Consider the following 288,358-nt stretch of genomic DNA (forward strand, 5'->3'; position numbering starts at 1 on the left):
AACTACCCTTGCTGCAATTTAAGCCCATTGCTTCTTGTCCTATCCTCAGAGGTTAAGAACAACAATTTTTCTCCCTCCTCCTTGTAACAAGTTTTCAAGTACATAAAAGGTTATGTCCCCTCTGTCTTCTCTTCTCCAGACTAAATAAACCCATTTTTTTCAATCTTCCCTCATAGGTAATGTTTTCTAGACCTTTACTCATTTTTGTTGCTCTTCTCTAGACTTTCTCCAATTTGTCCACATCTTTCCTGAAATGTGGCGCCCAGAACTGGATACAACACTCCAGTTGATTACACTCCAGTAATCAGCGCAGAGTAGAGCAGAAGAATTACTTCTCGTGTCTTGCTTACAATACTCCTGCTAATACATCCCAGAACGATGTTTGCTTTTTTTGCAACAGTATTACACTGTTGACTCATATTTAGTTTGTGATCCACTATGATCCCCAGATCCCTTTCCGCAGTACTCCCTCCTAAGCAGTCATTTCCCATTTTGTATGTGCGCAACTGATTGTTCCTTCCTAAGTGGAGTACTTTGCATTTGTCCTTATTGAATTTCATCTTATTTACTTCAGATCATTTCTCCAGTTTGTCTAGGTCATTTTGAATTTTAATCCTATCCTCCAAAGTACTTGATGGTACATACCCAATAACCATCATGGTACATACCCAAAGCCCATATGCTTCCCTCCAGTGCAGAAGGCTCTCAGGGCACCATACATTCAGAGCACGCAAACCATGGGACAAGACAAGAGGGCTGGGCACTGTTTGTTCCCTTGGATGTGGAGCCATCAGATATTGCCACCTCCTGGAGCAAACACCACGCTTTTTGGTACTATTTACAGGAACATTTCCACACAACATTTGACATTTTTATTAACCCTTGCGGTACTGAGCCATGCTTGTCCTGAATGAAAGGCACTATGAACTCTTCCTCTAATCCTCAGATCTGTGTCTCCCACCCTAATGCACTGCAAGCCTCCTCCATCTTCTTACTTGCTCCAAACAACACTGCATCACTGTGCTAGCACATGAGAACCAAAAAGTGAAAGCAGTTGTGGAGAAGAGTCAACCTGATTGACATGCCAAAAAAGTCCCACTTGATACAATTTCTTTCAGTCAAAGAATCTTAGATATCTTTGCTAAAATTAGTTTATCTGTGTAGTCTGACAATGTACCTTCAACAAAAAGAACATGGCTGCAGTATATTTAGTTGGCCTCACTTTCCCTTACTCACACCAATAAAGCTGTTTTAACAATGCCACTTTGGGCCACATTCTCCATTGGTGTCAATTGGCACAGCTTGTTTGTCGCCAGTGGAAGTACACTGATTTACACCAGCTGGGGATCTGACCCAACACATTGAACATGTGGTAGATGCAAAATATATTGATGAGTACGACGTTTCAGTGCTATTCTTCTGTTATGAAGTTGTAGAGAAACACTCACAGTAGTATGATGGCAATGCTATCACGGCCATATCAATAATGCCCCTTCAGGGCATGCAGTCTGACTTCTCCTTTGTGCACAAAAGCCATTTCAAGTTTATCGCCTGCTTGGGTGGTTTTAAGTCACTTGAGCCGTGACTTCTTGCTTGATGGCACCACGTGAGGTTTGCAATAACCACGTCCTGAGTGTGCTGTACTGACCAGCATCTTCATAGCTGAGCAACACTATTTCCTTACCAGACCTTTTTTATGAACAGCCTCTGACTCAGTAATACTCCTCAGTCAGCCTCTGTTTTTCATTGACCTGTAAATTAGCAGGGAAAACAAAATATGATAAGTTGAGGTTAAAATACCATGACACAGTGCACAGATTTACTAAGGAATAAACAAAGGCTAGAGCTTGCCTTTTATAGACGCACGCCTCTCTGTGCCAGAGTCATATCCTCTGCCCCCGCCAAAGCTTCATGACATACTCTGCATTTATGAGCCTGTGGAATCACCACCTCGGTTAAATTTCATAAAAAAACCAACAACAAAAATCGCCACAGCATTTTAAGTACTGTACTAGGAGAGATTTTCCATTGCAAGAGGGACCCATTGTGAGAGAACCCAGTGATACTAAATGCAGAGGCTCTGCCACCCGCCCAAAACGGCCCTCAGGAGAATATTTATTATTTGCAGACATGTGTCTGAACCAGAACACCAGACATGAACGCCCCCAGAAGTTTTTTTGGGGGGGAAATACTGGTCTCTGGGGATGGCCCAACTCTCAATAATACAGCAACTACAAATCTCAGATCCAAAAACTGCCTGAGCTTTGTGAATGTTTGGATCAGGACTGTGAGACAGGGAACCATTTCTGGTTATTTACACAGCCCCACAAGTGAGTGTACACAACATGCAGAATCTCATACATGGCTGGGTACCTGCCCCACACTGCTAAAGGCTCAATCCTGCCAACATTCACTACCAGGCATCATGCTGACTATGAGTAGTGAATCTCAGTGGGCTTGCTCGCAGTAGCAAGCACAACATTCAGTGGTGAGTGTTGGCTGCTGGAGTGAGCCTTTACTCAGACAAGTTGGACACAGAAGACTTTACTCCAGATAGAGAGAGAAACCCACCTTTAGTGTAATAAATCATAATTCTCTGGAACACTCCTATCTAAATATCCAAGAAAACTGGCTTTTCAATTGCCTTTGGGTTGAGAAGCACTTTTCCCCTCTGCATTAGTTGTAATAGCCTCTTAAAAGCTTTACCCTATAGAGCCAACTGGCAACCCCCCCTTTTCCTGCCTCCTATCACCACTGTGTTTTAGATGTAGATGAAGTTGAAGCTGTGGTTTTAGTTTAACCGTTTCCACTTTATCACGTACAATACAAATGTTGCCAATCCCTTGAGCTGCCTGAATTTTTCAGCGCAGTGACAGGATTCTCAGGAGATTCAAGTAACTTTACTTTCAAATATTTTTCCAGCTGTCCACGCAGTCTTTGGGGTTGCCACAGCCTACTGCCCAAGAGAATTGAGGTCTGGCCAGTCAGGAGGGCAAGTGGCAACAGGAAACAGGATCTGGCTGCCAGTGCGTTGACACATTTCTTTGAGTACTTCACAGTGCACCTTGGAATTAGTGATTAAACAGAAGCCATTAGTCTGGGGTTATTGTAAAGTTGCATCAGGTTTGACTCAGCAGCTCACCTGGCAACAGCCCTATACCCTATGCCAGTCTCTCTCAACCTTTCTAGGACTACTGTACCCTTTTTCAGGAATCTGATTTGTCTCGCGTATCCTAGGGTTACCATACATCCGGATTTTCCCGGACATGTCCAGCTTTTTGGTCCTCAAATCCCCGTCCGGGAGGAAATTCCAAAAAGCCGGGCATGTCTGGGAAAATAGGGAGGGGTCGTGGGGCTTGGATCCGGGCTGGAGCCACTGGGGCCAGAGCCGGAGCCACTGGGGCCGGCGGTGCTCGGCCGCCAGCCGGCGCCACTCGGCCGGAACCGGGGCCCGAGCTGGGCCGGAGCCGCTGGGACTGGGGCTGGGGGTGCTCGGCCGGCGCCAGGGCCGGGCGGGAGCTGCTCGGCTGAAACTGGGGCCGGAGCCGCTGGGACCGGGGTTGAGGGTGCTCAGCCGCCGGCCGGCACCGCTCAGCCAGTGCCGGTGCCCCGGGGCCCGAGCCGAGCTGGAGTCGCCGGGGCCGGGGCGGGCCGGAGCCGCTCGGCCGGAACCGGGGCCGGCGCCCCAGGGCCCGAGCCAAGCCGGGCCGGAGACACCGGGGCCAGAGCCGCTCGGCCGGGGGGGCCGGACTGGGCCACGCCTCCTCGAGCCCCCCCGCCACAGCCCCAGCCCCAGATTACCTGCTGCCTGCCTGTTTCAGGCTTCCCGTGAACATTTGATTCGCGGGAAGCAGGGGAGGGGGCGGAGCAGGGGGCGGAGCATTCAGGGGGACGGAGTTGGGGCGGGGACTTTGGGGTAGGGGCGGGGCTGGGGGCGGAGTTGGGGCAGGGCCGGGGCCCCGTGGAGTGTCCTCTTTTTGTTTTTTTTAAATATGGTAACCCTAGCGTATACCCAGTTTCACCTCACTTAAAAACTACTTACTTACAAAATCAGACATAAAACTACAAAAGGGTCACAACATACTCTTACTGAAAAATTGCTTACTTTCTCATTTTACCATATAATTATAAAATAAATCAATTGGAATATGTTGTACTTACATTTCAGTGTATCGTATATAGAGCAGTATAAACAAGTCATTGTCTGTATGACATTTTAGTTTGTACTGACTTTGCTAGTGCTTTTTATGTAGCCTGTTGAAAAGCTAGGCAAATATCGAGATGAGCTGACTTACCCCCTTGAAGACCTCTGCGTACCCCCAGGGGTATGCATACCACTGGTTGAGAACCACTGCCTTATCATCACAACACACACTACCTACCCTGCAGTGAGGGTGCCTGCAAAATTACATAGAAAATGATCACTGGATAACTTCTACTGCAAAGCTAGTGGAGAGACCACAGAAAGTTCTGGGGGCAGAAGTACTAAAAATAATTCCTCTCTGGGTATTTCTTTTTTAACTTATCAATAAAAGTTGAGTGAATTGTAAAACACCAACACATCCTAGAACACTGAAGAATCTAGTAATCAAAAACATAATTATGAGATATGCAGGCCAAATTTTTTAACCTAAAAATCTTAACATTTCTCAGCTCACCTTTAACAGGAGAGTGTCTAAGTATATTTACACTCCCAAATTAGTAACCCAATATTGGCCCAAACCTATCATTACTGATGGATGGACTTTCTGTCATTGACTTCAATGAATGTCCTTTCAAGCCTGTGAGTAACAACCAGTCCAAGCCAGCACATGTTGTCTGAACTCTAACCATATCCCAGGGCAGTGCACAGTCAGACTGGACACAAGCTCCACATTCAGCAGCTCAGGCTGTGCCCAGGCATGTGCAGACTTCAACCAAACACAATTCCATTTTAGCAGGTTATTTGAAAGTTCATTCCTCTGTTACTTACTCCCAAGCTCCACTGCCTGAGACCCTCAACAAAAAGCTGACATCCCAAATGCCTATTGAACACTGATCTTGTGGTAGCCCCTAGATCAGGGGTGGGCAAACTACGGCCTGTGGGCCAGATCTAGCTTGCCAGCCATTTTAATTCAGCCCTCGAGCTCCAGCTGGGGAGTGGGGTCTGGGCCTTGCCCCGCTCCGGCACTTCAGCCAGGGAGCAGGGTCGGGGGCGGCTCCCTGAGGCCAATAGTAGCTGCAGGGAAGGCGCCTGAGGACAGGGTAGTGCGCAAAGCTGCATGGCCGCAGCACCACATAGGAGCCGGAGGGGGGACATGGCCGCTGCTTCCGGGAGCTGCTTGAAGTAAGCACTGCCTGGAGCCTGCACCCCTGAACCTCTCCCCGTGCCCCACCCCCCTGCCCCAGCCCTGATCCCCCACCCGCCCTCTGAACCCCTTGGTCCCAGCCTGGAACACCCTCCTGCACCCCAAACTCCTCATCCCCAGCCTCACCTCAGAGCCTGCACCCCCAGCCGGAGCCCTCACCCCCCCCACGCCCCAGGGTGGAACCCCCTCCCGCACCCTGAACTCCTCATTTCTGGCCCCACCTCACAGCCTGCACCCCCAACCAGTGCCCTCACCCTCTCCTGCACCCCAACCCCAATTTTGTGAGCATTCATGGCCCACCATGCAATTTCTATTCCCAGATGTGGCCCTCGGGCCAAAAAATTTGCCCACCCCTGCCCTAATCACAGATTGGGCCCCGTTGTGCTAGGCACTGTACACAAAAGGATTCCCTGCCCCAAAGAGATTACAGTCTAGGTATAGAACACGACACAGCCAGACAGGGGGAGCACAAGGCAACAGTGACAGTTAGAATGTGTAAATTTCCCTTAAAATTCCCCTTTATGTTTCCAAACCAGTTGCTTACGAGACCCAAGAATCAAGATCAATACAGTGGGCCAGATCTTCAGCTGATATAAACTGGCATAACTCCATTCAAGTCAATTTGCCTTCAATGGAGCTGCATCCATTTACACCAGCTGAGGATCTGCCCAAGTCCCTTCAACACAAAGGCCATTGGTCTGATTTGGAAAGTTATATTCCCCACAAATTATTGGCATTGGTATGAAAAACCTAACCCAGAATTTACCATCCCCAGCGCGCGCACATGGAAGAACCTAACCCATTGTCCTCAATATTTTTTCTTCAGCATAATGATCCAGAACAGATTTTCCAGAGCTGGAGAGATGCAGGAGTGGTTTGGACCTGGAAGCTGGCCCTGTGTTATCCAAATCCCCAAAGCTGGGGAGTAGGGCGTGTGTTGTATTCAAAGAGGAAGCATGCATGCAAACAAACAATTGCCTGCTATATTTACACCAAGCAGATCAGGTTGTTGGCCTCCACAGTAACAAACAAGAAGTATTTGACACCAGCTAATGCCAGACAAAGCGTGTTGCTGATCTCTGGATGGTCATCATACCTCCAACAACAACAGCTGCCTCAACTTACCCCACTGCATTCTCCGTCCAATTAACTTTTTAACCTTCAGCCCAAGTTGCAGAAGGGCTCTAGAGAGCTTAGCAAGAGATTAGGTTTAAATACCTTGTTATTTTTATCATCATCCTGCTAGCATATCTTTCCACTACAACAGCTAGGATGGTCTTTGTAAGGAAGAGCTCAATAACCTTACTGGAATAATGGACCCGAACTTCAAATTTTGTGTCTGTTTTTGTGTGTGCAAATAATGGCGCTCCTGAATGATGTTTGGTCCACTTAATAGTCATTCAAGTACTATGCCCCTGACTGTGCCCTCACATCAGGTGGTTACACACCAAAGCATTATTCAAATGCTCCTAATATGTACCTGCTGTCATCTCTGGGTGTAAAAACATAGGCACCCAACTGGAGGCTGAGCTGAGGTCCTTCAGCAAACAGGGGTCAACTTGTTAAACAGAAGGACATGCTACAGCCCTTCAGCAGCCATGTTTTACTCAGGTTCCTTCACTGTGGAACATTATGTATGGAGTAATGACAGATGTGATTTGTACAGCACCTCTGCAAAGATATTAGTCTAAGGGGCATGGATGGGTCCCATTGCTGGATTATCCGAGTGCCTCACAAGCTTTCATGTGTTTATCCCAAACTGCTCCGTGAGGTAGGGAAGTGCTATTATTCCATTTTACAGATGGGAACTGAGGCATGAGACTTAGCGATTTGCCCAAGGTCACACAGGAAGTCGGTGGCAGAGCAGGGATTGGAACTGGGTCTCCCAAATCCCAAGTGCGCACCCTAACCATTGACCCATCCTTGCTATAAGGACCCCCAGTCTATCACCATTCAAAACGGTGAGAATTTTGACATTGACTTCAACTGCAACAGCACAAGTCTCTGAGAGAAGGCAAGAAAAGTCTTCAGTGTTCCCAGAAATCAGTGCTAGAAAGTGGATTTTTTGTGTGTGGTGATTCTAAATACTCTCTGGCACCATGCCAAAGCGCGCGCATGCACGTGCACACACACACACACACACACAGAGTGAAAGAATGACAGGAATTGCATGGGAGGATTTATTGCTGTATTGAGGTCATTTACAGTACTTCAATAGGATGTTATTCAGAACAGGCTCTCCAGGCTGGGAAAACCTAAAGAATGCAATCTTTCTCTTCCAACCAGGGGGCCTTGAAACCACCTGGGGTGAACATTCTTGACAGAGAACACATTATACAATCCCGATTAATAAAACAATAATTTATGCTTCACCAGTGCCTTCCATTCATGCTTCACAAACCAGTGTTTATGAGACAGAAGAACTACTTCAAGTGGCCGTGTGTCAAAAATGGGTGAAGGAGCAACACTACCAAGTAGTTTAGGAAAGGAAGTGAAGACTGCCACCTCCAGTTGAAATGGCTGTGGGAATGTATAATGTAATTACTCAGAGTGGAGTTTGGCTACAAGACTGAGGCCAACACCCACCCTTGCAAAAGAGAGTACCATGACAGCTTTGGTTACTACAAATAGGCAGGATCTCAATTTTATGCATCATCCAAAGAGTGAGCACCTCCAACACTACAGGAGCTTCCACATCCTGTGATGGCACCATTTCCCCCTTAGCAAGCTTTTCGGGACATGGCCTTCTGCTTTCTCTTTGGAGAGCATCTATGCAGCATGGCCACTGCTGGAAATCACTGTACCTTGAGCAGTGCCACCTGCTGAATCACTGGGGTGATACACTTCTGGATTCATGCTGTAACTATTATTCACTGCCTGTTGCTTTTGCCTCTCCCTCTCTTGCCAGTAGCTGCCAGTTAAGCATTGCATTTGCAAGCCGAAAAGGAGACTTGGTGGGAATGAGTGTTTTCCTGTGGACGGGACCCTGCCTTCGTAATTTGCATGGTCTGACTGAAGTGACACAGCCAGAGGCATCGTCCTTTCTACTCCAGAGATAGTAAAGATCCATTCCTGCCCCTTCAGCTATGAGTAACATCCAGATCTCCCACATCAAGCACATCCACCATTGCAGATGCCCTCCATGTGTGTGTGAAAGTCCCCCAGGTGACCATGCAGAGCTGTACAGCTGCTGTACAGAGTGAGGCAGCATGTTCTGGGTAGACTGCTAACCCAGACTGTTTATTGCTGTTTATTATCCAGGTGGTTGTGCATTGCCCTTGGCTTGGGAGCTGCCTGGCTCGTATCTGAGATTTCTGTGCCGGTGCAAGGCTGGCACTGAGAATTTTCCATCACTCTTTTTGTTCTCAGTCAGATTTGCATCAAGGCTGAACCAGCCAGATGTCTTAAAAATCACAGCACAAAGTATTACAGCAAATGCTCATCAGACTCCACACTGCATGTAAGTGTATTTCCCAGTTGACAGGTTAAAAACTGTAGGCAGGCAATCCACGGAACCCTTCTGGGTGATGGGGGACTGTCAGATAACTCAGTATAGGGAGAGGTATTAATACATTCCAGTGGTCATCGCTGTGCTGAACTCAGATAAAGCAATATGGATGAACCTTGTTGGTAATTCATTAGTGGAGCTAAATAGACCCAGGAGAATTTGGTTCCTGGAGATGACACAAACTGGGTACTGTTGGGTCCAATTGTAAGAGTTTGCAATGTGCCAATCCAGACCTTCATCTGGGCAGGGCCGGCTCTAGGATTTTTGCCGCCCAAAGCAAAAACAATTTTGGTCCCCCCCCGTTTTTTAATTACCCCACCCCCGGCCCCGCCTCAACTCCGCCCCTTCCCCAAATCCCCAGCCCTGCCTCCTCCCCCCAGGCTCTCAAGCCTAGGAGGGAGGGGGAGAAGCGGCGCCCACGCCGCAGCCACTCGGAGTCTCCCCCTCCCTCCCAGGCTCTCAAGCAGCGGCGCGCGAAACTGTTTCGCGCGCCGCGGCCACTCAGGATCTCCCCCTCCCTCCCAGGTTTGAGAGCCTGGGAGGGAGGGGGAGACCCCGAGCGGCCGCGGCGCGCGAAACAGCTGATTCGCGCGCCGTGGCGCGCGAGCGGCAGCAGCAGCGGAGGTGAGCTAGGGCGGCCGGGGCACATTTTTAGGGGCGGCATTCTGGCGCCGGCCATGCCGCCCCTAAAAATGTGCCGCCCCAAGCACCAGCTTGTTTTGCTGGTGCCTAGAGCCGGCCCTGCATCTGGGACACTTGACTTTTCCTCAGGCACCTTCCACTCCCACGCCTTCCCCAGGGCCTGGAGAAACCATCTTCATCTTAGGGAGGGAGCTCCTCTCCAGCTGCCTTCTGGGGCCCAGAATCTCCATGGAAACCCAGCTGGCCACTCCCCACCATTGGCTAGCCAGAAGGGGGCTCTGTGGTGAGTGTCTCCCCAGTTTGGTCAGCATGTTCTTAGGGGCAGGAAACACCTGCTTCCTGAAGAACAGAAAGGGCAAGAAAACTCATTAACCTCTTACGTTGACTGGCTGTTAGAGAGGGACAAAGAACCACACTCTGACACAGAGGTTACAGAAACCCTCTGCTCACTCAGAGATAGTACTGCCCCCAAAGTGTGGCATACCAAGGAAGGAAACTGCATTAGTTTCCCACACCCCTTCACCCTGAAGTGCTGAAATGTGGTTGAACAGTCCCAAGAGCAGCATAAGGAGGGAATGGAGCCAAAGAATGCTACCTAATGCCACTCAGTCCATGGAGGAAACCCCACTGAGGGGTTTCTTCCTCCTTCCGCCGAAGAACCTGGAATTGGCCATTGTGAGAGGCAGGAATGGGCCTTGGATCTGATCCAGCCTGGCATTCATGTCTTGGAGGCAACCAATGGCAGTATGTCTCCCAGAAGCATTGCTAGGGTGGGGGCCTCAGAACATGTGGGATTGGGAACAAAGCTCCAGTAAAGTTAGGACTTGCTCCTCATGAACCTCATCCTCACAGGAGCACTGAGTATGAGTTTCCCCGTAAGAACCCCATGTAGGCCTCATAGCCCTTCCCCCTTCTCTGGTGGGAGAGCAAAACATGGACCTCCCTGACCAAAAATCTTCTGAACTCTTTCATACCAATAATACAGGGAAGGGATATTCTCTGTAATGCTAATAAGGATCCTCGGGGAACTGCCATCATATAAGTAGTAAACAATAAACAGCTACAGAGCATCTGGCTGCTATTAGTAAAGCAAACATCCATTTATTTTTAAACTAAGCATCCCTTTTACAGAAACACAATGAAATAACTAAGGGATCAGTTAGGAGCCAAGACTCTGGGAGCTTTTCTGTGTCTCCCACCTTATTTGTTCCCCCAGAGAGTTTGTTACGGAGCAGACCCAGCAGATATATTTGGGATCTGCTTTTCCCTGCAGCCTCTCCAGCAGTCATCTATGCCTTCTTTGTATAAAACACTCACTCAAGCATGCCTTAAAGAACCACAGAAAAAATAATGTAAAGAAACATGTGCAAGAGTGAGCTCATCACATTAGATTATAAAGTAACAGCAAGTTGTGTGCTGTGCTTATGATCTACACACACATTACCATGTGTATGTCTAATTTGTCATTGCAATAGCTGGATAGTAAGAAAGCAAATCCAGTCTGATTTCATTTTACCTTCCATTCCTACCCAGTGGAGCTGGTCAAACTTTTTCAAATTTTGACAAAATCTCAAAAATCAGTAGGAAGTCAGACAAAATATGGAAATTTTGTCATGTATGTTACCATCAGCTGGCTTTACATTTTTTTAAATGTCAAAACTGAACAAAAGTTTTCAAATATCATAGTTCCATATTCCAAAAAAGGAAAGTTTTTGAAAAAACATTGTGAACTGCCTCCCCCATCAACAAGCTCTATCTAGTACTCACACTTTCAGTTTTCTAACAATTGCCATCTTTAATTTCCTCAGAAACCCACTGAACCCTTGAACTGCCAAAAGCACCTTCTAGTAGCCATTCGGAATGATATATTACTGTATGCCTTTTGAGAGACAAGGAGGGGAGGGAATATCTTTTATTGGATCAATTTCTACTGGTGAGAGAGAGAAGCTTTCAAGCTATACAGAGCTCTTCTTCAGGGTTTAGAAAGGTACCAGAAGAACTTCATGTGGCTTGAAAGCTAGTCTCTCTCACCAACAGAAGTTGGTGCAATAAAAGATATTAACTCACCCACCGTGTCTCTCTAATATCCTGGGACCAACACGGATAAAACAACACTGCATACAACAGTGTATGCCGTTCGATCAGGCAAATTGCTCCTCTTGGAGGAACTCTCCTTTCTTAACACACAAGATTTCACAATGTGGAGATTTACTACTGGAGGGACTCTGGACACCATGGTTAATGAGAGGACGAATTACAACAACTTTCACTACAAAAACTGCCAAGCAATCTGGGGCCTCTGATCATTCAGAGATGAAAAAGTGCCACTGTTTGCAGCAAGCTTTAAAAAGAGTTACATTAGTTGCCAGCAAATGTGAAACAAACAAGTTTTAAGCTAAATATCAAGGGAACACACTTATTACATGGGTGGTTGTGAATTTCACAGAGACTCATGTATGTTCTTCTGAAGGCCTTTTTCTGTTTCCTTTTCAAACAGTCCCCATCTCTTTAAAGCTGTCTGACATCTTTGAAGACTGAAAACAGAGCTCTCTAATGTAAATTTAGCAGCAGCTCTGGAATGTTACCATGATGCAAATACCTCCTCTGCAACCAGACAGAGACTATGAAGAGAAATAACCTAATATGGTACTGCTTAGGGAACCAGAGTGTCTTGGATGATATATGTTGTCAGAGTAATGCAAGTTTTCATCATTGTGCTCACTATGCAGATTACAGCAGAGAATTTTTTACATCCAGCTGATCACTCTGAATTTTCAGTACAAAACTAGTAAGTGGTCTGTATTTGTACTGAAGTGGCACAGAATGACTTAAAAGGTGTCAGACTGATGATCAGATGGCTGTAGAAAGTCCTGTCAGAAAGCACCATGAAAGGTTACCCATCTGTGTCTATGGATGTGTTACAGAAGGTGTTCTATTTAAGGAAAAACTATGGTATAAAAAGTGAAGAAGAGAATAGAGGAGATTATTGATTGTGAACTCGGTCTCCATGACTAACCTACACAAGGGTAAGAAAAAATATCAAAAATGAATTTTATTTCTCAAACTTACAAAAGTGGCACAAAAAATTTACCAGCTCAGGACTAAATTGTATTTATTTGCCTTCATCATGGTGATGGACAATGAAAAGAACTCAGGAAAGGTTATTTCTGAAAAAAGGGTAATATATCCTTTGGCCAAATAGAAATTAATAAAGCGTGGTTCACGGTACCTAGGAGTTCGGATCTGTGACCCTTCTGCCAACCTATTCTGTATCTATGACTGCAGCAACAGCCACTTCTAAACCAGTGCAAGGGTATCCCGGCTGGTCAATCACAGAGGGATTTGGAAAGTGCTGAAAGAGGGAAGTCTCTGAGAAAGCAGGATAAGCGAAGCCAGATGGAATATGCAGGATCCTGTTTGCTCATGAGACCAAGCATAAGAAAGACTGTAGTTGCTGTTTTAGAACTGCGGTACTACAGCTCTTGCCAAGTAGCAACAGGCAAGACCGATGATCTTGGATGTCTCTGAAAAGCAACAGTATGCACACATACTATACCTACACACACATGCAAAAAGTAAAAGGGGAATGCAAAATTTCAATCTACGTAGGTCAAGCCATGAGGTATAGCAGAAAGAGGGTGTTCAGAGAAGGGCAACAAGAATGACTACAAGCATGGTGAAACTTCTGTATGAAGGGATACCAACAACTGAGACTGTCGGGAGAGGAGGTAGCCAAGGGGAGACATGAAAAAAAATACAGAAATAGGAATGGTATAGAGGAAATAAATCAAATACTTGTTATTATCTCTCAGGTCAAAGAACAAGGAAACATTCAAGAAAGCTGAAGGGCAAGTAAATGTTAACTAATAAAAGGAAATGCTTTACAGCATGTATAATTTACCTGTGGAAGTCACTGGTAAACGACAGAGGCCAATAGCTTAGCAAAAGGAAGAGGTTTACTTGTGTGTGGATAAAGAAAACATTCAAAGTGACATTCCATAGGAGGTGAACAAATCACAAGGGATATAAACCCTCCACGCTTCAGCTCAGAAGCCAACCGCTGACTGATGAGGGTTTGGAAAATCCTGTGCATAGGGGAAATTCTTCTTCATTTGTCCATTATAGAGTTTCTTGCACTTTCCTCTCCAAGCATCTGTTAATGGCTACTGCTGGAGATAAGATATTGGACTGTATAGACCACTGGTCTGATCCCACACAGCACTGTCTAATGTTCAGCAACAAAAAAATACTGGCAGATTTCTCTCTAGATCTGAAAGCAGTATGTTTTTCTACTACAAATTACACAGCCCCTATTTTTTCCCCATTTCTAGAGAGTAAACTGGATTGAGGGAGCAAACTGATTTCTGAAGCTCCCCAGTGTGATTCAAGTGAAAATTTAGGTTTAACTGCTTTCTCTGCACAGATTCCAAGTAAGTTACGTCCTGGTCTTCTAATCCTCTATGTGCTTAGTGTGTCAGATGTGAAGAATGGACTCTCCAAACTTGTAACAAAGTACAGCATTAGGAAGCAGCACGCCTAGACTAAGGGCTAGTCTGCACTAGAAAAATTGGCTGGGATAGCAATAGCTGCAAATCCTCCTTGGAAAGAGACAGCTTTTACTGGCGTAAGTGTGCTTTTGCTGATATAGCTTATACCAGTTTCCCCTGAATGAAGTGGGATACACTGGCAAAATGTTATGTTGGCAAAAGCACTTTTTTTATTGTTACCAGCATAACAATCTACTCTAGGGCTACTGCCAGAGTAGAAATGTTGTTAATAATAGTAAAATCACACCACTAATCAACGTAATTACACCACAGAAGACCTGGTCTAAGCAAATGGCAACATTTTCAGAGAAACAGCACTAGAAATAGGCTCAAGCCTCAAGTTCATTGGTGACACTAGGGTTTTGGTGAAGGATCATCTTTAATTAACTGCTTGCAATAGTCTAGTAAGTAGAGCTCAAGTAAACTAATGGCACTAGGATATCTATGACCATTATCTCAAGCAGATTTGTCCCCTCAGCATTCTGTCTTCTAGGTGCTAAAGATAAGTTAACTCATCCTCAAAGACACTCAACTCCCTGGAAAAATGATGGAGGGAGGAGTAACTTTCAGTCACACAGCAAGACTATGTGTGAGCCTGTGACAGATTCCAGGAATCCTGACTCCTAGTCCTGTGCTTTAACCACTAGATGATGCTCCTTCTAACATACACACTGCTTGTTCATTGTTGATTACCTGTGCAGGTAAATGACTCTGTGAGCAACTAGTTAAAGGACATGTTAAAATTAAAATATATTAAAATGAGAAATTCCCTTGGCTGTGTTATAGCCAACACTTTGGATTATTAAAGCTGACAAATTTTGTTTACTTTTTACCATTAATGCTGTTTAATTCTGTGCTTCACCTTGCTTCAGCTATGAAAAGCACATTGGTCAGCTTTACTTTTGTTTGTACTCAGCTTTTAGAGAGACAAGGTGGGTGAGGTAACGTCTTTTATTGGACCAACTTCTGTTGGTGAGAGAGACAAGCTTCCAAGCTCTTCTTCAGGTCTGGAAAGATACTCAGAAGGTCTAGCTACATTGCAATTAAATACCCACAGCTGCCCATATCAGCTGATTTGAGCTTGTGGGGCTTGAGCTATGGGTCTGTTTAACTGCAGTGTAGACGTTTGGGCTCAGGCTGGAACAGGGCCGGCTCCAGCATTTCTGCCGCCCCAAGCGAAAAAAATAAAAAAAAAAAGCCACGATCGCAATCGCGACCGGCGGCGGCAATTGGGGGGGAAAAAAAAAGCCGCGATCGGCGGCGGCAGTTCAGCAGCAGGTCCTTCGCTCCTAGAGGGAGTGAGGGACCTGCCGCCCCCGAATTGCCGCACATGCCGCCCCTCTCCCTTGGCCGCCCCAAGCACCTGCTTGTTAAGCTGGTGCCTGGAGCCGGCCCTGGGCTGGAGCCTGGGTTCTTGTACCCTGGAGAGGGCAAAGTTCCAGAGCCTGAAGTCAGCTGACCTGAGCCAGCCATGGTCATGCCACAGGTCTTTTCTTCCAGTGTAGACGTGCCCATAGTGTGACAGCTAAATAGTCAGTTTCACTGCCTGGTTCTTCGAAAGTGGATTAAGCTAAACCACATAAAGGCACTTTTAGTGCCAAGGAGGAGTGTTCACTGGGGAGCTAGTACACAATAATTGTGCTTTAAATTCACACCCTAGCTTATTTTGCAATAGCTTCCCCCTGTAGACAAGTCCTAAGTGAAGGCTTCCATTCTTATTTGAAATTTTGTAGGATGTAAGCGTAGGGATACTTGTGCTAAGGAGAAAGTGACAATGAATATAAGCAGCAAAGAGTCCTGTGGCACCTTATAGACTAACAGACGTATAGGAGCATGAGCTTTCGTGGGTGAATACCCACTTCTTCGGATGCATGCATCCGAAGAAGTGGGTATTCACCCACGAAAGCTCATGCTCCTATACGTCTGTTAGTCTATAAGGTGCCACAGGACTCTTTGCTGCTTTTACAGATCCAGACTAACACGGCTACCCCTTTGATAATGAATATAAGGTTTTTTGGCATACAAAGTCAGGGCCATAAATTCTATTCAGGTCTTTGTACTTTTATTTCCCAACATTTGCTGAATTCTTCCCACTTTCCACGATTTATTTAGGAGTTACAGATAGTTTAGATTTCTTTAAGCAACACTTTAAAAAAAACCCAATCTGTAATATATTATTCGATATTAAGCTAAATTTTTAAACCTGCGCACCCTCATTTCTTTTGTCCTCATATGCAACCCATCAGAACAATGGACATTTTAACCAGAAATTATTTCATAAGCATTTTCAGAATCATGTAAATGAATTCTGTCTGTCTCTATGATACCAGGTCTCTATATAGTACTGCAGTCACCAGGAAAGTATTTCCAGTTTTAAATTTTGCCCAATGAAAGTTACTGCACAAGAATCATAGTGTGGTAGTGTGGATTGCTTGCAAAGAGTTTAATGGCAGTCACCCTACAGCAAGAGAAGGATCAGTTGGGGTATCAGAAGTGGGGAGCTGAATGTTCACACAAGCATTACAGAAGCACAGCCTACACTTTAAAGAGGTTCCCTGTGTGACCAGGTTACACAGTTTGCCTGAAATGTTCCAGGGGGACGAGATGGGAATGAGAATCCATGGTGAAGTCCTGCCAACAGCTGCTTTACATCTTAGCATGATACTGTCAGCTAAGAGATGTTCAGCGACAACCAAGTGTTCATCTAGTGACTACATTACTCCCTTGCTATAATGAACCCCTGGGGATCCAAGCTATTTGTTCGGTATAGCCCGGGGTTCATTACAGCGAGAGAGGCAGGGGACAGCTCCTCCAGCCCCGGGGCTGCCACTGGCAGCAGAAAGTGATCCTCTGGCTCCAGGGCAGCAGCAGGGAGAGAGAGCTCCCACGGCAGGAGCTTACAGCACACTCCTCCAACCCCGGGTCCAGAGGAGCACTCTGCCCCAGTGGCAATCCCGGGGCTGGAGGAGCTCTCAGCCCCCCCATCCCGCGCAGCCCTGGTGCCGGAAGAGTTCGCAACCCCCCATGTTCACTATAGCACAAGGCATTATAGCAAGGGTCTACTGTATCTCAGCTACTTCTCTTCAACGAGTCTCTCCACACACAACTCTTCCACTGACATCTATGGAGGGGTCTGCTGCTAACTCATTCAAACAACAGATCTTCTGAACACCCTGAAGAACTCTCAGCCTGTGGCTTCATTTTCCAGACTAAGCTGAATATAATTCTAGGCGTTGGCCTATGCCCTTGGGAAGCACTTCACTGAAGAGTCATTGGATCAACGATATTTGTGTGTAAAGACGATGCAACAGCTGATTCACATGCAGGAAGTATAGGGAGTTGAGCAGAGCTTCATCTGAACGGATAAAACCCTGAGTCAGCATTTAGTTTCTGAAGTCTATGGAGAATAAGATTTCAAAACCAGGATGACTCCTTTAAATTCTCACTCTCCGGTTTTGTTTTTTTAATTTTTTTTTAATTAGGATAAATACTGAGTCCGTAAAACTTTCCTTGGCACTGTTGTTTGAGTGAGTGCTCTGTAGCAGCTCATACTTCTCTAGCAGGATTCCCTGACTGCTGCTGCTGGAAGAACCAAAAGGAATTAGAAACCTTGGGGCGATTCAGCATTAGAGAACCACCATTCCCTTTCAATCACATGCTGCCTGCAGGTCATAATGTGGCAGATTGCTCAGGCTGAAGCCCATGTTACCGTGTCTGCATTACTACTGTTACCCATACCATGTAGATTAAACCTAATGGGAGCATGCCTACCCATAATCACATCTTCGTTTGCAGTGTAGACATACCCGTAGGTTATGTCTAACCTACGAGCTAAGGATGTGATTTCCTCCTGCTTACGTACACAGCTCGATGAGAGCTCGCGTGAGGATAGATAGCAGCATGGCCGTGGTACCATGGGTAGGAGCAGTGGATGCACAGTTTGGCCGTGCTGAGCACAAACCTGCCTGAAAAGAGTGGCTATGTATGTGGCACAGCAGTGCCTCTGCTGCTTCTACCTGTGCGACTGTGGCTATACTGCTATTTATACTCATGCTTGCTCTGAAGCCCAGGGAGGAGTGTGCTTCATACCCTGAGCCCAAACGTCGATGCAGCTATTTTTAGTGCAATCATGAGCCCTGCGAGCCTGAGTCTGTGGACCTGGGTTCTGGGACTCACTGCTGTGGGTTCCTGCTTGCCATGTAGACATACTCCATACACAGCTCTAGTTCCTCTCCTCCTCTTCACTTTAGACACTGGGGCAAAAGCAGCACATGTTCCCTGACAATCCTGCTGCTGTGTAGTACAGCAGTACTAGAATCTCATTGCTTTTCAGCACGAGTCTTAGGAATAAAGGTTGGCTCAGGATGCTGAATAATTGGGTTTGTGATTAAATGTGCTTTTTGAAACTCAGTAGTCTAAAGCAGACTACTTCAGGCACAGAATCACCATGCGTTCACATCCACCTGTGATCCAGCTGATTTACAGTCATGTTGATTTACAATCCTCTCAAGTGAATTCACACTAACTGTGCTTACATTGGATGAAAATTCCCATCCCTGTGTCATTGCTGAAACTTTAAGAATAGCAGATTCTAAATCCAGAGGAAACATTTAAGAAATTTGCTCCCATGTAGTGAACCAAACAAATACCAGACATTTTTTGGATGTCTGTTATTGCAGAGACCAGCCAGGGATGAGTTATTTCTCCTGAGTTATTCAGCTGTGAAAGTTCTAAGAAATGAAGTCATGGCTTTCAACATACTTTGTTTACCATGTGTTTCTCTTCACTCTCTAAAGGTGGCCTTGTGTATGTGAAAAATGAAAAAGTCTCAACAATCTTTACCCACTTGTCTGTAAGATCAAAGGCCTTGTGCAATGAAAGCTTGTCTCATTTGAAACATAACCCCTTTCTCTATAATTCAGCAACCTAACTCCTCCTTCACCACCACACTTTTGTTTCATTTTAGCCCCAAGTTCCCACTGCAACACCCATGGAATTATGATACAAGACCAGACCATGAGGCTCCTATGCTACTCAAGCATTCTGCTCAGTTGTAAATGTTTATATTGTACGTACTCACTGTTTGATTCTGATAGGCCACTGCCCAGTTCTTTCTGGGAAGTCAAGTCCTGAAATGCATCTGTAAATTTTCATGTTTAGCTAGCTGGCACTATTTAATCATCTTTATATGTTAAGAAATGTTTAGGCAGTTAATAAGTAGCCTGAAATTCCTTTGGATTGTGGCTTGTCCTAGAATTTGCTGGCTATATGGGAATCCAAGCCACAACACTGGATTCAATCTATTTACAATCTAAATAGACAAGGCAGACACAGATTGGAGGACCGGGTATAACACACAAGTAGCAAGTTGAATGGGCTCCAATCCCTTCTGGAATCAGTCTACGGGCATCTGAGTGTGTTTCCAGTGATAGAGCACTTGTTGTACCTTGCTATGGCAGATATAGACGTTTACAGACCTAGGAGCAAAATAAAGACAGTGTCCTGCACTGGCCATTTCTACTAAGGTAAAACTTAAGAGCTCCTCTTTGCATCTAGCCTGTACCACCTTCTTTTCAGGTGGTGAGGATTTAGCCAAACCAAATGAAGAGTGATCTCCTGTGACATATGAGAATAAAAAATTAACCTTGGTAACAAGTGACTCCATAGTAAGAACCATCAACATACCCTCATGGAATAAGAAGTAAGATTTGTACCTTCTGAAAGATACCAGAGACCTGAGACTAGTTTAAGCAGACCTCAATATACTGAGCATGTTAATGAGGAAAAGGTTTAAGATATGTAGATGTGACTATTCAGTGATAGCAATAGTTCTGTTTACTTACCATACACACAGGAGGGCCAAATTATGCTCCCAATGGGAAGCTAGCATGAGTAAAGTGAACAGGACATGGGGCTGATCCTGCTCCCACTGAGTTCATTGATTTCCAGTGCAGTGATCAGGATTTGACTGCAATTTGTAACAGATGCAGTTCCTGTATTTGTGGATAAAACGTAAATATAAAATTTGCTGCTTCACCCCTCTCCCCCAGACACACGCGCGCACACACTCATTTTTGGATCCCTGCACCTGAACATCTATCTGTAGCTGGAAAGCCTTCCAAACACATACCCACTTTCAAAGGAAGAAAGCTGACCAAAGGCAGATAAACCCAGAGAAATGCAGGTTCTGCCAAAAACATAAATAAATGACACTAAACATTGAGCTGAACTACAAAACCCACACAAGGCAAATGTTCACCCTTGGGCTTGAAGTGATTTCTTTTTTTAAGCCCACTTTGTTTCCAATGCTTCTCTGCCTTAGGTCATACCTTGAATGTTCCCACAAAGACTGGATTTCTTGGACTCACTGAGTGCCAAATCCTGCAGTCCTTAGTTGTTATTTAGACAATACATTTCTGCAATAAGGGCTGAAGGGTTTGGCTGAAGGTTACACATTTAGTATCCACTCAAGCATTATACCAACAGGTCAGAGTTGGGATGAGATGACTAAATGCCACCTTTTTCATACAACTCACAACCTACACAGAGAATGCAAAAAAGGCCAAAAACAACCCTTGGATTAGCCACAGAGAAACTGTCCCAGCATCTTTTTCAAAACGTAGTGTCATGGCAACTCCATTACTTTCTAAAAACTGCAAAGAGAGACACTGAAACCAGGCAAAATGCGCATTCTTATATAGCTGCAAGGAAAAAATGAATCAGAGCAGGCAGACAGCAAGAGTCACTAGGTTGGCAGTAAATGTCTAAATCTCACATAGCTACCGAAGATTAAAGGCATTTGTGGATAAACTTTAAAACTGGTATTGTGGTTAAAACTGCCGTGCCAAAGGGCTCAGTGCCTCAGAATTCTTGCTATTAAGTTTTGAATACTGCCTTGGTAAAGTGGGAGGCTGATCAAAATAAGCTGCAAGAGCTTTCTCAAAAAGGATTAAAGCAGCCACTTCCCTTGCAGCAGACTTGGAGTCTAAGAAAAATGCAGAGTTGGTGTCTAGTGTGAAAGCTGAAAGTGACGCCTGAATCCAGTGACTTAGCAGGACTTCACATGAAACAAGGCAAAACCAAGACAGCGAGCAAGAGACAGATTCTTGCAGATTAAAATCAATTCTGGAAGACGGGATGTTTGCAGTGAAAGATGGAGTTGTTCTTGGCATTGATCTCAATCACTGTTTAAGTCCTTTGCTATATAAGTTACAGGGAAAGAATGCATTTGATTTCTGTGTATCTGACATAGAGGATGGAAAAGTTATGTAACACTGAGTAAAGCAGACCAGTGAGTGAACTAAATAGTATTATAGATATTATGTATCCACTGGATACTCTGTTACCATTGCCAGTCTATTTCGTTCCCACAGTGTAGGAGCAACAGTAAACATTTACTTCCAAGAACACCTGCTTGGTGAACTCGGACAAGTCACTTTCTCTCTCTCTGCCTTCTCCACCTGTAAAATGGGGATATTGATACTGTACTTATATCTCCTTTGTAAAGTGCTTTGAGATCAATGGATGAAATATGCTACATAAGAGTGAGGTATCATTTTTAATACTTGAGCACACTAAGGTGATCTAGGGGATATTTGTTCAATGGAAAAGGCAACCTGGACAAGCATGATAAAAAGAATAATGCTCTGGGCCTGACTCTGCATTCCTTGAGTACCTGACACACCCAATTAACAGGAATTGGGGGTGAACAATATTAATAAATTCCAGCACTCTGTTCCTCTCCTATTAGCCCGTTTGGCAAATCACTTAAGCATGTGCTAACCTTTAAGCATGTGGTTAAATCCTACTGAAGTTAATAGACTTAAGCATGCGCTGAAGTTCTTTGCTGAATTGGGGCCTAAAAACATTTTATATTTCGTAAGTAGTGCTAGTAACGGTATTAACCGACACTAGATTGTTAGCAAGTTTAATGTATTTCCTGTTAGACTGGAAAACAAAAATACAAGATCATCAAATATGAACGTATTACTGCATGCATTCATATGTCCACCACCATGGAACCTGTGCACTCTCTTCATGGCTTAAATTGGGTCATTAATATTTCAATTTACACTAATAAATATTTAGACCAATAAAGTGCAACATACGTCTCCAAGGCAATTACAAGCGAAAGATCATTAGTAATGAAATTTAATGATGGAATATACCTTTAACTGATTCATATTTTAATTAGTCAATGACACCTTACTGAATGCCAACAGTGGCATAAGGACTTCAGGACCCTGCTAATCCATATTTCTAGAAAGTGAAGTAAATCCTGTTAATCATTTCAAAATAAAAGGATTATATTAATGCTTTAGGACCACTGGATGTTGCATCTGAGCTGGAAATGTAACTTTCAGCCAACAACATCAAAGCCAGCACTTGGGTTGGGGATCAAGAATTAAATAAATACCCGACAATATGGAAGAGCTTTCTCACTGTACTAAAGCAATATTAATGGTTTTTCCTCGTGCTCTGAAATGCTGAATCATATTACTACTAAAGTTAAGATAACACACTGTACTGTGGTGAGCGAACATGAAAGAATCTTCATCTCTTCCAGGTGCTGGACTTCGTGTTGGCTGCATGTTGCACACAGTATTTTAAATCAAGGGATTCTGACTCAGAAGCAACATGAGGGATGGGTAAAGTCCTAAAATAATCCCTTTTTTATTGGGATGAACTTCAGTTTTAACACATGTGGATGACTAGCATGCTCAGCAGTCACTAAGCCAACAGTGCCAAATTTTAAAATAACCCAGTGTTTTGAAAGGGCTTGCACAAGTTTAAGATTTAGTGAACAATTCAGCTGAGGATGCCTAGGGATGAACAGATTCCAGCTCCCTCTCCAGGGAAGGCGCTGGGGGGCGGGGAGGGCTTGCAGGGGCTATAGCCACCCCAAAATTTGCCTTAGCCCACTTGTAGCCACCCCTCCCAGAGCAAAGGTCAAACGTTATGCAGAAGTAAGGGTGGCATGGTATGTTATTGCCACCTTTACTTCTCCACTGCTGCTGGCGGTGGTGCTGTTTTCAGAGCTGGGCAGCCAGAGAGTGGTGGCTGCTGGCCAGGCACCCAGCTTTAAAGACAGCCCTGCCACCAGCTGTAGCACAAAGTAAGGGTGGCATGGTCTGGCATTGCCACCTTACTTCTGCAGCTCTCTCCAGCTCTGAAGGCAGTGTTGCTGCCAGCAGCAGTGGAGAAGTAAGCGTTTAAGTGCGTATTGTTCAAAAAATAAATACAGTAAGTATGTGTGCCTACAAGATGTATAGTGCAGCCCCCTGCCTCCCCCCGCCCAGTTATCTGTCTAACCTACCTCAGCACCCCTGCTGAGAAGAGGCTGGTGCTGCTCCTGTCCCTCTCCCATAGCTGTGCAGAAGTAAGAGGAGGAAAAAGCAAGCAAACAAAAGTAATGAAACAAATTTAAGTCAACTGAGTAGTAGAAGCATGACCAAGGACACAGTTTAGCCTTCGGAACCTTTAGTTACAGGTGATGAAGCCTGAGGGATGAGTCTTTCTTGACTCTAAGACCCAGGCTGAGTTTGCAGGGTTGACATTTGGAAATGTGCTTTTTTTACATGTAACTTAAAGCTATTTTAATGGGGATATTAGGAAGAGACAGTGAGCACCAAGACACTTTTGAGTCATTTTTTAAAACACGTTAAAAGTAAGTTTGCCTTCAGCATAGCCAGTGCTTCCCACCCCTCTAGGTAACAGTGATCTGACCAACCACTAAAAGATGTATTTCCTAACCCCTTCTCCCCCAGTGGAGCAAACTGGGAAGGAAGAGAGCTTACCTACTAGCACTGGTATTATGGGGAGCAGGTGCATACAAATGTGGTGATAGACCATCATGATAACCAGAGCTTACTGCTAGTATCTGCAGCCATGACGACTTCAGTACTGATGTCAAGGACACCAGTGTAAAGATGGTCACAGCCAAAGGAAACTGCAAGCTTGCATTTAGTGTAGGAAGAGTCGTTACTATAAACAGTTCCACAGTTAACATCTATACACTTCGCATGCAGAGTTGCATCCAGGATGTGGTGGTACCATTTCCATATAAAATTTGACCTAGAAAAGTCCCCGTGAAATGGAAGCAGCATTATAGATAAGAACCAAAAAATAAAGACCCCAAACATGCTCCAACTATTGGCATATGATTCCGTTGTATACCACAGCTGTACATAGATAACGCTTCCTTCAAAAGGGTGCTGAAGGCTCATTAGTGTCTGAGTGGATCCAGCATAGCTTTAAATAAGCTATTTCCCTTCCCCCGCTCCAATCTTTCACAAACGGATAAGGATGTCACGTAGCTTGGATTCAGGGCAATATGAACCTTTCCATGCCAATCTCTGGGAAGGGATGTGAAGCAGGTCAAGCCACACAAACATGCGAAAGAAAGGTGGTCATTCCTTCAAAAGTTTATTTTTGGTGAATACAAAAAAATACTTTTTGTGGCCAGATAAACAGCATACATACAGTGTAACAGCATGGCTAACCCCCTTCATGCTTTTCTGTGTGGTTAAAGCTCTGGGAGAAAGTTGAGCTACAGAACACGAGCTCACACCCCAAACTTCAGCACGACCTGCAAGCGTATCACTATAAAACGGTCTCACTCAGAAAGTTCTTCAGCTGCAATCATATTAATAAAGTTAGTAAATTTCAGTAAGAAAAAAATCCATAGTGGTTTGATTTTTTAAAGCAACAAAGGCAGCACTAATTACTTACAACTCAATATATTACTCTATTGATGGACAGGAATTCTCGCTAGGCAAAGTAATTATCTTTCATATACCATGTTGTCACATGCAAATTAAATAAAGGACATGAAAAAAGTATCATGTTTACATCCTTGGCATTTTTACACTAAAAGATACTTGGTTGCCTTACAAGGCAAGTTAGAACAGAACTATGCCATGGAGGTATTAGGCTTTTAATACGTGCATGGTAAAGTTTGCCAGCTCCCTGCGATAAGTGGATAGGACATGTTATCCTATTGGCCCATGCCCAGTTTAAAATGATTTTGTTGTTGAAAAACAGAGATCCACTTAAATTTCTGTTTCAGAAAAATTGTAGCAAAGCTTTCCTATACTGCTTTTCCCCATTTATCATCAATTGTATTCCTGTACTGGTTAGCGTTATTAAGGATGGACGGTAGAGAAAAATCTCTACTCTAGCTACCGTGCTACCATTCCACATCTCTGCTAGGTGTAGTGAAGTTCAGCAGTCCACTAGCTTCATCTCTTTTGAGATTTTGCTTAATGTAGAATATTGTATCAACAACGTTAGCACCTAACCTGTCAGATTTCACTGCAGCATTAGTTAATATGGTAAGTCCAGCGTAGATTGTTACCTTACAGTAATCAGTAGCAGACTGGTAACATATATTACCTAAAAAAAAGAAAAGGTATTGACTTTGTAGATGCATGTAAGTTCTATGGGAGTGTTACCAGCAATGTCATGACTAACAAACACACGCCCTTAGAGCAGTGTATTTCTCTTTATATTACTGCAAATACAGAAAAGCAAGTTCCAGGATTAATATTGACTAGAGATGATGTCCACTGAAATCTTCCAAATTTCTATTCAAACTCACAGAAACCAACAGTACATAAAGTTTAACTTTCCCCAACTTTAAGTGTAAGATAGGGCAGGAGCTTTTAATATACATAATAAGGCACAAAAAGCTCCAGGAGTAATGATCAAAAGAAGAATGGATTAGCCATGGCACAAAACGCAAGATGTATTCCTTGATGGCCTTGTCATCAGCATGTTCCAGGGCCTGGTCTGAGTGTTTTTTTTAGTAACATGAGGCTAGAAAAACCTGTTTATTTCCTAGGTAAATGTAAAAGACAATTTATGCTGAAATTCTGTCAGAAACTAGTCTGAAGATGCAGGAGATCAAAGGCAACTGGACAAAAGGAAGCAAGAGCTCAGTCTTCAACTTTTGGTTTAAAAAACTCTCCCCCATCCCTCACTTTGCAGTTGCTGGCCTAGAAAAAAGAAAAGTTTAGACAAACTACAAAAAGTGTTCCCTCCAATTCCAATTTATCTTCTGGACCTTCATGTAAAATCTCCCTAGGATATTTGTACATACAGAACTTTGAGGCATTTTGCTTTTAATTTCCAGACATTTCTTAAAGCGAGTTCCACAACATGAAGATGTGCAAGATACTACATAACTTGTTTGCTACTTCAAAACTTAAAACCCAGAAGAATAGGTAAGGAAGAAAATATGTCTAATTACTATCCAATCCTCACTCCTGTCTGAGATTTTCTGTTGCAACTCTCCATGCCAAATAACTGCACTGCATTAAATTACAAACACCACAGATGTTCTAACTTTGATTTCAGTGTTACTACAAGTGCCACAGATGAGAAGAAAGTGAAATAGACTTCAGATCAGTTTGTGGAATCTAGCTGTCTCCCAGATCAAAATCCAAAAAATCAAGCTGAAAAACACTTCAGCTAGTCTGCTGGATATCCCAAGTTTGTCTATATGGAAAGTTACTGAACTGCAAGCCAGGGTGTGCATCTACAGTGCACTAGCTTGCTGTGCAATGATGTCTGAAAGTTCCAGAGTGCACTCTAGCAGTACCCACAGGCGATGTTACTGTGCAGCAAGCTATCGTGCTGTGGATTCCCACCTTGGCTTCCTGCCCAGTAACCTTCTGTGTAGATCAGGGGTTCGCAACCTTTTTCTTTCTGAGCCCTTCCCCTCCCCCCCCCCACCCCCCGCATGCTATAAAAACTCCACAGCCCACCTGTGCCACAACAACTGGTTTTCTTCATATAAAAGCCAGGGCCGGCGTTAGGGGGTAGCAAGCAGGGCAATTGCCTGGGGAAGCTACTTTGCTCAGGGGCTCTGGGCTTTCTGCCCTGGGCCCCAGGGAGTCTCAGTGGACCCCCTGAAACCTGCTTGCGGACCCTCAGGAGGGCCTCGGACCCCTCGTTGAGAACCACTGGTGTAGATAAGTCCCCAGTCTGATTGCAGTTCCTCTACTGATCATAAGACTAAGGAGAAAAAAGTCTGGCCAATCCAGTGTCTCAACTTAGAGCACTAAATCGAGAAATAATTATCCCTCAAGTACAAATTACTGAAATAAATTTCCCTCAAAACTTTGACAAGAGGATGATTTGAACATAAAAATTCCTATTAGCTTGAAAAAATTCTAGCGTACAATTTCTGTATACAATTTAATTTTACTGGGGTTTTGGCTTATTCTTTTCCTAAAACAGGGAAATACCATTCTCACTGTCTGCACAATTAAAATGCTGTATTATTGTACTACAGTGATCACAAATGAAGCACTGGTACATTATTAGTGAAAACGTCATCTTACTTGGAGTACTTTAAATTACAGTAAGTGAAATACAAGCAATACGTAGTATAAAAAAAAAAAAAAAAAAGGGACAGGAATGTTGATACTATCCAGGTAAGCAAAAGAAAAAGCTACAAACTGGAAGCCTGACATACTGAATAAGCAAAAGCAGCAGAAAGCTCTGATAAGACCATGTGTATTTAGACCCTACAAAAATAAGCTGTGTTTCAGCCTTCCAGGTTACTTTAAAATCTTAAATGAAAGATTTGTTTCATTTTTCTAAAGAATTTTTTATATAGATGCTTTGTGCCACTGCTCACTGAACTCACTGCACAATCTCATGGTGACAATCTAACCAGTACAGCTACTGCTGTAAAGCATAGACTGGAATCTCTCAACTGGTGGCAGTTGCGTGCAGAGAGGCTACACACTGCTATCAGTCTGATTTTACCTGGTCTACACAGGTAGGGCAGAGGCTCATTTTGGATACGCTTACGCAAATCCATATTTGCTCATATCAAAAGAATTTTACTCAGGGCTTGCCAATCGCTTTCTCATAATTTACTGAGAATCCACAATTCTACTGAGTCTGAAATACTTCAGCATCAGCGAAGAGACACTAAAAAAAAATTGTACATTTTAATATTTATTTTCTATGCATTTTTGTGATATATTTATACTAGTGACACAAAATTTCTGATAGGTATAATACATGCAAGTAACTTAAATGAGATGTTAGCAATATCTAAATTGGTAACCTAACACAAGAGGGTTACTTCTGAGTCTATATGACAAGTACTTCTGCAACAAGGACAATTAAGTGGGTAGGCATCTAACACAACTGGCTCAGTTGGACGTAATGGTAGGTATCTAAAATGGCAGCATGGCTTTCAGAAGAAGTGGAGCAGCAACATTCTTTGACCCAAATGGACTTTACATTATTTGCTCAGAGGGCTTGTGCAGGGATGGGCGTGTGCTGGAGAACCATGGTTAAGAAAGACCTTGTTTCTGTAACTGATCTAACAGGTGGCTTTTGCTAGTTCCACTTTCTGCATTGTTTTTAATCACACATTATAAAATGCACCATTGACTCTACCCACCTTGGGAACGTGTCATGCTATAGCTGTAGTCCATACTGTGGGTTTATGCCATGTCAGAGATTGAGAAAATTACAGTACCTTTTGAAACCAAGACATAAGCACAATTTCTGCTATCCCTTCTCTGCAATGCAGTTCCTTAGAGAGGGCATTTTGATCAATGCAAATTAGGAAAATATCAACTTCCAAGCATCCATAGTTCAGACTTGCAGATGTTCTTTTATATTTCAGAAAGGGGCCCTTTCTAAAACAGCTATTAGTTTCTTCAAAAAAAACCCAAACACACAAAAAATAACCAAAAAACAACCCATCTAGATTTCAAAACAAAACACTTAGAAATAAAATCGTTATGAGAATAGCAAGAGTTCTGATGGTCTTTTGTAGTACTAAGAATGTGTCTACTTCAGCTAGCATACATTCTAGCAGAAATCCCACAGTTTGAGCCAGGTAAGATACTTTGAAAGGAGCTATTCAGTCCAATGTTAATTGAGTTTTTGTGGATGTTTCCTATTGTAAAAGTAGTCGCACATTGAGAGGTATATAATTGAAAAACATTTTCCTTCATGAACCTAGTACTAAGACCGTGACAAGATTTCCATTTCTTGGTTTAGTTGAACAATGAAAAGAATGGATACTGCCATGTTTTGCAGGCCAGGGAACTGTGAATCTAAATACTGTACAAGCAGAAGCTGGTGGATACTGTGCAGGAACTAATAAAACTAGTGCAAACAGGTACAAAGAAGATCTCTCCGATCCTGGGGTGAACCAGCTTCATAACACTGAAAGAGGACAAAATCCCTAAAACCCACACTCAGGTGCCTTTTTCCTCTCAAATAAATATTCACCTCAATCTTGGTCTTCTTGTGGGGAGGAAAAAAAATCCACTGGCTCCATAGTGGTAGATAGCTATGATAAACGGTTTTCCTATTAATATTAACAAAGTCTTACAACAGGTCAAGGAACAATAAATAGATCAAGCTTAAGGTAATGACGTAATACTGATTTTATAACCTTCTGTAAAAAGTGAGGCATTCTCTCCTGAGATACAGTGAGTCAGGGAAGGAAGGAACAGGAATGGTGGACTTAACACTGTACCATTTGTTTGATGAGCACGCACCTTACCTGAACAGATGAGAAAGAACAAACGTTTATTGCCCTCTGCTCACCTAAAGCTATTACAGGCAATTTGTTTAGGTAAGTGCTTGGCATATCAGAATGCTGTTAGGTTAGTTCTCTCTGTACTGTCCCCCTTGAGCTCATTTCATTAAAAAACATCAAAGCAGTTTAGCCCTCATCTTCTCTCAGTTCTGTGGGGAGAAATTTATACTGCTGCTGGCGGATCTGAGCCAGTTTTTTCCTTGCCTCTTCCAGCTCCCTTTCCTTCTTCAGCATTTCCTCCTGGGCTGCAATTATCTAGAGAAAAAGAGAAAGGTCTGTGATAGTGGAGAAGATTAATGGGGGGGGGGAGGGAAAGGTGAGGATCTTTGTCCCTTTCACAATGGGATTCATGATCAGTGCACAACTGTTCTAAGGTGTTTTTCCTGCAAAGCGCTGAACACACTGTCCCCAATCCAGGAAAGCATTTAAGCATGTGAAGAATCCCACTGATTTTCAACAGGACTTGTGGGCTCAAGTGCTTAAGCAAAGTAAGTTGTCATGGGATAAGAGGGAAGGTCCTCTCATGGATCAGTAACTGGTTAAAAGATAGGAAACAAAGGGTAGGAATAAATGGTCAGTTTTCAGAATGGAGTGAAGTAAATAGTGGTGTCCTCCAGAGGTCTGTACTGGGACCAGTGCTGTTCAAAATATTCATAAATGCTCTGGAAAAAGGGGTAAACAGTGAGGAGGCAAAGTTTGCGGATGATACAAAACTACTCAAGATAGTTAAGTCCAAAGCAGACTGCAAAGAGTTACAAAGGGATCTCACAAAACTGGATGACTGGGCAAAATGGCAGATGAAATTCAATGTTGATAAACACAAAGTAATGCACATATAAAATGATTGGGTCTAAATTAGCTGTTACCACTCAAGAAAAAGATCTTGAAGTCAGTGTGGATAGTTCTCTGAAAACATCCACTCAATGTGCAGTGGCAGTCAAAAAAGCAAACAGAATGTTGGGTATCATTAGGAAAGGGATAGATAATGAGACAGCAAATATTCTATTGCCTCTATATAAATCCATGGTACACCCACATCTTGAATACTGCATGCAGATGTGGTCACTCCATCTCAAAAAAAAAAAAAATTGGAATTGCAAAAGGTACAGAAAAGGGCAACAAAAATGATTAAGGATAGGGAACAGCTTCCATACGAGAGAGATTAATAAGACTGGGACTTTTTAGCTTGGAAAAGAGACGACTAATGGGGATATGATAGAGGTCTATAAAATCATGACTGGTGTGGAGAAAGTAAATAAGTGTTATTTACTCCTTCTCAAAACACAAGAACTAAGGAGCACTAAATGAAATTAATAGGCAGCAGGTTTAAAACAAACAAAAGGAAGTATTTTTTCACATAATGCACAGTCAACCTGTGGAACTCTTTGCCAGAGGATGTTGTGAAGGCCAAAAGTATAACAGGGTTCAAAAAAGAACTAGATAAATTCATGGAGGATAGGTCCATCAATGGCTATTAGCCAGGATGGGCAGGGATGGTGTCCCTAGCCTCTGTTTGTCAGAAGCTGGGAATGGGTGACAGGAGATGGATCACTTGATGATTATCTGTTCTGTTCATTCCCTCTGAAGCACCTGGCATTGACCACTGTTGGAAGACTGGGTAGATGGAACTTTGGTCTGACCCAATATGGTCGTTCTTATGTTCTTAAGTGCTTTGCTAGGCCAGGCCAGCATGCCCAGTCCCTTGCAGGATCAAGCCACTAAAATGCATTGTTAGTGCCCATCCCTCCTCTTCAGTGATTCCAGAGTGCAGGAAAAGAGGGCTGTCAGCATATTCCACCATCCATCTATGATGGTCTATTGGACCACTACACAGGCCAACCAGACGCGCATCAGAATAAACTAGCTGTAAAACAGTGGTAGGTGGAAACAGGACAAGGAGAGTTGGAGAAATCAATCTGAGCTGTTTCTATTTTACTAACTATTGTACCTTTTCCTATTTTAAAATCTTCTCTCCTCTTTTGGTGTCTGTTGGAGCCACAGTAACAAAGGGGACACTGACCTTGAACCTATCCTGCAAACTTCATAAAGTAACACACTGAGCATCAGTAATAACTGAACATTCACTGTCCCACATACCTGCAAGAGTTTCCTATACCTAGGAGTAACACAGGAGATATTACTGTGCTGTAAAATACTCAGGAATGGCAAGTTCCCATATTTTTAATGGCAGCCAATGTAGAAGCAGCTTTTCATTATTTTTTAATAAGTGGCATTTCTAGAAATTGATTGAACTAGGTTTTTAAAGTTATTTTAGTCCTGTGTATTCGTTAAAGCCACAATAATGAAGTACAAGTAATTCTCCCCACCACAGCCTTATTAAAAGATTATCTGCATACAAACTGTCATGTAACTGAGATTTCAGAAGATTTAAAGCAGGTCTAGGAGCATCTGGAAAGAACCATTAGTTTAAGTAGCAGGAAATCTTCACTTTAACAACAACAGGGAGGGATACATAAAGGTATTATACAGTGGCAACAACTACCATGACAACTGTCCAACACACTGTGTAGGACAAACACAGAGTATTGCCTATTCTCTGTATGCACAATTTGTCCATAACAGAAATATACTAAGGCAAGTTATTTACAATGAAGTTTCATGCAGTACTGCATTAATCTATTACAGTGTTACATAAGGCAATATTATTGGGACACAAATTTTTCCTACTGTTGCTCTGGATGTTCACACCAACCTGAGCGATGCCACCAACAAACTTGGTTTTGACCACCACATCATCGTCGTCCGCTTTCCTAAATGCTGCTTTCTGGGCTGCCCTGACAAGATTGTCAGATGCTCGTTTAACAGCATTCCCCGCAGCCTAGAGAGGAGATAAAAGGAATTTAGTAGCAAAAAACATGAAGGCACACTGTATATGTAATGTGGGCTCCTTCTGGGCAGGAGAGAGAGCTCCACTGAACTCCAGAGGCAGGACACCGGTTTTCCTCACCGAACACCAAATGCACTTTTACCATCAGTGCTATAAGGTGAACATGAACTTGGATAATTCTGTCGGTCTCTGACCTGATTTGGAGCTCTATGTACAACTTATGAATTGCGGTTGATTTTATGAAAACGTTGTATCACTGAATGCCTCTGTGGATGTGGAGTCAACCATTTGCTACAATGACTGATGTCAAGTGCCTCCCAGACCACACTACTGAGCCCCTGACAACTCAGACACCTGCTTGGCAGGCACTGGAGATAATGGCCTATGGCTCACCTTGTCTCTGGAGTGGTACTCCTTCCTAACCCTCTCTGAGATCATTGATGGCAGGATGGAGGCAGATGACTGGGGCCTCTTGGTCAAGGTACCGAGGGAGGTCGGGGATGAATCTCAGCTTGCTGGGGAGCTCATGGAGACGGACTGAGCAGAAGAGGGAGGTCTAGCCACAGCCTTCCTTTAAGCATCCACAGAGGCTTGCATTGAGCACCCCATGGGAACAATTTTAGGTGGTCTAACGGCCTCTATAGCTTTCTGAGTCAGCTTAGGCAAAGAGCAACATATGGGACTGCTCAGGAATATTTCCCTTTCCGAAACAAGAGTTGCACCTGGAGTACCTATCGTTAAGTGGCATTGACGCCTCCCATGAGGGGCAGGTTTTGAATCCTGGGGATTTTGATTTTGCCATATTGGTAGAGCCCCTGTACATGGTTGAGGGTCTGGCCTATACACTAAATATCTGACTAAAGCAGCTTTTTATGTTTGTGCCAACTGGGATAAAGACACTAGCTATTAATTAATAATACCAATAACTAATGCGCACTAATGCTAGCACAGCATGCAGAGAATCAGATGGTCATTGCAGGGGTTCCATCTTACTGCCAAGGGTGATAAGAAAGAATGGAGGGACTGTTGGACCTGCTTCACACTGTATGCCCTCATCTTGGGTGCAGGCGTGGCCCCAACAGACACCACTAGCCAAAAAGAATCCAATCTAGCATGCAGAAAGAGAGGAATTCATATGGACAATCATTCAAAGAAGAATTAGATGATTCACATGCGTTTTCATTTCGCCAGGCTCCAACTACAGCTCCTTCCAAAACAGCGTTCACATGGAACGTAGCTCAAACTCCTTCTCCAAAAGCTTGTCTGTGTGGGTGTCAAAGAGGAAACCAGGACATTCCAACTCCCATATCCACCCTATTGATTAAGGCTCCATGGAAACATGGATGCTATTGGCAGAGCCAGTAGAGGAACCCAGGTGCTTGCCAAACGCACCAACACAAAACATTTGACGTGCACTAACCCAATAGTTCTGCTACAGTAAAGGGCATTACTTCCAAGTGGAAAGTGCTGTTCCCACCTTCAAACCTCCTCCACTGCTTGGTGAACAAACTATTCAAAGCCTGCATCTGAATACTTAAAAAGAAACACTTTTCCAGGGCTCTTGGGCCTGCCTCCTTGAGTCTCACGCTTAACTGTATTCTATGTCCATTTAATAAAATTTGTAACCCAACGCCCTGATCTTTCTGGATGGGCAGGCAGAACATGATAATACTAGCATTCTGTCCCCCTTTTTAGCCATTATTCTGCATTTAAAGTTCCTCCAGCCCCATTTTGGCACTCAGATACTAATGTGGGGATGCATCAGAAAGCGAACGATCCTCCAGTTACTGATACATGACCACTACTGTGACAAACCCATCCAACAGGAGTCCCTCATCAACTGCCAAAACTACCCCCATTTTACCCGTCCCCCGGCAGGGATAATATTACAAAACCATTGTTTTCTATTTAAACCACCACAGAACCCTAAATTTGCCTCAAGCTTTGACCATGATTTAAAATCACAGTTCTATTTTGAAAAATGACTGAAAATAGACTCCTCTTGCTCAGATATCTGCATTCAGTCAGAACTGCTGATTTTAGTAACAAATACGTTTATTGGTTTTTATTCCCACCAAACTTAGAACCAGAACCCAGCTGTTAGAACACAGACTGAGACTGCACGGCTAGAAGTCAGTAAAAGCTGCAGTAAAATCCAAGTTCATACTGAACGGTCCCTTGAAATGGGTGTTAACTACTTATGCTATACAATCTGTTCCACCTTGTATTTAGCTGCGACTCTGAGTACGTTTCCCAGACCGGAAGAAGAGCTCTGTGTGAGCTCAAAAGCTTCTCTCTCTCACCAACAGAAGTTGGTCCAATAAAAGATATTACCTGCCCCGCCTTGACTTTCTAATATCCTGGGACTGACACAGCTACCACACCACTGCATGCAGTAAAAGCTGCAGTCATTTCTAAACTGAGCACATTGCAATTGTAAATCCTTGAGATAACAAGCTTAATATCCCGGAGTGCAGTGTTAACACACTCACCTTTCAGATAAACTCTGCTCCAAAGGGGACACTCCACATGAAATCAAATCAGTTTTTACAAAAAATGAATTAAGTCAGTTCTGGTCCTAAGCCAGAATCTGTTGTTTCTCTGCCAATGTTTGTAGTCTTACAACAATTTTCTTATTTTAAAATGTTCTCTCCTCTGTTGCTGTCTGTTAGAGCCGCATGGCCATATTAATGACAATTAATGACCCTGAACACTTGCATGACAATGCCCCCCACAATGGATTTTCCAACTCCAAAATGATTTCCCATTGACCAATAGCAATCTGGCATTTCAGGTTTCCATAGTGTGATCACCACTCGCTTCTCCACTGTCAGTGAAGCTCTTATGGTGTCCCTGCACTTGAGGGCTGGGGTGTGCTTGGCACACAGACCCAGGAACATGGCCTTCTGCATCTGGAAGTTTTGCAGCCGCTGCTCGTCATCTCACGCCTGCATTATGATATGATCCCACCAGTCACTAATCGTTTTTAGGGCCCAGCAGTGGCACTCTCCCTTCTGCAGCTGTTCCATGAACACAACCACCAACCCTGAAATGGGGTCTTGCTACATCCCACAGCAGTCTGTCCTCCAAGAACCTGTCATGTTCGTTGCTGATTTGGTTCTTCTTACGGCTTTTCAAATACCAGAGGATCACATGTCCTGGGCTCGCAACACTTACCACAACAGTGCAGAGCTGTGCAGGCTCCATGCTTCCATCAGAGATGGCAGACAGCAGGGAGAGCAGCGCAGGTTTGTGGGATGTGTAAAAGAGGTGTGAAAATTATAGGATACAACTGACATTATGGGATGGAGTCAGTTGCATCCTGGGAAGTTGACCCCTTGCTCCCAGTCACCCTGTACGATGCGTTTCTGTCCCACCAAGTATTGTCAAAACCTCCCAAAAGACAGTGTGCTGAGTGGTGACGGGTTGTACAGTGGAATTCCTACCCAGGGTGCTCAGCGCTGTGCATCAGCACGAGCACTCCTGGTGAGTATGCCCAGCACTGATGCAAGGAGCCAAGTATACACGTGGACAAGTGATATACTAACTGCGGTGGCTTGATACCGATGTAATGTATATCAACCAAAGTTTGTAGTGTAGATATGGTCTTCGTGATGTACTTAGTTTAAACACATGAGTAGTCTCACTGAAATCTGGTAAGCACGTGCATGAGTGTTTGCAAGTGAACATACAATGAAAACAGTAAAGCCAACGAGACACAAAGCGCTATCAAGAAATACCCTAGTAAACAAACTGAAAAGATAATTTCCCCCAAAATCTTCCAGTTATAGTAAACTGAAGTGTCACTTCTGACATCAACAAGTACAATGTTTTCTAACAGCAGTTTCATTTTGGGTGCATTACCAACAGGCAGGGTGGCACACTCTCCGTGTTTGATTCTGAGACACTGAGCATTAGCAGAGTTCCCTCTGATCACTATATCCTCCCTCAGCTGGTGCGAGGTGCAAACTACTTCACATTTTTATCTTTCAAAAAGTTCAACCATCTTGAAGGTAATGCTGACAATGATCACAGAATGAGCTCCAGATGCTGATTAACAATGGCAAATTGCAGCATGGCAGCCTTGGACTTAACACAACATATTTCACTACTGGAGAAGATAAAACCCAGTCATGATTTGTTCAGGCAATTTCCTGAAGCTATTGGCTGAATTCTGAATTTGTTGAAAAAGGTGATGGTGACTGTTACATAGCTCAGAGATGGATTTTTACATTGTTTATGAACGCTGTTACCTGTAGTCTTCTCATGGCCTCGGAGTCTTGATCAGCCTTCACTTTGCACGCCACAAGTAACTGTGCTGTAGAAGCCGCAACTTGTTTGGCAGATGAGATGAGTTTCTCCTCGCTAGCATGACCTTGTACCGAGGCATTAGCTGCCTCACACAGATTGCTGGTTGCAGCTGCCACCATTCGGGCCTAGGAATCAATAACTAAAAGTTACTCAGCGTTCTAGTTTCTCAGAGACTTTCAAGAGAAAAAAACAAAACTGGAAATTACTCACAGCGGAAATAAGTCCCTGAGACCACTGTCCATCATCAGCTGCATTTGCAGGGATAGCTCCAACCTGGAAGAACCGTTCAGACACTTGCTTAGAGTGAAATATAAAATGCAATTGCTTTGCCTTGATTTGCATTCAAAGACCATAACCATCTGAAAAGGAAACTATATATACACATGCCCCTTCCCCCCAATTTATCTCAGTGCACACTCTACCTAATGATGACAGAAGAAAATTTCTGACTTACATTCCTATGTTAATATAAGTCAGTGGTTCCCAGACTCTGGCATGTATCTCTGTACTAGCCAAGGTTTTCTGACTAGTATTCTAGGCGCTCCCCTCCCACCATAACAATGTGCCTCTTATGGCTGTTGATCCCCTGCCACTACCTGTCTCTTGTTCATTCAGGGACACTCTAACCTACATTGTTCCTTGAGCTGCTCCAGTCTTGCTGTAAGTTTAGAGAAACCAATGAAGGGCAATGACTGGTACAGCTGAGGATTTGCCTGGTCAAGGCTTGCCAGAAGAGGCTAGGAAATACTAGTCAATTGAAAGGATTTATTCTGGTCTATAATGCTCATCTCTGATATCCACTCCATTGTTCAAGGCTACTGATTTTTCAGTAGAGTTATGCTATATTTCTTCAATATGTTCAAGCTGCCACTGAGTAGAAAAACAAAGTTCCTTCGAGTTCCCACACTCCTGCCCGATGTTTGATTACAAATTCAAGGTAGCAAATGCCTTTTACTATGTGTTCATACAGCACTTAGTACTACTGTCTTCTGACCCCATGAGTCAGAAATCATGAGGCTCCAGGGGCCCCAAAAATCATGAGATTAAAGAAAAAAAAGTTTAGTGTCCTTTCAATTGTCTTCTGGTTTTTGAGCTTTTAGGGTTCACATTTTCCAACTTTTCTCCTCAACCATGAAGGCTGCAGAATTGTTGAATTTCTTTAAAAAATGAAAGCCAAAATTCTTATATAATTGCATGACTTCAGGGGTGGGGGTTAAAGAAAAACACCAACATTTGCAAGACTCTTGGTACAGTTGGAACATTCCGAGTGGGGTTTTTTAGTGTAATAGAAAAGTGTAAGAGAAAAAGTTTAAGAGAAAAGTTCAGTTTTACAATAAAATGCTTGAGGTCTATGGGTGTTTTAGGTTTCAAAGTTTTCGTGCATCACCATCCTTAGCAAAAGCAGCTAAAGTTCAGCAGAGATCTACTCATCTGGACACTCGTGTCTGGGGAACGAGAAAAAGTAAAGTTCCGTATATACTCGATCATAAGCCGGTTCGTTTATAAGCCGACCCCCCCAGGATGGATAAGTAAAAATGAAAAATTTTTATAACCCGTTCATAAGCCGACCCTATAATTCAGGGGTCAGCAAACTTTGGCTCCCGGGCCATCAGGATAAGTCGCTGGTGGGCCGAGATGGTTTGTTTACCTCGAGCATCCGCAGGCACAGAGGTAAACCTAAGTAAACAAAGTGTCCTGGCATGCCAGCTGCTTACCCTGACGGTCCGGGACAGGACAGCAACTGGTGGGGAAATTTTTTGGTGGGGAGAAGCTGGGAGTCAGGGAAATAACCCCTGTGGACCCCCCCCACACACTACCCCTCCTGTGCCCGGGACCCCCACACTCTCCCCATCCCATCCCTTCCCACCTTATCTGGGGAGGGCCAGGGGAGGATGTCTCTGGCCTGGCTGGAGCTGCTCCGGCAGGCTGGGCAGCGCGTCCGCAGCCTGCTCCGGCGGGCTAGACCGGGCGGCGCGGCTGCAGCATGTTCCAGCGGGCTGGGCCAGGCGGCGCAGCTGCAGCGTGCTCCGGCGGGCCAGGTGGCACGGCCACTGCCTGCTCGGGGGGGGGCGGGGCCGAGTGGCACGCCTGCAGCCTGCCAGCCCCAGAGCTGCAGTTGCTTCGGAGGCTGGGGGGGGAGAACAGCGTGACCAGAAGCGGAGACACTCTGGCCCCGCCTCCTCCCTTCTGGCTCTGCTGCCTCTCCTTGTTCCCTCTGTTGGGGGGAGGGACTGTGTCCCACCTCTCCCTCTCTATACCCGTTCATAAGCCGACCCCCTTCTCTGGTGCTTCCCTTTTTTACTAAAAAAATTCGGCTTATGAACGAGTATATACGGTAGATCAGATCTGACTTCATAAAACGTTACCCTTTATTCCAAAACCTGAAATAGCTGCCTAATGTCAAACTAATGCCACTACAATAATTTCATATGCGAAGGCAGAACAAACTGGAAAGAAGAAAGTTTAACAAACCTTTTTGCTGAAATACTTCATTGACTTTTCCTGCAAGACATTTTTACAGCCTTGACTGACTGCTGCTGGGAATTTATATAGAACAAAATTGTGTCTGGTCCACATGGTCGAATGAAAGGGTAAGAACTCCCCATTACCTTCCTCTCTTCCCTCACACTGCCAGTGACGGGACTGGCCTGTTAGCTGTTACCAAGGGAGCTATTTGCTGCTTGCCACTGAGGTGATAGGTGGGTAATAGATTGAGCCATGGCCCCCACACCAGGCATCAGCCATTTCTTCTGACACGTGTAAAAGGGAGGAAAGTATGCTGCACTGCTTAAAGGAATGATACCAGACTGCATCCTTTATGTGCAGACAGGGGAGATTTGGGAGGCATTCTGTCTGCTCATTTCAAAGGCCATCGTGCTGTAAATCTGGCTAGCAAGTGTCTGCTCTAGACAGGAATTGGAAGACACTCACGATACCAGTTAACTGAAGATTGATAATTAGGAAACAGGTATGAGGTGTGTGTCTTGAATTCATTACCTCAGAGGAATCTTCATTATTGTAAATTTACTTGTGAACAGTTCTCTGCCTAATGAAAGGATCTATTTTAAACCACTCTGAGTAACTCCACTTGAGCCTGAGCAGCAAAGTTTGGATCCTTCCTGAAGCTTTTCCAAAGTACGTGGGTGTTCAGAGCAAGGGTTTGGGTTCGGCTCTGCCCTTAAGTGGCACCGCACTATTTGCTGGATTAGTTGAGCTGGAGAAGGCAGTGCTCATGCCAGCAGGCAACCCACTGTCGATAAAAGGCACTGACTATGAAAATTCCTGGTCTTAAAGAATTAGTGTGTTAGCATGGTAGAGCCGGGGCTAAAAAATCTTCCATCAAAGCTGGAAGAATAGGTTTGCTAATATGGCACTACATTTGACTAATGTGCTCACATCAGAATGGCAAGCTATGGTTTTCCTGGAGTGGAGGAATGAAAGTGTTTTTAGCAATTTTTCTGAGCTCTGCTGGAACACGGCACAAGTGCTGCTTACTTCCATCTCAAAAAGACATGAAGAGAAAGATGTAACTGTTCCCTCCGACAAGAAGTCTAAATTGACAGATATTTAGGACTTATACCAGGATATATTCTCACTCTCTTCTGGGGTGGTGGTGGGGAGAATAGCAAAGGATGCTGTAAGTCGTAATGTAACTAAATGTGAACAAGTTCTATCACATAAAGGCAAACAATGCAATAATCTAAGGCAGGGGTCTAAATTCTCATTTGCTTGACTATTCTTGTTGTCAGTTTTCAATAACTATCTATTTAATAAGCGTTTTATGCATTTTAAGTAAGTTCTATAGGAGATCTTTCGAACAGTTACAATGCTACTGTTCCAGAACAACTGCTTTGTGATCACAGTGGAATCAAACACAAGTTCCCTAGGAAGCCCAGCTGAATAAGACAGAATAGCTCTTTTGTCCCAGGGCTCAACGGCACAGTCTGCTCAGAATCAGTGCTTAAATATAATTAGAAACCACAAATATAAAACAATGGTAGTCCTATGGCAAACTGTCCTCAGAAGCAAACAAGCTGAGTGCTGTTGAGATTTAAGTTCTATTCAAATTAAGTGAATTAGATAAAAAGAAGAAATGGAAGTGAAATGGAATAAAAAGCACTCAATGTTAAGGCAAATGGACGTAGAGCAATTTTGAAGCACTTTAGTTGTCCTAGCAATAGCTGTAAGTGTATCCATTTGCACATGTCTAATTTGTGTTCATACCGGGGCCCTAACTGAATCATTCAACACACTGAAGGCACAATTAGTGATGCCCTCTGCTAACTTGGATCAGAATGTTATTGTTTACTACTCCATTTCTTTTTAAATCCCAAAATGTACTATGGGACCATACGTTATGAGCCTGGATCACTGCCCTTCATGGAGTGAAACACTTTTCTTAACAAGAAACAGCTGAGACATTTGAAAGCCAAAAATCTAATTATGTTTGCTAATTACGTTTGCTATGTTTAAACAGACTTTTCAACCAACCCCGGCCAGGGCATGCAAGCCAATAGATTTAAATTTTTATTAGTCAATCCAGAGTGCCTTCCATACATAGAAAAGCTAAGAAGCTACATTCTTTACAATTTAAAATACTTCCGCTGTGTTGAATGTCCTGTTCACCCACCTTTCCCTGTGCCACCAGCTCCCTCTGGGCTGCCGAGGCTGACTTGACTAGGGCACTGGTAGCAGCTGCAATGGACTTAGCTGCTTCCAGGATCTGTTCTTCAAAATCCAGAGTCTCATCGGCTTGCTATAACCAAAACAGAACACTGTCACACACAACTCAGAACAGAGTGCTTTCTCTTCAGTTTCCAGGACACATTTTCTTTGGATTCTGTAATCCAGCTACACAGAGACAAAGAATCAACAATGCTTTATTTGCACTCTACAGAGCACTTTCCTGGGGCCTAAATTAAGAGACAAAAGTATTAACTATTGGATACAAACAAATATTAACTGGAAAGTAATGGTTCCCCTTGTGGCCAACCTTGTGCAAAATTTAAAGTGACAGATTTTATTTAAATACCACACACAAGATATTTCAGTGCATGCCACTGAGTTTCTGGTTTCCATTAGAAGCATTAAAAACGATTTTCAAAAATACAGGTAAAGCAGTAGCCTGAAATGGAATTCTCATTTTCCCACACAGTATTATCTTTGTAGTGTTCTAAAGTGGTTTGTTTGCTGAGATTATTAGAGTTTATTAAACGAAGCACATAGTTACTTAGTAAATATAATAAAGGGAATGCATAAAAGCTATAAAAAAACTACAACTCTAACGTTATCATTATGCTTCTTTGTTCATCTGTAATGAAAAGCAGAACATAGTTATCAAGTAAGCCCATTAATTTAATTGCTTTTTGTAATCTGCATCACTTCACTGAAAGCAAGTACTGCAAAGCAGTCCAGTTCAGTCCTCTTGGAGTTACAAAATGTTGAAGGTCTGTCTGGAACCATCCAAACACCTAAACCAACGTTGTAACAAGCATGAACTAGGAAGATTAACCACTCCTAATAATATTTTTCTCTAGATGAAAGATGAACTATTGCTCTGCAAATGTCAGTCTCCTAAACCTGGGCTTAACATGAATAAAGTAAAACAAACAAAACATTTTAAACCATTTAAATCTGCATAGGAAGTCATATCTATCTACTCCTGTGTTGTGTCCATGCCACCAGCAAGGATGGAGTGTCCGTTCCAGGTAATGTGGCTGCAATAGCCTGGGCAGTTAATATGGAGGCGCTGCTTTGCCCATGTGTCAACATCCCCCATCTACTCCTAGCTTAGGTATGTTTATTACTTTCAGAACAATTACAAGCATTACAAGGTTATAAGTGTGTGTGTGTTATTTGTTGTTTTCTTTGATTTTTACTTTGACTGTGACCATGAACAAATGATATATTAAATGGCACCAAAAGCAGAATGATCAGCGAGGGCATTAGGGCATAACGCATCCCCTAACAGGACTCCTTCAGAGAGATGGGTCTTTTCACATGTTTTTCCACAATCCACGCGAGTACAGCTTTCTCATATACAATCACTAACTCTTCCAACTGAGGCTAAGCAGCGTTTTGAGATAAAATGCATAATGTTCAGATTCTTCTACAATTTTTGGTAACTTAGTAGGGTGTGGGGAAGTAACCGAAACAATGGACATGTTTATTACTTGTCCTTTACACACACTGATGCGACTTGATTATTCAAATAAGAAAGTGAGTTAACATCTGATGAAACAGAACTTTCCACATGAGCTCGGTCTGTAATGTATGATTAGATCAATGGCCATGACAGTGAAAGGCATTTGTCATTAGCACTGGTTTTAATGACAAGAAATTACATCTCCTGTCAAAAGGTTAACGTCTTCCATAGTGAATCTTATTTCTGGTGGTACCTACTCCACTCTTGTGGCTGAACCTCTCTTATGTTGTATTGAATTGAGATTTAAAAATATTTGTTGTAGGGACCCTGTCTTCCTAAGTGTTTGAAAAGCACCACATACATCAATGGTACCATAGACTGAACACTACACTTATTATCACATTTTACTCCACCATTCAGAACAGCCTAATACTTGGTGGCCTTCAGGTGGAGGATATCAAATATACAGCACTTTCAGGATTAATCTGGAGATCTTTCCTTCAGAGAAAGTAGGACAAGAACTGTGAATATAAAAAACCCAAAATACTCCTAAATTGCAGTGCCTAAACATTTAACATTTTTTGACCATTTTAATTACTGTGTGCCAAATCCCACTCTAAAGCTGCATAGAGCTGAAAGCCATGATGTGGAGAGTTTGTTCAAATTTTCAGAAGTGTTCAGCATCCAAAATTGGGGGCAGATTTTCAAATGGGCACAGCAGCCACCAGCTCCTGCGTCCATTTGAAAAACTGAGCACTTCATGGAGGGGCCTAAATGAGAGCAGAGTCTTTTTGAAAATATGGCCATTCCTGCATTTCTCTCAATTTGCCTTTACAGAAGGAAAAGGTACGTTTAATATCAGCCCCTTGTTTCTATGCATGTTACCCTTTTCTAAATCAAGGGGCTACAAAGTACAGTGATTTTTGTGCCCTAGCTCATCTGTAAAGACCTAACTTGATATGTTGGTGAAAATTACAAACAAAAGTCACTTTTGTGAGGTGCTCTCATTCTAGTTCTCTGTGGGACACTACAAAACCACCAGACATATTCCAGGGGAGTTAGGCGCCACGAGGGGCTCAGAGGTGAAGTAACTGGAGCACTGCACATCCAATAAGAAATATCTTGGGAAGCTGGTATACAGAAGCATGCACATCCCCTGCCTGTTCTATACCCAATCAAAAGCCAATTGTATTCTCCTGTTACTTTCATGGGTATTAATTCATGTCACACAGCTTAAAGAACAAGCCGTAGGGTGCTTGATTCTACAACATTTCATATAACTTCTACCATGTGAATAAAATAGAAAGTCACAAAATCCTGGAGATGAAAACACAGCATCCATGGAAGTCAAGGCACTGGTGAAGAAATACGGCATCCTAAACGAAAACTATTTAGCATCAATTTCTGCCATGTAATGATAATGTTGGATGGCACCTTAAGGGACGAGATAAAAGAACAAGAGCTGCCTACTGAATGCAGAATATGTGCTTCTGCTAATTAGGAACAGCACATGTGTACATCTGTACCAAAGGCTTATGATAAGGAATTACCATGTTAATGAAACAAGTCATCTTAGCAGATGGATTTTTGGCCATGTTTGTAATGCAACACCACCACAACTATAGTATCTAAACAATAACTAAAGTGGCCTATGATTTATGCAACAGGCCTCAAATGTTAATCTCTTACTTTGACCACTAACACAAGGGCACAATTTGTAGAGCAGAGGGACTATATTTAGCTCAGTCGGTATCATTTTTTAAAAACACGTTTAGGTAAATTTGGCTCTCTTGAAGTGAAAATTTGGTAGCACACAGCCCCCCCCCTTCCCCCACAAGCTTCATGGGAGCAGACAGTGGACAAGTTGGAGCACATATTTCTGGCAATGTGCAGCAATGCTGCTATTTCCAGTTCTGGGCCTCTATAGAGAATATAGTGCCAACTTCACCCAAATATCTGGTGGTTTGGGGACAAGGGCCAAAGTCCACTGTAAAGAAAGTAGAGACCAGCAATTCCATCTTGATTACAGCTGAAATCCAAATTCAAGTACCAAGCAGAGGAAGGTTAGTATACAGCTCCATCTATCTTTTGCCTCTCTGATGTGTCACAGTAGTTTTCATTCACTGATTTTTAAGAAAAATACTGTCTTGAGCTGGAATTATTAAGCCTATTTCCAAAATAGTGGAAGCGTCCATGAGCTGAGAGCTAGTTTACTTCTTTATACCAATAGTAGTATATGCACTATTCTTTAAATGGCCGTGCTGTACGGAAGTTAACTCTAATTTTGCTACTGAATCAGCTAACAATTCAGCAACTATTTTGATGATGGATTTTATTTATTCACACAGCCTAATAAAAACGTTCACTGCCATGGCTTTGCTATATGGATATCTATATCAGGGCTAGAAAGCTTTTCAATTAGTCCTTAACTACTGAATTAGAAATATCTCTACAACATGCAACACCTTCTCAAAATATTCTACAAGTTTCCAGAGAACCAATGCCAGATGGGGAAGAAAAGTACCAGTATGGGATTCATTCAGCATAGCATGATGTGCTCAGTGTTGTACGTATAAACACAATGTAAAAATGACTAGTTGAAAAAGGATTGCAGGGGAATTACATCTCGCATCAATGAGAAAGCTATGGTGCAGTTACTAAGGTACTGCTACATAGGGGCAGGCATAAGACCTATCATGGGAATGAATAGCTAAACACTAGAGCTGGCTGGAAAACAGGTTTATCCCTCTGAAGAAAATTTCTATGAAAATGAATTTTCTTGTTTTTACTCAAGTTTTCAGCAAAAATCTTGACTTTTTCAAAAAACTAAACCCCAAATTTTTCAGTTAGCTGAATACTTCCCGGTTTTCCAGCTAGAAGTCAAACACTTTCTGTGGAAAGCAGATGCTTGCCAGGGTAAATTGGGTTTTGTCGAAAACCACTCTCAATGGAAACTTTTGACCAGTCCTATGCAGCACCTCCACGTAACCAGAGGGGAACTGAGCTTACTCTGCTATTTTCTTCAACAGGTCCACTCTGTCCATTCCTTCCCATTATTTTTGTCCTTGACACACAAGTAAAAAGTGGGCACACAGAGGGCTCAGTGCAGAGGACAACTACTGCTTAGTCATGCTTGTGGGCATGCTTACCCACCCCTCATGCTGGTCTTGGAGCATAACCAGCTTGACCAACTGTTGCACATCCTGCTGGGCACAACAAAAGGTCCATACTTGTGTTCATCTATACCCTAGCAGTGTGGTTTGAAGGGTATACCTCAAAATGAGAGGTCCAAACTGGTCACTACATATACAATCCAAGACTGAGCAGCACAAGAAGTGCTACAGGAGGAGTCATTGTCCAATGTCATTTGGCTACCCTTTTTATGTCAGAGTTAGATACAGATATTTTTGTACTTCCTTACTTTTAACCAGTTTCCTACACATCCTTCAAATGTAATGGACAGCATGAATAGATTCAGGATCAGTAGACGAATGAGTGAACCACCATTAACTTGTTGCCAACAGTCATGAAAGACAAACTATGTTTCTTCTGAAGTGCCTCTCAGCTTCAATTTAATAAAGATACAGCAACAAGGGTAAGTTACTGCACACAGCCAGGTAAACACAAGAGACCACTCCTATGAGATTTAGTACTTGCATGGCTGCTGCCCATTATAAATGAACCTATGCAACTTACACATCTCCCCAAGAACAACCCTATTAAAAAGAGCACTTCACTGTATATGTTTTAAAAAAAATCAGATTAGAATCAGAGTCTGCAGGAAGTCTTCTAAATCTGCTTGTGATTTAAAGTATTCCTTCATATTGCCTTATACTACTTTATAAACCCCCGGAGACAGGGCAGGACACTATAGGAATATGTTTGATATATAGTTGGATTAAATAACAACCTAATATATCAAACATATCACACAGAGCCCTGCAGAAAAGGCATCCAGGTTTGATTCATCTTGGGGGGGAAAAAAGACACACTGCTGAAGGCTAACAGCAGGGAACTGTTATCGACTGCTAAAGACACAACCCCTTGCCTTGTGTTTGAAGGCATAAGTCTGCACGGAGGCATAAAGAGTGCACCAACAGGAATATAATGCACATACAGCAATGGTCTCTGGTGATGTACCCAAGCCACAACATCGTTTTCCTATAACTATTTTTTCCATTGTAAGAGTTAATGAAACATGTCATTTTTAATTCCATAAAAGAAATACAGAGACTACTTTTTCTTTTCTTTTTTTTAAACTTGCTCTTTTGGGTAGTTATTTTGTACCAGGTGGTATCTTTACAAATCAAGGACCATGTTATATTAGAACAGGCAATATAAGCAAAAGATATTCAACCCACCAAAACAGACACCACAATCAATGTAAATCCATAACTGTGTTGTAAAGGACATATCACCCACTATAACCTGTTTATATAATGAACAGAAAAGTTTGTACAGCTCAGCAGACCATTTTTTCCCTTGGACACCACAATTAAAATCCAAGACAGTTTGTATTACACCCGAAGGAGGAACAGATAAGGAGGGTCTTCCTCAAAATACTTTTAGATACACAAGCTCAGAAACAAGACAAGTACTAAAACATCATCTGGACATTGTACTAGTAGTCAGAGCATTTAAGCTTTTGAAAGGCAAGAGATTGTATCTGCTCTGCAGCCAGGCTGTTGTGTTTAATTCAGAAAGAATGTACATTATGCAATAAAACATGGACAGGAGTTCACAGACCTATTCCTTAACAGAGAATGTTCTCTGAGATAGGAATGATTCTCCTGAAGAGGAAAGTTGCTGGTCCCATTCTATCCTTTTTAATCTTATTAAGACAGCAATGGGAGGTGTGTGGTGCAGAGATGCAATGGGGTGGGGGCACAACAAAAAGAAAAGGGAAATGGAATAAAAAATAAAGGTTATATAGAGAGGGAACAAAACTAGTGCAGCTCAATTACAAAATCAGAACAAGTGTTAGCTTTATTGTTTCATTTCTATTATATTAATAAACAGGAACATAGACACAGCTAAAATAGTAAGGATTAAAACAAACAAGCAAAAAAACCCCACAAAACCTCAAGAATTTTGGAAGGGATCCAGACCCTCAGACTTCAGGGTGTAAATCCACCTCTAATTAAGAGGGGTCAGGAAGAAACTTTCCCTGCAGGCCGGGGTCTATTGCAGGTTCTCCAGCAACTTTTTTCTGAAGCTAATGGCCACCGCCAGAGGCAGGATACTGGGCTAGATGGACCACTGGTCTGATCCAATATAGCAGTTTTTATGTTTCTGTATTTGGTGGACTGTGTATAAGAGAACAGATGTCTAATTACTAGTTTAGATTTGAGTGACAGAGATGCCTTGTTGATACAGCAGTTTAAGATTGAAACATCTAAAACATTCATCCCCTACAGGCAGTACAGTATCTCCTGATCTGTGTTGTAACACATTGATGGGATGGTGATAGGAAGCGTACTTTGATGCTGTTTTCTGCTCTGTGGATAAACAGAGAGTTTGAAATATCCAGCAGGGTCATTCCAGCACCTTTCACTTGCATTACAGTAAATGTTTGTGGAAGATAAACTGAATTACGAGTGATAGAAGGAAAGTTTTATTCCAAAATGAAATACAGATCCAGAGATATGAATGTGTTTTCAACAAAATGACAAAAAGAGCCCAATAAAGCACAGGCAGACTGAATACTCAAATTAACATGTTAAATGAGGAGCAGGTGTAGGATTTGTATTCATTTTTAAATGACAATGGCCACTGGAGTGGTTTAGATGTTAGCAGGAGAATGGTTTCAAGGTTACTAGGCAACTCAGATATGCTATTGTGTAGTGGTTTCGTAGAAAAGGTGTTAAAGGAGTTTTCCAGCCTCAATCCTCTGCTCTATATAATCTCATTACAAGCAACTTTCTTTCTTCACAAAAAATGAATGTACCAATTACAAAACCCATAGAACAAAGAAAAGCATTGCTCTTTCGTGGACTTCATTCTCCCCTCTGAAAGAAAAAATCCCCAAGCAGTGGACATCACCACAGCCCACCTTGTGAGGCTATTAAAAATGGTCTTAAGCTTATGCTCCTGAATGACAGAAAATACCACAATCTCCTGACAACAACAGTCTGACACTGAATGACCTTTAGAACCTGCTTTCTTGGGAAGATTCCTCATCTGCTTAGAACGAAGTCCAGTAACTCTGAAGCCACTGAGAAAAGGACATGACCACAGCATTGCTTTCTGAAGTTAATGGCATGCCTTATTTTTATTAAAAGAGGCCCAGTCCTGGGTCTCATGGAGTTTATTCCAAAACTTGTCAGGGGTTCTACACTGTGGAGTGAAGTGATTCTGTGTCATACCCCCACTCCCTGAACTGTGCAAGTACACTAACTACTTCAGGTTATAATAATTGCCATATAATTCCTCTGACACACATGCAAGCAGTTAATTCCATTTTATTTAAAAATATTCTCATGGACATATCTGAAACACACAAAAATATGAGACTACATAAGCATTCATATGGGACCTTCATTTATACATTTCCCTTTATAGAATTAAGAGAAAATAAGCACAGAAGAATCAGTTAATATTTTAAACAAAGAGTTTAAAAGGAAACACCGGTTTGCTACAAGTTAAATACTGTGTGTTGATCTTATAAGATCTTTTGGCCACAACCTCCCATAGTACACTGCACACACACTGAGGAGTGAGTGAGTGGGCTCAAAAGCCTCTGAAATTGAGGAACAAGAATGATCTTTCACATCAGAAAAGATTTTTTGGACGGAGAAAAGTGAATGAACTAACAATAACTATCCTGTAACTTGAAAACGCTTTTGCTAAGAATTACCTTTCCTTCCCCTCCATATCCAAATCTATTACTTGCACGCCCACGACTTGAAAGAGCCACCAAATATCTTTTGCCTTTGTGGTAAGTCACGCCTAGCTTGTCTGAAAAGTGTAGCTTCTACTGGCACCAGCTGAGGATAATGTAAGGATTGATTGTTCCAACCATCACCTTGATGCAATCAACTCCCCATGATACCAGTGATTTGCATTTCTGCGGCATTAACTTTAAAAAGAACATGGAAGATGGACACTCACCTTCGGCTTGGCTCGTGGTTTCAACTGCTCTAACTTCTTTGCTGCAGCCTCAATTGAAGCTGCAGCCCCCAATAGCTCTGTCTCAGCAATGACTGTCGGGTCCTCTGGATCCACCCACTCCGTGCCTGAAATTAACAGAGGGGAAGACAATAACTTCAGTAGCATTTTTAGTGCCTTTTGACCAAGCTGATTCCCTGTTACACCTCAAAACTATGTGCTAAATACAGAGTATGTGTATAATATGGAGACCTCATTTTAGTACCATTAGTGGCATAAAATACTATAATTTAAGCCACTGACTGCAAAACACAAGTCAGAATGGAAAGAACACTTAGCCCTAATGTTCTATTATGAAAGTGGCTTGATTAAGAACTTGTGTAAGAAAAGCAACTCTGAATTGCTCCTTCAAAAGCCATGTCTACACTGGGTACTGAACTATTGTATCAGCCAACCATGTTTAATCATGGTTGTTACTTAGAAAGATTCTAGTGTGCTTTCCTTGACCAAGGCTGACAGATGCATTGTCTGAGAACTGTGACAAAAGAGCACAAAGGGTGTATTAGACTATTCAGGAGATCATGGTCTGACTAACAGTTCTCAGTAAGTCCCCTTCTACAGCGGCTAGGGAGACAGGGCTAGCACCCATCCATGGAAAACACGAGAGTGATCAGTGCCATTTTAATCCCAGTGCCAATAAGGCCAATAAGCAAGTTTCTCCTACACATACAAGGCTGAACATTTTTTGGAAAGGAAAGATCTTATACTTTTGCAGACCTCATAAAACAAATGTTCAGAGGTAGTTCACTCCAAAGTTCTGCAACTTACTGGGAATGGTGTAGAAAACTTAAATAGAAGATAATTATTTTTAACCCTCTGGTGAGACTGATATTACATTACAACTAAAATCCGGACAATTATATGTCAAACTTATGACCAGGGCCGGCTCCAGGGTTTTGGCCGCCCCAAGCAGCCAAACAAAAAACAAACAAAAAAAAGCCGCGATCGCGATCTGCGACAGCAATTCAGCGGGAGGTCCTTCGTTCCGAGCGAGCAGGAGTGAGGGACCGTCCGCCGAATTGCTGCCGAACAGCTGGACGTGCCGCCCCTCTCCGAAGTGGCCGCCCCAAGCACCTGCTTGGTAAGCTGGTGCCTGGAGCCGGCCCTGCTTATGACAGGATAAGCAAACAAATATAGTTTTACTAGATATCCTTTTTCCAAAGTAAGAATAAGTAGCACTGAAATGATTTTCATGTTACATTGCCTATAATATTAAAGTATTTATGTGCCTATTTGCTGGTCATGTAAATGTGCTCATTCAACAAACACTTCCAGAACACCCTGTACTCAATTCACTTTATTAATGGCAGAGTAATATTTCTTTCACTACCTCAATAAGCATCTCGGTAGATTTACAACTCCTTCTTGATAATATAATTCCTCTTGTTCATTATACTCTTTGTTTTACAGTTGCGGTTTTAGGAGTCTGCCCAAACCAGGGGATGAAAATTTAGACAAAAATCAGTTATAAAATCAAAGAGCAATAAACATCTAAAATGGCATTGCTCACCCATGATTTTAGCATACAAAACAAGAAACTTTTTCTAAGTAATTGAGTCATGAATATAAACATGCTTATGCCCTTAAAAAACCCAACCGTGCTACACAGTTTTATTTTTAATCGCTGCAATTTCTTCCTATCTGGGAGAATGCTCAAAGAATCACCCAACCTTTAATTTTCTTTTATTTCTTTGATTCACCACTGCAGTAACAGCCTGGGATGCTGAAGTTCCACACTTTAGGTTGGATGCACTCTGGAATCTGGACTGAGGTGTTTGCATCAGCACTGGAGACTGGATGTAACTTTGTAATGAGCTGACTTGATTTGAAGTTGGGACACAATGATCCCAGAAGGGCAATGGACCTATTTTGGTGGTCTCCCTTTGGGGACTAGTAGAACCACTGGGCCTCCAGGCAGGCAGAAGGAAAAGCGCTGTTCATCCAGTTGCCATTCTATTGATAATTTTGTGGGACTTCAATTACATTTTGTCCTATGCTATTAGGGCTCCTGAATCCACCTGTCTGATGGCTTCATTCTCAATGATTCACAGATGACTGTGACAAAGTATATGAAAGAGGAGGCTAGAGTGCCATGGAAGAAGTATCAGACAGAACAAAATTGTGACAGATTTTTGGAGACTATATGCTGTAGCTGTATGGGAGTGTCATGGAGCCCGGCCCCAAGTTGAACCCACATCCACAGAATCACTCCACCAGCCTGTGTTGTCTGTGTGGGCTGCTGGGCCACCTCCTTGTTTGCCTCCCCCTGTTAATCACCTCCATCTGGTTGTTCTGTGGCCTAGCCTCACGGCCAGGTCACTTGAAAATTCAATCCCCTTCTGGGGTACTCAAAGTCTCAAAATAAACACCACCTTACACAACAGTCCCAAGTTAAGGTAAACAAGAGGTCTTTCGCCCCTCCCTGGGCTCCTCTTCAGTTCCCCGTTTCTCTTGTGGAACGCCGGTGCCAGAACTGCTTTCCTGGAGCTGGGCAAGTCAGACGGTTATTACCTCCCTCCTTGAGCCAGGAGTCCCCAGCTCTCCTTCTGCAGCAGCGTATACATCAGTCGCTGTCTCGTTATGAGGAAGGAGCCCAGACCTTCCCCTGGAGTTGGGTAATTCAGGCAGCTGTTACCTCCCTCCTTCAGCCAGGAGTCCCCAGCTCTCCTGGAGCAAGGTGTACTTTAGCCAGCTGTAGGACCTTAACCAGCTTCTCCCTCCACTGGCCCTTTCCCCCCCAATTAGTTCTCAGGCTCAGAGGGTCAGCCATTTCCTGCTAGTGTGTGCCCAACTATGAGGGAGGAGGCAGCATTTATGCTGGTCCTTGTCTTTCAGCTCATCCCCAACTGGTTGGTTGGGAGCGGATCCTTTCTACCAATATCTACTAGGCTTTGTGTGCGCACATCTATATCTATATATACACTGGACTTTTAAAAATCTTAAAGGAACACACCACATGATGGGATTGGCTGACCATTATGCATTACTACCCTTAAGGGGCAGACTACCCGTCACAGAGAGACAAAGATTTCACCCGTAGAGCTGTATTGGTGGGGTCACGCACAGTGGAACTGTTCTGGGCATTCTACACCTTTGTTAATCCTAGCAGCCTGGGCTTGGTTACAGGAATAGAGTCTCATGGTGAATGTATCACCTTCTCTGGAAAAACTATAGTGTCCTGAGGCAACCAATATTGAATCTTGTAGTTCCAGCCACTGTTGCTCACTTTGATAGCAGAGTGGCTGATGGCAGCTCTGAGCTATTTCCTGCAAGCTGGATCCAAATTCTTCCTAACTGCTCAAGGTCAGTGCGGAGTGTGACGAAGTTCTGTCCTTGACTCCGTGGGTCCTGCGTTTCCTGACGGATTTTGCTAACCTCAGAGGCTCACTGTGACCCTCCACCCTTCTCTCTCTAGAGGCAAGGGTCACAGTCTACTGAGCCATTTTCATCATAAGCCAGCAAGGGAGGTGAGGAGAAACAACCCTCCCTCGCACAGTCTCTGTTGTCTCCCAGTATCAGTGATTAATCGGGGGGGGGGGGGGGGAGAGAGCCCAGGCCCGCCCTCTACTCCGGGCTCCAGCCCAGGGACCCTAAAATTAGCAGCTATGGAAGCTGACTTTTTGGAAATAGGACATGTACAATTCCTGGGCTACTTCCCCACAGCAGCCCCCACTCAATATCTTCTTCACAATTACCTCAGGGTCTCCTTCCTTGCACCTGATATGGATTCGTACTACTTCGTTCCTCCAACAGCACAGCTCCCTCCTATAGCTCCTGACACCCACACCGCACTGACTAACTGGGAGGCTTTTAACTAGTTCCAGCCAGTCCTTGATTGGCTTCAGGTGTCCCAATCAATCTAGCTATCTCCACTGCCTTCTAGAAGGATCTTAATTGGCCCCAGGTGTCTTGATTAATCTGGAGCGACTGCCATTTGGTTACCATGGTACCAGGGATTTGTTTAGCCTGGGGCTAACATACCTGTTCCTCACTACTTTACTGTAGCCATCTGGCCTTGCCCCATCACAGGAGATAATCGATTCAGTGCTTGGTGGAGATTGTAAACCATTCCCTGAGTGGGGGCAGGGTGCAAACTAGGGCTGTCAAGTGATTAAAAAAATTAATCATGATTAATCGTGTGATTAAAAAAATTAATCGTGATTAATCACGCTGTTAAACAATAACAGAATACCATTTATTTAAATATTTGTGGATGTTTTCTACATTTTCAAATATATTGATTTCAATTACAACACAGAATACAAAGTGTACAGTGCTCACTTTATATTTATTTTTATTACAAATACTTGCACTGTAAAAAACAAAAGAAATAGTATTTTTCAATTCACTTAATACAAGTACTGTAGTGCAATCTCTTTATCATGAAAGTTGAACTTACAAATGTAGAATTATGTATAAAAAATACCTGCATTCAAAAATAAAACAATGTAAAACTTTAGAGCCTACAAGTCCACTCAGTCCTACTTCTTGTTCAGCCAATTGCTCAGACAAACAAGATTGTTAACATTTGCAGGAGATAATGTTGCCCGCTTCTTGTTTATAATAATCACCTGAAAGTGAGAACAGGCATTTGCATGGCACTGTTGTCGTTGGCATTGCAAGATAGTTATGTGTCAGATGCACTAAAGATTCGTGTGTCCCTTCATGCTTCAACCACCATTTCAGAGGACATGTGTCCATGCTGATGACAGGTTCTGCTCAATAATGATCCAAGCAGAGCATACCATTGCATGTGCATTTTCATCATCTGAGTCAGATGCCACCAGCAGAAGGTCGATTTTCTTTTTTGGTGGTTCAGGTTGTGTAGTAGGGGGGAGGGATAGCTCAGTGGTTTGAGCATTGGCCTGCTAAACCCAGGGTTGTGAGTTCAATCCTTGAGGGGGCCACTTAGGGATCTGGGGCAAAATCAGTACTTGGTCCTGCTAGTGAAGGCAGGGGGCTGGACTCGATGACCTTTCAAGGTCCCTTCCAGTTCTAGGAGATGGGATATCTCCATTAATTTAAATTTAGTTTCTGCATCGGAGTGCTGCTCTTTTAAAGACTTCTTTAAAAGGCATGCTCCACACCTTGTCCCTCTCAGATTTTAGACAGCACTTCAGATTCTTAAACTTTGGGTCGAGTGCTGTAGCTATTTTTAGAAATCTCACATTGGTACCTTCTTTGCGTTTTGTCAAATCTGCTGTGAAAGTGTTATTAAAATGAACATGTGCTGGGTCATCATTCGAGACTGCTATAACAAGAAATGTGGTTAAAACAGAACAGGAGACATACAATTCTCCCCCAGGGAGTTCAGTCACAAAGTTAATTAATGCATTATTTTTTTAACGAGCATCATCAGCATGGAATGGTGGCCAAAGAATGAAGGGGCATACTAATGTTTAGCATATCTGGCATGTAAATACCTTGAAACGCTGACTTCAAAAGTGCCTGTTTTCACTTTCAGGTAACATTGTAAATAAGAAGCAGGCAGCAGTATCTCCCGTAAATGTAAACAGACTTGTTTGTCTTAGTGATTGGCTGAACAAGAAGTAGGACTGAGTGGACTTGTAGGCTCTAAAATTTTACACTTTCTTTTTGAATGCAGTTATGTAACCAAAAAAAATAATAATCTACATTTGTAAGTTACACTTTCATGATAAAGAGATTGCACTACAGTACTTGTATGAGGTGAATTGAAAAATACAATTTCTTTTGTTTATCATTTTTACACTGCAAATATTAGTAATAAAAATAATAATATAAAGTGAGCACTGTACACTTTGTATTCTGTGTTGTAATAGAAATCAATATATTTGAAAATGTAGAAAAATATCCAAAATATTTCATAAATTTCAATTGGTATTCTATTGTTTAACTGTGCAATTAACCGCGATTAATTTTTTTAATCGATTCTTTTTTTTTTTGAGTTAATCGCGTGAGTTACCTGCAATTAATCGACAGCCCTAGTGCAAACTATACTTAAAAACTATTGTGCAGGTTCTCTTGCTGTGGAGAATGGGGCTGGTGACCCATATCAAATCCATTGCTGGGGGAGTGCAGCCAATTATAACATTTTTGTGCAATTAAGTTGTACCAGGGCAAGTGGAGGTGGGCCAGGGAATTACAAAGTTTTTAAATATAAAAAACTAACTATGAAAATTAACATCTAGGTAAATATTTAATGTCTCTTGTCATTTCTGGAACCACTCTGTGTATTAACTAAGTGGGTTGTCAGACCCACCTTTCATCGCTTCTGCTGTCTGAATAAGCTCTGTCACAGCACCAGCAACCCGCTTTGAGAAGGCAGCCAACGGATGCTTCAGTTCTGGAGTTGGCTTCTGAAGAATCTATAAAAAGATAAAAATCAATTAGCAATTAGAGGCTAATTTTTCACTGCAAGTTCCCAATGAATTAGATGAATGCTACCTAATGCTACTCTAGGGGGAAAAAAGAAAAAAGTGAGTATACAGAAAAATGCAAAAATGCCCACAACTCAGAAGCAAAACTAAAATAAAGACCCAAGCAGACTGGTTGTGAGATTGTATCTCACATCTAGCCCATGCTAGGAAAGCAAAGCTGTCTATCATTGTGAAAGTATTCCACAGGGCTGTTTCTGGAAGTACTCAATATTTGACAGATGATCTCATGTGTCAATCTATTAATGAAGAACATTTAACCAAATTAAAATGCAAGCCAAGTGCTTCATGTTGCATTTTCATTTTGGGGACAAATGTAAACTACACGGGTAAACAGGGTACAAAACTACATGTTTTACACTACCACCATTGCCACTGTTTCTTCCAACTATCCTTGTTATAAACTGAGATTCATTCCCCACCTCTGCTCTCTTTTGCTCCTTCTAATATTCTTCATAATCGCTTAATTAGATACCCTCAAAGTAGCTCTGTAGCAGAGCAGGCAGATACAAAAGGGAACAGAAATGAAACAACAGAAAAGCGGCCGTTGTATCAGAAAGCAAGGTTTAGGAATCCAACACTAATCTTTGCTTTAATGGCTGGCAGAAGTTACAAGTGGGCGAAAAAGAATATCTTACTGAGGAAAGAATTCATTATTTCATTTATTCCAGCACTAGCAACATGAGAAATAGGGGAATGATTTTGCAGTAAAGGATACATGAACTTTTTAGATGGGATTGAGAGGAAGAATTCGATAGTCACTTTTGCTTAGTACTGCTCTCTGGAATTCAACTTGACTTAACAGGATGGAAGAATGAACAAAAGATTTGCTTGTGGAAATAAAGGTTCAGTGCCACAGATATAGCATATGGGCTCTGAATATCTATCTGTCCGCTAAGGGTGATCTTTCTTTTTCTTTCACATTTAAAAAGGTTAAGAGTGGAAACTAGAGGTCTCCTCATAGCTCAAATTATGTCACTGATATAGTGCAAATATGGAATATGTGTGCACTTTTCAAATCACACCAGGCTTGTATGTTCATATAAAGAATACTGCTGTACCTGAAATAATGCAAGATTCACAGTATACATTTTAATTCCTTATTAGCAAACAGAATTATAATTGAATGGTCAGATCTGACCCCTCCTAGGTCAGCGGTTTTCAACCTTTTTTAATTTACGGACCTCTAAAAAGTTTTGAATGGAGGTGCAGACCCCTTTGGAAATCTTAGACATAGCCTGAGGACCCCCAGGGTTCATGGACCACTGGTTGAAACACACTATTCTATGGTAACGACAACCTTTCATAGACCCCTTAGACATAGCATGTGGACCCCTAGGGGTCCGAGAACCACAGGTTGAAAACCACTGTCCTAGATAGTATATTGAACAAAAAAAATATCTGTCAACAGATTGTAAGTTCTTTGGGGGTCAAAGACCATGTTTTCTTTATCATCTGTAAAGTGCCTAGTACACTTTTAGGTGTTGCAATTAAGTTAATTTTTGAGGGAGATGAGGAGTGGTCCCCAGACAGTAAGAATTATGTGGCTTTAATTTTGGGCATCCCCATGTTGATGGAGTCGTTTTAAAACTTGGTGTCATTCACAAGCACTAGTGAAGTTTGACAGAACAATTCTTCCCTGTCAAAGCCAAAAGATAGCAGAAATTTCAAATATAGTTTTCAATAATTCTAGAAGAATTCTGCTTTCCTTCCAAGCTCACCGTTCCTCCAGTGCTGGTGAGCTCTGCAGTAAAAGGACCAACACGCAAATGTAGGAATTGATGGCGCATTTCCTCATTCATTACTGTGCCAGAAGATGCTAGAGAAACCCAGGTGGTAGGTTTTTAACTGTACATGAATCCCTGAGTTTCACAGAGCCTAAGGTTGAAGAGCCCTGTTTCCATAGTAAATATAAGTACCTGAATCCTCAATAGCCAAGCAATCTGCTGCCATATTAACAAAATGAATACCTTTTGCAACAATGAGGGCTATAACCAGGGCACTGTCTGAGCCTCCTTCAACCCAGCAGACAGTACTATTGTGCCTTTCAGAGCTAACCTTCCCACACAGCTGAAATTTCAAAAAATACACACAGTGTGATCATGACTGTAGCAAAGCACCATGTTTTCTGATGTAGAAACAATTTGTAACATCAGTACTACCCTTGACAATGGCAACAAAGTGGCAATTAAATGAGTGGGTGTAAGTGCACGAACTTGGAGGTTTTCCAGTTACCTTTCTGTAAGTGTATTTAGAACTCATGGCAGGTGCTGGAGACTGAAGTCCTGTATTTACCCAAAGCACAGATACAGAATGGACATAGAGCAAAAGCTTCTCACACACTGATCTGCCAGTGCACCTCAACCCTGACCTGCAAGGGCCATCTGAAGGTATGTCCCTCGGCCTGCGCCACTTCCAGCAGCTCCCATTGGCCTGGAGCAGCGAACCGCGGCCAGTGGGAGCCGCGATCAGCCGGACCTGCGGACACGGCAGGTAAACAAACCAGCCCGGCCCGCCAGGGGCTTTCCCTACACAAGCGGCGTCCCAAGTTTGGGAAACACTGCCCTAGATAATTTGATAATCCACAAGAATGTCAAAGCCGTATTGCTTGTATGTGAGCACTCAAGTCAGTAACATGCACTTTACACTTCTTAGTCCCAGCACAGAGTGACTTTTTGGCATGTGGATTCCTGGTTATTGCGCTTACTAAACCTTAAACTTTTAGGTATTTTGAAGGGCTCTGACTGCCAAACTTCACGCTCTCCGGTCTCTCTGAATGTCAACAGACCCACTCGAGCAATCTTGTCCATAGCAGTCAGGCTCAACAAGACTTTGTTAGCACTCATATAAACTGCAGTCAATAAGAAGAATCAGCTGAAAGGTCTGATGCCAACCAATCTTGTTGCTGTGAGATCATAAACTAATGCACCAGCTCAGCATACTAAACCAGACAGAGACATTAAGAAGTGTGTGGACTCTAGCTGACTTGAAAGTTGCCTTGCCATCACCTTCTGAATAACTGTGTCCAAACTTGCTAACTATTATTCTATGTCAAGAAAATTGTTCAATTAAAAAAAACCTGTGCAGGCTGTCTGATCCTGTTCTATGCTACAGCTCCAACCAGTTAGAATTTTGGGGGAACTGCCCCAAGGTAGAGGTTAATGTACTGGGTAGAGCTAAGCTGGGTATCCTCACTGGAAAATGACTGATGCAGTGATCCTTCTGTACTTGCTACTAAGCAACATCCAACGCAATCCTATTTACGTTCTAGGGTGCAACCAACTTTTTAACAAAGAATACACTGTGAACTTGAGTATCGATTTCTATCCAGCTTCCTGGAAGCAGTTAAAATGGTGACATCATCTTATCCATCTTCACTTCTACACAAACTTTATGCTCACTAATTTTGGCTGTGTGTGCCTGGGCTTGTAACATAAACCTAGTCTATATATGGCTCGAGTCAGCTGGCATTTTTGGGTACTGTAACAGGGTGCTGGCCTAAGAGGCACTGAACCAGCCCCTGTTAGGAGTGGGGAGACCCGCGGGAAGCATATATGGGGGAGCTGGTCGGTCTGGACTCCCACAGAGAAGGAAGGGGCATGGGGGAACACCCCCTGATCCCGCTCTCTGCGGAAGAAGCCCCAGATGTACTGGGACGAACGGAGGAAACTGAGGCATGGAAGGTCCCGCCCAGTGGTGGGATGAATGCTGACCCCCCGTCGTTGGGGCAGGAGAGCCCTGAGCCGCAAGGAGAGCCGGGGGAAACTGAGGCGCAGGAGATCCCGCTAGAAGTGAAAACAACCCCCGAACTCCGGCCAGACACACAGGGGAAGCTGGGGATAGGGGGCCTGCCACACTGCGATTGATGTGATGACCTGCGGGTGGAAGCAGAGATGGTGGGGCCACCACTCCCGGAGAAATGCTCCTTCTGTGGGAGAGGGATGGAGAAACCATCCGGGGTGTTGGCTGGGAAGGACCCAGCTGGGAGCGGGGAGGGCTCCCCGAAAGAGCCTCCTTCGGGGGAACGGCGGAAGGGCCGAGGGGCCAAAGGTGGCCCGGGGGCGCCGATCTTAAGGTGTAACAGGGTGCTGGCCTAAGAGGCACTGAACTAGCCCCTGTTAGCTCAGAACCTGCTAGCATAGCTCCCATAAAGGGGAACTGACTGGAGCTGGCAGGGTGTGGCTCATTAAAGGAGCCTGAGAGCAATCACCTGTGAGCCTGCTAAGAAGGCGGCCTATAAAGCTAGCAGGAAGGAAGTAGGAGGGGGGGAAACAGGAAAGTGAGGGCCTGTTGCTCCCAGCTAGCTGTAAGAGCAAGCTGTTCCCTAAGGGGCTATCTGACTGATATTGAACTGTATATAGCTGTATATACGCGGTGGTGGGAAAATACAGGGAAATAAAAGGGCACTGGTGTGTGAAAAAGAGTGGTCTCCAGCAAATTTATACCGCGAGCAACGAAGTGCTCGTCTACAGGTACATTTCCGCAGTGTACTCAGGCCTTGTAAGTGAAGCTGCTAGAGGTAAGAAAGGCGGCTCTGCTAAGAAAATGGAATAGATGGGAGAAGTGAAAGGCAAAAGATGAAGGAGTAGGATCAAGCAAAATCTGATTAGTCTTTGCTCTGTTAAGATGCATAATGTTGAGGCAGATACTGCAATATTCAATAGAGTGGATAAAACATGACAAATTTCCCCAAGTACAACTGTACTAAAAATACACTAGACTTCTAAATGCAAATTATTCCCTGCTGGGCAAGTTCCAGTAATGAGATCTAACAAGTTTAATTTTTCTTATACTATCTTCCTTGCTAGTGACAAGCGTTCATATAATCGGACCTCTATTTTTTACTTTATCTGTATTCCTACACACAGTCGTTAATTTAATTTAATTTAACTAGACACACTAAAATCTCTGCCTGGCAATGTATTTCTACCCAGAAGGCCTATGTCACACACCAGCCACTAAAAGGTAGCTTCTCAGAGGTTGCGCACATGATGACTGCAGCTGCAAGTCAACTTGAGAAAGTTGGATATTTTACTAAACCTTTATTCTTACACACCCCATGCTTCTATATGTGTGAAATGCCCACGTTGAAACAATGCTACAATATTACCAGATAAGTGTTCAGATTCCAGAAAAGCATACACAGTTCAGTATTCACAGCTTCAGAGTGCACTGAGTTAGTCACAAGACTTTAAGTGAAAAAACAGAGTTGGGGAGCTTTTAGGAGGGGCTTTGGGGATGGCCTCAGATAGCATTTCCTTTGCTTACCTCAGGATAGGGTCAGGCAAGCATGTGAACGTAGTGCTCCCCTAGTGATTTTCACAACATCGGTGGTTTGGGTGATTGGCAGTGGTGAGCTGGAGCCGGTTCGCGGGAACCGGTTGTTAAATTTGTCCCGCATGGGACAACCGGTTCTAAAAGGGCATTTAAATTTAACAAGCGCTCCCCTCCGCGGCCCCAGCTCACCTCAGCTCTGCCTCCTCCCATGAATGTTCCTCCCTGCTTCTCCTCCCCCCTGCTTCCCGCGAATCAGCTGCTCGCGCGGGAAGCCTGGGAGGGCTGAGAAGCAAGCAGGCTTCCCGCTCAGGCCCAGGAAGATGGAGCTACGGTGTGGGTGGGGGGGAGCGAGGAGGGCCATGCGCCCCGGCTGGTCTTCGGCCACGTCCCCGCCCGGCCCCGCCTGCCCAGCTCTGGCCGCGGCCCTCCCTGGCTCCGGCCGGTCGCCCTCCCTGGCTCCGGCCGCGGCCCTGGCCACCCAGCTCCTGCTGTGGCGTGACGCGGCCCGGCTCTGGCAGCGCGGGTCCGGGTGCGGCGGTGGCCGCGGCCCCGCATCCCCAGTTGCCCGGCTCCGGCCGCGGCCCTCCCTGGCTGCGGCCGGTCGCCCGGCTCCTGTCGCGTCCTCCGGCCCCGGCTACCCGGCTCCTGCCTCGTCCCCGGGCTCCGGCCGTGCGACTCCTGCCCCGGCCCCGCGTCCCCGCAGCTCCGGCCGCGGCCGGACCGTAGTGCAGCCAGCCACGTCCAGTCAGTGCGGTAAGGGGGTGTTGGGAGAGGGCAGGGGAGTTCGGGGGGTGATGGGGAGGTGGACAGGGGTTGGGGCGGTCAGAAGGCAGGGAACAGGGGGATTGAATGGGGACAAGGGTCCCGGGGGGGGGGGCAGTCAGGGAGGAGCAGGGGTTGGATGGGGCGGTGGGGGGCAGTCAGGGGCAGGGGTTCCAGGGGCAGTCAGGGGACAGAGAGAAGGGGTGGTTGGATGGGGCAGGGGTCCCTGGGGTGTCAAGGAATAGGGGGGGTTGGATGGGGCAGGAGTCCCGGGGGGTGGGCCATGACCCCCTCGTGGGGTGAGGAGGGAACCGGTTGTTACGATTTTGGCAGCTCATCACTGGTGATTGGTGTGTGTTCTACTACATCAGGTTAAGAGAGAGACCCACTGGAGAATACCAATGTTTGATTTTAAAGGGGCCCATTTTTAGATGCTGTGATGCCTTCACTGACTCATGATAAAGTAAGCTCCAGAAGAGAACTCTATGCAAACACATCCAGCTTCCCTTCTCTCTTTTTTTAGAAAGTGGTGAGCTATTTTAACCATTTGTTCAGGAACTTGCAGCAAGCTAATAAAAAGTTAACGTTGGCAATGATTATGAAAAGGGCTCAGTGGGATTATTTGTTCTTGGCAAAGCTTCAATACATGCCTATAGGCTCCTTCTTACCAGGAGGACATGTTCTAGGAGATCCAAGTATCCCAGGGTACATTCTGTTCCAAATCGCAGTGCTCTTGCTCGAACATCTTCACTCACGTCTGGGTGATAGGAAGCTTGCTACGGAGACAAAGCAATATTAACACTCAAAAATTACAAAGCAGAGGTAGGGGGGAGGAGCAGACATATGGATGGAAACTACATAAATGGCAAAGAAAGGCCAGAAAAAAGCAATTTCTCATTGTTTGTAAATAACATCCAAGCCAGCAAGTCACCACCGTTGCAAAGGTATAGCGTAACTGGCCTGTCAAAGCTGCAGAGCCTCAACTGTGAATAGGGTGACCAGATGTACTATTTTTAAAGGGACAGTTCCGTTTTTTGGGACTTTTTCTTATACAGGCACCTATTACCCCCCACCCCCGTCCCATTTTTTCACAGTTGCTATCTGGTCACCCTAACCGTGAAAATGGATTTACGAAGAAGTTTCCTTCTGTTGTCATATTCTTCACTCTAGGGATGCAACAGCTCACTATTTTTTAACATTCTTCATTAGACATGGTCAGCATCAGATACACATCCCGCCATCAGCCCAAACAAAACAGGCAACTCAGCAAAAGTCCAAAGGAGAAAGGCAGCAAGTTGGTTGCTTTTTTTAGGTATAACCGTAACAGATTCTGGGAATGGACTGAGCTGGTAGCTTGTGGGGGACGTGTACTACAGTTTTGTACAAGCAGTGATGCTAATAAGAAGGAAGATGGCGCCTCCATATTCCTATTGACACATTGGAAGAGGAAAGAAAACGAAAGAGGTCTGAGCAATAGTTTCTCCATCCACAAATACATACAGCGTTACAGATTTTAGAACTACAACCCCCCTCAAAACGCTCCCCCCCACAAACCCTCAGACATTCCGTCTAAAATGAGAGTGTTCTGTGCAGCCCCCAAAAGTGAACACAACTTAAGGCTCCACATCAGAGACAGTGCAGCCTAGTGGATAGCGCACTGTACTTGAACTTAGGACAGCGGTTCTCAAACTTCGTTGCACCGCGACCCCCTTCTGACAACTAAAATTACTACACGACCTCAGGAGGTGGGGAATGAAGCCTGAGCCTCGCCACCCCAGGCAGGGGGCCAAAGCCCAAGCCCAAGGGCTTCAGCCCCAAGCAAGGGGCCTGTAAGCTGAGCTCCGCAGCCCACGGCTAAACCCGAAGCCTGAGCTCCACCACCCAAGCTTTAGCCCTGGGGCTTCAGCTTCAACCCTGGATGGTGGGGCTCGGGCTTCGTCCCTGGGTGATGGGGCTTGGGCTTCAGCCCAATCAAGTCTAACACTGGCCCCAGCAAGTCTAACACCAGCTCTGGCAACCCCATTAAAACAGGGTCATGACTCACTTTGGGGTCCTGACCCACAGTTTGAGAACCCCTGGCTTAGGAGATCCAGGGTCTATTCTCAGCTCTGCTACTGGCCTGCTGGGTGACCTTGGGCAGGTTACATCTGTGCATAATTTTCCCGCTCTGTAAAATGGAGATAATGATGGTGACCTTCTTTGTAAAGTGGTTTGAGGGCCAATATTATTCTGTATATGGAAAACGGAAGATTGCAAAGAAGCATGCCTGCCTTTTAAACATACTGCAGCAAAGGGCTGATTAATGACATGAGCCTGATATAGAGGTTAAATGGATCAACTACCTGTCATGTGTAGTATTAGATTTCATGTGGTTAAATATGTACGACAAGCAGTAAAAGAGCATCTTGTACCGGTAGAATCTTTTAGAGGGCAAAATAAAAAATTTGAAAGTAGTTCTGCATCATAGATTCACCACTACTAAAATGATATTTGGAAAGTACAACTGGGAGCATGTTTAAACTTGGCATTAATTTTTAAAAATACACCTTAAAATGCTTTTTTTCGGGCAGTTTTATTGAACTCACCTGCCCACTTTTGCAAATATGCTCCTACCAATTTCTTTTTGTCTTCTGGCATTTGCAATTGGGACTAAAATTAATTTGGTTGTTTGTACACTTTGATCAGTTCTTTCTTTCCTTATCATCATAATTGATGATGTCACATTAGACTCAGTTGGTTAATGGTCTGAGTTGGTTAATGGGCTCCCTCTACTGGCTAGATGAAGAGCAGCTGAGCATCAACCACTACAACCTACATTAACTACACTGTTGGCTCCCCACTTTGTAAACAGAACAGTAGTTTTTTGGAGGGTTTTTTTTTTTTTTTGGTCATATTTAAGGCTGGGTGATTATTCTACTGGAAAGACTTAACCAATTTAGAAAGGTCCAGAAACTACTTGAAGTCCAACAGCGACTTCACCCCACACATTTAATTTACCTTGTACATACTTCAATACTATGGTGACGGATGCTACAAAAATACTCAGATACCAAGAATCTCTTCAAACTTCTACCAGAGATAAGCCCAAGTGTTCTGATTAACCTTAGCGTACACAATTGACTGAGACAATACAATATTTTTGGAAGAAACACTGAACATATCAACATCTTTAAGGCCTATTCTGCCTCCCACTGAAGTCCATGAAAAAAACTATTTACTTCCCTGGGAATAGAATCAGGTCCTAGTTCTTATATCAAGAATACATATTCAAAAGACTCGTCAACCAGCAGCAAACTAACAAAAAGCTTATTCATTCATTTACATCAGAAGGTTTTCCTGCAATATAAATTAAATTGAATTTCCTCAGAAAGTTTCTTGGACAGAATGTATGTACATTATATAAATTCATATCCTCATCTGTGAAATATTGTTAACTCAGAAATTTTTTTGAGTTACTTCCTGTGTGACATATTGTATTATACCAAGACACACAGTTCACCTTGTAGAATAGTTTGGAAGGATGGATTTCTTTCTGCTTTAAGTGGAGGAAGTGGCTTAGGTTAATTTTTAAAGGATTTCCCCAAATCTTCTGCCTATGGTTTGATGTTCTCTTGCATTCTCAACTCTGATTAGCAAGTTTGTTTCAGACACTTGGGGAATGCTAAAGTAATGACAAACAATAAGGGACAAAGCTTCAAAAATATTGTATCCCAACTCCGGTTTTTCTCCTCAGGTCAGATGATTTAGTTATCCTCTAGAGGATTGGGCCAAAAGAAACCTGATGAGGTTCAACAAGGACAAGTGCAGAGTCCTGCACTTAGGACGGAAGAATCCCATGCACTGTTACAGACTAGGGACCGAATGGCTAGGAAGCAGTTCTGCAGAAAAGGACCTAGGGGTTACAGTGGACGAGAAGCTGGATATGAGTCGACAGTGTGCCCTTGTTGCCAAGAAGGCTAACGGCATTTTGGGCTGTATAAGTAGGGGCACTGCCAGCAGATTGAGGGACGTGATCATTCCCCTCTATTCGACATTGGTGAGGCCTCATCTGGAGTACTGTGTCCAGTTTTGGGCCCCACACTACAAGAAGGATGTGGAAAAATTGGAAAGAGTCCAGCAGAGGGCAACAAAAATGTTTAGGGGGCTGGAGCATATGACTTATGAGGAGAGGAGACTTATGAGGGAACTGGGATTGTTTAGTCTGCAGAAGAGAAGAATGAGGGGGGATTTGATAGCTGCTTTCAACTACCTGAAAGGGGGTTCCAAAGAGGATGGATCTAGACTGTTCTCAGTGGTACCTGATGACAGAACAAGGAGTAATGGTCTCAAGTTGCAGCTGGGGGGCTTTAGGTTGGATATTAGGAAAATCTTTTTCACTAGGAGGGTGGTGAATCACTGGAATGGGTTACCTAGGGAGGTGGAATCTCCTTCCTTAGAGGTTTTTAAGGTCAGGCTTGACAAAGCCCTGGCTGGGATGATTTAGTTGGGAATTGGTCCTGCTTTGAGCAGGGGGTTGGACTAGATGACCTCCTGAGGTCCCTTCCAACCCTGATATTCTATGATTCTATTGCTCCTGTGAATTTCTACTTCCAGTTTTCCCTGCTGCAATTGGCAACACATGTTCTCAAGACACACAATGTTTCATTATTATTAATTATTTTTATATCACAGAAGTGTCTAGGGTTTCCCAAGTGAGATTGAGACCACAGTCCACAAACAAGACAATGGATGGGAGAAAGGATCATTATTATCCTTGTTGTGCAGGTGGGGAACTGTAGCACAGAAATATGGACTTTCTCAAGGTGATACAGGAATTCTGCTTTGAATCTGCAAACTGAACCCAAGATCCTGGCCAGCATCTTGCTTGCCAGTCCACGAGCCCATCTCTGCTCTTTCATCTCTTTCTCTCCGGTTTTTGATACTTCTATTGTACCTGTCCTCTTCGCACTCAGTTCCTCTTTGCTATCATGCCCCATTCTCTCTTCAAGTGCTTCTAGCATTATGGGTTAGCAGTATGTGTACAATGCTAACATTGTAAGCACTGACATACCCCTCATATGATAAAAGATGTGCAATCTTTAACTGCAACTATATAACTAAGACCATCTCTTTGCCCTAGATAGTTCTCATATCGTTCTAATTTTGCTACAAGAGTCACCAGTAATAAAATAAAAAAATCAATGTTTCCCATTAGTTAATGCAGAGTTATTACTTTACACACATGGTATAAAGATGAAATCTGTTTTTATCTTTGGGTCTGATCCAATCTTGACTACTTTTGGTTAAGTGTCTCCATCAAGTTTAATAGGACCCACAGGATCAGTTCCTGAGATTGAACTGTAACCAATATTTTTTTCCCCAAATGGTAACTATTGACAAATGCTCACTTACAGACTCACAGACTTTAAGGCCACAATGGACCATCATGATCTAGTCTGACCTTCTGCACGTTGCAGGCCTCAGAACCCCAGTGGTCAGTGTATTATTTACATATTGCACAATTACTGTAGACTTGTTTAAATATCCCAGAGCTGAACCCCTCTGCTTCAGGGAAGTTGCAGTGAAATTTAATGTACATTTATATTCATGACACTAGAGAAACACAAAGTGTACTGTATATAACAATTCATGCTATATTTTGTTCACACATGTGCATTTTGGTGGGTTTCATTCCATTTAGTGGCACATCTAACCCATAATGTGTGTCATTATTTGCTTATTATTTGACAATATTAGTCCTAGCAAAATATTCAGAAGATTGATTTGCTGCGTATTTGATGAGAAACCCCTATTTTGCCAAATATCACAAAAAGATCAAGTTTTGCAGGTGTCATGCTGCCTTGATGGTATAACAAAGAAAGTCAGGTGCTCCCTATTCACCATCTTAAAGTACAAAAGAAGTGGCTATTCAGATTTATCATGGAATTTTTTTAATACCCCAGAAAATATCATATTGCCTCTATATAAATCCATGGTACACCCACATCTTGAATACTGCGTGCAGATGTGGTCGCCCCATCTCTAAGATATACTGGAATTGGAAAAGGTTCAGAAAAGGGCAACAAAAATGATTAGGAGTATGGAATGGCTTCCATATGAGGAGTGATTAATAAGACTGGGACAGTTCAGCTTGGAAAAGGGATGACTAAGGAGGGATATGATAGAGGTCTATAAAATCATGACTGGTGTGGAGAAAGTAAATAAGAAAGTGTTATTTACTCCTTCTCATAACACAAGAACTAGGGGTCACCAAATGAAATTAGTAGGCAGCAGGTTTAAAACAAACAAAAGGAAGTATTTTTTCACACAATGCACAGTCAACCTGTGGAACTCCTTGCCAGAGGATGCTGTGAAGGCCAAGACTATAACAAGGTTCAAAAAAAGAACTAGATAAATTCCTGGAGGATAGCTCCATGAATGGCTATTAGTCACGATGGGCAGGGATGGTGTCCCTAGCCTCTGTTCGCCAGAAGGTGGGAATGGGTGACAGGGGATGGATCACTTGATGATTACCTATTCTGTTCATTCCCTCTGGGGCACCTGGCATTGGCCACTGTCAGAAGACAGAATACTGGGCTAGATGGACCTTTGGTCTAACCCAGTATGGCCATTCATATGTTGAAAAGTAGATAAGAAGACTTTCTACAAGAGATCTGATACTCCTTCATACAGCTTGATGCCATCTATTAACAAAGTAAGTATATGAGTGGATAAAAACACAGTAGCATACATGCCAAAAATAGAAGTACTAGCTTCTCACCAGACATTTTAAATTGCTGTCTAACATTAATTGATATAGCTCTGGCTAAGGGGATGTGGTACACATAATTAAATTATTTAACAAACTTAAGACTGTGCAGCGTAGTGGTAGCCATGAACAAGAGAAGCTTTCAAGCCACACCGGGTTCTTCTTTAGGTCTGGGAAAGATACTCCCAGAGTCACAGCTAAATGAAAGGTGGAATAGATTGTTTAGCATAAGTAGTTAGCGCATATTCAAAGGGACCATTCAAGATAGAGTGGCCCTTGACTATCCATTAGAAGATATTACCTCACCAACCTTGTCACACTTAAGACTGACAGCTGTTTTGACAAATTTTGGGTCACATGTTTTAAATAATGCCTCTGATTGGTCTTCTAGACTTTCCACCTCTCTCCAGTGTTTTCAGACTTGTTTCTCCTTGCCTAATAACCCTTTCCAGCTCCAAGGACATAAGAAGGCCAAAACCAAATCCACTGGGCTAAGTAGAGGGCAAGCTTTTATCCTCACTGTTCTGAACCATACTATTTCTGGTTCTAGCTTCAGGCTGCCTTCCAGCTGTTATTCCTACTCTGCTGCTTTCAAGGTGGTGCTCTGTGGCACATAGCCGACTTTCAAGCTAGAGATTATTAATGTCATCTGCAAGCAATAACAATGGTGACTTCAAGGATCAGTACTTGCTACTCAAGTGGTAACAATTTACCACTACTACCATGTTAACCTGGTAGGCCCTAGCCCAAAGAATGATTACCATACCCAACAAGCTCTCAGGTAGACTGCTTTTCAATCTGTCATTTTAGACAAGTAAAATTGTTCTCAACTGTTTTCATTCTTTAGATTGCTTTGTAAAGGCAATTCTCTCATGGATACTCAGCCCCTTATCAACATCCCAGTTCCCCACTGCTTGGACTCTAAATGGTTTATTCTGCAGGCCTCTGGCCATCTATGAACCAGAGCAGGAGAGGCACCAAATTAAATTATAGCAATAATAGGAGTGAATGTGAAAACAAGAGGAAACAATTAATTTGAAAGTATACAAAAACATACAACTAAAATGCAGAATATTAAACTGAAAATATAATTTAAATAGGAAGAACTGTAATCCAGAGAATCTGCAGAGTGAAATGCAGATAGATCTCCATATGAATATGCTCCTACACTAGCCAGGATATAAAGTTACAAAGGATATTTAACGAATATGCTTCAGAGTGTTAATTGATCCTATACCATTGCACAACTGCACACGAGAGTGCTTTCACCTTCCCTTGAAGCATCATGTACTGGACTTTGACAGAGGCATGATACGAGACTGGATGATACAAGATGTGGTGACTTCTGGGTTCCAATGCAAACTATAGCTATACTTTCAAGTATCTGTGTTTAGCAGGGGGCGGGGGAGGGGGGGAAGATGAGATCAAAGCTTGAAGCAAGCAGAGTGTTCAGGAACAGATGTACTCTGCTAAATACATACAAGAATCATCAAGGTCAAAATGACGTAAGGATTTCAATTCACAATATATACAGAAATCATGTTCAAAATCACATTGCATCATGCTTAAGTGCAGAATCATTATTTTAAAAACAAAATTAAACCCTGTCCTATGCTTACATCCAGTCATAATGGAGCTAAAACGTGATCTGGGGACCTACGCAGGGAAAGATTTAACTAAATTTTGAACTCCACACCTGCCAAACTGCCCAAGCTTTAATTCTTCTCTCAGTCATTTGTACCTTGAAGAGCAAAGATGCCTAAATGATGATTAGGAATAAGAGTTGTCTTAATTTCACTTAATTTCAATGCTCAAACTTCAAAGAATCAAAGAATCAACTTTGTAAAATCCCTTTCTGGTCCTGCCCCTGTTAATTACGAATAATCCCGCCCTACCTCAGCATGAAGAGAAGTGGGTCATGAGTATATTTTGCATTACTACCTGAACTATGGATGCAAACATTTTACAGTCCTATTTCTTTAAAGTTGTCTGTCTCAAATACAATATTCCAAAAGTTCAGCTCACAGGAGCATTGCAGTTAGTACAAGACAAAAGGCATACACTCTTTAAAAGCACAGGAGGAATTCAGCAGACCAATTAGTTTGTTTAGAAAGCAAAGGAATATTGACAATACATTTGCACATTTTTTCCATTAGAGAACTCCTAACTATATTAAAATCAGGTCACCATTACATTATTTTTATGCTCTACTGTTTGTACCGAGTCTGTCTTGTAGTTTAAAAGAAACAAAAACTCAAGCAGGTTTCGTGTCAATCAAAAAAAATATTCTCTCTCTCCAAAAATAAACCAGTGTGTATTAATCCATATTTCTCTTACATAGCATAGAAATCCCCCCTTTCTGGTATTGGATGTGTTAGTCAGACTTCATAATTCTCACAATCATTAACTTCTCATAAAGACAAACACAAACTAAATTTAAGGATATAGAAACCTAAAAAATTAGGAGAGGAAATTAATCTTTACCTTACAAGCTGTTAGCATATCAGCTACTGCTTTGCGGCTCAGATTCGCTGTAGCAATCACATCCTCCTGTCTGCATGAGTTCCCAGCTGCAACAGCTTTGGCAGTTGCCATGGTGATTCCTTTCGTCATCCGGATCGATTCTTCAGGTGATGATGTCTTTTCTGGAATCTCCTTCGACTGAAATACCTAGAAGTTAAAGCAGAAAGGAGATCTAGTTGCCCTTTAAGAGTCAGAGCACAATAACACGGAGCTTGAAACAGACACGGCAATTGGAAGCAGCCTTCAAATGGCATGAAATCAGAAATTTAATTGGAATATTGTTCTGCAATATCACTCCTGCTTGTCAGGAGTCTGGCTCTGATAAGACTTGCACATCTACACAGAGCAGAGAGAAACACTAAGCTGTGGGAAGTATGCACAAAAAGTTAACCCATTCATTGAAATGGATGACACCCAACACTTGTCATTTAAACTATCTGTATTATAGGATAGCCAGAAACCAATAGCTACTAGTCCTATCCATATATTCTTCCATCCTGACTATCGGACAGGCATGCAGAGATCCTCCTCCCATATAGGCCATGCTCTAATGCAGGGGTGGCCAACCTGAGCCCGAGAAGGAGCCAGGAGCCACCAATGGACATTGCCAAAGAGCCACAGTAATACATCAGCAGCCCCCCATTATCTCCCCCCCGCTCCCAGCGCCTCCCGCCCACCGGCAGCCCCACCGATCAGCGCCTCCCACTCCCTCTCCGCACCTCCTAATCAGCTGTTTCGTGGCATACAGGAGGCTCGGGGGGGGGGGAGGGAGGGAGGAGTGAGGGCATGGCAGGCTCAGGGAAGGGGGCGAGAAGGGTCTGTGGCAGAGCCAGGGGTTGAGCAGTGAGCACCCCCTGGCACATTGGGAAGTTGGCACCTGATGCTCCAGCCCCAGAGTCGGTGCCTATACAAGGAGCCGCATAGTAACTTCTGAAGAGCCGCATGTGGCTCTGGAGCCACAGGTTGGCTACCCCTGCTCTAACGTGTCATAGAATCATAGAATATCAGGGTTGGAAGGGACCTCAGGAGGTCATCTAGTTCAACCCCCTGCTCAAAGCAGGACCAATCCCCAGACAGATTTTTGCCCCAGATTCCTAAATGGCCCCCTCAAGGATTAAACTCACAACCCTGGGTTTAGCATGCCAATGCTCAAACCACTGAGCTATCCCTCCCCACAAATCACTCCATGCAGCACTGCTCTATAAGTACTGTGCGCTAACCCATTGCACCACTAGAGCCCACACCAGCTGTCCCCTCAGCCAGAAGCAGCATAGAAGGACTGAACTGGATATATTAATAAAATGCTCAAAATTTTTTTCTGTAAAGGTTGAAAGGGGGAGGGACAGAGAAAATGAAGCACTGTCTCTTTTCTATGCTTAATCCTCTGTTACAAACCTAACTATATAATTGTGTAGAGGAACTTGTATCAAGAGGAAGACATTGAATTACCTGACCCCACACACCTCATTCCTATGAATGTTGGAAGTAATTAACTGTATTAAAACATTATAGCTAACGTAAGTCAGTTAGAGCTTATCCTGGCTCCTACTTGCCTCCTTTTTCCAGCTGTATTCCTTATTAGCTTGCCATTCTTAAGCCTTATAGAATAGTCCAGGTACTGTACTGGGTTACTCCTGAGGGTATTCTGCACCAAAAAATTTAAAATTCTGTGCCAAAAAATTTATAATTCTACAATATTTTAAAATTCTGCAAATTTTATTTGTCAATAAATAAATGTGGAAGCTCCAGCATGGCAGTGGGAAGCACAGGCCACTGACTGCACAGAGGTAATCACCCTGCGCCGCGCCTCCCCTCCCCCGGAGATGGACTCAGCAGTAAAGTTGCACCCGACCCTGACATAGTGTAAGGACCAGGACTGTCCCAGAAACACCCCAGGCCCTGCCCCTCTGTGCCAAGCACACTAGATGTAGGCAGGCAGGCTCAGCCCAGCAGTATCCAAGAATGGAGAGGCTTAGTGTAGGGATCTACCACTCTGCTGGCTGCTCCGGGTGCCCGAAACAATGCACCCACGCTGCTGGGGAGCGGTGATGACCGCTCTTGCAGCTTCCCTTTGCTTCCAGGTCAGAACGTCATTTTTCTGCGGAGAAGCAAAGAAATCTGCACATGCGCAGAATTCCCCCAGGAGTAACTGGACAAATTTTACCAGTCACAACCATTATGCAGTGCTGCTCTGACAGCATTATCTATTCCTTATTAGGGTTTTCTAGTGTGCCCATTGCTGTAGTATCTAAATGCCTGAACATACATTAGGAAAGGCCACTCCCATTTATCCAGGTTATCATTATTTGGCTTTCACCCCTCCACCCCCTCTCAGCGTGGGGGAGAAACTGAGGAACAAGCCCATGCCAACTGTTACAAAGACATCTCTTAACAGTACTCAAATTCAACCTGTATCAAGCCAGTTAAAGCAGTGCACATGTATATACAATAGTCCCATACTAGGTAAAATCCTGGATGAAGTTTCTCCATTGACTTCACTGGGGTCAGGATTTAATCTTATTTTTAATAAATATATAGACACTCCTGAGACTGCCCCAAGCAATCAAACAAAACAATTGACTCATGGGTATAATAATGCATTAGAAGTATTCAAAAGAAATCACCACATGATTTCTGCTTGACACAATAAAGTACAATTCCTTGACAGACTAAGTATCTGGAACGTTTTAGATTGCAGAGTTTATCCAAAGGATTTTGACGGTTCATTTACTGTGTCACAGCTTATGTGGGGATTTAATTTTAAAAAATATATATATTCCATAATTATTCTTCCTTTGTCAGTATCTGCATTTTTCACACAAAAATAAGGAAGCTAGTTAAACAGAAATTAAAAGGTGCAGTCACAGGACTGAAATACCTGCAAGCTGCAGAAACTTTTTAAAAATACCACAATAGAGGCTCAAATTAAATGTATACCCCAATTAAAAAAAAAAAAAAACATAGTAAGAGGACCAAAAAAAGTGCCACCAGGGTTAAACAACAGAGTAGAAAAATCGGTTAGAGGCAAAAAGGCATCCTTTAAAAATCTTACTGAGGAAAATAGAAAGGAACATAAAATCTGGCAAGTCAAGTGTGAAAGTATAATTAGGCAGGCCAAAAAAGAATTTGAAGAGCAACGAGCAAAGGACACAAAAACTAACAGAAAAATAAAATAAAATAAAATAATAAAATAAAATAAAAAATTAAATACATCAAAAGGAGGAAGCCGGCCAAACAATCAATTGGAGCACTTGAGGAAGGCCAGGCCACGCCGGAGAAGCTAAATGAATTCTTTGCATTGGTCTTCACTGCAGAGAATGTGAGGGAGATTTCTACACCTGAGCCACTCTTTTTAGGTGACAAATCTGAGGAGCTGTCCCAGACTGAGGTTTTCAATAGAGGAGGTTTTGGAACAAATTGATAAATTAAACAGTAGTAAGTCATCAGGACCAAATGGTATTCACCCAAGAGTTCTGAAGGAACTCAAATATGAAATTGTGGTACGTAACCTATCACCTAAATCAGCTTATGTACCAGATGACAGGAGGATAGCTAATGTGACTCCAATTTTTAAAAGAAGATTCCAGAGGCAATCCTGGCAATTACAGGCTGGCAAGCCTAACTTCAGTACCAGGCAAATTGGTTGAAACTATAGTAAAGAAAAGAATTACCAGACAAATAAAGGAACACAATTTGTTGGGGAAGAGTCAACATGGCTTTTGTAAAGGGAAATCATGCCTCATCAATCTATTATAATTCTTGAGGGGGTCAATAAACATGGGGACAAGGGTGATCCAGTGGATATAGTGTACTTAGACTTTCAGAACATCAAAGGCTCTTAAGGAAAGTAAGCAGTCATGGGGTAAGAGGGAAGGTCCTCTCATGGGATCAGTAACTGATTAAACACAAGAAACAAAGGGTAGCAATAAATGGTCAGTTTTCAGAAAGGAAAGAGGTAAACAGTGGTGTCCCCTAGGGGTCTGTACTGGGATCAGTGCTGTTCAACATGTCCATAAATGAGCTGAAAAAAGGGGTAAACAGTGAGGTGGAAAAATTTGCCGATGAACAAAATTATTTAAGATAGTTAAGTCCAAAGCAGACGACGAAGAGTTACAAAGGGATCTCACAAAACTGGATGACCGGGCAACAAAATGGGAGATGAAATTCAATGTTGATAAATGCAAAGTAATGCACACTGGAAAACATAATTCCAACTAAAGCATGCAAAATGATGGGGTCTAAATTAGCTGTTACCACTCAAGAAAAAGATCTTGGAGTCACTGTGGATAGCTCTCTGAAAAATCCACTCAATGTGCAGCAGCTGTCAAAAAAGCTAACAGAATGTTAGGAACCATTAGGAAAGGAATAGATAATAAGACAGAAAATATCATACTATAAATCCATGCTACGTCCACAGTTCCGGTCGCACCACCTCAAAAATCTTATATTAGAATAGAAGTCTATAAAATCATAAATCATGTGGAGAAAGTGAATAAGGCAGTGGTATTTACCCCTTCACATAACACAAGAACCAGGGGTCACCCATGAAATTAATAAGCAGCAGGTTTAAAACAAGCAAAAGGAAGTACTACTTCACACAATGCACAGTCAACCTGTGGAACTCATTACCAAGGGACAATCCCATGCTCTGGATATAGGAAAATTTTTAACTGCCAGAAGCTGGGAGTGGATGACAGGGAATGGATCACTCAATAATTTCTCTACTGTTTCATTCCCTCTGAAGCATCTGGCATTAGCCACTCTTGGAAGACAGGATACTGGGCTAGATGAACCACTGGTCTGACCTAGTATGGCCGTTCTTATGTTCAGTGAAAAACAAGCCAGAACAGAGGGAGCCCTTAGGGACTGCCACAATGGGAATGTTCAAGAAGACAAGGTTGTGTCAATAGCGCTATTGAACACTAAGTCCACAAATTACATAACAAAGTATTTTCCAGTACAGTCTCTCTCCATATGTGCGGTGGTTATTTTACTAAGCAAGGTAGGATATTTTAGCCTCCTCAAACATACAAAGGTATTAATTTACATTACTCACCAGTGGTTTACAAAAGGAGCATCTGAAGCAGCAGCTGGGGGGGGGGGGAGGGGGGGGGAGGGTCAGAAAACTGTACTGTGAAGGGGGGAGGAAATAACCCTCTTGGTTTAAGATTTAATTCGGTGCTACATGTAATTTCTGCTCAGATGAAATATCAGTTATCAGGTTATTTATCCTGGTAATGTGGCTTTATGAAAAAAGGAAAAAATGGAGATGTGTTTCAAACTGCAAGTGCCAACAGTGCTGCTCTTTGACACTGGAGAAACATTTACAAACCAAGGTCAATGAAAGGTGAACATTTGACTCAGAAAATAACATTTACAGTGAAAGTTTCATGTCTGGAGGAATGAAGAACCAGTTTCTCCAAGCGTATTTCATGACAGTAGCATCTCACACCTGAGAAATACAGCCTAACAAGGGAGACTGGTGACATGTGGAAGTGGATAGGTTGAAGTGACATGCAATCGTGTGTTGAGAGCTGTGGGTAGGGACCATATCGCCTCTAACTCACAACAGAGCAGCCAAAACGTCCCTGGAGGCACCTCCAGTGAAGCCTGATTTGATTGTAAGAGTGTACTTTAGAAAGCTGCCATGTGCAATTATTCCATTCTTTACCGTGAGTTCCTGTTTGATGCACTCAATCGTGGCCTCGAGAGCTCTTGTGCCTCGAGTAGCTTCATCTTCTACTGCTTTAACAGTCTTCAGAAGTGATGTGACATTGGTTACCATCACCTGAAATGGAGAGAGGGAGAGATGAAAATACATCATTCCCTTCTCCCACATTTAGGAGACACCCCAACATGATTCAAGGAACATCAAGCTATGAAGCCACTATTAATCCTTGTAGGGAACAACAAGCTTTATATACAGTTTGGGTTAAACAGCTGAGAGTGAACCCTATAGACAGGCTTTTATTTATGAGTGATCCCTATTGAAGTTAGATTGTTAAACCCAGATTCACTGAATAGTGGTGCTTTCCTAAACATGAGTGCATGGTGTCACAACTCGCCCATGCCTGGGCACAAACCTTTTTCAACACCAGTGTCTCTGGGTTTCAGCCCTTTTACCCCTCTAAGCTTCCTCTGAGGACACTTGCCTGTGAGTATCAGGTGAACCTGGTTGCTTTTCCTAACTATTTCGAGGGCCCTGCAGATCTCTTGCAAACTGACCGATTGACTATGCCTCTGATTTCTGGGTTTGAAAGACCACAAAACTTCACTTAACCAAAGTAAACAAAACAAATGTCCCAATAGCACTCAGTACCCTTCTATTTTGTGCTTCTACAGGGAAAGCATGATCTTACAAGGGCCTGGCAGTGCTTCCATTCCTGACCCGTGTCTAGTTCCCAACCCCCCCCCCCCCCCCCCCCCCCCCCCCCCCCCCCCGGGATCCTGTTCCCTCTCTCCTCAGGACCCAAGTGATCACTTGTCAGATTCAAACCCCCAAAGTTCCAAACAGGCAGTCTGGGTGGAACGCCTCTCCAGAAGTCCTAGGATCTGTGTCTCTGGGCACTCCTTGGCATGTCTTTATGCAATAACATACCTCATCATACAATTTTGCTTAACAGTACTTAGTTATGCTATAACATCACCTATCATACAATTTCAAGTTAACAGAATCCCTTCTCCACATCTGGTATGAATTGCCTACAGAAAGATTAAAAGTCAACAGGTTTCTAACATATAGAAACTAGTGCCCTCTCCTTTGCCTCCATTACCGTACATACGCAAAACTATAACCTCAAAAAACCTTGTCAGAGACCAGGCACATTATTTACTAATTCATGAAATGCCACTATTACGTTCTCTTGGCACAGTTTGTAAAACCACAGTTTGTAAAACTAAACACACAACTGCCATCATCAATTGAAAAGAAGTCAACCATCTCTCAGGAAATCAACCCAAACCTTGATTTAATGACTTCCCCCTCAGACAAAAGGCTGAGTCAATACTGTAGCTAGCCTTGTCTTATGCCCTGATGGTCAAACACTGGTTCCAACATACAGAGTAAGCAAGTTCCAAAGTTAAGGGCACATCTTCCCTCCAGCCTGTAGATGTACAAATGCTCTTAGGACAGCACCTAAGCCCATCTCAGATCTTCAGATGGAACACAAGGAGGAAGGTAAGCTTTCAGATAACCAGGACTCAAATCACATTGAGCTCTGTAAAGCAAAGGGAACCAGTTAAGCAAGCAGACACTGTTCTGTAGTAGCTGAACTTTGCATGGTCTTTGATGAGTGCCCCCTCGCAGAGTTCACTGCAGTAATCCAATCTGAGGCATCGATCACTGCAGGTCCACATTTGATGGGAAAGGGCAAAATCTCTTTGCCAAGCAAATGCGTAAAAGTCACTTTGACTACCTGATCATCTGGAAGCAGATCCAATACTGCCCAAATTTCAGCATCTCAAAGCACTTTACAAACATTAAGCCCCAAGAGCCCTGTGAAGCAAATTTCACAAAGATCTCAGATGTGGGAAAACTGAAGCACAAGGAGGTGACACAATAAAACAGTGGCAGAAGCTGTCCAAATCCTGTGCTCTGACCAATAGACACTTCCGTTTAGAAGCATGGCCTTGGAGAAATGCAATCAAAGTACACTACATTTTATAGAAAGCCTGTCTGAGATCTCCAGACCACTTTCTAAAAGTTGAAAAGTCCAAGTCAGGATCTTAACAGCTGGATGCTTATACTGTGGACTTCTCATTACTTGTTCATTACCCTATAGGATTCAAGTACACATTTTTATAGGGTAAACTTTTAGTCTCGTAGCCCGAATATACCAGGGACTTCCCTCCTCCCTCCAGACACATATGCTTGCAGAGTGACAGAGGTGCCTGTCAGAAGGAATACAACTCTTTAACTAGCTGTGGTGAGATGACTAAGAAAACGGATATTATGTTTACGGGCACTGACATGAACGATACTATCCAGCTTTCCACCAATCATAAACCGTCTAGTTTAAGTTAGTAGGATACAGATGAAACAGAAGGAAAATGAGAGACTGAAGTGAACCAGAATTCACTGCCACCAGTCTTTAAAATTCTAGCAACGAAGTGATGCTAGCTATTTCTTTAAATAAACATCAAAGCAAACAGCAAGGAATAAGCAAAGGAATGTTTTCAACTTTTGTAACAGAAGCTGAGATAAGCTCTAAACTTCTCTAAAAGGGAGAGATATCGCACTACCTACCTTAGCTGCACCTTTGAGCTGGTACATGGATGGATCATCTGCTGGTTTGCTAGCAGCTCCTTTTGTAGCACCAATGAGATCAGAAAGGGCCTTAGCAACATCCTTAATAGCATTGATCAGTACAACCTACAAGAATGAGAAATTTGGATGTGAAGTTAGTGCAATCACATCTCACCTCAGCCCAGAGATGGAAGATTTGGGCAGGATGTACACTGAAGGGGTCTGCTAAGCACAGAGCAAATGTTGGTACACAGTGTTAAGAGAGAAAAAGACACTGTATGCACAAATGCTAAAAAACGACATGTAGTTTCCTGCATAAGCTAAAGCTGTGTTTATCTGTACAGTATACAATGTTCAGAACCCAATTCAGCTACTGTCTCCTGTAATTAAATGGTTTTCTAAGGCAGGATTTCTCTCTTTCCCATCATATCCCAAAGAGGGGCTTATTCACCTCAGTGTTCTGTTCAGCATGGGAATAGAATGGGAGCAGTTAAACTAGGTACGAACTTACAGCTTGATCCTCCCTTGGAGAATGACCCCATTTACTGTGAAGTCAGCTACTATTCTGACAGACGTAAGCAGATCAAACGTACTTGGTATGCCCTGGACATAAGGGAAACACTCCACTTCAGGGAAAAGGAAGTTTTATATAACCTAGTCTCCTAAGAGCCCCCAAGGAACTAAATGATGAATGACTTGCCTGAGGTTAGAGTCAGCAGCAGTCAAATTCAAGTAAATTGCCTCCCAAACCAAGTACAAGGGAAATAAAGTCTTATGCCCCTCCCCATGAGCACAATTATTTCCAAGAAACATCAGAATAACTCTCTCCCCCAAAATCCTTTTCCCCATCTGCTCATCTGCTATGTGGTCAGATACCTTCAATCTTTTACTTTGGTTTAGTGATATCAGTACAATTCTACCCTTTTTCAAAGTGATAACATGCATGGAAAATGGGACAGCTCCGGAAAAAAAAAAGATACGTGGATCTATTACTTCTCAGTAATGGATAGGAAATAAAAAGTTTAGCACTGCCTCAGTTCAGCCTGTTTGCAATTTATTACAATCTATGGCCAAGTTAGAATCTTCACTTTCTTGTGAAAGCTTACTCAAGCTTTGGTAACTCAGAACCTCTTTGATTAGCAAGGGGGAAAAGACAAGACCCTAAGACCTAATGTAGATTGGTACAGCGCTCACTTCTCTCTCTGTCTGTGTTACACAACAATGGACACACACACACACACACACACACACACACACACTCTTACTTAACTTCATGCTTCTGTGGCTTCAGCAGCCTGAGTAAAATGAGCTTTTAACTTATATGAAAAAGTTACATTTTGTATCTTGGTACCTTGTGCAGAAGGTATTGAAAATGTCTGTACCTTCAGACACATACTATACTTAAAACTATAATTTGAACTCCTTCCTCCACCCCCCACTATGGATTATCACACCACATATACAAGTGGTACAAATAAATAATTGCTAGTGCTGTGTGGTTTTTACTGGCAAACCGGTATTGTCAGTCTTTACTTGAAGACAAAGCCAGGAAGTGTAATAAATACTTAAAATTCCCCAGTGTTGCTAGTTTGAAATATGAAGTTATCAAAAAATTGCTGCTGAAGCAAACATTTTCAGTTTCAAAAGTATTCCCCCACAGAGGAATGCTCTGGAAGTTGACACTGGAACAAAGATCATATGTGAGGTCAAAGAGGAGAGTGAGATACACATTTTTCCAGTGCCTCAAACAGACAGACATTTTCAAATTAACTTACTAACACAGACACATCTACAGTGCACACACCAGCCCACATTTCACCAGGATTCAAACAACAATTAAATGTTTAATTGAATCTACTTTGACAAATTAAATGACTTAAAAGAGAGTAAAATAATCCAGACATATCTGTGAAGTTCTAGCATACAGTTCACACCATACAAACAACAACAGGTGTTTAGCTTGGTCTTAAACTCAATGAAAAGCTTTCTAGCAGTGAATTCAATTAAACTATGGGATAGTCTCCCAAGGGAAGCTCCATGATGAGCCATTTAAAAACGAGGCATTAGAGAATATTCTTGCAAAAAAACATTCCAAAACTGGTGGGGGAGGGATCAGACACCCTATACCAAGTCTTGTCCATTTTTGCAGTATTATTTTTCAAAGAGGGGAGGTGCCTGATTCAACCGCGAATCATTCAAGAGAGGCAGTGCAAGGTTTGTGCTATTTGTGGGTAAAATTTTCATAAGTGCCTAACTGACTTGGAAGCCTCAGTTCCACTGAAAGAAACTTTAAAAAAAAAATTACACTGTACCTCCAGAGTTCTCCCTTCTGTGATATTCTCCATGTCTTTAAATACTAAAAACATTGGTCTATTTTCTGCTCCCGCAGCCCCTCATACCTGTGTTTCAGGGTCATCTGATCCCAGGCTGGCTGCTCCCAGTTTTACCACCTCTGCTAGTTGTGTGATGGTGGTAGCCGATGACTGAGCTGCTTGGGCTAGTTTATCCTGACTTGAGGCAGCCCCAGACACGAGCAATTTTGTATCTTCAACTAAAGCTTTTGCTGTTTTCAGGATATTTTCCCTGGGAAAAAAGGGAAGCAGGAGAGGGGAAAGAGAGAAGAGGAAAAAAAAAAAAAAAAAAACAGCTATTCAAAATTGTCCTGAATAACAGAGAAAGTGCTACGTAGACAAAGGGCTCTATGTAGGTCAGCATACCAGTGTCTACTAGTGCTAATCCTAGCGACAATGCCAAAGTCAGGTTGCAATTCTCAGAACAGATGCATTACGTTTCAGGTTGTCAACACACCAGACTCAGGATGACTCAATGAAATGACTTCCTCTTGAAAGGAAATGAGAGATGGGAATAGGGAGAGGGAGGGAGCACTGGGTCCTAATGTGGAGAGATTAAGCCAAGCCATGCTGTAACTACCAGTTGTCAAACCTCCACCAGCACGTTCTATGGAAAAGAAAATAATGATTTGTGGGGGAGGATGGGAAAGGGAGAAGCTGCAGAAAACATGACTGATATCTTTTTTTTTTTTTTTTCCCCTCCTCACAAACTCTTCAGGCAGACAAATTTAAAACATTTCAACCCCTGCCCTCATACTCAGGGGAAAGAACAGACCATCCAGTCAACTATGGTGAGTACTGAACTTCAGAAAAAAGGTTAGAAAACAAAAGTGAAGGGTTGAGAGCTGCCAGACCCACAGCCCTTATGCTTTACTGAACATAAAAAGAGTAAGCCTAGAAATAAACAAAACCTGCACAAAACCCAGCAACTGGAATTCTCAGAATTGCTAGATATAGTGGAGGGAAAAACTTGTAACTTCTTTAAACAAGGATTTTAAAGTGTGATGTTAGCACATTAGCCAATGCATGGTAACACATCTTAAAAATCTGGTGTAGACAAGGCACACTGCAATGTGCAACTGGTTGAGTTTAAGTACAGGCTCTCTCCTAGGATTTATCTTGACCAGTTTAACGTAGAATTCAAGGCAAACACATGCCAACATCACACCTTTAAACTCCAGTTTAAACAAGGCCTGTGGTAAAATAATTCATGAGAGCATACTAGTTGGAAAGTATGTTTCTTTTTATAGAAATGGGGCAATCTTCAATTATGTTGGAAGTGCACAGTATTAAATCCATATATTCAGAATTTGGAAAAATCTGCTCTTACATAGCAGCTGTTTCATGCATACTCTCTTACTCCAATTACTCATTTAGGTAGAAGGAAATCAAAATGATTATCTAGCTTTACTGAAAAAAGATCAATTGCTGCACTTCCCACAGCAATTAAAGATGATAAAATACAGACACAATGCAAAAAGCAGGTAATACCTTTTGAATGCAAAGAGACAGTAGACAGCAGTTTGGGTTTTTGCTTTAAAGAAAGTTTTAATTAGAATTGAATTATGTTTTATAATGCAATATACAAAACATACTGAGTTTTTAACTCCCTGAACTCTGTTTGAGCTCTTTGCTTATCTGTCTTCTTCCCAAACAAGACTGCTATTTTTAACAGCAAAAGTAAGTTTTGAGGTACAATATTAAGATGTACTGTAAGGAGGAGAAACTGTCCAACAAAGTGTACATGGACACCACACTGTTGCTTTGTTCCCCCCATCCCAACCTGTGTTAATATATACACACTTTGCATATTCCATTTAAGCCTCTGCATAAAGGCTTTAGCCCTTCCCTTAGCAAATGGTCTGAAAGGACATACACAATCTCTAGACATCCCTTCAAAGAAGTGATAGGTTAGGTAACAAAATAAGGAACGTGCTAATCATCACTGCTCAGCCTGTGTGTCTTTTTTTGCATTCCAATCTTGCATTTCAATGTTCAGCTCTTTGAAGCAGGACCTTGTCTTCACCCTTGTCACACAGCATTTAACAAACTTATTATTTGATGATAAAAATGAACCCTAACTCTTACTGTTTAAAGCTGCAATAATTTGGGCTGCATTGCACTTTTCATACTCCCAAAGCCACTGGCACTGTACTGAGTTAAATGCTGGCAGTGTCGGCCAATTGTGCTGTTAGGCAACAGCTCAGTCTTGAGCATTAGAATCAGGTTTTTAATATGAGGAGAATAATGGCCTGGATGCTGCAAATCTCTCATCCTATTTCAGACACTATCAGAAGGAAACCTGTGTCATCATCTCACCAAATGACAGAATGACTGACACTACAGCATCTCTTCCATTAATAATCTCCAACATCAGCAGTGGGCAAGTGCATTTAGTAACCCACGAAGAAAAAGCCATAAAGTCAAATACAAGTCTTGCAAAAAACATCGGAAAACTATTTCTCTTTGAATGCACGGACAGTTAATTTTTCATATAGGATCACAGTGTAACAATCAGTAAGAATGAAATATAGAAATGGATTTATTAAAAAATTTGGATAAAACTGATCTTTGAGGTTTTCTTTTGAAACAGTTGAGAAATTATCCAGCTATAACTTAAAATTTCCTCTCCCACATAAATGGTCAAAATGAAATTTGCTTTTACTATACAGGCTACTTTATCCAGCTTTTGAAGCACTGACCCCAGCCCTTTTCTATTTCTCTCTTGCTCCTCTGCTCATCTGGCTTCATTATTAGGGGTTTGAAAAGGCAGGAAAACTGCATCTCCACTCCCTCTGTTTGCCATTAGCAGGACATTTATCTATTGCCCCCTGCCCCCCTTCTTGCAGCCAGCCCCCTCCACCAGCTTTTTTGGTATCACTGACCTGTGATCCGCAAATGATTCATTGTTCTCAGCATTAAGGGTTCCAGCTGTAGCAAACATGATAGTTGTGTCCAGATCTGCAATTATCCCCGACACAGCACTGGCTGCAGTGATACAAGCCTGAGTACCTTTGTTTCCTGCTTGAAGGGCAGACAGAACTAAGGAAACCTGGAAACAGAAAAATAAAAAAGAGGGTCACATTAAAACAAAGCATAATGAACTGATTTCTGAGTTAAACTAACTCCTGTGATGAGAATCAACAGGTGCAATTCATTTTGTGATCTCATTTCACAATCTACGATAAACCTCTCCCTTTCCCTTCCCCTGCCTGCTCTATCTGCACATTAGCAGGTTTGATTAGTTTTTCCATAGAAGGAAGCCTGCTATTGGCATTTGTCTTTCACAGTAGGAAAAGGCTGTCTCCTGATCAAGCAGGATACACAATAAATGAGCAGATCATGGAGGCCTTAACTGCATCTGCTCTGCATATAAATAATGACACTCTGCAATCAATAGTGTAACCACTCATCTTCCATAATATCTAAATGAAAGGAAAAGCTTCCCCCAGCTACAATAAATAAGAATTCCAATTATCCTACAGTACTCTGCACAGGCAATAAAGGAGGTTGGTGCATTTATTTCAGTGTCACAATTACTTTTCAGCAATCTATGGTGCTGCCCAGTAACATGATCACAAGGATGACTGAAGCTCTTGGCAACTCAACTTTGTCATGAAGCTTGTTTAAAAGACAAATCGGTGCTGTCCCACACTACACAGCTCTTCCCACTCTTCTGCTTCAGTGCTACAGTGATCTCCCCATCCCTGATTCTGAATAAAGAACCCAACCCTAAATGCTGGCGCAATGCACAAGTCCATATTGTGAGACTATGTCAAGAGGTTAAGAGGCGCAGTAGTTACTCCATTTTCCCTTAGGGGGTATTCATTTAGTAGCAGTACTACAGCCACCATCTCATAACAGATCACTACATCAAAATGATATTTTATGTCAAACTACAGTGTGTCTTTCAAATAGAGAAGTGTAGTTTGTATCTTCAGTTAGTTATTCTGGCCTAGCAACATGGCAGACACTGGGAATTTGGGCTCCCAAGAGTGGATGTGTAAGTGCTGCAATAGCACCTTTTATCCCAAATCACTTGTTTGGAATATGTATATATCAGAACCACTGAAATGAAGCTACTGCTGGGAAGGAAAGCAACAAACAGGTGAACAAGTGAGACACACTAACACCAGAGGGATGGTGGGGAGGGGACGAACCTTGGCCAAGGGCTACAGGGCAAACCCCATCTCATGGGAAGTGTCACTGGATCTTGAATTTTAACACTCTGCTAACAGCCACCCTCTGCTAGCTATGCAGTGTTCACAGTGTATCTGCTTCAAAATGATGAAATATGAGAAAACCCCATCATAATTTAAGAAAAGTATAAAGTATAACACGATCCAATGGCTGGAAGTTGAAGCTAGACAAATTCAGACTAGATATTAGGCGTAAATTTTTAACTGAGAGTGTAATTAACTATTGGAACAATTTAACCAAGGGTCATGGAGGATTCGCCGTCACTGACAACTGTTAAATCAAGGCTGGATGTTTTTTTTTTACAAGATATGCTCTATGAATTATTTGGGGGAAAGTCTATGACTTGTGTTATGCAGGAGGTCAGACTAGATGATCACAACGATCCCTTTTGAATCTATGAAACAACAAGGGACATCTTACCTTTTCAGTGACAGCACGAGCACATTCTATCAACTCCCTCTTGGTGTAGCTGTCCGTAGGGCAAATCTGTAGAGCTCCAGCTTTCTGTACTAGAAAGATACATCCATGACCAAGATCCTGTACCCGAGTCCTGATCTGGAACCCTATCTAGATAGGCAACAAATTGTGGGGAAGAGGAGATAGGAGACAAAGAAGGTGCTTAGAATGTTGAGGCTTTGTATAAATGGAAACATTGTAAAATTTGCACAATTTTTGTTGCAAATACTTGCCCACCAGTACAGTTCCTGCAAAGATCAGAAATAAGGGCCAGATTCTGACATCCCTTATTCATGCTAAGTAGCATCTTAATCCACACGTGATCCCCTCAACTTCAATGGGACTACTCATGGAGGAATACTATTTTACCTGAGTTAGGGGATCAGAATCTGGACATGTCTTATATGATTAGCATAGGGAATTTACCCAAGTCTAATTTAGGTATTTCTAAAAGATAGTAGAAACGTCACAAAAATGAACTGCTTGTTCTCAGAGTGAGCTGACCTCAAGGCATACAGGCTCCTCCTCCACTCTGATCAAACTAGGTTGAGGAGTATGTAAACTTAGTTCTGAGTACCTCAATTTCATTCACAGATGAATCTAGCACAAGTTCTTGGATATTCATTTATTCTCCAATACTTAGCACATCCCTATAAAATAGCCAAACCTATACATACCTCTAAATGCATCACTATTTCGGATTTACTATTAATCTTGAAATGGAGTTGAGCTGTGTGGTCTGAGAAATACGAACCAATGCTAGTTTTAGTACTGCTACATACGTTTACATATAATTGTGTGTGTATTTTGATTAATACATAAGTAGGAATTGCAGCTATTAGTTTCAATAATGAAATTATTTCTACTTAAAGCTGACGTTAATGTGCACTATTTTCATAAATGAATGTTCAGTATGTCTAACAGTACCCATGATGAATATAAGCCATTGATTTTGACTTAGCTATTCAGCACCAAGAATATTTAAAAAAACTCAAGTGAACTGTCAGTGGGGAGGTGTAATAAATAAGTCAAAAGCTGTTTGAAGGTCTTTTGTCTTGATAATCTGATACTGTAACTGGCCAATGGAGCTAAACACCAACAGTCTAAGAATCAATAGGGAAAAAGCAGTCATCTTCACTGATTCAAAGATTTTTAATCATGCCCTGAGTACCATACACATGATGGAGAAAGAGGACAACGACCATTCCCTTCCTCTTATTATCTCTCTGAAACTCCCTCTCAGTGCAGTATGGTATATGTCAGCGGTTCTCAAACAGTGGGTCGGGACCCCGTTTTAATGGGGTTGCCAGGGCTGGCTTAGACTTGCTGGAGCCTGGGGCCAAAGCTGAAGTCCGAGCCCCGCCACCCGGGGCCGAAGACAAAGCCAGAGAGCTTCAGCTCTGGGCGGCAGGGCTCAAGTTACAGGCCCCCTGCCTGTGGCTGAAGCCGTTGGGCTTCGGCTTCGGTCCCCCAGCCTGGGACGACACAGCTCGGGCTTTGGCCTCCCCACCCGGGGTGGTGGGGCTCAGGTGGGCTCAGGCTTTGGTCTTCCCTCCTGGGGTCCTGTATTAATTTTTGTTGTCAGAAAAAGGGTCGCAGTGCAATGAAGTTTGAGAACCCCTGGTATATGTGAAACAGTTTGAGGAGAGGAGAAAAAAGTATGTTTATGTGATTCATCAAATCATGAGACTGGGGGAAATGATCTATAGTGAATAACTAGAGAAATGTCTCCAATTTTCTTTTTCCAGGTTGCCTGCAAGCAGTTGGAAACTTTCCAGTTATTCTGGAGAACAGTTCTTGTCTGTGGAGTGTTGCAAGCAATTTGTTTCAAATATCTGATGATTGACGTTGAGTTGTTGTTCATGCTTGATTGGATGTTTCTGTCCTCTGACTCGGTGAGCAACTCCTATAATTTGGCTTGTGGTGTGAACACACACACTTTTAGAAATTAAAAGCTTACTTTCTTTGGCCTCTAATATTTGCTAATTTGTAACATTCCTAACAGAAAACTAGTGCCCAAGACATTTCACAAAAAGTGAGATGAAAAGGGATAAGAACGGTAGAAACAAACTTGTTTAAAAACTTAAATATTAATAGAAAATATTTTGCTGTATTCCGCAGCTCTTCATTCACATACACTTTGCATGAGCAATGCTGCAACAGAATGCATGTTACAGCCTACGTGTATATATACATACACAGTATTGTGCCAGGCTGTGTCTGTATTGTAAATAAATATCTAACTACAGACGTTTTTCACAGGTGGTCATATACCACAGTAGTGAAAGTGGTGCAAAATGGGTAGATTAGATAGCCTACATAAGATATATAGGGACTGTAATGGCAAACAGTGGCTGACTTACGATTCAACTGTGATGAAAACGAAGATGGCAATATTTTGGACTTTATGCCAACAAGATGGAATGTAAACATTTTCTACTAGTTCCCCCTTCCCTTCAGAGAAAATAATAGCATTAAAGCTTTTATCTAGTTGTGTGTGCTGTATGCTTGAATCGATTCTTTTTAAAAGGTACTGATAGAGCGCTAAGACAGATAGGCCCAAAAATGAAATCTGGTGGAAGAGAGAGAGAGGTTTGAGTACAGATCTCCAGATCTGAAACCATGGAATGGGGCCTATAATGCAATGTTAGGCCCAGATGGAATCCTTCTGAAAATCCCACCCCATGTGTCTTACTAGCCAATATTTCCAGTGTCAATGGGACAGAGACTGTCTTCCTACATGTTGGACAAACAGATGGTTGACAAGACTGAAGTACAGTAAACAGAATTTTCCTGTCTGGGAAAATATTTGCTGTATTCATTTTAAATGATCTCAGAAATGTTTCAGAGAAAACACCCCTACTACCAGAAGGTTGTAACCCTATTTTCTATTTGACTGCACAAGAGAAGACTCAGACTTGGGGATAACTGCAGCTGCATTATAGCAACTGGGTGGACTACTGTCTTTGGTTACCGTACCCCATTTCCCACCCTATTTTAAAGTGCAAGAGAATACTTAATGTTGACACCGTGCATTCAGAGTTTAGAGGTCTAAAAACTGCAGACCTCCTCTGGTTCAGCTGTAGCTGCTGCCATTCGGCCCTGGAGAGCCAAATGCCCATAGTCATTGGTCATTTGTGATGCAAGTCCTCCCAACTCCTCCGGGTTAGTAACCGACTTAGTCATCTGAAAAAAGAAAACAAGCAATAAAACAATGACAGGCATAAAACCAGCTTGTTAATACTCCACACTGCCTAGAAGCACACAAGTATGTTTTTGCAGCACCGGTGATAGGGTACCTGCTGCTGTCTTAGCAATTCAGTTTCCATCTAGAATTCTATGAGCCGAAAAGACAAGCAAACATGCTTTATTAGAACCACAGTAACTAGGCACCCACAGAACACAAAGTAACTGAGGTGCAGTTAGAAATGGAAATTCACTCCTCAGTACAGTAGATGACTGCAGAAGTACTCAATACTCTCAGCTTTAGTAGGTGAATTTGGGGAGGAGTAGAAAGGGGGGGGAAGAGTGCTTCACACTGCACAACAGCAGCCCCCTCCATTTGGCACTGATGGGCTAAGCAACCCACTCTCTTCTAGACCCTCCTCAGCCCCACTGATGGTCACCATGATGTGGAATGGAAGGATCTTAAGTGGATCCTAAGACTCACAGAACATGCAAGACCTCTGGGGCAAGAAGGAAATGGCTGGAAGTGTACAAAATGAAGAGTTTCTGATTTGGGAGCACAAAAAGTGAAACTTTTCCTGGAATATCTGCCAACTCTGTGAAGGTGACATTGTTCCATTTCTGCTTGTGAAAACAGGTGAAAGGAGTGACATTCCAGCCTTTGGATAAAATCATAAACTGGACTTAGATAAATTCCTAATGTGCATGGAGAAGAGCTAATTGCTATCTGTTGAAGTGACAACTCACTACAGTACCTGCAAAGATTCTCTCTCTCTCTTTTTTTTTTGGCAAAACCAATTTTTTTTTTTTTTTTTGCACAGCAAGGTAGAGGGTTTTTTTGGTAGCATGCAATAATATTATCCTTATATTTAAAAAGGTAGAGTATTCTTTACTAATGGATTAATACAGTTTATTATATTAACCATTAGTATGAATCATCAGAATCAAGAAAGGACCTAATTAGCCAAAGATCCCGCCCCACTTCATTTTATGTCCAAGTGAATCACATCACCGGGAATTCTGAGAGAGAAAACAAGGATTTGACCATTGCTCATTTCATGAATTTAACGATTGTCTTGCAAGGTTTGATCTCAATTAAGGGATAAAGTTAAAGAATAATTAAATATCACACCCCAAAGGGCTAATGTAGGTCAGCAAGAAACTTATGATAGGACAAGATTCCAATGATTTAAAGGGTTGATTAAAGCAGTTTCAACACATACCTTCATTTGTTTCTCACAAAAAGTAAGCCTCATGAGAAGTACTTGACATCACATTTCACTAATACATTTCACTAACACAGACTTCCAAATTCAATGGCTTTTCCCATTACAGTAGGAGGAATATAGCCACTCAATTTTTAAATTGTAAAACTGGCTAGACAAGTCTGTTTTAAACCAGCTGTGGCGTGTTAACAGACTGCTTCATGATCAAATTAATGAAATGAATTGGTTGGTCTTAGTTCAGCCTCTAATGGAAAGAAATCCTCTGCCATAAAATGTTCTGGTACAGTCAAACCATTGTTTCAAGACAGGTTCAAGTAACAGACCAGCTCAAGTATTATTCTCTTGATGGGGGTATAAATCATATCAACGTCTACAACAGTCTAAATCAGCTAGGCCCAAGACAGATCAATAATGACACGGTGGACAGAGTTTTGTACTACTGCTATTCCTAACGTCATTCTCTCCCCTGTAATCAGCATAACTTCCTTTTTGCTTCACTTCATTTGTTCCTGAACGCTGTATTTCTACCCCATTCCCTCCACCCTCTTCCTCATGGAGGCATCTCTTTTGGTTACTGTCAAATTCCAGCACAGGCCTCCTAAGGTGTTCTCTCCTGTTTTCACAGCTTGTTCTTTTGGGCAGCAAGGTAAAGAGAACAGCATATATTCTTTAAAGCCCCGTACTTTGAGTTAGCCAGAGAGAGATCGCACTCCTGTCCATCATACAATCAGGTTCCAATGAAGAAGTCCAGGAAATGGTGTCAACACCCTTATTTTGCCTACCCACAAAACAGATCAACTGGAAGTCAATGTCACAAAGAAAAGGCTCCAGTCGGAATTGGTTCAGATTAACACTGTACAGCGGTTTGAATTTCTTACACATACTCTATAGTTGTTACCCAGCTATTTTATAGAACACTTGCTAGTTTCTCTTACCATTTCCTGTGCTGTTACAGCAATGGCTTTAGAATATTTCACTACCGTAGTTTGATAATCAACAAATGTTCCCTTTGGATCTGGAGGTGTGCCCTCATCCAGCTGTGGAGAGAGGGGAAAACATGAAAGCAATCACAGGCACATATTACTAAACTTTTCAGTCTAGTACTGCAATTGCACAACACAAAGTTAAATACAAAATGAGCTCAAATGTACAGTAAAGCTTCGTAGCTTACATCACTAATTTCATGTCATTTGTATAGAATATGCAGTTTAGTGCCCACATATTCAGCAAGTCCTGACTTTCTTCCCAAGATCACTTTTTCTTTTTTTTTCTTTCAGTTTCCCTGACCTGCAGCCCATTAGATCTAAAAATGAATGTACAATGATCACAAGACAGATCTTTCACCCGATTAGTCTCTATAACATTCCTTTAGGCCATGCCATAAAACTTTCCATTCTGCATACCACTCAGCCACCAAAATGCCAGAGACTGAGTAAAATTAAACATGAAGCCTAGTATAAATAAGATTGTTTAATTTTTTTTTTGTTAGCAAGAGATTATGGAAAATATATTTGCTTAATAAGTTAAACTTCCCCTACCTTCCTTTTGAGACTAGCATACTCCCAGTTTACTAGTTATGTTTTTCTCAGCGAGACTTGCTAATTATCTTAGGTAAAGACTCTTCAGACGTGGCTTCCTCCACTGTGTTCCTCAAGTTCATCTCATTTTCCCTGCCATTAACTAAAACCAGACTAACTTGTTTTAGAAGACAACATGACAGAAAATATTGCCCAGGATTTATAGGACTATTATATGCATTTTTGCCACAAAAGGTAGTACCCTAGACAAGACAATAAAGATTACAGTTTTGAGACACTCCCCTTCAAGGGAAGATAATTGCTAACCCATCCTTCTGATTTCTCTTCCTAGAAAGCCCCACATACTTGGTTGCTATGCAACAGCTTTCAACTTGTTATTTTGTGTTAAAATTGGCAAACTCCTCTACATATGGATATGCAACCAGAGTGTCATTCAAGAAAAACTGGGGGGGAAAGGGGAGGGAGATGTTTTAGCACAAAGAATATTATATGGGATATTATATCCTGAAAAGCTGAATGTGTGTGAGTGAGCATGCAAGAAGTGAAAAACATAATGGAAGACATAGACGGATGAAAAGCCTGGCCGAGGGGAAGGGAAATAACTGCCCATTTTTCCCCATAGCAAATGACCACCAATGTATTAGTTAGGTTTTGTTTTCTCTTTGACCTTCATGTACTTCATTCAAGTGTAAGCTTCAATTCTTTGAGGTTGGTTCAAAATGAACAAGCGAATGAGGAATCTGAATGAAGCGTTAATCATTGATAAAGTTCCTAGGGAAGTTACTCAAAATTCTGAAATGGCAGAGTTTTGTACCAGCAATGTTTACCACATTCAACCTGCCCTCAGAACCAACTCCTAGTTGTGAAGAGTCTTCCAAGAGGGGAAAAACATATTAAACTGGGGGGTGGGGGGACGACTTTCATAAGAGAAGACTTGATACAAACCCTGGCAGATAGAAAGGAAGTTCTTAACACATAGAGATAAAAATGATCAAAGCAAAAACTGAAAATTACAGTCTGCTAACTTCATTTAAAGCAGATGTAGTCTAAAATGACGCTCCTCTATGCAATTAAATCAAGCAGCCCAGCACTATGTCTCCAGCCAACTGAAGCACTGTGACCATGCCATCAACCAGTACACAGAGGTATCTGAAAATAATTATTTCCTCTTTAGAGCACTCTTTCTTGTTTCTTTGAATATCAGAAATGTTTCTATCACCTGTCATTTCAGGAACTTGTTATGTATATTGTTATCTTTATCAAATAAGACAAAACAAGTCCTAGTCTAAGACGGTTGTCAGAAGGGAGAGTCACTTAATGAGGAAAAAAACCTATGTTGTAATGCTAAACCAATACTACTCCAGTGCTCATTTACAAGGTGGTTTAACTCATTTGCAAGACCAAATAATTGAAATTTCTAATTTTTGATTGTTTTTTTAAATACTGGTACACCACTCAATGGAATAGGTCTCCAAAATAATCCTATCCCACCAGTGCTAGCAAAAGGGAATGATTTTGTGTCTATTGAAAGTGCAAGTTCCATCATGTGCATCAGTACTATTTTGCAATTAATTCTAACTGTCTCCTAGTTTTATGGTTTCATATGGTAGGGTTTGTTGTGATTGCTGGACCTACAAAGTCACCCTAACCTCAACTGTAAAAAGCATGTGAAAGTTTGTAAGATGTTACAATAACCATGAAAAACTGGTCATTCTGTTTACAATATTGAATGTTTTAAAGAGGTGCAAGAGAATGAAACAGAGAAACTGGATTAGTCTAAACAAAAAAGGCCATGTCGATATAATCCAAGTATGGCTGAAATTATACTTGTTAAAAACAGATGATGTGGAGCTGGAAGTTAATGTAACAAAATGAGTGAGACAGATATTAGGTCTAATTGGTGGATAAAATAATAAGGTGGATGAACGATGCCGCCCACTTTTCCCCTTTTTTGGGTTATTAAAAAGTGACTTTGAAAAAAACATTCTCTCTCTCATCCACAGCCAACTTTGCATCCCAGCTCATCTTGTCTCATCGCATCTTCCCTGATCCCCAGACAGAAGGAGTAAACCGGACTGAAGGACTTTCTTCCACAAGGAAGGCAGGCTGGCCTTGCTCTTGTTTAAGTAACTTTGTTTTCACCCGTGAGTGCTGAAAGCCATCATATTATCATGATATCCAGTCCTCAGCCAACCCGGGAGAATATCTAATTACCAGCACTGCAAAGCCACATAGGATCCTGTATTGCATTCCCCTTGTTGTGTTATTTTCTGTCCCACTATTTTGTTCCTCCTATCCTATCTCACTCTCCTGGCTTTGCATCAAATCCTGAAGTCAATCATACTGCATTCAACCAAACCTGTCTTGTCTAAAGAGAAAGGATGCCGCCAAATGATGGCCCTGACCAGATTGTAACTAACCAGGGTCCAAGCAGCAGATCTCATGGTTGACTTGCCGGCCAAAGCATCCACTTGTAACTAATCAGTGTTCCAGAAACATCAATCAAAGCCTATTTCACCCCTCTTTTCTATCCTGTCACTCCTTCACCTTGTATCTGTTTGTTAAGAACAGAATAAGTGAATGCTCTTCAGATCAGGACTGAGAGTAAAATTAACCTTTTCCTTTTCATCAAAGAACCTTTTCCTTTTCATCTCTGAAAATAAGGGACACTGATATTTTGACTCCAAAAGGAGAGAGAGGCTTTGATAAGGTCTGATTAAGTTTGTTTGCATAATCACTCAAACACAGTTTCAATACAAATGCTTGTTTTTCTTTCTTGTGTTTAATCAATAAACTTTCAATTTGAATGAATGCTTTTTGGGTGTTTGCCATGTAACTGAGTAAAAGCAAGGGCTTTGTTTAAAAATCACGCCCAACCCACCTCTTACTGTTTAATGCAGGTTAGTGAAAGAATTTAGAAACACTTTTAACTCTTCAGGCCTTTATGATCAATATCAAAACATGTTCCATCAGCACAGAAAGCTGAACTGACTTAGCACTGGCCATTTAAGGAACATTTAGCATCTGGCTCTCTGAACTACTTCAGTGGTATAATGGAACATACATTAAATGTTAAGCAATTGTTGCCAGTATCATCTAGGATAACCATTAATGTCCTTCCATGTAATTTGGGGTTGCTAGGTACCAAATACTCACCTTGCTCATGGCCTCAGCTATTGAGTCTATCATACCTCCAACCATTCCCACTTCACTGGCAGCTTCATTCAGTGTAACCATTATATCATCCACTGCCTCCTTCATCAGCTGAGCAGCCTCTGTGATTGCATCGTGAGTGTGAGATGCCTGTAGAGGGGAGAGTAAGAGAGGAGATTAAGAACTCATCTGTGCAGGAGTAGTCATTTGGTCTGCAAATAATGCTTATTATGGCAGCACCTTGTGGTGGTTTTAACCATGCCTCTTTGAAAATCTCATTTCAAGCTAAACAGGAAAGAGACTGATTCATGATACATATCAATCTCATATGAACGAGAATGCCTCACTCACTCAATATACCCTAAATTCAGAGTAGTTTAAAACAGAACAAGCCCTTTTCCGTGCCAACAGATTAAGGAAAACGATCACCATGTAAATGCAGTGGAAATAAAGCTAAAGAAAGGCAACAGATCATTCCCGTTTTAAACCGTTTCAGAAAAGGCCTGGTCATAAATGGTAGCTGTATGGGTCAAACGTGCTTAATCTTTACCGATTATGTACCTGAGGAAAGCAAGGGAGACCACTCAGCAGGGATAATTTTAAACATTTAGGACATTGAAAACTGCACTTCTAAGGTCCCTGCCAGAAAGGAAGTAGGGCACCTAGTCTTTCAATATAGCCTGTTTACACCACTCAATTTGAAAATCAGATTAAAGCATAAGCAGAAAGAAAGAACATTTTGCACATACTAGGTTTGGAAAGCATCCCACACATGTGCAATTACCAAAGCACTAGGTAGGAATTAAGACTCTTGAGAGATTCTTCCATAGCCATCTTTCTTGACACAGGTAATTAATCCAGAGTTCTGTAATCAAAAACCCTCATCTCATATGATTAGGGTCTACATCAACAAGCTCGTTTGCTATTCAATTGAACCATATAATCAGTGAAAACAGAAAATCCAGGTAGAAGCACATTTTTGTTTTTACACAAAGAACTCAAGAAAATAAGAGAAGCAATGGGAAGGAGAACACGCTCTCCTTTAATGTGGGCATTTCTAAATTTCATTTTTCTATAGCATCTCCAGCACAGAGCAGGATTACATGCTTTTCAGTCACTTATAACTTGAAGAGAAACAGGAAGTTTTAAGGCAAGACTTAAACAATGGAAGTGACTCTGGGTCAGATTTTGCTCAGTTACATTTATTATCATTGTGATATCAGACTGGCCCACAGTGTTTCACTTGTTTCAGATGGGTAAATATTTAGCATGAGTGTAATGTTTTCCACCTTTAAGTATTGCTGAAGCACTGACTAAATTAATCCTCTCAATAGCCTGCGAGGGAGGCATTACCCCAGTTTTAGAAAAGTGAAGCAGAGAGATGAAGTAACTTGTCCTGCATCACAGTGGTAAGAGGAAGAACAACAATCAAGAGTTCTTAGCTTCCGGGTTTCCTAAGACATTCCTCAAACATTTTAGCTAAAAATGATCACTACAAGAGCCAGCCACCAGTGCAGAGATAAATGGAAGAACCTAGAACTAGTGGGTGCAGAGTGAGAGGATGAGCAATAAATAGCTGTGTTTGAGTTGAGAAAGTGGAGACATACAAGGTAACTTAAAACACAATTTAACATTGCCCTCCTACTTTTCAGAGCTGGCTAGGGAGACACTAAAAATCAATGAGGAATTTGAATTTAGTACCAATACAATCCTACAGGGAGATGTACAGTCAAGGGTGATGTGGGAAAGAATAAAAGCCAGAGCCAAAGATCACTCCAAGGTTTCTGGTCTTGGGAGCTAATTTAGATGTTTGAGGTAAGGTGAGTGAGAGAGCGAGCATGCAACACACACAAAATCTTTTACCAAGGAGAAATTCAGTGAGAGTTTAAGTTATAGCCAGGAGTTGATAGAGTGAAGACAGCCAAGATAAAGCCAAGCCTTAAGCTAGCAACAAGGTGACCTAGAGGGCTAAAAGAAATATAGAAGAGAGCTGGGGATAATGCCTGGAGCACTCCCCACACCCTGGAAGTTGTAAAGCTTCAACCAAAGGTGGAAGATGAGCAGTTAAAAGGGGAGGTTTCAAACCAAGAGAGGGAGGGAAGGGGACAAAAATGATTCCTTGCTCAAGGTACCCAAGGTTTATAGCAGGGGTAGGCAACCTATGCCACATGTGCCAAAGGCGGCACACGAGCTGATTTTCAGTGGCACTCACACTGCCTGAGTTCTGGCCACCGGTCCAGGGGCTCTGCATTTTAATTTAATTTTAAATGAAGCTTCTTAAACATTTTAAAAACCTTATTTACTTTACATACAACAATAGTTTAGTTGTATATTATAGACTTATAGAAAGAGACCTTCTAAAAACATTAAAATGTATTACTGGCACGTGAAATCTTAAATTAGAGTGAATAAATGAAGACTCGGCACACCACTTCTGAAAGGTTGCCAGCCCCTGGTTTATAGTATAGGCCATACTGAGGTCAAGTAGAGTTGATGAAGAGGACCCAATACACTTTAAATTATCTTGGTTCAAAACACCTTAGGTAATAGTCAGGGCAGGACAGGCAAAAGAAACATTTCAGAAAAACTCCTTACTAACCTCATTCTTCAACACTGTTGGATCATCTACTGCAGGGGTCTCAAACACGTGGCCCACAGAGTTATTTCCTGCGGCCTGCCATAGGTGCCAACTTCGTGGGTGCTCCGGGGCTGGAGCACCCATGGGGAAAAATTAGTGGGTGCTCTGCACCCACTGGCAGCCAAGCTCCCCTTCCCCACCTCCTCCCAGCGCGCCACGTCCATGCTCCTCCGCCTACCTCCCAGCGCTTCCCGCTGCCAATCAGCTGTTTGGCGGCGCTTAGGACTTTCCAGGAGGGAGGGGGGAGGAGCGGGGATGCAGCACGCTCAGGGGAGGAGGCGGAGAAGAGGCAGGGCCGGGGCGGGGATTTGGGGAAGGGGTTGGAATAAGGGCAGGGAGGGAGCGGAGACTTTGGGGAAGGGGTTGGAATGGGGGCGGGGAAAGAGTGGGAAGAGGTGTGGTAGGGGCGGGGCCTCATGGAAGGGGTGGAGTGGGGGTTTTGCAGTCTGTTACCAACCAATTTTGAAGTTCTCAGCTATTTTGATGTGACAATTGATGTACAACTACAGAAAGGTGTGTATCTCTGCTGTGCCAAGCGTACTAGACCATTGTGATATCAGAGATAACTCAACCAATCACCACCCTTACTCAATAGCTAATTTGCATGCTACAATTTCATTGGTTGTATGACGGAGACTTCACAGATGGTGGATTACTTGGCCCGACTGCCACACCCTTGTGCCTAGCTGCCACCTCATATATCAGCACAACCACCTACACAACAACACAACCAGCAAGTCCAAATACAGACAGCCCATCACCCCAGTACACACCCCTTATTTGCCACCGACACAAATCAACCAAAATCTCCCAGCACAACACAACCCAGGCACAAATCAACACAGCTTCCCATCACAACACACATTTGCCCACCCTCACTCATACTTACCATAAACTTGAGTGGCTAAGTGGTAAGTCCTTTGCTAGTAAGCATATATTGGGCTACTGTGACAACGCAATAAAAGTCAGTAGAAAAATCACTGTAAGATGCTATACAATTTAAGGGTGTAGAAAAAAGGTATATATTATATGAAAAACAGTACATGACCCTGTAATTAAAGGATTACATGATAACATAGTCTCAAAGGGGCAGAGAAAAAGTTGTGTATGTAACCCTAATTTTGGCACATGTGCTCAACTGTGCAGTCTTAACATTCTCTTAGTGTAGTTTTTTGTATGGAATGTGGTACAATTTGCAAGCAACACTGAGACTGGTTTCGTCTCAGGATATCAAACCTAATATTGATGCTCTGGTTGATGCAAAACACTGCCAGCAAAACGGCCAAAAATGAAATGACTGTCAAAATTAGCACTGACTTTTTGCATTACAGTTTTAAAAAAGTTAATACATTGACTTTTAATAGCATACTACATTACTCTTCATTTTTTACTATACTTTTGTATCGTTGTATGAAAAGGTGTCAGTGATGCGGCCCTCGGGCCAATGTACTAGTCCTCATGTGGCCCTTGTGGTGATTTGAGTTTGAGATCCCTGATCTACTGCTTTGAGAAATTTGACTGACAAATTAAGAAAATGAGAGCAATTCACTATTAGATTTAATAAAAGTATGTTATAACAATTCAGCATGTTTTAGAAACAGTATTAACTGGGTTGAATGTGCTTTGGACCAGATTATTCTCAGAACTCAAAAAAGCCTCAAAATGTGAACTACAAAAAAGGGACTACATTTTCCTGATCACCTACTTTGACCAGCTCTACTTAATATAGTGTATCAGATGAGTAACTCACACAACCCATCGCTATTATAAACAGCTTAATGTATATGCTTGTGATGAGGCATAGCAATATGCCTGTTGATCTACTGCTAATACAGGGACCAATGGGAATGAGCTAGTCCTTCTTGGCCATGCAATTCTTTCAGCTGAATCCACATTATTTTTTTCCCTCCAGTTTGAGATATTTCCCAGAGACCTGTACACCTTGAATTTTCAACTCTCCCAACCCAAACATACTAGCTGAAGCTGGCAGAAATACCAATACCTCCTTACAAAGCACGCATAAATGAATTGTGCTCTCATCTCCTCTTCATGCACGCTCTTAACTCCTGGGAAAGCTAATAGCACTGGTAAAAATGTTTCAAGGGAAAATATAGCTCTCCGCTTCCCCCAAACAGCCCAAAGATAATGAAGCAAATTCTTTTACATAAAGGGAATAAGGTGACAAAGTTTGATTTTTGAACGCAAGCATCATAGCTCAGATGATTTGGTTAAGTCCAGTGAGGAGCTTCATGCATATGTAGTTCAGCCTTCAACCTCCACCATTTCCCTTTGCATTTTTGCTGGTATCATCTTCCTTCCTGTGCTTCAGTTATATTTAGGCAAACCTTCAGTGACAGATACAACATCTAGGTATTGTGCACACTGAAGAGATTTAGCAACTTGTAGGGATATAAAACAACTACAAATATATAAAATTTAAAGCTGAAAGCTCTGCTTGGTTTGAATGAATCATCAGGCAGCAGTTCCTTATTTATTACATTTGTTCCTCCTCTGTATTTCATTTCAGTGACGCAACAAGCTTCAGAAAAGATTTCCTTGTCAGGCATCTTCAGAACAGATGGAACCATCTTTGTTCACTCTACTATACAAACGTAAACTGAGCAGCCAAGCACAGGCAGCAGAAAGGATAAACAATGGCTGCATTGATCAGAAGTCTTTTCCAGGCTACACAATAGACTTGCGTGAGTGTGGCAAAGTGAAGTATAAAAGCCTATGTATGCAAGTATTGGCTCACCTGGAGGCACTGCATGGGATATGCTCAAGCTAATGCAGTATTTTTTTAAGCATTAAATTCTAAATTAACTCTTGCAGGAGTCCTTAAATATCAGCCCCGATGTTCTTTGGTATTGCCAACAATCGAGGATACAGCATTTGTATTTCCCTATCATCTCTGCCCTATATCCTAGGTCTGTGATACTGCATTATTCGATGTCAATAATGATGCCCAATTTATTAATCGAGAAGAAGTGGAGGACGGGAATGAAGGAAGTCAGTGTTTACTGAACAAGATGAGGCAACAGGCAATCAGAGCAAGCCTAGCAGAAGAAACAAGCCAACAGGCAATTACGCTCACTACCAAATTTTAGAACACACTGTGGGATTTAGATAACATAAGCTGAAACATACAATCACCATCCGATTTATTTAAATACCATACGGTTGATGCACTTTTTTTTTGAAGTACTATGAACAATTCAGATTGCATGAATGTGGAGTGAGTGTAGACGGGACAAAAGTGTTAGGATTGCTCAAGAGCCGGCAACTCGATAGTGCAAGGAAAGAAGATTTATATATGGACAGAATGGCTCCATGGAATGGGAATGCAATAGGGAGCTCTCACCTCAATGCCTTTGTTCAGAGTTCAGCTCAGATTGGAAATGGCCAGAAGTTAACATTCAAGAGATATTTAGATGCCTCCATTAAATCATTCTGTAGGTGTCAATGCCCTTTTGTGGATTCATCCAGAAAGGGTCACCTGACAGACAAAGGTAGGTGCCATTGCCTCCAACAGACAATGGGTATTAGCAAACCCAAGGCCCATCCTATTCTGCACTACACTGGAAGAAAACTACCCCCCCCCCCATTGCTCAGCCCAAAAGGCAAGTATCTGTGGAGGCTAGTGCCCACCATGAAGTAACATTGGTCCCATGTCATCTGAGAGGTCTTCCTGAAGTATGGTACTCCTGAGGGCATTCTGCGCCAAAAAAATAAAAATTATGCACACAATATTTTAAAATTCTGCAAAATTCCACAAATTTTATTTGTCAAATAAATGTGGAGGTTCCAGCATGGCATTGGGGAGCACAGGACACTGGCTGCACAGAGGTGGGAGATCACTGTGCAGAGCTCCCCCTCCAGGACACGGACTCAGTGGTGAGGCTTCACACAAACCTGACACAGTGCAAGGACCGGGCCAGCCCCAGAAACACCCCAGGGCCCTGCCTCTCTGTGACAGGTGCACCAGATTTGGGTAGGCAGGTTAAGCAAGGCAGGATCCAAGTGTGGAGGGGCTTAGTGTGGGGGGATCCAGGTGGGGGTTGAGAGGGTTCTGTGTGGGGCAATCTGGGTGCGGGAGGCTCAGTGGGGGATCCAGGTGTGGGGGAGATCTGGATGCACAGGGGCTTGTTGGAGAGTTCTGGGTGCAACGGTAATGGGACTCTGCAGGGGGGTCCATCTAGGTGAAGGTGGTTGGGGCTCAGTGAGGGGGGGTCTGGGTGTGTGTGGGTTCAGTGGAGGGGGTCCAGATGCTGGGGGAGTGGGGCTCATTGGGGTGGGGATCCAGGTGCAGCTGGTTGGGACTTGGTAGGGTGGAGATCCAGGTGGCTTGTTAGGGTGGTCAGGTACAAGGGGAGTGGGGCTCTGGGTGCAGGGGGGGAAGTGAGGCTCGCTGGGATGGTCTGGGTATGAGGGGGTCTGGCTGCACAGGGGTTGGGCAGATGGAGAAATAGCTCCCTGTACAGTGATCCCTCCCCCTGCAGCTGAGAAGCTATGGGTGCAGGAAGCACAGGGTGGGGGGAGGGAGGAAGGGAGTTTGCAGAGCTTCCTACAGCCGGGGAAGAAACCTGGGGGTGGGTCTGATGCGGCCCTGGATGCCGTGCAGGGGAAGAGAAAGTCCTGTCCTCCCCAGCCCAGCCAGGACTCCATATAAGGAACTTGAACCAGAATTCACTGAAGTCAAAGAGAATCCTTCTGTTGACTTCAATGAGTTTTGGCTCAGATACAAAGGAAACCTTTTTGCACCTGACCATCTCTACACGGGTATTAGTGTGTTAAGCTTATGTGTAAAGTAGTTTTAGTTACCCAACTGCTTTCTAAACGAGATACATTGTTCTAAATCCATCAGCCCTATCGCCATTTGAAAGTCTCAGAGTTCAAAAACAATTTATATGCACCCAGTTAGGCAACATCTACATGGAATACTTCCTAAACCATATGCAGAACACACCATGGAAATGTAAACCCTTCATGAAGCTGGAAAGAAGCAGCTGACCAAAGAAGGCCGCACACAACCCAAAGAACATTAGAGGCAGAAGGTAAAAATACAAGTTATTTTGGCCAAGGACATGCTCTTGCAATTAGTACCCAGGAATCTCAAAGCCAACAAGACTGGCTTTTAAGGTCTTGAGCATACCAATACCCCGTGCCCCCACACCCCCCCAAAGCATAAACTACAGGCAGTCCTCAACTTTACGACGTTCGACTTACGACAAATGGCACTTATGACACTTCTGAACTGACACCCTGATTCGACTTATGACAATTGGTTTTGACTTTATGATGGTCGGTCCCGCAATGGAGTGGATTGCGGTTCCGAGTTACAACATAATTTTCAGGAACCAATCGTGTTGTAAGTCCGAGGACTGCCTGTACAGTAAAGAGTATTTTACTGATTATTCAAAAGGATGGGCTGAACTGACCCTGTCAGGATTCAAAGATGTGATTAAGTGTTCCAAACCTGGTGCTTGTATCTCCAAGCCATCCCTTCTCTCTGCCCTGATAACCACAGAAGCACCTTCACACAACCTGCAAGGACTGTTTTGTTCAGGGATCTTGTTAAGCAATAAGATTTTTATAATTATATTTTCAACCAAATGAGAGAGAGAGAGAGAAAAAGTACACAGTGATAATTTGTGTCCATCCTGTTTGTGTCAGCTGCTGTAAATCAGTAGTGACATGCTGTACAATTAGTAACTCCAACACTGGAAAACTGGAGGCATTTTTTAGTTCATATATTGACCAAGCATTGTTATATTCTAATAACCTCTAAATTAAATGGATATTATATTTGGCTGTGTTACTATGTATTCTTTATTTCCTGATCCTTAAAAAAGTACTTAGGGTTTTTTCCAGATGCTTGGGGAGCCATTTTATAATCAAGTTATTCCTTTTCTTCTTACAAAAACATAAATGAGGCAAAATCTTTGAGTTATTCATCAGTTCAGCTAACATCTAATGTGTGAAAGACTTATTGATTACACATTTTTCTGGAGGTCTTAATATACTGTTATATATTACAACAGCTTTGCAAAACTGTCAAATACTTGGAAACCCAGCACAAAATTCTATTTGCCTGTCCTTTACCATGACAATTGTGGCGGTAATTAAATAAATTAATGGACGTTAAAGCCAGGATAGTATACACTAAAGATGAATGCTTAATGTATATACAAGCATTTTTCTATATCATATGTAACTAAAACTGTGTGTGCATGCTTAGAATATTATTAATACTTCACACAGCAGTCAGAATATAGTTTTCCCCTAATGATCTTAGCTTGCTGCTATTTTTCACAATTGAAAGGAAAACAACAAAGACTTAAATTCTTAGGAAAACAACAAACTTGCAGAAGGGCTTATCTGTGAGTCACCATTACGAGAAAATAAAATATCTGATAATTAACATACAATCCTATTGTCCACTGCTACTTTCTAGATTCCACTCTAACACTGCAGGATTCATTTCAGATGACTGTTTCTAATGACTGCTCCCCATTTCATTACACACATGTACTATACCTTGGGATTTCCTCCTCCTTCTTTGGCTGCATACAGCATCTGGAGGGCAGATTCTGCTAGTGTCTTTGTCTGGTCCAGGACAGTCATCTGTTGCTGATGATCTAGCATCTTGGATGCCACACCAACTGCAGCTAAAATCAGGGGTTCAAAGTAACTCGCCAGTTGCGTAACCTAAGACAACAGAGATGATGAAAAGCTTGAGATCCAGTTTCCGAGAAGAGACAACATCCCTCTCTAATTAACATCAAGGAGATCTCTAGCTGTTCTTTGAGCATAATTTGAATAGCACACCTTCATAATGCTTCAGATTAGCATGAAATATAGTTCATTCTAATGTCTTCCTAAGGTATTCCATCTCTTCTTCAGCTGTGAACGCTGCAATATAGCAATGCTTCCCTCTCAGATGTTCTCAACTTTGCGTGTGAGACTCTGACGTCAGATCCAATTGTTTTCAAAACTGACGTGGAAGTCAGACAGTACTTAAGGGCATAAACGAAGACAGTCTCCTCCACCACATGGGGAAGGATCTGTAATTAAATGCTGGAATTTCTCATGTTTGGTTGCAGACAACAGATAACAGAGTAGAATGTCTTGCACCTGGAATTTCAGAAGAGATTTATTTGATCTCAGATAGACAGTCTATATTTTGAACCTTTCAGACAATTACTGTCTCTATGAAGGAACAAACAAATTTCTCTGAAAGCCTCATTTAAGTCTTATCCCAAAAAAGACCTGAATGATTCAGAAACATTTTTTAAGATGCTATATTTTGCTGAAGGGCTAATATTGCCTCAGGATATAGTCTGCTGTTCTACCACGAATAAGCAGGTCCGTAAGGGAGTGAAGTGGCCAAATCACACGCTTATACTCTTAAAATAGTGAGCATCAATAGATTCAAGCACGTATCAAGTATAGCAGAGTGGATTAGACAGAAACAGAGGTGGTTCTTATAAATAACATTTAAATGGAAGAATAAACAGTTTCTCAATTGACTAACAAAAACAGTTTGACAGAAGTTGTCCAATAGAGGTTAAATGGAATCAATACTTTGCATATATTTCATTGCAGTACTTCAAGACCAATTCCACTGGTAATTTATTCTGAGCTACCTTATTCTGGTTTGACTTTTTTCCTGTACTGAGAGGTTCTTCAAAACCTCATGTAGTCTCATTCTTTCCCCAAGTTACTCAACTAATTCACTGTTGTGCTGCTGAAGGCCCTCCACTACTGGCTGACACACAACTCACCCAAAGCAAATGAAATGAAAATTTGACAAACTGGGGGCCGCGAGGTTATTATGTGGGGGTCACGAGCTGTCAGCCTCCACCCCCAAACCCTGCTTTGCCTCCAGCATTTATAATAGTGTTAAATATAAAAAAAAGTGTTTTTAATTTATAAGGGGGTCGCACTCAGAGGCTTGCTGTGTGAAAGGGATGACCAATACAAAAGTTTGAGAACCAATACAACATGAATGGTCTTGGTTCCACTCTAGAAGTAATCAAGAAGGAGCAGGCTTTAAATCTCCTAAAAGATTAAAATATTCTGAGGCCAGTCTGACCTCCTCTGTAACAGAGACTATAGGACTTCCCTAAATTAATTCCTGCTGAGATAGGATATTTTTCTAAAAGATAGATTCTATCTTGATTTAAAAATTGCCTGTGATGTAGAATCTATCACAGCTGTTGGCAAGGAAGTCAGTACGACTTTGGACCTGCTTACTTCGAGGTAAGACATCGCAACACACATAAATAGCAATCCATCGCGCACTGCTGAAACAGCATGTAGAATATAGCACACAGTTCTGCAGTCCTTTCCAGAAATGGAAAGACATTAAAGTGAAAGAACTTCTCAGAAGAGCTATAAAAATGATTAAGTTTCTGCAACGACTGGCTTAGGAGGAAAAATCAGTAGAACATAAAAATATAGTATAATGTAGCTAAAAATATGTTTATGTCTAATTCAGTAAAACATTGACTAAATGGATAATGGTCAACTAATATTTGAAGCCTGGAAACATCCAAGTAATTCCTCTTCCTTATTTTGCTTACAAAAACATAAACAAGAAACAGGATGAAACTAAAGAAAGTTAGGCCGAATATCAAGAGAGACTTTCTAAATGTGAGATCTATTAAATGGTGGCAAAGTCTTTCAAAGGAAGCTGTGGAAACCATATCACTTTATTCATGTAAAACGGTGGACGTTCCCACATAGAGAATAGCTGATTTATTTGGTATATAAAGAACCACCATGCATGGGCAAGAGGATGGAGATGACCATTTAATAGCACACATCTTTTCCATCTAGAGCAGTGATGCTCAGACTGTGGCTCTCTAATGTGTCTCCTACAGCTCTTTGGAGCACATGATATCAAAATGCCGTGATTTAATTATTAACCAATCTAAGTTATTAACCAATCAGGATTAGTATCTTATTAACCAACTGTAGTTGATAAAATAATAATACTTGGTCAGTCATTTTGCTGTGAGAATTTTATATATCTAAAAAGCTAACTATTTCCCCAGTCAGATTGTTTTAAATATGAATATATAGTACTTTAGTAAATGAAACAATGAATTCACTCTATTGTGGCTCTTTTGGATAATGCTGATTGCTCCTTTAGCTCCTGAACCACTGAGATCTGAGAATCACTGATTTAGAGTCTGAGTTACTCTGAGCCAAAGAAAACATTAATCTAATCATGGTATACAAAGTTGCTATAAACCAAGGCAATATCAAATGCCTCAGTTATTTAATGATTATCCAAAACTAAATAGACACCAATAGATATCAAGTGTTCAGAAAATCTAACACATGAAGACAAAAATAAAAGAAATAATTATTTGCTTCTGTCTTTCCCATGTTAAATGGGTTGACATAGAAAGATTACATTTATCGTTCTCAAAATTAAATATATTTCAGAATATGGTAATAAATAATTTCTGAGAAATTGCTAAAACCCAGTACATATAACTTTGTAAGGTGGCAATAGTTGTTTTTTATATGTTTAATATGCTAAACTAAAGCCCCAAGAGGAACAAGTGTTTTGTACACTACAACACACATCTATTGTAGTAGTTTATAGCACAACCTGAGTCCGAGCCTCTCCATAATCTTTCCGTTTTGAAGACAACATTCAGTAGCAAATCTTCACTGGAACTGCAGGCCTGAGACATGTTTCTTTTACAGTTAAACACATTTGGCAATTTTTAAATTGATACAAGTTGTATTGGCCTTTCAGTAACTCACCCATGACTAGACTTCTAAAGGAAAATTTGGCAGGGCACCAGGAATTTACAAGGGGTAAGCTACTGAAGCTTGAAAATCAGCTGCATAACATGTCCTTTTTATATCTTAGGTTTTTTATACCGTACATCTGTACTGATATTTTAACACCGATTAGCATTGTTGAGCTCTACTAGTTATGTCAAAGACCCATTTAACTCCTCCTCCCCTCCCTGTGGATGGACATACCACCTTTTAATGATTCCACCTGCCAAGGATCTGCATATTTGCTACATCAATCTAAAAATAAACATTTTTGCAATTAAGCAAGTGTTAATGCAATAGACTGAGGTCTTCAAGACGTAATTAGACATTTTTAATAAGTCCTAAAACACCTAGTTATATGCTAAACAGGAAAAGCACTCAATACCCACAGTGTTAGGGATATAAAGAAGCAGACATTTTAAAAAGCATCATTAAAATCCAAAATGAAAAGAACGCAAAGGCCTTTTTTTAATGAAATAATTACTTTAAAAAGCACTTAAACTTATAAAAACCCTAAAAATCCAGAATTAACTCCAAAGATCAGTCCTCAATTCACCCTCATGTGGCCAGGAATTGAAGCTATTATGGTTGTGTATCGAAGTAGCCCGAGGACAGTGAGCAATCTTGTATGTCCTGTACTTCGCAATAATTAGGCAAATAGATTCAAACAATTTTTGCCTCTGATTTAAATTTTCTGCCTTCAGGAATCCAAGATCTTTCCCCCCATCCATATTTCCCTGTACATTTTTAATTTAATGTGAATAAGCTTACAACACACTGTAGCATCTACCGTGGTCTCATTACTGACACAAGACAATTCCATACACTCAAAGGAATCAGGACTTTAGAAATTACAATAAATACAGGACCAAGTACCTTGTGTCCCAGCTGAGCTGCCTCTCCCCGAGCTGCTGTTGCTATGGGATCAATAAGGTGCCCAATTTCCTGAACAACTGATGTCAGCTGCTCCTGTAAAGCCTAACAAAAAGAGACATTGTCAGTTCTTTCCACAGCAATTCATTCACTGAGCCACACTATTTCACAAGATACCCTCATGCCAGCTGAACTGCAAAGAACTCTGTCAAACCACATTCAACAGTATAAAGAGCAGATGCAAACTAGTAAGTTTTATTTACATGCTTGTCCATTTCTCCACATTTATCTTCCCCTCTTGCGGGGTGCCCTGACAGAGGCTGTTTGCTGTACATAATCATGAGGCAAGGCGGAAAAAAAAGCTCCTTCCAGCTCTGGCTTGCAGTGCCTGTTCCTCCATTCGCTTCTAGCTCCAGTAGTAACATGACAAGTGATGCTATTGTTGCCTCTGATTTAATGACATTAGACTGCTCAGAAAAATCACCAGGACTGCTGAGCTAAACATGAATCAGCACTTTCAAGGCAACAGTGCAGCACAAAGAGGAAAGTTTTAATTGTGGACTCCATATACATTGATATGAAAGGGAACGGAAAAATAAGTAATCTCCAAGTAGAAGATATGGACTGGACTCCAAAATACGTAGTGGAGACATAAGGATAAAGAAGGACAGGTGTTAGAAATGCCAATACTAGAACTATTTCCCTCTAGTTCAAAGGCAGTTAATGCCTTGGTAGCCAGGATTTAGCTCGCCCTGCAAAAAACAAGAAATAAAACAGCATCTTTATGATTTGCTTTATTTACATATTGCTTTAAATAAGACTTGGTAGCTTGAGTAATGCTTATTCAAACTTCTAACACTATTAGCAAGGTGCAAAACAGGATGGACATTTTTAACAAGAGGAAAGAGGAATTAAGTTGTTTTTAAAAAACAAACAAACCACTTTTGTGGTAACTTTATGCACTTCTATTTCTTTTGAGCCACTCCAGGAAGATAAAAGTTTTAGTGGTGTATCTAGCAGTGCTGCTTAGCTTGAAAATAAATAACCACTCTCATGTGCAAATGCAAGAGGGCAAATTTGAGAGAGAAGAACTTCATACCAATTTCATTAAAATTGGAAGCAAGTGTAAAGCTGTTTTGTGTAGGAGACAGGGACAGTGATAACATTTAGCATTAATGAGGAACTTTACTTAAAATATGAAGTTTATCACTCAGAGTGCTCACTACATGCTATGAGTAATTGTTAGCAGCTTTTCTCTCATGAATATATTGAACACTTGCAATGTGGAATGCTTAGCGTGGGACTGTGCTGTCTGCTGTCCAATTTACTCTAGCAGTTGATCAATGTATGATATCTTAGTATTAAGGCACAAAAGCAAATATGCAAAAATGATGTCCCTCAGGCCTGCTCTGATGAGCTGCTAAATCGCATCTAGTCATCCACCCTTAACAAAACACTCATTTCATCTGCATTTCTGGTTCCCTTGCTTTTTCCCCATCTTACAATCTTATATACAATTTAAGCAAGCTCCATTCCCCAACAGACAAATGTCAATGTCATCCCAAATTTCATTTTGCCTCACTACTTTTCCTATCATAAAGCCCTATTAACACCACCATTAAACACCCCAGATTAGGCCAGAAATCAGTCTCCCCATGAACAAATTTGCGGATTTGCCGTAAGAGCCTTCTAATGGGAAAATTTCTGCCCTGAGGACAGTCTGTGCTGCCTCTACACAGTTCCTAGTTCCAATGTTTTCCTTCTGATATGAAGAAAAGCAAAAGGCAAGTATGAGTGCTTAATTTTACTCAGTTACAGTGCAGTCTGCCTTACCTCAACTGAGATGTCATCCCTTGTGGCCAAGTTCTGACTGACTGCTGCAAGGGAAGCTTGCTCAATATCTCTAATACATCTATTGATTCCATCAATGGAGTAATCACATTCTCTCTGGCCCGGGGCTTTGTCCCTGAAACAAAAGAAGATATGGTAATTTAAGGTTGAAGGAGATCCTCATTCATGAATTCACACACAAATTTATTTCATTAATAGACAATACACTACAAGTGGGGCAGCAAGAAAGAGAACTAGGTTTGTTGTACCAATAAGGGTTTGAGACACATAAATAGCTGAGATATTCTGGATGTTTTGTGGCATGTAAGTCCTAGGGATTTGGCAAGAAAAGGGAGCCTTTAATGAAGCAGAACCATGATACTCTCCCAGGTGAATAAGTAGCTGTACTAGCCACCTCAGAAAAGAGCCCTCCTAAGGTGGTCATGGCAGAGGACTTGAAAAAGCAGGACTTTAAGGAGCAACTGAGACAGATGAACAAAGCCTCCCACCTTCTGTTGAATGCAGGGGAGAAAACAGCCAATAGCTCCATGAAGATCTCCTTGGGTATTAGGTAAGTTTTACTCTCAAATGCAAATACATTTTAATGGAAATTAATCTGTGGGACTTTAATCTAGACTGGCAGTTTGTAGTTGAAGTATAAAATCCTGAAAGGACAATATTACCTTAGATGCAGTACACAGCCACCAACAAACAGTTTATTCACTCAGTACCCAGTTCCACTAACAGTTAGAATACATAATGTAATCCCTCTTTTCATGCGTGTTTAAATTTGCATACAAGAGATTTAGTGATTCTTCTAAAATTAAGGTACGCGTGCGCACACACACACACAAGAACAATCTTATAAAGTAAACAGAAAAAAAACTGTAGTAGAGAACAAGCATTCAAGTTATTTTGGTCCTGATATGGCTAAGCACTTCAGAATGTGCTTTGCTGAATCAGAATCCTAGACATCCCGTTTGATTTGCCTCAAAATTATTGTCATTTGTAGGGAATGTTTTCCACGTTCTGCATACTGCTAAGTATGTTTTAAATATGTTCCAATTTACATAGGTCCTACCATATTTTCTGCTCTATTTGCTTTAAACTCAATAAGAGGAGGAACTTGGCAAAACCCCCACTTTCCAGAGCTGTGCAATCATCAATGCAATGATGATTGCGCACAAAGTACAAACAGAGAGACCTTGTGTACCATAGAATGCAATCAATATTTGTCAAACAGACAAAGGCACAAGCTACTAAGGAATTAAATTTCATTTTCAAGCTTCTAAGAACAAATAAAATAATGGAGGGCAATAGACAAAAAGTAACTTTCTTACCACAGCTCCCTCGTCCCTTTAGCTATCCACGACTTACTATTCAGTATATAGGATAAGAAATATTTGCTCTATGGAAAGCAAATGGCGTTCAAGTCCCTTTATATGGTTTTCATCGATAAAATGACAACGGCAGCATGGGCCATTAGGTACTACCATTTTATTCCACATTACTGGATAAGGTACTGGGGCATTACGGCATGAGAGTGGAAGATAAAAAAAAGTTATGACAGAAAACGCACCTAATGGAAGTGATCAGACTCTTAATTGAATCTGAAACTGTGTGCGAATGCCCAGCAAGTACAGACCAAGTAGGTGGGTCTTTTGGATTGATAGCCAGCGAACGAGCAGTTTTGATCAATAAAGCTGAGCTCTCCAACATCGTCTTGGCGGAAATCAGAATTGGCTCCTGTGCTCGAGAGCCCTGTGATCAAAAGAGCAGCAAGACACATGCACAAGGAACAGAATTAGAATCTTCTTCAAAACGAGTGGCAAACGCTTGTACTCGCCTGCATGCTAACAAAGACATGTATTGAGAGAGGACTGAACATAACACTGAAACTATTCATCTCTCCCGCACTAGCAGGAAATGCAGAACATTTGTAAGTCACCCTTGGAACTCGTCAGTTCATTTTGCTCCTGAAGAGCTGGTTCTATTTAGGGCATGAGTAGATCATCAAGAACTGCACCATCATGTAATATTAGACAGGGAGAAGTTACTGCAGTAAATTCACCGTAGAAAGCAAAAAAATCTGGCTAATTTTCTGTTTGCTGTACTTAAGGAGACCACTTTCAGATTAGCAAAGGGGATACATTCAAGTGAAAAGAGGAGAAGCCCATGACTCCTGCCAAATGGAGAACTGGTGGGTATAATTTAGCAGCATGATAGCCAGTTGCAACCATTATGAGATGTCGGCAAACATGCCTTCTCAGAGGACTAGTTGAATATGGATTAAAATATTGTAACTGGGTTACAATATTTGCACCTAATATCCCGATTGGATGCCAGCAAGCTAGAAACACCAACTACAACAGGCATGGAGGGGGCAGGCCCCAAACCTACGGATTACATTAAGTCCCACAACATGTGGATCCAGACACATACAGTTTCTGAATCCTCTGCTTCTGCTAACTCCAGTTTGGGATGAGGCCACTGAAAGCAGGAAACAGTTTGCAAATCAACTCTGAACATGTCTGCAATGCTATATAAGCTCTGTTACAATGGGATTTTACATAGTTTTGAACAAGCTTTAGTCTCCTGAAACACCCTGAATTTCCTACCTGCATGTTAAATGGTTTTGTTTTGTGAAACATAACTCCCCACAAAAAAATACTTCTTGTCAGCACAAATTCCCACTGTCATGTAATGCCATTCAGTGCATCCTAGTGATAATTTCATTTTAAACTGTAATGCTGCCTTTGAAAGCTAGAAGATTTATGACTTCACCAGATGGCGAGAACTATCTGACACAACGTGCAAGTCATTAGTACCACGTTACAAGCTAGCAACAAGAGATAAAAGTTATTATCGCAGCATCACAAGGCTTGTCATGCTTGTACGAAATTCAAGGTCAGTGGTTAACGGAAAGAGAGCACTGCCTGCAAGAGGTCCATATGAAGGAACTCAAGGAATGCAGCATGGCAGATGAGATCAGCCCTTCAGCTAGGGTAGAGGTTTAAACCAGGAATGTGCTTTTGTCGCAGGGTAGCAGTTGTACAGGGAATGTGGGGAAAAACTGTGTTTCATGTATCTGTGCTGCAAGCAATTCTCAAGGGAAAAGAAGGCTTCTTGAACACAGGACTGGCCAACTAAGAAAAATAAAGGATTATCCACTCCTTTGGTTGACAGTGGATCACTTGTTACTTTAAATCTACATACATTTTGTTCCTGATTTGGGATCATAGGCCCTGATCCTGCAATGAGTTCTGCATGCCCACATGGAACTCAATGTAGGATCAAGTTCTTCAAAGGTTTTCTTGATCACAAAAGTCTAACTCTACATTTTAACTTTGATGATAAAACTATCTTGAGGGCAGGAGGACACCTCACATGCTTACTTTGTGATACAAATACAACTCTCTACCTACCTCCATGCTGATCTGGGCTGGTATACTGACAAACTCTGGATTGGAAGCAAATGCTGTCAGATTTTCCACAGCTTCAATCAAAGGTGCAGTCGCAATTCTACACTTATTGCGGTTATCTTCAGAGAAATCACCATCTAGGGCCTGGCAAAGAACATGGCAATTAGTCTCTGGAATGCAAGAGCCCATTTGTAAAGGCTCAGCAGGGTCACATACTAAAGGAAGATGGTTTAATTTATTGTAATTTTCAAAACATTTATAACATTTGAGATTTGCAAATAGATTTGAAAGTTCCTCCAGACACAAGACTGATCTTAACGCTTTAGACAAAAGAAGTAAAATTTAACACAGTATGTTTCTTCACTTATTCATATGATTATTGACCCCAAGCCCAAAGCATCTGTGCTGCTATGAAGAAAAGGAAAAAAGCTTAAAATAATTGCACTCTGATGACTTCCCATAAATCATGTTTTAATACCTCAAGTCCACAGAGGTGGAAGTTGCTAACAAGTTGATCCTTTTCTTGGAAACTAAAACCTCTAAGCCAGATATTCGTCTTCATAGCTGTTATTGACTCATTTTCACATAAGTGAACTCATCTCCTTCATAATCTCGCAGGAAATAGCTCGACATGAAAACAGCTTCAGTGTAAAATCATAAAACCAAGTCCTCTGAATATAGTTGTTTTACAAGAATTTTAGCAGCAGGCCACCTAATGGCTTACTGAAAGATTCAGATTCATGATTCCCAGGTTTCTCACAAGCTTCATTCCTTCTCACAAGAAGAGAAACCACTTCCTACAGGAATTCAGGGAGGTATTTAGAAAACAAATGGTTGACATTTAACAAAAGTTAAATATTATTTTAACTTGTATATTTCAACTCTGAAACAAGCTAGTCTCTCTCAATTCTGAGTGTTATTTCTGATACACAAGCAGAGCCCCTGAGAGGGTCTCACCAACCTCAAACCCTGGATTCCAGACAACTAACAGTGAGAGTTGCAGAGGTCACCTGTTTCATATGCAGCAAGAACATTTAGGCCTGGTCTACACTTGAAAGTTGTACCAGTGTTACTGTGCCACTTAGGGTATGATGTTTTACCGATATACAAGTACAAGCTCAAGTGTACACATGCCTATAAGCATAGCTGATATGCTCTAGGAATTATTTTGGGGAAGTTCTATGGCCTGCACTATACAGGATGTCAGACCAAATGATCACAATGGTCCTTTCTGGCCTTAAAATCTATGAATCTAGTCTCTCCTCTTATTAAGGTTGCCCAACACTTCCCATTAGACGACCCTGATTTTAGTTGCTTATAACTTTGCCAAACTTTAACTGTTTGGGATGAAACTTTCCATCCTTGTAGCAGGTCTATCCTGTTCTCTCATTTAACCCCCCCGCCCCAAAACCTAGGGAATTACACATACAAAACTATGTTAAAAGAACATTTTGTTAAGGTTACGAAGGCAAGCACTCAAAAGTTAAGAGCTGCAAGAATTAAGGTTGCCTGTGCCACCTTAATTAGTCTCCCTTGTGCTTATACATCAAGATACAATCTTTAATTCCACAATCACGTACAATTTTTTCTAGTCTTCTGCCCGTGCACAGGATGGACCTGCTCTGAGGATCTATCATGGCTGTGAAGCAAAGGAAGCTGTTGTCTGTAGGACCCCTGCTTTATTTGCTGTGTGTTGTGAAGATAAATTAATGTCATCTGAGTGTGAAGCACTCAGATATTATAGTGATGAGCACTGCAGAAAAGCCCCAGAACACATTAATGATTCTATCTTCAAAGCAGCAGTTTAATAATGTACAGTAAATAAGACAAGGACCACACATTGAACGGGGAGGATAAAACAATATTGAACAGCTGCTCATTAAGTGAGCACCATCCATTCTATGTACTCAATGAGGCAGGAGTCCTGTGGAAAAAATGGTATGTGATCATGTAATTAAAGACTGTATCACAATGCATATGCACAAGGGGTCAAATTAAGGTTGCACAGATTGCATTTTGAGTGCTTGACTTTGCAACTGTAATAATCTTTTTAACAGCGAGAGAGAGAGAGAGAGAGAGAGCGTGAGTGTGTGTGTGTGTGTGTGTGTAATAGCAGTATAGCTTATATCCCTTCCCATATGGGAATAGCTCTATGGTATAAAGCCCCTTTATGCCAGTAGAGCGATTCATAACTATTTATACAGCTTCTTTATAACTGCATCCACACTAAGGAGGCTTGTGCCACTTGAACTATACCAGTACAGTTAAAGTGTTACAGCTTTCCAGTTTACACAAGGTGTGTCTGTACAGTACCTAGCATAATTGGGTTTTGGTCCATGATGAGGGCTCCTAATGAATGACAATATTTTAAAAAGTGTACTGCAAAGAGAAAGGAGATACTGTTAACCAGATCTTCTGTTTCAGCAGAGCAGAGGAGAAATAAAAGCACAACGAAAGAGAACATGTACCTTGATAGTTTTCACCAGGTTGGCAGTGCTGTTTGCGACCTCCTTAGCAGATTGCACGAAATGTCTCTTGGCAACAGGGTTGGCTGTCTTCGATGAAGCGATACGACAAGCGTTACACAAAGCAGAAGTATGCTTGGCCACTATTGTGGCAGCTGATAAAACCTGAAAAAACAAATGGCACAAAGAAGGTGAAGAACCAGGCAAAGGAACGAGGTAGTAATGACATTCTAATTCCGAACCAACAGTGATTCAAACCCTTTCTATGTTCACAAACTGAGTATTTCCCCTCACCAACCATCAATATAAAGCAAACAGATGGCTCCTAATAAAACTCAGAAAAGGTCTCATTACAATCCTCTGGAAAGAGTTACCTGTGATGGGCTACTCGCTGGATCCACCAGATTCTGACACGCCATCTGGATTGCCTGATTGGCCCTGGCAAACTGGATAGGATCGACAAGCCCCTGGTGACCAGCCTGACTGTTGGGATCTGAGATGCCAACCAGGTAAGCGGCCTAGAAAGGGAGCAAGAAATAAAAAGCAAATGCAAAGATTACGCTAAACCCATTCCAGCTGTTTAATGAGCCAGCCAAATGTTTATTGACCAGGGTGGTCAGGCTGTAGTTAGAAGTCATATAGCAAAGCTGCTATTAATAAATGCCTAGCAACAAGTCTGTAGGAGGATATAAAAGCTGGCGTCTCTGTAATACGATTTGTGAAATCTCATTAGCCTAAACAAAACTGCTCAGCAAAATCCAAAGGGTAAAGATATTCATTATCCAATAAGCATTGAAGGAGAACTGATTTATCCCTAGGGTAGACAGGTAAGAACTCTGATGCCGACTGTTCAAGGTAACTTTCATCCACCCAGAGCAGCCAGATTTTGAGGGGCCCAGTATTTTGGTTAAGTATGAATAGAAAACTAAAGACTACAGTTGCCCACACATCACCTTTTCACACCTTGAAGAAAAAACTATCCTCTTCAGTGTACAACAAAGTGTAAAGTTACACGTTTTAGTCACGACACAAAAGAGATGCTTTGTTTCCAGAGCTGACCATAGGGCCCATGAAACCTGCAGCTGCAGGCCACACCCCAGGTAAGGACACATAATGGTCAGTGCTAATCTCAGTTTTTATTTAAACAATGATTCTACCCTTCTCACCACAGAGATCAGGATTTATTTATATAGTCAAAGCTATGTTTGGAGGTTTCTTTCTGATTTCCCTTACAGATAGTAAAATATTCACAGGCCGTCCCCTCCCCCAACAAAGCAACCCAGGACTAACTGTGGGGCTCAGGAAGCCCACAGTTACAGATTAATTGCATTTTTTGGGCGGAAGGGGGGACGGTAGAGCAATTTGCAGCTGCATGATCCCTCACAGTTGGCTCCTCCACTGAGAAGGCAATATAGCTTTTGGTCACCAGGGGGAGCAGCTCAATAACTTGCTGGTTTGAAGTATGCAATTTTGGCAGACCAATCCAACAACATTAATACCACCTCTGAATGTTGCAATATTTTAAGCTTCTTAGATACTGAGAAAATATCCAGAGAGTTGTAATGGGTCTAGAACATACATTTACCATAATCTCTTTTCCTGTGCTAAAAGGGAATGAGATTATGTATAGTTTGAAGACATGGGCTGCTTATTAGAAATGACTCCCAGAACACTTTTTTTGTGATTAACTTAAGGCATAAAGCTAAAATTACCCAGCTTCAAAATAACTCAGGCTTGCCTGTGCTTCCTTCTACTAAATTAGTTCTGAGGGGGCAAGATCTTGGGGACTATGCATAGAACTGGGAGGTACAAACACACACATTCATGACATGGCTCTGACACTTACTTCCTCTATAACCTTGGGAAACTCATTTAACCTCCCTGCCTCATTCTCCCTTCATACAAAACAGGCATAATATTGCTTCCCTCAACTCACAAATGTACTGTGATGCCGTATTAGTTAATGTCTGTCCAACTCTTCCAAGATGAAAACCACCGAACAATGCAAATATTCTGATTCTTTGGCCAACAGGAATGAAAGCTCAAATATTGTCACACACACACACACACACACACACACACACACACACACACACACACACACACACACACACATGATACAGAAATACAGAAACAGATTCATATTTGTTTTACAGGCTTCATAAACAAATGGTTACCTGGGCTGCAGCCTCTGTGAGACCACAAAGTGCCTTGGAAGCAACTCCAACACATTCTCCAAAGACCAGCAGATCCCCAGTCTTGGCATTCTGGGAAATGCCTGCCATTGACTCTCCAAGGACCTTAACAATTGAAAATAGGGTAAATTATTCCCCCATATACTTCACTCTACACGGCAGTGTTTTCCAAGCTTTCCTGGACTGCACACAGGAGCAGAGGCAACTACTCAGCACAGCCTCTTTGTCTGCCCCAAAACACTTGCTGAAACTTAGTGGAAAAAGTACTTGCAGCTTGGCATACAGGAAACGTCCCAATATCGGAATGTCTGTAAAATTTTAGTGTTTGTCTCACTGAAGCCTATCTTGTTTGGTTTTTTTAGCTTGCAATGTCTTTGGTATAGCAGCAAAGCAAACTAATTCCATGCTCCAGTGCATTAGGCAGCCTCCTTTTCTTTTAGATTATGAAGACTTTGGGATTATTCCAATGCATCACATACTGAAAAGGTCAAAACGAAGATGCACTAAAACTTTCAGGGGAGGATTTCCAGAGTATGGTAAGATTTTCACTGTAAAATACTTTTGCGGTGATGTAGTGGTAACTTTTAACACTTACAGAATTGCTGAACCACTATAGAATAGACACAGTGAAAAACTAATTTCAGTTTGAATCGCAGTTGGAACAAAGGTTTATTCCAATAGGCAAAGCTAGTCAATTAACACAAGCTTTTTTTTGGAGGGGTGGGGAAGGGGAAGGAGGGGGTAAATGAAGCTTTAAAACTAAAAAAGGTGGTTCCCATAGATTATGATTTTTCCAAGTTTAGACACAGGACACAAAATGGCTAAAAACAATCCAGATTTTACAGTACTTGCTGGTATCCTGAAGTATTTGGATTGTTAGTGAGTTAGATCTCAGACAATATCACAAGGCAATCACATGACACTAAATGCAGTCAGCACAATAGGTCTTCAGATGAACAAAAAATCCAAACAGCAGCATAAAGATTGCTCACAAGAGTCCCAAACGGAGTTTTACCAGGGAATTTAATAAGGTTAGAGCACAAGAATTTTTCCCAGAAGCAGACTGAAGGAGACATTCTTTTTCCAGTGTACACCTCTACCCCGATATAACGCTGTCCTTGGGAGCCAAAAAATCTTACCGCATTATAGGTGAAACCGCATTACATCGAACTTGCTTTGATCCGCCGGAGTGCGCAGCCCCGCCGCACTGCTTTACCGTGTTATATCCGAATTCGTGTTATATCAGGTCGCGTTATATCGGGGTAGAGGTGCATTTTATTAGCCTGCAAACTCCTCCACTGATTAGAAATTGTTTAACACATACACACGGAAGTAGAATAACAGATTTACCTTGGAGTTTTCCATAACACCTTCAATACAATCAAAATACGAGAGATCGCTTACAGGTTCATTGGGGTTATCCAGCATTCCTTTAACTGTCTGAAAGAAAGGAGAGCAGCTTCAGTTACTACAGTAGCTATAACACGGATCTGAGCCAGACAAATACACTACCCCAGTAATTAAACCAGTGGACACATCTGCACATCCTAGTTTCTTTATCTCCAGGCAAAGAACATGATTCCCAGACACTGCAGTATGTAGATATTTTAGTAGCTGACTATTTGTAAACTTTCCTCTGTGTCACCATATCACAAACCAGCAACCCCTCTTTCAAACTCAGAGACTTCCTGGGAATAAAAAAATTGATTCAAGAAGCTGCCACCTCTTGTTACCTGCTGCTCAGAGACACAGACAGACACCTGGCTAAATGTAAGTGCACCATCTGCTTGCATTTTTCCCCCCTGCCAACAGAACCTCCCAGCACCGCTCCCTCTGACAAATGCGGTCTGAAAATACTTATGTTACAAGTAGAATTAAGTAAGAGTTGCCCTTCTCCTGGGGTGAACCCAGACCTTGAGAGTACTGCACAGAGTTATCCAAGGGAGAAGCTACTTCATATATTGTAAAGAGGAATCAACATATTTGGATAAAAAAATTCTCACAACATAAAAAAAAATCCAACAGGCGAGTCTACTCTTTTGCTTAAATTGTTTTTTTAAAGCTGATTTTCATGCTTACAGTCAAGAATGGAAGCTGAATAACAGCCCAATGAGCTATTCTTATGGTCTTTCCAACATGAGTGAAATCAGGAAGTATAGGAAGTTAGTAAGGGGCTACAGCTGAAAGATTTGCTGCGTGATTTTTTTCAGCAAAGGAAATCTGGGCAAGAATTTAAATTTTAGATCTTTATCAGAGCTGAACTTTTAACTCTAAAGCAATTTTTTGAAGTTGAGCCATGCTTTGTCTGTCGTCTTGTAACAGCCTAAAAGTTACGGTCAAGATCATTTCCTTTAAGTGCTTTACTGCCAGTTATCTTACTGTATGAAAAAGGCAATGTTAACAAGAGATCTCTTCTGCTAACAGTTCTGCTGTTGCTTCCTGCCCCTCTCTTTCTCTATTCCCTAGAGTACTTCAGTACCCTGCTCCACCCCTCCATAGCAATTTACTGAGTAGCAGTGAGCAAATCATGTTCTATCCACATTTTCACTGCTCCAGAGACAGGAGCTGTAAGACTCCCTGGACAGATGACAGGAAGGAGTGAAAAAACAGAACAGCAGATTGACAGTTAAAATGCAACTGCTGCTGCTAAAAACCCTCCTGTCTGTTCCTTATCCTGAAGTGCTAGGAATGACTCGCTACATCCATCTGCCTTGGGAGATGGAAACAAGGTCTCCATACTCCTGGGAAAGCACAAAGTCTGTGCAGCTTTGCTTTATCTGATCCACAGGGTAGGCCCCAGGGTATGTGGACACTCTACTTAAGTCACTGATGAAACACCTGAGTTCTACTAAAGCTGTACTTCCCAGTTATTATAGGGAGCCCAGAGGAGGCTAGTAGGAGAAATTGGTGAATGAGGTAGGGAAAAAGGCAGGTGATGGGGAAAGACCCTTATAGCTTAACCATAATAAAAGTGAAATGGGTAACACTATTGATGCTGACTTTCCCCAAAGTTAATGGGAACTCCTATAAACTTCTTATAGGTTTACCCAGGTCTGGTTTCAGACCCTGCTGCTGCCTCGGTTTCCTCTTCTACCCAAGTTCATCTGACTTCACACTGCAGGGGTTTTCCCACTAATGGTCTCCTTTTCAAGAGTCTGGTTTATTAACAAAGTTCAAAACACCACAAATCTTCCACCCAGCCTTCCTCAGACAAAACTAGTCATTTCAGTTGGTAACTGGCTTCAGCATCCACCTAGCTTTTGCTCTAGCGTCAAGTCTTTCCAGCCCTTTATCAGAGCTTCCCCTTGCTTATAGCTCTCCCGCCAGGCTCACAGTCCTTGGCAGCTCTCCTAGCTGAGGATTCCCTCCCAGCAGGCTTCTGCTCCTTACAGGTCTCTGGACAGATGTCACCTGCTCTTCTCAATCTTGGTTCCATTTTATATGGAAGAAGCTACAGGCAGTCAATCCCATTTCTAGTTTGACTTTTATATTAATATGGTCACGTCTCACAGAAATGGACAATTAACAGTAACGGCCAAAGACAGGGATAGCGAGAAAGCAAGCACTGTGCAAGCTTTCATCCAAAGCTCTGCTAATATTTGCTATTTGTGTCCTGGGACTCTGATCAGAGCTTGCCAGTCACATCAACCTGGGTGGTGGCAGCTCTAAGACCTCATTTGTTCACTCAGTGCTTAATCCCCTTCTGCTCTACTATTGCTTTTTCCTCCAGTTAAATCCCATCTCTCTCCACTCCTCCTTCGGGATCAAAGAATCAAGGAAGAGCTGTGTAATCAGCCTACAAGTTTTTCCATTGACTTTCTCCTTGGCCTGTGTTATTAAAAATATCACTCTTCACTGATATTTCCATACACTGGTCATGCAGTAAATCAAGGAGAAAAGTTGACTTTAAGCACAACTGTACTGTACACAGGTGATTTGAAATTTAAAAGCAAAAGAAAAAAGTGTTTTGTTTAGTGGTAAAAATGCCAGGGCAATGTCCTTGGACTATTACTGCTGAGAGTTTTTACAAATGTTCACCGAAACAGTTACTGTTATTAAAAGTGTGACAGCTCCATATCTCCACTCCCACACCTACTATAACACACTTAGCATTGGCTGGATTTCAGCTTGAATTCATCATTGTGACATCCTTCTCTCTCCCCCCCAACAAAAAGCAAAGCATTTTGATGCTTGTTGCCAACCGAAAATAAACAAAATCATTGGATTTGAGATTTCCCATTCACTCTGTTAATATGCCTTTGCTAAACAATATAACTAATAAAGAGAAGAAACAAAGCACAGCACCGTAACATTTCTGATTTAGAGACTCATTCGCTTTGCCCCACTGAACAAGGCACATCCACAGATGAAAACTGAGCGTCTCTCTCCTGGCAGTAGCTCTGAACTGTGGCAAAGTCACACGCTGTAGCTTGAAACAATTTCTATAATAAGTATGCAGTAACAAACTGAGAGCCAAATGTGACTACACTGTGTTGTACCCACTTTCGTTAGGGCCAAATTTGGTTTTGACTGTCAGTATAATCCCACTCATACCTCCTTTCCTTACAAGATCCTAAACCATTTGGCTTTAGGGATCACGACCTCTGGAATACAATCATTTAAGAAGCCCTTGATTCTAACAGAACCGGTGGCATCTAAGGTACCTAACTAATTTATTTGTTCCTTTTGGTCTGAAGAAGGAATGATGGAAAAATGCAGGCATAAAGTACCCTAAAAGACTCAACACAGTAAGGCAGTAATCAGCATTACAAACACAGCAAGAAAGCCACATCACAGTGCTGATCACATCAGTTCTGCACAAGGAAAGCCAATGTCCTGCTGAGGGAAGTCTTAAAGTACGAAGAGAAAACACTTTCCACCTCCCATGGCCTTTTCATTTTTTGTCTTGAATCACTACAAAAATAGCGTGTGCATGTGTAGGGACAATGTAGTATGCAGTGTAGTTTCCGCCTTGTCGGTACCAGGATATTAGAGAGACCAGGTGGGTGAAGTAATATCTTTTATTGGACTGTGCTGACTAAGTTAATAAGGCTAACTGACAATTCTCCTAGACCACCTACTATAAAGAACTCAAAGATACCACCCCACACTGCAAACCACAACTTACCTAGGAACTTAAAGACATCATCAAATCCTTCCCCAAACAACTTCAAGAGAAACTCTACAAACTCATCCCCCACAAACCCACCCAGGGACCTTCCACATGTGTCCCAAGATACACAAACAAGAAAACCCGGCAGTCCCATCCTATCTGCCCATAGCACTCTTACTGAAGGAATATTGGGATTCACAGAAACCATCCTCAAACCACTCATCACACAAAGGGCCAGCTTCCTTCCGGACACAACTGACTTCCTCCACAAACTCTGCAATATTAACATCCTCCCTCAGAACTACACACACTGTGTCACCCTAACTACACTGACATAAGCCCTACGCCTCTTGTGCGGGTGGAGTTATTTTGTCGGCGTACTAGGGCACTTACATCGGTGGAAGCAAGGCTGTAGTGTGGACACTGACATAGTTAGGTTGACGTAAGCTGCCTAAGTAACTTAAGCTAAGCTAAATTGGTGTTAAGACACTATTGCCTAGCATTTTGGAGCAGGTGCTGATTGGTTTGATATTAACGTAGGCACTTGGCCTTTCAACAAGAGCCAACTAGCTATCCACTACACAGTCAATTTACAGAGCTATTGTCACAACACTCATGTAGCAGAACACAATAGAGAGTGTGTACTAGATCACACAGTGTTGAAAGACATTCAGCTAGACTGAGATAAAGAAAACATGAGGAATTAAAAGTCTAGAGGAATATAAAAATCATGGAGTAATTCATGATCAACTTTTCTTAGATAGATGTGACTTTCAGAATCATGGATTTCCAATTACACAGAGCCAAAGCAGAAAAGCTAAGATGTCACGGCTTCCTTCAGTGCACCATCAGCCATCTTAGTGAAAGATTTCTTAGTGTAAACCCTTCTCCCTGTGTCCTCTGAAAGTGACTCTTGTGTGTGCACCCTCCAATTTACTGCAGTGGAGACTGGTATCTTTATAGTCCCATATACAACTGCTCTGTCATGTGGGGTAAAATGTAAACTCCCTTTGGCCAACTCAGTAGAAGTCGTGCTAAGTTTGTCTCCATTAGAAAGCTCTTTGCATATTTCATATACAACTAGAGGGGAAAAAATTCTGCCACAGATATCAAGTGGAGAGACAATGACACAGCAGCTATTCAGACAGGGAAAAGAAAATGTAAAGCCCGACTGACATCTTCACCACAGGAAGGTTCACCCCATGAGACCACAAGCTTGAGAATACCTCCAGTTCTCTGAGAGCATTGTCACATTCCTTCTGCCCTGGCGCCTGTTGGGTACACAGAGTGATGAGCTGGTTAATACTCTCCGTCACAGCTCTAAGGAGGGAGGGGAAAAAAAAAAGACATTTTGAAAACTGACCAACTTCCATTATTTCCAATTTTGTCTTATTCATCTGTACACTATGAAAAGCAGTTTCAAGCCCAAATGTTCTTCCACTTCTCTCACCGCTGGTGCTTGTGGAGTAAGTGAGCTATACCATATTTGGTGGAGAGAACACAATATTAACCCCTGCTGAGAAAAACATAGCGAAAGAGGCGCCAAGTGAAATTGATCGACAGCAATCCTCACCTCAAACATAAGCCCTCTGTCCAAATCATTTGTCACCTAGCACATAAGCAACAGGTGGGATCTTCCTGTCATGATGGCAAGTTTCTAGGACATCTGCAGTTTTGGTTCATAAAGGGAATTTGATGCATAATAAATGTAAATTATTTGACAGTTTATTTTATTCTGGATCTAATGTTATGGTGCAATTTCAAAATTAAGCCTGGCCACACAACCACTATGATTGGAAACGTCAGAATACAGCAGCACCTAAAACCCACTTCCTAGCAAGCCAGGCTGTAGCACTTTTGTGTTCAGGGTACAACAAAAATTATTAAAAAAACAAAAACAAAACAACAACCCAACATTCCTCCCCTAAAAAAACCCCAGAACTTTAGCAACTGTGTTGCCCAGAAACCGCATGGGGAAGTCTATGGCATGGGCCCTCAACCTGACTACCACTCTGTATAACCAAATGTGGATGGAACTAAATTTTTCAACAATTTCAAATACCACACAAGCCCTGGTTTAGACAGAGTGTACTTTAGAGGATGTTGTGTTTGGTTGCTTGTTGATCAGACTCTCAGCATTATAGACCCTAATAAAAATGTGTGGTTTGAAAACCATCTTTTTTATTAAAGATCAAGAATGCTGCTAACAATACCTGATCACGCAGACGACATCAGATGCAATTAAAAGTATTTTAAATCATATGAACCTATCCTACATCTCACTGGTAAGCACTGCCTTGTGCCTTCAAAGTTAATTCTCTGTGGAATATGAAAATTCAACTGAAAAGATGCTGCAGATACAGGGGTAGGGAGAGTGGGAGGGTCTAAGACACAAGCAGAATGAAAAATACAATATCAGCAAATGCCATGGTTTGTTCCATGATATTTTTTTTCAACTTGAATATTCATTTAACATAGTTTTTGTGTGTGAGACATACAAATATGTACGTGTGTCTCCACTGCTTTCTTCTGGCACTCAGACATGACATGATACATGTGCAAAACTAACAAAACTGTACCCACCATTGGAAACTATAGAGGAAAACTAGCATAGATGGACTAAAGAATGGCTTTGTGAATATCAGAGAGAGAGAGAGAGATGTTAGTACGATTGTAAGCTAAGGAATTTTATGTTTCAGAGCTATCCCGAGTCTGACAGTCGCATGTATTTTCCATTTTTCCAGTTTTGTTTTGACCTGTGTTTGAGACTCTGTATAGAAACTAGTGAATGTGTCATCAGCCCTTGAACAGATTTCACAACATGGCCCACACCATTCAGAGGAGCAACCCTTTGTTTTGTACAGTAGCTATACACAGCAAAGATTTCCACAATATTGGTGATGCTTAACACTTATGCTGAAAAATACAATGGCTGCCATTTGACCATCTGCTACAACACAAGTGACATATGTGTACGAAGTTTTCTTTAATGAGGATTTCTTAAATTCAGTGCTCAGAGATGGGTAGCAGTAACTCAATGTAATACTCTGGACCACGTTGTCATAGACCGTGTGACACGTACAATGCTACACTCTTAGCCAAAATTGTACAACAGCCCAGTGGAAACTGCAGCAATTGCTTAAATGGATAATGAGAGGAAACTAATTGTTTTAAAGCAGCTTAGCAATTTTGATCCAAAGAGGAGATCCTGCACCACCTTATGAGCCAGGTTTCCCAGGGCCATCCGCAGTACACAGATCACAAGTTGAGAACCAACGAGTGGCATTGGACCATGAGTAGTGTCAGTCTGGTGAGCAAAGCATAGCACAAAGTATGTATATTAGCACCGCAGAACAGGTCCAATCAGACAATTGGAGTTGCTGATCATTCTCACCCCCTTCTTATTACACACGGGCTGCATGTCAAAAGCAGCAGTCTATGGAACTTGGGCACTGTGACGAAAGCACCAGCTAATGCATCACATTCATCTTGAGGCTGAGCAATTTTTATCTCATGACCTACAAAAATAGCTCTATTCATTTGTCTATGGACACTTTTCCCCCAATACGTTCTTTACTTGTGTGAATGGAACATGATACTCACAAATGGAGTCCAAGCTTCACCTTGGAAATCACTTTTATTTAATGTCTAGATTTCAAAATGCCAGTTTCTGCCCAATCCCTTAATATTCCCCTTCTGAAGACTAGTTTAATCTCCCCACCCCCCACGTTCAGCAATCCAAAGTGGAAGTAACTTATCCAGGTCTGGAAATTTTTCAAATGACTTCAAAACCCCCCCAAAACCATGAAAATGCTTTAAGAAAGTGAAAGACAGCCAGCCGCACAACTACTACTACTTGTGTTTTCTGATCAAAACATAGATGGTAAGGAGAGGGCAGAGATTTCACTTTGAATAGACTACACAGAGTCTATTACAGTCTCGATTTCTGTAATGGATTATGCAGAGTTCCTGTGCAACTTAAATTTGGGGAACCAAACTCCTACATAATGTCATGAAGATAAATGCAGAGATTCCAGTGGCAGTGAAAGGGATTTACATTCCAGATACGTTTTAACAGAGTTCTTCTCATTATGCTGTGAGTTGCAAGAAAGTCACCAACTGCTGCAACATGAAATTACAGTGCCAGGTGTTTTCCCGTCCTCTCGATTTCCTTGCAGGCAAAGGTTACATAAGAGTGCTCTCCCCCTGACCACGTAGAGACATCCAGAGTAAGTTAAGTCATCTAACACATCATTGTGTGCACTTCATTTGATAAAAGTGACTTGGGAAAAGAAGATAACATGGTGAGAGCACCAGGCAGTGGTACTGCAGCAGACCGCTAACCAGATTTTTGGGCAGCTCTGACAGCAGGCTTGCAAAAGGTCTACACATTCCATCTCCTTTATTGGGGAGTAGGAGTGCACATTTAAGAGATGGGATCAGCAGCAACCCCCAAATGAGGTGAAAACTCCAAAAATAAAAAACTGGTTCCTAGACAAAAAATAAAAGTGAAATCTCTCCCCGCACCCACATATGCAAGGACATTGCTTAGTAAGAGTTTTCTTTGAAAGCCATGCCAGCAGCAGGCATATAGCAACATCCTCAGCATCTGCATGTGTGAGAGCAGGGAAGGAGGTAGACGGATGGACAAAGAACGAGCATTAGAAATAGTCTTCTTAAAAAAACAGACTGGATCTTCATCTGCTGTAAGTCAGCGTGGCTCTGACTTCAATAGAGCTATACTGACTTACACCAATCCAGTGTAAGCAAGCTTCCTCTGATTTCAGTTTCAGCTAAGCTGAAACATGGAACATCCTATATGGTTAACCAAGAGTACCAGAAGAATAAGCTAACAAATAATACAGATTGCAAAGGAAAACAGTTAAACACTCTCTTAGGAAAACGAAATCAGGTGATATGCCTGTACCTTGCAGCTGCAGCTAGGAGGTTCTTGGCATTAGGAGCTCCAGGATCAACTGAGAGAGACTTGGCAGCCAACAGTAGCTTGCTGGAGGCCATAGAGATATTCTTGAGGTTCCCTATTACTTGAATCTGGTCCTCTTTAGTCTGGAAAACCACAGCAGCATAACATTTCGTACACCGTTTGCATTAGCTAGAGAGACAGCTAAAACTTTAAGCACTGCATTTTGGAATTCAATTGAATTATCCATCTAAAACCAATGACATGCATGGGATGACATTCCAGATAGGGCCACTGAGCATCGCCTCTGCTTGCCCAGATAGGTGCCTCTAGCTCCTTTCATATAGCAGAAAAAGAAACCCATATACAAGGAGCTTGATTTCCAACAGTAAGAGCATTCACAGAGAAGTGGAAGGAAATTTAACTACTTGCTGAACAATGCTTTTGTTGTCAAGTCTCTTGTATGTCTCTGCCTGGCACATTGACCCACACTGACCCACATTGTTCGGCCAACGGGTACCAACTATATTCTAGCACCTTCTGTGTCATTTACAAGCACTCTTACTTACACCTTTACTGGATTAATGGCTTAAGCAAACAGAAATTCTGCAAAGAGACCTTCAAAAACATTTAATTGTAGGGGTGCTCTATATGAAGAAGTAATAGTTTCTGGAAAACTAAATCTACCATGTAGCTTTATTGGATAAATAATTTGAATTTGACATCACATGACATTACTTTCAGGGAATGACTAAGAAATAATTTTATACACGTGAAGTTAGAAAATAGTATTGCAGAATTACAGTATGTGACAAACAGCAGTGGTTAGATTTTTTTTGTCAACGATTTATGCAATAAAATTAGCCTTTCCGTGTTAGAAATATTTGCAAACAAGTTGTATTTTACTTAGTTGATGTGATCCGGGTTTCAGTCTATATATGTGAACTGCTTTCTGTATTTACTATATTTGCCCCACATGACAGGTCACCCAAGTCATATGATACTGTTTCTGTTCTGATTGAATGACTATTTACAGACAGAAAGCATCCTTTTTTGTTCATACATTAGATGAAAACAATCAGTTATTCATGGATATTGTGTGATCGAGACAAATCTTTCAAAAGAGCCACAAGATCATTGCTGGTAGAAAATCTCTTGCAAATAGGCATTTGCACTAAAATTTACATTTTTAACATCAGTGAACAGCCTTGTTACTAAAGGCCTCCCACTCTAGCGTTTGTAAGTAAGTGATTAAGAGCTGACCAGCACCAGCACAGCACAGCACAAATTGATGGATTTTGTTTGCAAGAATATTCAGGGTTGCTTTTTGCTATAACAGCCCAGCTCTAGCCACAAAGCATTAGGTTTAAGGGACACTAAATATAGTGATGTTGAAGAACACTGATTGTAGCTTGGAGCCTGCAATTCAACCAGTTAGCTGCAGAATAGGCAAAAACCAAGGTGGTAGCAGGGCAAGTTGACTCATTCTACACCCCACTACATTTATTGAAGTCACACTTTGGGTATTGTGCTGACCTAGTGTTCCTTAAACTACATTTCTGGACTGGAGGAACAGGGGTGAAATAATTCCTTTGTTTCCATGTCCATCCAGTCCCTGGGCTTCCACCTTGCAAAACTACACAATGCTGTCACACACGTTGCACTTTACCAACCTTCTCTACAGGTTGGCTCCAGTCTTCGACAGATCCGTGGATGTGATGTAAAGTGTATGCTCTGGTGTCACATTGAACGGGAGATGCCAAGTTCAGTTTATAGGGGTTTTACTGTGTGCTGAGTCCTCTTCGTACTCTGATTCTTTGGGGCACTGGGCATTCAAGCTCTAGAGCTGCTTAAGTTTAACTAACTTAAACTTCAATTATACTCCAATTGCACCAAAATAGAAAGTGGTCCTTCACAAAGCTTCTAACCAGTGGAAAAGGCAATGGATTACTCTATCTTCAGCTATACAGATCACAAATCAATTACCACAAGGCTCACACTACATGGATGAGCATGAAATCATAGTTTCAACAAGCACCAGGAACAGATATACCCATCTATCTTGCACAATATGCAAACCCCACCATGCTCTTGTCACTTCTGAATGGTAGATCTGACTCTCCGGTAACATCCACTGCCTCCATATAGGTTTAGACTAGCACAGTTTAACATCCCTACATGCCCAGTGTAATACAGCTATCGACTACAGTCACCAAAACTCACTTGTGCTTGACCAGCCATTTCAATACCAGCATCAAGGAACTCATCGAAGTCATCACTGAACTTGCCAGAGGCTGCAGCCAACTCTCCGCTTTGGCCCCGGGTAGCATGAACCACTTCCCCCGCCGACTGGTTCAGGTCAGCTGCAGCCTGATTCAGTTCACTTTGGGCTTCTTGGAAAGATTTAGAACTTGGAGGCAGCTTCAAGAGAAGACAACATGTGTCTTAGTGACCACAGAGACCAACCATTCAGACTAGCCCTTAATTACGCAGTTCAACACAATTCAAAACATTAAAGTAATGGCAGTGTGATCTCTGAACTTGACAATACTCTGCATAGATTCCATGGCCAAAAGGGACCACTGTGATAGTCTAGTTTGACATCCAGTACCTGGATTGTTAGGATTTCTTTTATTTCAGAGATGGCCCGAACCATAATCCTGTGTAACAACCATTCTGCTGGCTGGGCAGACTGTAGGTACTAAACTCTAAATGTCTTGCTCCGAAGTGCAGGACTCTGCCAGTTGAGCTCAAAGCCGGCAGTCCATTAACCAGGAGGAATAGCAGCTATCTTCAGGCTCAGTCACAGAAGGGAACAGACCCCCTCGGTCAGTGTTACTCTCAGGTCCCAGCAGCCCCTAAAACTTCAGGATTGTTCAATATATAAAACCAGTTATGATTTTTGGGGCTCAAATCCATTTCTGCTTTAGATATTGGCGGGTTAGGGTCAAGTAATTGATCCCCATCTCAGAGGAGACATGGAAATACTCTGATTTGTCCTTTCATTCTAAAATACTGGCAGCTGTAAACTAGTGTGATGGGGCAAGGACAGATGGCTACAGTAAAGTAGTGAGGAACACTACTTTGTTTAGCCCCAGGCTAAACAAATCCCTGGTACCATGGTAACCAAATGGCAGTCACTCCAGATTAATCAAGACACCTGGGGCCAATTAAGATCCTTCTAGAAGGCGGTGGAGATAGCTAGGTTGATTGGGACACCTGAAGCCAATCAAGGACTGGCTGGAACTAGTTAAAAGCCTCCCAGTTAGTCAGTGAGGTGCGGGTGTCAGGAGCTATAGAAGGGAGCTGTGCTGTTGGAGGAACAAAGCAGTACAAATCTATATCAGGTGCAAGGAAGGAGGCCCTGAGGTAATTGTGAAGAAGATATTGAGTGGGGGCTGCTGTGGGGAAGTGGCCCAGGGAATTGTACATGTCCTATTTCCAAAAAGTCAGCTTCTATAGCTGCTAATTTTAGGGTCCCTGGGCTGGAGCCCGGAGTAGAGGGTGGGCCCGGGCTTCCTCCTCCCCTCCCTGATTAATCACTGATACTGGGAGACAACAGAGACTGTGTGAGGGAGGGTTGCTTCTCCTCACCTCCCTTACTGGCTTATGATGAAATTGGCTCAGTGAGCTGTGACCCTTGCCTCTAGAGAGAGAAGGGCTATGTGGAGGGTCACAGTGAGCTTCTGAGGCTAGCAAAATCCGTCAGGAAACACAGGACCCACGAGTCAAGGACAGAACTTTGTCACACTAGGCACAAACTTTGGAGGCTCCGGTATTCCAAGGCATTATCCACTCCCCAAAATAAACTTCACAGAACAGATTTACAGTAACTGAACTGAAAATGAGTTCTCTGTAAGCTCAGAAGCTTCTCTCTTTCACCAACAGAAGTTGGGCCAATAAAAGATATTACCTCTCCCACCTTGTCTCTGTAATATCCTGGGACCAACATGGCTACAACACTGAAAATTACAGTAGCTGTGTTAGTATTAAATGGCTCCTAATTGTGTTGAGGTCTGAATTGACTATTGCATTCATGGAAGTACTTGACTGATTGTACTTGAATGTGCAATCCTCCATTCATCTGTGGAACAGGTGGAACTAGTAATGGAAGACCAAACGACAGAACACCCATATGCCTCAGGCAAGTTACAACTTTTGCCAGCTATGGTGACATTCAGGGTGGGAAATAGGGACATGACTTGTAATTTCATTTAAACAGATTCACCACAGATTTTTAGAAGGGATGCAACAGAAAAATAGTGACATTTTGATACAAAGCATCAGAAGGGAATATCCCCAGGTGGCAGGGATCATGGTTCTTATACTGACTCAAAAGGATCACTTCTAGGAAGAAAACAGATTGTATGTTTCAAGTGTCCACATCCATTCAAACATTGGTCCCTCTGCTGAGACTACAACAAAGGAGCGAATGTTAACCTAGGCAGGGTTAGCAATCTTTACAAGTCACAAACATGGAGACTTCCCAAAATCAACAGAAAAGCAGTTCAGGATAAAAAATGGCTACTATACAAGACTGACTTATAATCTAGAGTATATTGGCTATTAAATTGTGAGGAACCCAGGCCAGATTTTTACTTCTGAAACACCATTTAACATCAAAGATTTCTCACCGAATCAACAAGCAGTTTCTTGCTGGATTCTCCAATGCTCTTCAAGGCCACATCAACATCCTTTTGTCCAGGTAGACAATTCACACAGTTATTTAATGAGTGAGACACAGCTTTGGCCACCTGGAAATATACATACAGGCACAGGCAAAACAAATGAGAAATCCCAATGAGGAATAAGGTCCTATACCACAATAAAAACTAGCTAAAGGGCAGTGTGTTTTGGAATGTCTAAATCCTAATCCTGGTTTAACAATGACTCCTCCTCTGAGGCTGATCACTTAACCGCTCTCCCTCAGTTTTCCCATCTACAGGGGAAACTAGCCAACGAACCGGGTATTAGTTACAGAAAAGCTTTAAGTATTATTGTTCACACAAGCCTGCAGCAAGGCTGCCTGGGGGGAAAGGAGCAAATGGGGCGGTTTGCCCTGGGGCCCGTTTTAGAGTGCCCCAAACCAAACGGTGTTGCAACCTGGTGTGCAGGGTTGCAGTGCCCCTCAGGTTTGGCCTGGGAGACACTGAGATCTCACATGCTGAGTTGCAACACCACTCACTGAAATCCTCCCCCCACGATGAAGGGACTGCTGGGACAAACCTGAGAGGAGTTACGACCCTGCATGCCACGTCATAACACCTGAGGCATGGAGCCAGGGCCAGCCCCGTGGGACAGGAGTCAAGCTGCACCCCATAGTGATAATATTTTCGGAAGGATGGAGGGCCTGAGTTTCAGATATTTCCCCAGATTCCCTAAAACCTCTGTGCAACTCTGCCTCAAGGCACTATTACTTAAAACATGTCTCTCAAATTTTGATTTAAAAATAGTCAAACTCCCTCAGTCAACAGAAAAAGGACCTTTCGTTCCGATAACACGATAAGATCCAGTAATGCTGAAACACCACTTGTTTAGAAAGATGGATGTGTTACAAACACCGCAAGTCGACTCAGGACCCTTCATTTGGTAACATCAAATTTAATTACTTTTTCTATTTCACAATCAAGAGTATACTGCCCAAATAAGGCATGGGCTAAAGGCCTTATTCACATGCAGTAAGGTACAGCAGGCACATCACTGCAGCTCTTAAAAAGAAGCCTTTGTAAAGAGAATTACATTAACAGCATGTCTCCCAAAGGTGCCTAGAATATTACATTCCAGCACTGGCTGCATTACTAGTGCCCTGAGCTAAACATGAAGTCACTCTCTGCACTTTTTGTACAGCAGGTGCACTAGTCCAGGTTGCAACTTACCTGAGCTAACCTCTGCTGACTTTCTGCATCCCCAGGTGCAACCAGAGCCTGTTTTGCTTCCTGAATAAGCATAGCAGAGCCTTCCATGACATCCCTTGCAGAATCTAACATTGCATGTGCTGCCATTGGGTCAGTGGTGGATGCTGAAACGCCTCTTGCTGCCTGAGCCAAAGTCTTCAGAGCTTGAGCGGTCTCCCTGGCAGCAACCCCTACATTCAGATTTCATCAAATACTCGGTTAGTATCCTCTAAGGCGCAATGTGTATTCTTTTATGGCAGCTGAATTGCAAGGTAATGACTCCCTTTCTACAGAACATTGCAAACATTTTAAAATGAGTGTGTTTCAGATGTGAACACGTTTGAGAAATGACCACAGCAAAGCCATAAAATCAATATTATACCTACAAGAGCTCATTTCAGGGTGGTTCTAAATCACCAAACAGATCTTTTTTTATGGAGGGAGAAGAAGAAAAATTTAACAGTTTCAAGTTACTTCCAATTTAGCTAGTGAAAAAGTACAAGTCTTAGCTACCAGCGGTAACAAGTTCAAAAAAGACTAAATGACTTAGGAGTCTAAATCCTATTGGCTTTCAAGGAGACTTAGGGCCCTGAGAGTCTAAATCTCTTTGGAAAATGGGACTTAGGCTTTTGAAATTTTCACCAAAGCTGGATAGGGCACAAGCTGAAATTGAAGTATAAAAGCTACACAGAGGATTTCAAGGAGAAAGCAGCGCAGTAGCATAACTTAGTTTCATCATGCAGACAGTCATGTAGCAGACCTATGAAAACTGGCTTGTGTAGCCTGTCTGACCTAGACTCTCAATATGTTCACAGCCATGTTGCCAAGACCTGTGACCCTGCAAGGAGTGGAAGAAAGTAGCTATCTTGTGTTTAATTCAGCCCTTACTGAAATGCTATACAGTACTCTGGAACTGTTAAATGATCTTTATTAGCCCCCAGAGTAACAGAGGTAAAATCACTGTCTACACAGCAATGAACTGCATAACAACGCGCTCCATTTATGTACGTGGTCTTTTTCAGTTGCAGCACAGAGGTTAACTCTGTCATTCCTACAACAAAAATACTACAAAAAGGTTCCCATTCACTGCACCAGTCTGCTTTGTTACATCACTTGCTTTCCAATCTATAAATATTTAGACAGTTACACAGCTGGGATGTAGTGTCACAACTTAATGAATACAAATTACATGGCTGCCAATTAAAAGTGTATTAATGTTAACATGCTCAGTACTACAATTGCAGAAGTAAAGCAGGGTTAATTCTATGCACTGATCGGGTTTGCCACTGTTTCTAGTTTCCATCCCTCTCTTCAGTGACCTGCAATACAAATTTTGCCCTGGCCTATTCCTTACTTATAAGCCACAAATAACTCCTCAACTCTCCCCAGAAAAATCCTCTTTTTTCTACATTAGAAGCGTCAGGTTCTGAATTCTTTTTTCCTTCACTAGTTACTTCCCACTGTAATGGGAGTCAGGAGTCCTGTCTTCTAATCCCAGATTATCCACCCACCTGCTGTATGACTGTGTGCAAGTCACTTCACTTTTCTATGGCACCTTCCCCTTCCCTAATTATTCTGATTTGTTTATTTAACCTTTGACCTCCTCAGGGCAGGGACACTCATAGCACACAGATCAATAGGGTCCTGATCACTGCTGAGCCTGAGATGCAGCTACTGTCAGTCTCAATAAAAGGGAAAATGAGGAAGATGAGTTTTAATATTTATGGCTCCAACCCAGTCCTTTAAAGATCATGCCAAAGTCCTCCAAGAGGCAAGTCAGCACCTGAAATGTCGAATATAACAGCTGCGCAGATTTATAAAAGTGGGGGAGGGGTCATCACATATCATGCAGCAACAATAAAAAAAAAATGCCTGATGGTTCAGTCTTCATTTGGGGGCAGTGAGTTTCAGTCAAACAAAACAAGGGAAACTCGCAAATGAACTGAAGGACAAATATGAACTGCAGAGACTCTTCCACCAGTGGAATATAAAATTAGGATTAACAGTACCCAAGTGCTATGCAGTAAAAACAAAACACCCATAGACCACCACCTCAGCATTTGTTCAAGCACAAAAAGATTCTCATATTACCAAAGTTTGTATTAGATAGAAAGTACGGAAACAGATACTGAAGAGGACTTTCAACTACATAGGAATGCATTACTGGCTAGGATTTTCTAACCTAACAGCTATCTTATTGCTTGATTTTAAAAGAGCTACTAGATTTCAGCTTCAAGTATCAAGACTTCTGAATTTTCATTGGACATCCAATACTGACTACTGTATGACTATGTAAAATTTGTGTAATCTTAATCCAATTATATCCGGTTCAAATGAAAGCAACTGACATCTGTGTAGTCTTGATCCAATTACATCAAATTAAACAGTAATTGCCATAATGCTTATCAATAATATTTAAAAATATCCCATTTCAGCATTAACGTCAACACCTACTTAGAGAATTTTAAGGACTAATATTTGACGTCCATTTAAATGTACGCATCCTTTTCTAAAACAGAAATGTAAATACTTTTTAGAAACAGACCTTTTCAGTCCCTAAAATAATGCACACAAAACGCGAGCTGGAGTAACTGTGGAAAACCACATATGGAAAGATCGTGCATCCATGTCATCCACTGGCTTTATCCCTTACTATGCAAATCTGATGCATGAATTAGAGATACTAACTGCATGATACATGTAAATTCAGAACATGCAGTAAGGGGTGCACCATTTTAACCAACACAACTTGGGTGTGTTTTGGACCACAGAACATAAAAAACCCAAGTGCTTTCAACTATTCAATATGCACATCGCAGCATTTTCAGCTTAACTGGGGTCTCACAACACTAATCTCTAAACCACATGGCGTTTAATTGTACATTGAAGAGCTATCTCCTCCACAAAAAAGGTTTGGATTGCCTTTTTTTTTTTTTTTTTTTTTTTAATTAACAGAAGCCCCAACCTATATTGAATATACACAGCTAGACAGCAGCCTCTGCAACCTGGTATCTCCTTTTACAAAGTGTCTTATTTTCATTAGCAATTTCCAGTAACAGTACCTGTGTAGTGCTCATTGCCTTGAGCAGCGCAAGTCAACAGCTGGGCCATTGATGAACCAACAGCTTTAGAGGTACTTCCGAGGTCCTGCGCACATTTTTCCAGCTGTGAAAATATTCAAGAGATAACAGTCTTTGTTTAAACTGAATTAAAATACATTTTCCTTCCAAGAGCAATGGAAAGATTTCCCGTCCCCTCCCTCCCTCCATCCAAACTAGCATCCACCTCAGCTACTGAAACCTACACCTTGCTGCCCTGCATTAGTGAGTCTCAGACCCTGACTAGCATATTTTCATTGTACAAGTTGAATGAAATGAAGGTAGCAAATAGCAGGCACAATGAGAAGGAAATTAGAGCTTTAAAATTTAGTTCTAATAATTAGCAGTATAAATAATAACGTGTTTTTTAAGAACCTATTTTGCTCTCTAAGCCCAAGGTAAAAAAAATAAAAATCAAGTAAAGAGCTCTTGTGTATTTTTCATTACAATGCACTGGCTAAACAAAGGAAAGAAAGACCTTAAAAATCTTTATGACAGCATCCTTAAAAGCTGAATTTTTTTCTCAGTACTCTAGGGAAGAAGGCCCTGCCTCCAAAAGTTAATTCAGCCAGAGGATAGGCTTCTTATTGGCATAAGGAAGTTTCCTGGTGTCAGAGCTGGAACAATTTGTATAGTGGCGGTGCTCAGAGCCATTGAACCAAACTGTAACCCCTGTATACGATGGAAACAACTTCAAGCCCAGGGCTGCAGCAGCGCTCCTAGCACCTCTACTTCCAGCACCTCTGCATAGTGTTGGGAATGGATTTTGGAAGAATATCTGTGTAAAACGCCATTGGAATGAGCATCAGCCAATCATGTGACTGACTCCTTTTACCAGTGACACCTTAAAACTGAATTTTAACAACAGCTCACTCAAGTTATGGGACAGAATTCCTAAATGATGACCATGCTAAGCCTCTTCTGCCCCACCAGTTACCGTTTCTCCTGGGAGTGGTTTTAACTGTCCATCTACAGCGGCCATCTTAGCATCTTGCAGTTCATTTCTGAGTGTTTGGACTGTGTTCAAAGCAGAGTCAATTTCCATAGGGCCACATGCTTCATGAGCCTATCCAGAAAATAGACAAACAGAAACCGTTAGGATCATTAAGCAACTGTCCTACCACCAAAAACGGGAAGATTCATCAGTGATCATGTCTTGGAAGATTATCTGTTTCTGAAGAGACTATGCAGACACCAAAGGTCATCTTGGCATGCTGCATATCTTGGATACAAAACTACTGCACAACATACTTAGCATGCCAGCAGAGGAATTCATTGTCCAGAGCCACAAAGGGAACTGAGACATATTTAGCACCGTTCAATTTCATTTTAGGTGATTAACTCACAATCAATAAAGCTAAAAGAACAGCAATGAATACAGACTTCCAAATGACATTTCCTACTGCACACAAGCTTTTACAAAATCAGGTGTTGTAAGCCACAGTTAACCTCTAACTGCTCAAAAGGGACATTGACCCACCTTTTGGGAGGCAGTTCTTAGTTCAGCTAAGCTGGTTGCAAGGTTCTTGGCACACTGACTTAGCTGCATTGCTGCGGCTTGGTCACTTACAGTAGGTACTGCAGCTTTGGCGGATGCCACCATCTTACTTCCAGGCTATTTAAAGATTAAAGAAGAATGCGTTGTGATTCATCAGCTCACGCCTATAACCTTGTATAAATGCTTCCAATATGAAACTAGGTCTAGAACTGACAGAACACTTAGGACACTAAGTTTTGCCATTATTTGCCATTACCACTGTTTAGGCTGGCAGCCACCTGACTACTAGGACCACTGCAAATGCATCCAGTTTTACCTATGCTTTGTCCCTATCCAATCCTGATTCGTGTATTCACATGTTGTGCCTTGTCATAATCCTGAGCAGTGGGATCTCTGCAGCAGCCACTGTTTTTGCTTTATTTATTTGCACAGTGCCTAGCTCAATGGGTACCAATGTCTGACTGGAGCCTCTAAGTGGCTCCTGTAATATAAATAAATAAATAAATAATAGGGAGTTTAAATATTTAAACAGAACAGTTTACCAGTTGTGCATATGTTTACACAGACATACATGGACAATATACATGGTACATTTGTAATTTCTTGCAACATTTCTGAATATTTAATGTTTTTCTTCTCAATATTAGTAAACAGAAAAAAAATCAGTTAAGTAATAAACCAGCACAGGATCTGCGGATAACACATCTTGCTTACCTTCCAATACTATGTCATCTCCATGGGCCCCAAGTACTTAAACAGACAAGGTGAGTAGTCCTAGTGACTTCAATGGGACCATATGGGTGAGCAACTGTGACAGGGTGCTCCAGTGCTGCATGGAGTACTTTAATGACAAATTAGTCAGAACAGAAAGGGGATAATTGCCCTAATTAAATCATGGCAGGTCAGGTGAGGCTGATTAGGTCTGGCACCAATCAGGCCAAGCACACAGAAAAACAGCTCCTGAGCTTGAGTGGAGGCAGTTTTAAACACAGGAAGCTGGCGGACTTGATTTGTCATTCTGGGCTTTGTTCTTTTCCTTTGTGCTTTGGAATGTGTTCAGGGAAGGAAAATAAAATGTGCAGTTCTCAAAAGAGAAAAGCACCTGTGATTTCTGATTTTATGCAAGCCAGACCACAGCTCGAGACAGTCCTGTGACAGCAACATGAGTAGAATTAGACTCAATGCCTTATTTCACTTTTAATACCCCACCAAGTGGTGACAGTGACCACTGAAAAGATTCACTTCTTCCCCATAAGACAGAAGGGAGTGCCTGACAAATCTGAAAAATTTATAACATTTCAGTATACAGAGCTTCCTGATTTTATTTTAAGTGCCAATAATAGTTCCAACATTTATCTTGAAGCAACAGCTGGCCCTTTGTTATTAACACCACCCTTTATCTTTTGTTCGGTGTTTGGAAGGAAGCATAGACTATTGCTCATCACCTGGGTTCTCCTCAAAACCTTGATTAAGTTAGATCACTTCTGTGTCTCAGAAAGCCATCTGAAAAGCAGGGGTGACACTTCCTCCTCCTTATAAAGGGCTTGAGAACTCCAGATGAAACACTGTGGCTGTATCTAAACTAAGGAACTGTACAATGATGGTATATCCAGCTCCAGCGGAATGTGTAAGAGCTCTAGTTCAGGCAAGGTTCCAGACACTCATGGCATTTTCACTGCCTTGCCAATTGAGCCTCCTTTTCAGTAGCCAGTCTCAGCGCAAAGTGTATCACATTTTCACACTTTCAAGGAAAGCTGAACAGACAGTAGCCTGTGTTACCTGCGGCTCAAACTCAGGGCAGTTGTGGCAACACCTATTGCCCCAGTGACAAACTAAGTTCTCCTCACCACAATCAATGACTAAACACAGAGCTCTCAATTTGTCCTTCCAATGTGACATGCAAATTTCTCACTCCACAAAGTGAAGACAATTCAAGACCCACAAGGTGCTCCTGAGGGAAAAAAAAATCTCCTGAATTTCCTTGATTCAGTTTACCTGAAGGAAGTTCTGGCTGGAATTTATCAGAGCAAGCTGAGCACTGAGGTCTTCTGCCTGAGCCTGGCTTCCCCTCACACCCTGCACCAGCTGAGGAATGTGGTCAGCAACATTCTGTCGGCAACAAAGGAGCAAGTTTTAATTGTTAAATTTAAAAACTCATTCAGTACTAAACAAAGCCTCACATCCTATGGAAGAGACCTACAGAATTTAAAAGGGATGATACCAATATGATTCTGTAGACAATAAGTTAGGATTTCACAGAACTTAATAAATCTGAGATTGACTGTTTAGGAGAGTTCCTACAGTATTTGAAGAACTTGACTCTTCCTATAGAATTCTATAAGTTAGTTTATAAAGGAAGGTTAAGACTTTTCTGTAACAAAAAAGGTTCATCAGAGATATTTTCACTGACTCAGGAATGTTTTGTTTTGGACATTTAAACTACTGTTTTACACTCCAAATTGCTTAGTTGTGTAGATCTTTCAAGCACCCTTCTTGCTTCAAGAAAACTTTAACTCTCTCCTTTGGTACTCACCTTACTTTTATCTGACTTCCAATAAGATGTTTATAGTATGGTTGTAATGTTCTGAAAATGTATATTGTTAAAAATGTATTCTCACTCCTATTCAAATGTCAACTCGTGTTCACATGATTTATCTCCAATACAGTCTCCAAAAATGTTTTCCTAAAATTGAGGTATTCTACTTCAGGAAGAAACTTCAAAAGAGGATTTTAACTGCTGTATAATAAATCAATGTCAAAGCTAAACTTGAATCAACAGCAGTCAACACATAGAAATGCAAAAGGCAGTTTATCCTATTGAAAAAAATATCATCTACCTACCAGACAACTTTTGTATGCCCCGCCCTTTGAGATATGTTCAAGCTACTTCTTTTATTTACCAAATTTTCAAAAACTCTAATGTGGAAGGTAATATACTTAATAGCCAATTGGTAAGTGTTAATGTCTTTTTCTGGGATCTTTGACTTGAAAATGTATGTCTATTATAGTGGCGGTGTTCCTGACTTCTGCATAGCTTCTCCCAGTAGAAGAATAGGCTCTTTTGCACTCCACTTGATTTCTTATTTCTCTAGGGGCCTTGAAGCAACATTATTCACAAGCACAAATTAGTCTGCCAGCTGTAGCTAAACCACAAAAGAACAGTCTCTTGTCAAGCGACTTACTCTGCGCTCTGGCTTACAATCAGGAAAATGTGAGAGCGTCTCCATGTGCTTACCTCTGGCAGATCACAGCTCTGTGCTCTCAGCAACCTACTCGTCAGTGAATCTGGAATCCCATAACCCAACACTATGGTCTCATTACAATTTGGTTTGGAAAGGGAATTTAAGGGCATAGGCTGCATGTAGGGTGACAAGGTGAACCTGGGTCACAGTATCAAGCTGCTATCCATGTTGTCTCGGTACACTAGGGAAGGATTTCTTCTCATTACACCACAAGCCACTAGCCTTGCTTTATAGTGTGTTAAAATAGAGCATTCAGAAATTTCACTAGTAGTCGTCACCCCAGTCCAGTTTCATTACTATTCATCATTTCCATATCATCTCTCGTGAACATGGTGCTTTACACACGGGTAGAAGGTGCTCAAGGTGATTACAATCTAAATTAGACAAGTCAGGTCCATGGACCAAGGAAAGGGAAGGAAAGTACTGCTCTTGGGCAGCTGCACTCTGCACTGCGATACAACCTCCTTACCTGTACTGGAGCACCCCCAGAGAACAGAGACATATCTTCCCTTCCCCACCTGTACAATATTCACTGGATACCAACTCAGACCATAAAGAGCAGTCTGCCAGTTGGCCTACATGATACCACACAGCCACTTATCTGGCATGAAGTTAAATCTCTTGTAATGCACAACAGAAAAGCACAAGTTGACAGCCACAAGTGATAATTCCTCATATTCATGAGATCTGTATAAGAATTTCCACCACACAAACCTCCCCCTGAACAGCCTTCAGGGAGGCGATATACACATATTGTGATTAGCAGCCACACTCAGTTCAAGAAGCATGACACAGATACCAATTACTAATAGGGTAGAAGATCTGTATTTCTGCTGTGTCAAGTGATGCTAGGGGCACAGCTAATAAACACCAGCCACTGGCCATGAGTGTTACACCTAATTCCACTGGTCACCACAAAGGGACAACGTCTCCTATTTCTCTAGTCAGGATCAATTAAGACCTGAAACAAAAAAGAGGTAAGGCCTAATTAAGTTCCTGTTGGCTTTGTATCTGTCCCCTGAGTACTACTACTGAGTACACTACTTCAAGCAATGCTCCTTAGACAGCTCTGGAAAAGCATACAGACTCTGAAGGCGATTCACCATGGGGTGGTTCCTACACAGTGAACTGGCTGTGAAGGCTTCCTGTCAGTTCACTACTCTTTCAGTGCAAGGCAACCCCGAAAGTAATCCAGTTTATAATCAAATTTAACACCTCTCTGCCTGATGTACTCTGCATGTAGGGTATTGCTGATTTATCTGCAGCATACAACCCAAGAAATATGCCACATTTGCAGCAGGTTTGCATTTTGGAGATATTTGCAAAAAATATTCACATCCGCTCATCCTCTGTAATAGGTACTGCCTAAACATTTGTAAAAGGCATCTACATTAGACAAGGCACACTGCAGCCTTGCACACATTCTAAAACAACATTTCCCTGACTTTAACAGATGATAACTAACTGTGGGCAACAAAACAGGAAAAAAGCATTCTTAGAAGTAAATGCAGTGTTATATTTGGTACAGCAACGGAACAAGAATCAAATGCTTTGGAGTCAGACTGACACAGGCAACTTAAGAATTCCTGTCCAAAGGCACAAAGTGATTAAATCAAGGGAGCTGAATTTCAGTTTCCTAAGAAATTAACTGCATTAAAAGGGACACAGACTACAGATTATCTGCCAAGTGACTGCTTCCTCTGTTAGGAAATATTACCTTGCAGCTCTGGACAAGTTGCTGGTGGGCTACTGTGTTCTTGTTGGAAACGGCCGCATTCTGAGAGGCTGCAATTGTCTGAGTGGCAGCAGCTGCTGCCTGTTTAGCTGCAAACTTTAAAGGAGGGGGGAAACAGTTAAAAGGCTGAACTGGTATAAGCTTGAGTAATGTAGAGAACACAACAGATAAAATAGGCATTATTGCATTTAGCAACTGGAACCTATGAAGTCATTACCTCCCCTTGACTTAATTTACCATAAAGAACTCTGTCACTTTCCACTCCAGATGAAAAATGAAATGATCATTATTATCAATCCGTACATTTCTAACAACAAAGGAAAAAAACACCTGGCACCATAAACATTCTAAGAGCTTCCTTCTTCACATTGTTAGTCTTTCATTGCAAAAACTTATTAGGAATACTGAAGAGCTATTGTTAAAATAGCTTACAGCATAATGACATGTTGCTGAATGAGATGTGAAGACCCACAGTAATCTAAAGCAGGGGTTCTCAACCTTTTTCTTTCTGAGGCCCCCCGCAACATGCTAAAAAAACTTCCACGGCCCACCTATGCCATAGCTGTTTTTCTCCATATAAAAGCCAGGGCCAGTGTTAGGGGGTAGCAAGCAGGGCAATTGCCCAGGGCCCCATTCCATGGGGGGCCCCGCAAAGCTAAGTTGCTCAGGCTTTGGTTACAGCCCTGGGTGGCGGGGGTTGGGGATCCGGGCTTTCAGCCCCATGCTGTGGGGCTTTGGCTTTCTGCCCTGGGCCCTAGCAAATCTAATGCTGGCTTTGCTTGGCGGAGCCCCTGAAACCTGCTGGTGGCCCCCTGGTTGAGACCTCTGGTTGAGAGCCACTGATCTAAAGCATTAGGAATAAAGTCCAGCTGTTTGTGTGGATTCAGGAATTCTTTCAAAGGAGCCTCTCCCCTCATCCATAGCATTTTAATTAAGACGCAGGTTGAAGTAGTAAGAGTTTTGTCTGTTATGTGCAGAAAGTCAACTGCAAGAGTTTCGAATTCAACTATCATGGAACTGCAATATGCAAAACACATCAAGGAAATTAGTAATACAAACTGGATTTAGATTCCAAAGAAGAACTTGGCACCATGTTTAAAAACAATGTCGACACGTTTGCAGACTCTCTCTCGAGTTTAACCTAAAGTGATTTGTCACTGACATCTTGATTGCTCAATACTCTGCTAACTGATATAGTCACTTGGCAATAATAAATTGCACCACCACGGAAGAGACCATGCCTATGGAGTGGAACAACTTGCAGGGGTTAGCTCTAGGGATATAAGGGGTCAATAAAAGGAGAGGAGGATAAATAGAGCAGTCCACATTGCTACATTAGCAGTCCAAAGATCAGAATCATGGATGTACCTTGAAAAGCATTCCTCATGGGAGCAAAGGACCAGTTCTACTTGGGACTGCTCAAGGCCCAAAAGGTAAGACACTAAGGTGATCATACGTGGAAGACATGAAGGGATGAGTTTGCTTGGGTCTAAAAATACAGAGGGAGAACCTGAACTCAAATACTAAGAAATCTTATTACTGGTCTCTCTCTACACACCTCTCTCTACCAAAAGAATAAAATTCCACCTCTTGCCAAATACATTCCAATATGAACAATATTCTTAACATTATTCTTAACACCATTCCTTAATTAACCCACCTAATAAATACATCCATCCTTGAACATGAGCTTGTTAGTTCATCTAAACTATTACTGACACAGATTACTCATAGAGGGGAAAATAGTAAGATATTTTTACAGAAAAATAACACCTTATTTTCTACAAGGGTTTCTTATAATGTAGCTAAAAAGTTCATTCTAATGCATCACTGCTTAAATTACTCAAGATTCTCTCATTTTACATTGACACAGTAGTTTTAATACAATACACATCCAGATGAAGATTATCTACTCAGATCTTCTTGTTGGTCTCGTCTTAATCCACTAGAATCATTTTCAGACTATTGTAAAATCACAGTTGAAAACCAGTAACTAAGAGATTCCCCCGCCCAGTCTTTTGTACATTTAATTTGCAATTGTGAAGGTCAGACGTCTCTAGAAGATTAAAGTAGGCTGAATTTCATCTCTACAGTACAACAAATTGCCCTTTTTCCTTTGCTGCACCTCTGGCTATTATGTATTGCTTCCAACTTTGTTTCTGATCCTTTGCTTCTTTGGGTGGCTTTAGAGTTTAGTTGTGATGCAATCAGATGTGTTTTGGGGGCAGTTTAAGTGAAGTTCTGTTGCACATTCTTGTTAAAAATCTCAAATAATATTTGGTAAAAAACACAAATCACAGGACTACAGATAATTATTTAAATGGAAATGAAACAGTGAGCACTCTACTGTATTTACCCTGAAGATCACACCACCAATAAAATGGCTGAATGAATACAGCAGTCTCATAATAACAAAAATCCCTCCAGCCTGTTTGTTACTGACAACTAAACTATTACAAGTTAATAAAACATTTAATATGCAAACTAGTTAATTCACAATACGCTCAGTCTGGAATGAAACTTTCAAATGAAAGTGCCCCATATTAGCTGTGTTTAGGTCCATTTCTTATGGGGAACTTGAGATTTTTTGTCTAAAGTCTGCATTTATAATTGTTGGAATGTGCCTACACAGATATGGGTTTGCATAATTAAAGAAGTGTAAAATAATAGAATCAAGAGAGTTTGGTTTCAAACCTCTAATCTGTTGACAATTTTCTTCTTGATGGCATTCTGAGCAGCTGCATTCGTGGCAACCCGTAGTCCCTCGGCCGCTTCTCTCAGTCTCTGCTGTTGGTCTTCATTTTCAGGATTTGCTGCAGCCCCCTGCACAGGAGTTGCGAGTAAAATACAAATCTTCAAAAAATGTCCATGTCTACATATTCAAATATACAAGGAATTTAATTCCCATTATCCTCTATCTGATCAACCTGTTTTCTACGGATTAACGTCACTCTAAGATGAATTAGAGAAGGAAGTTTCAACAATCATCATGATTTCAGGTAGAAATTCATTGCAGGTGCAGGTTACTGCTTACCATGTTAAATACAGTGAAGAAAGCAGTCAGACTTTCGGTACATAGTCCAGCGTATTAAACCACATAGCTCCATTACTCCACACACAGTGTCAATGTAAAATATTGTTCTTCAGGGCAATATTTACTTCTACTGGGCAACTACATGTTAAAACTCCACATATAGTAGGGAACTACTATTCTGTAAATTGTGTATTATCTGTGCTCTAACAATTACAGTATTTATATAATCACAGTATTTAAAGTTCACTTTTTAATTCCCAATTTAACAAGACTTTTGGTAGTTATAATCTGATTATCAGAATGTTGAATTAGGCTTTAAGTTTGACATGTTAGTTTTTCCCTTTTTAAGGCCTGAAAAAGTATTAGTAAGTCAAGGACATATACATCTATCAGGTCAGTAAAATCACCAAAAGAATATGGAAAGAGTTTTGGAATCCAGAAAGAATGGATCAACTAATATGCATACGTCTACTGGACTTTTAGTTAAAGTTCCCAATGAAGTTGTCAAATGCAACCCAAACATTCATAGGCTAACCAATGGTTTCTGCTTTTTAACAATTCCTGTTTACAACCTACTAACTACACATAATGACTCATGTTTGTGCACAGGTATGAAGAATTAAGTTAATATTCAGTGCCTTTCAGGTTCTTCAGTTCACTGTTTCCTGGTAGGTACCTTTGCTGCTTCAACCATGCGAGCTGTAGAATCTGCCAAAAGTTTAGCCGCAGCTAGAAGCTTTTTAGAGTTGTCCATGTCAATTTCAGCCTCAGCATCTGACCTCATAGCATTGACAAGATCCGAAGTAGCTTGAGCAAGTACCCTGGCCTGCCGCACCATTTCACCTACAATATTAACAAGTTAAGTTTTGAATTTCTTCACCTTTATCTAAATTTCAGTTTCAAAAATCCCCTACCTAAGACTAAAATAAAATTAGATTTTCTGAAATCCTCGTTTGAATTAAAATTACAAGTAGATACTTCATTGCTCAAAAGCTTTAAACACACAGTTTTGGATCAACACAACTGATCATGGGAAACTGATAACATTTGACTAACAAGAAATGCAGTAGGATGAACATGCATAGCACTATGCTTAACACTAATTATACACTTAATTCTACCTACATGCCTTAGGTGAAGTCTCGGCCCCATAGAAGTCAACGCAAGTTTTGCCACTGATTTCAATACGGCGAGTATTTCACCCCTTCACAACAATACTACTGATTTGTTTTCGCATAGGTGAGAAACCATAGGTTCCCTTTTCTTGCTTCTTCCTCAAATGCATTTCAAGAAGCCTATTTTACTGAACTGTACAGAATAATTTAACACTTCTGGCAGAAGTGACTCAGTACCAATTCATTAGTAACAGTGTTAGGGTTTTAAACTTGAAAATAGGTATAAATTAAAGTGATAACACAATGAGTTTATGCATCACTCATGGTCAAGCACAGAGGTCGAATGGGGATGTTTGTTTCTGAAGTGGATACAGATCATTTTTAGAACACGCTTACTTTATTAATATAACTGGTACTACACCAAACGCAAAAGCAAAGTGAATCCATTGAAGCTTCCGGATTAACTGTTTGGCTCCCTTTTTTCCCCAAAGGTTAACCAAAGGCAGCAGGTGCTTAGCTCAAAAGCCTACTGTTGTGTTTAAGAAGTCTCAACAGTATATGTTCCAAAGTAGTTTTGACATGCAAAAAAATTTTCAAAGCTTCCCATACTGCCATGGGGATTTCTCAGATACTGTAGGACGTTAACAATGGTATTTATGAGGAAGTGCCTTCTTAGCACACTCCTCCAGTCGGGAACGGAATATGAATAAAAGTAACAGATTTCACTGCACCTTTATAGCTATCTTCTGACATGTAATTTTTGGACTTAAAAAAGCCCCATAGTTACCAGGAATAAAGGGTAACCCAGTAAGTGGTAAATAATGAAGAGGACAACTCACACATTTAGAACAATCTGGATTTCTTGGTAAACAAGGTGCAAGCAAACAGTATGCATTTTAATATTGCTAAATGTAAACGTATACATCTAGGAACAAAGAACATAGGCCATTCTTACAGGATGGGGGACTCTATCCTGGGAACCAGTGACTCTGAAAAAGATTTCGGGTTGTGGTGGATAATCAGCTAACATGAGTTCCCAGTGTGACCTTGAGGCCAAAATAGCTAATGTGATCCTAGGATGCATAAATAGGGGAATCTCAGGTAGGACCAGAGTGTTTATTTTACCTCTATATTTGGCACTAGCGCAACTGCTACTAGAATACTGTGTCCAGTTCTAGTGCCCACAATTCAAGAAGAATGTTGTTAAACTGGAGAGGGTTCAGAGAAGATCCACAAGAATGATTAAAGGATTAGAAAACATGCTTAAAATGATAGCCTCAAAGAGCCCAATCTATTTATCTTAACATAGAGAAGGTTAGAGGGTAACTTCATTACAGTATCTACATGGGGAACAAATATTTAGTAACGGGTCCTTAAATCTAACCGAGAAAGTTATAACATAATCCAAAGGCTGAAAGTTGAAGACAGACAAATTCAGAATGGAAATACAAACACAAATTGTTTGAATGTGAATAGCCTATACTAAAAACCTAGCATAGCACCGTGACCAAATGCATCCCTGTATTCACACCCTGCACACTACTGTAATAATCTTTGAACAAAATATGCCTTGTGAGGCATCATTTGAAAACTAATAACTCACTGGTTAATAATATCATGGTGAAATGTGTGTATATTATTATATGTGAAATTATGAATTATATGCAAAGTTGTTAGCACATGTTCAAACCCACATAGCCCTGACTATGCAGAAGTTGTTAAACAGGTCCATCCTAAACAAAGAAATGTGTGTTTACCTCAGTTATATATATATATATGTAGTAAACAGGGTCCTTGGGACAGCAAGAGAGGGTAAATCAGTTCCTCAAAGACAAAGGACAAGCCAATGCCTCTAGCCAGGTGTCATCAAGGTTAATTGGCAAATCATCTGTCAAGTGGCCCGTTCTTTGGCAATGAAGGGGGGCAGGAACAGATCAATCTGCATTTTAGGGAACCTCTTTCACTATGAGAATGTCTGTTTCCTCAGCAGCTGGAGAGAACTTTACCTCAGGATGACACTCAGGAAAACGCATTTCAAAGGGTGATTGGATTATGAAAGTGAGGGGCAAAAACACCCCAAGTGTCATCTTTCTTTCTCTCCATAGCTCTCTACCTCTTTCTCTCTTTTTACCTAAGATGACAAAGAAACCAGCCCTTTGACTTTCAGGGAGGTCCTGACCTGAGAATTCGGTCAGCAATGCCACTGGGAACCTGCGGAAACGATTTTACCCTGAACCAAATCTAGCTTAAGTTTTTAGTTACTAGAAAGTGTTTTATGTTTATTTCTCTTGTAACCATTTCTGACTTTAATGCCTTATACTTGTACTCACTTAAAATCTCTCTCTTAGTAGTAAAATAAACTTGTTTTATTTTTTAATCAAAAACTAACCCAGTGTTGTGTTTAAACTGAAGTGTTTGGGTAACTCAGTAGAAGTAGCAAACTGCTGAATATTGACCCTTTACACAGGGGCAACAGACATATAATATCTGAAGTACCTAGGATAGGGCTAGACAGTGCAGAACACACGTATTGGGGAAAATTCAGAACCAGGAGTGTGTTGGGGTCACCCTGCAACTAGTAACCAAGGCTGGGGGAAGCCAGGGTGTGACTGGAGTGTGGCTGACAGGCTGCTGGGGTCAGAGCTGTTGGACCAGGGCTGCAGCTATACACAGACACTCAGGGTGTGACCTGTGTGCAGTTTGGCTGTTTGTGAACGGCCCAGGCTGGGAGCGACAACAGCAAAGCATCATGAGGCACCCCAGGTTGCAGGGCAGGTGGTGACAGAGCCTCTCACTGGTCTGGATTGTACCCTTGAATGTGACAAGCACCACATGCATGTATGGCTGTGAACTGTATATAAACACTATCCAAGGTAACCTTATCCAAGGTTTCTCAACATTTCACATTTCTATAATGGAGTTGTATGTCAAGCTCATCAAACATTAGGCCTCTGCTTGGTTTGGCTCCAGCGGCCATGTTCTTTAAACAAAGAGCTTAAGGGTTCAAAAGCTACACTATAAAAGCCAAGCGCATAATGGAAACAAAATTCTTGCCTGCTAAGTCTAGTCAGGTAAATAAATCTTTAGGGAGCTAATTACTGGCAAAGAATAAAATTGCTGATTGAGCACTTTAACAGGCTGTATTCACATTTAGAGATACAAAACTGCTATAACATTCGCATGATGTGAAGCACTGCAACACAACCAGCAAGACATTAGACATCATATACACTGCATCCCCTGATTTTCCAGGCATATTAGTTGTGTTAGCAGAGCTCCATATGCATCCATTATATAATTTAGGAACCCCCTTCCCCCAATGCACACTTACGGGTGTTTTAATGATTTAATATTGTGGTTAGAATGACTGCTCATGGGAGCACAAGCCTATGGGCATCACAAGCATTAAGGATTTCTGATTTGCATGACTTGAAACGGGTGTATGTCGGAGGGAACTTGAGTCAGATGAAAGTAATATCCCCTTTAGAAAGAGTATGAAGATAAAGCAGCTCACCAGCATCCCCCATCGAACTGAAGATGCTTTCAGTGACACACATAATGGTATCCGTTGCCTGGTCATAGCGTCCAATGGGCTCTCCCCTGCTTGCAAACTGACGGACGTGCTGCAAGAGGTCATTCAGGGCCTGGCTGACTACACTGGCTGCTGCACTGACCTGCTTCAGCAGCTCAGAGTCATCTGTGGCAGCCTGACAGGCTCTGACACAATTCTCCACTGAACGATCCACCAGTTTTCCAGCCTCGATCAGCTGTTCCTGGCATACGGGAGAGCTGATAGTGGGGCTCACAACCTACATTGAGAGAGAGAACACGGTGTTTAGAAAAGATTTAACAGGCCAGAAGTTACCAGTCCACTGCTAAAAGATGGCATATCCATGTCCTTGGCATTCAGAAAACAGCTTATTCACCTACTAACAGTTGCCACACCACAGCATGAGGTACTGCAGTTATCTTCTACTGTAAGAAAAGAGATTAGTAATGTATATCATACCACAGCATGGTAGCGGCTGGTAAATGATTACCACTGGAGGCTATCAAAGGGTTAAAAATGCCCTTGCCCTTTTAAGTTAAGACTTTTTTGGATTACTGAACAAATGGAGAAATATATGAAGTTGGTTCTGAATGGCAGGTATGGGGCAGATTCTGGCAAGATAGCTGCAGTCATTTCACACAGCTCTGTGTCCTAGAATTTCACTTGAAGAAAGCTTATCATAGGGACTGTGATCCTTTACTGAAGTTTAATTAAAGTTGGTATTGCAAAGCCTTCCACTGTCAGCCAATATTTTGCTAAAGCCAAAAATAACTCCTGGAAAAACAGATAAGAAAATTGCGTGTCTGAAAGTACAAACTACCAAGCCGAGCAACCTATGGATGTGCTCTAATAATGCAACAGATTCAGTCCATATCATTCAGATATGTCAAGTAAGTTACAGGCAAAGGAAAGAAGTTGGATGGGTGTTTTTCCACAAAAGAAAAAAATGACATTGACTGCCTTGTGCCATCCTGTGGAAATATAAAAGCAGTCAGAACATCACATCCAGTTAATGATCTTACATATTCATTATACAAAGCCCAGCAGTCACAGCAATGAAGTAGAAAATACTGAAAATTGAATACCACAAATTGGCTATTAATTTTATTATAATCCTCTTGGGTGTTCTACAATATCTGAATGCTCATTTTCCAACAGCAATTATCCCTAAGAAACCCTAAGAAAGCCAACCCCGCAGATCACAAATATTTTGTATTTTCATATGCTAAAGCTTTTAAGTTTTAAGATGAAAACAGTAGCATTTCTCCAAACGGAGCCACATTGAACACAGTGATTCTATTTGAGATTTTGCTCTCTGTGGATTGGAGCTCCTTTGTATTTTCCTTAGGCCAACTCTCAATACACAGGCAAAACTGATGGGTCTCTCTTTGTTCACATCAGAAACTGTTAAATGATGCAAAAGCACATAAATCTGAACACAAACCTTTCGGCAAACTTGGCTTGAATTTCAGTTATGATGAAAATAATGCAGGTGAACGTGTGCTGGTTATAGGTTTCGTTAAACATTTCACATAACTGTACAGCAAGCTGTGTTTCTCAGAGTAATATTTTCAGCATTTTTATCAATATTAGCAATACAGCAGGCCATATCAGTTATCTACGGACCTTCCTCTGGAATAGCATGGCAGCATTTCATATTCTAAAGGCTGCCCTTTGATGTTCAGTGTAATCTAACAAGAAGCCAAACCACAAACACACTAATTAGCAATTGTTTAATAATGATACACTAGAGAAACTGTCTAGTCTGGGCTGGCCCAAAGGGGAAACAAAAGAAGGCAGGACATGCTTCATTAAATAATCACTACCCCCGGCCAAGTTGTGAAATGCTCACAGCAGCAGCAATCAACACCTGCAAGAGAGGGTAACTGAGAAACAAGGCACTATCCAAGGTGTCTTGGGGACAGAACCCTAAATATCTTTGCATAGTTTTATCTTTTTGTAGGAGCTCTAACTCCAGGATATTCAAGGATAACTGATTAAACCATATCAACAATACACCCAGGGAAGACTGTAAACAATGAACGTGTAACATACTGAAACAATGCATTGCCCCTTTCACGAACAATGCATTGCCCATTACCACGAGCCTTACCTTGGCACATGCCACAAGCTGAGAGGTGGATAGTGCACATTGCGTAGCAGCAGCAATAACCCTGTTCTGCAGGACCGTATCCTCAGCAACTTGAGCCACATTCTTAGCCTTCAACACCAACATGGCAGCAGCATTTGCAACAGCTTTGGCAAGACTCATCAGTACATCCTGGCAAAACAAAGGACAAAACTTGACCTAAGCAGTCAGAAATACTCATTAGCGTCAATATTTTGGATTCCTTAAAATTAAACTAGAATATTCTGATTTTAAGAAGACTCAAAGCATCTACAAAGGGGAAGTTATGGTAGAGTCCCAGTGAAATATTGCTATGTATTATCCAGAAATGTTCTTTGTTACACATGGCCTGCTTACAGGGTCGAAATGCTTTGTGAAAACAGGTTACTAATCTGAGTGAATAGATCACCTTTTGGGAATGGGTAGAACTACACACTTCGGATTTGTGATAGCCAAATGCAAGATATTGACTCCATACCACAAAGTATATTGAAGTGCAATTTAGAGCTGTAATCTCAGTATAGACATGTGGGAATGCATCACTGTAAGAACATGTGAAGTTAGTTACTAGATATGCACACTCAAAACCTGAGTTGATCTCACTGGGTAAGTGGTGATCTACAGCCATATGTTTTACCTAAGGTAAAGCTGAAGATTTCAGATCTCAAAATGATAACTAATTATGGGCAGGTATCGGACACTGCGTATTCAATACAAAGTGCACTGTATAGAAAAGCAAAAGAAAATGGCACAGCAACCTTAATTTATAAAGGGGTGCAAACAGTGTGGCTAGGGGCTATCCATTTGCTAGTAGAGTTTTCTTTTACACTATAAAATATTGGCTCCAAGCTGTAACTCCTCAGAGGCCCCAGCTCCAGAAGATGTTTTATTCTTGAAGGAAAATGCATTTGGTTGTTTGAAGCTGTAAAAGTGGTTTAATACTTGTATTGCTGTAATTCAAATACACAACCTCATTTAAAATTCTGCTATCAATGTGCTTCAATTATTTTTGATACAACCAGAGCCGGATTGAGACCCTCCAAAATAACCATATTATTTTGTTAAGCAGCATGCCTTCTTGGACATTACATCGGTAGTTTTTCAATGTAATTTTAATTAACGTGTTTACTAAATGCAATAGGTACTCAAGGAGAGTACTACAACCTGCTGTATCAATGCACTGGCAAATAACACTGCTGTCTAAAGGTCCAAAAATATTGGATTTATACAATCATAATGGTTCTACCACTCACTGAAAGCATATTGTATAAGCAAATAGTACTAAAATGGTCTGAACTGCACATGAGAGAAGACAGTATGTATTTTGCGCACTGTATTTTTACAGTGGTCCAGGATAAAATCATTTAAGTCTCATGAAATCGGCAAGTTATTTAAAAAAAAAAAAATTTCTAAAAGGACTAAAAGGCCAGGTAAAGGGCTCCCTCATACTGATTGAAGAGTCTAGGCTCTTCCATAAAACAAGTAAGGATGCATGGGGCTGTGATAGGCATTGGACTATGAACACAACATTACTGAAACACACAGACAGCTTTATTGTTCGAATAAGTGTTTAAATTGGCTATTAAGTTCTGTTGGGATATGTCTCACACACAGTATACTCTATCTGCTGTTGTAAATTACTTCCCTTTCGTTCTAAGGAAAACCTGTTCTTGACACCAAGAAAAACAATCAGGGCATATTTCTTATCGAGCATTTAACAACAATGATTCTAAATTATTAATGGATGACTGGGGTATTAATCCACATAGGAAACATGCGGTGTTAATTGATAATATTCATCTTCTTAAGCTGGATGAAAGAGGAAAGTGTTGAGAGAAATAAAACCAAACTAAACTTTTAAACCTATTGAAGATTTGGACCAATTCAAATTTTGGACAAAATTACAGACATCTTTTCACCTAATCAAAGTGAAATACAAAAGACTTGCATACAGACATAGGATAACATTACTGTGAACCTTACATACAATAGCAAGCTCCACTGTGGAATTGCATGGTTCTGGCAGTGAGCAATTCACATGACCTTACCTGAAATCTTTCATCAGTTTCATTCTCTCCTATCTGTCTCAGGAGCTCCCCACTGGCTTGCCCAATGCTTCCAGCTGCAGTTAAAACTGTTTGGCGAGGCTATAAAACAGGTTAATGAAAAGCAAATACGTTTTTCTTTAACTCTGTAATTCTCTCAAGACACCTTTGTTAACCACATTACTGTAATACAGGGTAATACCACTGAAATCTCTACTCAAGATACCTCTTGGAGTACTCTTACTTTTTCATATTCCTACTTAATTTATCCTGCAGCATCTTAATGACACACGTATCAATATGTTGCTGACTGTGAGAAGAAATCTGATCAGCTTTAATACACATCATCATAGCAGCTGACGGAAAAGTATGTGTTGGAGAGCTTTTATTGCAATCTGCTTGGAAGTGGTCACAGATTTCTGGTTTTGCCTTAAAACTGCAAAGATCCAGGGCAAACGGATAGCAGACACAAACTCAGACCAGATTGTCTGAAATATTAAATTCTGTCTTGGTCAGTACAATTTCCTATTTCCATAAAATTTTGATGGAGACCGTAGCTTCATTCTCCTTTTATCTGTTGCTACATGCAACCCTGATATTAAAGACAAAAAAAATCAGGTACCAACCCCACTTACTTCCCTAGTAACTTGTAATTGAGTTTTTATAATATTTGAGAGAAGAGAAAAAAGTGGTAACACTTTTTTCAAACACGTCCAATAAAAATACAGAATGGAATATTACTGTGTATTCGGATAGCCTCAACTTAAAAAGTAAAAAATCAAAACCGCCTCCCCACACCAAAAAAAAAAAATCCTCCCACAAATAAGAAATGAATAGAGGAGGTGGCAGATAAAGAATATACAGATCAAGATTTTTAGGGTTGAATCAATTTCCCCATCTCTGCTCCTAGAGTTCACATTACCAAGTTAGCCCCCCAACCGCTCAAATATACCCCTCAAGACTGGTTAGCATCTTAATGGGGCTGTCTGCAGTTGGCACTGTGCAGAATCAAAGCCAGTGACTTGATTTTTCAATACTAGCCAGATAGCAGAGTCTCGTCAGTGGCCACCAGAAGGCTTTTCAAACAACTCGTGAAAATCTAATTCCTATAAATACATGTGTCACTTGACAACAGATAATGCATACAACATCAGACACTGAACCTGGGCCATTTACAATATAAGGGCATGACTGGATACAACAGTGTGGATACAATATAGTGAAACAGCTGGCTGATATATGAAAGAGGAAACAGATGGGTGACTATTAACTGGGAGGCTGTTCTAGGATCAAGGTGCCGCACTTAAAGGCATGAAGTCAGAGGTATGTGGAAGACACAAAGAAAGCAATCAGGAGAAGTGCTTGGATAGTCTCTTGGGGATTATAGGGGAAACAGTGGCAGGAGTGGGTTGGGAAGACACATAGCCTGGAAAGAGCCATTCTGGTTAATTGGATAAATGCTTTATACCCAAACACTTTAATTGAGGGGAATGAGTTTAAGCCAAGGAGAGCCTGTGAAAGCTCACTACTTGTGTCCATATTCTCACCTCTCCTGAGGTGGGCTGCACCGCTTTCAGCAAGTCCGAGACAGCACCTGCCAGAGTCCGAGCAGCTTTCAGGAGGTCCTCCCCACTTCCAACTTCATCGTCCATTAGGGCAGCAAGCAGTTTCACACCCTTGGACATCTCAGTCAGGTTAGAAGAGATGGTTGTAATCGCACATCCCACGGCCGTGTAATCAGTGTCAACTGGGTCACCTGTATAAGTGAAGGGAACGATAAGTGCAGAAGCAAGTAGTACAGCACAAGCTGGTTTCTGGTCAGATAATTAGGAGTAAAACTGAAGGGAGTAAAGAAGACTTGGCAACATAATTCAGGCATCATTTTGAAAATATAGCATCCACTATCCACTTTTCCTGCCCATAGATATGACATATGTATGTTCTAATGGAATATTTTCTCTTCACAACTGTCCAGGTAAGTAAAATACCCACAATTTCAGTTACCTCTCCCATATTCACTATATGGCGGGACCCAAAGAAATGCAGTATTGAACACTACTTGCCTTTAAACATCTTATACCTAACCTACAATTCAGAGAAAAACTGAAAAACTGTGTAAGACACAGGATCAGACAGACCAGAACAAGCCATTTGTCCACAAAACTAAATATCCTGGCTCTAGGAGTGGCCAATAAATGATACTTCAGAACACGCATTTTACTCTCAATTACCTGAGGTGAGTAAAATATTAGGTTTTATCTTTTTCAGGGGAGTGTGAATAGATTCTGCACGAACACTGGTAAAAAACAGACAATAAGGTCTGTTTCCGTCATAAAAGCCATTTGTGTATTTGGAGGAAAACATATTCCTGAACATCTCCTGGGCAGCCTCCATCTTGTTGAAAAGAGGTTGGTACATACACAACAGCAGCCTGGCAAAGTCCAATCCCTGTAATTTACCTGCTGTGAGGTTAACAACAGAGGCAGTTCCTGCGGTGATAGCATCAACCTGAGAGTGAATTTCATGTTTTGATTCATCAACTTTGTTCTGAACCCATACCCTCGATGCCTAGAAAGAAACAACATCAGAGTATTAAGGACTGCAATGCCATGCTACAAGTGAAACAAACTCAAGATAAGGTAATAGGTAAAGTTCTTTGCAGGCCCTTGATTCTTTCAGAAGCCTTTTAAATGAAGCAGATGGCATCAGCTAAGCTTTTAGGCTGAAATAAGAGTTTTTCCTTACAGTAACTGCAAGATCATAGGTTGACCGCTCTGATTTCTGGGTGAACGCCATAAATATGATGTCAAAATGGTGCACAATGGAGGACCACAGATCGTCATCTGATTCATCATGGGGACTCACCAATCTTATTGGCTCTACTCCACCCCAAAATTGGATCCACAGTGGTGTTCCAAAGCTGACAGGCTCCATATCTCATTAACAATTATAGCTAAGAAGCCACGTAAGAATATTTAAACAGACAGGCTTGAGCCAAAAATTTCTAGAGCCAAAAATAGGTGAGAAACCTTGAGATGTATCTGACAGGATTACACCCATCCTTCTTTAGGGTCATGAGCTATCGCTACACAAGCTGTGCCTCCTTCAGCATCTTGGTTTTGCTTTACAGCCACTCCTTCAATTTCTTCCCTTAGGGGTTACTTACTACAACAGTCCAAGCAGCAGTTTCCCCCTGATTTACTGGCTCAAGTTTTTTCCAGTCTCTCACACACACGTGTAGATCCATTAAAGTAAATGTGATTGCAAAGGTGTGCAGGCAAGGACAACTGGGTCCACGGTGTTTAGTCTCAGAAGGTTAATATGAGTCAAACAGAACAAGATATTCTTACACAGATTCCTTAAAATAAACAAGGATTTTCATCTTATTTATAAAGCTGTTGAGATATAAATCTACATCCAGGGACAATGAATAAGCTCTGAAATAAATAACTCAAGCCGTTTAGATGAATCCCTATAGGGATCACATGAATTAACTCACCATATCATGTCCTAGAGGTGGTAGGTTATCAACTTCATTGAGGTCGGACTGTGCCTGCTGAACAGCATGCATACTAGTATTAATAGTCCCCATCAAGGCCTGCTGTGCTGAGGTCTGTGAAATAGACAAGGAAAATTAGTGTCTGCCAAGCTGCAAGTGATGATTTAGGTGGATCTGAAATGTTTTCTGGTATACACTAAGTAAATGAGATTAAATCATTGGACTTGTGTAAATGGTGAATTTTATTTCGATTGCTCTGTTTCTAGTCGTAGTCTCCTCCTGGGTCATACAGAAAGAATGCTTGTGCGGGTATGAATGGTATGGGTTTGCCAGAGACCCTGAATGGGCAGGTTGGTTTCTAAGCATTACACTAGTGCTCTAGATAGGACAGTAAAAAAAAAAAGCAGCCGATACACATCATTGTCAATGTTAACAGGTCCACTTGTCAGATCCAAGACAACACTTATTAATTAGCTTCCGATCTCCTCACTGTCTTTGATTCCCTTCTTTAAGGAACCATTAAACTGTATGTATTAAGTAGTGGCTAACCCACGGCAGCTCAGAAACTTCCAGCATTAATGGTCCATGCTAGTATCACCTGGCTCCCAGATGCACGTCTTTGGGCCCAAACCTGGAAGAGGAATCCTGAGAAAAGATGGGAAAGGAAGCGACAGCCAAATCCAGGCAACCTCCCACGGTACTTGTCTGCCCTATTTCAAACTTGTACAACTTTGGGAAACTTGATCAGCTCCCATGCAGGAGACGAAAACCGGATGAGCTTCTTTAAGCAGGGGGAAGCTTTTCAGTACAGTAACTCTTTGCTATTAATTGAGAACACGAACTCCCCCCAAACTGCAGCAGTGTCACGGGAACTGCAAAATCCTAGAAACTTCATGTAGGAAGACAAAGGTTTTGCTGATATGACTGACCTGTCTACAGTGCACCTTGTTTCTGGAACAATTTATGCGCTTTCCACATTGCACATAAAACTATTATTAGAAAAGGCATTCATGCTCCATGCCACATTTTGACAGAGCAACTCAGGGACTTCTCTACTTTCAGACAGAGGGGATAGTTTTTGCTAATACTGTGTTAATTTGCATAAATCTTTCATAAACAGAGCTAAGGGTAAGCTAATATTAGAACACAAAGGGTGGAGAAGAAACTTACAAGCAAATATAAAAAATGGAGTATGTTGACCAGTAACATTTGAGCCAACAGGGGTAATATAGGTTTAACCATGGGTGCATCCTCATTGATTTCCATTGCTATGGTTTTAGTTTGAGTCTGAATGTATCTTCCTAATCCTCCCAGGACTGGCAGAAACAGCTGAATATCATGTTTTAAGATTTTTATTATCTAACAATGCAACATGATCACTCAGACATTTCTCTGATTCAGTCTCAAGGCTGTTCAAAATATTTTGTTATTCTCAGTTATACGTATTGCAAAAAACTGGATTTTTCACAATCGACATGCCCACTATTCATGTAAAAAAGTACCAGTGTCTTTTTGACATGAGTTCTGTGAATGTGAACATGAGTTTTGAATTTACTTCCAGGATAGCATCATCAGCTTCCTGGAATCTGATACCCCATTAGCTTCATCAGGAGTAATTCTAAAATCAAACTGACATCTATGTGATACGGGTGCTGCAGAGCTGAAGGCTGGGATGAGTATGTATTGCTATATGCATTACCTACTGATGAGTAAATTAATATTCTTCTGAATTATGCTGCTATGATATTATGAAAATTTGCCCTATTAGGGTATTTAGAGGACATGTATAGGCCTTTGTTAATAGATCCTTTAAAATTAAATAAATGGTCTTAGTCAATACACGTTTAAAAACTGGTAGACACAAAGGGTAACTTTTACAGTTACAGTTGTACAGAGAAATTAAAATTATATTAATATGACTGTTTAATAAAGCGAGCTTAATATTCAAGTCCAGTGGCATTATATACAGTATATACTCGGAGCTAGCAACAGACTTCATAGGAATATTCAAAGCAGAAAGTGATGCCTAGATAAGTGATTTTTTTAGAACAATCTAAATACATATTGTATTTTTCATACAGTACCGCTTGCCCTCATCAACAATATTTAGCCTTCCTACCCTCTTTCCCAGCCCATGTCAGACAGTTTTATAACTAATTTAAGAAAAGTTTTAAGGCAAAGAGGGGGGAGTAAAGAGGTGGACTATGACTATGTGACTCTGTGTGTTTCAAGGAAATTCAAAGTATGCAGTTTAACAGGAGAGTCAGCCAAACAGTGCAGTAAAACAACACAGACAGCCCCCAGCCCTTATCTAATAACAGGGTGTGTGCACATACTTATTTCAGACCACTCACAGCACAGGCTACTAGTGCTGGTTTCCAAGGTCATTATGAAACAAACATGTTGCTCACCAGGGGAGGCATGTGGCCTCTGTGCATTTGCCCAATCATGACTTGTTGCTGGGGAGAAGGCATGCTGCCAATATTGAAAGTCTCCGGGCCACTGGAGCCTGAACGCATCACAGCAGGCAATGCCACCGAGCCATGTTCTACCTTCCCAGTTCGGTTGAACTGCTGCTGCAAGATGGTAGATCTGAAAAGGGAATGCACATTATAACATGGCAGCGAACAGCGAGCAGTTAACAGCAGAGTTTCTGTGGGAGTTTGGCCTGAGAGAAGAGTGGTGATTTTGTGTTCTGTTCAGAACAGAGCACAAAATCACTACCGGAGTGATTTGTTCCAAGTATGTGGCTTGATTCAGTGCTTGCTGATATCCCTTAACAAGGGGCCAGTGCTGACCTAGTTTGGCTAGGTTAAAAAGCTAGTCACTAGCGAACACTGGAGCAGTGAACAGCTAGCAGCAGCTTCCGTGGGAGGGAGCTAGAGGGAGGGTCCCCCAATTACCACCCCCCCCCAAGAATAGGGTCTAGGAAAATAACACAATGATGGCTACTGAGGCAGCACTAGAGTGACCTGAGGAGAGGAGAGAAAGAAGATGGTCGGATGCAGAAGCTGCTGATGCACATCATCTTTGAGGGGATATCAGATGGAAACTACTTATGCCTGATAGAACTCAAGGCAGAGAAGTTCAATGATTAGCTATACAGCTGGAGACAATGAGGAAATTCAGACAGGGATTTGAAGGTATAATGCAGGAGAGGAGAGAGGTGCTGGTACAGGCAACTCAAGATTCGAAGACACCTGCTGAACAAAAGGATGTGGAGGGTGACCCATGGAAGAATATGACCATGAAGGACAAAGCAGAGGGAGAGACCAGCTAGCGGTGATGAAATTGAATTTGCTGCACTGGGGAATGAGGAGGAGAAACAGGCAGAAGATGGCGTGGCAAGGAAGAAAAGAAGGTAAGCCAGTCCCTACAGCAGAGAGGAAGAGATGACAGAGATAGCCAGGGACCAGAGCCTAAGGAAATATGAGGATGATGTACAGGGGACTGCGAGAGAGAACGTAAAACAAATTCATCCCAACACCAGGAAGAGACAGGTTTATGTGACTGGGGACTCCATACTCAGAAGAATCGACAGACCAGATCTAGAGAACCGAAGAGAGTGCTGTCTAACAGGATCAAGGGCACAAAATGTGGATGTGAGGCTAAAGAGGATACTGATAGAAGTGTGGGGGGGAAATCCACTGATTGTGCTGCATGTCAGGACGAATGACACTGCTGGATTCCCATTAGAATGGATCAAGGATGACTACATGTGGCTGGGAAAGACACTTAAAGAAGTGGAAGCTCAGGTGATTTTCAGCAGAATGTACTTCCAGTCCCTCGAGAGGGTGGCAAAGGCATGATAAGATAATGAAGATCAACAGATGGCTCAAGGACTGGTGCTATGAGGAAGATTTTGGGATGATCAAACATTGGGAGGCATTCACAGAAAGAAGAATCTTCTCGATTGATACACCAGATATTCAAGTGGAGTCTATTAATCTTATGGGATCAAGACTGATAAGACGAGTTTTAAAGGAGGAGGTGAGGGGAAAAGATTGGGAGAGACTCATGAAATTTCCACCCTGGGCTTCAACACACAGGAGGAGGAATATCAGTTAAATAAAGACTGAGTAAGGGATAATGGAATACCACAAAACGAGAAAACTGGGTGAGGTCCGAGGGAAACAACTGAAAGGCTTTTACATGAATGCAAGGAGTCTGGACAATAAAATGGAGAAACCAGAACTATTGGTGCAAGAGGTCAAACCAGATATTATAGGGAATACTATACATGGTGGAATAGTACTCATGTCTGGAATACAGGTATTGTAGGGCATGCGTTATTTAAAAGAGAGAAATAAAGGTAAAGTTGGGGTAATATATATAATTGAAACAGTAAATTGTAAAGAAATATGAAGTGATAGTATGGACAACACAGCATCCCTGAGTCAAAATCACTTTGGGGAAGGATTGTAAAAGAGGTTCTGCTGAGGTAGTGTTAAGGTCTGCTATAGACCCCCAGGGTCAGACTAGGATATGGATAGTGATCTGTAATATTATTACAGAGATAAATACTTTTGGGAGTTGGGTCATAATGGGAGGCTAACTTCCCAGATATAGATGGGAGAATAAATGCTACTTATATTGCTAGGGCCCAGTTATTCCTGGATGTGATAGATAACAGTTTTCTTCATCAAATCATCACTGAACCAACAAGAGGTGATGTCATTTTAGACTTTGTTTTAGTAAGAAGCGAGGACATCACAAAACAGCTGGTCATAAGAAATAACCTTGGATTGAATGATCACAAGTTGATTCTGTTTACATTAAATGAAAGGATAATACAAATGAGGTCATCAACCATGGCTTTTGATTTCTAAAGGGCAGACTTTGGGATATTAGGGAATTAGTTAAATAAGTCAGCTGGACTGAAGAGCTCAAGGATTTACATGGAGAGATGACTTGGAAATTCTTCAAATCAACTATACAAAAACTATCTGAAATTCACATCCAAGAAAGGGGAAAAAAAATTAGGGAAAGGCTCCAGACCCAGCTGGAAGAATAACCACCTCACAAAGATTATTAGGAGTAAGCAGAGAGCTTATAGGGCAGTGGTGGGCAACCTGCGGCCATGTGATGCAACATGCATTTACCAGACTAACCTGATTTCCTTTTTCGAGAAAATAACTGATTTTTAGATAAGGGAAGTACAGTACGTCTAATATACTTGGACTTCAGTAAAGCATTGGACATGGTACCACATGGGAAATTATTAGTGATATTAGGGATGATAGGGATCAGTGCAAGCATGCAAGGTGGATAAGGAATTGGCTAAAGAGAAGGCATTGCGTTGTGCTGAAAGGTGAATGATTAAACTGTAGAGCGGTTACTTCTGTAGTTCCTCAAGGATCGGTCTTGGGACAAATCTTATTCAATATTTTTATTAATGACCTTGGCACAAAAAGTAGGAGTGTGCTAATGAAATGGGCTGATGATACCAAGTTGGGAGGCATCGTCCATACAGAGGAGAATTTAATACAGGAAGATTTGGATGACCTGAAGACTGGAGTGACAGAAATGGGAGAAAATTCAGTAGTATAAAGGGCAAGGTAATGCACCTAGGGTCTAATAATAAGAATTTTTGCTACAAGCTGGGGGCTTATCAGTTGGCGAGACAGAGGAGGAGAGAGGCCTGTGTGTGTGGATCAATCACAGGATGACCGTTAGCCACTAATGTGTGAAAGAGACAAATGTGATCTTATGATGTATTACGCAAGACATTTCCTGTACAGACAGAAAAGTATTAATGCTGTTATACAAGGCACTGGTAAGCCCTCATCTGGAATACTGTGTACAATGCTGGTCACCCATGTTCAAGAAAGATTAATTTAAACTGGAACAGGTGCAGAGAAGAGCTACTAGGATGATCAGGGAATTGAGGGCCTCTCAGAAACTGGAAGAGCTGGGCCTGCTTAGTCTCGCAAAAAGAAGACTGAGAATGGATATGATTGCTCTCTATAAACATATTGGGGATAAATACTAGAGAGGGTGAAGAGCTATGTAAGCAAAAGGAGAAAGTTGGCACAAGAACAAATGGATATAAACTGGCCATAAACAAATTCAAGCTGGAAATTAGAAGAATATTTCTAACCATCAGAAGTGAGAGGTTCTGGAACAGCCTCTCAATAGGAGTTGTGGGTCAAACAACTGAATTAGCTGGACAAACTTATGAGCACAGTTGTATGATGGGGTTGCTTGTGACTTCCGATATGACTTATGTTCCTAAAACTCATGCTTCAGGGTTTCAGCTAGTCATCTGCAGGGGGTCAGGAAGGGATATCGCCCTCAATGTATTTTGGATGGGTTCTCCTCCCCCACCCCCATTTCCTACCTCTGAAGCATCAGAGATGGCCAGAGCTGGAGATGGGACAGTGGCCAGGGCTCTTAGGTGGCACCGAGCATTCTCTCTCTCAGGTGTTAATCTGGCTGGTTCTTGTTCACATGCTCAGGATTTAACTGATAGCCATATGTGAGGCCGGGAAGGAATTTTCCCTAGCTCAGATTAGTAGTGACCTTTGGGGGGGTTTCACCTCTCTCTGCAGTGGGTGAGTGGAGTCACTTAGCAGGATTATCTGGGTGTATCTCATGTAATAATTTCCCTGCCATTGCAGAGGCCTTGAGGACTGATGCCCCTTGGTCCTGCCTATTCTCTGCTTGTGGGCACCTGATAGTCTAATATCCCATGAGTCTCATTTACTTTGGTCTCATTTCCATTGTTGGGTTTAGCGTGTGGGTGCTGGGTGTGGTTGATGGTCAGTGATATACACAAGGCCAGACTAGATGATCCAGAGGTCCCTTCTGGCCTTAAACTCTGTGACTCTATGAGCTCCTGTAAACTAATTCCTGGCTGCCATCCTTCCCTTTCAGTTTCTAAGCAAGGGTGTTTAAATTGGGTGAACTACTTAAATTCTAGTCAATGTGTTCTTTCATCCAACCATTTTACAAATTATTTGTATTACCAAAGACATAGTCATATAGCAGGACTCCACTGTGCCAGGTGCTTACAGTGTAAGTTTGCTACATCTTCAGTGTCTGACAAACCAGTTACCAGTAATGCTGCTACCTGAACAGGTGGTGAAGGAAGAATGGAATGTGTGACCTGGCTGTATTTATTGTTATGACCTCCCTCATCTCACAAAGATAAATAGCGGAGACTGGGCGCTGTGTTCCTGAAAGAAGGATCTCACAGTTTTGCTTCAACTATGCCAAAGTAGGACTATCAACTATACGAAGCTGAATGTTCTGGAGATAAATTTTCCAAGCACTCCTTAGAGTTGGAATAAAATTTGTACCCCTTCTTCCAAACTGTATGTATTTACATTTGGCCCCTGATAGTAATTTAGCAGTCTATCAAATAATGGGATGAGTCCAAGACTACAATAAGTTATCATTAATTATGGGCAGGATCACTTTGCCAGATGTACTGCTCATATTAAGTATAGTGTAAGCTCCAACAGTTAGAGGTGTTGGCATAAATTTTGATTTAAAGAGCAACAACGTGCTCGGACAAAAATTGGTGTAATTTCAGTTACAGATTAACATTGTCCATGCATATTCTTTTGTTACAAGTTTTGAGCTTCTAAATAGAGCATTTACACTGATAGGATACATTCTGGAAGCCATTTGGAACGGGAAGTGTGAAAAGGAAGCACGTGAAAACATGTACACTACGCGAAAGCTAAAAATTCATGTAAGGCCACATAAAAGATCTAACCAATTCATTTCCTGTAAGCAATATGTATAACATAAATCACAGTCAGACCTTTACACACTGTAGAGACACTACCCTCCTTTCCCTCTGAGTTCAAAGAAGAGGCTTAAGTTAGGCCTCATTATAGCTCACATTGTGCTGAAACTGTTTCGGTTACTTAACAGCAAAAAGCCAACTGAATATTCCTTTTCAAGTGAAGCCCTATTTCCAGGATCCCACACTTGACTCTCTTCAGTAACCCTATATAATCCACTCTCTCCCCACAATGAAATCCCAGACCCCACTTAATTTGTGCTGCACTGTGAGCCAAAGCCTCCCACCTTCTCTTTAGAAGCATCTAAAAGATTAATGATATTCTTCCCATATTAAACTAAACTCTGCTAATGACAGTTACAGAATAACACTGCATGCAAACCCCAAATAAGCCATTAATTTAGCAAATGTAAGCTATCAAAAGCAAGTATATATTCACAAACCAAACACACAACCGTCCACTAATTCAATTTTTACAACTCTGCATACAGATTGCTACTGAGTTAGTCTCAGTTCTGTAGTTTGTGGTTCAAATCACCACTACTGTACATACTTTACACCAAATAATAGTCTTAGGAAAAAACAGCAGACTTCACAACAAAGCTTAACTCTGCAGAACGGCATGGAGACAGAGTTGTGTTCTGTTAAATTATCCTGCAGTTAAGTAATTCTTCTAAGGACAGAAATATATTAAACCATATTTGGGATCAAAGAAAACTACCCACTGGTTATTAAATGTTTCACTCTTATGGAAAGAGCCATTTTTCCCATTGCACAAACTCACTTCTTAGGCGACACAGATTCTTCCAACATTGTTGATTCCTCATCACCTTCAAGCCCAAATCTATCCTTACTTTGTTTCTGAAAAAAAGCAAACGTAAACATTTATGTGGCATTTCTATTTCATTTCATTTTTTAAACTCCTCTACCTTTATTTTGTCACTATTTTACACAAATTGTGTCAAGTCATCTGCATGTTCTCTCTCTCGCTCTAGTGCTACACCAGGATTTTTTGGTCTTCGTATATGTGAGCAGGCACTTTGTGATAGGATACAACTCCATGTCGTGGGTGCAATAGACAGGAGAAAGGTCACAAGGAACTTCAGTATCCAGAGCACCTGGATAGGGAAAAACAATCTGGGTCCCAGCACTGGTGGATTTAAGGTGCATAAAGGGAGAAGACTAACATGGATAGTAGTGCTAGCAGGCCTTGTTTCTGAATAAGACAAAGCACTTGCCCCTCCCAGAAATCAGCACCACCTACTACATAGTATGTTTCATAGAGGCTTAATACCACCAAGCTCAGATGGACAGTGGTGCCTCCTACCAACTCCCTCAATGTGACTCAGCAGCACAGGTACCTTCCATGCAGCAGCAAATGGGAAGCCTCAACAGTACATATAGCTCACAGGAACTGGTGCATACAACTCTGCTACAAGGTATCTTGTATTCAAAAGCACCCATATGTGAACCAATATATGATTAATGGACACAAATGACCACCACAAGAAAAGTAACATGCCAAGTGTTACATGGTGCCAGATTCATTTCTTTATCATTATTTTCTAGAAACCTAGTTTCAGAAATGTTCATTTCTGATGTGAATTATTTACAATAATGTAAGGGAGGTAAATGTGCACAGGGGAGTTAAATTAGGGTGTGAATTGAGATATTCCTCATAAGCAAGTGACCGCAGAGAGGCGTGGTACGTTGTGGAAGAAATGCTGTGTCAGAAATGGATTGCTACAACATCCTTAGCCTTGTAACAGTCATTATACTGAGGCAAAGACAAGAGATAGCTATGTCTCTGGAGGTAGTTTAATGGGAACCCTCTTCTTTACCCATGAACAAACCCTGTTTCATTTCAATTTGATTTTAGGTGTGAGCTGAAACAGGCCAATCATTTTTAGAGCCAAGATTCTTTGAAACTTCAACGTTCTTATTTTGCTATTAGTGTAAGGGACAGTTTAAAAAAAGAAAAAGAAAAAAAAAGAGCACCTCAAATTGCTGGGTTTCCAATCATCTACCACTGACAAGTTGCAGGGATAAAATTCTTTTCGGGCCCTCACTGTGACATCAGACCCAAGCATATGGTGTAACAAGGGGAAGTTGTGGTAGAAAATCTACACCAGAATAGGTCATTAAAGATTCCCTGAGAATTGACATTACAAGATTTCTATATGACTGTAGGTGATAAACAAATGTGGCAGAGAGAGAACTCAAGCTTGACAACTGGAAACAGCATGTTTCTCATTTGAATCATGACACAGAATGGGAGTTAGTTTGTTAACCTATTCCTATTTCACTCATTTAGAAGCTGGTTGTGAGAGCAGATTTTAAAGAAGAAATCAAAGGACTGGTTTGGGAGTGGAAATCTGCACATCTGTACACTCTCAGTATATACAGAGAAGCTGCCTTAGCTTGGAATTCTACTTGTAAAACTTAGAGCAGTTCGAAAAGACAATTACCTTTTTCCGTAACTGGTGTTCTTCAAGATATGTTGCTCATGTCCATTCAACTTAGGTGTGTTTGCTCGCCACATACACCGGTGCCGTAAGTTTTTCCCTCAGCAGTATCCTTAGGGGACCTGCTCTGGCGCACCCTGGAGTGGAGCATCACCAGCCCCCTCCACCTTCAGTTCCTTCTTGCCAGAAATTCCGACAGTGGGGAAGGAGGGTGAGTCGTTGAATGGACATGAATAACACATCTCGAAGAATACCAGTTATGGAAAAAGGTAACTGTTTTTTCTTCTTCGAGTGATTGCTCATGTCCATTCAACTTAGGTGACTCCAAGCAGTACCCATGGAGGCGGGTAAGGAGTTCACAGACATGTAGATTGCAACACAGCTCTGCTGAACCCAGTATCGTCCTTGGCCTGCTGCGTGATGGCATAGTGGGCTGTGAATGTGTGTACTGAGGACCACGTCACAGCTTTACAGATGTGCTGGATCGGAACGTGTGCCAGGAAGGCCGCTGAGGATGCCTGCACTCTAGTCGAGTGGGCTCTGACGATTGGTGGCGGCGGGGCACCCGCCAGCTTGTAAGAAGTCCTTATGCAAGAGTTAGAAATCCTCTGGTGGGCACCGGGAGGCCTTTCATCCTATCAGCTGTAGAGATGAAAAACTCAGTTGACCAACGGAAAGACTTTGTCCGATCTAGATAGAAAGCCAGAGCCCTTCTTATGTCCAAGGCGTGAAGGCGCCTCTCTTCACTAGTCTCATGGGACTTAGGGCAGAAGACCGGAAGGAAGATGTCCTGGCACACGTGGAAAGTAAACACCTTGGGAAGGAAGGCTGGGTGGGGCCGGAGCTGGAACTTGTCCTTATAGAAGACCGTGTACGGTGGTTCTGAGGTCAAGGCTCGGAGCTTGGAAACTCACCGCCACCAGGAAAGCTACCTTCCATGATAGGTGAGACGGGGAGCACAAGGCTCAAAGGGCGGGCCCGTGAGCCTGGACAGAACCAAGTTGAGATCCCACTGAGGGATCGGGGACCGAACTTGAGGAAAAAGTCTCTCGAGACCTCTGAGGAACCTGACCATCATGTCATGGGAGAACACCGTCTGCCCCTGGATGGGTGGATGAAAGGTGGAAATGGCCACCAGATGCACCTTGATAGAGGAGTGTGCCAGGCCCTGGTTCCTCAACTGAAGCAGGTAGTCTAAGGTCAACTACACCAAAGAATGCGAAGTGGAGATGCCCGGTTCGGCCACCCAGTGGGAAAACCTCATCCACTTTGCCAGATAGGTCTGTCTAGTTGAGGATTTTCTACTCCCCAGGAGGACCTGCCGGACCCCCTCTGAACAGGGTTGGACCACCATTGGAGTGAGGTGAGTATTGTTGCGGGAATGGTGACAACCTTTTCCAGGTGGTACCTGGACTGGGAGTAGACAGTTGCCAGCCATTGCTGCAGGGGTCGCATCTGGAGCATGGCGTGGCACACCACATATGTAAATACTGCCACGTGACCTAGTATGTGTAGGCACACCCTGGCCGTGGTCAGGGGAAATGCAGAGACTTCCGTGATGAGGTCCGTCAGTGCCCTGAATCTCTCCAGCGGCAGGAACGCCCTGGCTCAGGTCGAGTCAAGCACCGCTCCGATGAACTCTATCCTCTGTACTGGAACTAACATGGATTTTGTGTCGTTCACCAACACGCCGAGGCGATGGCATGTGGCCAGCAGCACTGCGATGTCCCTTTGGACCTGGAGTTGCCCTTGACGAACCAGTTGTTGAGGTACAGATAAATCTGGATACCCCGACGTCGGAGGTAAGCTGCCGCCACCACCGACATGCCCTTGGTAAATACCCATGGCGCGGTCACTAGGCCAAACAGAAGGACCACGAACTAATAGTGGTCGGGACCTACCATGAACTGGAGGAAGCGTCTGTGTCCCTCGAAGATGGCGATGTGGAAGTACGCATCTTTCAGATCGAGGGTGGCGTACCAGTCTCCTGGATCCAGGGAGGGGATGATGGAGGCCAGGGAGACCATGCGGAACTTCAGTTTCACTAAGTAGCGGTTCAAGCCCCACAGGTCTAGTATGGGCCGCAGACTGCCCGTGAGGATTAAAAAGTGTCGTCAATAGAATCCCTTGTTCCTGTACTCCACAGTAACTACCTCCACCACACCCAGCTGCAGCAGACCTTCTACCTACTGCATGAGAAGACTCTCGTGAGAAGGGTCCATGAAGAGGGACGGGAAGGGGGGGTAGAAAGTAACTGAAGAGGACCTATCGGTCCAATGTTATAGACGCTCATGCAGGAAGAAAGGTGGTTGGCAAACAGAGAGGAGGAAGGATCCGGGAAACAGTCTGGTAGGTCGCCCTCGGGCGTACCGGCAAAACGGGCGCTTGCCCGTCAGCTTACTGCGGGTCGAGCCCGACTGGGATGTAGATGGGGATTGGTGGCCAGGGTGCCTCTTGCAGCCCCTGGATTTTTTTTATAGCGAGGCTCCTGGAGAGGGTGGCTCCCCTGGTACTGAACCTGCTGCGGCTTAAACCACTTGCGGGAAGGGCCAGGGACGTAAGGCCCAGTATTTGTAGGGTCAAGTGGGAATCTTTCAGGCCATGGAGTTTATTGTCTGTCTGTTCTACGAACAGGGCGTGCCCATCGAAAGGGAGGTCTTGCACTGACTGCTGAGCCTGTGAGGAAAGACCAGAGAGAAGCAGCCAAGAAGCCCTGCGCAATGAGATGGCCGATACCATGGTATGGGCAGCGGTGTCTGGCCGCAGTTGAGCCCTCATCCAGGATGACCCGGAACTCCTTCCTCGAGGCCTCGGTAAGGGCGCTCTTGAACTTGGTCATGGCCTACCACATATTAAAATCAAAGCAGCCTAGGAGGGCCTGATGGTTGGCCACCTGCAACTGTAGACTGGAGGACAAATAAACTTTACGCCCAAACAAGTCTAGTCTCCTTCAGTCTTTATTCTTAGGGGTAGCCCCCAGTTCACCTTGTCTCTCTCTGTGGTTGACCGCCTCTGCCACTAGTGAATTGGGAGCAGGGTGGGTATAAAGGTACTCGTGACCCTTGGATGGCCCACTTGGAGATCAGAGGCAAGGAGGAGGGGGTTTGCCAGAGGGCACTTGTAATTTTCACGACCCCCTCATGTATGGGCAAGGCTATCCTGGCCAGAGCTACGGGACAGAGAACATCAAAGAGGGAGTCTGTGGGCTCCTCTAACTCCTCTGCCTGGAGGCCCAGGTTGGCGGCGACCTTCTTTAACAGCTCCTGATGTGCCTTCACATCATCCTGGGGAACCGGTGGAGGGGGCCCCACTATAGCCTCATCTGGCGATGACAAGGAGAAAGCTGGTATGAAGGGGTCCTCTGCAACCAGAGGTGGTCCAGCAGCTTGCTCACCCACTTCCCTCCTGTGCCTGCGGGGTGCTTGCAGCTGAGGCTTCTTGAACCGGAGGAAAGCTGGAGAGGGCGGGAGCCGGTCTCTCCAAAGGTCCAGATACTAAGCAGGCTGCCTGGGAGAGCTGAGTGAACCCCCATGGGTTCCATGGGTACCACTGTGCTGGCCACAGAGTCTGAGGCCACGGGGCTGGCTGTGGTGCCATCGATGTAATCTGCACTGTAGGTATCGGAGCTTGTCCTGCAGCTAGGGAACCTCGCTCTAAACCCGAGCTAGAGCCCAAGCGGTCGCTCCCCTGCGACCAAGACGGGACTGAGTGGTAGCTTTGTCCCAATCAGTACTGGTCGCTCCTCCTGGAGTTGGATCTGGCTGACCTCGATGAGCGCCTGGATTGGGGCCTCAGTGACTGGTGGTGCTCGGCGGATCCACGATGGCCCCGGGCCAGCGATCTGCACCTCATGCTTGACGAGCGGGACTAGGAACCAGAGCAGGCTTGGCGTCGTGAAGATGTAGCTGCATGCGGTGATGCCGCGCTGGGGGATTGGCGATGGTTTGGAGAACGGTGCCATCGGTCCCTCAACCTGTCCCTGCAGCGATACCGGTACCGTGGAAACTCCAGGCGCCGACTCCGAAACTCCTGCTGGGGGTAGGGGGGGTCACATGCCTCCAGAGATTTGTGCCCAGTTACCGGCGAGCCGTGCCTCGAGCCTCTCTGCCCTTGTCCGAGGTCCGGACACTGGATGGGGCTGCGAAGCTTCTGCCTATCATGGTCAGAAGTGTTTCGGATGCGCAAGGGCGACCGTTGGCAGGACGTCCCACATGACGGGGACTGTTGCCGTAGAGGTGGAGACTGTGGTGGTCCAAACACAGGTTTACCCCGTGACCAGGACCCCGCAGGGGCCGGAGTGGGCAGCACTAGGAGGGACATAACGTCTTGCGCTGCTTGCAGGGCCTCCGGCATGGACAGCACCTGGAACTGGCGGGGAGCAGGCTGGGCTACACTGCTGACCTGGGGCCCGAGATCCCGAAGGGGGTGAAGAAGTGCCCAAGACAGGACCTTAGTCCACCCAAGACTTGTCCTTTCCCTTGCAGGAAGCTGGAGACCTTCCTTGCCCCGTCTTGTTGGGCTTCTTGGCTGGAGCCATGGAAGAGGACTGGTGCTGGCTTGCAGATGGTACCAGCGGAGCGCCGTGCACCGAGCTCACAGTGCTCGGCGCCAAATCAGAGCGCTGCTCCGGCATCGGGGTAAGGGCAGACTCCATAAGGAGCACTCTCAAGCGAATGTGACACTCGTTCTTCATCCTGGGCTTGAAGGACTTGCAGATTCTGCACTTATCCCTAATGTGCCCTTCGCCTAAGCGCCGTAAACAACTGTTATGTGGATCGCTTTTACAAAGATCACAGGGCTCAAAGCCTGGGGTCTGGGGCATGCCCCATCCTGAGGCGAAGTCCTGTTTGGGACCTACTAAGTCTCTAACAAACAAATAGGGAAACTAAGGCCAGGTCTACACTACCGCGGTAGTTCGACAGCTGGCAATCGAACTTCCGGGTTCGATTTATCGCGTCTGGTCTGGACGCGATAAATCGATCCCGGAAGCGCTCGCCGTCGACTGCGGTACTCCAGCTCGGCGAGAGGAGTACTGCGGAGTCGACGGGGAGCCTGCCTGCCGCGTGTGGACCGCGTCTGAACCGCGGTAAGTTCGAACTAAGGTATGTCGACTTCAGCTACGTTATTCACGTAGCTGAAGTTGCGTACCTTAGTTCGAATTTGGGGGTTAGTGTAGACCAGGCCTAAAACTAGAGGGAAACTATATACAATAATATACAAGAGTTAAATGAGTTCGAACGCATGAGAAGCAACAGTGCTAGCTGACGCAGCAACACTTCCATGCACCGTCACTGTCGGCAAGAAGGATCTGAGGGTGGAGGGGGCCAGCGGCGCCCTATATGCCGTGGCATACGCACCCCACTCCAGGGGCGCCAGAGCCAATCTCCTGCTGAGGGAAAGACCTCTGGCACCGGTGTATGTGGCAAGCACACATACCTAAGTTGAATGGACATAAGCAATCACTCGAAGAAGAACGCAAGTTTCTACTTAAACTAAAATTTGAACATATTTAGTGCTCATTAAATTTGGAACTGACAATGCTGGCTTGAGCCAGACTTAGAAAGAGAGTTGTGATGAATACTGGCAATCCACCTCAGCCCCAAACTGAAACACCCCTGATATTCTAGGCCTGGAGTTCCCCTAAACAAAAATCCTCAATCCTACTGAAATTTCCAGTTGTCTGTCACTTCTCTGGCATGAACATATATTTATAATGGATTATGTTGTAGTTTGGTCTAATCCTAATAAAATTTGTCAGCAGCAAGCACGTAATAGTAGTTAAGATGCCACAGGTTTCCCACAGAAAGTGCTTAGAACACAACTAGTAATCATGTGGCATTTGTTGGCAAATGCTAACTTTTGTTGGTAACTACTATAGTTATATGGTTTATTCTCTACAGTTAAGGAGAAAGCTTTAGGTCATTAATCTCTTGATATAAGCCCACTGACATGTAGCTGCTTTCCAGAAGATTATCCACTTAAATGCCCAAGCATGCTGAGTTAAGTCTTCTAACCCATTCCCTCAATACAGCTAATAATTTCAATATTACTTCCATAAACACTTCTTTATAGTAATTAATCAGAACTATTTTCTAGGAGTTCTTGCTACAAGCCAGTCACAGCAAAGAAAAATTATACCTAGTTAGCTTCACAAAAGAAAGCGAGCTACTGCTATCAGGTAACCTATCTTTTGTGAGAGAGACATTGCATTTACTAATTTTACTGCACTTTTACTGACATCCTAAAGTTTTACCTTCTTCAATATGATATCAATGTAACCTGCAATTAGCTGAGAGATCTGTTCTCCTTCAGTGGTTTGTACTGAGTAGTAACTTTCTTGATATTCACCAAAATCCTGAGGAAAAAAAGGTATAACAAGCAGTTCACCCTTGGGAATGAATTTAAATAAATGAACATCAGCTATATTAAGATGACCAAAATTAGAGATATAGGGAAATACATTTTTAACTTTCTTTGCATTTAATCCAACAAGCTCATATCTACCATATAAGGATCAGAGTCTACACCAAAGCCAAAACCCAATAAAAATAGCTGAAATTTCCTTTTACCTTTGATGTCTTATTATAGCTAACAGCTCTTATGGCAGATAAAACCATTCCAAGGCTCCACAATAAACTATGTGAGGGAAAAAAAGCTCTTTCGATTGGATCCATTTCATACATTTATGGATTTTAAGGCCAGAACGGACCATTACATCACATACTCTGACCTTCTACGTGTAACACAGGCCACAGAATTTCACACAATACCCTTGCACTATGCCTATTAACTTGTGTTTGACTAAACCTTTTCTTCCAGAAAGGCATCCAATCTTGATCTGAAGACTTCAAGACACAGAAAATCTACCACATTCCTTGGCAGTTTGGTCCAATGGTTACTTACCCTCACTTAAAAATGTTTGCCTTATTTCTAATTTAATCTTGTCTGAATCAACTTCCAGCCACTGGTTCTCAACCAGGGTCTGAGGTCCCCTGGGGGGGCCGCAAGCAGGTTTCAGGGGGTCCACCAAGCAGGGCCATGCAGTGGGGCTTCAGCTTTCTGCCTGGGGCACAGGGCAGAAAGCCAAAGCCCCACTGCATGGGGCTGAAGCTAAAGGCTCTGAGCCCCGCCATCTGGGGTGGAAGCTGAAGCCTGAGCAATGTCGCTTCACAGGGCCCTGGGCAATTGCCCTGCTTGCTACCCCCTAGTGCTGGCCCTGGCTTTTATGCAGAAAACCAGTTGTTGTGGCACAGATGGGCCGTAGAGTGTTTATAACATGTTGAGGGGGCGGGGAAGGGGCTCAGAAAGAAAAATGTTGAGAACCCCTGCACTAACTGAAGAGCCTCCAGCACCTTCTTTCCATGAAGGTACTTACACACCTCAAGTCATTTCTCAATCATCTTTTTGATAAGCTAAACAAATTGAGCGCTTTAAGTCTCAAACTGTGAGGCATTTTCTTTAGCTCTATTTTGTTTCACAGCCTGTCTGTTACTTTTATACTGCACTCTGAAAACCTTGATTATTCACAACCAAAATTAGCAGATGTCAGGCAGATGGCTCTTTAAAACAGTGCTTTGGATAATCAAGGTCGGGTTATGTACATGAGAGAGTTTGTTGGCCATAAGAAAATTGGTCGAGTTGTTTCTTCAGGACTAAACTAAACTAAACCCTATAGGGCCAATCAATTTAGTGCATCAGTCCATGCTCCTTTCCCCATGACAGACAGAACCCTCCTTCTCTGTAACAACATACAGAAAGAGTACCAGAGTGAAGCTTTTTGGAGAGGCAGCCCAGCGCTTCACAGTTGTCAGTGGCCATTCCTGCAACACCTCCTTGGTCTTCTCATCCACACGCATCACTGAGTCTTTGGTGATGCCCAGCAAACGAGGAACCAGCTTGTTTTTGCCCTTCATTTTTTCCTGTAACGGAAGTATCAAGGATTAGTTTTCATTTATCAACTGGCATATGACAGAGGGGAAAGGAGGAAGTAGACTGGGAATGACCGTGACTGGATACACTTACATAAAGGAAGAACTAGACCAGGGAAGCCGCAGCCAGCACATCGCTCGCCCGCGCCGCTTCCCGCCGCCCCCATTGGCCCGGGACGGCGAACCGCGGCCAGTGGGGGCCGCGATCGGCCGAACCTGCCGCGTCAGCAGGTAAATAAACTGGCCCAGCCCACCCGGGTGCTTACCCTGGCGAGCCGCGTGCCAAACGTTGCCGACCCCTGAACTAGACGCACTGCAGAGGACAATTCACAGGCCCAAACTCAGTTTCTCTGGACATGGCAAGTGCATAGATTAATTTAATGTTGACACACTGCTAGAAGTGTTTTTTCATTCATTTTCAAAACACTGTGTTGTATTCAGAGCCTCAAGCATTCACTGTCTTTTTTTCATCTTGTCTACAACATGGTTAAGTAAATGCTCAGAGGGACTCAGTCCAGAGTTATCCTCTTAAAAAGACAACTCTGAACACACACCAGAATTAAGTGATAGGATACACATCTGCAGTGACTTTTAGACTATGGCTTCATTCTCCAATGCCCCACACCTTGTGCAGTCATTTACACTGGTGTGATGTGACTATCACTGCCATTGTGGTTTGGTAGCAACTTACAGTCACTTTTAGTGATTGAAGTGACTATCCAAGCTACAGAACAATGGAGCATCACGCTCTATAGCTATTGCTTGATTTTCATTACAACTTCCTTCTACGTGGTCCACATCTATCCTACTTTGCTTCTTAGATGCAGATATCGCACTTAGCATAACTTGGAAAGAGATGCGAGCCAAGAGATTTCATACCAAAATTCTACTCATGTTCAAAGCTTTACTCGGGTCTTGAGAATCTGTCTTCACCCTTAATCTGGTACAGCTTGAAGACATTAAACTGCAACTGACCTTCATTGTGCAATTCAGCACAAGTAACCGCTTGTGGTGGGGAGAAGAAACCTCCCTTCAAATAAAAAAGGCATTTTACAATCCAAGTCTTTGAAAGTTACTTTCAACTACCCTGGTAGTGATATTTTTGTAAACTAGCTTTCCAATTTAAAAATTACATTGGAAAGAGTTCACATGACACTTCAATGACTGGTGGCACCTTAAAGACTAACAGATTTATTTGGGCATAAGCTTTTGTGGGTAAAAACCCACTTCTTCAGTTGCATCTGAAGAAGTGGGTTTTTTACCCATGAAATCTTATGCCCAAATAAATCTGTTGGTCTTTTGGTGCCACTGGACTCCTCATTGTTTTTGTGGACACAGACTAACACAGCTACCCCTCTGATACTTCGTTCAATGACCAACTCCCACCCAGAAAAACTAAGAAGCATGTTAGGCAATATACTGTAAATTAGCTTCCAAAGCCTTCTCCCTGTAGAATTTCTGATAGTGTTTTATTAAGAGAATGAAGATTTAGCAGGGAGCAACACAGATTAAGGATTCTGAGGTTTACAGGAGGCAAAGTCAGCCCCATTTATTATACATCATAGCTCTAAAACGTTTGTTTTACTAACCATTTAAACAACTTCACCCATGTCAGCATCACTATGAGGGGGTCACTCTAGACTGACAGGTGCCGTCTCTCAAGGGCTGAGTATACTGCCTCTCTAGCACTTAAAGTCCATAGAGCAAGGACCAGATACCAATTTACTGTGCAACAAAAAAATCTATCATGAAATGCAAATCATTCCATATGTTCTGCTCCCCTTGAATTTATTTTATGTCATGGGCTACAGAGAATCAACTCCTATTTACGTCCTACGTCCTTTGTTAGATATCAGACCTGGACTTCAAATTATTCCACCTTCCTCTCACACACTTCTTTCAGACTGAAGTTCTATGCCATAGTTACAGAATGATTCAGTTACTATTTGCTTCAAGCTACAAGGAAAATCATGGAGTCAAATTGACGCATCCATGAAAATGCAAGGGTAAGTATTTCTATCATCAGCCCAATGATCCAGTTAGTCATCGCTGAAAAATTGGACTGAATTCTCAACTTGATTGTTTGCTGTTAATGTGCATGCTTGTATAGCTTTAATATTTTAGTTACTGAAAATTGCAGAGATATTTTCAGGATAGCTTCTAATATACAACTTCATGATTAGCTGATGAAACCAGTGGGAAACCATCACTAGCTTATTGTGCTTTCTAAATAATTACAGCATTTTTTTCTTTTAAAATTTATGCCCAAATTAAATTTCAGTACTTACGATCCTGAAGAACCATTTAGTTCTTCATTCATAAATCACTATATTGGAAGCCACTTAACTCACTTGCAAAATAATTTAATGCACTGAACAGTAATGAAGTATTTAGGTTTTGCAAGAAAAGAAAATGAATTTAGGAAAATGGAATAAATACATACAGAGAGCAAAATCAAATAAGCATGTAATAGGCATCCCTGGGAAGATGCCAAATGCACACCATATATTCTCTCCAGTGGATAAATTAATTCTGGCCTATGATGTCTGAAAACAACAATCTCAGAGATGAGATTCTACTTTAATATGTCTCCATAAAAAGGTACCTAATACGACAGTCACTTCTACTTAAAGGAGCAAAAGCTAATTAATGATGTCAAGCTTTTAGAAAGTTATCATCCATTTCACTTTCTGCAGAGCACCTTAAGCTTAAGTGGAATTTGTAGGTGCTCAGCATTTCAGAAAATCAGGCCACTTCATGGATTTAGAATCCTAATTTTGGGAGCCAAGGATGGAAAATCTAGACTGCAGTTCTCTTCTTACCTGGACCACCTCATTGAGAGAAAACTGATCAAGCAATGATTCAAGTCTTGTTTAGCAGCAGCAAAACAATTCTATATCTGCCAAGTCATGGTTTAGTCATCTTCTCTCAATTATAAAATTACTGTGATTTTAAATGCAGAAAAGTCAAGTCCTTAAGGTGATGGCTGTATGAAGTGTAAGAGAAAATAACTGCACAATTGAGAATATGGTTCTTGTAAGATGCAGAGATTTCAATATGCACATTCAGGTAAACCTCTAACTCCCAAGCTGGGGAAAGCAGACTTGTGGTGTTTTTCTAAATGTTTTGAGGGGAAAATATTTTGGTAGGTCAATTAAAAAAAGTCAAAGCCTGAGACAGGCTGCCTTTGACCCTGACAATTGAATCTAGCACAATGGGGCCCTGATCTGATTGGTGTGCTGCCACAATACAATTCAGTGAGCTCTCTTTTTAGTGGAAAAGGCTGTCCTACAGGCTCAAACCTTGGCTATGCAAACTTTGCTTTCAGAAAGTGGTCTGGGGTAATACATAATCAAGCACGTCTGTTGCCAGCATAATCCGAACTTACCTTAACAAGAAAAAAGGACACTCCATATGTCCTGAGGGAGCGTGCTAGCTTCACATACTTCACTTTAGCTTCAATTTCAGTCATCTCTCCACAGTTCTTGTGTTCCTAGAACAAGAGCTCAGTTTTACTTTGTATAACTTAGACTGAATAGAAATAATGCCCACTGGAAACTATGAAAGGAGCTTTTAACTGATCGGGGCTACTTTTTAATTGTGAAACTAATTAAATCAAAACATCGCTGGGCTGAAATGTTAGCAAGGTTATATATTCAAATTTTCTGACACAAAGAATTATGGAACAAGCTGCCCAAAGGGGAGTTTCTGCCTAATCATCACCAGTTATGTTTATCCCTCAAATCATGGAAGTTTAATATCCCTTCAAAAAAATTTCAGATCTTACATAAAGCCACTCTGGAGATTCCCAGCATCCACACAAATGACCAATCTTTTAAAAATCTTGCTACACTTCGCCCATGATAGGCTGTGAAATTCAATGCCATATGATAGTTGTGCAACACAGCACTTCCTTATTAGTTATAAACTTGACACCTGTCATTTTCATTGATCTACCTTCACTATACTATCCATTATTTTGTACATCATCACCTTCCCCGCCCCCCACTCCCCTAAGGTAAACAGGCCCAATAATTTCTTTCTCTGCAGGGTTTTTCCACGTCCCTAATCATTTTGATACTTGCCTCTGAACCCCTCTCTCTCTGTTGTATCCCTTTTTAAATATTGCCATTGGAGATTAATACAACTTTCCATGTGAGGCCATACCCTGATTTATACACTAAAGTTATGCCATTATCCATCCTATTTTTGCACATTTTAACTTTTTGTTTTTGTTTTTTTTGGACAGCCACTGTACATTGAAAAGGGATTTTTAACCTGTCCACAACGAGACAGACATCTGTTTCCTAGTGGTAACAATTTATTTAGAAGTACTCAAATACTAATAGTTCAATATTGGTTCCAAAATACATTGCATTACATTCAACACAACTAAGTTTTAGTCACTGTGATATCCATTCACCTAGCGGCACTTCAGCCTTCAGCTTGTTGAAAATGGAGCATTTATTTCTATGTTTCGTCTCTTGGCCAGTTTCATAGATTCATAGATTCTAGGACTGGAAGGGACCTCGAGAGGTCATCGAGTCCAGTCCCCTGCCCGCATGGCAGGACCAAATACTGTCTAGACCATCCCTGATAGACATTTATCTAACCTACTCTTAAATATCTCCAGAGATGGAGATTCCACAACCTCCCTAGGCAATTTATTCCAGTGTTTAACCACCCTGACAGTTAGGAACTTTTTCCTAATGTCCAACCTAGACCTCCCTTGCTGCAGTTTAAGCCCATTGCTTCTTGTTCTATCCTTAGAGGCTAAGGTGAACAAGTTTTCTCCCTCCTCCTTATGACACCCTTTTAGATATCTGAAAACTGCTATCATGTCCCCTCTCAGTCTTCTCTTTTCCAAACTAAACAAACCCAATTCTTTCAGCCTTCCTTCATAGGTCATGTTCTCAAGACCTTTAATCATTCTTGTTGCTCTTCTCTGGACCCTTTCCAATTTCTCCACATCTTTCTTGAAATGCGGTGCCCAGAACTGGACACAATACTCCAGCTGAGGCCTAACCAGAGCAGAGTAGAGCGGAAGAATGACTTCTCGTGTCTTGCTCACAACACACCTGTTAATACATCCCAGAATCATGTTTGCTTTTTTTGCAACAGCATCACACTGTTGACTCATATTTAGCTTGTGGTCCACTATAACCCCTAGATCCCTTTCTGCCGTACTCCTTCCTAGACAGTCTCTTCCCATTCTGTATGTGTGAAACTGATTTTTTCTTCCTAAGTGGAGCACTTTGCATTTGTCTTTGTTAAACTTCATCCTGTTTAACTCAGACCATTTCTCCAATTTGTCCAGATCATTTTGAATTACGACCCTGTCCTCCAAAGCAGTTGCAATCCCTCCCAGTTTGGTATCATCCGCAAACTTAATAAGCGTACTTTCTATGCCAATATCTAAGTCGTTAATGAAGATATTGAACAGAGCCGGTCCCAAAACAGATCCCTGCGGAACCCCACTCGTTATGCCTTTCTAGCAGGATTGGGAACCATTAATAACAACTCTCTGAGTACGGTTATCCAGCCAGTTATGCACCCACCTTATAGTAGCCCCATCTAAATTGTATTTGCCTAGTTTATCGATAAGAATATCATGCGAGACCGTATCAAATGCCTTACTAAAGTCTAGGTATACCACATCCACAGCTTCTCCCTTATCCACAAGACTCGTTATCCTATCGAAGAAAGCTATCAGATTGGTTTGACATGATTTGTTCTTTAAAAATCCATGCTGGCTGTTCCCTATCACCTTACCACCTTCCAAGTGTTTGCAGATGATTTCCTTAATTACTTGCTCCATTATCTTCCCTGGCACAGAAGTTAAACTAACTGGTCTGTAGTTTCCTGGGTTGTTTTTATTTCCCTTTTTATAGATGGGCACTATATTTGCCCTTTTCCAGTCTTCTGGAATCTCTCCCGTCTCCCATGATTTTCCAAAGATAATAGCTAGAGGCTCAGATACCTCCTCTATTAGCTCCTTGAGTATTCTAGAATGCATTTCATCAGGCCCTGGTGACTTGCAGGCATCTAACTTTTCTAAGTGATTTTTAACTTGTTCTTTTTTTATTTTATCTGCTAAACCTACCCCCTTCCCATTAGCATTCACTATGTTAGGCATTCCTTCAGACTTCTCGGTGAAGACCGAAACAAAGAAGTCATTAAGCATCTCTGCCATTTCCAAGTTTCCTGTTACTGTTTCTCCCTCTTCACTAAGCAGTGGGCCTACCCTGTCTTTGGTCTTCCTCTTGCTTCTAATGTATTGATAAAAAGTCTTCTTGTTTCCCTTTATTCCCATAGCTAGTTTGAGCTCATTTTGTGCCTTTGCCTTTCTAATCTTGCCCCTGCATTCCTGTGTTGTTTGCCTATATTCATCCTTTGTAATCTGTCCTAGTTTCCATTTTTTATATGACTCCTTTTTATTTTTTAGATCATGCAAGATCTCGTGGTTAAGCCAAGGTGGTCTTTTGCCACATTTTCTATCTTTCCTAACCAGCGGAATAGCTTGCTTTTGGGCCCTTAATAGTGTCCCTTTGAAAAACTGCCAACTCTCCTCAGTTGTTTTCCCCCTCAGTCTTGATTCCCATGGGACCTTACCTATCAGCTCTCTGAGCTTACCAAAATCCGCCTTCCTGAAATCCATTGTCTCTATTTTGCTGTTCTCCCTTCTACCCTTCCTTAGAATTGCAAACTCTATGATTTCATGATCACTTTCACCCAAGCTGCCTTCTACTTTCAAATTCTCAACGAGTTCCTCCCTATTTGTTAAAATCAAGTCTAGAACAGCTTCCCCCCTAGTAGCTTTTTCAACCTTCTGAAATAAAAAGTTGTCTGCAATGCAGTCCAAGAATTTGTTGGATAGTCTGTGCCCCGCTGTGTTATTTTCCCAACATATATCCGGATAGTTGAAGTCCCCCATCACCACCAAATCTTGGGCTTTGGATGATTTTGTTAGTTGTTTAAAAAAAGCCTCATCCACCTCTTCCACCTGGTTAGGTGGCCTGTAGTAGACTCCTAGCATGACATCACCCTTGTTTTTTACCCCTTTTAGCCTAACCCAGAGACTCTCAACACTTCCATCTCCTATGTCCATCTCTACCTCAGTCCAAGTGTGTACATTTTTAATATATAAGGCAACACCTCCTCCCTTTTCCCCCCGTCTATCCTTCCTGAGCAAGCTGTATCCATCCACACCAACATTCCAATCATGTGTATTATCCCACCAAGTTTCAGTGATGCCAACAATGTCATAGTTGTATTTATTTATTAGCACTTCCAGTTCTTCCTGCTTATTACCCATACTTCTCGCATTTGTATATAGGCATCTAAGATACTGGTTTGATCTTTCCTCCCAGTTTTGTCCTGACCCTCCTTTCTCTCTGCCAATATAGCCCACACTCCCTCTCGTTTCCGACCCATCTCCCAGGTCTCCATGTTCCCCACTTACCTGCGGGCTTTGCTCACCTGTCCCCGTCGAACCTAGTTTAAAGCCCTCCTCACTAGGTTAGCCAGTCTGTGTCTTACTCATAAGAGTCCTTTACCACTTACCTCACGACTACTTAGTTTCCCTAATAGCCTCTTGTAAGAGACTTTCCCAAAGGCATTTTGAAAGTCCAATATAATGTTACCTGGTTCCTCTTTATCCAGTACTTTGTTGACATGCTCAAGGAGTTCCAATATAGAGTTCCATACAGAAGCCAAGCTGGTTCATCCCAATGATATTACGTTCATCTAGGTTTTGAATTCTTTTTTAAACTATCATTTAAACCAAGTTGCCTGATACTGAAGGAAGGTTTACTGGTCTATTACTACCCTATTACCTTCACTGTTACTCCTCTAGAGCTTCTTGGCCCAGTCCCTTTGCTCAACCAATCCTAATCTCTCCCACTCCTCTTCTCTTGGCCCTCTCCCTCTCAGCTCCTCACCCCAGTCCATCTCACAATCCATCCCCTGCTCCCAGCCACTGCCTTCCCTTAATATATTCCCTTCGTGCCTTGCCCACACCTTCTATTATCTCCTTCTGCATTCTGTGAGTCCGTTTCCTCCTCTTCTCCATCCTCTTCCATTCTGACTGGGCACCAGCAGAGAGAGAATCAAGAGCATAGGGAACTGCCTCCCTGTTCTCTGATCTGGTGACCAGCACCACAATGGCCCATGGTAGCTGGAAGGAGCCACTGTATCCCCAAGATGGAGCACTGTCAGTTGGCATTGTTGGGACTGTGTATGTATAGAGCAGCTGGCACACAGGAACTCTGAGAGGCTGGAGCACACTCAGTGCAGATCAAATATTTGGATAACTTAGCTGCCAAACTGACTCCAACAAGCCTCTTGAAAACATTCAAAATGAAATTCTTCTGAAGCCTATAACTTGGCCAAATTGGGACTGCTTGTTACAGGGATGCTAAATGACACAACCCTAACAACAAGACAACCCCCTGCCAAATTTCAAATCCTTGCTCCTAAGTATGTAGGTGCTATAACATCTCAACAAATCTGTTGTAACAATTATTTTTAACATGGACAAAACAACATATTTCCCCCTAATCTCATCCTCAGAAATGGCTGAGCCATTTTTTGCTGAAATATTGCAAAAAAATTCAGTCTGTGGCTGACATCCAGCCTGGAAAAGGGTTGGGCAACCACAACTATAGGTGGCAGTAGTAATTCCACCTATAGCAAATTCATGAGTTAAAAGAATTCCTGGACTGGGAGCGCGAGGGATAAAGAGGATAGCACTTGACAAACTCTAGCAGTGCATAATTAAAATTATGTTCTATGCTGAGATCATATGTCACTGCCATTTTCTTCATGATGTGAATAACCAAATATCAGCTGCTAACTTCAGAATTTTCCAAACTAGATAAAATTGCTCATATACTTGCGTGTTGCCAGGTTTATATATTAATCAACACTGACACGAGTGCAAGATCCTATAAAATGTTTCCCGCAGTATCAGCATGTTGGGTATTTGATCATTTCAGTCATTAACAATTTGATCCTTCCCAGCCACCTCTCTGAATTCAAGCATTTGCCAACAGAACTTTGTCATATACAATGCTTGAAGCTCATGCTTGAGCTATGAAGGCATAAAAAGTTCTATGGATAAAATTAAACTGACCTCCCTAAGTGTACTTCTATTTCAGTGCCAATGCATTTCTTCATGGTCCAACATATTTGAGGAAAAGGTCTAAGGAACTTTGAATATGCACTGAAAAGAGAATAACCTTCAACAACAACAACAAAGGATAATAAACATGCCAATGGAAGAAAAGAGAGGCTGTCAGCGTCTTTACACTTGAGTTAGTGAGAATTTATTATGTAAGCAGAGGACATGCACAGACTACAGAGCTGTGGAAAGCAAACTCTTATTACTCTTACAAAAAACAAGAGACTATTAGGTTTTTCAGTCTCATAATTACCTGAAATATTTTCTTTTCAGCTCCTCTTTGTTTGATGTATTCTTTAGGCAGGAATTCTTTCAGACTGGAAAAAAGGTACTATAGTTAAACAATGGCTTTGCTTCCCGTTACCTCTTTGCCAACAATAAGCCCCTTTGGCTCCTAAAACAGGCACAAAATACCATATGATGAAAGAAGACCATGACTGACTAACTATCAGAGGTGAGGTTAAGGAGATGAACTGGCATTAAAAATAGCCATTTCAGCTACATCCTTATGTGATGAGAATTCATATTTTTCTGGCCGACAAAGTAAATAACTGGGATTCTTTCCTTCACTAAACCTTCTGATATATTTCAACAGTTTGAAATAGTGCTCAAAAGAGTTCATATACAGATGTAAAACACTGATTTTATTTTACTTTAGGGAAAGATATCAAAGCATGAGCCAACTATACATCTGCAGTTCAGTCACTACCTCTGCTTTCTAGTGGCACTACAGTTTATTAATGTGTGCACTAGTACCTATTGCTCCCTGTAGTGGGGTGGTCACCCGCTCCTGCCTTAAAAGGCTTAAAACAGTCCAGGGAGAGGGCTGTGGCAGGAAAGGAAAAGTGGGGCTGATTGGGGAAAGCAGCCTCAACTGGGGGCCACGCCCCAATCAGGCCGAGGCTGGCTTAATGAGGGCCCAGTTGGCCCTTATAAGAGGGCTGGGGCCAGAAGCCAGAGACAGACTCTTTCTAGCTTTGAGAGGGAGGGACCTGGCTGCAGGGAGCTGAGAGAAGGTACCTGGAGTGGAGCAAGGGGGAAGGGCTGGGGGAAGGCCAAGGTTGCTGGGGAGCTCCGGCCTGGAAACCCCCCAGGCTGCGGTCTAGTGGAAGGCCAATTAGGTACTGGGGTTGCAGGGGGCAGCCCACAGATAGGCAGAGGCAGCAGGTCCAAACCCCCCTTGTCTATGATGAGTGGATTTTACACTGCAGTCTGCCCCAGTGAGCGGTGACTAGATGATGACTGGCAGTAGCTCACGACTGATGCAAGATGGGGATAGAGGGTTGGGGGTTCCCCCGGGTGGGGAGACCCTGAGACTGCGGGGGCATTACCAGGGGGCAGCACCTCAAAGACGAGGGGCACCGGGTCCTGGGAGGGACACGGGGGGCCAGCGGCAGCGGGACACCGGCCTGCAGAGGGCGCTCCGGAGGCCAGAAACGCTAATTCCCTGAGACAACCAGCAGGAGGCGCCGCAGCGGTGAGTCCCGCACCGCGACACTCCCCATCTTTCCAGAAGTGTTGGAAGACTAACATTTTATCCACAAAAGCAGTTAAATGGATGCTTAATATCAGTAGTATCCTGAAAACAAAGTAACAAATAACCAGTTTTAATTTCTGTGGCACTTAAGGTCTCAAAACATGAAGTGAATTAAATGTGTTCAGTCCCCAAGGTGGAATTAGGCACAATAAATAGCTTTAAAAAGCTCCCAAATCACAAAAATCTCAGCCCACTTGGGGCAGATGTCAGCCTAAGGGCAGCCACTGAATATGATTCTCCAGAGGTATCTCCTTCCTCTTACGCAGGGGTCCCCAACACTGTGCCCGCGGGCGCCATGGCACCCCCCGGGGTGTCTAAGTGCGCCCACATACTGGCTGGCGGACGAGCATCCGCCGAAATGCCGCCGACAAGTGGCAACGTCAATAGGCGTCGCCCCCGAAATGCCGCCGTCATCCAGAGGCATTGCCGCCGAAATGCCGCCAAAAATCGGCGGCATTTCGGCAGCGACGCCTATTGACGTTGCCGCTTGTCGGCAGCATTTCAGTGGATGCTCGTCCGCCGCCATGGTCCTCCGTGGCTCGTTGTCTGGCGCCTGCCAGACAAAAAAGGTTGGGGACCACTGCTCTTATGCACTCCTCTTCCCATTCTCACTCCAGGGCCTCAGTTACACACAAGAAAGTGAAGTGGTAAGTCACCCATTAAGCGCCAGGCAACTATTATTATTTGCTTCCAGCCATTTAAATTAGTCTTTGGGATCATTATCTTGTAGAGCTTTGTATTTACAGTGCACTACACAGGTAGTGATATCATGGACGGAATGAAGGACTTATTGTAATATTAGCTATGTCTACACTGCAACGTAAGCCCAGGGTTCAAACTCAGGCTCCAGCCTAACCCCACCTTCCATCTACACACAAATTGCACTAACCAGGGCTCGGACCCAGAATACCAAGACCCCAAGGGGATGGAGGGTCTGAACCTGAGTCAAGCTGGGACCCCGCATTCAAGTCATATTGCTTTGCAGTGTAGCCACAGCCCCATTCTACTCATGCTCTGGGAGTCTGCCAAATGTATCCCACAATGCCATGGGCTGACTTTCTTTGTCCTCTGGACAGTCAACTTTGGTGGAGAATCAAATTTTCCTACACTGCACCACAAAGGGCTAGAGCTGACTCATTTTAGGAAGTCATTAATGATCTGGATGATGGGATGGATTGCACCCTCACCAAGTTCACAGATGACACTAAGCTGGGGGGAGAAGTAGATATGCTGGAGGGTAGGGATAGGGACCAGAGTGACCTAGACAAATTGGAGGATTGGGCCAAAAGAAATCTGATGAGGTTCAACAAGGACAAGTGCAGAGTCCTGCACTTAGGACGGAAGAATCCCATGCACTGCTACAAGCTGGGGACCGACTGGCTAAGTAGCAGTTCTGCAGAAAAGGACCTGGGGATTACAGTGGACAAGAACCTGGATACGAGTCAACAGTGTGCCCTTGTTGCCAAGAAGGCTAACGGCATATTGGGCTGCATTAATAGGAGCATTGCCAGCAGATCAAGGGAAGTGATTATTCCCCTCTATTCGGCATTGGTGAGGCCACATCTGGAGTATTGTGTCCAGTTTTGGGCCCCCCCACTACAGAAGGGATGTGGACAAATTGGAGAGAGTCCAGCGGAGGGCAACAAAAATGATTAGGGGGCTGGGGCACATGACTTACGAGGAGAGGATGAGGGAACTGGGCTTATTTAGTCTGCAGAAGAGAAGAGTGAGGAGGGATACGATAGCAGCCTTCAACTACCTGAAGGGGGGTTCCAAAGAGGATGGAGCTCGGCTGTTCTCAGTGATGGCAGATGGTCTCCTGCTCTCAGGAGCAATGGTCTCGAGTTGCAGTGGGGGAGGTCTATGTTGAATATTAGGAAAAACTATTTCACTAGGAGGGTGGTGAATCACTGGAATGGGTTACCTAGGGAGGTGGTGGAATTTCCATCCTTAGAGGTTTTTAAGAGCCAGCTTGACAAAGCCCTGGCTGGGATGATTTAGTTGGGGTTGGTCTTGCTTTGAGCAGGGGATTGGACTAGATGACTTCCTGAGGTCTCTTGCAACCCTAATCTTCTATGATTCTAAGTCTGGCATATTGGTGGTGGGACTCAAGCCCACATAATGCAGTGTAGATGCTGGAGTCGCAAGTTGGGACTCAGGGTTCAACAATTCTTAACCCGGGGTTACAAATTAGTGTAGATGCTCAAGCTCTAAATTAACAAACCCAGAGTCTGCTGACTTGAGTTCTAACTAACCCTGGACTTACACTGCAGTGTAGACATACCCACTGTTTAAAATTATTTTAATCCTACTTCTGAAGAAAATACATAGTGTTCATCTATGCTGTGACACTATAACTGAATCTTACTTGGCAGTTCATTTAATTGTGCTAACAAAGCCACCTAAATATCACACCCTAAGTACACTGAAATCTCTTTAATTGCTCGTCTGTTGAACTATTCATTCAGTCCAACATGCAATAGCAAGCAGTGTTTAAGTAATTTAATCCTGTATAAGTTTGCTCCTTCACTTGCTTAAGATATTAAATACATGCTTCCAAAGTTTGATATTTGTCGTGAGCATCAAGAACATTTTTCTAATGTTCGTTAAGAAAGAAATCATCACAAAGGGGGAAGCTATTGCTTGTTACAAAATAGCTTGGATTAAAGGAGCTATGTGATTGGTTACTGGTTTTGCTTGGAGACCAAAAATCTGGGTGGGCAGTTTAGCTACTTAATACTCCCCTCTTATCTACATGCCAATGAAAAAGGGCTTCTTTAAGACCTCTCTAATAGCTATTTTCTCAAATTTAAAAGCACAGCCTGCCCGCATAGGTGCCATGCAAAGCTTAAATATTTCTTCATCCAGATAGTTAAGATTTGATCAACCAGGAACTTTCACAGTTAATACTAATGGAAATTTATTTTGGCATGTTCTGTAAGGAAATTACAACAACCAGTATCTAAGTGTTAACAAAATGCAGGCAATAATCTTTATTTGCCAAAAGTCATTTATCAATGACAAAAAAGGATACTATTAAGGAGCTCTCCTATAAACATACTGTAGATATGGTAAACTAAACCAATCTGTTTTGGAAAAATGCTGAAAAGTAATCAACCCTATTTGCTTTATTTGTTTTTGTATAAGCAGATGGAATCTCTTATAGAAGCCTGTTATGTGTTGAGGTCACATTGTTTAGTCAATGAACACTGCTCAACCCTATTTCAATTGAGTTGTAATGTGCAACTTACATGCAACTTAAACTCTTTCAGACTTAGATTAAACATATCAGTATATTTCAACGGAAAAAATAAGAACACCTGGAAAAACTGATCAAGGAACATTAACTGAATGTTACAAAAAGGCTAACGAAATGTACATGCAAGAATTGGCATGCGCCTGCACAATGGATATATACTGTTTGTGTCAGTGTCACATAAAATGCCTCACTATTCTGACTGAATTATGGCTAATTAAAATAAAACCATTTCTAAGAAAAAACCCTAGAGACAACAGGCTCTTTTTAAGTTGAGCTGTATGTGTACTCCACTAGAGGAAAACTCTCCTCTCTCCCCTAAGATGTGCATTTCAATTATTTACATATTGTTTGTCAAAGATAGAATCATACAATCCTAGAAACATAGGGTTAGTGAAGGGACCTCGAGAGGTCATCAAGTCCAGCCCACTGTGCTGAGGCAGGACCAAGTAAACCTAGTCCTTATACTGCAATGGATTTTGTAGTTTAATGAGTTACAGTACGTCTGCCATAGCCCGCACAGTGGAAATCTACGTTCTGCAGGTTGTGTCCAACACCCAGAGAGCTGCTGGGTACAATAATTTTTTTATTCTTTGGAAATAACCAGGAAAGACTAAACTCGAAAAGGTTATCAGCAGCTGAACTCTGTTGTCATAGCACAGCAGTTTGAGAGAAGTTAAATGAGCTCTAATATGGGAAACCCTGCTGTGACGGGAAAACTTTTTTCTTTTTCTTTTTAAGAAATTAAAGGAATAATGCCTCTAAAGAGGAACAACTACTGTGAACACTAGATCCAGGTGTCATAACCTTCACTTAGTATTATCTTAGCACAGGGGTTCTCAAACTGGGGGGTCGGGACCCCTGAGGGGGTCGCGAGGTTATTACATGGGGAGTCACGAACGGTCAGCCTCCATCCCAAACCCCGCTTTGCCTCCAATATTTATAATAGTGTTAAATATGTTCTTAATTTATAAGGGGGGTTGCACTCAGTGGCTTGCTATGTGAAAGGGATCACCAGTACAAAAGTTTGAGAACCCCTGTCTTAGCACTTCTACAGCATCCCACTATATCACATCACATCAGGAGGGGAATACACAGACAATGGTCAAACCCTGAAGAAATCAAGATGCTGTTATGTAATTGTTACACAACCAGTCTCAGTAATGCGGACCAGGAATAAATTAAGTCTATTACATATAGTGTTTTCTGAGACATCAGTAGCTCTTTAAGTAAAGAGTCATTGACCAATCAGTAGTGAGATTAAACACAGATGGTACACAGGAAGTTTGATTACTCAAATTAATTGGAACCGAAGGATATTTGCTTCTGTGATTTGTCTGCATAACTGAGCATCATGTAACAGTTGCTTTAGGGAACTGTTACAATAACTAAGAGTTCTTGACAATCAAGGTTGAAGCATAGTATGTTCCAAAGCACACCACCATTTTTAAGAGAGTCTCTTGAATACCTTAAATCAAGTATAAAGCTCACTAAAGTAACGATTTAAGAAATGGCACTGACTGATCAAAGATCAGTCTAAGACGACAGAAACACAGAACACACCCACTGTTTTATGCATTGCTGCATGGACAGAATGACACACAAATTTAGAAATTAGCAAAAATGGTTTACTCTAAAAATCCAGGTTTGTGTTTGTGCTCTACATGAGGTCCAAACTGGATTTGTGCTTGAAAGCCTCCAAACTCGCAAGCCTTCTCGAAGGAGACCGGATGGGAGCCATTCAGAATGTCATCTCGAGCCTATAAAGGTAAGTAGAGACATTTCAAGCACATCAGAAGCCGTTAAAGTGTCTTTGAAATTCCTTAACAACCAGAACACAAGCCAAGAATCAAGCAGCAAGCTTTCCTGTCAGAAAGTATCTGTTATTCCATTGTGGATATGTTTATAACTAACAAAATAAACAAAGGGCCAGGTCCTTCTCTGGTGTAAATCTCCACAGTCCCACTGAGGCCAAGAGAGCTGCCCCAGTTTTCAAAACTGAACCTCTTGCCCAAATATTTCATGTGATTTATATATAATATACCCTGCTGTAACAGAAAGGAAAGTTATCTACCTAATTAACATGGAAAATACTAATTGCAAATGTATGAACAGTGATGGATGACGGCCACCTGCATTTTCCTTTATTGTCATGTGTGTAAATTTAGTGGTTGCAAAAGGTACTGGAACACTAAGACTGTTTCACAGACCCCTTAGATATAGTCTGTCTACACGGACCATAAGTTGAAAGCCACTGGTCCAAGGTAACATCAACGGGTGCAGTCACCATCTACCTCATTAGGGAAGGTCCTGATGATGGAGAAAGAGCAAAGACATTCTTCGGTGCAGTGTAAGTCTCTGATTTCCTTGGAGTGTGAGGGGTCCGAGCCACTTGTATTGAACTGGTCAGAAGAGGGAGACTTCATGTTGCTACAACTGGTGGCGGCAGCTCCGATTGCACTGGAACTGACAGACCCAGATGGTACTGATGGAATGGGTGTCACTGGAACAGCGTCTGGTATCAAAGAAGCCCTTCCTTTATGGGTGTTAGAGTCCTGGCCCTGGGACTTTGCATGTCCCAAGTCCTTAGAGGTTGACAGAGTAGGTCTGCTCAACCTCTAAGGATTGACGATTTCAGAGATGACTTAGGAGGAGACCTATTCTTATGTTTGTGTGAGTGTTCTCTGCCTTCCCGATGAGACCCCAATAAGGAGTCTGTGAGTACAGACTCCACTGTAGCAGAGTAGGATCTTGTGGTGGGAAGTGTACTCTGTGTAGATTTAGGCTGATGTACAACAGGTGCCCCCTGTCCTGGGTCCGACTGCAGCCTCATGGCCTTCTCTATGAGGTGTTTTCTAAGCCAAAGTTCCTGTGCTTCACAGGTACAGCTAGGGAAAGAGCAGCAGATATTACAACTAGCCATGATATGTACCTTACCAAAACAGTACAAGCACTGCATATGGTTGTCGCTGACCAAGAAGGAATGGGGCAAGACACATAAATCTTGAAGCCTAGAGTTCCTGGTGTAATCTGAAAACTCTAATAGAGTATTTGGGTTGGGGAGGCATCCAGCAGGTAGAGATTCTATCTAACTATAAAAACTTTACTAAAAGCTAACAACTATTAAAACTACTAACTGTGGAAATAACTATATATAAAAAGCACGAAGGCAATGTTTAATATTTAAAGACCGAAGAACCCAAAGGAGAGCTCTGAACACTGGAGGCTCCAACCCAGGCCATAAGGTGGTAAGAAGGAACTGGAGAGCAGTTGGCCTGCCCTGCACTTTCTCTCCTTGGTTGGGAGCACAAGAAGAGCAAAAGCACATGCACAGGCCAAAATTCTCCAACTCCAGGGGCACGGACAGCATGTGTATCCCCAAAGTGGAATACAGACAGGGACCAACCCTTGAAGAACTCTTCTATCTCTCAGCCTGAACAGTCATCTGGATGGCAAACTTTCAGTAATCATGGACCTGGACCAGGTTCAGGAGGACTGACCTATTAGTTAATCTCCATACCACATAATTAATTCCTAGGAAGTGATGTTGTGATTGTGTTCATACTACTGATGCATTACAACATGTTTTGTTAGAACCAGTTTGTCTATTTTAGACACGATTTTTATAAGTTACCTGTAAAACAAGTAGACATTAAAAGCAGGGGTGCTTTAAGAATTTAGCTAACTATTCCCTCTGCAAAGTTTATCCATCTGGCTCAGATATTTTTTGCCTTTTTCTGGTAGCCCCAATGCCCCTGTGAAAGCCAAAAAGACTTCAGCTTTAAGACATGGCAATTACGAGAACTTTAATGATTATGAAAATTAAGGGCAAAAAACTGAAACCCGCTTTTATAATGAGGACAGGTGCTCTGGCTTCTTTCCCAAATAATACGTAACTGCATCTCCCATCTCAGTATGGTCAGTTGAGTCATTATAAACAAGGCCATAGAAAATGGGAAGCGTGGTTCTATCGTGAAAATGCACACCAAGACACAAAGTAACTTCAAATGCCATTTTTGCAATGGCCAACAGATCCAATTTGCTCGTTTTAACAATAAATCGTTTTTCCAGCTGCCAACACCTCAACTAGTCTGGACAAGTCAAGCAGCGTTTTTCAGGATTATCCATCATTAATATTTTTCCTGAGGCAGTCTGCCCTCAGTTAACAGACAAACCCATAGTCTTCAAATGCTGCAACTCCCCTGTTCACACAATTGTGTGTGGGGTTGCAAAAGGTAAGCGAGAACAAAATTTGGCCCTGCAAACCAGACATCAAGACCTGCTCCCAACTCCAGAAACGAAGCTCATGAAAGAGATACAGAATTTCCCCAAGGTCCAATTCAAATACAGGGCTGGGATGGTAAAGAAATAAGACCATGTGGTAGCTAAACACACAAGCAATTACAGTATTAGCTATAACAATACCACACAGAATTCCTCAATAGGATGGAAGAGGTTTCTCTGCTATACGTACTCTACCTGAACATAAAGCAAGTTCAGCTGAACAGGATCTCTTGAATCTACATTCTGGTCCGAATAAAAGAATTTTCGCCTCAGCAGCAGTGTTTCATTTTCATCAACTCCTTGTTCTCTGAATGTTCGACTGTGATCTAGCCAGTTTACTGGAACAGAAACACAAACACCTTATAATATCACAAATTTATATTTTACCTTGCAAAAATTACCCTAAACCCGGGGTTCTCAACCTTTTTCTTTCTGAGGTCCCCCCAACATGCTATCAAAACTCCATGGCCCACCTGTGCCACAAAAAACATGTTGTTTTCTGCATATGAAGGCCAGGGCCAGCGTTAAGGGGTAGTAAGTAGGGCAATTGCCCAGAGCCCCATGCCACAGGGGGCTCCTCAAAGCTAAGTTGCTCAGGCTTCTGCTTCAGCCCCAGGTGGCGGGGCTCAGGGTCAAACAGCCTCTTGGGTTACAGTACTCACAATCATCATCTGTATGAAGCTTCGCCTTCAACTTCTCCATTTTTCTTTCATCTCGTAACAACGTTCTGTCTTTCTTAAGTGTACCTGTGCCCTCCTCCTTTTTCTCCTCAACGCTCTCCTGGATTACGGAGTACTCTTCATAATTGGTTATACCTACAAGTGTGAACACAGGATAAGCATGCAACTCCAGCAGCCAAAACGTGAAAATGTAACATATACTAGGACAGCAGGAAAGGGTTTATTCTAAATATTGTTTAAAATGTAGTATATTTGAAGTTAAAATCTAAGCACATTCCAGACCAAGTGCTAAAATGTATTATTATATGAATTTATTGAGTATGGCACCTAGTCAATCTTTCCAATAAAATTTGGCACCAAAAGCACAACATCCGTCTATCAGGCTCCGAAAATTATCCTTCAAAAAAATATACACTCTGTACGTGGAGTTGATTCAGTATTTACCTTTTATCAGTCTCAAGAAAGTTGCTTTCTTAAAAATTTTAAATCTCCTGAGAAAGGTAACCAGGTCAAGCTCTAGTGGATTTTGAGCAGAATAAAGTTCCAGAACTGAGGCCATGTGATGGAGAATTCCGGGTCATGGACTCCTGCAATTTCTTCCTTAAGTATGGGTAGACAAAATGTGGCAGAGCACTGGGAAAGAAAACCTCTGAAACATCGGGATTCTAGGCAACTTTAGCGCTTTACAGATGTTAATCCTCACTATAAATTTCACATGAAACTGTATCGAGTGCCTGTGTAGAGCACTTAGTACATGTTTAAGTTGCTCTCATTTCTTTGTCTTGCTTGTGTTTTCCAGTATTTGTTAAGCACTGACAATGTGAGTTGTGCTATTCAGGACAGAAAGAGTCTAAGATGACTAAGGAGCCATACTGTACACCAGCTGCTCTGAGTGGCTTCCATGGTCAACTCCCGACAGAACACAATATCACAGTGAAGTCTAGAAGTGACAACAATATGGGTCCCCGTGGCTAGGCATGTTTGTGAAATGAGCAGGTGAAAATGCAAGAAGGCATTTCTGGTCACCAAGCCTTTTCTTTACATCACCTGGAGAAATGACCTACTTTTTCACTGATTACTAAATTGTAGCAGTTTTTCAATGTGCAATTCATATTTAAATGTAGTACCCAATTCAAACCAGCATTAAGACACTGGCATAAACCAGTCCTATATATCTTTAGTGATCACATTAATATAAATAGAAGCCTTTGCCACTCAATAAGATAGAAGAGTAAATTCTATCCCTGCTTAAACATTAGTTAGGCATGAAGCTAGTTTTACTTCACCACCTCACAGAAGGAAACTTTATGTGGAAGAAATAAATACTGAAATATTTAAAACATTAGGTGTCAAATAACGTAAGCGCCTCTAACTGGGGAGTGCTATCTGGTAGCAAAACATTTAACGTGTAAATCCCCACTGATTCACAAAGGAAGGCAGATGCAACCGCTTTATGGGATGGGAAAAAAGCCATTTTGAGTATTTTAATGCAGCGTAACTGATGCTGACCACTACCTATTTTCAAACAGGCATAACAAGGCTGATGTTGATAAATTGCTGTATATAACATGCATAGAATCCTGAAACCCAAGGTAAAAACCATAGGGGGGGGGGGGGGGGAATCATATTCTCTTACAGATTCAGACCAAGAAATCTCACCTATCCTGCTGCAAATGGTAACCAGCAATTCACCAACAGTTTTAGAATCATCCACCATAACGGTTTTCACTGATCCATCCAGCATTCGTATTTTCTGAGGTCTCTGTTTCTTTTTGTACTCCAAAATATCCTAGGGAATAAACCACACAAAGAATTACACAGCTTCAGAACCATTCCAAGCCAGTAAACCACTGATGTAGCTGAAATCTGGAGCAGATTGAAGTTTTTATTTGACAAATACAACATTATTTTTTTAAGAACTATTTAGACAAACTTTAAAAGCTTGTTTCCTGCATCAGGGGCTAGTTCTAGTATTGACAGTCAACGTTGCTTTAGTTTAAAAACTGTGTTAGTGACTCTACTAAACCCTACTATTCAGCCCTTCAATAACCTGCTGCAGAGTCTTCATGCCAGAGCAGCATGAAGGGGATCTAAAAGCCCGGGCTGCTCTCAGAGGATTTCCCCAGTACAGGTACTGTGAAAGACCAGCCATAATGGTGCTGAGGACCCCTCACAAGCCCTGGCATACAGGGCATGCTGAGGTGGAGCTAGAGTCAGGAAGGGTGTTTCAGGGGCAGGGCTGCAGCACTGCAGAAGTTCTGGCCAGCTGTTACTTAGGCCCCAAGGGTTGTCCAAGTGACACCGGTGGTCTCTATGGCTCCTAGAGCAGCCCACAATTGGGTAGGCATAAAGGTGGCTTAAAGGTGCTAGTTCTGTACTGCACCTCTCAAAGGCTCAGCACACAATCTCACCCAAGAGTTCAAACCCTATTAAAAATATCAGTTCACTTCTGCTTCCACTCACACGCAAGAAAGAAAGGATAATCCCTTCCTTGTAATGAAAAGGCTAAACCACCTCCTGGTACCATACCAATGTATACGTTTGGATGCAAAATGACCAATATTTGTGTCTTACTCAGAAAATTAGTGAGTATTTTTCATTCTTTTAGCTGGGTATTCTGTTCTACGGTGGTTGCCAACTCTGACACTTGTAGGATAACAAATGGTTTGTCCTTGCATCCAAATGTTTTTCAAGGACTTAAGTTCTTTGTACTATATGACTGTCTCAAAATCTGTTGGTGAAAAAAAGATGAAAGAATTTTGCTGTACCCCACTTCGCAGCATATAATAATCCAGTGTCCTTCCAGCTTCCAACCAAATACCTTTCCGAGGATCTTCATCTGACAAGAACAGTCCATAGTCAGAGGCTGAGGAACAAAACAGAAAAGGCACGATTACTGTGGTAAAACAAACGAAGAACAACAATATGGTGACCAGAATTCAAGTTCAAGCTTCTGTCAATTTACGTTCCACTCTTAATGAGTGTTTGGCAGAAGTATAGTTATTCCAGTTAAAGAAAATGTAGCTTAGACAGCAGTGGGCAGGATTTTAAAGATAAGCTTTACTCTACAGTGAAGTGGATGGTTCATCGAGCAAACCTCATCCTTCATGTGCAACACATAGTTATAATTAACTATACTTGAATAAGACACTTTTATAATAATCAAAAATGCAGAAGAGTTCAGATTTAAGGCTAATAGACTTTTCACTCAATCACTTCATACTACTAACCAACAGTTCAGCTTTAAAACATGCAGAATTTACTTGATGGAAGTGTTTCACTGAATAAACTAAAAATAACAGGAGTACTTGTGGCACCTTAGAGACTAACAAATTTATTAGAGCATAAGCTTTCGTGGGCTACAACCCACTTCTTCGGATGCATATAGAGTGAACCATATATTGAGGAGATATATATACACACACATACAGAGAGCATGAACAGGTGGGAGTTGTCTTACCAACTCTGAGAGGCCAATTAAGTAAGAGAAAAAAAACTTTTGAAGTGATAATCGAGATGGTTCAGTACAGACAGTTTGATAAGAAGCAAGTGTGAAAATACTTACAAGGGGAGATAGATTCAATGTTTGTAATGGCTCAGCCATTCCCAATCCCTATTTAGCCCTGAGTTGATTGTGTCTAGTTTGCATATCAATTCCAGCTCAGCAGTCTCTCGTTGGAGTCTGGCACCCTAACATCAGGCTTGTCTGGTTATGTGGACTCTCTCCTCAGACCCTACGCTACCAGCACTCCTAGCTATCTTCGAGATACTACTGACTTCCTGAGGAAACTAGAATCCATCGGTGATCTTCCAGAAAACACCATCCTGGCCACTATGGACGTAGAAGCCCTCTACACCAATATTCCACACACAGATGGACTACAAGCTATCAGGAACAGTATCCCCGATAATGTCACAGCTAACCTAGTGGCTGAACTCTGTGACTTTGTCCTCACCCACAACTATTTCACATTTGGGGACAATATATACCTTCAAGTCAGCGGCACTGCTATGGGTACCCGCATGGCCCCGCAGTATGCCAACATTTTTATGGCTGACTTAGAACAACGCTTCCTTAGCTCTCGTCCCCTAACGCCCCTACTCTACTTGCGCTACATTGATGACATCTTCATCATCTGGACCCATGGAAAAGAAGCCCTTGAGGAATTCCACCATGATTTCAATAATTTCCATCCCACCATCAACCTCAGCCTAGATCAATCCACACAAGCGGTCCATTTCCTGGACACTACTGTGCTAATAAGCGATGGTCACATAAATACCACCCTGTACCGGAAACCTACTGACCGCTACACTTACCTACATGCCTCCAGCTTCCATCCAGGACACACCACACGATCCATTGTCTACAGCCAAGCTCTAAGATATAACCGCATTTGCTCCAATCCCTCAGATAGAGACAAGCACCTACAAGATCTCTATCAAGCATTCTTAAAACTACAATACCCACCTGCTGAAGTGAAAAAACAGATTGACAGAGCCAGACGAGTACCCAGAAGTCACCTCCTACAAGACAGGGCCAACAAAGAAAATAACAGAACACCACTAGCTGTCACCTTCAGCCCCCAACTAAAACCTCTCCAGCGCATCATCAGAGATCTACAACCTATCCTGAAAGATGATCCTTTACTCTCACAGATCTTGGGAGACAGACCTGTCCTCGCTTACAGACAACCCCCCAACCTAAAGCAAATACTCACCAGCAACCACACATCACTGAACAAAAACACTGACCCAGGAACCTATCCTTGTAACAAAGCCCGATGCCAACTCTGTCCACATATCTATTCAAGTGACACCATCATAGGGCCTAATCACATCAGCTATACCATCAGTGGCTCGTTCACCTGCACATCTACCAATGTGATATATGCCATCATGTGCCAGCAATGCCCCTCTGCCATGTACATTGGCCAAACCGGACAGTCTCTACGCAAAAGAATTAATGGACACAAATCTGACATCAGGAATCATAATACTCAAAAACCAGTGGGAGAACACTTTAACCTGTCTGGCCATTCTTTGACAGACCTGCGGGTGGCTATCTTAAAACAGAAAAACTTCAAAAACAGACTCCAACGAGAGACTGCTGAGCTGGAATTGATATGCAAACTAGACACAATCAACTCAGGGCTAAATAGGGATTGGGAATGGCTGAGCCATTACAAACATTGAATCTATCTCCCCTTGTAAGTATTTTCACACTTGCTTCTTATCAAACTGTCTGTACTGAACCATCTCGATTATCACTTCAAAAGTTTTTTTTCTCTTACTTAATTGGCCTCTCAGAGTTGGTAAGACAACTCCCACCTGTTCATGCTCTCTGTATGTGTGTGTATATATATCTCCTCAATATATGGTTCACTCTATATGCATCCGAAGAAGTGGGTTGTAGCCCACGAAAGCTTATGCTCTAATAAATTTGTTAGTCTCTAAGGTGCCACAAGTACTCCTGTTATTTTTGCGGATACAGACTAACACGGCTGCTACTCTGAAACCTGAATAAACTAAGAATCCATGAAAACATCTAATTCAATTGATACTACTTTCCTGGCAATTACAACTATGTGAAGTTATTCCTCTCTTTTGTATCCATCATAACAGTGTCTGTGAGTACGCTGCACATACTTTGGACTAAACACGTCACGATCTCTTTATTGACACATGTTAAAAGCAAGATTGTAGCATCAGGTCCGTACTGACTACCAGCCATTAGAAGTGCAACAAAATAAAGACCAGTTTCTGCCAATAAAGCCTAAAGAGGTTTATCTTTTTGTTGAATAAAATGGTTAAACACCTAAAGATAGTGAATTTTTATACAAACTGCTTTGAGCCAGCTTTCAAAGAAAAAATCTGCTTGCTTTTTTAATAGATGCTGTGTAACCTAACTGTCTCAAACATACAATTGATGAAGAAATAAGCGTCTCAGAGGAATTTAGCCTAAAAATATGGAGTTTTAATGAAGAAACCTTTCCCAAAGCCCCTGACTGTAAAAACACACCAGAAAGTTCCTTACATACATTAATTTAGGAAGCTAATCACTGGACAGCAAACCCATACACACAGCGATGATTAGGAAACATAAGATCAGCATACAGTCAATTACATCAAATCATTCCACAAATTGTGCATCTAATATAGCTCCAAATGTTCATTCCTCTCAGTTCAATCATGGACAAGCAATGACCTTTGCACAGTACATATTATTCTTACAGAAAAATTAGCATATTGTGTTTATTGCATTCTGGTGCTGGTGTGACAGTGACAAGCCAACCAGTCTGTGTCACTTGGTGTAATTATGTAGTATCCCAAACTAACCTGTCATGACAGTCTACACTACAATGCTCACCACTTGTACAAAATTCTGATAAATCTTGTACAAAGTATGTCTTGCGAAGTATCATTGGAAAAGTCATAATCTGCTGAATATTACTGCCCTGTTTAAAATGTGTGCATCAATACTGTATATGGAGTTATGAGATTTGCCATATGTTTGTTACTGAAACATGCTGTGAGTCTGGGGAACACCCAGACTAGCTCTTTAGAAATAACAAAGGACTGGCATATCATCCCCAGAAACACCTCAAGCTGCAGGTATACAGAAGGTGCGAGCAAGAATTTGCAATTCATATGAAGGACTGAGTGCAGAGCATATAGGTAATGGGTAGAGCTCTAAGCAGATACAAAATTTGTATCTGCATCAAATCTGCAGTCCACAAAAATGATCCGCGGATACCTGCAGGGCTTTAGATATAAAATTTGTATCCTCATCTAATCTGCGATTCGCAAAAATGAGCCGTGGATATCCACAGATTTGCAGGGCTCTAGCAATGGGGCATCCAGACCCCATGAAACAGCAAGGACTTTATCAGTAAAAAAAAAAAAAAAAGCGTCAGGATATAAAAAGGGCCTGGCCAACTCTCTCCTCCTGCGTCTCTACTGAAACAAGATTGCTTGAAGGATTTGGAACTGGGAAAAATTAGTCCCAGACTGGGAAGGGACCCCAGCCTGTGTACTAAAAACTGTGAACTGCCTGCAACATTGAGAGGGGTGAGAAAAGCTGTTTGTTTCAAATTTAGTCTTGGTAAAGTTTAGGAAACAGCTTGCAGTTTTTATCTTTTATTTCTTTTTGTAACCAATTCTGATCTTCTATGTCTACATCACTTATAATCATTTAAAATCTCTGTAGTTAATAAACTTATTTTAATGTTTTATCTAATCCAGTGTGCTTTTGGCGGAAGGGCTTGGGGAATCTACTCAGGTAACAAAAGCTGGTGGCATGATCATTTTCTTTGTTAAAATGATGGACTTTATGCACTTGTATTGCTCAGTAAGTTACTGAGAAGTACAAGATGGTACATTTCTGGGGTGCAAGGCTGGAACTAGGTATATGCAAGTGTCACCCAATATGTAATTCAAGAGTGGCTAGGCATAGCACGCTGGTATTTGTCTAGCAGTGACTTGCACGCTAGAGGCTGATGTGAGTGGGCAGAGTTGAAGCTCACACAGCAAAGGAGTGCATAGCATACACCACACTGAGAATTAATGGGGCATAGCTGTCCTATAATCCAGATTGTACCCTCAGGAATGTCAAACTTGCCAATTAGCTTCATCAGCAAAAGAGGTATGATACAGTGGCTCAGTAATTATATTTCTACTTAGCAGTGTCATTCACACACTTATTGCAATGCAGTTGTATGTTTTAAAAAACCTTCTACACAAGAGAAAATCTGTAGTTAGATGAGTTCCCTTCCTCTTGCACCTGACCTTAAAAAGATATGCAACCCTAAATTTCTATTGATTTCAACAGAAGTTGAGTACATTCAGCACCGTGCAAGACACGACTAATAAAATGCCTTTTCTTATATCCATATACTAAGGCCCTGTAATGCTAAAACACTCCTCTACAAGGGAGAAAAAATTTCTGTACCGAAAACACACCACTATTCTTGTGATAATTAGACTACCTAGAGAAACAACAGTATTTTGGAGTGGTAGCCGTGTTAGTCTGTATCAGCAAAAAGAACGAGGAGTACTTGTGGCACCTTAGAGACTAACAAATTTATTTGGGCATAAGCTTTCGTGGGCAACAACTGCTTCAAAATTTATAACAGAAATAATAGCTCTAAAGTAGGGGAGATATATGTAATCAACAGGTTCATTATTTTTTATTATTTGTATTATTGTCATACTTAGAGGCCTTAGTGACAGGCCAGGACCCCATTCCTGGTTGTAAGGGCTTACATTCTAGAGCAGGGGTCGGCAACATTTAGCATGTGGCTCGCCAGGGAAAGTACCCTAGCGGGCCGGGCCAGTTTATTTACCTGCTGACGCGGCAGGTTCGGCCAATCGCGGCCCCCACTCGCCGCGGTTTGCCGTCCCAGGCCAATGGGGGCGGCGGGAAGCCGCGGCCAGCACATCCCTCGCCGGCGCCGCTTCCCACCGCCCCCATTGGCCCGGGACGGCGAACCGCGGCGAGTGGGGGCCGCGATCGGCCGAGCCTGTCGCGTCAGCAGGTAAATAAACTGCCCCGGCCCTCTAGGGTACTTACCCTGGCGAGCCGCGTGCCAAACGTTTCCAACCCCTGTTCTAGAGGGACAATATAAACAGCACAAAGCTAGAGGGTTGTGATAAACCTGAATTGGTTCAGCAAAAACATTGTGTAGCCTGATATGTGTGAATTTATGTACTACGCAGTAGCTTGAAAGGGTTCTACCTCTGAATCAGGCACAGTAGAAAAGTTGTCAACAGAATGAGGACCTTGAAGAGCAAATGAGAAACTATCCATTACATATTCTCTGACTAATAATGTTATAAACTTTACTAGCAAAACAAACAAGATCACAAACTCTGTAATATAGCGAAGGAGATAGCGCCAATACAAAATGGCCAGCACTTGTATTCTCACATTATCCATAGTGAGGAATCCCGGAACTGGTGAGGCAATCAACATATGGTCATCAGGCCAGCACATTCCAACATTTCCTACTGTCCTCAGACTGGGTCTTAGCTTTTATAGTGGGTTATGCTAGCGCGCACCACGTCTCATACATATTAACGATGGTTTCAACCTTCTTTCCTTATACGTACCTTCACACCTCTATACTTAGGGTCCCTACCTTCAATAGGTCAATTAGTCACTTATGTTATATTCGTTAGCATTTACATCAATTTGTTGCCATGGTACACCTACGGTTAATTCATGTATGTTTTGGTCAAATTCAGCATCCTTTTAAACTTTCCCTAAAATTACAAAAGTATACTTCTGAGGCATCTTACTTCACCTGTTGCCAACACGTACCCCCTCTTGTTTATTTTAATACTTACCTTGTGACTCAAAGTCAAACTATCGGTTAATTACAACTTACCTAATAACCACCTACATCATTACTGCCATTTTATATCAAATTATCTAGGGCTTGGTTATGCTAAGATAAATGTCATACAGGCCTCAGGCCTGTAGGTCCTTGTGTTACAGCTACAATACCTGTGCATTACTTCTAAATAGCTCTTACAACATGACTGGCTAGAGTCCTTTCCATGTCCATACCACACTTCTCAACTGAGTTTGTAACCAGGTAGCAGCATGGTTTCACTCAACACAGTTTGTATCTCCACGTGGCACATTTAACCTAGGTTAGTAACTATGGGAGCCAACATTGTTTTGCCCGTTGTAGGCCTAGGCTGGCACATAGTTGTCTTTTTGTAACCATTTCAGCACTTTTCTTTGCTGTGCACAAGGCCCTCTAACCAAGTTTGTGTAGTCTGTTTGGCCCAGTATCCTCCTTAGCGCTGAGTGCATTGTGTCCCATTTCCTGCTAAAGTCATTGACTGTGCATGCTCCAGGCAGTCCCCACTCGCTGCAGTACTGGGGAGCAGCTGCCCATATTTCCCCAGACTGCCCTGTTACCAACACAGCTTGACAACGTGGTAGATGTGGCTGTGCAAACAGGGAAAGATGCTCTGTGGACACAACCTGCATGTGAGAGAGCTGGTCGGGAAGTGAAAGTTTTGATGATTAAAATTTTCATCAAAAACCTTAACAACTGAGTCTTCTGGCTTTTGGCAGCCAAAAAAAGTTCCTTTTATGAAAATCTGAAAGTTTCACAAAAAAGAGTTGTTTGTTCAAACCCATTTTTCATTAAAAAAGTAAATGAGACACTTGACCCACTCTAGTTGTAATCAGTTACAGATTTACGCTTGTGGTTTTAGTGCATATTAGACCTTGAAAGAATGGGATTTTTAAAACAATTGCTATTCAACCAAGAACATTAAGTGCAGAGAGAATGGAACACCTTTCAAGTAGAACAAATTGCTGAAGTGCATTTTTTTTTTCTTTAAACAAACTTGGGGGGGGGGGGGGGGAAGAGGGAGAGATATAGATTTACAGACTAACCTTGCCCAGTTTGAGCCTCAGGCACTCGCTCACGAATAACTCTACATGCATCATACACTGCAGTGGATGGTTCAAATTGCATCGTCTTCACCACATTGCACTGGCGGACGCAGATCTTCAAGGACAGGGCCACCATGGTGCCAGATCACTTGTGGGAGCCCGCTAAAAATACCTGAAAGAGTAGTAATAGAATGAGCCCTCTGCATTTTGTAATTAATGTTTTCAGACTTCCATCGTTCAATTAATTTAAAAGGAATATTGAAATGAAGTGCATACAAATTAAACACATTCAAATATCAATTCTGTAGAAACTCTCACTAACATATCACAGCTAGGAGATATTCAAAAGAGATATTTTTATTGGCATGCTTTAAAGTCACTTTAAGACAAGTATGTACATCATTTTACAGATCTAACATATTGTCTGAGGCATGTCAAATACTGCACCAGCTGACAATACCTCTTCCTTGGGCATCCATCCAACAGTGCATCCTCTAGTACAGACTGAATAGTGGTTTCATGATTTTAACTGAATTACTTCGATATAACGCTGTCCTCGGGAGCCAAAAAATCTTACCGCGTTATAGGTGAAACCGCATTATATCGAACTTGCTTTGATCCACCGGAGTGCGCAGCCCCTCCCCCCCCCCCGAGCACTGCTTTACCGCATTATATCCGAATTCGTGTTATATCGGGTTGCGTTATATCGGGGTAAGGGTGTACTTCATTAGTTTTGAACTCTTCAATAGTATAAATTCATATTAAAAGCCCTACTTTAAGGAACAATGCATGCTTAAATCAAAACAAATATTAATATGTCCTCTTGTCAAAGCCACATATGGATTCAAAGTAAAGTTCTTAATTATTTTCACACACTCAGATTTTAAGGCCAGAAGAGACCATTGTGATCATCTAGTTTGACTTTTTCTATAACATTGGCCATTTGTCTTCCTGTAATTAATTCCTGCTTCAAGTCCAATAGCTGTGGTTGAACTAAAGCAAGTATCTTCTACAAAACCATCCAATCTTGATTTTAATATTTCCAGCAATGGAGAATCCCACCAGAACCCCTTGTTTAGTTCTTCTAGTGGTTGATTATGCTCACTATTAACATTTTTCATCTTATCTGTATTCTGAATTCCTCTAGTTTCAGCTTCCACGTGTGCTGTTTTCACAGTAGTGTTCCCCTATTGGGTCTGGTTTATAAAAATGAACAGTCAAAACCTTATAGCTCTCTTCCCTGGGCTCAATTAGTAGCAGTTTGTAATAGGCTCCAGCATCTGTATAGTCTCCCCCCCCTCCCCGGGGCTAGACAATCCCTAAACTGAGACTGTCTCTGCAGGTCTCCTCTCCCAGAAGGCTGCCTGGGATCTCTGGAGAACTCTACCCTGTAGTCTTTCAGCCACGGACTAAGTTAGCCACAGGATTTCCTACTGTGGCTGGTCATGTGACTGCCATCTAACACCACAGATCCCTAGTTCTGTCAAGTAATTACGTCCCCCAGCATGCTTGGATTTAGATGAGCCAGACCTCTCAACAGGGCTGTCTGGCCTGGTTCCTACTACTTTAAAGGGTTGACCCACCTTAAGAACAAAGAATGGCCATACTGGGTCATACCAAAGGTCCATCTTGCCCAGTATCCTGTCCTCCAACAATGGCCAATGCCAGGTGCCCCAGAGGGAATGAACAGAACAGGTAATCATCAAGTGATCCATGCCCTGTCGCCCATTCCCAGCTTCTGGCAAACAGAGGCTAGGGACACCATCCCTGCCCAACCTGGCTAATAGCCATTGATGGACCTATTCTCCATGAATTTATCTAGTTCTTTTTTGAACCCTGTTATAGTCTTGGACTTCACAACCTCCTCTTGCAAAGAGCTCCACAGGTTGACTGTGCGTTGTGTGAAGAAATACTTCCTTTTGTTTTAAACCTGCTGCCTATTAGTTCTTGTGTTACGAGAAGGAGTAAATAACACTTCCTTATTTACTTCATACCAGTCATTATTTTATAGACCTCAATCATACATATACATTTGTTTAAGTACAATATAGGTCTGAATCGTATGGAACTGAGAACTTACTCATCCTCCAGGATGCATAGTCACACTTCCAGCTAAAGGGGCCCTTCCAAACTCCAGGAGGACTTACAAGACTAGCTTTTTATCTGAATTAATCAACTCCTCTGGAAGAAAACTTAATGCCACTTTAAAGAGCCACTAGGTAGGTAAGCAGGTAAAATTTACTTCAACTCAGATGTTTGGGGGACACACAAGACAGACAATTTTCTCATCTACAGCCACTCTGACTGCACATCCCTAGTTGTCACCCAGCACCCCACACTGGACCCCATACAGGGTATCATCAAACGATAATCCATACTCAATGGGGACCCCATCCTGAAAGAAATCTTCCGTGAACCCCCTCTCTGGCCTTCAAACATATCTCCACTGCCACAATGATCAACGCCCCCCACAGCTCACCTTTCAAATTCCAGGGGTCCTACACATGCCTATCACAACATGTGATTACCTGATCCAGTGCACTAAATGCCCAATAGCAACGGTGGGAAACCAGGAAAATCACTAAGCTCTTGAATGAACCCACATAGGAAAATGATAAAAGACAAAAACACCTATCACCTGTGTTCTCATCCTGAAAGGATACCTGCACAACACTTTCAAAAGACGAGCCTGGCAACTTAAATTTATAATTTTGCTAGACACTAAAAATCATGGTCTTAATAAAGAGACAGAATTTATGGCTTATTACAACAATCTGTAACCCACTAACCCCCTTTTTTGTCATATGAATAAAGGGGTGTTAATAGGCCACTTCACCTTGAATGGTCCCATAAAATATGTGGTAACTACTTATGCTCAGGGCTGACGAGAGCGGGAGAGAAGCCGAATAAGAAATTACCGGGGCCTGGCGGTCCGGAAGGGGGCCCGGCTTCCCCCTTCTCTCGTCGGCCCTGTTTAGCCAGTCCACCCTTGCGGGGGGGGGGGGGGGGGGGAAAGAGGGGCGAAAAAAATTCCCGAAGGGGGCCCCGCCCTTGCTGGGGGGGCCCAAAATTTTTTTTTCACCGGGGCTCAAACGCGCTCTCGGCAGCCCTGCTTAACTATCTGTTCAATCTTGTATTTAGCTGAGACACACTGAATACCTTTCCCAGACCTGAGGAAGAGCTCTGTGTAGCTGAGAAGCGTCTCTCTCTCTCCTACAGAAGTTGCTGCAATAAAAGATATTATCTCACGCACCAGCTCTAATATCCTGAGACTGATGTTACTACAACAACACTGCATGAAACACAGTTGTCAGTCACAGGTGTAGCAGGATGAATTACTGTCACTAATATTTCTGCTGTACTTGTGCACAATGTGCCGTAACAGGGTCATTATAATGGAACCCTCTGAACTCTCACTTTCTCTTGTATTCTCTCCCCATTAAAAAGATTAAGTGACCTAAAATGACAACAGGAAATGCTTCTTTCCTCCCTCTCTTCCCCTTATATGTTGCCTAAAGATGAGACTATCTGGCTTCTAATGTCTGACATTTTATGACCAGAATTGATTATTGACTTGCCTATTAAAAAGGTTAAATCAATACTGATCTTTTCCTGGCATCTTATGTTTTTCATTAATGAGGAGCAGGCAGATATTCTGTTGGAATGACTTTAGACAAAGGAAATTGTCACTCAAAAAACACACGTATGAGTATATGTAACAGTTTCATCTAACAGCCATCTTGAATTCATGTGCAGAAAAGCCCTTCGTGTCCCTTGTTCTACATTTAAAGATGCAGTAGAAAAGACAATCTTAACGTTTCTCCTACATAAAAACAGGAAGTATAATTTGCACAAGCACATTATACTGTATTCAAACAAATCTACCCATCTGTTTTTCATCAAGGCAACTGTAATATCTATTTGAAAAAGCATGATGCCCAGTGAAACAGTGGCTTGCTGGTAAGGAATACTAAACAAAGACAAAATTCAAATGAGCGTGTATCTTCAGAAAGTTTGACACCCCGGAGTTATCACATCATGAATGCCACCACAATTGGGCCCCACTTTAAGGCTCATTGCTTTAAGTCACTTACTTCTCAGATCTGCATCCTTTTATCTAGTTTCAGAAAATGAAGGCTCAGGCCTAAAATTAGCGTCTATGTAAATACAAGAACTGAACTGCCTGATTTTTTTAAAATAACCTTTCCAGACTGGACACACTCAGTAAACTGAATAGGATTGGTGAATCAGCTTACATTTAAGGAACTTCTAAATGCAGTCCCTGATTTGGAGAACAGTTGTTTGTTTGGAAGGGAGGGGGGAATATGATTGGGGAAGTTTAACCATCACTCTTCAATATTAAAAGTCAAAAATACTCAACTAAGAGTGCTTTCTGGTAAACGTAAGATACTGAAGTTGCAAAAAGTTAGTACTGGTTTTAATACAGAACAACTCCCTTTCTAAGTTTCTCTGAAATTTACGAAAGTACAAACTTCAGCCCAATACTAGATCAGACTAATAAAATCTGAAAAAATAGTTCTAAGCATGTCCTGCGGATTGGTGGTCGAAGCATAAAGGGGCATACAAATGTTTAGCATATCTGGAGCATAAATACATTGCAGCTACAACAGTGAATGCCTGTTCTCACTTTCAGGCGACATTGTAAATAAGAAGAGGGCAGCATTATCTCCCGTAAATGTAAACAAACTTGTTTGTCTTAGCAATTGGCTGAACAAGAAGTAGGACTGAGTGGACTTGTGGGTTCTAAAGTTTTACTTTGTTTTAGATTTGAGTGCAGTTATGTAAAAAAAAATTCTAAATTTGTAAATTGCACTTTCACAATAAAGAGATTGCACTACAGTACTTGCATGAGGTGCATTGAAAAATATTTCTTTTCTTTTTTACAGTACAAATATTTGTAATAAAAATAATATAAAAAGTGAGCTCTGTACACTGTGTTTTATGTTGTAACTGAAATCAATATATTTGAAAATGTAGAAAACATCCAAAAATATTTAAATAAATGGCATTCTATTACTGTATTAAGAGTGCAATTAATCACAATTTTTTTATTCTCGCGATTAATCACAATTAATTTTTTTTCATTGTTGGACAGCCCTAATTCTATACATTTTATATTGAAAAGGGACTACAAATCAAGGCTGGAAGCAAATTCCTAGAAATTAGTAATGAGGGACACCATTTGGTTTTTACTATTCTGAACCGTTTCTCCACAAAGATTCTCATAGACTTTAAGGTCAGAAGGGACCATCATGAGATGCAAGAGAAACAGAGAGTTTGAACTGTTTGCCAAAGTTTAGTGCAGGAACAAGCCTCTACACAATTCCTTTTACAGATGCTGTGATACGCAACACCTTTATTTTATGAGTCCAAGAAGAAATTTCCATCTGTACTTTAAAGTGGAAAGCCTGCAGCAATGAACATTCTGAGTTCTGATGTCAAGTTAATCACTAGGGTCCAGTAGACTTGACAGAGAAAATGAATCTCAAAGTGTTATTTAACCTGCTTTAATATAGGTGTAGCAGAGTAAAACCACCATTCCGCTTCACTAAATTCCACCAGAAATATTGCTCAGTATAGTCAATGGGTAAGAGGAAATACTAGAAATGCTTGGTCTGTAACACAGATGTTAACCACCAGCTGGATTAAACAGGGCAACAGAAGTTCCAGCTCAGGGATTTAGTTCAAGATTAATATTCGTTGCTTTTCACTACCTCATGCTCCATGTTTGGGCCATATGACAATTTTCAAACAGACCTTCTATAAGGAAGACAACTCATTACAGCTTCTGTATAATCTTTATCCAGACACAACAGTTTTGCATGAAGCGGAGTCTCTGGTGACTCCTCTTTCTGCAATGGAGAATACTGTATAAATTCCTCAATAAGAGCACATAGAAATCCAACTCAATGTCATGAATTGTTCACTTCGTTACACAGGGGAAAGCTCCTGCTCAAGAAAGAAATGTTGCTTTAACCATATCAAAATTAACATCAGAATGCAAGAATTATGCCTACTATAGTAAAGTTAGTGTTGAAGGTCTGAGCAAGACACAAAACATACTTCAACAATGTTTAAATATTTCTTTTCCAACTGCAAGCTCTTCAGGGCAGGGCCTCTGTCTGTACAGCACCTAGCACAATGGGGCTCCAATCTATATTTGACCCTTTTGAGAGCTACAATTCTACAAATAACCATAGTCATTTGTCATGCCTGGGCAACAAAATGGCAGATGAAATTCCATGTTGATAAATGTAAAATAATGCACATTGGAAAACATAATCCCAACTACACATACAAAACGATAGGGTCTAAATTAGCTGTTACCACTCAAGAAAGAAATCTTGGAGTCGTCATGGGTAGGGCAGTGGCAGTCAAAAAAGTTAATAATGTTAGCAACCATTAGGAAAGGAATCAATAATAAAGCAGAAAATATTGTAATGCCACTATATAAAGCAATACTAAACCCGTACCTTGAATATTGTGTCCAGTTCTAGTTTATTCTGATTTATCCTGCTGAGCTATTATGTAGTCTCTCACTTATTTCTCCATTTTCTTTCCCCACATTCAACTTCATTGAACGCATGTTCATTGTGGGTTGTAACCCACAAAAAAGACACATTAGAATTGGAAAAGGTACACAGAAGGGCAACAAAAATGATTAGGGGTATGGAACAGCTTCCATATGATGCGAGATTAAAAAGATGGACTCTTCAGCTTGGAATGGAGAGAACTAAGAAGAGATAGGATAGAGGTTTATAAAATCATGAATGGTGTGGAGACAGTGAATAAGGAAGTGTTATTTACCCCTTCATACAACACAAGAACTACGTTAGTAGGCAGCAAGTTTAAAACAAACAAAGGAAGTACTTTTTCACACAACACACAGTCAACCTGTGGAACTCATTACTAGACGATGTTGTGAAGGCCAAAATACAACTGGGTTCAAAAAAGAATTATGAAAATTCATGGAGGATTGGTCCATCAATGGCTGTTAAGACAAGATGGTCAGAGGTGCAACCCCATGCTCTCGGTGTCCCATAGCCTCTGACTGCCAGATGCTGGCACTGGACGACAGGGGATGGATCAGTTGATAATTGCCCCTGTTCTTTTCACTCCCTCTGAAGCATCTGGTATTGGCCAGTGTCAGAAGACAGGATAGAGGGCTAGCTGGACCATCAGTCTGACCTTGTGTGGCCATTCTTATGTCTGTAACTTGCAATTCAGCCAGTAGTGACTTGGAAAATGGAGCTTGAACACCAAGGTGTGTGTATGAAGAACTACCATCCCCTAGCTTCATAAAGTTACTAAGGCGAAGCAAAAACATTTACGTAATGAAGAAATGCCTCATTAACAAAATATACAAAGTAAATTCTTTGAGACCCAGGGTAGATCTACAGTTCAGAGCAGATGATCTGTACAAAGATTGATAAGCAGATGGAAATATAATTGCCTCCTTGTAGAATGCTCCTAACTGCTACCAAATCTGACTTATTCTGCAGTCTCCCACTTTTTTCTCCATTTCCTTTCCCCGCATTCCACTTCACTGAAAGCATGTTCACTGTGGGCTGTAGCCCACCACCAGTAAATCAAAATGCAGTCCCCCAACAATCAAGTGTTACCAGAAGAGTTCCTGCCATGGCAAAAGTGAAATAAAACAGCAGATTTTAATTTAACCAAATATTAAACCAAGGCAGAATATTATCATCTGAAACAGCATTTCTGTCAGCATTAAAAAAAAAAAAACATGGTCCATCTTTCAATTAGAAACCTAAATCCGTCCCAGTGGTGTCTAAGCACTATGCATCAATAAAATGCAGCACTAAGAATTCTAGATAGCAAAATCTTTCAGCTTCCCTAGTTCCCAGTGAGCAACTTTCTGGTGAGAAGACACCCTAACTTTTGCTTTTCTTTATCTCTTACTTTCTCACCAGTTAAGATGCCACTCAGAAGAAAGGTTTCAGAGTAGCAGCCGTGTTAGTCTGTATCCGCAAAAAGAACAGGAATACTTGTGGCACCTTAGAGACTAACAAATTTATTAGAGCATAAGCTTTCGTGGGCTACAGCCCACTTCTTCGGATGCATATAGAATGGAACATATATTGAGGAGATATATATACACACATACAGAGAGCCTGGACAGGTGGGAGTTGTCTTACCAACTCTGAGAGGCCAATTAAGTAAGAGAAAAAAAACTTGATTATCACTTCAAAAGATAGAACCATAAAACACTGGAGACACTCATATATCATTTGCTTCAACAGTCTCAAAATGTTATAGGTTTTCACTTTAGGTGACCAGGATAACATGAAAGTTGATTTTTGTATTAGGAAATATATACAAATCAACTGAATCCAAGGTGCAGCTAGTGCTATTCAGTCACACTCCGATTACTTCACTGGGAGTTATATTTGCCCTCTAAGGTGTTGAAATAGCTGTATTTTACCCAGTGAAGTGACATTACACAGGTAATCTATTTTAGTTTTTATAAGTGTGAGAATCAAGTGAGGAAAGATAAAAATAAGGAGCAATTAGGTTTTGTGGGTGGGGAGCATTCTTAAATTTTTTCTGTTTTCTAAATTAAAACAATAGCAAGACGACATGAGACGAAACGGAGAATAGATTAAGTGTACAGTAACATGGACTTCTGAAATTTAGGTTTCTCTCACTTTTCATTCCTGAAGGTCCTGAATCTGCTATCAGTGAAGTCAAGTATTTTTATCTGTTAGAGACACAAGAGTGCAGCAAAGAAAATCCCCCGCAAAGTTCTTCTGAGATGTACCATGTATTTATAAGATCCCTTCTTGGACTCTTAAAAACCACTTGTGATGGTTTAGTATGTCTGCACATTAGGGTTACCAACTTTCTACTCGCACAAAACCGAATACCCTTGCCCCAGCCCCTGTCCCGCCCCTCCTCTAAGGCCCCGCACATGCTCTGCCCCTTCTCCAAGGCCCTGCCCCCGTTCACTCCATCCCCCCTCCCTCTGTTGCTCGCTCTCCCCACCGTCACTCACTCACTCATTTTCACCAGGGTGGCTCCGGGGGCTGGGGTGCGGGAGGGCTCTGGGGTGGGGCCAGAAATGAGGTGTTCAAAGTGCGGGAGGGAGCTCCAGGCTGAGACAGTGGGTTGGGATGCGAGAGGAGGGGAGGGGAGGGGAGGGCTCCAGCTGGGGTGCAGGCTTGGGATGAGGAGTTTGGGGTGCAGGAGAGGACTCCGGGCTAGGGGGCAGAGCCGAGGGGTTCGGAGTATGGGAGGGGGCTCAGGCTGAGGCAGGTGGTTGGGGTGTGGGAGGAGGTACGGGCTCTGGGCTGGGGGTGCGGGTTCCGGGGTGGGGCCAGAAATGAGGGATTCGGGGCGGGAGAGGGCTCTGGGCTGGGGGTTGGGGTGTGGAAGTGTGTGACGGCTCTGGCTGGGGGTGCAGACTCTGGGGTGGGGATGGGGATGGGGATGAGGGATCTGGGGTGTAGGAGGGTGCTCCAGGCTGGGACCGAGGGGTTCAGAGGGTGGGAGGGGATCAGGGCTGTGGCAGGGGGTTGGGACACAGGGGGAGTGAGGGCTCCGGGGTGCAGGAGGGTGCTCCGGGCTGGGACCAAGGGGTTCGGAGGGTGGGAGGGGGATCAGGGCTGGGGCAGGGGCTCAGGTTCTGGGCGGCACTTACCTCAAGCAGCTCCTGGAAACAGCGGCATATCCCCCCTCCAGCTCCTACGTGGAGGCGCAACCAGGCGGCTCTGCGCGCTGCCCCATCCACAGGCGCCGCCCTTGCAGCTCCCACTGGCCGAGAACCGCGGCCAGTGGGAGCTGCGGGGGGCGGCACTTGGGGCGTCCCCTGGCTGCCCCTATGATTAGGAGCCAGAGAGGGGACAGGCCAGCTGATTCCCAGGAGCTGTGCAGTGTGGAGGCTAGCAAGGAGCCTGCCAGTCACACTGCATGGCGCCGCGAGCCAGCCACTGCTGACCGGAACCACCAGGATCCCTTTTCACCCAGGTGTTCCGGTCGAAAACTGGACACCTGGTCACCCTACTGCACATGCCTACATCCAACTACCAACTGCATTTTGTTTTGTGAGAACTATTTTGGTTGCCGTATCTTCCCTGTTGCCTTTTTACCTCCATCTTGTACTGGAGTTCCAAGAAGTGTTGACTAAAGGGTAACAATACTGAGGATCAAGCATCATTAATACTGAATGACTTTGCCCTGGCATTACAATGGATATGCTAAAGAGGGTAGCCAAGCTCCAAGAAACCAGTTTTTCCAGACTGAACTTCAGATGGGCAGTACCCAAGTAATGGATCACTTGACCGATGGGTGGGGGGATCACCTGAGGAGGGCTTTGAGGCTGACTAGGAAGGTCACATGACAGAGGGGAAAGGAAAGTTATAAAAGGATATGGTCTGCTCTTAGTAGCTCTCTCTCGCCAACCAGAACAAGGAGGAAAAACTTGAATAGGAAGAAAGGAGGATCTTGAGATCCTGAGAGGACTCACCCAAACCCAAAGTGCTTTCAGCGTGGTGAAAACACTGGAAGGAGGATGTGTGTGCAGTTTTATTTTTTTTTGCATGGATCTTTAAGTCTCTTATACTTTCTCTAGGAGAAATGTGTGTATTTAGACATCCTTTGCAATGTCTGAGTGATACTTGCTTACACTTTCATGAGGTCACCAAAGGAAACAGTAAACTAGAGGGTCCACAGCTTTAGTGGGACTCAAAGAGCATACAACAGCTTCTGGGGAGACACGGAAGAGCCTGTGCAAGTTTCAGGGCCCTGGCAATTGGACCATAGGGATCTCCGCTGCCAAGAAGAGTGTAAGACACAGGGTCTGCACCTGGAGTGTGTGCCAAGATGCCCAGGGATAGAGAGAGAGTGCCTAAACTCTGCTCAATCCCAGCAAGTCAAGAGCCCACGGTTTGAGCCTAGTACAGCAGCTCTTCAGGTTTGTAACTCTAAGAAAAACAGCCTCAAGTCATAAAGTGACAGGACAACAAACATCTGCTTATGGTTCCTAAAAGATGAGGCTTGAGACAATGCGAGAAGTTTCATGGTCTTATTTTAGTAAACAATCAAAAGAAAAACAAGGGAACTTTTCAAGACCTAACACAATTAAATACCGGTACTCTACAGATGTTTTTGCAAGCCATTTTCAATCTTTACTCTCACCATCTTTTATTAACCTCAGTAATGACAAAGATATGGATGTATTTATACTAGTAATAGATTATGTGTATAGCTTTTCATTGCAATAGTTGAACAATAATGCAGTACTATCCTTATTTATCATCTTCACATTTGTAAAAGACTTACTTCATAACACCATTTAACTGAAATTTATGCCAATTACACAGGAGAACTCTCAGCTATTTTTTGCTTTTTTAAAAATTTGTTCCAACACTTTCATGAATAAATTAACCTCTCTACTTCTCTCCTGTGTAAACTCTGGAATTGTTTTTATTGTTGCAATTGCACAGTGTTCTGCATATATTTTAGTGAACGGTTCATTTAGATTTCTTAGGAGTCATGTTGTTCTCTTCCCAAAATACCCGTCAACACCTAAGGTAAGGCCCAGTGAATTAAAAAAAACGTACAATTTGTACATAATCTCATCTCATCCATTGTAAGAGTTTGTTTAATCTGAGGTTAGGTGAACAGAAGAGAACTACTAAATCAGTAGCAAATGTAGATTTTTTTGGTTCTATATACAGATTTTTTTTCCCCAACTGGGAACAGACAACAACAATGGACCATAAAAAGCAACATGATGCATTCTATACAGCAAAATCAGAACACTAATTAGCGCCACCCATATGATTCTTGCACCCCAGAAAGGATGAGAAGAAGCAGCATTTGTTTACATTATGAAACAATTCTTAAAATCATTACCACGATAGTCTTCTTTCTGCATCACCAACAGCCATAACTCTGTTACTACTAAGTTATGATGGAATATACATATATTCAAGGAAAGACTTTAAACCCTTTCTTTAACACTTTTTCTTCATCAAAAAGTTGTACTGAAATTCCTTGAGAACAACATTTACACAGAACAATTTATTTTCACCTCTTTAAAGTAAGTTTTTAGTGAACTACTCCGAATGTCAAATGCAAAAAGTTTTTATGTCATAGATAAATATAAATATAGATAGATAGCATTATTTCATTTCCCCTGAAATGTAAGAAAGCTTTTTAACACTTTTTTTATTGATTTACTTTTGTGATACATAAGCCAGGAAAAAGCATAAAGGTAAACAGAAGGCAAGCCATAGGATCATAAATCAAATAAATACAGAACCAAACATGTTCATGAAATCGCCTTGAGAAGCATCCCCAGAGTAAAAGGAAGAAATCCAATGTCAATGCAAGCGAGTCTATTTCTGTGGAAGTCTCAGTTAAAATTGCTTTCCCTCCTGGTATCAATCCAAAACACTTATGGATGTGAAGCAACTCCAGAACCAGCTAAAATCCTACATAGTCCCAGTGCTGAGTAATGCCTTCATATGCTTCTACACTTCTTCTACCATATCTCCCAGTGAGAGCTGTCCCAAATTCTCTGGGCTGCAGCAGTGATAAACGAGTAATACCTTGTAGGGCTTTCAATGCCTTTCTTCTTCCACAATAACTAGCACCCTCCTGCTAAAGAGACTTGGAAATAATTAGGGTCAAACATTTGGGAGGAACTCTAACTTTGGGATAAACCCCCCAAAGTGATTCCCCATCCCCAGTACAGTAAAGTGTTACAGCTGGTGCGTAATGGCACATGGAACATGCCATGAATTATGCTATTTAGCATTTGTATTGTGGTGGCATCTACAGGCCACAGCTTCGTTGTGCTGGGCACTGCACAACTTAATGACTATCCTTGACTAAAACAAGTTTAGAGTCCAGAGAAACACAATGTACCTACTCTCAGAATTGTGTCTGAACTGGCATTACAGCACACTATAGCTTAAATGTTGAATATGTCATCTGACAGAGTGCCTATGACCATTGCTTTTATAACAATTCAAGTTTATAAAAATCCTGCATAGCTTAAATGCTTTCTACTGGGACAGTCATAATGTGACCCCCAGAATAACTGCCTACAAATAATATATCCAGGGCAAAATGCAATTTTTAGGTTCCTATTGGGTCATTCCCACTCCCAATAAATGAACCCGTGCAAAGAGTGTACAGACCAGGGAGACTATATTCTTTCCTCACTTCTTTCCATGTGTCTTTAGAAAAAGCATATAATAGTACTTAATATTTACAAGCCTCATACACTCTCTACAGTATTCACAGAAGACACTATGTACATCAAGCTACCATTTCAAATTCACATTGTTATCTCAGCAGTAATTGTGGATATCCGCATAGTTGTTCAGGTGCCCTGGCAGTCAATATATTGGAGCAATCAGCCCAATATAGCATCTTCAGAGACTGTTCGTAAACTCCTTTTAAAACAGGCAGGCTGGCATGACAGATTTTTAGCAGAGTTAAATTCTCCATCTTCAAATGTGTTTCTGAATCTTGTGTTACTTAACTAACCTGTGCACTTTTAGCTATTGTCAGTTGCCCTTTCGCTGTGTTTTAATCAAATTGGAACAGCTAATTTGATTAAAACACAGTGAAAGGGCAACTGACAACACAATTTTTAAGACAGCCTGGTTACCAATTAGTTTGCCAATGTGAAAACTGAGTTAATGGAAACACCAACCAAGTCAAACTGCAGCCTCAAGTGCCACTAAACTACTTCAGAAAATTAGCTTTTAACAGTGCTGCAGTCAAACCATTTATCTATCCAATATGGTAAATCATAGATTTTTTCCTATCATCTTTCGGATCACTTTTTTGCATTGGAATGGACATGTACTGCAGGCATCTTAGCACGAGAGTAAATGATCTTTCTCCTCTGCTCAATCATTACTTGCTAGAATGTAATTCTGTTTCAAATAACTTTGCTTTATTAATAGAATATGGAACAGATGTGTACTGCCCTTTCCTTGTTTCCACTAAGCCTTCCGTAAGCACACACACAATGCATACTCCCTTAGACAGCCCCCTCCCAACTGTCTACATGGAGACCCCACACAGTAGTTACTGGTACAGCCAATGGATGCTTACCAAAAATGGCAGCTTACAAGCCTGACTAGCCATATTGAGACAAGTTCACTAGAGAAGCAAATTCTAAAAGGCTTCTCTCCCCAGAAAACATGTTTCTGAAATAGTGCAAACTGACAAAATAAATCAGAATTAGGACTGGGCCGAAACCATCTCTTATGGTAACTCCATTAAAATTACTCCAAGGCTGCGCTCAGCCTATCATGTTTGCCCCGTGGTCTGGAGAGTTGTTGTATTGGGTTTGATCCCCAGATGTTTTATGTTGCAGGGCAATTGTTTTTTTTTAGAATTTCAACAGCATTTTAGAAGCTGTCTTTTCTTGATATCATTAGGGTAGGAACATTGCCTGGCCTTCCATTTTACATCTCCATCAATTTAATATTTTGAAGTGAATATGTAATCTGATGTAACTGAATTTCTAATTTAGGCACATGTATAATAGTCAGTGCTCTATCAAGTCAGGACTAAACATATCCAGTGGAAGTACAGTAGCGACTAACACCATCTTGTTTTAATGTAAAGTTCTTTTATGATTTAGCAGAGGTCTGCTCCCAGGAGATATTTCCTAACTGGTTCATTTAAGCATCAGCCAACAAAAATGTACGTCACAAGACTGCCACAGTGTAGAAATAGGCATACATGCCAGTATGGTCAAAAGCAAAATACTTTTATACTAGATTAACTTTGTAACAAGATCCAATTGGTCAAGAGTTCTGAATTCCTCTAATTGTTAGTACAGGGCACCAGCAAAACAGGGCATATGACATTCATTACTGTTCATGGGAGACGAAAACTTAATTCTGTTGCAACATTTTAAAGATTTGATCCCAGACTGGTGCCTCATAACAAGCAAATGAACAAAAGAACCTGTCAGTAGCACAAGCTACATTTTGAACAGAATCAAACTGATTATAGATGAAAATCTGTGTACTAAGGAGGCTTTAGAACAAAAATAATTTAAAAAAAGTGTAAAACACATCTTTACCCAGAGACGATTGAGAAAAGGCTTGCTCACCAGAGATTAGTCCTGAATTGTACAGAGTTCACCAAAGCTTTTGACTGCATTGACGGCAAGTCACTATGGAAAATCTTACAAAAATATGGGCTTCCTAAAAAGATAGTTTTCACTGACTAAGATGCAGAATGAAGGTCCAAAATGTTATGTAAGGACAAAAAGTGGAAAGACTGACTGGTTTGATATCACTGGAGTGCAACAGAGATGCGTCTCATCATATCTCCTCTTCTGCATTGTGATTATGTGATGCGAAAAGCAAAAACAAAGGAAGATACATGAATTACGTGGAGTAGAGAAACACTTTGAGGTCTTGATTTTGCTAATTACATTGTTCTGCTGGCACACGATGCTGCTCTGAAAAAGACCACTACCAAAGTCAAATGTGAGGCTGCCCAAGTAAGTTTAATCAGCCAAAAGGAAATGAAAGTTATGATAATTGAAAGAGGAGTCAGCCATGACAGTGCATATGTGATTGAGAGTGAAGAATAAGGCATGGTTAACTAATTTGTACATCTTGGAAGCACAATTACTGCCAATGGTCAACTTCGTAAGGAGAGAGAAACAAGACCTGGGAAGGCAAGTGGAGCCTTTTTGAGACTAACAAATGACTGGAAAAAATAAGGAGATTCACAGAAGAACCAAGACAAAAAGTTACACATTGCCAATTTGATACCCACAGTGCTATATGTTTGTGAAACTTGGTAAATGCTAGAAACCCCCAACAGGAAAAATGCATTCCAGCAGAGATGCTTGAGAAAAATACTTGGTGTCTGCTGGGGGGATAAAGCAACCAACACTCCTTACAGACTGTAGAGACAATGATTTGAGAAGGCTGAAGTGTTTTGGACATGTTGTAGGGATGCCAATAAAAAACAACACCACCACCTGTATTCCTAGAACAAGTCTTTGACTGGATACCAGTTGACAGAAGACAGAGAAAAGGGGGACAAGTGATGTAAAAGAAAACCATTGAGAAAGATGTCACTGTCAGAAACAGACTACAATGAAGCAAGAAACGTGGCATTAGACAGAGGTGAAAAGACAGGGTTGCTTCTTGTCTCACAAGGCACAAGAACAACTAATAATAAATAATACATACCCTATGCCTCAGTCCTCTGAAATTTAGAATACAACAGTTGTAAGCTGCAGATTGCATTTAAATATACATTAAACTACTTAATCATCCTTAGAAAGTTTAACTTACAAGCACAGAAGACAGGTTTATGCCTTCTGACCCTACCTTCTGCCTAGCCAAGGAGCTATTTCTTTTCTGTACTGTGCTGCCCACTGTGATCTGAACAGCAGAGTCAAGAGCTGCCAGGCCTTTGAGTCTTCACTCTGGTACAATTCCCTCAAGTAATGAACAGCAGTGACATCAACTGTTTGCCTGCAGACTTAGAAAGACAACACAGCACCAGTTCACATCACTTCTGTGTCTGGAAGTTTCCCTGCAGCCATTTTAAAGGCTGGATTATTTTCATGAAAGTTTGAGTTTTATGGAAAATCAATGAGTGGCACTTGCCAAGCAATCTCATGTGTGTGCATGTATATTCCAAGACCTGGTAAACAAAATTAGATTTCAAATGGTCAGGAAATTGAACAAATAATTCCCTGTATTTATATGGTAAAGTACACTGAGTCTTAGCCCAAACCAATTTGAAACAAACAGTAAAAAAATTCTGAAAAACAAAATTTGGATTGGAAATGCCAAGTCAACCTTCATTTAGAAGTGCTACTGTTACACTTATCTTCCACCAAATAAATACACTGCTGTCGATACACATACTCTAGGCTTTGTAAAACAAACTTCCATTTTATTAGCTATGATATTCAGGGAGAAAATATCCTCAAACTCAACGGGCACAATGAGCGAGTCTGGTTGAGGAACTATTACTTAAGACCTAGAGTGGTTGGTAGGACAGGCAGTTTACTAGTAACTCAGCAACAGTTATATTGCAAATGTGCAATGTGACTTAAAGATAACTTGCACAGCTGAATATCATACAAATTCCAGAGGAACGAGTCTTACCACAGTTCTCTTAAAGAACTCCTAGTTGAGCAGACTTCACTTGTCATGAGGGGGGCAATATTATGAAATAACTGAAAGCACAGACTGGAAATCAAGAGTCATTGGATTCATGAACATCTTCTTGCCAAGTTATTTCAACTCAATAGTTTCAAGATGCAGAAAAACCCTTTTAACGGGAACTTACTGAAGATACTGACAATGTGAATGATTTCATTAAGCAGTACCTGAGAACAAAGACGGAGCATTTGGGGGGCAGGGAGGGATTGGAAACAGAAGTCTGCTTGAAAGGCATCATTAGTGCAAGTTCTGCAACTCACTTAGGACAGACTGCTGTAGTCTTTCAGAGATCTATTTCTGATTTTAGTTAACTTAAGAGTGGACAGGTAAATTAAATAGGTTAAATAAATAACAAACACCTTCCTTTCCATGTAGCAATCAAAATGCTATGAAACTGTTCCTTTGGAAAAATCAGATTTATATATTTTATCCATATATAACACTGCTCTACAGCCAAAATGCTTCTGAAATAAAGGTAGTCAAACTTTACTAATTCTGGGTCACTGAGAACGAAAATGATGCTTAAAATTGTTGATTGGCTCTAGTTTTCAAGATATGCTATTGGGTCAGTATATACGACCCTTGACTTGGGAATGGCGGAGGATAAGTTATAAAGGGAAGGGATCTCAATTTAAACCAGAAATGACTAAAATACATCTTTGACTGCATCTATGAATAAATCTATGACTGGGTTTGGACAGTACTTGCTTTTTAGGCAAAACAATGAATGATGCAATCTGAAGCTGGTATTGCGTCATACATGATATGAATTGCATCGTGTTATTCCTAGAAGTCATGGATGATGCAATCATAACAAAGCTTACATCACTCTGCTGAACAAATTGCCCTATATCAGCTCTAGAAATCATACAGTGTCGTGCTCTCTTATTTGTCAGTGTTTGATTTTGCAAAGGGACACATTTCTGTTTAGCCAAAGTGAGCAGAGATGCCTCGTACTTGTGTGAACAGTGCAGATAACTTCTGCTATGTTTGTGGTGAAGTGACTTTTGCATCACAAAAGCGCAGTATAACCACTATGGTTAAGAAAGCCTATCACCTTTATTTTGGCTGCAAAATTGGAGATCAGGACAAGAGGTGGGCCCCACACATATGCTGCAACACTTGTGCAACAAATCTTCGCCAGTGGTTGAACAGGAAAAGGAAATCTATGCCTTTTGCAGTGCCAATGATTTGGAAAGAGCCAACAGATCATACCAGCAATTGTTACTTCTGCATGGTGCCTCCAGTTGGGAAAGGTGTGTCAAAGAAGAAAAAGTGGACTGTGCATTATCCAAACATTCCATCAGCTATATGCCCAGTTCCCCACGGAGAAGGACTGCCGGTTCCTGATGCACCAGAATCATTCTCACTTGAGTCAGACGAGGAAGAGGATGAAACTTCTGGTCCTGAACCATCAATGTCACAGGACCCACATTTTCTCCCATCCTCCTCCTCTGAACCACATCTCATAACACAAGGTGAACTGAATGACCTTGTCAGGGATTTGGAACTACCCAAGAGTAAGGCAGAGCTGTTGGGCTCCAGACTACAGCAGTGGAATCTCCTGGCAGGTGATGTTAGGGTTTCCACGTTCCGTGACCGTCAAAAGGATCTTGTCCCATTCTTCTTCATGGAAGGTGATCTTGTAGCCTGCAACAACATCGATGGTGTGATGGCAGCCCTCAACATCGTTCACGATCCAGATGAGTGGAGACTGTTCATTGATTCATCGAAGACGAGTCTTAAAGCTGTTTTACTGCATAATGGCAATGTTTTGCCATCAATTCCAGTTGGTCATGCAGTCCATATGAAGGAAACCTATGACAACATGAAACAACTTTTGAGGTGCATAAACTGTGACCAACATCAGTGGCAGCTTTGTGGCGATTTGAAGGTTGTTGCTCTCTTGCTTGGTCTGCAGACTGGATACACAAAGTACTGCTGTTTTCTCTGCGAATGGGATAGTCGTGCAAGAGATTCCCACTACATCAAGAAAGATTGGCCACTCCAACAGTCATTGGAGCCTGGGAGGAAAAGTGTTCAGCATCCACCACTTGTTGAATCAAGGAAGATTTTGTTACCACCCTTACACATCAAGCTGGGTCTGATGAAGAACTTTGTCAAGGCCATTGACAAAACACAAGCAGCTTTCAAGTACCTCCGTGGAAACTTTCCAAGGTTAAGTGAAGCTAAGATAAAGGAAGGTGTCTTTGTTGGTCCTCAGATTCGTGAACTTCTTCGAGATGATGCATTTGACCATGCACTGCGTGGCAAGGAAAGACGGCATGGAAAGCCTTCCAGTTAGTGGCAATAAATTTTCTCGGAAACAACAAGGCAGACAACTACAGGTTGTTGGTGGAAAACCTCCTCAAGGCATACAAAAGCCTTGGTTGCAACATGTCACTAAAGATACATTTTTTGCACTCTCATCTAGATTTTTTTCCACCGAACTGCGGAGCAGTGAGCGACGAGCACGGCAAGCGATTTCACCATGACATTGCAACAATGGAGAAATGCTATCAGGGCAAATGGAGCCCATCAATGCTTGCAGACTATTGCTGGACAGTGACAAGAGATGCTCCATTTAATGAATACAAGAGACAAGCCAAGAAGAGCCGAGTAGACACTGAATAGGACTAAACTATGTACAGAATAGTTTTTTGCCTTTTGTTTCATAATAAATTTTATTTATATAACCCTTTTGCTGATTTTTAAAGTGTTACATAAACAGGACAGGTGAACTATTATCATGTAAAGCAACCATAAACACATGAAAAGACCTAGGTTTACAATTTATGATTAAAACTCTACTATCTACACAATATACATAGACATAAAATGTAAAAACTTAAATATCTTAGAAACAGTAGCCAATCAGTTGTTTTAATTGTCATATTTGAATTCAGCACATCAAAATACATAATAAATAGCACATTTTATCTCTGAAGCAGACGACTTCTCAAAAATTGTAGACCAGTGTAATCTATTCAAGTTCTACCATGTGAAGCCCAAGATTTGTACAGTAGACACAAGAGGAAGCAGACACAAGGATGCTTCAGCATGTGCCAATCTGGTTTTTGGTTCCCATAGTGTCAAAGAAACCATAATATTTACATTACCTGATACAGACATTTTGGTCCTTGCTGTTCACTAATTTCAAAAATGAAACACAGAGATAACGTGCAAATTGAAACAGGCACCAGTACCAGCACAACTGACGAGCATCACTTCATACTTGTGCATACTGTGACAAAGTTCCTCCTCTATCTTGGTAGGTCCTGCGCTTATTGGCGGATTTTCTTGCCTCAGAGATTCACCATGTGGGTTGGGGAACAGCCCAGAGACCTTCCCCTCTGGAAGAACCCACAGTCCAGGTCAATTGGGAGGTTTGGGGGGAACCCAGGCCCGCCCTCTACTCCAGGTTCCAGCCCAGGGCACTGTGGACTGCAGCTGTCTATAGTGCCTCCTGTAACAGCTGCATGACAGCTACAACTCCCTGGGCTACTTCCCCATGGCCTCCTCCAAACACCTTCCTTATTCTCACCACAGGACCTTCCTCCTGGTGTCTGATAACGCTTGTGCTCCTCAGTCCTCCAGCAGCACACCCTCTCACTCTCAGCTCCTTGCGCCTCTTGCTCCCAGCTCCTCACACTCGCACCACAAACTGAAGTGAGCTCCTTTTAAAACCCAGGTGCCCTGATTAGCCTGCCTTAATTGATTCTAGCAGCTTCTTCTTAATTGGCTCCAGGTGTCCTAATTAGCCTGACTGCCTTAACTGGTTCAAGCAGGTTCCTGATTATTCTAGTGCAGCCCCTGCTCTGGTCACTCAGGGAACAGAAAACTACCCATCCAGTGACCAGTATATTTGCCCTCTACCAGACTCCTGTACCCCACTGGTCTGGGTCTGTCACAATACAGATTGTGAGGCACTCGCTCTTGTTTTCAGCAACATACTTCCTGCTGTACATACTTTAGCAGGATGTGACTCTGTGTCATCCCTATTTGGTATTGGGGGAAAAAAATCTGTGTTTAATATTTTCAAAACAAAGGGCGCTTATCACTTCAGTGATCTTGTCAAACTGGGGGAAGAGTTCCTTAATTTCTGTATCAGGGGATAGCCGTGTTAGTCTGTATCTACAAAAACAACAAAGAGTCTGGTGGCACCTTAAAGACTAACAGATTTATTTGGGCATAAGCTTTCGTGGGTAAAAACCTCACTTCTTCGGATGCATCCGAAGAAGTGAGGTTTTTACCCACGAAAGCTTATGCCCAAATAAATCTGTTAGTCTTTAAGGTGCCACCAGACTCCTTGTTGTTTTAATTTCTGTAGCAAGGAAGTTGGTAGCCATGCTGTAATATCAGAGCAAGAAAGGAAAGGAGTCCCACGGAGCCCAGAATTAGTTGTGCCTCAATCTAGCCATCAAAAAGGACAAGTCACTGGCCAAACTCCCACCATGTGAGGAGACTTTTAAAGAGCATGTCAAAAGAGCATCTTGACAAACAAAGATTTGGATGTCTTTGCACAAAGGTAAGCCACATATTGGAATACCATTGCAACAGAGATGAAAAAATGTGGTAACGGCACTACTTGACAGCTGTACATCATACCTCATCTTAAAGTCGACATACTAAGCTTTGAAAATGATGTGTGAGTGTATAGAAAGGGTACATTAAGTTTACCAAATTGGTGGTATTGGCCGCTTGCCTATACAGTTACTGACTTGAGCCCGCTATAAATGTTAACTTCAATACCTAAATGTCAACCTGGAAACTGGACCCATAAAATATCTTGTATAAAGTTTAAAGCATCAAATGCTTATTATTAATATGCTATTAGTATTAAAATCCTTATATAGTTGCCCAACACCACAAAGGCTTCTCGTATACTTTCTAATACCATCTGATGCTCAGTCATGGTTCTCTTTAATCTTGAATTATTGTTCAATGGCTTCTTGAATGGCCCTATTATATTTACCTCTGCAATTAATTCAAGCCCTTCTGGGTTTTTTTTTGTCACAGCTGAACACCCCTTAATTATCCTTTAACTTCTTTTATCTCTCTGCAGTTTCACAGGGGGAAGTCAAAAATATATTGTGCTTCTTTGCTATTCATCATGGTGATGTTACTGTGGGTCAATCACTTCTTTGACCCCTATAGCTCTAATAATTATGTATAACATTATTGCAGGGATAAACGCTGCGCTACGCTTTCTCTTCTGGAAGTAGTGCTGCTAATGCACTGTGCACTATTTTGTACTAACACTGGAAAGTATGGAAGTCCGCATTGTATAGCGCAGCTTCTTGTGAAGTGAGGAGTATAAGTACAGTGAGCTAAATCCTGAGGACATTGGGAGTTGCAGGTGCCCAGTGACCCTCAGGGATTCCTTGACCAATATCTGGAGAGCCAGGTCCTGGCTCGGACTGAAAGGAAGTAAGACTGCTCTGTTACTGCCCATTGTTGAAGCAAATATGGAAGCTGTGTTTTAAGACAAAATGACCTGTGATGCTAACAGGCATTAATATTGTTCCTGACACTGATTTTGCTTTCAATTGTTATGCTCAATAGATATTGGAAGCATAAATCCATAAAAGGTAGTTCAAGCACCCAGATTTGTAACTTAATTATACCATAATGAGGCACCTTAAGTGTTACTCTATGGAGCTATTTTAATTCAGGAAAAATGTTAATGCACTCTTATTAAGTATTTAAACATAAAAAGGGATAGCTAGTTTACCTGATGTATAGAATTAATTCTCCTATTAAGATCTGTTTGGTCATCAGAGAATTGCTCTCTTAATATAAATGATAGAATCAGTATTTTAGGCTGTAATGGCTAAAGCTGTGCTGTTTAATTTGCATAAAGTAATCAGGCACATTTTACCAAGTGTCCTCCGGTACAGATGGACCTGGATGAAATGACTTTCTAAGTCAGGAATCCCTTTGCTTTAATCTGCAGTGTGTGAAATTTCTGAATAAGCGGTCGAGATGCACACAAAGACTCTAGTCCATCAGACAAGTACATTGTAGCTTCCACTCTGGAGTACTCTTTCTACTGGCTATAAGGGACTAACTGAATTGGGGTAATGGTAGTTTATTAGATCAAATCTGTATTAGTTCAAATACTACATTACTAATGACTTCTATTTTCCCTACTACCACTACTTAAAGGTTTACTTCAGTTAACTGTATAATAACTGCTGGGCTAGGCTGTTCCTGACTTGTTTAGATCTTTGTGTGTTAGCCTAGGGGTGGTTATGTATTCATTTTCAGAACAATGAAAACTGATACATATTCCAAATGCAACATGCCATGGTGCTGGCTGAACAGAGTATTGCTTGAGACCTCATGAGTAGTCTTGCACTATGTAACACTGGCTGGCTCTGAATGCCTGGTGAGCCTATCTAATTCTGGATGACAGTGCTGATCACAATGATCAACACGGCCTCTATTCTGTGATTTCAGTATCTAGTGGATTTTGTTTTACTTAATATCCATATGGGCTGATAGTTGAACTTCCATAGTGAATAAAGCAGCTGTTGATAAAACTTTACCTATAGGAAACCAAGAGAAGGCATTAGTTGGTTCAATATCAGAGTTGGTGGATATCAATAGTGTGCATACAAGTTATTGTTATGCAATTACACATGCTCTATCTAGAAAAGAGATGAAGAAAACCTGTTGGTGGTATCACTCAACATTGCATATTAAGATTAATATTTTCAAAGAATGTTAAAGGCAAATCTTAGTCATATGCAAGAAATTCATACTTAAATTAATCTGTCTAAGCATTTGTACTATAAACGTAACTGTGCTGTCACTGCATCTGAAGACTAAGATACCCTGATATGGCTCTGAAGAGGCAGAGGGCATAATAGCAAAAAGTAATACTTCAGAATACACTGGGGACATATATAATCATTTTAAATGGGAAGGAAAACATTTAAGAACACTTAGATTGCATTGAATGATCCCATTAGGTCATATTCTAGCTGTTTTGAAGCATGATAATATTAAGAACATAAGAACGGCCATATTGGGTCAGACCAAAGGTTCATCTAGCCCAGTCTCCTGTCTTCCAACTCTGGACAATGCCAGACACTTCAGAAGGAATGAACAGAACAAGCAATCGTTGAGTGATCCATCCCATGTCATCCACTCCCAGCTTCTGGCAATCAGAGGCTACAGACACCCAGAGCATGGGGTTGCATCCCTGACCATCTTGGCTAATAATCATTCATGGACCTACCCTCCATGAACTTATCTAATTCTTTTTGGATCTCATTATAATTTTGGCCTTCACAACATCCTCTGGCAATGAGTTCCACAGGTGACTGTTCTAAACCTGGAGCCTATTAATTTCATTGAGTGACCCCTGTTTCTTCTGTTATAAGAAGAGGTAAATAACACTTCCTTATTCACTTTCTCCACTCCATTCATGATTTTATAGATCTTTTCCAGTCTTTTTAAATCTTTCCTCATACAGAAGCTGGTCCATACCCTTATTCATTTTTGTACCTTTTCTCTGTACTTTTCCCAATTCTAATATTACTTTTTTGAGATGGGGCAACCAGAACTGCACACAGAATTCAAGATGTGGGCGTAGTGTGGATTTACATATGGGCATTATGATATTTTCTGTTTTATCTTCTATTCCTTTCCTAGTGGTTCCTAACATTGTTAGCTTTTTCAACTGCTGCTGCACATTGAGCGGATGTTTTCAGAGAACTATCAACAATGACTCCAAGGTCTTTCTTGAGTGGTAACAGCTAATTTAGATCCCATAATTTTGTATTATAGTTGGGATTCTGTTTTCCAACGTGCATTTATCCATATTGAATTTCATCTGCCATTTTATTGCCTAGTCACCCAGTTTTGTGAGATCACTTTGTAACTCTTCACAGTCTGCTTTGGACTTTTGTATTGTCTGCAAATTTTGTCACCTCTTTGTTTACCCCTTTTTCCAGATCATTTATGAATATTTTGAACAGCACTGGTCCCAGTACAGATCTTCAGGGGACACTGCTGTTTACCTCTCACCATTTTGAAAACTGACCACTTATTCCTCTGATCCCATCTCTACTGGTGGTAGCCTTTGAAACTTCACCATCAGAAAAGCTTCCAGCAAGGAGGAGGATTTGTGTTGGGTGTAATCCTACTCTGTCAGGTGCCTTTTTAATCATATATTCACGGAGAATTTTAAAGTGACTGCTTGTTGGATATCAAGCTTAGAAACTTTTTCCACAGAGACACAGGGTGTCTACCAATCACCTCATATTTCCTACATCCAACCTAAGACCTGTTTGGCACTATTTTTCTACAGTTTTCTCAGAGTTACTGTTGTCATACCTGTCGAAGATTCCCATTACAGAGTTAGCTTGGTCAAATCCTTTTAGGACCTCCCTCAGGTACTCAGCAGCCAATTCACGGCCTGTGCAAAATTTTTCTCCAGCCATCATTTGTACAACAGCCATGGCATCTCTGATGTACACTGGGGTTTCTTTGTTGCATGCTCTTAGCTCAGGGATTCCTTCAGCTTGAGCTTCATCCTGATGCCCTAACTCAGCTTCATCTGTTCTTCTCATTGTTCCATCAGCATGGAAGAGGGACATAGGCACAGGTCCAAATCGGTGATTAAAGACAATTGAACATCATCTCTGCATCTTGCTAAGGACAGGGCAAGGCAGAAAACAATTTCTGGATTGATAGTTGCTGTGACTGTCCCTCCCTTGCCAGAATGAAATTTAGTTTTCTTGGCCATGTCAACAAAAGTTCTGATACCAGATGTCTTGACTGGCCTGAAGATGCTACGTGTCCCATTAGAATAAGAGCACACCTCAGAAATCTCTCCCTTTGTTCTTTTCCAAAACCTGCTATTTCCAGTAGAGACTCTTGTACATCTGATGTTACATACAGTTCAGTTGATCTGTTGATGAGCACCTCTGGATGTGATTCAGGGTCAAATGGGTTTGACATAGCTGGTAACAGCTGTAACATGCGCTTCATCCCTCTTCAGTGCAGAGGCAAGGACTTGTTTGTGGACTTTGTCTTCACTACTTCTTGTTAGGCCACTTTTTTCCTCTCATAGTTTTTGCGTATTCATATTCATTGCACATTCATCTCTAACACTAATACTGACCTGGTGCTTAAGTGTCACTGAATTAAAAAGTTAGTTTCTAGAATATTTCGAAGGCTAGTACTGCACACATAGGCAATTACAAATCAAAACCTTCTAAGAGGCAGACTAGATGCTACAACATATGTACAAAAGCTTACAAATAGAGAAGCCATTACACTAGGAATTCATGTACATTTATATCTACTACTGTGGCGTACAAACTACAGGCACACAATCTCCTGCTACTGATGCACAATCTTCAATGAGAGAGACGGAGCTGGTCAGCAAATTTCAACTGAAATTATAAAAAAAACGATTATAATCACTTGTGAAATGCTTTGACAATTAAGAAAAAGTGATGTGAAAACATTTCACGTTAATATATTGCAAAATGTTGACATTCGCCATTTTTGACACCTACTAAACAGCTTCAATATTTCTGAAAACAAAAAAAACCCAAAAAACACTTGCTCATGCAAAGCCAATAAAAATCTTTTACACATTGTTGTTTGGTAGCTTTGACCAATAAACACCACATTAAGGTGTTAAAATTAACTTAAACAGTAAAAACTTTAGTCAGTCACATTGCAGTGTTCCTGGAACTGTGCAAAAAATGACACACTCATTATGGGTACCATTGTTTTACCTCGCCTACAGGCTTATGGCATCACTTGACAGTTCTACATCATACTTCATCTAAATGTACATAAAATAAGCTTTCAAATGATATATGATTTGGGTATATGTTAGGTGGGTACATTAAGCTCCAAAAATATGGCCCACCTAGTATAACTGCTGTTTTCTAACAACTATTTGGACATTTTAGATATAACCCTGCAGTACAATCAAAATTCCTTTGCTGTGAAACATACATAGCATTCTTTAGGGGGTGGAAAATGGAGGGCAGCAGAGGGGGAACAACAAGGGAAACCGTGATAGAAAAAAGCTCTGAGGGAATTACTACACTGACATGGCAGCCTATATAAACTGCCGAGATCAAGGTGAAGCAGAAAAGACTAAAAGACAGTTACCTTTTCCGTAACTGGTGTTCTTCAAGATGTGTTGCTCATGTCCGTTCCATATTAGGTGTGTGTGCGCTCACCACATGCACTGTTGCCGGAAGTTTTTCTGTTAGCAGGATCCATAGGGGACCGGCTCTGGCGTCCTCTGGAGTGGCGCACGCATGATGCGGTATAAGGGTCGCCGCCGGCTCCCCCCACCCTCAGTTCCTTCTTGCCGGAAACTCCAACAGTGAGGAAGGAGGGCGGGTTCTGGAATAGACATGAGCAACACATCTCGAAGAACACCAGTTACGGAAAAGGTAACTGTCTTTTCTTCTTCAAGTGCTTGCTCATGTCCATTCCATATTAGGTGACTCCAAAGCAGTACCCCTGGAGGTTGGTTTGAGTTCACGGATGTGTAGATTGAAACACAGCTCTGCCGAACCCCGCATCATCTCTGGCCTGCTGAGTGATGGCGTAATTAGAGGTAAACGTGTGGAGAGAGGACCACATTGTGGCTCTACAGATGTCCTGGACAGGGATGTGCACCAGGAAGGCCGCCGAAGACGCCTGAGCTCTCATCAAGTGGGCTCTGACAATTGGCGGCTGCAGAACCCCCACCAGGTCATAACAAGTCCTTATGCGCGAGGTGATCCAATTGGAAATCTTCGGTGAGGACACCGGGTGACTCTTCATCCTATCCGTTGTAGCAATGAAGAGTTGAATCAATCTTTGGAAAGGCTTGCTACGTTCTAAGTAGAAAGCCAAGGCTCTCCGGATGTCCAGGGAGTGAAGACGCCTCTCCTCACTGGTCTGTGCGGTTTGGGACAGAACACTGGGAGGAAGATGTCCTAGTTCATATGAAACGTGGAAACCACCTTTGGCAGGAAGGCAGGGTGGGGCCTGCAACGGAACCTTACCTTTGTAGAAGACAATGTACGGAGGTCCTGAGGTCAAGGTTTTAATTTCAGAGACCCGTCTTGCTGACGTCACCACCACCAGGAACACGACCTTTCATGACAGTGGGAAAGGGAGCAGGAAGCCAGCAGCTCAAAGGGTAGCCCAGTGGCCAAGAGAGGACCAAGTTAAGATCCCACTGAGGGACAGGAGTCAGTACCTGCGGGAAGAGTCTCTTGAGGCCTCTCAAGAATCTGACGGTCATGTCATGAGAAAACACCATCTGGCCCTGGATCGGTGGGTGAAAAGTGGAGATGCCCATGAGATGCACTCTAATGAAAGAGTGTGCTAGGCCCTGGTTCCTTAGATGAAGCAGGCAGTCTAAGATAGACTGTATGGAAGAGCACGAGGGAGAGATGCCACGCTCAGATGCCCAGCGGGAAAACCTCATCCACTTGGCCAGGTAAGTCGGTCTGGTTGGGGGCTTCCTGCTTCCCAGAATGACGAGTTGCACCTCATCCAAGCAAGTTGCTCCTTCGGGTTCAGCCACACAGCATCCACGCCAAGAGGTGGAGGGACATGAGGTTGGAGTGCCGGGGCCGACCGTGGTCCTGTGACAGCAGGTCCGGTTAGTTTGGCAGGAGCCAGGGAGGGGCTGCTGCCAGGTTCATGAGCATGCCGAACCAGAGCTGGCGAGGCCATGCAGGGATAATCATGATAACCTGTGCCTTGTCTCTCTTGATCTTTGCCAGGACCCTGCTAATGAGAGGAATCGGAGGAAACGTGTACATCAGGTTCCCTGACCATGACAGGAGGAAGGCATTGGAGACGAGTCCTTGCCCAGGTCTTGTCACAAACAAAACCGGTGGCATTTCCTGTTTAGCTTGGTGGCAAATAGGTCCACTTGGGAAGTTCCCCACCTCTGGAAGATCATTCAGGCTACCTCTGGGTGGAGCGACCACTCGTGGTGAGAGGAGAAGTCCCTGCTGAGGTCATCCGCTAATATGTTCTTAACGCCAGGGATGTGACAAGCTTCCAAATGGATTTTGCGGCTGATGCAGAAGTCCCAAAAATGGAGTCCCTCTTGGCAGAGTCAACCAACACGCTCCCCCTGGCCTGTTGATGTAGAACATCAAGGCCGTGTTGTCCGTCAGGACTCTCACCACCTTGCCCGACAGGTGAGGTAGGAAGACTCCGCATGCCAAGTGGACCGCCCTGAGTTCTTTAACGTTTATGTGTAATGTCATCTCCTCCGGGAACCATACAGCCTGGGTCTGTAGGTTGCCGAGGTGTGCGCCCCAGCCAAAGTCTGAAGCGTCCAATACCAACTCAGTGGAGTGATGGGGGGTGTCAAACAGAACCCCACTAGAACAGTTCTGCGATCAGTCCACCATCGCAGTGAAGAGAGTACTGTTGGGGGAATGGTAACGACCTTGTCCAGGTGATCTCTGGACTTAGAATACACCATCGCCAGCCATTGCTGCAGAGACCATATCCGGAGCCTGGCACAGTGGACAACGTATGTGCACACTGCCATGTGACCCAGCAGGCGCAGGCAAACCCTGGCTGTAGTCAGAGGGAACGCGGAGACCTCCACGATGAAGTCCGTCAACATCTGGAACCTTTCTAGCGGCAGGAATGCTCTGACGCAAGTCGAGTCGAGCACCAGTGCAATGAACTCTATCCTTTGCACCAGAACTAACATAGAATTTTTGTCATTCACCAATAGGCCCAGGGAGTGGCACGTTGCTTGCAGCACCACGACATCCTCTTGGATCTGAGAGCTGGACTTGCCCTTGACTAGCCAGTCATCGAGGTACAGGTAGATCTGGATACCCCGATGCCTGAGGTAAGTAGCCACCACCAACACGCACTTGGTAAACACTCTGGGTGCTGTCGCCGGGCAGAAAGGGAGGACCACAAACTGGTACTGGTGGCCCCACCGTAAACCAGAGGAAGCATCTGTGACCTTGAAAGATCGCTATGTGGAAGTATGCTTCCTTCAAGTCGAGGGCGGCATACCAGTCTCCCGGATCCAGGGAGGGGATGATAGAAGCCAAGGAAACCATGCAGAATTTTAGCTTCTTTAAATAGTTGTTGAGGTCCCTCAGGTCCAGGATGGGCTGCAGACCGCCCTTGGTCTTTGGGATTAAGAAGTACCGGGAACAGAACTTCTTGTTCCTGTACTCGAGAGGAACTTTTTCCACCGCACCCAATTGTAGCAACCCCTTTACCTCCTGCGTGAGGGGATGCTCATGAGAAGGGTCCCTGAAGAGGGACAGGACGGGAAAAAGGGTGTGTGTGGGGGGGAAGTAAACGGTAGGGTATAATCCTCCACCACAGTATTGAGGACCCAGCGGTCTGAAGTTATAGTTGTCCATGTGGGAGGAAAAAAGAAAGGCAGTTGGAGAACAGCAAGACAGATGGATGTGGGGTAAAGTCTGGTAGGTCGCCCTCGAGTGCACACTCAGAATGCTTGCTTGTCCCCCTGCTTATTGCAGGTTGAGCCTGACTAGGGAGAGGGAGGAGGTGGGTGGCTCAGGCAGCGCTTGTAGCCCCTACACTCTTCTGCTGGGGGTGCTACTTGCAGGTTTGACTCCCTTGGCCCTGAGATTACTGAGGTTTGAACCACTTACGGACTGGACCTGGACCATACAGCCCCAGAGTTTTCAGGGTACGCTTATGGACTGGACCTGGACCGTACAGCCCCAGAGTTTTCAGGGTAGTGCTGGAGTCCTTAAGGCCATGCAGTTTACCGTCCGTATCTTCTGCAAAAGTGGCCTGGCCATTGAAGGGGAGGTCCTGCATTGATTGCTGAGCCTCCGTTAACAGACCTGAGAGAAGGAGCCAGGATGCCCTTCGCATGGAGATGGCCGAGGCCATGGTGCAAGCCGTGGAGTCTGCTGCGTCTGAGACCGCTTGGAGGGCCAATCTCACTGTAGCTGTGCCCTCTTCGAGGAGCAGCTGGAATTCCTTCTTGGACCCTTTGGGCAGTGAGACCTCGAATTTGGCCATTGACTGCCACATATTGTAATCATAGCGCCAAGGAGGGCATGGTGGTTGGCCACTGTCAACTGAAGGCTGGAAGACACAAATTTTTCGCCCAAACAGATCCAGTCTCCTCGAGTCTTTATTCTTGGGCGTAGCCCCGGGTTCACCCTGCCTCTCCCTCTGCTTAACGGCCTCAACTATGAGGGACTTTGGGGCTGGGTGAGTATAAAGATACTCCTGGCCTTTAGCTGGCACAAAGTATTTGTGCTCAGCCCTTTTTGAGATGGGTGGCAGGGAGGAGGGGATTTGCCACAGGGCATTAATTATTTTCGATACTCCCTTGGGTGCGGGTGCCGTGGAGCAAAGGACGTTGAACAGGGAGTCAGATGGCTCCTCAAGTTCCTCTGCCTGGAACCCCAGGTTAGAGGCGACCCTCTTCAAAAGCTCCTGATGAGCCTTGGCGTCATCTTGCGGAACTGGGTGAGGGGGACCCATAATCGCTCCGTAATCGCTTCGTCCAACGATGAGGAAGACGAAACCAGCACTGAGGGATCCACCACATCACTTGGTGGTCCAGCTGGCTGCTCCCCTAGGTCCTCAAGGGCCTAAGGGGTCTTCCCCTGTGGGGCCTCCAGATCCAGAGGAGGGCAGGATGCTGCAGCCGATGGCCTGAGTCCCCCTCCACCGATCAGGCAGCCTGGGTGAACCCCCATGGATTCCAGGGGTACCACGGTGCCGGCCATTGGCCCGGAGACCATGGGGTCGATTGCGGTGCCAGAGCCTGTCCCCCATGGATACTGCTAAGGGAAAAACTTCCGGCACTGGTGCATGTGGCGAGCACACACACCTAATATGGAATGGACATGAGTAAGCACTTGAAGAACTACCAGATTAGTCATCATTAAACTAATGGCCAATTTAGCAATGCTTCTTTAATGGAATTTATTGCAAGTCAGAGACTTTACTACTGGATTTTTATTATGAACCCCAAATGTGGTTATTTGAGTGGGGTGGAAACTATGGTAATCTTAAATGCTCCCCAGGCCTCAACTTATTTTTTGAGATTATCTGGGGCATAATTTTGGTAAAGTAGAAGACATATATTGTTTCTGCATTGTTAGACTCTAGTGTGCACTGACCACTTGAAAAACAGTTTCAGAGGAAAACTGTGATCACGCTGACTCACCCTCATGCCATTTAGTTATTCCGCTTATGCAGACCATACTGACGAGGCCTCAGATATGAGTCCTCATGACAAGGAGTATTTAGAAAAGCACCACACCTCACTGCACTGGAAATAGTTTACCCAAGGAGGCACTTGCAACAGAAGTCTTGAAAACATATTATATTTTGAATGACCTAAACAAAAATCCAGCATTTCTAGACTAAAAAAATTTAGATTTATTGGACTGCCATGATTCACTAATGGATGGTCTGCTGCTATAATTATATTTGCAATTTTTTTAGGATAGCAAGATAGACAAGCACAGCCATCTTTGACCCCGCTGGATCAGACTTTTCAGTAACTGACTAATCTCCTGTCCGGTTCACAAACTAGTATAGAATAAATGCAGTGCTTACAGTACTCTGAAAAAATGAGTGTGGAGTCTATCACTTACTATGGAAATGAAAGCAACATCACATATGCACGTCTCCTTCAGCCCCGCCCCAATCAATTCTGCCCCATATCTGTTCTGTCCCCCCATCCTCCATCAATCAGAAGTAGACTATTTAATGCAGAAATGAAGCACAGACACACTAAATGATTTGTCCGGAGTTATACAGGAAACCTGTGGTGGAGCAAGGACTTGAATGCAGGTCTCCCAAGTCCCAGTCTTTCCACTTCCCCGTAATAAAAATTCCTACTCTGAGTTAAGGGCTTGGATATGTCCTGGGGATACACTATGCGGCCCCTGAACTTAAAGCAGAACTCTTTAGAACGTGTAACCAGTGCTGTATGTCCCTTTCCTGGTCTCTTAAACAAAAAAAACCACACCTTCCTGAACTGGTTTTTGAATCATTTTTACACAGCAGGCAGTGGTAATGCTGCTGGTATTGAAGTTCTGGATACCAGATACTATCCAGTATATTACTTCATTTTTTGAAGTTGAAGCCAGCAATAACCCTATCCTACTCTTTTAATTAATGGAACCAAGGTCACAATGGCCTCAAAAGCAGGGGATGCTCCTTTAAGGAGAAAGTAGATTGATTAATGACTTATGACAAAACAAGAAAAAGGCATTCAGACCAAAATCAGCATTGCACCCATGAAACTAAAAACCCGTTCCTTAACCCTTCTAGTTACATCTTTATAACTTTCTTGGGTTTCAAGACTGATGAAGGGAGCTGACAGAGCCTTCGATACAGACCCAAAGAGGAACAACTCTGGCCAATATCTTTAGCACTAAATTTGTTATTGTGAAATTAAGCCTTAACTACCAAATTCTCTCATTAGGTGGAGATTCAGCTGCCACAAGATTCAGAAAGGGACAGTGTAGCGCATGACTACTCGAAAGTGTCAGATGACATTTGGGGAATAGAGACAAACCCAAGGCAACCGTACAGAGGTTATAATGTAAGTATTTGCAACTTGTGAGGCAGTCCTAGTTAATGCATCCTGCATGTCTAACCAACTATTTTAAATATGTGTATTTACATTTTCACCTATTTTTTAGTTACAGTTACTGCAACTGGCTTTATGTTGCTTGCCAGTGTTACTTGCTACATGCTATGTTGACATGCCAAGATACAGCTAAAAGCTCACCAAGCCGAAAAAGTCATTTTTCCCACGGAGTCCTCAGGAGACTTCTCCCTGTCAGGGAGGGCTAAAGTACACAAACAACCCAGATACACTCTGTTCCTTGTAAAATGTATTCAAAATGAGGTTTTAAGAGCACTTTTTCCACCATGAATAATAAACCAAACAGAATGACTTCTGCAAGTATCAAGAAGCCAGAGAACTTGCACTGCAAAACTAGAGTCTTCAGAGGGAAAGGAAAGATTTTTAGATACTTCCCATTATATTTTTAACACCCCAATTTTGTAAAATGATTCCTTGGGAGTTCATAACAGAATTCCTGTTTCTTTCCTCCACAACCAAGAGCTGAAGCTCAGCGCAAAGGGTGGGGCTGACGGTCGCAACAGCCCAACAGAACCCTGTATTCCCTGCTTTGTGCTGTTGCCTGCTGTCTTCTATGCTGCAACACGGTGTAGTGAAGTCTCTATGTAGTTCTCGTCCACCCAGGAGTCCCCCTGTAACTACAGGTGATATTGGAGGTGCAGTACATCAGCCACATTATGCAGCTATGACATTACTGACAGGGCTTAACCCCAACAGTACCCAACGGCCAGCCATGCCAGTATAACCAATATTTGCTGCAGTGTTGATGTTGAAAATTGGGTAAGAAGGGTTTGGGGGTTTTCCAGTATACATCCCTATGAAAACTGTCAGTCAGTGAAGCAATAGGTTAAGAAAAATAAAATGCGTCTCAAGGACAAGCTGTGCATAAGAGCCAGATTCAGCTTCACACCTTGGCTTCCTTGCCCAGTAGGTGCTCAGAGAGAAAAGACTCAATCTTTTTCGAGAAGAGCATCTTACTGGACTAAAACGACCTGTTTCAGATTATTGGAGAGTGGCTCCAATAGGCTCCAGTCATGCAACATCCACTGGGTAAATTTGCTTTGAGAATGGGGAAGAAATCCATCAAATTTTGCTAAATGTTATACACATACCTCAGTTAAAAAAAAGTCACTTAAAGCCTTACAAAAGTCTTTCCAAATTCTTAATATTACAGAAATATGAGAGTGATTCCCTGTACCAAATACTCCCAAAAGGGAAATTATAAACATTTTAATGGTGACTATTGTATGCAGTGCAAGTAAAAAAAATAAAAATCAAATAGTTTTGGGGACTAAATTCCAGACCACATTACTTCCAGTCTAATAGCTGAAATTTTCTAAGCAACGTATGCCATTTAGCCAAACATCTCCCATTGGTTTTTAAATGCACAGTAGGCAGCTAAATCCTCGATACTAGCTTGAAAGAGCTCAGCCATTACCACTATAGTTCAGTTCATGGCGCATTTCCAAAGTGGAGGCACCAACCTACACACTTCCAATGAAGTCTATACTCTTCTACACCATTTAAGTCAATTTCTAAAACAATTCACATCTTCCCTGCTAAAGCAACTGAATAGCATCAAAGTGGAGCTATTTTTAATCACAATTTGATAAAAACAGGCTTAATTCTTATGCTGGTGGCAGAGTATCAAGATTGTATAAATGTATAATTTAAACTAAGTGATTAAATGACTCACTTTATGTCACGAGTATATTGCATTTCTTTATAATCAATAAAACTACAGACTTACCCAAAAAATGGCAGTAGGTGTTTCAGTCCATTGAACACAAAATGAAACATATGACAATAAAGGTAATATCTGAACCTACAGAAGCCCAATATACTTTTCCAAAAGATTCTGGTCTAGCATCTCAGCGTGCACTTTTAAATCACCAAACAATTTGAATCTAGTGAGAGCTGTAATATAGGAATTATGACCTCTCACTACAAATTTACAGAACACATATTTTTGGAACTGAAGCCAGTGACACACTCCATACTAAAAGCACAGGGAGCACAGAGGCAAGTCTTGGCTCAGTTATGTTAATACAACCCCACTGAGGCTGCACCAGTGCAAGAATAGAATTTGGAACAAAGCTTTATTTTTACTAAGCACACGCCCATCTACTTTATCATTTAAAAATATGAATGGTCATATCCAATTGAAAATAAATCCAGCTGCTCATAAGTTCACTTTCCAGCATTACTTTTATCTATGGATTTTGAAACTCAGTTCACTGTATGCAGTTTCTCTACTAATCAACTAACAGACGTATTGGAGCATAAGCTTTCGTGGGTGACAAAGTGGGTATTCACCCACGAAAGCTTATGCTCCAATACGTCTGTTAGTCTATAAGGTGCCACAGGACTCTGTTGCTTTTTACAGATTCAGACGAACACGGCTACCCCTCCGATACTCTATTAATCAAGATTATCCAATTGCATATTTTGACTAGACCCCTGAAGTGTCAAAATAAGTGGGTCTCATTTCTGAAGTGCTGTATTCAGTTTCAGCATCTAGACAAACCCAACAAAGAATTTAGCTTTCCTGTATTGTATTGTATCAGTATCTGCAGTATTCTGAACACACGGAGATCTATGATTTTTGTTGTCTAGGCACCCATGAAGACATCCCCTAACAGTTAAGTTGTCATTATATGTGTGGCAGGGGAGGAAAGAGGTTGGGAGATCAGGTGAGGCAGGTTTGGAGGTAGGGGAGTAGGAGTGGGACAGTGGGAATGGGGATGAGAGGTGGGTGGCAAGGTGAATGGAGGAGAAATGGGGCAAGGGCACATGTTAGCCCCATATTCTCCTCTCCTGTGTATGCCCAGATCTGAGGGGCTCTTGACCCACTAGGAGGTCTGAGCCTCTCTCCTTGCCTCCCTTATATGAGCTGGGATATGGAGGGCCTTGTCCCTCTATAGTGGTCTGAGCCCCTCTCACTGCACACAATGTGTATGCTAGGATTTGGGGATCCCGTGCCCATCTATAGGGGTTGGCAGAGTAAAGATGTGTGTTGATGGGCTGTATCAGGGCACTGCTGAACGAACACAAGTTAAGGTTGCCTGGGCAACCATAACTGTGCATTTCTAGTTTTCAGAAGTTTGATTTCTGCTCAAATAAACATTCTGCAAGGCAATGATATACCACCAACCAACCTTACCTCTGTGTTACTTTTTGCTATTGGATAAAGCCTTTATGTTTACCCTACACGAAGCTGAGCATACTGCATTCAATACTGAATTTGTAAAGACATATTTTAGACCTATTAAAAACATGACCACTACAGAGTTGCCGAGTAGAAGTAGACTCAAGATAGAAGCCTTTTGGGGAAAAGGATAAATAGGATCTAAGAGGGAAACGAGTGGTCCCTAAAATGATCGCTATAGGAGGAGTCTAATAGCTATGTCTACACAGGCCTTTCTTCAGGAGATGTGAATGGTAAGGAACCACCTAGATTCATCCTTGCAAGGAAGAAAAAGAAGACAACTCGTTTGGGGAGTGGTTTAGGGATGTAACTTACACAACTGAAGTGTACTAAACCATTTTAATTCTTTAGTGAGATTACAGTGGTATCAAACATTCTAGTAACTAGGTTTCTACCAGTTCCGCTCAGTGAAATGAAAGTCAGAATTTCGCATGTTAATTCCCATTCCCAGTGAGAGCAGGACTGGGTTCCAAATTAATTTGCAGATAGTACAAACTTTTAAAGAAGTGTTTATCAGCAATATTTATCATAATCTCTGATTTAAGCAAAGGCACACTGAAGATTAAGACTACTATATCCTTTAGCTCAACTCTTCTCTCTGGTGATTGTTCTAATTAAAAAGTATGGCAGAGTTTTTATTTAATGGCTTATGAAAAGCAAATCTATATTCAGGGTTTGCGTTTCACACTAACGTGATCTCTTAATACTATCAACACAGGAGCACAATAAACCACAGTAGTGGTAACTGGTTAGTTTAAGCTACATGTGTGCACATTTTTCAGACGAATCGCTGTGTCTAAAGTGACCAGCATAGTACCAAAATTAAATCAGGTTTTTCAATACTCACAAGAGATGGAGGACCAAAGTGCATGGAAATAAAAACAAATTGTTTATACAAATATTAAGTAAAGTGGCAAACGGTTGAACTTTACTATTAGCATCCTGTAACTCGCAACAGAGAGTTCTCCAGGATGCTTTTATTCCTGCCCTGTACGATTTACTGGAATGCTTCAAATGCAGCCAGCTCCCACTTTAGCCAAACTTATATCATCTCAATCATAGTTCCATCTCCCTTCTGCTCTAGTTCTGGAACACTCTAGTCTTGACCCAAATTACCACTATAATATATAACACACTGTGCCAGGTGTGCTTCCCCACATTCACCATGAAGGAGTTAACATAGGTCAGATGGGCCAATTAACCTGTTAGGCTGCAGGCTGGGGGATATTTACACTGAGGCCTTGGCTACACTCGGGACTTCCCAGCGCTGCCATGGCAGCGCTGTGAAGCGCGAGTGTAGTTGCGCCGCCAGCGCTGCGAGAGAGCTCTCGCAGCGCTGTATTTACTCCACCTCTCCGAGTGGAATAGCGTGCAGCGCTGCGAGCGAGCGTGCAGCGCTGCAGGCTCTGATTACACTGGCACTTTACAGCACTGTACTCGCTGTGCTCAGGGGGGTGTTTTTTCACACCCCTGAGCGCAGCAAGTTGCAGCGCTGTACAGCGCCAGTGTAGCCAAGGCCTGAGAGGAGAGCCCTAATTAATGGAAGCTCACCAGTGGAGAAACAGGAGGGGCTTCTATAAAACCAGGGTGCTGGGAGCAGAAAGGGGGCTGCAGGGAGGAGAGCTGCAGTCACTCCCCCTGGAATAAGGGAGAGAAAAGGGCTTTGAACCAAAGAGGAAGGGTTTGTCTAGCAGACCCAGGAGATAGGGGTTTAGATATGGTGGAGGATGCTAGCCTGGGATAAGTAAGGTTGGAAACAGTCCCGGGGAAAGGCAGGAAGGTTTGGGGTAGTACAGACTTTGGCTGCCAGACTTTGACTTTGGCTAGCTCCTGGACTGGAACCCGGAGTAGATGGCAGGCCTGGGTTCCCCTACCAGCCACTGAATGAGTGGCACAAGCTGTGGAGTGACCTTGAAGACTGTCTGGAACCATTCATCCCAGTCACTGAGGGGGTGACTAACCCAGGGCGGTGGACTTAAAGCCTGCCCCGTTGCTGCGGAGGACTTTGATAGAACCCGGAGGAGAACTATTGTGATTTGGCCAGAGGGCTAAGCCAGCAAGATGAGGCACTGCAGCACCGGAGGAGCAAGAGAGGGGCCACAGAGCGAGACAATGGGCTGAGGAACTGCAAGAAGAGGATGTCAGGCTGAAAGGGCTAATCCCAGAGCAACCAGCAGGCAACAACCCTAGCGGTAAGTAGTGAAACCCATCACACACACACACACACACACCACCTTCTGTAGTAGTTCCCATGTCACTCTATTAACTTTAGGAACAAGGTAACACACCTAAGAAAGTACTTGCATGTTCATGGAGACCACAATAATAAGCCTACCCCAAATATCTTTGATGATTCAGACTCAAGTCATAATCCTGCCCTACAACATGCCCCCCTTGTCCACAAGGTGCACAGAGAGCTCTAAAATGTTTGTATTGTGTTGTAGCCATGTTAGTTCCAGGATATTAGAGAGAGACAAGGTGGGGGAAGTAATATTTTATTGGAGTAACTTCTGTTGGTAAAAGAGACAAGCTTGCAAGCTACACAGAGCTCTTCTTCTGTTGTGGCAGGCAAAATAGTAATACTGTATACACAACAACGTATTCAACAATGGCTCCCAGTAGGTAACAAACAGCAGCTGACTAAAATATGCATTCACAAAAGTGTCCTCATTAGTCTCTAATGGGAAAAGACCACACAAAAACACAATGCAAATTTCAATAGTTGCCAAAAAAATGTTTTCCTGTTTGAAAGCAGTACCAGCTGTTTAAGATGTACTATGAATGCAGCTGCTGATCACTGCATGCAATACCTAGAATGCCAATAGATTTTCACATGGTGCTGCAGCAAGCTTAATCAAGTTCAATGTATGCTCCTTTCACATAACCACATTAGCAGCTGCATGGGGGATTATATTCTTTAACCATTTAATACACACTCAAACAGGAATTTAGAGACTAAATGCAAGGTATTGTAATGATTTTAATTCTCAGGATTCTCCATTCCCAGCCATGAAGCAGAATGTGCATTCTAATTACTAGGAATATTTAGCTTCTCTAAAGGAATCCTTTTTTGGAAAGGGGATAGTAGGAAATTGTTAGCTAGGATGAAGAAATGAGGATGGGATGAGGAAGGTGGGGCTGGGGGCTCATTAACTGGGGGAAAATTCAGACTGGGGAACTTCATGGGGTGAAGGGGCACTTGTGGATGCTGGAGCATTCAGTAATTGGCAGAGGTTAGGGTACTGAGGGAAGTAGGAAACTTCAGCAGCTGGTTAACTGGGTAGATCAGTCACTGGGTGTACAGTTGAGTCAACTCTTCAGTGCAGTTTATGGAGGATGAACTACTTGTGTTGTGTGTTACAGTTCTTCTGAATTTTAAATAAATACAACCCCCCCCACCACATCATATAAGATACAAGTACTTCCTTTATAGTGGCAAATGCAGAGAAGAGAACACTTCCCCTCGTGCAGATTTAAATAGCTTCACAAGATGTGTCAACAGCTTGCCCCCTTAATACACAGCAGCAATAAAAGGTCTCCTACAAAAAAAAAAAATCAATATACCACAAGTACTTGGGGTTCATAACTTTATATAAGCCCTTAATTAAGGGTATTATACTAATCAACTTCTATCACCTATAACATACAACTTTTAATTGTCAAATGCAAGAACGACACATGGTACACAAAATTTAACCATTTTATGTTTCACAAAGGCTGAACATCTTTGCAAGTGACAGTACCCATTAAATGGAGACTCAATCAGTCCGATACAAAAGTGCAATATTTAGAGCTGTGGTTCTCAACCTCTTCAATACTGGGACTGCCCCCAAAATCTCCTCCACCTCACCCATGTCCTCCTCCCATTTAGCATTATGAGAAGAGCCAGGGTGGTTATAACCAACATGAGTTCGCAGTCCCCAAATCGACTCCTCGTGTCATATTCTGACCCAGAACATATTCCACCTCTGGAGAGAAGCATGCAGAGCAAAACAGTGCTGGTGGGGGAGGCACTCTGCAAAGGCAGCGTCACAAGGAAAACCACTGCCTCTTCCTAGCTCAAACACTCAATTCAGAATTTGGCCATGAGCAAGCCAACACACTTTGGCATGCAAGAGGAGCTCTTGAAGATGAAGAGAAAAGTCAAGACTTGCCGATGCAAGCTGGACTAAAGAACTCGGAGGGGAGACAGCTGGGTGAGGAAAGTGCCCAGAGGGAAGCATGTGTCTACAAAATCCAGGCAGAGGAAAAGACCAGCTAGTGAAGGAAGAGCTCAGGAACAGGTGTGCTGAGTTGGAAAATGAAGGGGCACAGCAGGCTGTAATTGAAGGAGGTGGGGCAAGGAAGAAGAGAAGAGCAGCTAATCCTGTAAGAAGAGGGGAAGAGCCAATGGAGATACCCAGAATTCAGAGCTCAGGAGGATACAGGATGACTTGCAGAAGATTGCAAGAGACAATAAAGGACAAGAGGACTCGCAGCTAGAAAGAACAGGAGAAAAACCAGAGATATCAGAAGTCAGATGGCTGTGGTCCCCATGAAGTCTGTTTGGGAGGGGGGTTTCACTAAACAGGTTGAAAACTGGATTCAACAGCACTGCAGAAACCACAATGGATGTTAAATAGGGCTGCTACCATTATGGTAAAGAGAGAAGTGTTAATTACACACACTTGTTTTGTTGTGCTATAGTTCAATTAGATAATTAGTCTAGTGCATTGACACTTCCTGCCTGCTAACAGGAGGTCAAATCTATCACTTCATCCAATGCGCTCACAGGGAGACTCCAGCAGCAACATTCCTGAAAAGCTTCAGCAAACATTAACCCACCCTTCTGATGATGCCTGGGTCCATTACATACTTGCATTTCTTTTTCTCAGCAAAGCTTATTTCCATGAGTCACAGATCCACAGGGTCTAGTCTATGCTCCAGTTCCCTTGAGAGTGACCCCTGTAATGTGCTGGGCCCAAGGGACCTACACAGGGGCAGGCTCAGACTCAAGCTCAAACCCCCCTATAAATGTCTATAGAAAAGTTCTGTCTAACGTAGGCCTGGGCCCTGTCTCCAGGGATCCCTCAGGAGTGGAGGGTTCGAGCCTGAATCCCATGGATGCTTGGACCCAAACTCCATTGTTTTGCAGTGTGGACATAGCTTGGGCCCCAGCCCCCGCCAGACTTGGGCCCTGAGAGTCTGCCAACACTATTGCTCAGACTGGCCAATCAACTGCCAGGAAATGGAAGAAACCCCCTAGATCAAGTAGAGCTGCTCGGCCTTTAACCCTTCCATTCTGTCCTGATCACTGGACTGCAAGCAGAATGAACTTGCTCCTGTATTTCCCCACGTTAAGTATCCTCACACCTTCTTGTCAAACTGTCTTAAATGGACTATCTTGATTATCACTACGAACATTTTTCTTTCCTCCTGCTGACAATAGCTCATATTAACTAATTAGCCTCTTAGAGTTGGTAGGGGAACTCTTTTCATGTTCTCTGTAGCCCACGAAAGCTTATGCTCAAATAAATTTGTTAGTCTCTAAGGTGCCACAAGTACTCCTGTTCTTTCTCCTGTATTTGTAATGGCCACCAACATGAAGAAGTCCTTTGCCTAGATCTCTGTGAATTAGTGAAAGGAACATACCCCGATTTTAGTTAATCTCTGGTGCAAGGCAAGCAAACAGTTTGACTTTAGCAAGAGTTCCAGGAACGACCAGGCGTATCAGCTAATAGCAAAGGGATTCACCGGACCGCTAACCAGTGCGGGGAGTGGATTAGGAGGCTCAGGATCGACTACTGGAAAGCCAGGGATGAGACCTGCACATCTAAGTACTCGCCATCTTCCTGTCTGTTTTATGAGAAGTTTGACTAGGAGCTGGGTACTGTGCCAGCACTTCATGACAGCCTGGTCAGCTGGCAGAGCGACCTTCCACCCCTGAACCCAGGATAAGTGTGGAGGGAGGCCAGCAAGTGCCGGATCAGGCAGACAAAGTGACCTGTGCTCACACTGGCTCCCAAGGCGGCTTTGCCACCAAAGCAGCTGCAGCACTTTCTGGGTCTCTACTCGGAGGTAGCGGGAGCTGTCAGCCCTTCCGGCAGCAGGGATCAGGCTGTCAGTCCTCTCTGCTCAGGCTTCAGCCCCCACAGAGGTTAGTCTCCCTCCCTCCGGTTATTTTTAGTAAAAGTCAGACAGGTCACAGGTTTCCGTGAATTTTTGTTCATTGCCCACGTCCATGAGTTTTATTAGAAATAACAGAGACGAAATCTTAACCTTACTCATGAACAAAAATTAATTACAATTGGTGATATTAACAAAAATCTCCCTCTGCCTTTTACTAATGCATTTAATAAAAGGAGTGTCATGAACTCTTTTGATTTTCAGAGTATATTTATTTATAATTTATTATTAAATACTGTGCTAAATGCAATCCTAGGCATATGAATATTGAAGAACTGTATTCATTTGACATTACACAACCTAAGCTGACACTAGAATTCTTATACATAAATATGAGATCACTTGACCCACTTTTTAAAGGCTTTTGCGTCCCTGTTGTCCACACTAATCTGCAATGACATTTAGAAGTTCCTATAAAAACATTCCATCATATGAAAAATGCATTGTCTCTTATGCCATTTTACTTTATTTGCTTATAAAAACTCTCATCATTTCCCAAAGATTTATCTTACAGCCACTGCTCAAGGCCAAAAGAAAGTCAAATTATGTTTTCTTATAACACTTTTTATCCCTCTTAAGTCTAGCTACTAACCACTATATCCTACTCATTCGTATTTTACTTTAAAATGCCAAGTAAATGTCCTCAGGGTTTCAAAATGAATTCACATCACACCTTAATGATGTAGGATATGCACTTGACTCAAAAAAGAGAAAATGAGATTAAAAATTAAAATCAGGCAGCACAGAAAGAACAAACAAACAAGCTGTTACAAATGATAAAATGTCCACTGTTGGCAGAAATCTCGATTCATTCTGGTTCCCCACTTGTTATGAGATGGTCACTTTCAGGGTCTTATTTCAAGTCCCCCAACTCATAGCAGCTGCTGCAACTATCAATAGTGAGATGTTAACCAAGGTTGGAGGTTGTATCTCTGGACCTAATACAGTGGGTACAACAGAGAGGCTAGAGCCCTGCAACCCAACCAACTCAACCTGACAAGACCTGAATACTACACAGATGTAACCACAAGGGCTTTAGCCTCCAAATTAGTTGCTTCTGTATTAATTCAGACAAATTTTAAAGTATCTTTTAAAACAGAGGTTCTCAAACTTCATTGCACTGCGACCCACTTCCGACAACAAAAATTACTATACAACCCCCGTATCCTGTATTACTCTACATTCTAGAGCAGAGGTGGGCAAACTACAGCGTGCGGACAACATCCAGCCCACGGGACCTTTCTCCCCGGCCCCTGAGCTCCTGGCTTGGGAGGCTTGCCCCTGGCCCCTCCCCTGCTGTTCCCTCTCCCCCACAGCCTCAGCTCACTGTGCCACCGGCGCAATGCTCTGGGCGGCGAGCTTCTGGGGCAGCGCAGGTGCAGAGCCCAGCCTGACCGGGTGCTATGTGCGGCGCGGTGCGTGGCTGGCTCCAGCCGGGCGGCACGGCTGCCTGTCATGGTGCAGCCGCACCGCCAGCCACTGGTGCTCCAGGCAGCATGGTAAGGGGGCAGGGAGTGGGAGAGGGGGGTTGGATAGAGGGCAGGGGAGTTTGGGCGGTGGTCAGGGGCCGGGGGTGTGGATAGGGGTCGGGGCGGTCAGAGGACGGGGAACAGGGGGGTTGAATGGGGGAAGGCGTTCCGGAGGTGGTCAGGGAGAAGGGGTGGTTGGATGGGGCAGAGGTCCCGGGGGGTGGGGGTCAGTCAGGAAGGAGAGGAGGGGTTGGATGGGGCAGCTGGGGGCAGTTAGGGGCGGGGAGTCCAGGGGTGGTCAGGGGACAGGGAGCAGGAGGGGGCGGATTGGGCAGGGGTCCAGAAGGGTCATCAGGGAACAGGGTGGGTTGGATGGGGCAGGAGTCCCGGGGGGACATCAGGGGCAAGATAGGGGGAGGGGACCAAGCCACACCTGCCTGTTTGGGGAGGCACAGCCTCCCCTAACCGGCCCTCCATACAATTTCTGAAACCCGATGCGGCCCTCAGGCCAAAAAGTTTGCCCGCCCCTGTTCTAGAGTCTAGAATCAAGGCTGGTGTTAGGGGCAGTAAGCAGGGCAATCGCCCGTGGCCCCATTCCACAGTGGGCTGAATGAAGTTAAGTTGCTCATGTGTTGGCTTCAGCCCTGAGCAGCGGGGCTCGGGCTTCAGCTTCTGCCCCCGACGGCAGGGAGTCTAACACCAGACCTGGTGACCCTATTAAAAGAAACTTGGACCCACAGTTTGAGAACTGCTGTTTTAAAAGAATCTTTGCTATTTGCACCAGTTCTGGATTATTTGAGGTCTACAAAAAATGTAGCAGGCCACTTGGGGGCCCTTCTAGTTAGTGCTCACTGATGTCATGCGAGAGGTTTTATTCTCAGGTCAAATTTCTTACTCCCTAGGTCAGTGGAGACTAGGAGGCCTGAGAGGGAAGTATGCTCATGACCTGACGACAAGTGTCGGATCCAGGAGGGGAAAACAACTGGACCCTCTCAGGCTTGGGTCAGTTATCCTTTCTCCCTGTCCGTGGGGTCAGTATGGCTGCATGTCCCACTCCTGCCAGATGCCGCCACCTTGCTGTGCGATGCGTGCTGCATAGCAAATGTGCGGAGGAGTTCAGCCCCTCATGACGCAGTGCACACACCACACAGCAGGGGGCAGCGGCTGGCAGGAGCGGTCCAGGCGTGCAAGTGCACGCAGCTGTCATGCTGACCCCACGGACCTAAAAATTAGGCCCACGCAGACCTCTAGGATAGGGTACCGAATGAGACTCAAGAGACATGTCTTATGCCACGGATCTGCTGTGCAGCTGTAAATTCAGGGAAACTATGCATAATCATTTCATGCATGACAGCACAGGTACTGGTTCTGTAACAAAACTATCACCAGACAGAATATCATTTCCACTAGCAGGAGGACATTAATTGATTAAACAAACCTTAAAAATGACAGATGAAATGGCTCAGATGGGGACCCAAATTAGTAAGATTTGATTGCATTTAAAGGCTTCATTTGAAAAAATAGGTCATATTTTAATGTGTTAATCTCTTTAAAGAACTGGTTTCTCCTTCAAACCAATGCTTTGTGACATGGAATGGATAAATGAAGGGACATCTCCAGATTTAAGACATTTAGGTATGTTGATTACAACCCAAGAATGGTAATATTTTAAATTTAACAACTTAATCCCCCTTCTTTTTCAGGGATTGCCTTGCTCGTATCAGTACTAAGTGTGTTTCCTGTTCTGTTATGATTCTCAAAGTGATACTCCTTGACTGGTAGCTAAGTTCAAGAGTTTTCAGGAACTTTATTTTAAAGATAGTCATTCCACTGCCAGACAGCCCAACCTGAAAGGACAAGATGACAAATCAGCTTTTCAGTTCAGCCAGGCTTGTTACTTCCAAAGACAGTCTTTCAGTCTGACAGCTGAATTATTTCTGAAACCCCAAAGGACCTATGATGGTATACGTAAGCTATTATAATGACCCAAGCTCTTCCTCTCTTCATCCCTTGAATGGAGATGGGGGAGTTTCGTATGGTTAAGCCAAGAATACTCCCGCAACAGCACCTGTTCTGTCTGATTGCTACAGTAGTTACCAATCCAGGGATGACAGAGAAAGGTGACTGGGTAGTAGTGGGAAGGCATGGAGCAGTTTGCTTGGCCATATTTATAACAGCACTTCCAACGCTAACACTGGTGACACTAATACTCAGAATGACTATGTTGTATGATCCATTTGTAGAATTCCTATTTACTTTCAACCAAACCAGCTGAATTCTTCGCAGTTTCTGATTCCGCTTTCCTTGAAGACTGCCTGTGCAACCCAAGGGCCTTGAGATTTACCTTTCTACAATGCATGAATAGTTTTCAGTGATGGAACTCAGGAAGAAATCTCTAATCTCCATCTATTACTTCAAATGGGACATAATGGTGATTTCTCTGCTATTACTAGCACATACTGTTATCCCATTGCGCCTATATAACCATTCAGGCTCATTTTTTTATTAAGTTTATTCTTTCCGTTTAGCAGCATCCACATATCTGGAAGCAAAAATAATTCAAAAAAGTTCCCTATTCAGACTAATACCTGCCATCATCAGCCCTCCAACTGGAACTTTAAAAAACTTATTTTATTTCACACACCAGACCAATCATTACACTCTTAAATTTAATGCTGGGAATTGTCAGTGAACCAAGTTTCTACCTGAAGTCATCATTTTATTCATATCATATGCAGCATCACTCAAGTAAAGTGATATAAATTATCATCCTTCCTAACACAGTATCTATACTTCCTGCTTCCACCCACGGGTGGGAGAGGGGGAGAGGAAAAAAGATTAACCTTATTCCATCTCTCTTCTGAGAGTTAAGATGGATGACTTGAACAAATGCTGATGGCTGAAGCCATATTGCTGTAGAGCAATATTTATCTAATGTAACATTATTTATCCAGATGCTTCAGTATTGCATACATCCAAATTTGGGGGGGGGGGGGGAAGAGATAGGAAGGTGAGCATTGAGGCCCCCACTGGGACCTACAATTTTTATAGCATGCTGGGGGAGCCTCAAAAAGAAAAAGATTGAAAACCCCTACTCTACATCATAGAATATGCCTGAACAGTGAAAAACAAGCTCAAGTTGGGGAGCCTAAGCTTAAAATGCAACCGTTTTCCCTGTCCTCTTGGATGCATTTTTTCCTAAACTTCAAGAGCAAAACAGGAAATCAAAATGCTCCAGTGATTTTATTCTGAGTATCACTTACTCTACAGTTCACTTATACATAGAGGCAGCAGCACTAGCTGTTACTGTCAGAGGGGAGAGAAATCTGTGTGTACTTTGAGTGATTCACTTATAAATCAGACAAACAAGAACAAACTGCAAATATTTCCTGGGGGATTTTCTTATGGTTAAGCCAAGAATACTCCTGCAACAGCACCTGTTCTGTCTGATTGCTACAGTAGATACCAATCCAGCTCAGCCAGTTGTATAGCCAGACTTAATACATCTATATTAAGAGATGATTTAATCAACTTCTAAAATGAAAACTGACTAGATTTTTATCCATGTTATTTGATATCTTTAAGTAAAAGGATCCATAGAATAATGGAACCACAAAATGGTCCTCAACTATTTGAATTGTTATAATGCTATTTTCCAGCAGGCTTGGCACAGATAATAAGGATGCTCTAGATCAGTTAGTGTTAGCTTTACATTCATCTGAGTTACATACTCACATTTCTACCTTTTTTCAGTAGCCAGTTGAAATATCAGTTACCAACAATAAGTTAAACAATGGCTGGAGGTGTACAGATATTGACACAGCTGCTCCTACATTCATGAGAGACCTGAGTCTCAACTCAACATTTGAGTACTTCATCTGTAATTCCACTTTAGATACCTTTTCTGCGGTGGATAATAAGCACTAGCAACTTTAGTACCCCTATTCTGCTTGATTTAACAAGTAACTTGTATTCTTATTCTGCAAAACCTTGTCGGGATAATCTGTTCTGTTTGGCAGTGTGCATCAGAAAAAGCCAAGAGCAAATAAAGGAAATAAAGAAAAGGGGTAGAAATATGTAGCACTGAAAATAAGGCAGTACAAACAATTGTGATTAGGTGAATGCAGAGACTGAAAGTCTGCTGGAAATACTGCAAAATCTTTCATTTACAGCAGGCCTTTTCGCAAAGACTTTCACTAGACTATGCTCCCTTTCCACTGCCAAAAGCACCAACTAACCAACCCAACCAATCCTCAAACAAAATCAATATTAAATAAAGTTACTACAATTTTAAAAAACACCTGCTTTTATCCCACCATGGGAGAAGTCCCTGAGACTTCAGGACATCTACCAGAGACTTGGCTACTACTATCAATTTTACAGAAAAGGTGCTCAGATACTACAGTGATGGGTGGCAGGAAAAAACAAAGATTGTTAACATACTAGACCAGTGGTTCTCAAACTTTTGTATTGGTGACCCCTTTCACACAGCAAGCCCATGAGTGTGACCCCCCTTATATATTAAAAACACTTTTTGAATATATATATTTAACACCATTATTAATGCTGGAGGCGAAGCGGGGCTTGGGGCTGGAGGCTGACCGCTCGCAACACCACATGTAATAACTCACGACCCCCCAGTCTGTACTGGACTATGAGGAGCAATGGTTCCAAGCATGGTAGTGTACGCTCAATTAAGGGACCTTTTGGAAGTGCCCTATGACTGTGTTACTGTGGCTGCTGAGTTAATAAAGTAAATTGTAGTGCCGCTGCTGCTTTGGAGCCCTTTCCACTCATTGTGCGGATTTGTCCCCTTCCTTTTCTGGAGTGGGGTGGCATCCCATGCACCCCAACTGTACAGTCTATCCAGAATTAAGAAACTTTCTAGCCTGACTGGGAAATATTGAAGAAACTTGTTCAGTTAAACTAGAGAGAATTTTATGAGCTTGGAAGCATTTACATTTCCTAATCAGTATATTGTCACCATTCTAGGCAGCGTGCAATATGAGCATATACAAGTATTTTTGTCAACTGAAGACTTCAGTTGGCCACATAACTTTGTGATAGACCTTTAGACTCATGGGCTCCATAGCTACAGACACTCCTCTACCATGTACACATTTTTAATTGAGGACCAACATTTGTTTTTAGAAGGCTGTCAAAAAATAGTACAATTCATAAAAGGAGTGTTTATACCAAACGTGCATCAGGAACTTCACAAAACAAGCAGCCCAAGGTCCTGCCCTGAGGAGCTTACAATCTAGAATTTAGGTATCATATATGTGGGAAGAAGCGAACAATTAAAAGATGCCAAGGAAGGACAGAGTAAGATCATGTGGTGGCTCTGTCTTCATTTAGTGATCCAAATTCTCATCTTATTCCTGAATACACAAGAATCCAAAGCACACACGATTAGCATGTAAACTGTGGATTCAAAGCAGAATGTCCATACAGCCCTGTCACCTCCCAGCAAAAATCTTAAAGTTGTTTCAACTCCCATGTTGCCTGACCAGAGAATGACAAAGTGAACTGAAGTGACAAATACAGCTGTAGCCATTTGTGTCCTTTCCAAGTAGTAACGTCATTTTACGCACATGGCTGCCATTAAAAAAACGAAAAGACAGTTCTGAGCAGGCCGAAGTGAAAGAGTCACGAGTGTACACAAGGCCTCAAAAGTCTCTGCATTCAAACAGCCTTTTCCACCATATGAAGTTTGTCTGCTCATGATTTTCCCTATTCCTTTTGCCACTTTTCCTCCAAAGTCGTCTAATATGGACCCCACCTAGTCATCTTCTGACTTACAGTAACTCCTCACTTAACGTCGTCCCGGTTAACGTTGTTTCGTTGTTACGTTAGAGAACATGCTCGTTTAAAGTTGCACAATGCTCGCTTCTAACGTTGTTTGGCAGACGCCTGCTTTGTCCACTGCTTGCAGAAAGAGCAGCCTGTTGGAGCTAGCTGGTGGGGGCTTGGAACCAGGGTGGACCAGCAGCCCCCCAAACTTCCCTGTGCGGCAGCTGCCCAGCAGGCTATCCCCGGGCAGTCCAGCTGTCCCTCCCCTCACTGCCATGTGCTGTACCCGCCCTCTGCCTTGGAGCTGCTCCAGGGAGCCTCCTGCTTGCTGTGCAGAGGGGTGCGGGGGAAGAGGGGTGCTGATGTCAGTGTGTCCCCCTCCCCCCACTCCTGTACCCCATCTCCACAGAGCGGGGGGGGGGGGGGGGAGGACAGGATTCAGGACGGAGGGAGCTTGCTGGCAGCAGCTGCTGTCTCAACTTGCTGATCTACTTAAAAAGGCAATGTACTTACAGTGGGGTCAGCGTATTTAAAGGGGCAATGTGCGTCTCTCTCTCACACACACACGGTGTGTCTCTGTCTGTCACATGCACACCCTGCCCCACCCCTGGCACTTTGGAAAGTGGAGGGAGTGGTGCGCTCCAGTGGGATAGCATGGGTTCATCATCATGTTCAGTTTCCACAGGAAATGTTAGCAGCCACTACCATGCTGTGTCTCCTCCCTCCATTCGTGCTGCCTTGTAGAGTGTGAGGCTACATTAACAACTATGTGTTAACCCTTGAGGGCTCAGCCGAGTGCTAGTTCATCATTTGGCAGCAAGGCATTCCCTGGGAAATATCCCACCCTCTGACTCCACCACCTCAACCAAGCTTCATAATCATCATTGCTGTGTACAGTATTAAATTTTTTGTTTAAAACTTATATGTGTATATGTATAATATAGTCTTTTGTCTGGCAAAAAAAATTTCCCTGGAACCTAACCCTCCCTATTTACATTAATTCTTAAGAGGAAATTGGATTCGCTTAACATTGTTTCACTTAAAGTAGCATTTTTCAGGAACGCAACTACAACATTAAGCGACGAGTTACTGTATTTGTTCCCATGCCAAGTAAAGATCTAGTCCTTCATCCCACGGCTTGGAGAAACCAATTGCTTGATATATACCCCTGTGCTCCTCTTGGAGACAGTTAAAAATAGTGAGTAACTTGCATGGCCAGTGTAGTCTTCACTAATTAGACTCCTCTGGCTTCTATTCACTTAATGTTTATTTGAAGCCCACAATGCACATGCACTACACTTACTCTTCAGCTTGATTTCTCTTTTATAACATATCCAGAACTTTGAGCAGTTCATAGATTTTTCTAAAGAAAGTACTATGGTGATTAAAGCCTCCGGGCAGAAGATAAATTGAAAAGATTCTTTAGAAGTATTAGAGTAAGTTTTATATCACTAGAGCTCCCACTGAAGTTAAACAACTGTTAACCATTCAAATTTACAAGTAAAAGTAAAGAGAAATCTTACCTCAAAATTTAAGTTCATTTAATTAAAAAAACCAAGGTTGGCTGAAAGTGTTGCTTGACCATAGGGAATATTTCCAGTCACCAGATCTGTAACATCAGGAAATAAACAAATTACTTTCTTATTTACAATCCATTCACTTCTAGTCCTCAAGTGCCTCACTGCAGCACACTGGGAAGGAAGTAACTCAGGAAAGTATGAGTTTCCTTTTTCTCCATGAGAGTCAGGAATTTGCAGTGCCAATAAGAATAGAGCTGTTCAGATACACTTAATTTCTTAAAATTGTATGTCTCCACATCACATATGCAGACTGACATTTAAAAGCTGGTGTTCAAAGAGACATGGCCCAAGTGCAGCTCAGTACCTTGACAAAACTTATTAATATTGGTTTGAAACAATATTGGTTTTTAATATTAATACAATATTAATATAATGGTTTGAAACAAATAAGACAAAGCCTTTTAAAAAGACTGAAAAAGTTAACTGAATAACCTCTGTTTCAAATTTTAACCAACCCCCCCCCCCCCCCCCAAAAAAAAAAAAAAAACAAACTTAGCATACAGGTTTCATTCTCATCTGCAAAGGACAAAAAACGAGTCTCTGAGCCTAAACGTAAGTGAGTTATAAGTTTAAACTTAAACATCTTTTCTTTGAAGAACCATGAGAAGAGCAGTACTTTTTCTTTGAACACCAGCAAAAATTACAGCTTGGTGTTCTTTGCTGTGGCAACCTCTCCAAGCGTAGCAATATGAAGGGACAAGCGGAAACACGCCCTCAGATATTGAATGTGAACGGAGTGTATTTTTTAAAATATGTATATTTCCTGATCCTTTTCTTTAGTATCCATCCCTAGTTCTTGGCACTTTACAGCAACTGAAATATATACGAAGTCACATTACTGCACTCTGTTCCACATTTTGACCATCTACGTTTTGGTTTGGTCTACATTTCTTTTTATAAAGAGAATGAAGTTTATGGCCTTGTCTACACTAGAAAGTTGTAACCTTTTTGCCATACTAGTAAAGGTAACTGCATCTACTTTACAGGGATTGAACTACTTTATGTTGGTTAAGAAAATGATCCGTACCAGTATAGCTCTTCCTTTATGGGAAAGAAAATAAACTATAATAGTATAAGGCAGCTTTATGCCAGCCTAACTGCATCCGCATTAAGGATTGTACCAGTATAAATAATAACTGTATCAAGAAAAAAAAAATCTCATTCCTAACCAACATAATTAGGCCAGTGCAACTTTCAAGTCTAGATCAGGCCTATGGTAAAGCAACTAGAATATTCAACTAAACAGAGTCAAATAAAAGCAGCTATCCTGTGCCCTATGGACTGCTCGCTTAAATTCAATATCTTTCTACTCAAAGTCATCTTTAACACACAGAATTTTGTATACATAATACATTCCCTTAGGAGGTTTGTGTTCAAAGAATTTAGTTGGAATGCAGAAATTGCATAGGTGTTATTATACTCATGTATTCATATTACAATAGCACCCAAAAGCCCCAGTCAGTACAGGGCCCCGATTGTGCTAGGTCCCTACTTTCAAGAGCTCACCATCTACTTTTTACAATTATATTTGTAGAAGTTATCTGATGCTACTCAAGAGTAAAGGTGTTAGCTCCCAACTGCATTCAAATGTCACAAGTATTCTATTTTAGATTTAACTGATCAGCTATCTGAGGTAGCATTAAACATTACAATTTGTACAAATTTGAAAATTTCTAAAAGGTGTCAGTTACTTGACTTTAAATATTAGTGTCCAGTTACGGTATTACGGTCACCTGCATCTCACTACACCAGCACTGTATTTCACGTTCACTGATACCAGCATTTTAAATTCTTTGTTAGTAAGAGGCACAGTCTTGGGGCCCTGTTGGATCTCCAATTTCTTAGATTATCATGCAATAATCAAGAATGTTTTCACCTTAATTTGGTGACTTAGTTACTGTAAGCCTGGTCTTTTCCACATCTACATAGAAAATTAATTGCATGAAGAGTGTAATATATTTGAAGACCACTGAAACCTCAGCAACTGCACAAGATGGCAGCCCCCACTCGGGATTGCTTCTTGCTAGTAGCATATGACACCTGATATCCATATCCACCAAACATTTTCCTAGTTCAGTGTAAGATGCTGGTTTTGACCCAAGCGGTTTGGAAACTGGTCACCTTGGAGATTACCCCTCAAGTTCTGTGATGCTCAAGCAAAGGCAATCAACTCTGGCACTCTAAAAATCCTGATGTAACCGGGGAGACCATGGTGGCGTAATGTTCAGTGAGGAGTTCCTGACTTAAACTTGCTCTGACAAAGCCAGTGTGTTGGCTTCAGATCACTCTGAGAGGCTTATCTACTCAAACAAGCTTTATCCAGACATATGGGAAAGTTCATTGTCCCTTTCACATGTGTGAGAATGTATTTGTAGCACATGTTAAATATGAAGAAATGAGTAAAGAGCATTGAAGAAAAGGATTTTGGGTTTATTTGAAGTCTATGTCTTAAGCAGCTACATGCTGCTGAAACTAGGGATTACCTGAACTTGTATTAGGTAACATAGAACATTTACATTCTAGAAATGGAAATTTAGTACACACTGTACACGTTTTGTGGTTGGGTTTTGTGGGGGTTTTTTTTGTTGCTTTCACCAATGTTTTATTTTAGTATTCATCTGAATATTAGGCAGCTGTAGAAAGAACTTTGTATGTTTATTTTTCAACAAGATTTGTTGCCACTGTGATAGCATTTACTTTTCACTTCTTCTCAAAGTGATAATTAGAGCTAACCAGAGTCTAAAAATGTATAATCATTGTTTATTCATCCTATTGTTCTCGTTTCCTGAAACGCAGCCAGAAGAGGAAACTGAACTGCCTAAAGCTTGCTCAGCACATTATCTGCCCTGAATCCTTGATGGGTCTACAATGTGAACCTACTTTTTATTGGAAAAAACATGAGTACATACTACATAAACCCAGATTCACCTACAACGTGTCACATGACCTTCTGACTGGCTTTTACACCAACTCTTATTTTTAGCTAAGCTGTAGTTTGATCACTGCAATATCCAATCATACAAAATTATTCATCTGAGTACTGGTGATCTTAGTCCAATGAAAAGAGAAACATCCTCTGCAGTAAAAAGTTAAGCACACTGCAGATTGTCTGATATTCCTGGGTCAATACCCTTGCAGGAGTCTATACAAGACATATTGTACACTTGAGGTGGATGACTCATCTGTGGTTACAAAACCATTTCCCAGCGATTTCACATCATGAGTCTCAAAAGCAAGGTGGCTAACTGCAATAGACTTAAGGAAATTATGATTGCAGGTTTACTGAGATTACATGGACAGATTCTATCTTTCACTTATATTATGTTTTTGGATTGTGGAATATATTTCTGCCAGACAATTTCCCTTGAGTTCATGGATCTTCTTCCTATTTATATGATGCTGTGGAAAAGCAGGATGGTCTAGCTAACCAAACATGGACTGCAATTCAGATACTCCTAAATTTTAGTCCTGGCTGTGCCACCAGTTTGCTATATGGTCTTATCTATGTCACTAAATCTGTCTCTCAGCTTTCCCCGCTATGAAATGGGAATAAGACTTCCCCACTTACACAGCGTACTGTGAAGTTTAATTAGCTATCAGCACTTCAAAACTGTTTCTTTTCCTTAGCAACAGGGCTACGTACATAAGGCTCTGCAGCCACTCAAAAACAGCTGTATTAACGGTCAACAAGATGTCATACAAACCAAAATGACTGTTTGCTCCTCAGCCTGCCTCTTGAAGAGCATTGCAGGAGAGGAGGCCACGTAACTGACTATGAGTGGGGGAAATCAGGGCATGCAGCAGCATGAGGGTCACAAGTGGTTTGCACACCGACCTTGGGACGCTGGAGAAAGTGGCTGCCGAGTCCAAGGGTGTACAAAATGCAAGAGCAGAGCTCCACTTTTATCACATTTGGGATCTTTTCCTCCTGCTCAGCTCCTTTGCCCTGCAAGAAAGGAACCATGTCCCCTTGTGGCTTTGAACTTAGGTGGTAGCTACATAATGCACCAGGCTCCTTCTGCTGCCTATAAGACAGTTCATCTCTTTCCACAACGCCCCCGCCCTCTCATTTCATTTGATTATTTACATTTGATGCTTTTGATCATACAACGTTCTCAGAACACTGCATACTCAACACCGTCGTTATAACGCCCTTCACAATTACGAACCTTGGGCTATAGAAAACCCGGTCCCTGGATTCCACCTCGAGCCCTGCTGGTGCAGAGGGGCCCTAGAGCTCCTCATGCCCTAGGGCCAGAAGAGCTGTCCCCCCTGGATGCGGAGGAGCTGGGGGAGCTGTCAGCTCGCATTGCGTGGCTTGAGGTGTCAACCGCCTCCCCTCCCGCCTTCAGGGCTCGTTCACTATAACGAACCCCTGGCTATAACAAACAAATGGCTTGGCTCCCCAGGGGTTCATTACAGCGAGGGTGTACTGGAATTCCATCACATTCTTCTGCATCAACTGGCGTGGGGAGGCTTACCATATATTTAGGTCTGATGTACAATGGGCTGTTAATCATATTACCATCTTTGCAAGGCAAGAGGAATGATATCACCCATAATTAAGAACTGTACCTGCCAGTCTGGCCAGGCATGCAACAAGTCGCACGGAAGGCAAAGTGGTGGCAATAAGCATCTACATATAACCAAGGAAAAGAGCTATTGACCTTTCTAAACAGCAATTCCATAGAAGCAATAGCCACGGAGCAAGCCAGTACTGAAAGCAATTAAGAGCAGCGCATGTACAGACAACGGTACTGGTAAAATCTAACTACCACATAAGAAATTTCCTGTTTGGTTTAGTGCCTTATATCTGTGTCAGGCAAGATAGAAATTCCATCTCAACAGAAGTTTAGATAAAGATGTACAAATGAATCACAGAAAAATATTTAAAAACTGAGCAAATTATTTAGCCTCTACCTCAGTTCTCCCATTTTTATAGAAGAGAGGGAGGTAAGGTTTGTTATGCAATTTGAGACCCTTTGATAACACGTTCCATATAAAGAAATACTATTTTATTAGAAACTTAAGTTAGTTGAGATTTTTAATGGTTATCTGGAAATGCAGATGGGACTCGTTAGCAGGTCACAACACCACGAGGCAGCAAGTAAATCAAATGAAGAAATACTGTGTCAGAAAATGCCAAAAGAGAATGTGTGCAAGTTGCAGCTATCCCTTAGTTGGGTACTTTTTAAAACAAAAGGAAACAACAAAATCGGAATGGTTACTGGAAGTATCTACACATCTCTCAGTACGATCATGTTGAAAGTCATGCAAACTTACTTATTAAACTCAGAAGTAAATAAAATGATTATTTTTTCTAAAGAATCAAAATGTGGGTTCTTCATATAGCAAAATTCACTGGTATTTATCATATGGAATACTCTTAAAACCAATACTCTGATTAAAATAATGATTTGTCTCTATAACAGAATTGGATAAAAATGGCTTCCCAAACCAGCAGATATGCCAGTATAAGAGAATAAACTAAAGCTATCAGCTTTGAAACTTGGGCCAGATTCTGATTTTACTCACACCAGTGTAAATCCACCCTGTTTACTTCTGAGTTAACTACTGATTTACACTGGTGTGTAAGTGGAGGAGCACTGCAAAGACATCTAACTGCTTCTCCCTTCCTTCAGAGCAAATCTGCTACTGGCATAGCTGGGAGTCAGTGGTATGTAATGATGCAGCTCTCCAGACACCGACATCAACTCCTTACCAGAATGAACACTCCAGAACTTCAGCACCCACATCTGGATGAGAAAAGACACTTCTATGGACTTATGCATAGAGCAGAATTATTCACATCTCACAAATAGTTGTCACAAACCTTAGCGTGCCGCTGTCTTGAAGAGATTTAAATCCTAAGAGTTTCCAAATGGTTTTCATTTGGATAACGGTTCATTGCCAAAAGCCATTAAGATAAAGCTTTAAATATTTTATATAAATGTTCCTCTAAGGTGCCATAACAACACTTAGCATGAAACATCAAGCAATCACACCCAAACACTTACTGTACTACTCTTGCTTAATAGGCAAAACACTGATTAAATTATGAGAGTCCAACCTCATTTACGCCTGAAACTACATTTCAATTACAGTGATTGGGGGGGGGGGGGGGGGAGAGCGGGAAGAGCAGTACTAGGTGTTGCACTGTGCTCTGAAACCAGTAAGATGTTCTAGTTACAGAAGTTGAACAAAATAATATTGTAAGAAAACAAAAATGGCAAATTCTAATTGAACTTTGTCAGATCTGACTAACTAAGCACCCCGAAGCCCAAATGTTTCGGCATTTTGCTTGTTAGGGACCAAAATAGCTTTTTTTCTTACTATATCGTCCAGGAAAGGTGTCAGTGGGATGAATGGAGAGGGAGAGAGAAGGAAGATTTTCTCCCAAATACCGGACAATCCATAGATGCTAAATGCAATTCATCTTCTTGCAACCAAGTTGAAATGATGCGTGAGTATGTTCCTTTAAAAACCAAAACTTAGTGCTTCCCTAATCACCTTTTATTTATTTGAAGTGCCACTCTGCAAGGCATTGTAGGGCTTGTCTGCTATGCATGAGCAGAAAGTTCATTTCATTGAGCAAAATCCAGTTCAGGAAACAGAATGTATCAGCAACACTGTGTATCAGTGACTGACTGTATATGGGCCTACCACCTGCTCCCCCTTGTCCCATCTACTACCTTTACTTGTGCTATGAGGAAGCTGCTTTTGTCATTTCAATTTAGATTCCCCCAAAGACCCTGGACAACCTGCTACCCAGTTCTGTTGCATATTTGAACCTGAACAATATTAGACCATGACCTGGGCATTAAACTGTTACTGAGAGATGCATTTGTTGGGATGAACAGTGTGGTTCCATCTGTGAACAAGATTATAAGATTTGCATATTTAGCCTGATCTTAGACCAGTTATTCATATTGCAATGCATAATTTTCAGTCACTTTCATTACAGAAGGGGTGTTTTCTTAATAGTTTTCTTTTCTTCTTCATCTTCCTTTCTGTATCAGCAGATGAAGACAACCTTTTCGTCTCAATAGGACATGTAAGGAATGAAGAGTTCACCTGCTCAAAGAAATCGGGAATTTCAAGATCAGTACTAGCTAAAGCAAGCTTGAATATCTACTAAACCAAAAGAGCCACTGATCAAGGACATTGCACCAAGCATTCCAGGGAAGTGGTCTGGACAGGTATAGAAGTTCTCAAGAGAAATCAACAACTTCTCTCTTCAGTTTCTTCTCAGTCCGAATGCTTGTGAACTCCCAATGCCCTAAAAATCCAACATTTGGGAACTAAATGTCCAACAGTTAGCTGCAGCATCAGAGAGTCAATGCACCCAGTGATACCTGTAGTATTACCAATCCCAAAATGTTTAAAGAGCATGAGCCATTCCCCTCCCCACCCCTAAAAAACAAATAAATCACATTTTGGGATTTTTATTTGCCTTCTGGTTCTTGGGAGTCTTACAGATATATTCATATCACAATTTCAAGCATTTCTCCACAACCATGAAAACTATAAACTTTTTTTAAATGAAAAATAATATTTTCATATATTCACGACTGTAGGAGCGGATGCTTTAAGGAAAATACCAAGTATGAGTTCAGAGGTAGAATCCTTCGAGTTGGCAACAACCTTTCATTTATATAACAGAACTTGATGAAGTTGAGCATGGATACCTAGGTGGCTGCTTTATGAATTTCCACAGCTACCTCTACTATTTTTTGCTTATTGAAGGAGGACCAAACAGATGGAATGAACGCTCTGTAAGTTTGTTTGGATCTTCCTTCTGAGCACTAAAGCAACCTTATTTTCCAGGTTTGTGGTTTCTGTTTTTTTCCAACTGGAGGATGCTGGACATATTTTAAATTAGGACCTCATTGCAAGATGAACCTTTCCCAAGTCAACTGTTTGCCACAGTACATTAAAAGGTCTGACATGCAGGCCATGTGATCTGTCCTCTTAAGAATTCCCTGGGCTTCCAGTAACCAGAGAGCACTACCCCCCTCAGCCCTATTTTAGTTTTTCACTCTCAATGTATGCACAGTGGTGCCTCCCCTAGCACACCCCAATCACCCTCGGTCCACTTTCAATTTTAGTTACTCCATATTTTCTGCCTTCACTCCGGGACAACCCCACCCATTCCAAAGTGCATCTTGTGATGAGACAGGAGCCGAAAACAGAGCCTGTCTATCTATTCTCCTAGCAGGAACAAGAGTAGCTTCACCTCCGCTTCTCTGCTTAAGAGCAGTATGCCCAGCTACAAAATACGGCCAAACAAATCAAAAAGCCAGCAGCAGCATCTGGACCATGTGACAATGCCAGTGTGTTTAATTGGCCTGGTTTCTTCATGTCAACAGCAACTAGACAAAGTTTTGTAGCTTTTATTCAGTCCCTTGCTCCAAAAAATGCAACTCTCCAAATCTGAATCTTTCCCATGACTTCAGACACCACTCAGGCCCAAACAAGGCTCTACTATCCTTTTGGCAGAATGGCTAACTTGTTGTGTTTCTGTAACTTACATTTTTTTAAATCAATAGGTTGTTGGCCTATCGCTCAAGCCACAATCTGGGGGCGACCAGCAGACTGCTTTTCGTCTAGTACCTACCCTTTGGCCTGGGCGGCCCTATCAGGAGTTAAAACTCCCATGGAGTTAAAACACCACAAGTTTGAGGGTCATTGGAGCACATAAGCCTTCCCACCGTGTCGAGATGCAGTCTCCGGGGAAGGAAATAATGCAATAACTGAAATAAATTAATGTATTTTTAAAACAGTATGACATGAATCCCACATGAAAAGAGTAAAATATTCTCCAAGAGGGTATATGTCAATAGGTTGAGTCTGAAATTTCCACATCTGCACTCCAAAGACGGGAGAAAGTGGTATATATTTCACAGTATAGAATCAACTAGGACACTAGAATTGCGCATTCCACTATATTTTCAAAGGAACGTGTGGTGATTTGATACCTACGTTAGTCTTAAGCAGCTCTCCCTAGTCAGTACAAGAGATATCCTGACCTTAAGATCACTAGTTAAGTATTGAATTTGCTCTGATATTAAGTGTCTGTCTTGTCTTTCCATTTTTTCATAATTTATCCTTGAGAAACTTTTATGGGGGAATCCTAGAACACAAATATTCTCCCACTCTTGGACTGCTCAAGTACTGGAATTAAGTTTCTGAATAAAGCAGAGGTTGGCTTTCTTTAACTCCCATCAGGACTCCCATATTAACTTCAAACAGTACAGTACCTAGACATACTGAAAATTGGTTCTGGTTTTGTCCGGAAGAAATGCAGAGTCATGTTTCATGTAGAGTTCAGTCAATTAAAAAAAAAAAAAGTATAAGAAAGATTTACTAGAATTTCAACCAACCTTATTTTAAATAATGTATTAAGGCTGTGGTTGCTGCAAATATTCCTGTACAGTCTCTCTTGGCAAGTTCTTTGAAGCACATTTGTCCTGAACGGTATGTCATCCTGGCATCAAAATGAATGCCTTTCCTTTGATGACACAAAGTAAGTCTGACTGATTCAAAGGAGTGATCTGAAGTAGAATGTAGTCATGCTTTACTGCCCTTCTGATAAGCCAGGCAGGCACTAGGAAGTGTCAAGTGTCAAATCCATCTACTGCTCTGTCACTATGTGAATGGTATGGACCCTCTGAAAACTGCTACAGATAGAAAGAATCCAGAGAGGGCCAAGTATTAGCCATCGTTAACTGTGTTGGACTTGCCATCTCTAATACAAGGAGTTAATTACAGTCTAATCATCATCAATTGTTCTTCATTTAATGCATGTGTGGTGGCTCTAGACTTAAGCACAGGACATATATATTTATACTTCTGGTTTTAAAAGCCTAATTTTCACTAACATGATAGAATGCATGGTAGTACAACAAAGCCAGGTAACACTGGAGTGAAATAATACAGTTTCCACATCAGAGTGCCATATGCATAAGCTATAATCTGTCTGTTCCTGATTTGGAAACTATCCTTCATTTACAGCTGGACAATCTGGAAGCAGTTTAAAAAAACACAAATAAGATATTGAACATAGTTTTCCTGGGAGTGGAAGGGCAGAGGAACTTTTCTTTGAATAGTTTCAGTACTTCTCTACTGAAAGCGTAGCCCCTAAACGCTAAGCAGGACACTCGTGCTGCAATGAACTGATCTCCCACTCTCAAGTCAAATCCCTTGCAACTCAACAGCACCACAGACTTTGAATATTCTCAAGCAACTAGACAGACTTGTGTCAAGCTTAATCAGGTTTATCAACCCTTTATGATGACATATGATATGGAGCCAATCAGCTAGCTGGTAACTTTCCCCAAATATGCTTAAGGGATGCGGGACCCAGCCCTGGATTCTATGCAGAACACCCAGTCCCAGCAAGGTCTTTAGAGAGTAAATTAGTTCAATTTTTAAGTTTACAATGCCTGCTTGCATCAGCTTGGAGCATTTCCAAAGCAATATTAAAGGAAACAAACACACAGAGGCATAGCAAGATCTTAACAGCTCTAAACATACCTTTCACTAAACACTACATTGACTATTGCTCTCTTGACTACTACAACCTCTAAAACTGAGTGAAGTCTGATTTCCAACATGACCCAAAAGGTGGGTCCCTGCACTTACAGTCACAGGCCTGCAAGTCATACTTTGAATATTGTAACGGCCACCAGACAAAGGGCAATATAGACCTCTTTAGTCCCTTTCGAGTGCATCTGTTAGGTGACAGACCCGGCTTCCTGCACCTCACTCTGGATAGAACTGTGTGTTCCAGACACAAACCCCGCCTAGATTCCCAACCATGTTACTAACGCAGGACCATCTTGATTTTGGCAATTGTAACAGACTCCCCTCAGGAACATGAGACAGTATAAATATAAGCATGTTCGAAACAAAGCCTTGTTTATTCATTCCTCCAAAATACAAAGCACGTAGAGTAGGGGATAACCAATAGAAAGTCCATGGGTCTGTCTTACACCTCATATTCTCCTTGACAGCTTTTATAAATTCTCCTCAGCCCAGCGAACTCTATCTCTGGCAGGGAGAAGCTGCCTGTCCTGCTGCAGCAGGCTCCCTGTCTCAGTCAGTCAGCTTTCACTGACACGCTTGGTAGCCTCTGGCCACACACTCAAACCCTCCTTCCTCTTTCTAGCATCTTTGAGGTTTAGGATCCGCTTTGATCCCTGGCTCAGCCTTGGGAAGAGTAAGCCATTCTAACTTAGCTGGACGTAGACGGGGGTATTCCCCAGCTGATAGCTCCCCTCACACTGTTACTTCAAGGAGCCTTATCTTTGCTATTTTCCATTTCCTTTGATTTAAACTCCTGGCTTTCGGGCAGGTTAATATCAAACAGCTAACCTGAGGGGCAAGATATTTATATGAAATATAAACTCCCTCTTTCTCTACAAAGTTCTGTTTAATGCAGATATCTTGTGCCAGTGCAGTCAATAAGTTAAATACAGGAGCTTCTATCTTCTCACTACAGTCGCCCCCCGACTCATGCAATCGTTGCGTTCCGGAAAGCCTTGCATAACTCGAATTTTGCGTAAGTCGGAAATGTATACCTGTACATTACGCAAAAATTTCCACAACTCAAAAATCCTATTTCTGGCTTATGGAACTTTTTCTGTAAGTGCGAATTTGCGTAAGTCGAGTCGCGTCTGTACTATTAACAGCTATGAGCTTCTCCCCCATGCCCTGAACATCCTACCCAAGTGGTGAGTAGTTGTAATAAGGAAGCTACACAAACCTTGAGGTTTATTGAGCCCCCAGCAATGTAGGCACTTAGATCCTTTAAAAAACAACATGTGTGTTAGTATCCGAAAAGAGTATCCCAATCTACCATAGATAAAACTGTCCCTTGTTCAATCAATTCCCTCAGGGAAAGCTAGAGAACAAGTTTGTGTGCCCTAAAGGTCAGTACCTGAGCTCTGTTTGGCCAAAGGAAAATCACATTTCTGTAGTCAAGGAAGACTTCTTTAACTTGAGTGGGCTGCTCCCTCGGGCACCCTAGACAATTACAACTACTGCAATACCACACAATTAGTGGTTGTCATATCCCATAACTTTCTTTAATCTGCAAGGAACAAAATTTACCATGATCAAAACAAACCACAGCATGGTTGACTCAGCTCCAGATAGAAATTAAGCTCTCACAAGACCAACATGTGGTATACTAAAACACACCTGGATTTTTGGTCAGAATTCAAAAGGCAGAGTATGAAGTTAGGTTAGGAAAGTTGTTTGTGGGACTGTTTGCCAGGAGGACAGTATCACAAACACACTGATAAATATGTATTTTCAGGAGTATTTCTGCCTGAAGCGTTCATCAGCTATCTTGAAAATTGTTTCCAGGTTTGGTAAATATCCAATCAGAGGCAGACAAACATGCAAGTCAGTGAGCAATAACAGCACAAATATACAAAGTAATGTCAGTCACATATTTATAAGCAACCCACAGGATGAAATATGTCTTCATGAATTACTGTCAGATTTCTAGAAAACAAATTATTAAATATAGAAGTGTTTGCAGACAATTCTAACCAGAAATGGATTCACTGGATAAGTGGTTTCAGACTAGTAGTTCACTTAGATCTACATGGAACTATGTTTGAATAGGTTTGGAAACAGTACCATTGTGTGAGAATTTATGGCTTTCCACAGTGCTGAGAGAGTTTACATGGCAAGATTGTTTCTTTCCATGATTCTAGTGGCAGGAAGGCGTTGAAACGTACAGAAGGAGATCAAGAGAGCAAATTACTTCTGCAACTGAGTTTAGCATTCAAGTGTTAGTTGTCATGTTTCCAAGCAAAAGACTAGCAATTTTTATGTTCTTAAGAGTAAACGCTTTAAGCTATTGCCACCTTTCTGTGGCTGGATAAAAACTGCTGAAAAAAAGCACTGAAAACTTCAAAATTCATGTCAATCCATGCACTATTCCTGTATACTGAGTTTAGCCAGTTCAGATTATGTAGTCATTTGAAAGGTTATACATTTGAACACTTGCCAGAGGTGTTTCATCCATGATGTTCATATAAATCCATGTAATTTGAGAAATATCTTCCAAGATGCTTGCGTTTAGGAACTAGAAAGAGCATTTACTGGACTCCAAGTTGGCAGAAAAATTGAATGCATTAATATCCTTACTTTATAGAGCTTAACAGTTAGTATTGCGGGCTTATTTCATAACAACATGGAAGACTAACCAAGTGTCCAAGATGCTAAGATCACCACCAGTGGTAACCAGTTAAGAGAACAAGGATTAATGGTGGGACAAGCAGCACTGAAATACTTTCCCTTTAAGTCTTTCGGGGGGAAGGATAGCTTAGTGGTTTGAGCATTGGCCTGCTAAACCCAGGGTTGTAAGTTCAATCCTTGAGGGGGCCACTTAGGGATCTGGGGCAAAATCAGTACTTGGTCCTGCTAGTGAAAGCAGGGGGCTGGACTCAATGACCCTTCAGGGTCCCTTCCAGTTCTAGGAGATAGATATATCTCCATTTATTTTAAAAAACAATTATTACGTTTTTGGCTAAATCAAAAGGTGAAGCCCTGTTAAGGGTCTGACCCTGCACATGCATAATATGGTACACATAAACTGAGTGGTTATAAAACTCAAAGCAGAACAGCTGTCAGAGCAGAGCTTCTCTTTCACAATTAAGTGGCACAGGAATCAGGGCTACTGGGGTAGTCTAGTTTCAGACACTGTTGCACTGCTTGCTGTCAAGCACTGCATTGTCAAATTGGATTCATCTTAATTCTAACACATGGATTCTGAAAAGCTTTACCTACTTGTTCTGCACACTAGCACACTGTTTCTGGGGCTGTAGATTTCTGGGGAGCACCTGTTACTGGACGGGTCAACTCACAGGCCAGTAAGACAAACTTAGAGGACAGACTTAGAGTCCTACGGCCCTTCTAATTTTGAGGTTCAGCACTGAAAGGCAAGTCAGAGTTTTGAGGAGTTTCTTCAGTTCCAGTTTATTACATTTCATGCTCCCACAGAGTGAGCAACTTTTTCCAACAAAGAAAAGTGACCACCCTACCACTAACCATCTCCTCCCAACGACAAACAATATGTAGCAATGTTAATAGCCATGGACACAGGCACACATACTTCTATCTCTAGTAATCTGTAGAGTGAATGTATCTGGTCATGCTGATACAGGATACCAGCTACTTGTAACTATCTCTGGACTGTGTAATGAACATGATTTGTACTGGCTACATAGCTGTACTGGGCATAAAAGTGAATGGCAATATCCCTTCACAGCACATTTGCTTTATTCCCAACCATTGTGACGTGTGTCTCGTTGAGCTGCATGTTGAGAAAGGAGCAGTTTATTTGTTATTAAACTAACATGATATCTCAAGGTGTGAAAGTTATCTATAAATCTCTAGCCATCATCACTTGATTCAAACACTTCTTGGCAGTTTGTCACATTCCACTCTTTTCCATGATACCTTCCAACAGTTCACATTCACCCTTTCCACTGAACAAAGCTGGTCAAAATCAAAACAAGTAGTAAGTTGGTATTACACAGGGAATCTCAAACTGGGGGTCGGGACCCCTCAGGGGGTCACAAGGTCATTACATGGTTGGTCACAAGCTGTCAACCTCCACCCCAAACCTCGCTTGCTTCCAGCATTTATAATGGTGTTAAATGTATTTAAAAGGGTGTTTAATTTATTAGGGGGAGTCACACTCAGAGGCTTGCAATGTGAAAGGGGTCACCAGTAAAAAAGTTTGAGACCCACTGGTATAACACCATACCAAGGCAAAATTTTAGTTGCATAAGTTCACTTAATTTATTGTACAGCAGAAAAAAATAAAAAGGAAGAAGTATTGAACAACACTATTGGGATTTTCATCTGAACAAAAGTTAGTAAAATTCTGTGTGTGTTTTCCTGTGTGGGAGGTTTTTTTTTTAATTATTATTCAAGTTAATACAAACTAGAGCTGTTTTTCATTTTATATTTTGTCAGCCTCCACAAATTCCAAGCAGTAAAAATGATGAAGGTAGTGCCACAAACTTCCTTCCTTGGCCCTCAGCTTACTCAGCACAGGTTATATTTTCTATGAGTGTGCGTGCACTTTAAATAATCTTAGGATATATAACAGAACAGAGTGGGACTCAAGTGACCTTTTAAAACTGCAGGAAACATAGTGGGTCATATTTAAAGACATTTTCACCTATCCAAAGTTGATAAGATTCCATAATCAATATGAACACAATTAGAGTTTTAATGATAGTTCTTAAAATTAGATTAGAGGCCCCAGAAACAAAAAAACAGACCACAGTAATATCAGTTTAGCTTTAGGACTACACTCAGACACGGACGAACGTTTAAGAAAGCACTGCTGACACTGAATCATGATTAATTATTTTAGACTATCACATATAGAAGAAGCAAGTGTTCAGGCATAAAATGCCCCAGACTTTTAGTCAGGGAACCTGAAAACCAAACCCAGAGGTTGATGTGGCTTCACCTTTGCAATCCCAGTGTCAACTAAAGATACGCCAAAGCCCTAACAAGACCAACTGAGCTCATTTGAATATGAAGTATTTACACGGTTCTATAAAGTATAAATAATTTAAAGTCAACTACTGTACACTAGTCAAATGAACACCATATTTTGCAATGCATTGTTCTTGCTTTTTGTTTGCTTACATTAATTGAAAATGAGTCACCGTACACTTGAACATTCTCAGTCTGCTCTGCAACATACTTAAGAGAAGCAGAAGCATCACAAACACTCAGTGCTACTATTTTATTTCTTCCACAGCTTAACACATACATTTCCTCTGCTAATAAGACTCCCCATTGACTACTTATCAAGGCGTATATATATATTGCATGAGTTAAACATCCCATGCAGAGCAACAATGTCAAACTACAGAAACTCTGTGAAGACTCAGGAAGCGAGTATGCAGCCAGCAACAGTTATTGACCCATTTTATAAGGTCTCCAGTGTGACCCTACTGCTAACACATTCATTTCTCAAGACAGCCTTATTTCTACCTGCATGAAAAAGGCAACACTAAAAATGCCCAAGACACATTTAACTGCAACAGGCCTGCCTCCATAATGTGTTAAGGGAAAACATGTAGCAACCCCCAATAAAAATGACTGAAGGAAATGTCTTGTTTTGTTTTTTACTGTGTCAAATGCTTTGACATGTTAAACTATTCCCTGGTAAAAATACAAGAACAGAATGTTAGGTTTTTCACAGTACTCTTTGGTGCCATCAGAAGAACTAGTTAATGGACTCGTCTCAGCAATTAACATCAGTGCCCCTGGATAGGCCAGTACTGATCACCTCCTGAACTAAGTTAATTTGTGGCAAAAAGTAAGGTAAATACTGGGACAGTCTCATGACAGCTACTGACCATGCTGATCTCACTTAAGCCAACGTTCAAATTTAGGTGCCTTAAAATTAAGCATATAAAAAAGTCTTCTTTGGGGTTAAGTTGGGAAAATTTGGCTTGAATTCATTTTCACTTGTCACCTATATCAAATGTATTCGCAGACCTCTACAGAAATAGACTTTAAATGGTATTTTGATTTGATTAATTTGAAAAAACAGTAATATGAAGCAGAAATAACACTATTTATACAGTACAGTAGGATATGCTCCACTGAATATCATAGATTATGGATTTACACTACAGTAAATTAACACAAGTTATTTTCAACTTTGGATCTCATTTCCTACCTTCATTACTTTGTAACAAACTGAAATTAATACAGTTAACAAGCTCTTGCACTGAAACCTTAACATGAACACTTTCAACAAGGTAGATTAAGAGTATTTTCAGACTTCCAGTCAATCTCAAATTTCCACTACAGGAAGATTACATCCCTCACAAGCAGGTGGCCGTTAAGTAAGCATTGCTGTGCAATAGCGGAGACTGTACAACAACTTAACCGCAGCCACAGTGAATTTCATTTACTCATGTCCTCTGACTACCTATTTAGTTATTTTCACCATTGTACAGGAACCTACATTATACAGAGCACATGAAACAAGTTTCTATTTGAGAAAGGCAACACTGAGAAACCTAAGTGTTATAAGATCCATTTTACTTTAATAATGCAACATGCAGTGATACCAGCTGCACAAACAGGAAGCCAGTGACAAGTCTGGCCTATCACATATATTTGTCCAACCTACAATATTCCCATTTTCCTAATATTACAGTAATTCCTCGCTTAACGTTGTAGTTATGTTCCTGAAAAATGCTACTTTAAGCAAAACGATGTTAAGCGAATCCAATTTCCCCATAAGAATTAATGTAAGGGGGGGGGGGAGGGGGAGTTAGGTTCCAGGGACATTTTTTTCACCCGACAAAAAACTCTCTCTCTCTATAGTTTTTTGTCGGGTGAAATTTTTATATATATACACACACACATACACACACATACACACTCATTCACTCACTCACTCACTCTATAGGTTTTAAACAACCAATTTAATACTGTACACAGCAATGATGATTGTGAAGTTTGGTTGAGGTGGTGAAGTTAGAGGGTGGAAGAGGGTGGGATATTTCCCAGGGAATGCCTTACTGCTAAATGATGAACTAGAATTTGTCTGGGCCCTCAAGAGTTAACACATTGTTGTTAATGTAGCCTCACACTCTACAAGGCAGCATGAATGGAGGGAGGGGCGACAGCACGGCAGACAGAGACAGACACACACCCTGTGTGTGGGAGAGAGATGCGCATTGCCCCTTTAAGTACGCTGATACCACATTCTAAGTACATTGCCTTTAAAAAGATCAGGCAGTTGAGACAGCAGCTGCGGCCAGCTCTCTCCGTCCTGAGCCCTGTTGTGTCTCCCCTAGGGTTACCATATTTTAGTTTTAAAAAAGGAGGACATTCCACGGGGCCCCGGCCCCACCCCAACTCTGCCCCTTCCCCACCCCCAGCCTCGCCCCAACTCCGCCCCTTCCCCAAAGTCCCTGCCCCAACTCTGCCCCCTCCCCTGAACGCTCCGCCCCCTGCTCCTCCCCCTCCCCTGCTTCCCGCGAATCAAATGTTCGCGGGAAGCCTGAAACAGGGAGGCAGCAGGTAAGCTGGGGCTGGGGCGGGGTGCGGCGCGGCCCCCCTGGCCGAGCGGCTCCCTCCGGCGGGCGGCCGGTCCAGGCCAAGAGGCTCTGGCCCCGGCGTCTCCCGCCCGGCTCGGCTCGGGCCCTGGGGCGCCAGCCCCAGCCCCGCACCCCCGGCCGAGCCCCGCCGGCCCCGGCCCCGCACCGCCGGGCCCTCCCTCCCTATTTTCCCAGACATGTCCGGCTTTTGGGGATTTCCTCCCGGACAGGGATTTGAGACCCAAAAAGCCGGACATGTCCGGGAAAATCCGGACGTATGGTAACCCTAGTCTCCCCCCATGCTCTATATGGAGAAGGGGTAAGCGGGGGGCAGGAGCGGGGGGGAGGGGGACACCCTGACATTAGTCCCCCACTTCCCCCCTCCCCTGCACAGCAAGCAGGAGGCTCCTGGGAGCAGCTCCAAGGCAGAGGGCAGGAGCAGCACACCGCAGTGCGGGGAAGGACAGCTTGAACTGCCGGCAATTGGTAGTCTGCTGGGCAGCTGCTGCACAAGGAACTTAGGGGAGCGGGGAGCTGATAGCGGGGCTGCCGGTCCACCCTGGTGCCAAGCCCCCACCAGCTAGCTGCAACGTTACAGAGCCACAATCCATTTATACTGTTAGGGAGGAAACATACAATTTTCTTTTTGGCATGACAAAGTGGAGATCTGCCAGCTTTCCAGACATGTTCTTCGAAAGTTAGGCTGCTATTACATAGGTATCTAGGGGGCTAGTATAGCAGTGCTTCGAGCAAACAAATCGTATATAATGCCAGCTGTCCACCTTGGAGAAAGGTTGACTTTTGGTTGAAGTTTTCAATATAAATATCTGATTCAGGGGGTCCTCCCTTGGGGATAGTGATTTATATAGTTTGATAATTTTCAGATCTAACAGTTGAGAATTTAATGTATTAAATATACTGACCAATAAGATGGTAAGAAAAATACTCATAAGCCACGATACACTAGTAACCTAAATATTCATAGCACAGATCATCATCAAACTGTTAACTTTACCCTGTTTGAGTTAAAAAATAGCTTGGTTTCCACCCAAACCATATTGGCATAGATTCACCCAAAAACTCTGCATCAGGTTATGTCGTAGTTTTCACTAACATACTGGCAAACCTGATTCAAAGTCATCTGGTTTAATTAAAGAATCTTTGCGCATTTTTCTACATGTAGAAAAGAGAATTTTAAACATTTGGCACAGGTTCTAGACTTTTCAAATGATAAGTCTAATGTTTAAGGAAATCTAAGCAACATGTTCGGAGCTGGTCAGCCTAATTTGGAAGTTTTTGCCTCTTCAACCCACAATATTGATATACTGCCAACGTTGTTCTGTAGAGATGGACCTGAACTGGAACATCAAGCTCTTTATGGGAGAGGTCCTATGGAACCCACATGAGTTTTGTCTTCAATCATAGGAACTTTATAAAGGTCACAAACTTTGGGGGTAAGGGAAGAGGTTGACTTCTGGACCATAAGCCTTACTCAAATTTTTGATTCCCTGTTACCTAGCAGTAAACGCTATTAGTGTAGCTGCTTCAGATGCTCAAGTATCAAAAATTTAGCCACAGATTCTAAACAGCTGTTCGATATAATGGAAACTCACCATACCAGATACAATAAAAATCCGTCATGACTGAGAAGTGCTTGTACCAGCAACCAAGTGAGAATATACATTACATGTTTCCCCAAGACTGTTACTATCCCTCTCCCCAAAGTAAGTTTAGTTAAAAAAAAAAAAAAAAAATCAAGCTGTAGATCACATGAAATAGTATTTTTACAAATTGAGTATGTAGCTAATTTTCTTCCTAACACCAAAGTAAACTGCAGCTCAAATTGTGTTATTAGAAAGCCTTTTTTTTTAATTAATAAGTCAATTTGGCAAATATTTTAACTGGAACTTACCTAAGAAAGTAGAACTCTACCCCTTATGCAATTACTTTCAGATATAACAAGGTAAGGATATTTTCAACACGGGAAAGCCTGCAGATTTTCAACAGCTCCAATTTCACTGTGACCTAAGTAAGCCTCTTTGTTCAGACCAGTCAGCAGTTAGAAGGAATTAAAGACTGCTGAAATAGTCTTCCATGAAGTGCAAGGAAAATGTAATGAACAACAACAACAACAACAAGATAAAAATACAGGCTCTGAGTATGTTTCCCATAGAGTATACAATCCCACCTTGATATGCAATTACTGTACTAATGGGAGAAGAGTGCATAATGCTAGCAGAAAGTATACTTCTTGCTCACAGTGGAGTATCTAAAGCCAGATGTGGCTTATGGGGGGTCAGTTATGTCATATGCTGGGTTAGACTCATTCAGTTCAAATGATCATGCTACTAGTAAAACCACTTACTCGTTCTTATCTCCATCTCTCAAGAGTATCAAGAGGCTAAACTATCCAAAACGTACCAAGCACCTTGTGTTTCCTTTTAGTTCTCTGCTTACATTCAAGCCAAACCCTCTGTTATTTGGAAGCTGAATACAAGAACCTACAGTTTTGTATATTTTCCACCTGAAGCCATACACTCAGCTCAGTTCTCAACACTGCACTTTGCCAAGCACTAGAATAAAATCTTCAACAGTGTCTAAGGCCTGGTCTACACTAACCCCCAAATTCGAACTAAGGTACGCAACTTCAGCTACGTGAATAACGTAGCTGAAGTCGACATACCTTAGTTCGAACTTACCGCGGTTCAGACGCGGTCCACACGCAGCAGGCAGGCTCCCCGTCGACTCCGCGGTACTCCTCTCGCCGAGCTGGAGTACCGCAGTCGACGGCGAGCGCTTCCGGGATCGATTTATCGCGTCCAGACCAGACGCGATAAATCGAACCCGGAACTTCGATTGCCAGCCGTCGAACTACCGCGGTAGTGTAGACCTGGCCTAAGTGACATAGGATCCTAAGTCGCAGTGAATGTCAAGTGACTCCAGATGCTAAAAGTCTATGTCCTTTTGAAAATGATGCTTGAGCTCCTAAGTCACTTAGGCACTATTGGAAAATTTTAACTATGTATTTCTTACATCTACTTGAAAGGGAAGAGTATTTCTGACTCTTGCTCTAGAATGATAAAAATGCCATATAATTTTGGATAAATGAAGGTACAAACTTTGAAACACATTCTAAAATAGATATTTAATGGAATATTTCACTTTTATTTCTATATTACAGTGGCAGCTACAGACCTGAGTAAGAATCTGGGTGCCACGGTGTTAGGTGCTGCTTGAGATCCATGGTGCATATCCTGAAGAGCTAACAGTCTGACTCATGTCAAGACACTCAATGGGGTTTATCTGTCCAGAAGACGGGGTGGGCGAGAGTGGGCCAGGGAAATGGTGGGAAGGACATGCTATGACACAGGCCAGCAACTGCACAGCTGAATTGTTTTAAGGTCAAGGATTTTTTGGTAGTCTGGAAAGCAGGAGCCTTTGTAACAAGCTAAGCATATATTTACAAGTCTCATTTTTAAAAGCATTATGATTCCATCTATTTCAGATAACTACCAAGTTTATATAGGAAAATGTAATGAACAACAACAACAAGATAAAAATACAGGCTCTAAGTATTAACCAGCAATTTTTAACAGCCCTTTTCATCCAGCAACTAACTGTGCAACTCCGCTTGCTGCTCCTGATATGCCTTTTTACCTATTTTTGAAACACTAGGAAGTTTAACTGGTTGATTTTCATGCAGTGTTTTGGCTTTCCCAGTGCATGCGATGTTCATCAAAATGTTTAACTTTTCAAAAGCGAGCCACAGAGCTGCATTAAAATTTTGATCCAGTGGTACAAAATAATTTGTTCTTCTGTTTAAGTACTGCAATATACTAATTGTTCCATTTTGGTATTTCCATTAATCTAAAGCTGAAAAATAAATCTTGGCCACTGAGCGGCCAAGTGACCATGTGCAAATTCCTTCACCTTTCTGCACTTCTAATTTACCTCCCAGATGACAATATAAACAGACAAGATAGATTTAAAGGCATTGACTATTTTACTATGCTTTTGTACAGTGTCTGGCACAATCGGACTGCGATCTCCGTTGGGGTATCTAGGTGATATGGAACACAAGTACATAATTTACAGCTTTAGCTCTTCCTCATTATAATACCGTACTTAAACATTTCAAGTCCAGAAAATTCAATGTTAAGGTTCCACAAAAATACATCTCTAATTATCATGTGTCTACCTAATATTCACACATTCGTACTGTGTATGGATATGTACAATTTGGTACCTTATGCTACAGCTTCTGCTTAAATTTCAGAAAGCATCTGTAAATGCAGAAAAATGGTATCAAAGCTACAGAACACAGCGGTGAATAAGAAAGTATGTGGAGTTAAAGGGTTCATCAGCTCTGGATTTTGAAGTGCATTGTTTGAATGCATCACTTCCCAAGTTTTGACAAGTTGTATATAAAGCTCCACAAATGTTCAAGTATTCAATCAGAAACTCCATAATTGATATATCCTTCACCCAATTCTCAATCTCCATAGTTATTCAAAGACACTATTTCTTGGAGAAAATAAATGAACACAAACTGGTTTAGTCTCCTGATTAAATGGCTTTACAAAGTATTCAAAAAAAGTTTGATATTTATTCTAATTTGTCAAGCTATATACAAAATGTTTATGCAATTGGCCCTTCGGCAGCACAAATAGAAATGATCTCCTGGCAGACCACACATGGAGCGGGAAGCAGTCTGGAGATACAGGGTGCCAAAACAGAGTTTTTAATAGAAAGTAAGTCGCAGCCTAGCCTGTGAAGTTACTACATCTTAAACAACCCCAGCCATTTGCACTATGAAGGCTGCCAAGACTTTTACAAATAAAGGTTTGCTGGGACATGAAGATAGGGAGGTTTTACTGATGTTTTAACTTATTGCCAAGCTAAGACATTCTTGACAGAGAAAATTAACTTGATGTGTATGCCACATAATGCATAGGGAAAAATTAGCAAGTTCATTTTGTAGAACTACTGGATGCTAAATTACTAAGAAATTTAATAAGCAACAGGTTACTAAGTTGAAATAAGCGACAAAGAGTCCTGTGGCACCTTATAGACTAACAGACGAATTGGAGCATAAGCTTTCATGGGTGAATACCCACTTCGTCAGACGCGTCTGACGAAGGTGCCACAGGACTCTTTGTTGCTTTTTACAGATCCAGACTAACACGGCTACCCCTCTGATAAGTTGAAATACTGGTTACTAAGTTGTCAGTAGCCTAAATTATGAATTGCTTCTCAACTGAAAATTGTGTCTATGTATTTTCCTAGACTTGCCAAGGTGTATTTCTGGACCTGCTGTCCCAATGGCGAAAATTAGTAAAAGCTTGGTGCCTCTCTGGGAATAGATCTATAGAAAAGAAATAATAAGATAGATGTATAGAAGATTTTATATTGTGCAAGCTTCTAAGATGTGGTGGTTTCTTGTACTCTGAGATCTTCATTTCCAAAGGGATACACAAGTGTAGATTAATTTAATGGTTATCATTGCTTCTCAATTTCCTGGGCATAGTTAGCTACTTTTTGAAGATAAAACTATCTCCAAAAGTTCCTTTTTCCTTTGGGGAATGGAGGGGGGGAATTTGCCACCTCTAACTGAGTTTCTCAACTCAAATTACATTTTAAAAGAACTTTTCAGAGAAGAAATTGCTGCATTTACAAATCTGTTATTGTAACCACATGACTTCCATATCAAACCTTTCTAATTAGAACGTGTTTTTACTTCCATTATGTCTTCCTATGGACATTAATCTTTCAGGCCCAGACACTTCGCTGTCATTGTAATTGCTTTACTTCATGCCCCCAAAGAACAAAGATGATGTTGTTCAGCATTCATCTGTATGTTGAAAAGCACTCACTCCGTCCCAGGAGACAGCAGTGTCTGGAATAGCTTTATTTAATAGCAAAAAAAGATACAAAAACAAAGGAAACTAAAATTCAGCTTAGACTCTTCAATGTACACCTCTACCCCGCTATAACACGACCCGATATAACACGAATTCGGATATAACGCAGTAAAGCAGCTCTCCGGGGGGGCGGGGCTGTGCACTCCGGCGGATCAAAGCAAGTTCGATAATGCGGTTTCACCTATAACGTGGTAAGATTTTTTGGCTCCCGAGGACAGCGTTATATTGGGGTGGAAGTGTAGTCCAAGATTAACCAAACAGAAGCCTTTTCTTCAGTGGAAGGACTCGAGAAGAAGTGCTTTCTGATACCTGTTTGAGCTTCCTGATATGGCTGTGGTTTCTCGGCTGACTCAGAGCCTGTCCCCGTATAGTTTTGACAGCCCCGTCATGACCTCCTCACTCCCTCCTTCCCCTAAATAGGAAGCCTCAGACTTATGTTCTTACATGCCACCTCTCTTTGTTCAGGAAGATAAGGGAGCAAGTGGGATTCAAGTAATTCCTTCACCTGCACGGGCTGTTAGAACTCTTTCTTGTCACCTGACCACCTTTGGGCCCTACAGCCCTGTCTCTCTCAACCTAGGCTGAATCTGTTCTCCAACCGCACACGTCCATAAAGAATGCTTCAACACCAGCTCCCACTATTTCAGGCTCTCCTGTGCTCCCTGTACAAGTGGCTGTTTCAGCCTCACTTCCTCACAGCTCCTGCCTTATAATGGCCAGTATTTCAAGTCAGCCCCGGTTGCAGGTTCCTCCTCCATGCCAGCCCCAGCTATTGCTCCATTCTGAGAAAGGACGTTGACAACTCTCCTCCTCCTACCATATCAAGATACCCTTCAGGAGACTAAAGAAAAGGCTCAGTTTGTGTCTTTCCCTTTAAAGATGTGCAGATCTACTCTGGGATCTCAATCACTTTGAAGGGCTGGCTGCAGCAGTGTGGTGACACTACGCAGTAGGAAAGATGAAGTCCCCATTCCACTGCAACTAGGTGTTTTATTCTTCGCTTCCTGTAGAAAACCATAGTATGGCTACAAGTATCAGGGGGTAGCCAGGTTAGTCTGTATCTACAAAAACAACAAGGAGGCTGGTGGCACCTTAAAGACTAACAGATTAATCTGCCACCAGACTCCTTGTTGTTTTCATAGTATGGCTATACCATCTGGTATAGCTAATGTATTCCACAACAGAGAGCGCAACATTTCAGCAGTAAGTGATGCAGTGGTTGTATACTGTAATTTGTTTGACTTCTAGAAACTTTAGGAATCAAAGACTCCACAAAAAATATATTATATTCTTATTGACTTTCCACCCTCTGAGCTAGCTCTTGATCTAAAGAAAGACCAGTATGACACCATTGTATCCATATGGCATAAACTCTTGAGAGTGTCACTGAAGTGAATCATCACTTCCTTTACCAAAATCAGATGGCTTAGGAAAGCTGTTCTTTCCAGGAATTGTTCAGTTGATCCCTGAAATTAACTCTTAAGATTTCACACCAACTTGATGCCAGAATGACTGGCCTGCAATTCCCACTACATTACAGACCATATTTGAAACGTTTGCCACCTTCCACTCTTCCAAAGGAGAAACTGCTGTTAAGATTCAGCCGGGTTGTTTTAATACTTCTGCTAAAGCCTCGCTGGTTTTCAGCCCAGAGTCTCACTCTGAACACATTTCCTACATCTTCAGCCAGCTCTTTTGAAAAGCTTATATTTACGTTTTAGGCAAAATACTCTCTAACAGTGAAGATTACTGCAGAAGAGTGACTATTCATATTTCCTTCTGTTTGAAACTCTTAAGAAAACCACATCCCAAAATCTTAAGATAAAATCCTCCTGCCAGTGAAACGCAAGTAGCATACTGTGAATCTGCAGTAAAAACTAAATTTGACCCACAGAACTTAAACCTGATACTGCCACTGGACAGTTTCACAGGACCTATTTAGTGTATAGGGACAAAACTGACATCCTTCTCCCAGGTGCAAGAACAAATACCGAGATTGCAGGAGAGAATTACAAATCAATTTTACCAAGTAGATGATAAATGAAAAGACGGTTACTTACCTTCTGTAACTGTTGTTCTTCGAGATGTGTTGTTCACGTCCATTCCACATTAGGTGTACGCGCGCCGCGTGCACGAACGTCGGAAACTTTTTCCCTCAGCGGCTCCCGTCGGGCCCGCAGGGTCTCCCTTCCCGCCAGAGCGGCGCCCCGCCCCAGCGTATATATACCCCTGCTGGCCCGACCCTCCCTCAGTTCCTTCTTGCCGGTGACTCCGACAGAGGGGAAGGAGGGTGGGAAGTGGAATGGACGTGAACAACACATCTCGAAGAACAACAGTTACAGAAGGTAAGTAACCGTCTTTTCTTCTTCGAGTGCTTGTTCACGTCCATTCCACATTAGGTGACTCACAAGTTTACCATTGGAGGAGGGTAGGAGTCAAGGAATAACTGATTGAAGCACCGCCCTGCCGACCATCGCGTCATCTCTGGTCTGATGGTGGATTGCGTAGTGGGCTGTGAAGGTATGAACCGATGACCAGGTGGCTGCCTTGCAGATCTCCTGAAGCGGGACCTGCGCCAAGAAGGCCGTCGAGGACGCTTGGGCCCTAGTAGAGTGAGCCCGGATCGGAGGTGCAGGCACGTTGGCGAGCTCGTAGCACGTGCGTATGCAAAGCACGATCCACGCCGACAGGCGTTGCGTCGAAATAGGCTGGCCCTTCATCCGTTCCGCAATGGCCACGAATAGCTGAGTCGATTTGCGGAAAGGCCTGGTACGGTCCAGATAGAAAGCCAACGCCCTCCGCACATCGAGGGTATGCAGGCTACGATGGCGAGGGTCCGTATGGGGCTTGGGGCAGAACACCGGCAAACAGATGTCCTGCCCCATGTGAAAACTTGTGACCACCTTAGGGAGGAAATTAGGGTGAGGCCTAAGTTGCACCTTATCCTTATAAAAAACAGTATAAGGAGGTTCTGAGGTGAGGGCCCTCAGCTCCGACACCCTCCTAGCCGAGGTGACAGCCACGAGGAACGCGACCTTCCATGAAAGGTGCATGAGGGAGCAAGAGGCCAGGGGTTCAAAGGGGGGCCCCATGAGTTTAGTGAGGACCAGGTTGAGGTCCCACGGGGGTATAGGTGGGCGAGTGTAGGGGAACATCCTATCCAGCCCCTTGAGGAATCGGACCACCGTGGGGTTGGAAAACACGGACAGCCCCAATTCCCCCGGGTGAAACGCCGATATGGCGGTTACATGCACCTTAATAGAAGCGGGGGCCAGGCCCTGGCGCCTAAGGCTCAGCACGTAATCCAGGATCATCGGTATCGAGGCCCGCAAGGGCTGGACGCGCTGAGACGCACACCAGAGGGAGAAGCGCTTCCACTTGGCCAGGTAGGTTGCCCTTGTGGAGGGTTTCCTACTACCCAGGAGGATTTGCTGGACCTCCTGGGAGCATCTGTGCTCCGCCTCATTTAGCCAGAGAGCAGCCATGCTGTGAGATGCAGCGATGGCAGGTTCGGGTGGAGTAGGCGACCTCGATCTTGTGTTATCAGGTCGTGATGGAGGGGGAGGGTTATCGGAGAGGCCACGGACAGCTCTAAGAGAGTTGTGAACCAGTGTTGACGTGGCCACGCCGGGGCGATGAGAATGACCTTCGCCCTGTCCCTGCGGGTCTTTAGAAGGACCCTGTGGACGAGCGGGAACGGGGGGAAGGCATACCGCAGGCTCCCGCCCCACGGGATTGCAAAGGCGTCCGCCAGAGAGCCCGGACTGCGGTTCTGGAAGGAGCAAAACTGTGGGCACTGGCTGTTGTCCATGGTGGCAAACAGATCCACCTGGGGAAACCCCCACCTCAGGAAGATTGAACGGAGGATGTCCCGCCTCAGCCTCCACTCGTGCGTGAGATAGGACCGGCTGAGACGGTCCGCCAATCCGTTCTGGACCCCGGGGAGATATGTAGCCTGGAGGTGTACTGAATGGGCTATGCAGAAGTCCCAGAGGAGGAGCGCCACGCGGCAGAGGGGGGAGGACCGGGACCCGCCCTGCTTGTTTATGTAAAACATAGCGGTAGTGTTGTCCGTCAGAACTGACACGCCGTGCCCTCTTATGGTGGCGTGAAAGGTCTGGCAGGCGAGGCGAACCGCCCTCAGCTCCTTCAGGTTGATGTGAAGCGACTGTTCCTCCCTGGACCACAAGCCCTGAGTGCGTAGGTCCCCCAGGTGCGCCCCCCAACCCAGGTCCGACGCGTCTGTCACCAACGTCAGAACTGGTTGTGGGGCGGCGAACGGGACCCCCGCACAGACCCACTGTTGGTCGAGCCACCAACAGAGGGCATTCGATACCCGAGCCGGGATCGTGACAACCATGTCTAATGGGTCGCTGCTGGGGCGATATACTTGGGCCAACCACAGCTGCAGAGGCCGGAGCCGGAGGCGGGCGTGTCCAACCACGTGGGTGCATGCCGCCATGTGCCCCAAGAGCTGTAAGCAACGCCTGGCCGTGGT

The 288,358-nt window shown here is 42.3% G+C and overlaps 1 protein-coding gene across 1 annotated transcript; it reads right to left on the reverse strand.

The window, feature by feature from the left end:
* Positions 1–29,751: 29,751 nt before the first annotated feature.
* TLN2 (talin 2) lies at positions 29,752–207,913 on the reverse strand. The gene is made up of 56 exons (XM_065411565.1): positions 207,778–207,913; positions 200,129–200,226; positions 199,020–199,149; positions 197,343–197,495; positions 196,876–197,018; positions 194,029–194,156; positions 187,857–187,920; positions 181,811–181,915; positions 178,258–178,413; positions 176,748–176,849; positions 168,814–168,890; positions 162,688–162,868; positions 160,277–160,390; positions 159,237–159,345; positions 158,325–158,533; positions 156,781–156,879; positions 154,718–154,885; positions 152,569–152,863; positions 148,616–148,782; positions 147,600–147,728; positions 144,888–145,001; positions 141,924–142,037; positions 139,911–140,045; positions 139,368–139,496; positions 138,395–138,497; positions 135,315–135,523; positions 134,073–134,192; positions 131,662–131,859; positions 129,445–129,584; positions 125,744–125,837; positions 120,755–120,844; positions 119,387–119,509; positions 117,584–117,727; positions 117,213–117,374; positions 114,748–114,888; positions 112,902–113,083; positions 111,326–111,458; positions 109,496–109,597; positions 105,353–105,523; positions 96,181–96,327; positions 92,422–92,523; positions 90,141–90,260; positions 87,039–87,185; positions 85,304–85,470; positions 82,467–82,650; positions 80,068–80,193; positions 77,494–77,610; positions 71,784–71,969; positions 63,220–63,327; positions 56,338–56,443; positions 50,040–50,164; positions 41,415–41,540; positions 36,995–37,057; positions 36,727–36,909; positions 32,339–32,464; positions 29,752–29,880 (listed from the first exon to the last, which is right to left on the reverse strand). Exons 1-56 carry the CDS (start codon positions 207,911–207,913, stop codon positions 29,752–29,754), a joined length of 7,629 nt encoding a protein of 2,542 aa, XP_065267637.1.
* Positions 207,914–288,358: the final 80,445 nt, after the last annotated feature.

This window comes from Emys orbicularis, chromosome 10, assembly GCF_028017835.1.
Source record: "Emys orbicularis isolate rEmyOrb1 chromosome 10, rEmyOrb1.hap1, whole genome shotgun sequence".
In the NCBI taxonomy this organism is placed as follows: domain Eukaryota; kingdom Metazoa; phylum Chordata; order Testudines; family Emydidae; genus Emys; species Emys orbicularis.

Coding starts and splice junctions, on each gene's coding strand:
- TLN2 (XM_065411565.1), bottom strand. CDS start 207,913: ATGGTGGCCCTGTCCTTGAAGATCTGCGTCCGCCAGTGCAATGTGGTG. Junction 181,916..187,856: donor CTGAAAAGAAAATATTTCAG/GTAATTATGAGA, acceptor CTCTTGTTCTAG/GAACACAAGAACTGTGGAGA. Junction 85,471..87,038: donor CTCGTGCTGTCACTGAAAAG/GTAAGATGTCCC, acceptor TTCTGTTTCCAG/GTTTCCTTAGTTCTGTCTGC.